The sequence below is a fragment of the Amphiprion ocellaris genome, chromosome 17 (genome assembly GCF_022539595.1).
Source record: "Amphiprion ocellaris isolate individual 3 ecotype Okinawa chromosome 17, ASM2253959v1, whole genome shotgun sequence".
NCBI lineage: Eukaryota > Metazoa > Chordata > Actinopteri > Pomacentridae > Amphiprion > Amphiprion ocellaris.
Genome location: NC_072782.1, coordinates 32,739,291 through 32,978,447, shown reverse-complemented (window position 1 = coordinate 32,978,447; position 239,157 = coordinate 32,739,291). Strand labels below are relative to the sequence as shown.

The 239,157-nt window shown below is 38.3% G+C and overlaps 3 protein-coding genes across 4 annotated transcripts; 1 reads left to right on the top strand and 2 right to left on the bottom strand.

Moving 5' to 3' along the window:
- Positions 1-2,127: 2,127 nt before the first annotated feature.
- Positions 2,128-17,101, bottom strand: pbdc1 (polysaccharide biosynthesis domain containing 1). Of its 2 annotated transcripts, none has more exons than XM_055019001.1 (7): positions 17,009-17,101; positions 15,536-15,601; positions 15,283-15,342; positions 12,099-12,239; positions 11,902-12,013; positions 11,711-11,827; positions 2,128-2,290 (listed from the first exon to the last, which is right to left on the bottom strand). In XM_055019001.1, exons 1-7 carry the CDS (start codon positions 17,033-17,035, stop codon positions 2,145-2,147), a joined length of 669 nt encoding a protein of 222 aa, XP_054874976.1. In that variant the 5' UTR covers positions 17,036-17,101; the 3' UTR covers positions 2,128-2,144. The 2 variants fall into 2 exon arrangements, with proteins under 2 accessions (XP_054874976.1, XP_054874977.1); XM_055019002.1 differs by lacking the exon at positions 2,128-2,290 and adding an exon at positions 2,311-2,462.
- Positions 17,102-23,364: 6,263 nt separating this feature from the next.
- On the bottom strand, positions 23,365-60,729 carry xpo7 (exportin 7). The gene is made up of 28 exons (XM_055019000.1): positions 60,658-60,729; positions 52,739-52,885; positions 51,103-51,196; positions 50,488-50,654; positions 49,538-49,603; positions 48,823-48,927; positions 47,402-47,567; positions 46,856-46,929; positions 46,656-46,775; positions 46,036-46,182; positions 44,136-44,308; positions 42,695-42,888; positions 42,300-42,405; positions 41,938-42,073; positions 38,413-38,486; positions 36,975-37,055; positions 36,805-36,868; positions 35,176-35,284; positions 34,991-35,097; positions 34,514-34,602; positions 34,325-34,432; positions 32,867-32,949; positions 32,327-32,541; positions 30,641-30,779; positions 30,187-30,344; positions 29,243-29,341; positions 29,038-29,165; positions 23,365-27,953 (listed from the first exon to the last, which is right to left on the bottom strand). The coding sequence occupies exons 1-28, from the start codon at positions 60,688-60,690 to the stop codon at positions 27,860-27,862; spliced, it is 3,276 nt and encodes a 1,091-aa protein (XP_054874975.1). The 5' UTR covers positions 60,691-60,729; the 3' UTR covers positions 23,365-27,859.
- Positions 60,730-127,225: 66,496 nt separating this feature from the next.
- On the top strand, positions 127,226-226,639 carry gfra2b (GDNF family receptor alpha 2b). Its single transcript, XM_055019415.1, has 10 exons — positions 127,226-127,367; positions 135,044-135,343; positions 162,721-162,798; positions 185,521-185,720; positions 187,714-187,901; positions 204,443-204,552; positions 206,125-206,265; positions 210,101-210,285; positions 220,294-220,341; positions 221,313-226,639. The coding sequence occupies exons 1-10, from the start codon at positions 127,295-127,297 to the stop codon at positions 221,436-221,438; spliced, it is 1,449 nt and encodes a 482-aa protein (XP_054875390.1). The 5' UTR covers positions 127,226-127,294; the 3' UTR covers positions 221,439-226,639.
- Positions 226,640-239,157: the final 12,518 nt, after the last annotated feature.

Here is a 239,157-nt window from a genome sequence, read left to right as displayed (position 1 = left end):
CCCCCCCCCCCTCAGCACGAGTTCTTTCTTGTTCCCCAGTTTCTGGAGTTTCCACCAGGTCGGAGGCAGAACAAGTTGTCATGAAGAGGTGTTGAAGTCGGCCAGGATGGACTGACTTTTTACAGCGACTAGAAGGAAGACGACTAGAAGAGCAGGTCTTTAACCACCATCCATAAAATCCATGGAGTCGCTCCAGAGAAATGAAGGGAGGTCAACTTTTATCAACCTCCATCCAGATGTTCAACTTGATATCTTTACTTGGAGATTTTTAGCACCACAAACCTTTAGTATCACACTTTATCATCATTTATTAGGACTTTAATGGAATCCACCAGCAGATTTAGTTTTTGTTGACAAACTTTATTCTTGTCGTTGTGGGACTGCAGTATTTAAAACTGTTCCTTCTATTTGACCTCATGTTTATTAGTTTTAGTGGAGAAACTTATTTTAATTGTCCATTAGTCTCTTAAAAACCAAATAATAAATTGGATTAGTCAAGAGGTTTAAATTTCTTACTTTGTCATATTTTAAATATGACAAAAAAATCTAAAAATAAAGCGTCTTGAGACAATTTGACCTGTAATTGGCGTTATATAAATAAAATTGAATTAAAATTGTATGTATCTTGTAATGTTGGAGTAATTCAGCCATATATGTTGGAAAACACATTTTCTTTGTCCATTAATCTGTTGATTGTTTTCTCCACTAATTCATTTCTTGTTTTGGTTTATAAAATGTCAAACCCAAATATATTCAGTTTACTGTCATAACAACCAAAAAGATTTACATTCATGATGCAGGAATCAGAGCAGTTTTTCACTTTTTATCTTAGTTTAGTCAGAAAGATAGTTGATAATGTGTGAATTGTTGCAGCTTGTGAGCCGTAGAAGGTTTTGATCTTTGGGGCCAAGTGTCAGAAAACATTTAGGAAACCAACATCAACAAAACACTCAACAAAGATTTGAACATCATTAAAGGGAAATCCAACTTTTGCATGACAATGTCTAATTAAAGGACATTTATTTCCAACGTAAATGTGTGATATTCATCCTCTGGAGCTTTCTCTTCACATCAGTCTTCCACCTGGACTGGTTTGGTCGGAAGCATGTGCAACAAACATTTGAAAAACTGCACTTGAACATCAATGAATGACACTGAAGTTTAATCTCTACATAAATGAGACTGAGTCTGGATGTGCTGCTCTGTCATTAACTCCTAAGTTTCAGGGAAAGTTCAAACAAAAGAGGACAGTTCAGATCAGACTTTAGAATGAGCTTATTTTGAACAAACATCTCAGACTTGCTGAGCTTCAGCACCTCTAGCAAGATATTTTAACAACAAGCAACTCAAGAGATCCAGAAGTTGGCAGAGAGTTAGCTTTAGCTGAGCCAAAGAACATGTGGGACGCTAACCTAGCAAACATTTCAGACTTTTCTCTGTGAATTCTGAGAAATAATTTACTATTTAATGACAGATCTACACATCTTAACTCAGTCTCATTAAAACAGACTCTAATTCAGTGTCATCCATCCATATTAAAGTGCAGTTACCCAAAATGTTTGTTGCATGAGCTCCAACAAAACCTGTCCAGGTAGAAGGCCACTTTGACAAACAGGAAGTGGAAGATTCCAAGCAGATTTATAGAAGGGGGAACCAGACTGTACTAAGTGTGGTCGAGTATAAAGGGGTGTTTTGTGGGTTTTTAAGGCTGATAATGGTTATTATTAGTGAGACATTTGGAGTAGATATTCATTTGCAGTAAATGAAAGTATTTAAAATCTTGGAGTTAAACTTAGAAGAACACAAACTCTAACAGAAAACTTTGTTGATACGTTTTTGTTTTGTTTACAGATGTTAAGTTAAAGGAGTTTTATTCGTGATATATAACCAATCAAATCACTCCAGAAGACAGAGCGACCACAGGTAGATAAAGGTTCATAGCCAAAGTAGCGCCATTTTTAAATGTATTTATTACCGTAAATCAGTAAAAAATAAAATACTGATAATCAGTAAATCAGTCAGCCCACAATTACTACAATTCTACAATGTATGTCTCTTTCCTTTGACTTGTTATTTGTACAATGTCATGTGTACGATGTATATGATGGTGTTTTTTCATACCAAAGGCTATACTATGATGTTTTCTAAGAGACATACCATGCTACTCTGGTTGTTCTGGCTCTGGGCTGCTGCACTCCTCCTCTGTTGTTTTCTGGATTGTACTCAGCTGCATGCCTTCGTCCACCCGGCCTCCGTTGACTCGTCCCGCCTGCCGTCTCTGGAGCTGAAGCTGGATTGGAACAGACCAAAGTAAAGTCCAATCACGATGCCAGCTGCCTCTCAAAAGGCTCCTTCATCTGGCAGGTGGCAGCACTTCTTCTGAGGGGAAGCTGAGCTGGTCCAGCAGAACTTTGGAGATGTGTTCCAGTGGTTGGTGGATGTTTGGGGAGATAGAGAGGGACCTTTGAATTGTTCACAAAGGAAAACAGGGAACCCATTGGTAGCTTTAGTTTAGGGTGCTACTGCGGTGTGTTTTGGGGGTTTTAAGAGGTGAACAGGAAGAGTTTTTTTTCCTATTGATTATCTTTTACTTTGTTCCTGGTTGGAATGCCCATCAATGTCAACATGAAGTTCACTTTTAGTTCTGTTTATTTATTTTTACTTTACTAACACCCATTTGCTTTTAACCCCCTCACATGTTGTGTTGTTGTAAACTTGCTCTTTCAAATAAATACTCATCTAACCTTCTGGAAACCAGCATTTGGACTGTTTTTGTGTTGCTCCTCACCTACTTCAGACAGCTGGGACATAACAACGTTTTGTGGACTAAAGGCTAAACTATGATGTTTTTAGAGCGACATGCTATATTATGTCGAAAAAAAATGCGATTTTTAAACATATTGTAAAAACGTGCCATATGATGAAATAATGTAAAGTAGGCCGTGAAAAAGACTATGGTAAGGTTTTCTTTGAAAAAAAAATGAATTTTGGCGCAAAAAAATGCCATAGTATACTATGTCGAAAAAAAAATGCGATTTTTCAACATGTAAAAACGTGCCATATGATGAAATAATGTAAAGTAGGCCATGAAAAACACTATGGTAAGGTTTTCTTTTAAAAAAAAAAAAAAAATCATCATGAATTTTGGCGCAAAAAACGCCATAGTATACTATGTCGAAAAAAAATGCGATTTTTCAATATGTTGTAAAAACGTGCCATATGATGAAATAATGTAAAGTAGGCCATAAAAAACACTCCAGAAAGGTTTTCTTTGAAAAAAATTTTTGAATTTTGGCGCAAAAAAACGCCATAGTATACTATGTGGAAAAAAAATGCGATTTTTCAACATGTTGTAAAAACGTGCCATATGATGAAATAATGTAAAGTAGACCGTGAAAAACACTATGGTCAGGTTTTCTTTGAAAAAAAAAATCATCATGAATTTTGGCGCAAAAAAAACGCCATAGCATACCATGTCGAAAAAAAAATGCGTTTTGTCAACATGTTGTAAAAATGTGCCATATGATGAAATAATGTAAAGTAGGTTGTGAAAAACACTATGGTAAGGTTTTCTTTGACAAAAAAATCATCATGAATTTTGGCGCAAAAAACGCCATAGTATACTATGTCGAAAAAAAATGTGATTTTTCAAACATGTTGTAAAAACGTGCCATATGATGAAATAATGTAAAGTAGGCCGTGAAAAACACTCCAGAAAGGTTTTCTTTGAAGAAAATCATCATGAATTTTGGCGCAAAAAAATGCCATAGTATATTATGTCGAAAAAAAAATGCGTTTTTTTTCAACATGTTGTAAAAAGGTGCCATATGATGAAATAATGTAAAGGAGGCCATGACAAACACTCCAGAAAGGTTTTCTTTGAAAAAAAAAATCATCATGAATTTTGGCGCAAAAAAACGCCATACTATACTATGTCAAAAAAACTGCGTTTTTTCAACATGTAAAAACGTGCCATATAATGAAATAATGTAACGTAGGCTGTGAAAAACACTCCAGAAAGATTTTCTTTGAAAAAAAATCATCATGAATTTTGGCGCAAAAAAATGCCATAGTATACTATGTCGAAAAAAAAATGCGTTTTTTCAACATGTTGTAAAAACGTTCCATATGATGAAATAATGTAAAGTGGGCCGTGAAAAACACTATGTTAAGGTTTTCATTGAAAAAAAATCACGAATTTTGGTGCAAAAAAACGCCAGAGTATACTATGTCGAAAAAAAATGAGATTTTTCAACATGTAAAAACGTGCCATATGATGAAATAATGTAAAGGAGCCCGTGAAAAACACTCCAGAAAGGTTTTCTTTGAAAAAAAATCATGAATTTTGGCGCAAAAAAACGCCATAGTATACTATGTCAAAAAAAAATGCGTTTTTTCAACATGTTGTAAAAACGTGCCATATGATGAAATAATGTAAAGTAGGCTGTGAAAAACACTATGGTAAGGTTTTCTTTGACAAAAAAATCATCATGAATTTTGGCGCAAAAAATGCCATAGTATACTATGTCGAAAAAAAAATGAGATTTTTCAACATGTTGTAAAAACGTGCCATATGATGAAATAATGTAAAGTAGGCCGTGAAAAACACTCCAGAAAGGTTTTCTTTAAAAAAAAACATCATGAATTTTGGCGCAAAAAAACGCCATAGTATACTATGTCGAAAAAAAAATGCGTTTTTTCAACATGTTGTAAAAACGTTCCATATGAAGAAATAATGTAAAGGAGGCCGCGATAAACACTCCAGAAAGGTTTTCTTTGAAAAAAATCATCATGAATTTTGGCTCAAAAAAATGCCATAGTATACTATGTCGAAAAAAAAAAGCGATTTTTCAAGATGTTGTAAAAACGTGCCATATGATGAAGTAATGTAAAGTAGGCCGTGAAAAACACTCCAGAAAGGTTTTCTTTGAAAAAAATCATCATGAATTTTGGCGCAAAAAAATGCCATAGTATACTATGTCGAAAAAAAAATGCAATTTTTCAACATGTTGTAAAAACGTGCCATATGATGAAATAATGTAAAGTAGGCTGTGAAAAACACTATGGTAAGGTTTTCTTTGACAAAAAAATCATCATGAATTTTGGCGCAAAAAACGCCATAGTATACTATGTGGAAAAAAAATGTGATTTTTCAACATGTTGTAAAAACATTCCATATGATGAAATAATGTAAAGTAGGCCGTGAAAAACACTATGGTAAGGTTTTCATTGAAAAAAAAATCATCATGTATTTTGGCGCAAAAAAACGCCATAGTATACTTTGTCGAAAAAAAAATGTGATTTTTCAACATGTTGTAAAAACATTCCATATGATGAAATAATGTAACGTAGGCCGTGAAAAACACTATGGTAAGGTTTTCTTTGAAAAAAAATCATCGTGAATTTTGGCGCAAAAAAACGCCATAGTATACTATGTCGAAAAAAAAAATGCGTTTGTTCAACATGTAAAAACGTGCCATATGATGAAATAATGTAAAGGAGGCCGTGAAAAACACTCCAGAAAGGTTTTCTTTGAAAAAAAATCATCATGAATTTTGGCGCAAAAAAACGCCACAGTATACTATGTCGGAAAAAAAAATGCGATTTTTCAACATGTTGTAAAAACGTGCCATATGATGAAATAATGTAAAGTAGGCCGTGAAAAACACTATGGTAAGGTTTTCTTTGAAAAAAATCATCATGAATTTTGGCGCAAAAAAATGCCATAGTATACTATGTCGAAAAAAAAATGCGCTTTTTCAACATGTTGTAAAAACGTGCCATATGATGAAGTAATGTAAAGTAGGCCGTGAAAAACACTCCAGAAAGGTTTTCTTTGAAAAAAATCATCATGAATTTTGGCGCAAAAAAATGCCATAGTATACTATGTCGAAAAAAAAAATGCGATTTTTCAACATGTTGTAAAAACGTGCCATATGATGAAATAATGTAAAGTAGGCCGTGAAAAACACTATGGTAAGGTTTTCATTGAAAAAAAAATCATCATGTATTTTGGCGCAAAAAAACGCCATAGTATACTTTGTCGAAAAAAAAATGTGATTTTTCAACATGTTGTAAAAACATTCCATATGATGAAATAATGTAACGTAGGCCGTGAAAAACACTATGGTAAGGTTTTCTTTGAAAAAAAATCATCGTGAATTTTGGCGCAAAAAAACGCCATAGTATACTATGTCGAAAAAAAAATGCGTTTGTTCAACATGTAAAAACGTGCCATATGATGAAATAATGTAAAGGAGGCCGTGAAAAACACTCCAGAAAGGTTTTCTTTGAAAAAAATCATCATGAATTTTGGCGCAAAAAAATGCCATAGTATATTATGTCGAAAAAAAAATGCGTTTTTTTTCAACATGTTGTAAAAAGGTGCCATATGATGAAATAATGTAAAGGAGGCCATGACAAACACTCCAGAAAGGTTTTCTTTGAAAAAAAAAATCATCATGAATTTTGGCGCAAAAAAACGCCATACTATACTATGTCAAAAAAAACTGCGTTTTTTCAACATGTAAAAACGTGCCATATAATGAAATAATGTAACGTAGGCTGTGAAAAACACTCCAGAAAGATTTTCTTTGAAAAAAAATCATCATGAATTTTGGCGCAAAAAAATGCCATAGTATACTATGTCGACAAAAAAATGCGTTTTTTCAACATGTTGTAAAAACGTTCCATATGATGAAATAATGTAAAGTGGGCCGTGAAAAACACTATGGTAAGGTTTTCATTGGAAAAAAAATCACGAATTTTGGTGCAAAAAAACGCCAGAGTATACTATGTCGAAAAAAAATGAGATTTTTCAACATGTTGTAAAAACGTGCCATATGATGAAATAATGTAAAGGAGCCCGTGAAAAACACTCCAGAAAGGTTTTCTTTGAAAAAAAATCATGAATTTTGGCGCAAAAAAACGCCATAGTATACTATGTCAAAAAAAAATGCGTTTTTTCAACATGTAAAAACGTGCCATATGATGAAATAATGTAAAGTAGGCTGTGAAAAACACTATGGTAAGGTTTTCTTTGACAAAAAAATCATGAATTTTGGCGCAAAAAATGCCATAGTATACTATGTCGAAAAAAAAATGAGATTTTTCAACATGTTGTAAAAACGTGCCATATGATGAAATAATGTAAAGTAGGCCGTGAAAAACACTCCAGAAAGGTTTTCTTTAAAAAAAACATCATGAATTTTGGCGCAAAAAAACGCCATAGTATACTATGTCGAAAAAAAAATGCGTTTTTTCAACATGTTGTAAAAACGTTCCATATGATGAAATAATGTAAAGGAGGCCGTGAAAAACACTCCAGAAAGGTTTTCTTTGAAAAAAATCATCATGAATTTTGGCTCAAAAAAATGCCATAGTATACTATGTCGAAAAAAAAAAGCGATTTTTCAAGATGTTGTAAAAACGTGCCATATGATGAAGTAATGTAAAGTAGGCTGTGAAAAACACTCCAGAAAGGTTTTCTTTGAAAAAAATCATCATGAATTTTGGCGCAAAAAAATGCCATAGTATACTATGTCGAAAAAAAAATGCAATTTTTCAACATGTTGTAAAAACGTGCCATATGATGAAATAATGTAAAGTAGGCTGTGAAAAACACTATGGTAAGGTTTTCTTTGACAAAAAAATCATCATGAATTTTGGCGCAAAAAACGCCATAGTATACTATGTCGAAAAAAAATGCGATTTTTCAACATGTTGTAAAAACATTCCATATGATGAAATAATGTAACGTAGGCCGTGAAAAACACTATGGTAAGGTTTTCTTTGAAAAAAAATCATCGTGAATTTTGGCGCAAAAAAACGCCATAGTATACTATGTCGAAAAAAAAAATGCGATTTTTCAACATGTTGTAAAAACGTGCCATATGATGAAATAATGTAAAGTAGGCCGTGAAAAACACTATGGTAAGGTTTTCTTTGAAAAAAATCATCATGAATTTTGGCGCAAAAAAATGCCATAGTATACTATGTCGAAAAAAAAATGCGATTTTTCAGCATGTTGTAAAAACATGCCATATGATGAAATAATGTAAAGGAGGCCGTGAAAAACACTCCAGAAAGGTTTTCTTTGACAAAAAAAATCATCATGAATTTTGGCGCAAAAAACGCCATAGTATACTATGTCGAAAAAAAATGTGATTTTTCAACATGTTTTAAAAACGTTCCATATGATGAAATAATGTAAAGTAGGCCGTGAAAAACACTATGGTAAGGTTTTCATTGAAAAAAAAATCACGAATTTTGGTGCAAAAAAACGCCAGAGTATACTATGTGGAAAAAAAATGCGATTTTTCAACATGTTGTAAAAACGTGCCATATGATGAAATAATGTAAAGTAGGCCGTGAAAAACACTATGGTAAGGTTTTCATTGAAAAAAAAATCATCATGTATTTTGGCGCAAAAAAACGCCAAAGTATACTTTGTCGAAAAAAAAATGTGATTTTTCAACATGTTGTAAAAACATTCCATATGATGAAATAATGTAACGTAGGCCGTGAAAAACACTATGGTAAGGTTTTCTTTGAAAAAAAATCATCGTGAATTTTGGCGCAAAAAAACGCCATAGTATACTATGTCGAAAAAAAAAATGCGTTTGTTCAACATGTAAAAACGTGCCATATGATGAAATAATGTAAAGGAGGCCGTGAAAAACACTCCAGAAAGGTTTTCTTTGAAAAAAAATCATCATGAATTTCGGCGCAAAAAAACGCCACAGTATACTATGTGGAAAAAAAAATGCGATTTTTCAACATGTTGTAAAAACGTGCCATATGATGAAATAATGTAAAGTAGGCCGTGAAAAACACTATGGTAAAGTTTTCTTTGAAAAAAAAATCATCATGAATTTTGGCACAAAAAACGCCATAGTATACTATTTCAAAAAAAAAAAGCGTTTTTTCAACATGTAAAAACGTGCCATATGATGAAATAATGTAAAGTAGGCCGTGAAAAACACTGTGGTAAGGTTTTCTTTGAAAAAAAAATCATCATGAATTTTGGCGCAAAAAACGCCATAGTATACTATGTCGAAAAAAAAATGCGATTTTTCAACGTGTTGTAAAAACGTGCCATATGATGAAATAATGTAAAGTAGGCCATGAAAAACACTATGGTAAGGTTTTCTTTGAAAAAAAAAATCATGAATTTTGGCGCAAAAAAACGCCATAGTATACTATGTCGAAAAAAAATGATTTTTCAACATGTTGTAAAAACGTGCCATATGCTGAACCGTTTTTAGAGGAACATGCTATACGATGACGTTTTTTTGACGAAATGCTATACTATGACGTTTTTAGAGCGACATGCTAAATTATGACGTGTTTAGAGCGACATGCTATACTATGATGTTTTTTTGACGACATGCTATACTATGACGTTTTTAGAGCGACATGCTATACTATGACATTTTTAGAGCGACATGCTATAGTATGACGTTTTTTGGACGATATGCTATAGTATGACATTTTTAGAGCGACATACTATGCAATGATATTTTTATGCTATTAATTATACACATTTACCTGATTAAATATTAAAGTTTACACCAAACAATATTATTTATTGTGCAAACTAAAGTTAAATTTAAAGGTTGAGTTCCTACAATGGAAATTTTTTGAATTGAAGAGCCTAAAATATTAGTCATTACGCAAATTCACATGACTAATTTGAAACCCTGCTCTACAATTTATCGTTTAAAGTTTAAAATTTTTTAATATGTTAAATCCCTGCGACATTAATTGTAGTTATTTGTGTGACTAAATATTAAGACTGAGACCCTGCAGTATTTTAACCCTCCTGTTGCCTTGATTTACGGGCACCAAAAAATAGTGTTTTCTTGTCTGAAAAAAATCCAAAAATTTTGTAAAAACATTCCCCAAATTTCTGAAAATTTGCAAAACCTTCAGGAAGAAAATTCCAATAATTCCTCAATAGTTGCCCTTAACAATTTTATTTTAAAAAAAAAAAAAATCCCCCAAATTTGGCAAGAAAATTCTTGTGAATATTTTCAAAAAATGAGTAAAAATCTTCCAAAAAAATCCTAAAATTATCTAAAGTGATTCCGTATATATCAATAAAACCTCTAATATTTTCTTTAAGAACATTCACATAAAAATTCACTGGATTTTGGTTGCTTTTTATGTGAAAAATCCAGAAAATGTGTCAGAAACATGTTTAACATTTTTTTCCACCAAAAAATGTTCCAAAATTTCCCAAATGTTGAAAATGTGGACATCAGAAGTTTCACTGTGAAAATACATTTTTTCCACATTTTCAAACTTTAAAACGAGTCAATTTGACCCGCAGGACGACACGAGGGTTCAGTGGTTTTAGCTAAGCATTTATTTGTTTCTATTAGCAGTTTATTAGTTTTACCGCTACTTTGTTATTGGTTTTAGCTAACTACTTAGCCGTTACTTACAGCAAACTATTTATATGTTTTAGCTATGTTACTTTCCATTAGTTATTTATTAGTTTAAGCTAACTATTTATCAGTTACTCTCTATTATGTTAGCTGAAACTATTTAATGATTAGCTGAAACTGACACTGAATGCATTACTCTCCACTAGCTATTATTCTTTGTAGCTGTTACTTTGTCAGCTATTTATTAGTTTTTGCGAACCACATATCCATTAACTTCCATTAGCTAATAGTTTTAGCCAACCATTTTATTTATTTAATTGCTGTTCTCCATGAGCTATTTGTTAGTTTTAGCACTGTTACTTTATTGGTTTTAGCTAACCATTTATCCATTACTTACAGCGAGCTTTTTATACGTTTTAGCTACGTTCCTTCCATTTGCTGTTAGTTTTAGCTAATCATTTATTTGTCTCTACTAGCAGATTAGTTTTGGTGCTATTGCTTTCTGTTAATTGATTTTAGTCGCCAACCATATATGCAATACTTACATCAAGCTTTTCATATGTTCTAATGTTTTAGCTACGTTACCTTGCTAGTTTAAGCTATTTCTTAGTTACTCTCCATTATCTGTTAGTTTCAGCTAACCTGTAGTTTTAGCTAACACTTAATCCATTGCTCTGTTAGCTTCTTTTTGTTGTTGTAGCTGTTATTTTCTGTTAGCTATTTATTAGTTTTTACTAACCACTTATCCAATGCTTTCCATTAGCTAATAGTTTGGCCAACCATTTATTTGCTACTCTGTTAGCTATTTGCTAGTTTTAGTGCTGCTGCTTTTTTGGTTTTAACTAAACATTTATCCATTACAGCGAGCTATTTATACATTTTAGCTACGCTCCTTCCATTAGCTGTTAGTTTATAACAGTAACCCTATCCATTACACTCCATTAAATGTTAATTACTGTCAGCGAACCATTAAATATTTTTGACTAACACTTAATCCATTACTCTCCATTAGCTATTTCTTATTATATAAGAAATAAGAATTTCTTATATCTTTTATTAGTTTCCTCATTACAGATGAACAAATGCAACGTCAGAAAACAAAGAAGCGCTGACGATTGGCACAATAAAATTTTACAGTAAAAAAAAAGAAGCAAAGGCGACTTGAAGAGTCCAAACAAAGTTCTGAGCTTCAGGAAAGAACCGACACAAACACCAATGGAAGCTCCAGAACGTATTCTACAGAGTTAAACCCTCAGGAGGCTCTTGTGGTACTGGATGGTTCCTTACTGGTTCTCAGACAGTTCCTCAGCGGTTCTTACTGGTTCTGGCTGGTTTCTGTGGAGACGAGCTCTTGGAACGGTTGGACATGTACACCGTGTTGTTGAGGCCTTCTCTGTTTCTGGCGATCTCGATGGCGAAGAACTGGATTCTGGTGGCTGAAGACAGAAGCCGTTGATGACATTTGGTTCTTGTTCTCTAAAAACAAGGAAACAACTGAAAAGAAACTCACCAAAGACGGTGTTGTCCTCCACGTAGTCCTTCTCACAGTCCAGACGCAGCAGAGTGCCGAAGTTAAAGTCCTCCACCAGGCCTTCGAACTGGTTGCAGAACAGACGCCACCTCTGACAACAAACAGGAGATGTTCACAAACGTGGACCGTAAACCGGGTTCTGTTCTGCTCTGGATCTGGTTCTGGATCTAACCAACCTCTTTGGCGTTGCTGGACTTAAGCTGGTCGTGCGTCAGAACCTTCAGGTCCAGATCTTTGAAAGACTCTCTGAAGGTCGAGTAGATTTTGTCATCGAGTTTTGTCAGTTTCAGGAACTTTGGGTCGACAGAGGAGATGAGCTGAAACAGAACCGGGTCGGGTTTAAACGATTCAACCAATCAGAACGCAGGAAATCCAGATCATTAATCAACGGTTTTAGAAACGTCTTCAGGAGCTTCAAGATTTTTAGTTTACACTGAAATCCGAGAAAATCTCAACTGATCTGGAAAAGAAAATAGGAAATATTGAGTTGAATTTATTAACTTCAATCAAAAATACAAGAGAAAACGTCTCTACTTTCACTAATTAATAAAAGTCCAGACATTCTGATGAAAATAATTTAGATTTTTTTGTCATAATTTGGTTAAAAAACAAACTGAATCAGTTGTGACTAGGGTTGTCAAGGTTAACTGGTTTTACAATAACCACGATTATAAATAGATATTCATCACATTTTTCACAACCACGATTATCCGTAGAAAAGCCTCGCGAGAGGTGCAATGCAAGAAGCGTGAGCTGCGCTGAGTGGAGAGTGGAGAGAGAGTGGCTCCTTGGCCTGTGCGCGCGCTCCTGTCTAATCGGCATCACTGCGCGCGCGCGCGCGCGCGCGCGCGCACGCACGCACACACACACACACACACACACACACACACACACACACACACACACACACACACACACACACACACACAGAGAGAGAGAGAATTATATGATCAGTTATGACAGATTCTTTACTCGAAGTGTCCCTAATATTGTGGCCGCTGTGCGCAATGAGGTTGCCAAGATGGGACTGTCCGCCGCACGCGCGGTAACTGTCGGTTCCGAAGTCAGCGGTCCGGCGGCCGGGCCGCCCCGAGGACCCCCCGTGGACCCCCCGTGCCCCGAGTTTCCTCCCGGAGCCAAAACAACCGGCGGGTCGGGAGCTCCGGTTACCTCCTGCGCTCCCGTTCCCCGCCCGTCACAGCCGGGCTGCTTTCCTGCGTCCGCAGGCGAGGGGAAGGCGGCTGGCCGCGGCGGGTGGGGAATGGGAGCGCAGGAGGGAACCGGAGCTCCCGACCCGCCGGTTGTTTTGGCTCCGGAAGCCCGTGCCCTCCTCCGAAGATGCTGTCGGCCCGGTCCCCTCAGCAGGGAGTGTGGTCCGGGAAGCCCCGCTGCCCGCTGACAGTGGTAGTGGAGGAGACAGTAACCTCCAGGACAGGGAGGCTGTCTGTCTGCCTGGACCTCCTGTCAGACTCTAGAGTTTTCCCTGGGAAATGATCCGGGTGTTTGGATTAATTGTTGTAAAATTAGTGGTGAATTGTTTATATAAACGTTTTAGTAAAAATAAATAAGACTCCCATTTATCCTTTTTTCTGTAGTTATATTGTCTAAAATTGTGGAGGATTATTTAAAGCTTAAAATGAAGTGTTTTTAGAATCTTTAAATGTATTCTTTTTATGTCTTTTTGTTTTGTTTGATTTACAAAGTAAACACTACGTTATCAACCATACATTAAATTGCAACATTCCATAATACATAAAAGTCTCAAAGAGGCACTTCACTAGATATTACTAGAATTTACTCACTAACTTTTGTTTTAATGATGGCAGCTAAAGAAGCCTTTAAGTTCCTCAAGTTAATGACTGTTTTGTAATGCAATTTGCACTTTTATTTACTACAAAGACGTGTTGGAACAATTTATTTTATAAGAACAGTAAATGTTTAAAAGTTTAATTATTATTAAAGAGTTTATTTAAATACAAACACTGGGTTTTTTTCTTTCATAATGTCGATAATCATGAATAATCGTAAAATCGCAATATTTCCTTCCACAATAATCGTGGCTCAAAAAATTGAAATCGTGACAACCCTAGTTGTGACGCTTTTTTAATTTCTTGTCTCCTAATTTTGACTTTTTATACAAAAATTCTCATCTCGAGATTTTGACATTTGATCTCATAATTTTATTTTTCCTTCATAGTTTGGACTTTATCTCAAAATCATAATTTTTATTTTTAAATGTATGAATTCTGATCTGTTCATTCAGTTTTATTTATATAAAATCCCAATTTTAACTTTTAAAATTTTCTCCCAGAATATTTTGCAGTTTTTCTTTTTTATCTGAAAATCTAATTTTAAACCAACCTCATGATTTTACTGTCTAAATCATAATTGTGTGTCCTGTGTCCTTTCTCCGAGTGTCCCTGGTCCCAGAGCTGGATGCTTCAGATGTGTGGTTGTTCTCCCACCAACTGTAACCCTCTACCTCCATCCCTCTATCTCTACCTCTCTACCTCTTCTGTCCCTCTCAACCCACCCAGCCAGCAGCAGATGGTTCCCCCACATTAGAGCAGGGTTCTGCTCGAGGTTTTTTTCCCTGTTAAAAGGATGTTTTCCTGCCACTGTCTCCTTAGGGCTGCTCTGGGGGTTCAGGCATATGGGTTCTGTAAAGCGTCTTGAGACAATTTGACTGTAATTGGTGCTATATAAATAAAATTGAATTGAATTGAAATTGTTCATTTATATCATTTTTTTGACATTTGATCTAATATTAATACTAGTCTAAGTCAAAATATAAATAATTAATATATATATTAAAATAATAATAAAATATTGTCACTTATTCAGAAGTATTCAGACTTTCTGATCATTTAGATTTTTTGTCCGATTTTATTTAAATGAGTTTAACTGATGCAGAATAAAGGCTTCATTGAGAGTAAAACAATAAGCAGTTAACTTCTATTTATATCTGATTAATGGTCCATATTCAGCTGAAATTAATGTTTAAACCTTAAATTCTTAAATTATTATCTGCAGTTAATGAAGCTGAATTTCTAGCAGAGCTGACATAATTCATCAATTAGATGAAACTCTTCAATTAATCTCCAATTATCCTGATAATCAATAATCAGTTTGAGTCATTCTTTAATAAAAACTCTCTAAATTCTGATTTCAGCTCCTAAATGTGAAAATTTAATTCATATTCATAGATTTTCTGGTTTCTTTCCTCCTGTATGACAGAAATTGAAGATTTTTGGTTAAACTCTGATTTTAGACCCAACAGCTGATTGATTGATTGATTGATTGATAGATTAATGCAGAAACTGATCAGTATTGGAGATGATCAATATCTGATAGACTCACGTTGAAGTAAACCTCAGCGTGGTTGTATGCCTTCATCGCCCACATCACCTCCAGCCGCGGCTGAAACACAAAAACAACAAACTGAATCTAACAATCAGAATAAAACCTTTAAATGTTGATTATAAATCTGAATTTTCAGCTGGTGATAAATGTTAAACTAATATTTACTGATAAATACTACAGACATGTTTTTATTAATATTCTAGTTCTTACTAATATTTATTTAGTTGTGTAGAAATGAACTAAGACTTACATCATTTCCGTACGCTTCAGCAGGAAGAGAGAGAGCGTTAGCAGCCGCCGCTGCTCCGTCAACGCCCTGACAACCAAATATACAACCATTAAATAACAATATATTCCAATATATACTAATACACATCAAAAAATACTAGTACATACTAATAGACAACCCTAAAATAGTCATATATACTAATATACAACCATTAAACACTAATACACACTATAGTATATACTAATATACACTAATATATACTCATATACAACCATAAAATACTAGTACACACTAATATACTCTAATATATACTAAAAGACACCCATTAAACTTTTTTCTGTCATTATATGTATATGAGGAAAGAAAACCCCCAAACTGTGATTAATGGTTTCCATGGAAACAAGATGCTGTCAGTTTTTTTTTAGTTTTTGCCTTAAAATTTGTATTTTAATTCTTTCTAAAATATTTTCTTGACTTTCACACACTCTGTATTTTATCTTTAATTCGACATTTTAACGTTTTATTTCACTATTTTTTTGTCTCGGTTTTTACTTTCTCTAAAATCTACATTTTTATTTTTGTGACTATTTTGTCTCATGATTGTTTTTGAAATATCAGAAATTTCACTTTATCTCAAAATTTGTTTTTTCTCTCACAAATCTCACTTTTTAATCTCAGAAATCTACATTTTTACTTTATTTTAGTGAAATAAATCAGGAGAGTTGAGGAACCTGATGTTTAATAATCACTCAGTACAGTGATGGAAATCTGATCAATAATTTGTTTATTTCAGGTTTCTGCTGTTTGTTTATTTCAGGTTTCTTCTGTTTGTTTGTTTGTTTATTCATTTCTTCTGACATCAGGAAGCTTCACCTCTTCCGGCCAGAAACACATTTACTGATGAAATCTGTCTTTTAGCCCTTTGATGCGTAGACCACATGAGGAGATACACATTTTCCATTGGATTTGGGTCACTTTTGACCCAGTTTATGCATCAAAGGGTTAAGGTTCTATTTTTAATTTAAGGAACTAAATCAAACGTTTCTGAGACTCTGGATCTGTTTTTTCTGAGCAGATTTGTGTCTGTCAGCGTGTAAATAGAAGAAACTCAACATGTGACTGAATCCATCCGCAGCACTGAGCTAAAGGAGCTAACAGCGGCTAACAGCAGCTAACAGCAGCTAACAGCTACACCCAGATACATTAGATTCTCTAAACTGACGGTTTATTCGTCCTCTGATCTTCTCTGAACTCCTGAGACGCGGTCTAAAGACACAAACAGCTGATTTGTGTGTTAAACTGTTTCCGGTTCTACACGTGTTTTCCTCTAGGCTAGCATTAGCATTGTCTGCTAACCGCGGCGCTGCTTCATTAAATCGTTTATTTTTCGGCTTCCTTCGTGTCTCGGGTTGACTTTAGCCTCTGGAGCGGCTTTCAGGTTGAAGTCAGACCCACGGTGAGTGAAAATAAAGCGGTTTGTAGTTTAATTCCTACCAGAGCAGCCAGAGCCTCTTCAGCCATTTTACCTCCAACAAAGATCGTCTATATAGAGAGGTATCACTACAGCGGTGTGCGCATGCGTGTTGTAGTCCTATCTGGTTCCCTGCGACAGAAATAATCAAATGAAGACTTTACAGATAATGTGGCCAAGCTAACGAGGAGCTAACGGAGTAAATAATAGTATTTAAAACTTCATTCGTCTTAAAAGTTGAGAAATCAGAATAAATAAATGATCATAATTAACATTTAGGAGTATATTTTCCAGGAGACACACTGTAGATGAACTAAAACTGATGTTAGCTCGGTTTAAAATGAGCTCAGAGTTTCAACAGCAGCAGAACGTTAAATGTTCTATCAGCAGTGATGTGGTTTTAACAAAATATTTTACCGTGGAGTGAAGCATCTACATTTTTAGATCTCTGTGCTCAACTTTGACTCCACGTGACGTTATGAATTTTAAAGGACCCCTGTCAGTCTCATTGATCACGTTTAATGATCAGAAATTCATTTTAATCGACCTTCAATCTGAGTTTGTGTCGATCTTAAAGGCCTTCAGGTAGTTCCTGGGTCGTTTTTAGCTCCTGTTTGTTTTTCTTCGCTGTGGTTCATTTTCCAATCTAAAGTCCTGCAGCTCTGAGGAACCAGAACAACATGAAGGAGAGAGAACTCAGAGATGTGACTCAGTTAGAATGATGGAAGCCAGAAAAACAAGATAAAAATAAAACCTAAGTATTGTTAACTATTTTACACTGCCTGCAGTTCAGCTGCTAGTCACGGATCAGTCATTAATGGCTTTGTAATTGCAATGGAGAGTGCAGAATTAATATTTTTGTTTCGTTTTTTTATAGAACATATAGAACAAGGTGATTTTGATAAAATATGATAATAAAGTTTGGATTTAGTTAATTTTTCAGATCAAATGGCATAGAAAGTTCAAGGAAGGTTTAAAATCTGACAATTGGTGTTGGTGGAGTTTTCTGTTGTCCGTTTAATGAAACCTTAACATACTGTTTGTTTAGCCAGGTTTAGCAGCAGCTCTGCCAGCAACAACAACACATGTCCCATTGTTTACTGGGTCTTCGTTGTGTTTACTGGGTCTTTGTTGTGTTTACTTGGTCATCATTGGGTTTACTTGGTCTTCATTGGGTTTACTGGGTCTTCATTGGGTTTACTGGGTCTTCATTGGGTTTACTGGGTCTTCATTGGGTTTACTGGGTTTTCACTGTGTTTACTGGGTCTTCTGTTGTTGGTCTGCAGGTTTACAGGTCCGGCTGGTTTGGTTGGATGAAGGTGATGTTTGAGCTGTAAATGTTTCTGTCTGTCTTCTGGTTATTTGTTATTTAATCATTTGTTCTTACAGAAGCAGAAAGACATCAGGAACAAAAGGTAAAACTTTCAGTTCGTAAAGTTTTCGGTTCGCTAAGGTATGTCGTAAAAAGTGTCATAATATAGCATGTCATCGATAAAAACGTGATATTATGTTGTCACAATTATACAGGTATGACATCAGTATAATATGTGCGGAATGTCATCAAGTAGTAGTACATGTTATACTGAGAGTAGATCACAGTATAGTGCGTTGTCAGTATTGTCATCAAAACGTCGTAGTTTAGTATGTCGTCAAAAATGTCGTCAAAACATCATAGTTTAGTGTGCCATTAAAAATGTCATCAAAACGTCGTAGTTTAGTATGTCATCAAAAATGTCATCAAAACGTCGTAGTTTAGTATGTCATCAAAAATGTCATCAAAATGTCGTAGTTTAGTATGTCATCAAAAATGTCATCAAAACATCATAGTTTAGTATGCCATTAAAAATGTCATCAAAACGTCGTAGTTTAGTATGTCATCAAAAATGTCATCAAAACGTCGTAGTTTAGTATGTCATCAAAAATGTCATCAAAATGTCGTAGTTTAGTATGTCATCAAAAATGTCATCAAAACATCATAGTTTAGTATGCCATTAAAAATGTCATCAAAACATCATAGTTTAGTATGTCATCAAAAATGTCATCAAAACGTCGTAGTTTAGTACGTCGTCAAAAATGTCGTCAAAACATCATAGTTTAAGACCTGGAACAGGCACAGATACTACAAAAAGAACCCTACACCTCAAACCAAATTAGGGAAGTTAAACAGCAAATAGATAAAATCTTAAGTGAAGAAGTTGAAAAAAACATAAGGTTCATGAAAGAAAGATATTACGAAGCGGGCCCCAAAGCAACTAAACTATTAGCTTGGAGACTCAAAAAACAACAGGCAGATAACACTATTCACAAAATAAGAGACCCTGTTACGAACAAGACAACCCGCTGTCTCGATGGAATACACAAAGCATTTGAATCATACTATAAGTCCTTATACTCCCAGAAAAAGCAGGTTAGTAAACATACAATTACTGAATTTTTGAATTCATTGGACCTACCTGCACTTGGCAGAGACATTAACAATAAACTTATATCACCAATAACAAAAGAAGAAATAGGAAAAGCTATCTCAAAATTAAAAACCAATAAATCACCTGGCACAGACGGTTTCCCTCCAGAGTGGTATAAATCTATGAGCAAACATCTGCTGCCACTGTTGGAGCCCTGCTTTAACCACACTTTGAGAGAAGGACTCTCCCCCCCATTGTGGAGGGAAGCCTTCATATCAGTAATCCCCAAAGAAGGAAAGGATAACTTAGACTGTAAAGGTTATAGACCTGTCAGTGTTCTTAACACAGACTACAAACTCTTTACGACTATCTTGGCAAACAGACTGGAAGCTGCCATGACCTTCTTAATCGATGAGGACCAAACAGGATTCATATAAAATAGACAAACTCAAGACAATATAAGGAGGACCTTACATATTATTGAACAGATAAACAAGAATAAAGTTAGTGCTATAGTTCTCAGTCTGGACGCAGAAAAGGCCTTTGATTCAGTTGGTTGGGAATTCCTTTATTTAGTGATGAACAGATTTGGCTTCAGTGAGGATTTCATACGCTGCATCCAAACCCTTTATTCCTCCCCTCACGCAAGAATTAAGATTAATGGTCACCTTTCTAATTCAATAACTCTACATCGTGGTTGTAGGCAGGGCTGCCCCCTTAGCCCTAGCCTCTTCAACTTATTCATTGAACCCCTAGCCCAAGCAATACATCAGGAAAAAGATATACAAGGTATTTCTATTGGGGGAATGGAATACAAAATTAGCCTGTATGCAGATGATATATTGGTCACGATAGGAGATCCAGATACAAGCCTGTCATTATTAATGAAAATCTTTGAAAGATATGGGGAATATTCGGGATATGCCCTCAACATACACAAAACCCAGATAATGACATTCAACTATACACCAACACAGGAGGTTGCTACAAAATACAAACTCAACTGGAATTCATCTTACATTAAATACCTTGGAATCAGTTTATCTAAGGACCTTTCACAACTATTTAAAATTAATTATACCTATAACAATAAAAGAATATTTGACGATCTCAGTGGGTGGGACTTGCTTCCTCTCGACTTTGGTGGTAGAATAAGAGCTGTTAAAATGAATATCCTCCCTAGGTTATTATATAATTTCTTATCACTACCAATAGAAATTCCCCAGAGACAATTTAGGGAATGGAACAAACATATCTCACGATTCATTTGGAATAAAAAAAGACCAAGAGTTAAACTGACCACACTGCTGCTGCCGGAGAGGGAGAGGGGCATGGCCCTACCATCGTTGAAGGATTATTATATATCAGCACAATTAAGACCCCTAGTATGCTGGTGTAACCCCTCTTATGTAGCCAAATGGAAGACTATAGAGTTATCACTAACAAACATACCAATACAATCACTACTGGGTCATGGGTTAAAAACTAATGAGACACCACAGACAACAAGTCAGTTTATAAATTTCTCTTTGAATATATGGGGGGAAGTGATCAAACGTTTCCAGCTCGTAAATGAGGTGAAAATACTTAGATGGCCGGCATATGACCCGGAGTTTAAACCAGCAACTTTGGATCAGAGGTTTAGACATTGGGCTCATTGTGGAATTACATCCATGTGCAAGATTGTTAAAAAAGGAAAATTTTCTTGTTTCAATAATCTATGTGAGATGTATGGCTTGGGCAAACAAGATCTCTTTAGGTATTTGCAGCTACGGGATTATTTCTGTAAAACAATAAAAGGATGTAGCCCATCGGTAATCACTCAAATATTCATGGACGCTTATAACTCAGGCAACAACAAAGGACTTGTAAGCAAGCTTTACTATGCCCTCACCTCTTTGAAGATGGACACCACAGACTACGTGAAACAAAGATGGGAGAGAGAGCTGAACATAGAAATAACACAGGACATGTGGCTGAGTGCCTGGAAAACACAGGTATCCTCCACCAACTCAAAGACTTGGAGGGACTTCTGCTGGAAGAACCTAATCCGGTTCTTCATCACTCCTAAACAGAAATCAAAACAAACTGATGTCCAATACAACTGCTGGAGGGAATGCGGAGAGGTCATGGCTGATCACACTCATATATTTTGGTCTTGCCCCATCATCCAGGTCTATTGGAGTAAGGTAGCAGGAATCATCTCAAAAGTTCTAGGTTTTAATATTGGTGTGACATTTATAACTCTCTATCTTGGGATTATCCCTGTTGGTATGAATGCAAATGATGCTTACCTTTTTAAGATTTTGCTGGCAGCAAGTAAAAAAACCATCACTAAACATTGGCTCCAGAAAAGTTGCCCTACCACAGACCTCTTTGTCAGCATTGTTAAGCAGCTGCATACTCGAGAGCAAATGACCTACTCCATAAGACTCCAAAAGGACCAGGGAGAAAGACGATGGAGAAAATGGTGTGTGTATTTAGCTGCTGAAATAGATAATTAATTACTATTGTCATTGTGATACACTGTAACTGTGATGCACAGACTTGTAATTCATCCCAAGACCTCATCTCTGTCTTTATTTCTCTAAGTTACCTTATTATCATTTCTTTTATTTGTATGTCTATTTTTAAGTGTATATATGTATGTACATATATATATAATAATAATTATTACTATTATTATTGTTATTATTATTAATATATATATTTTTTTTTTCTTTAAATTTTTTTTTTCTAGTATTATTGTTGATGTTGGGAATACGATTCCCCTGTTCATTGTTCCTTTAAAAAATGTTATAAATAAAAAGTTTAAAAAAAAAAAAAAAAAGTTTAGTATGTCATCAAAAATGTCGTCAAAATGTCGTCAAAATGTCGTAGTATGTCATCAAAAATGTCGTCAAAACGTCGTAGTTTAGTATGTCATCAAAAATGCTGTAAAATCGTCATAGTATAGTATGTCATTAAAGACGGGAAAAATGTCATAGTGTATTGTGTCATCATAAATGTCGTGAAAACATCATAACTTAGTATGTTGTCACAATCCATTGTCTTGCTATACACAAGACAATGGATTGTGATGCACACCTGGTTTTGATATAACAAGGATTTCTGTCCTACAGAAAACAGAAACAAACTAAACATTTAACTGGATTGCTGTGACCAACATTGCCCTTCAGCATAAAACATTACCGAAAATATTAAAGTACATCTTTTCTTTTATATGTAAGTGTTCAAAGAAGGAGGGAAAACATAATTTAACAGCTTTTCAAGTAATTTATAATCTGGTCCTTACCTATCTAGAGTAACAGTCATAGTATAGTATGTCATCAAAAATGTCAGAAAGAAGTCTTAGTTTAGTATGTCGTCCAAAATGTTACTAAACGTCATAGTATGTCATCAAAAATGTTGTAAAAATGTCATAGTATGTCGTCAAAACGTCATCATTTAGTATGTCATATAAAATGTCATAAAATCGTCATTGTATAGTATGTTGTCAAAAATGTCTAAAAAACGTCAGTTTAGCATGTCATCAAAAATGTTGTGAAAACGTCATAGTCTAGTATGTCATCAAAAATGTCTAAAAAAACGTCATAGTTTAATATGTCGTCAAAAATGTTGTAAAGACGTCAGTTTAGTAGGTCATGAAAAATGTCAAAACATCAGTATGTCATCAAAAATGTAGCCAAAATGTCATAGTATAGTCTGTTGTCAAAAATGTCTAAAAAAACGTCAGTATAGTAATAATACTTCAATACCACTGTAGGATTTCAATCTTAATATTTAGTCAGGTAAAGTCGTTTAACATCTTTAAATTTAAGTTTCAATAATATTGTTTAGTCGTCACCCAAATATTCAAACACATTGGTAAATTCATAACCCTTCATTTCTCTTCAGTTCTGTTTTAAATGTTCTGTATAAACGACTTTTATTTTGTAGACTCTCCATAAGAAACAGGCGCTGAAGCGTGGCAGTAAAAATCAATGAGGTTTATTTGCAGTCACAATGCTTACACTATATGTAGCAGACATCCAAACAACTCAAACAGCTATTCACTCTATGGACCCAACACATTCACATCAGGGACACAAACCAAAAGTAGGAACTCAACAACATCCGTGAGTGCTGACATGGTTAGAGATGAGCTAGTTGTCACAAACAGTTAGCAGCAACATCGTAGAGAGTAACACAAGTTGCTAATTGATCCACTCCTGCTTCTCTTTTTACACCGTTCTGACTTCTACCGGCTTCTTCAAACTAAACTGGATCCTTCAGAGGAGCTCCGATGTCTCGAGCGGCGCTAAACTTTCGTCGGCCGTTTGAGCTCCGTCGCGGTTTCAAGCCGTCGCAGCACCTGAGACGCCACATACGCACACACCAGGCAACACACAAACACACACAAACAAACAACAACGCACACGCCAGTCGGACTCGGCCGCGGGACCCGGCGGGGAAAAGTCCGGTTCCGGCCAGTCCACAGTGTAAACAAAATGGTGGAAACTGCACCCGGCCTACCAGAGGGGAAAATGTAGCCGCAACCATGTTGCTTACACGTTCGACAAGCAGCGGGCGACGCCTGCAGGACGCCGCCGTGTCGAGTTTCACTTCGAAGAGAGGGGCGGGGCTTTGGGGCAGGTGGGTGGAGCTCTAGAGGGGTGTTCAAACCCGTCGCTGTTTGTGGCGGCACCAAGATCAGAAACACCACGAGCTTCCTGAAGCCTCTGAGACGGACTTTAAGTTCCTCTAGAAGACAAATATTCTGACTGCAGCTTCTTCAGGAGAAACACCGAATCTCTTAAAGTTTTTATGATAAACTTTAAGTTCCTCTGTAATTAAAACTGCAGGTTTTTCAGGAAAAACGCTGTAGGTTGTTCTGTTTGATCTGCAGATGAACTTAAAAGTTAATCCTGAAGACTGCAGCTTCTTCAGGACAAGTAAGAGCGTTTGTGATGGACTTTAAATTCCTCTAGAAGTCAAATATTTTGACTATAGCTTCTTCAGAAGAAACACTGAGTCTCCTGAAGTTTCTATGATAAACTTTAAATTCCTCTGCAGCGGAAATACAAACACTAAAGGTTCTTCAGAAGAAACTCCTCGAGCATCCTAAAGTCTTTATCTCTGACCTGCAGAAGAACTTAAAAATGATCATAAAGACTTCAGCTTCTTCAGGAGGAACCAGAGCCGCTGTGATGGACTTAAAGTTCCTCTGTAGATCAGACATTTAGAGTGTCGCTCCTACAGGAGAAACTCCTGAAGAAGACTTTTCTGATAAAGTTTGAGTTCCTCTGCAGGTCAAACATTCAGACCAGAGCTTCTCCATGGAGTTTCTACAAACTGAAAACATCTCAAACGGAACAGAAGTTCTTTGATTGTCTGAAGTCGATGAAAATGTAACAGACTCAGAAAATAAAACCTCGGCAGCGGATGAAACTGTCCTCAATGTCTGCATATGATGAGAGACAATCGATTGTTGATTGGGGTTTTGATTGAAAAAAGATAAATCAGAAAGTAATTGCATCTTTAGTTTAAATCTGATTTTAATAAAACTTTATTTTTATTTGTGTTTCTGTTTTAAAAACACTTTAAAGGCTGAGAAATGCTTCTGTACAAATTAATTTATTATGGTGATTTTATTGATTAACCTGCTGATTATTTCTTGATTTTTTTGTGACGTCTGACGACCAAACAGCTGATCGATTAAATAATTAACAGATCAATGGGCAGTAAATAATCCCTGCAGATCTGTTATTGAAGGCTTCTATTAGTTTTTTTATTAATCTGTTAATAAAATGACGGCTGAGCAGAAGAGTTTTGATCGACTGAATAAACTAAATATTCACTTTATAATAAAACATGAAGAAAATCAGTGAATTTTATGTGCAGAAGCTTCAATCTGCAAACATTTTGTTTTTTTTAATAATATATTTATAAAGTTTCAGCCCGAGGAGCCTGAGAGGATAAAATAAAGAATTTAGCTTTACTGATTCGAGGTTTAAGCTTCAGTAGATGAGAACTCAGATAGAATCAGCTTCTTCCTCCTGCTTTATTTCTGTTTGTTCAGCTCTAATTGTAACTTTAAACTTGTCTGAAGGATGAAGTTTGAGGAAAAACACTTTTTATCCACATTCAGTCTGAAGGAAAACAGTGAACCTGAACATGAGAGTCTTTAGATCCATCAGAAATATTTTATGTTTCCTGCTGGTTTCATTCTGAACTCATTAAATTCATCTTATTTTATTGATTAAACTGATAATAATTATTTGGATGATGAATTTTCTGTAGAAAACTCCAAACTGAGAAACAGAAAAATGGAACTTTCGAAGGTTTCAGACGTTCAGATTGAAAAAGCAGAAAAATCCTCCAATCAGAGGAACTGGAATCTGGGAAGAGTTCAGAGAAAAAAATGAAAAATGCTCGTTTTCTTCACGTGTTGATGAAATAATTTCAGATTTTTTCTTAAAAATAACAAGTTTGTTTGAAATGTTGATGATTAATATTCTGATTGATAACCACTGCTACTCCAATAATAATAATAATGATAATAATAACAATAACAACAACAATAATAATAATAACAACAATAATAACAGCTGTAACTGAGGATTCTTTGAATTAATCTGCTAATTATTTTTTAATGGTTCTTTTGTCTAAATACCAGAAAACGTTTCGCTGATTTTGTAATGAATTTATTAACAGATTAAAACCCGACAATGTTCAGTTTAGTGAAGAAAATAAACTAAAAACCTAACATGATATTAATATTGATAATATTCGGAGCTGCAGCTGAGGATTCTGTTGAATCATATTTCTTCAGTGTTTTTATTTTTAATTTAGTGTCAAAAAAGAAAAGCAGCAAAGAAGAAAATTAGAAAATCTGGAAACAAAAGAGTTGAAATTTGTCAAATAAGAATAATGATAAATTATTATTATTATTATTATTATTATTATTAATAATAATAAATAAAATATTATTATTGTAATTATTACTATTATAATAATTATTATTGAATAATTATTCAATAATAAAATCTATTATTATTATTGTAATAATAATCATCATTATTTTTATTATTTTATTACTATCATTATTGTTATTCTATAAAAGCTGAAACTGCAGATTCTTTGAACTGATCACATTTTTCAGTGTTTGTTTTAGGTTTAGTGTCCTGAAAGAAAAACTGAAAATAATTTAATGAAATTAAATTTTTGCCAAAAACCAAAAATTAAATTAAACTGCTAATAATTGTTTAATCAATTGTTTTTGAAAAAAAAAAAAAATGTACTTATTAATAACAACAAAAATACTAATACAGCATTTTTATTTAATTAATGAATTTAATAATAACTGAACTAACAAACAGCTGGAGCTCTAATTATTATTATTATTGTTACTATTAATATTAGTAGTAATAATAATAATAATAATAATAATAATAATAATAATGATAAATGTGTTGCAGATTAATTTCATGTTACATTAACGAACAAACTGTTGGAGCTCCAATTAAAATAATCAACATTATTATTGTTATTAATAAAAATACTAATTTTTTGTTCCATTAATCGACCGCTGGAGCTTAATTCTTCTTCTTCTTAGCATTATTATTATTATTATTATTATTATTACTACTACTAATCATATTATTATTATTATTATTATTACCATTATTATTATTATTATTATTATTATTAGTAGTAGTAGTAGTAATAATAATAATAATAATATTGTCATTGTTATTATTATTACCTTTATCATTATCACTGTTATTATTATTATTATTTTACTATTGTTGTTATTATTGTCATCATCATCCTGGTCAGCTGCTTCAGCACTCGGTTTCGTTTCTTTTCTCGACTCGTCAGGTGACAGCCGGATGCCCCGCCCCTCTCTGACTCCGCTCCCTGTGTGGCCCCGCCCCCTGCAGGTTTATTTACATCACTTCAAGCGGAGGGAAACGTCTCCCTGTCCTCCCCCATCGTCTCCCCCATCTCTCAGACAGACAGCTGCACTAACTCACTACTCGGTAAAAAGCTCAGTCACACGCTTTTTTGTTTGTTTGTTTGTTTGTTTTTTCCTCCGTTGTGTCGAAAGTCGATCGTTATAAACATTGTTCAAAATGTTACCAAAAAAAATGTACACTTGGGTTTTTCTGTGTGTTTCTATACAAGGCAGGCAGAAGCGGGTTACTACGGTTACCGGCGCTCGTCCCCGTCGTCACGGCGATCCCTCCCTCCCTCCCTCCGTCCCGTCAGGGGGCGGAGCCATGCGACCCCTCCCCCAGGCTTTAAAATAGATCTGTATATATTTATATATGCTCATATCAAAAAGGAGGCGGGGCCAGGCGGAGGGGCGTGACCCCGGGCATCCGGGCCCGAGGGGGGAGGGGGGGAGGCGGATGCAGAGGGGGGAGGGAGCCGGGGGAGGGGGAGGGAGCCGGGGGGGAGGGTGGGGCTCTGCCCAGTGGAATGTCAGCTCATCATGTCGTTGCTGTTGACGCCGTATGTGGAGTTCTTCATGCTGTCGTTGACCTCACGCCTGAACACCGACAGGTTCTGAGTGAACCTGGAGACACAACATAGATACACAATAACACAGACACACAACATACAGGTACGCGATAACACACAACATAGACACATTAATGATTAATTCCCATAATTTTACAAATTAAAATTATATGAACCAATAAGGCAGGAAAAGAAGAAGGTTGTTCATGTCAGGAAATGTATGACAGATCAGCTGCAGTACCTGCTTCTTCCACCAGGTACTACTCAAGTGAGTGTTTTGGTCATTAGGGAAATTTTTAAATCATTCTGTAAAAAGTCTGAATAATTTTGGACAGGTTTTTGTTACTTTGAATATGTTTTAAGTGCTTTTTGTCTGATTCTGGACACTAAATCGACAATAGTACCTGATTGTTCCACCAGGGGGAGCATCTTATTGCTTAATGAGAATGTTTCAGTCATTTAAAAAAAAAAAATTCCAGACATATTCAGGAGTATTTTAATCGTTCCAGATGAGTTTTAATAACTTTCATAAGGGAAAAGAAGAAGGTCGTGCATGTCAGAAATCTATCATAGATCAGCTGTAGTACCTGGTTCTTCCACCAGGTGGATCCTGTTGTGTGTTTTGGTCATTTGGGAAACTTTTATATCGTTATGTAAAAGGTCTGAATAATTTTGGACAGGTTTTTGTAACTTTGAATAAGTTTGAAAGTACTTTTTTGTCTGATTTCGGAAAAGCTTGGAGTCATTGTGGACGATAAATCGGCTGTAGTACCTGGTTGTTCCACCAGGTGGAGCATCTTAATGTTTAATGAGAATATTTTAGTTATTTTAAAAAAACTTTTCAGACATATTCCAGAGTATTTTAATCATTGCAGAACAGTTTTAGTAACTTTGGCAAATTTTCAAGTTAGGAAGTCAGTAAATCTATCATAGATCAGCTGTAGTACCTGGTTCTTCCACCAGGTGGAGCCTCAAGTGGATGAGTTTGTGTCGTTTGGGAAACTTTTAAATCCATGTTGTCACTTTGGACGTCTTTAATCTGGTGGTAATTTACTGTCTCATGTCTGGATAAACACCTGTCAAGCAGTTTTCTTGTCCTTCCAAGGAAACAAAAAAAATGATGAGGTAGCTCCACCCACCTGTCCCGGTTCTTAGTTAGTAGATTTCTTTCGATTCCCTCCATCAAGTTCTCGAAACATAAGTGCATGGCTTGCTGCTTCTCTGGAGGCTGACTGTTGACAATGCTGTTCCTCAGGTCAGCGAAATACTGCAGAAACCAACATACGTGTTAGAACGCACACGGAGGTCTGAAAGGAGAGGAAAGAGTCTATGAGCAGCGTTTACCTTCTCATTGAGCAGGATGAGGCCCAGAAGAGGCCGAGACATCGACCACTGGTTCCGACAGTCCTCGAAGATAATGATGTTCAACACGGTGGACAACATCTGGAGAAGAACCACAGGTTTAGAAAACATCTGGAGAAGAACCACAGGTTTAGAGAACATCTGGAGAAGAACCACAGATTGAGAGGACATCTGGAGACAAACCACAGGTTTAGAGAATGTCACAGAGGAACCGTGTTCCAGCTGACTGCCCTAAAGCTGACTGTTTTCATTTACCCTCAACCTCTAGAGTCCAAGAGTCCAGGACCTGAGGAACATCATGATGCTGCCACCACCGTGCTTCACAGTGGTGTGTTACTTCGAGTATTCGGATCTCAAAACTAATATTCAGATGTCACCACGCGACCGAATATTTGCATCCAGCCCTAATAGTCTCTTCCTAGTAACTCCTTCAGAGGAGTCATAGGAGTCTTGGTGGCCTCCCTCTCTAGTCTCTCAGTTCTTGAGGACGTCCTGCTCTAGTCAGATTTATTCATGTTCCATCTTCCTTCCATTTCTTAATGATGGATTTAACTGGACTCCAGGAGAGCTTCAGGAATTTGAAATGTTCTTGTATCTTCCTGACTGATGCTTTTCAACAACCTTTCCTCAGAGTTTCTTGGAGTGTTCTTTAGTCTTCATGGTGTAGTTCTATCCAGGAGAACTGATCCACCAGAGACAGGACCTTCCAGATTCAGGAGTCTTTATCCTACAATCACTGACCTCAGATCAACCATTAATGACTTCTAGAACCAACTGTCTAAATGATGAATAATGAGCTGACATGACTTCTGTTTTCAGTTTGTTGTTTGTACATTTCTGTCAACAGTTAAATGGACCACAGTTCCATGAAGAACAGCAGTAAAAGGTAAACCTGCAGCGGGTTTTTAATCGACTGTCTCTCTGACCTGCTGGATCATCTCCGGATGCTGCTGCATGATGTGCAGGAACCGGTCGTCCGTCGCCATCGGAGTCGGACGTTTCTTGGTGGAACGCGACAGCTGCTTGAACAGGTAGGTGACGATGTGGTCCAGACTGGAGCAGCAGCCTGTGCACACCATCGTATCTGCAACACAAACACACATGAAGATGCAACAGCAACACAAACACACAAGAAGAAGCAACACAAACATACAAGAAGAAACAGCAGCAACACAAACACACATGAAGAAACGGCAGCAACACAAACACACATGAAGAAACAGCAGCAACACAAACACACAAGAAGCAGCAACAGCAACACAAACACACATGAAGAAGCAACAGCAACACAAACACACATGAAGAAGCAACAGCAACACAAACACACATGAAGAAACAACAGCAACGATGACGTTCAACACCGACCGCTGGGAATCTTACCGAGTGCCGTGAGTCCTTCTGATATCGACGACAGGATGTACATGACGACGTGAGGCTCCAGACTGGCGATGAAGTTCATGTGATCCTGTGTCAGAACCTCCAGCAATGAGTAGAAGGACTGGCTGAGCTTCGGATAGTCCTGGAGGGACGAGACGACAACGTGGAGGTCAGGAAGTTCAACTACGACTGGTTCAAAACACCAAAACCACACCCAGACTAAAGACCATCCGACCAATGCTCTGAATGCAAAAACCTGCCAGCTACTCTGAAGGGCACGTTCAACCTGAAACATCTGTCTGGAGGTGATGTGCAGGGAAGAGCAAGAAAGTCAGGAGACCACAGTGTGACGTAAAATGACCAAAATGTGAAATGAAACAACCACAAAAAGACACAAAATGACCAACAAAACGACTACAAAAAGACATGCAATAACCAAAACCTAATGCAATGTCAGAGAAATACATAAAACAACCAAAATGTGATGCAAAACAACCACATAAAAGACATAAAACAACTAAAATGTGATGCAAAAAATGACCAAAATATCACCCAAAACCAAAAGAATCTGTAAAGCAACCAAAATGTGAAAAAGAGTGACCACAAACGGGTGCAAAATGCACAATATCTGATGCAAAACAACAACAAAGGGATGTGAAACGAGGACAATGTGAAAGAAAAACACAACAAAAAGCTGTCGCATGACCAAAACAACCACAAAAAGATGCAAAATGAGCAAAATCTGCTGCAAAACCACTACAAAAACACATAAAAGAACCAAAACATGACAAAGAGCAACCACAAAAAGGTTAAGAGATAAAAATATGACGCAAAAGACCACAAAAATCTTTAAAATGTGCAAAATGGGGCGCTAAACAACCACAAAACACATAAAACAACAAAAACAAAGGATCACAAGAACATAAAAAATTAACAAAATCTCATGCAAAACAACTACAAAAAGACCAAAGATGTGATCCAAAATAGGGCTGCACGATATATCAAAAAAATATCGTTATTAGATGTATAAATCATGCTTTTTGCATGCATAGACGTTTTCTTGTGACCAATTGAGCGCGACCTTAAACCCCCCGGTGAAAATATAGCGGCTGCCCTGCGGGATGTGTTGACGAACTGGGGGATGCAAGAAGAGAAACAAGTGGCTATCACAATGAACAACGGCCCTAATGTGGTTAAGGCTACCGAACTCAACAACTGGGTCAGACTGCAGTGCTTTGGCCACCGCTTGCATCTGGCTACTGGTGAGGTTTTTTTAAAATTAGTATAAAGACCAATATCGCAATATATATCAATATCGCAGTTCTTGACACCAATATCGCATATTGCACATATTTCCAATATCGTGCAGCCCTAATCCAAAACGAGCACAAAAAATGACCAAAATATCACACAAAACCAAAAAAATCTATCGAACAACCAAAACTTGCCAATGAGCGACCACAAAAAGATGTTAAGCGATAAAAATGTGAAGCAAAAGACCACAAAAATCTTTAAAATGACCAAAATATAACACAAAACCAAACAATCAAACATCTAAAACGTAACAAAAAGTTACCACAAAAAGATGTTAAACAGTAAAACGACCAAAGTGTGATGCAAACAACCACAAAAAGATGGAAAAGACCAAAATCTGATGCAAAACGACCACAAAAGCTCGAATGTTCCTACCAGCAGGTCACTGTGGGGGATGGACAGCAGCAGCTTGATGAAGGTCTGCAGGGCGTTGTCCAGAGCGTCGTCGCCGTAGAGACGGAAGACACCAAAGTTGACGTAGTTTCCGCTGAGCACCGCCTTCAGCATGGCGAAGCAGACGCTGACGCCCTTCAGCTTCACCCCGTAGACTTGGTCCTTGGGAACCTCACCCAGCGTCAGGATCCGGTTCCCTGGACACACCAGAGAACCCGTTTAGAGGATTCTGGGATTTTTTTTTTTTTTTAAAGTTATTTTTTTGGCCTTTTATCGGCTTTTTTATTGGATAGGTGCAGTGTGAGAGAGACAGGAAACAGGAGAAGAGTCAGGGGAAGACATGCAGCAAAGGGCCGCGAGCGGGAATCGAACCCAGGCCAGCTGCGTCGGGGACCAGCCCCTGTACATGGGTCGCCCGCTCAACGCGTTGAGCTATACGGGCGCCCAGGATTCTGGGATTTTAAACGCTGACTAGAGGACTAGAAAACTCACAGAGAAGTCAAAGGTTTCAGGTCTACGTACCGTAGGTGGTGATCATCTTGCTGGTTTCCCTGAACAGCAGGATGCCGTTTGGTGACGAAACGTCGAACTGAAGCCTCTGAGATCTGAAGAAACATGAAAGAAAACCCAGAACAGACAGAGGTTAAACAAAAAAATTATCCACAGTGAGGTAAAATGAACCAACAGTGAGGTAAAAAAACGTGACGGGGGGAAAAAAAACATTAAACGTGATTCAAAACAACTACAAAAAAACTGTTAACCAAAATTTTATAAAAAATGAACACAAAAAAGCATAAAACAAGCAAAATTTTACGAAAAAATACCATTACAAGGCGTAAAACGACCAAAATTTTATAAAAATATGAACACAAAAAGGCGTAAAACGGCCAAAATTTTTATGAAAAATTACCATAAAAAGGCGTAAAACGACCAAAACTTTATGCAAAATGACAACAAAAAGGCGTAAAAACGACCAAAATTTTATGCAAAATGACCACAAAAAGGCGTAAAACGGCCAAAATTTTCACAAAAAATTGCCATTAAAAGGCGTGAAACAACCAAAATTTTACGAAAAATTACCATAAAAAGGCATAAAATGACCATAATTTTACGCAAAATGACCACAAAAGGCGTAAAACGGCCAAAATTTTATAAAAAATTACCATTAGAAGGTGTAAACAACCAAAATTTTAGGGAAAATTACCATAAAAAGATGTAAAACTACCAAAATTTTACGCAAAATGACCATAAGAAAGCGTAAAACGACCAAAATTTTACGTAAAATGAATACAGAAAGGCGTAAAACGGCCAAAATTTTACAATGACCCCAAAAAGGCGTAAAATGACCCAAATTTTACAAGAAAACGAACACAAAAAGGCGTATGACCCAAATGTTATGCAAAATTACCATAAAAAGGTGTAAAACAACCACAATTTTATACAAACGACCACAAAAAGGTGTAAAACAATAAAAAATTTATAAGAAATGACCACAAAAGCAAACGACCCAAATTTTACCCAAAATTACCATATAAAGGTGTAAAATGACTTAAATTTTACCCACAACGACCACAAAAAGGCATAAAACGACTAAAATTTTACGTAAAATGACAATAAAACGGTGTAAAATGACCAAAATCTGACACAAAACCACATAAAAATGTTAAACGACCAAAATTTTACACAAAATGACCACAATTTTTTCTGAATTACCAAAATTTTATGCAAAATGACCACAGAAAGACGTAAAATGACCGACATCTGATGTAAAATAATCCAACAGTGATCTAAATCGATGCCCCCTGCAGGTGCGTTTTCACCTGTTGTGGACGTTCAGGTGTGTTTTTACCTGTTGTGGTGTGTTTTTACCTGTTCAGGTGTGTTTTTACCTGTTGTGGACGTTCAGGTGTGTTTCCTATCTGTTCAGGTGTGTTTCTTATCTGTTCAGGTGTGTTATTACCTGTTCAGGTGTGTTCTTACCTGTTGTGGACGAGCTCGGCCATGAGCTTGAGGACCGGCGTGGTGCATGCTGGGTCGTGGTACCAGAGCTCGATGGCCCGCTGCAGGATGGGCATGTAGGCCGGATATCTGCAGGGTTCAGTTAAGGACCGATAATCAATAGTCAATAATCAATGAATAAACAGACAATCTGATTGGCCGTCAGGATACATCCAATCGAACAGCATCATGAAGCTTGTCTTGGCGTTGAAGGCGAAGGCAATTCCTCGAAGGTCGCGGACCAGACCGACCAGAGTCCTCTGCAGCAAACAGGAAGAGGAAGTTAGACTGAAATCCTTCAAAATAAAATAAATAATAAATTAAAACGTAAATGACCTCTACGTATTCGTTAAATTAAAACACGTAAATGACCGCTACGTGTTCGATAAATTAAAACATTTTAATGACCTCTACGTGTTCGTTTAACTAAAATATGCAAACGACCTCTACGTGTTCGTTAAACTAAAACATGTAAACGACCTCTACGCGTTTGTTAAACTAAAACATTTTAACAACCTCTACGTGTTCATTGAAATTAAAACATACAAACGACCTCTACGTGTTCGTTAAAACATGCAAATGACCTCTACGTGTTCGTTAGAACATGCAAATGACCTCTACGTGTTGGTTAAACTGATCCAGACCCACCTTGGCCTCCTGCTCATTGAACGTGTTCGTACTCAACATCTGAGCGACGGCTTCAAACGCTGCCGTCAGCGGCAGCATGAACTGTTCGAACTGGTCCTCGTCTTCACCTGAACACAGAACATTGGTTAGAACCTGCAGAACCTGGAGGAGAACCTTCAAAACCAACAGCACCTGTGGAGCCTTACCCAAGTCCACCATGAGGAGGCGCCCCAGAGCCGTGTAGAAGGTGGTCCGACACCTCATGTCGCTGAGGTTTGACTGGTTGTTGATGCCCAGGAAGGAGAAGTGTTCGCTCTGTTGCACAAAACAGCAACACAAAGACTCACAACAGACTTCACTGTGTTTTAAACCCAGTCTGGAAACCATTTAACACACAAACTGGGTTTTATAGGTGAAGATGTTTATACGACGTGTTAGCAGGAAGTAAATATCTCACAATTCATACATCAAAATACAAATAAAATTTCTTTAAAAAGCCAGAAATAATGCAAGAAATCTGCTTTGTGTCCTCAGTTTTATCTCGCTTTGCGATGTGCGAAACGACCAAAATTGCCAAAGCAACCATAAAAAGGTGAAAAACGACTAAAATGAAACAAACACAGAAAGGCGTAAAATGACCAAAATTTTACATAAAAAAGGTATAAAAGAATCAAATTTTATACGAAACGACGACAAAAAGGTGTAAAATGACCAAAATCTGATGTAAAACCAAACAAAAAGTTTAACGACCAAAATTGTAGGCAAAACAACCATAAAAAGGTGTAAAACGACTAAAATTTTATACAAAACCAAGTAAAACAACCAGAATTTTACACAAAATGACAACAAAAAGGCATCAAATAACCAAAATCTGATGTAGCTAGAAATAACGCAAGAAATCTGCTTTGTGTCTTCAGCTTTATCTCGTTTTGTGATGTTTGTTTGCCATCACAGAATGAGATAAAACAACCAAAATGTTACACAAAATTTTTCTCATGGCGATGTTTTACAAAATAAATAGCTATAAAATGTGATTCAAAACAATCAAAAAAATGTTAAATGACCAAAATATTGCACAAAATGACAACAAAAAGGTGTAAAATGGCCAAAATCTCACGCAAAACCGCATAGAACTATTAAACGACCAAAATTTTAGAAAATATTAACACAAAAAGGTGTAAAATGACAAAAATTTTTACACAAAACGACCACAAAAAGGTATAAAACGACCAAAACGTTACATATAATTACCACAAAAAGATGACTAAAAATTTTATGAAAAATTGCCATAAAAAGGTGTAAAACTAAAATTTTATACAAAACAACCACAGAAAGACGCAAAACAAAAATTTTACACAGAATGACCACAAAAATGTGTAAAACTACCAAAATTTTATGAAAAATTACCATAAAAAGGCATGAAACGACCAAAAGTGTATGCAAAATGACCATAAAAAGGTGTAAAACAACTAAAATTTTATACAAAATTACTAAAATTCTATACAAAATGAAGACAAAAAGACATAAAATGACCAAAATCTTACATAAAACAACCACATAAAGGTGTAAAATCTGTTGTTTGTTTTTTTTTTTTTACATAAAAAAAAACTAAGAAATGTAATTTTAGTATCGACTTTAGAGTTTGGCCAATCAGGCAAAACTACCACATAAATATGTAAATATGCTTTAAAATTAGTTTGGACTTCAGAGGTCGGCCAATCGGGTTTATTGGCCAAATAACAAAATAAATCTGCTCTGTGTCGTCAGTTTTATCTTGTCTTGTGTTTGTCTTGTTTCCTGGACTGTTTAACATCCCATAATATGAATAAACTCACCGTGTGGTTGTTCAACATGAACTGAACGGCGCTGAGCTTCACCAGCTTCCTCACGCTGCTGTACGTAAACAGGAAGTCAAGGAGGAACCTTCAAAATAATTTCATCTTTAAACGCTAACCTAGTTATCTAACTTTAGTTAAAGCCAGACTCTAAACGGGGTAAAGGATATCCTAGCGACAGGTCGTTGAGCAGCTGGAGTGTCTTGGAGGTGATTGGTTCACACTGGCCCCAGTACTTCAAGTTTGTGATGCTGAAACACAGAATAGAGGATTAAAACCAACACATGGTGGCGCTCTGGAGCTGCATCCACTGTTTCTGAGTCTGTTGCCATGGAGATGGAACACGTCACATGACCCCAATAAGGAACTGGAACACTTACGCCCAAATATGGGCCACGAGTTCCCCACTGGTTCCTGTGACTGAGGCGTCTCCATGGTGATGGCAAACTCCACCCACTGAGGAAGACCCGAGACTGAAAGCTAATTAATATTAAATTAAAAACATGAAATATTTAATACAAATAAATAAATACAAAAATGCAATTTTAAAAAATGTTCATAAAAAATATGTAATTAACAAAAGATCATGTAATAAATAAAAATTTTATTTAAAAAAAATCTAATTAAAATTTATTTTTAGCAAATTCAAAAGCAAAAATATCTAATATAAAAATATACTTAAAATTGTAAGTGGGTCTAAATGTGTCCAAAGTGTCCCGACACGGGTCAAAAATACGTAAAATGAGTCCGAACTTGTAAAATTATTTTTATTTTATGTTTTAATATATTTAAAAAATTGTATTAAATTCATGAATTAAAAATATATAATAAAAAACAATATTCAAAATTGTAAAAAAAAGATTTTTAAATTTTCAAAATGAGTCCAAAATGAATCCAAACGCCGATAAAATGATATAAAATGAATCCAAACTTGTATAATTATTTTTATTGTATTGTATAATAAAATGACAATATTAAGAACTGCATTAAATTTATAAATTAAAATATATTATATAAAATAATATTCTAAATTCTAAAAAAAAAGATTTTTACATTTTGAAAATGAGTCTAAATGCCTCTAAAATTATCTCAAATGAGTCCAAAAGTTGTCCAAACATCCTCTATAAACTTATATAGTTATTTTTATTTTATTGTATAATAGAAAAAAAATCTTTATTCAATTTAAATAAAGAAAAATATAGAACATAAAATATTATATATATACACACACACACACACACACATACACACATATATAAAATTGCAGTCAATTTAAAACCAAATATATTCAAAATTCTAAAAAAAAGAAGCCTTTCCATTTTCCAAATTATTCTAACTTGTCCAAATATCTTAAAACTTGTATAAATGGCAAAAAAAACAGCCCAAAATGACTCTAAACTGCTCTAAATGATTCCAAAGTTGTCAAAAATGACTCAAAAATTTTCCAAAATGAGAGAAATAAATGACATAAATTTAACTTAATTATTTACTGATTATCACGACGACTAAAGCATCAGAGGTAATTTAAAGGTTTAGAATTTACATTCTGGGTAAAACTTAAACACACAATCTGCAGTCATATAAGAAGGAATTGTTTCATTTACTCACATTTTCCCTATAAAGACGCTCAGTACCATCGTCTCGTCGTTCAAACCCAGAACTTCTGATAGTCGTCGATAAAGCTGGAAGAAAAAAACACAAAAAACCAACATGAATTCACACAAATCACAGAACTTTTATCTCTAGATGCAGCACATCGGAGCGTCGATGTTTCACTGCTCGAGCGACGGGAAATAAATAACAAAATAAAGAATCTTAAAGCTGTTTGACGTTTATTTAGAGTTTATTCAGGGTTTAAAGTGAAAAAAAAATCTCATTTAAAAACAAAAAAATCCAGAAGAAACCGTAAAAAATCAGCACATTTTCATCTAACTGGCTGCCCCTGGACGTATCGTTAATACTGAACCAAATCTACACTTAAAAATGTGATATCTAATCAGAAAATTGATTTACTTTCTTTAAATTAAACTGTTTGCATCAGACATTACAAAACATTATCAAAATGTGTCACAAAACAAAACATAAGACAAAATGTGACAAAGCAGCCATAAAACTATGCAAAATAGATGAAATATGACAAAAACAAATGACATAAACTTAGATAAAATGACCACAAAACATGAAATGACCAAAATGTGACGTAAAACAACCATAAAAACATGCAAAATGACCACAAAAAGACAAAACACAACTACAAAAAGATGTGAAATGACTCAAATGTGACAAAACGAAAAGATGCACAATGACCAAAATATGACATAAAACAACCACAGAAACCATCCAAAACCAGGGTTTCTGCAGAAATCAGCCAGTCAAATTTACTGCTTTTTAATGCTAGACTGTAAAAATTTTAATGCCACGACCGTGAACTCAACAAATTACACAGGTTTGTTTTTTTGTAAAAGATGTTTTTTATATGAAAAGCGTCCCTACATTTCACTATTTCTGAATCCGGAAACCAGCCCTGACCTCCTACAGGCTGCAGTCATTCTCTGAAATCCATGTTTTCCTCCTGGTCCATCTGCCGGCCACTTTAAAAGCATGCAGTTTCTAACAACTGTACCCGACCAGCCGGACAATTATCGCAATGCTTCGGCATGTTTACGCAGATGCACATATCTGACGATTCACAGTCTATAATTATATATTATTATATCATTATTATGAAATATTTTCTTGAAAACCGCAGAAAGAATTTTTAATGCCACTGAGAATCAAATGTAATGATTTTTAACGCAATTTAAGGCCTTAATTTTCACAAAATCAATTTAATGACTATTAATGCTTTTTAATGCACTACAGAAACCCTGAAAACCACTAAAATGTGTCAAAAAAATGACCACAAAATAATCAGAATACGATCTAAAATGTGGCACAAAACAATTGCAAGATATAAAATGACCAAAATGTGACGAAACAATCACAAAATGACTTAAAACAACCAAAAATGTGAAGGAAAAGGATTATTTAGGTACATTCTGTTTTGTCTGGTCTGATAAATCACATTTAGTTCTTAGTGGTGTTGATTTTTTAAAATTTTTTTATTATCCCTTATTAATCCCACGAGGGGAAATTCTGATTTTTGCATATCCCTCCAATTGGGGTGGTCAGAGTGCAGGATCAGCCGCAGTACAGCGCAGGAGCAGGAAGGGTTAAGGGCCTCGCTCAGGGGCCCAACAGTGGCCGCATTGGGGTTTGAACCTCCGACCTTCTGATTTGTAGTCCAGACACTTAACCGTTGCACCACCACTGCCCCACAATATACCCAATCAAACCTGTCATGTCAGATTTTTGCTTTCCATGAAAGTTTGGCCTCACTGGCCTTGAACCAGGGACCTTGAGGTTGAGAGAGAGGTTGAGTGAGCTATACTGCTGATGTGGAGATCTGTATTGTTAAATGTCTGCAGGTAATTTGGATGTTTTTGCTGATTTAGTTGAATTTATCTGACAGACAGGAAGGAAATTTCTAAAAACAGAAACAAACTAAACCATTAATCTATTTAAAACCGTTCTTCAACGACACAGACGGTAAAATGGAAAGCCATGGTTTCTGCAGGTGATGGAAAGTTAATATTTCCTTCATTTCTACGGTTTTCTCATGTTGTTGAGTCAAACAGGAAACCTAAAGCTTCTTCTTCTGCTGTCAGGAGGTCCCCAGCAGAAACCATGGAAGTCTGTAGGTAAACCACTGTAGATATGATGGACTCTAGAGGAGGTCTGTAGATAGACCACCGTAGATCTGATGGACTCTAGAGGAGGTCTGTAGATAGACCACTGCAGATCTGATGGACTCTAGAGGAGGTCTGTAGATAGACCACCGTAGATCTGATGGACTCTAGAGGAGGTCTGTAGATAGACCACCGTAGATCTGATGGACTCTAGAGGAGGTGAAGCGTGAGGAGATCTGCTGACCTCGTCTCTCCAGGAACAAAGGGTTAAATGAACTCTACTGAGGCCCGTCCCTCTAAAACCGGCTCCACATCCAAACTTCAGCAACTCTTTGTGTTCCTGAAATAATACTGGTTCTCTAAGAGTTCCCAAAAGGACAAATTCAGTTTTAAACCCTCTGAACTCCAAAACCTGCAGCCGGTCTGAAAGAAAGTTTAAACTGAAAGTCCCTGGACGGATCGTAAATGGAAATTTAACCAAATCTAAGCTTATAATAAATCTGATATGAATTTAATCAATTTAAATTAAAGTGTTTGCACCAGATTCTGTAAAAAAAAAAAAAAAAATCAAAAATTACACAAAACGACCACAAAAAGATTTAAAACAACCAAAAATGTAAAGGAAAATGAGCACAGAATGATGTAGAAAGACCAAAATGTCACAAATCAACAGAAAGACATAAAATGACTAAAATGTGATGCAAAACGTCCATAAAAAGACAAAACACAGCTACAAAAAGATGCAAAACAACCAAAACAAGATCTGAAATGTGGCACAAAACAACTAAGGTCAAAAATGACCAAAACGTGATGAAACAACCACAAAATGACTTAAAAAGACCAAAATGTGACAAAAATGACCATAAAAAGATTCAAAATGACTAAAATATGACGCAAAATGTCCATAAAAACATGCAAAATGACCTCAAGACAACAAAACACAACTACGAAAAGATGCAAAAAGATGTACGAAGACCACAATACGACACAAAAGAACCACAGAAACCATCCAAAATGACTGACACAAATGGACCACAAAAAGAAAAAACACAACTACAAAGACGTGAAACCCCATGCGTGACTCAAAAAAACGACAACAAAAAGATTTAAAATGACCAAAAAACAATGAAAAACGTCCACAAGACGTGAAACGACCTAAATGTGACAAAATGACTAAAACGTGACACAAAAGAACCACAGAAACCATGCAAAACAACCTAAATATGTCAAAAAAACGACCACAGAAAGACGTAAAACGACCAAAACAAGATCTGAAATGTGGCACAAAACAATTATCTAAGATGAACCAGTAACCTGCTGGAACCAGTAACCTGCTAGGACCAGTAACCTGCTAGGACCAGTAACCTGAGGGGGCGGAGCCTGTCCCTACAGGTGTGAGCCTCACCTTTGATGATTTCTGCACCTGGTCGCCGATGTAGATCTTCCTGAACTGCTCGAAGAAGCTGAGCATGGCCAGTTCCAGTCGTTCGTTACCGGCCTGGGCCAGCCGGGAGTCGGTCAGGTTCATCAGCTGGAGCACCCTGTAAACACAAACAAACAAACAAACAGCGGGATGTTTAGCAACCAGCTCTGACTGGATTTAAACTGTTTAAAATCTATAATATGTTAAACAGCATCAAATATCATTTCTAAAGACATTTGAGACGTTTTATCTTCATAGATGAATGTTTTGGTTCAGAATAGTTTTAGTTGTCTAACTTCTCAAACTTCATTTAATGAGTTTTTCATCCTGACATCCGTTCTTACCGACAGACTAACTCTCCGTCCATGGCGTCCTGCTCGTCTGTGCTGGCGAAGGACACCCGTCCACCAATCACAGCTCCGATGATGTAAACCAGCCACGTTAACCGCCCTGCAGAGAGGACAGTTAGAAGAACAGTTAGAAGAACAGTCAGACCTCTGTGGTCGTTTTGTGTCTCTTTGTGGTCGTTTTGTGTCTCTTTGTGGTCGTTTTGTGTCTCTTTGTGGTCGTTGTGTAACATCTTCTGGTTGCTTTGTGTTCATTTTGTGTGATATTTGTTGTCATTGTGTTTTGTGTAGCTGTTTTGTGTTTCTAAACCCCATTGGCCGACCAGCAGAGAGAACATTCAGACCTCTGGGCTCTGAATCGGTCTGACGCTCGGCGTGTTGCTGCCTCCTACCTTCCTGCACTGTGACGTCGGCGGCGCTGGAGTTGGTGGACTGCAGCAGCTCCTGGTAGGTTTGAGCCGCCTGGTCGAAGAGCTGCACCAGCAGAGCGCACGTCTTCTCGTACTCACACCTGCCGATGGTGGACAGCTGGTCCAGCTGCTGCTGCACCAGGCCGGCATCGTCCAGAGGGTCTTCTAGCCCGTCTCTGTGGAGGAACAACATCAGTTTATCAAGAGGACCACAGCTTAGCCGTTAGCGTAGCATTAGCCGCTATGGAAGAAGCTAATGTCCTGATTTGTGGAAACATTTGTGCCTTTTTCTGTCAGTTAGAGCAGAGAGCTAAAGCTAATCTGACTTTAGCTGCTAGTTAAAAGGCTCAGCTAGCCTCGGTGTGTTAGAATTTAACCTGTCTCCTATTTTAGCCATTAGTGTAGCCTTAGGTGCTATGGAAGAAGCTAATGTCCTGATTCGTGGAGATGTTTGTGATTTAATCTGTCAGTTAAAACAGAGAGCTAAAGCTAATCTGACTTTAGCTATTAGCTAAGAGGTCAAGCTAACCCCTCAGTGCTACCATTAGCCTAGCACCATTTACAGAATCAGTCCCAGCTGCACCAACAGGTGAACAATTCAGGTGTTTTCAGGTGAAACTGGGCATGTTTGTGCCTTTTTCTGTCAGTCAGAGCACAGAGCTAAAGCTAATCTGACTTTAGCTGCTGGCTAAGAGGCACAGCTAACCTCTCAGTATTAGCATTAACCTGTCTCCTAGCTTAGCTGTTACCGTAGCCTTAGCTGTTGTGAAGAAGCTAATGTCCTGATTTGTGGAGACGTTTGTGCCTTTTTCTGTCAGTCAGAGCACAGAGCTAAAGCTAATCCAACTTTAGCTGCCGGCTCAGAGGCACAGCTAACCCCCAAGTGTTAGCATTAGCCTAGCACTGTTAGCAGAATCTCATCGTCAGGTGTTTTCACGTGAAACTGGGCGTGTTTGTGGTGTTTATTACAGCTTCATGTTCTGCTACAGTCTGAAATGTGCTCGTCGGTCTCTCTGTGTGCACAACAGCTTTCAGTGTTGATTGGCCGTTATTGGCGGCATGGAGCCAATCAGACAGAGCTGTGGGCGGGACTTTGCTGATATCACAGGGTGACTGCAGACAGAGAGGAGCTAAAGTAGAACATTTAATAGATGTAGTTATAAGTAGTCAATAAATTTAACGATAACGATAATAAATCAAACATCGACCTAATAATCAGGCGAACATGTTTTATTGACTAATAATTACTGATTTATCTCTGTTTAAACAACATAAACACATTTAAACGTCGCCCTACTGCTATAAACACTCACTACAGCAGATGTTGATTCATCCACCACTGAAACTAGTCCCTAAAAACACAACAAACCCAGCAAGCAGCGGCCTGGTAGCTCAGGCAGAGCTGGTTTTAGGGTTTCATCACCTGAGGATGACGTGCACCGACTCCAGTCGTGACGTGATGTAGGCCTTGGTCACCTCAGGTGTGTAGGTCTCCAGCAGGTGAGGCTCGGTGGCTTTAACGTACGGAACCGATGCCGCCAGACGCTGCCAAAGACTCAGCAGGTAGTGAACACTGTTGGGGGCAAACTCCCAGTGCTGAAACATAATAATAACAACAATAATAATAATAATGATAATAAAAATAATAATTAAAATAACAATAATAACAATAAAACTCCCAGTGCTGGAACATATAATAATAATAATAATAATAATAATAATAATAATAATAATAATAATAATAATAATAATAATAATAATAATATTATTATTATTATTATTATTATTATTATTATTAATAATAATAATGATAATAATAATAATAAAACTCCCAGTGCTGGAATGCAGGACGGACATTCTACTGTAGAAATATCTTTAGACGATAATAAGAATAAGAATAATAACAATAATAATAATAATGATGATGATAATAATAAAACTTCACTAATATTAAGGTGAACAACCCACGGTGTGAATACTTACAAAATAATAATTCTATTTCTCTTATTTTATCATTTTTTTAATTTAAAAATTGTGAAAATATGTATTTATCTTTTTATATTAAATTAAAATAAATTATCTAAACATACAACATAATTAAATAATGATTGCATAACTTAACTAATTTAAACATTATTGTTAACAATCTACAGCAAGAATAATTACATAATAATAATTATAGTTTGGTACTATTTTCATTACATTGTAAAAATATTAAATTATTATCTTTTTAAATTAAATAATATTAATCATTTAAAATAATATTTTGACACTATTATTCCTAATGTTTTTAATTTTAAAAATCTAAAAATATTTAATCATCTTTTGAAATTAAATTCAAATAAATTATCTTTAAAAAAAATGAAATAGTAATGACCTACAGCATGAATGACAAAATAATAATTGTCATAATTTAATATTCATAAATATTAGATTTTTTAGATAATTTAAAAGAGATAATATAATTACATACATATTAATTATATTATCTCCTTTAAATTAAATTATAATAAATTATCTAAACAATAATAATTACAGAACTTAACTAATATGAACTCTACAGCATGAAAAATTAAAAAATAATAATTATAATAATTTAATACTTATATTACTTTTTTATTTTTTAAATATTTAATAATTATATTATCCGTTTTAAATTAAGTTGTGATAAATAATCTGAAAAAATAACTGAATTTAACTAATATAAACTACTACCCTATAAACTAAAGGCTAAAAACCTACAGCATGAATAATTGAAAAAAATAATTATAATAATTTAATATTTATAATATTGTATTTTTGTAATAAATATTTTATTAATCATCGCTTTTAAATCAAATGTAATTAAATAATAGTAACAGAACTTAACTAATTAAACATTAAGGTTAACAACCTACAGCATGAATAATTGCAGAATAGTAATTAATTCTAAGGTTTTACTATTTATTACATTTTGAAATAAAAATTTTTAAAAATATTTCATCACATATCTATTTTTAATTTAATCAAATTGTAATAAATAATCTAAAAAAATAGCAATAATAATTACAGAAAATCCAACAAATTCAAGGATTTTCTCTGAGTCAGCTTTATTTTTATTTGTTATTTTTATTATATATGGACTGATTTGTGTGTTTTGGTGCTTTAATTTTATCGTATTTTCTATAAAACACTGTGAAGTTGAACCTTGTTCTCACCTTGAACACTGATATTTAACTTCTTATTTAACTTATTAAAGATGCTGAACTTCTGGCTGATTTTATGACCATTTCCAGTTGCTCCAGCTTAAATCTCATGTGTCTCTACCGCTCAGCGCCCCCTACCTGCAGACTGGTGACAGTGAAGTTTGCTATGAGACGAATGACCTCAGGGTAGTTCTCCACCTTCACCAGCTCCCCCAGCTGGTAGTTGCTCTTCAGCCTCGCCAGCAGGCGGCAGAACTCGTGGTAGTTGTTAGGATCCGGCAAACACTGGAAAATACGACGCTCAGAGTGAGACACGAACGCAGCAGGAACACAGGTGATATACAGGTGGAATACAGGTGAGATATAGGTGATGTACAGGTGATAGGTGGAATACAGGTGATGTACAGGTGATAGACAGGTGGAACACAGGTGAGATATAAGCGATAGACAGGTGAGACACAGGTGATGTACAGGTAACATACAGGTGAGATACAGGTGGGATACAGATGTTCTATGTTATACAGGTGAGATACAGGTGTTCTGTGATGTACAGTTGTTACACAGGCATTCTGTGTTCTACAGGTGTTCTACAGGTGGTTTGTGATATACAGGTGTTCTATGAGATATAGGTGAGATACAGGTATTGTACAGGTGTTCTGTGATATACAGCTGTGAGAAATGTCTTTATAAATATTTATAGTTTATGCTGTTAAAACTTCCAGGTGAAGCAGAGACAGGTGGAACTGCGTGAGTAATACCTGAGGGTTCGCTAGTATCCTCTTGACTCCGTCCACCAGGTGAGACAGGAACTTTGCTCGCTCTGCGTTGTTGAACAGGGACCTTCTGACCGAGGCGATCTGGACTAGACATGACAACACCTGGACAGATAGAGAAACAGTCAGACCCACAGCCACAGGTTCACCTTCAGGTGTTACTCCTCATATCTACAGCGACTTACCAACGGGGAAAGGGATGGAGGGATGGAATGATACAGATTGAAAAACAGCTGCAGGGTGGAGGAATCAAGAAACGCTGCAGGAGAGAAAATAAAAGAGTTGAAGTACTGCAACTACAATACCTAAAAAAGCTGGAAAATTACCATAAAAATGGCCAAAACTTCCACAAAAAGACACAAAATAACCTCAAAAAGTACCAAAATTACCATAAGACAGGTGAAATTGCAAGAATAACTCAAATTTGGCACAAAAAACTTGCAAAATCACCCCAAAAAGAGCCAAAATTACACTGAAATGTTCAAATATGCCACCAAAAACATGGAAAATCACCACAAAAACGCCCAATTTTACCATGAAAAGGACCAAAACTACCTACTACAGTAGGTCTACTCTCGAACTTTCTCCAGTTGTCGGTAGGTCTACTCTAGAACTTTCTCCAGTTGTCGGTAGGTCTACTCTAGAACTTTCTCCAGAGGACGTTGTCCTTTCTTGCTTCCAGTCTTTGAGTTTAGTCTCACTGAGAACGTTCCAGGTCCTTGAAGTCCTACCTGATCTCCATGACGTTGGGATCTGAACGGTGCAGAGGTCGTCCGACGACTCGTCTGTGGAAGTTCCTATAAAGTCGTAGTTGAGGCAATTGTAGCTGAGCTTGAGGAGCTGCATGAGGAGGCCGTGCTGAGACTCATCGTTCAGGTTCAGGTTCTTCCCCGAAGCCTGGAAAGAAAACAGGAGAACACAGGACAGGTGGTAGAACTCCATCTTTAGCTTCATTAAAACATCTAAACATGAGGTTCATGACACTTTATAGAGAGTTTAACAACACGCTGGTTTCATAAAACGTCTGCTGACACGACGAATATCGAATTTTGAGGTTTTCTAGAAAGTTTCAAGACATTTTGGACAATTTCAAGGTTGTTTTGGGCGAATTTGGGTCGTTTTGATGAGATTTCGATCATTTTTGGAAAACACTTTCATAATTTTGAACAAATTGAGGGTTTTTTGGGCAGATTAGAAATCATTTTCGGAGACACTTGAAGTAGTTTCACAAGTTTGAAGTCGTTTTAGATAAGAGTGGATCATTTCGGTCAGTTTTTGGACAAGTGTGGTAAAAGTTCGGAAAACTTTCAAGACATTTTGAGTCATTTTGGGCAATTTTTAAGTTGTTCTGGACTAATTTTGAGGTTGTTTTTGGAAACTTTCAAGACATTTTGGACAAATTTTAAGTTCATTTTGGACTGATTTGGCGTGATTTTGGGCGAGTTTTGAGTCATTCAGGATAAATGTTTGGTTATTTTGGACAGGTGTAAAGTTGTTCTGGACAAATTTCAAGTTATCGTGGACACGTTTGAAGTAGTTTTACAAGTTCAAAGTCATTTCTGATAAAAGCAGGTCGTTTTGGTCAGTTTGTGAATAGTTTTTTGGACAAGTGTGGTGAAATTTTTGGAAAAGTTTTTGAGGGTTTTTTGGAAACTTTCAAGACATTTTGGACAATTTTAAGGTCATTTTGGACTATTTTTGCATTATTTTGTGACAAATTTTGAATGACTTTTGGACAAGTTTGTCATTTCTGGACTAATTTGGGTCATTTTGATAAGATTTTAGATCATTTTTGGAAAACACTTTCACAACTATGGACAAGTTTAAAGTCATTCTGGACTTTCCTGGTCGTTATCAGACTGGGAGTCTTGACCTGGACTTTCCTGGTTGGAAGATTCAAGTTTGTAGAGCTTTACTAGTGTTAATATTCAGAATTTGAATCCTGAAACCAGAACTAGTTTGAATTTCAAATTAACTGACAGGATGTGAGGTGAACTCTAGAGGCAGAGTATCAGACCGAAGATTGATTTATACGTCATACAGAGATGAAGCGTCTATCTTTTATCTGTTGGAGTAAATTCAGTAAAACTAAAAAAAACAAATCGAATGTGAGAGACAGGTGAATGTTTCTCAGCGTCCTGATGGAACAAACCTGTTTGAGGAGGTTGCAGGAAAGCGTGAAGATGTCGAAGAGGGAGGAATCTCTGAATGATGAAGCTATCTTCCTATGTTTGGTCAGGGGATGCGTTGTGTCGGCCTGAGGAGATTAAAAAAAAAACACGCTTAATACAACACATGTAGAGAAGAGGGGTTTTATTTTAACTTCCCAACCAAAAACCTGAATATTAACAATTAAAGTGTCAGAATTATTTACATTATTGCAAATACAGAGTTGAATACCTAATTTTTTATTGCAAAAAATGCCAAAAATGTACATATATAATGCGCATAAGTATAAAATAACCTGGATATTAATGGAAAAAAACTTTTAAAAATCTGCATGTTAATGCACAGAAGCATGAATATTAATACGAAATTATCAAAAACCTGAATATTAACACAAGTACAGTCTGATTAATTTGGATAATATTGCAAACAATGGATAAAAAAGCTCAACATTCATGCAAAAAAGGCAAAAATGTAGACATTAATGCAATAAAGTATAAATAAAATGGATTTTAATGCAGAGAAGAGTAAAATAATCTGGGGAAAAATTTAAAAACCTCCTCAAACTTCTATATTATCATAAATTCAGTGCATATGAAGAAAGAAAACTCCTGATATTAACAGAAAGTTCAGGTCTTCAGTAAAACCCAAACCTTCAGAAACCAGATCCAGCCTCTACAGGTGGAGGTCATGTGACTCACCTGGTTGATCTCATTGGTCAGCTGGGACAGGATGGTGACTCCGATGATGCAATGCTCAACGCTGTCCTGGAGACACAACGGACACACTTTTAGTCATTCTGGACGAGTTTTAAGTCATTTTGGACAAATTTGAAGTAATCTTGGACAGATTTTAAATCACTTTTTGCCAAATTATGGCGTCACTTTGGATGAGGTTCAAGTTGCTTTGGACTAGTTTGGCGTCATTTTGCACAAATATCTTGTCTTTTAGAACTAAATATGGTCATTTTGGACAAAATTTGAGTTATTTCGGACAGGTTTTCAGACATTTTGGAGAAGTTTCAAATAGTTTTGAAGCAAGTTTCAAGTCAGTTTCAACTAATTTGGGTCATTTCGGACAGATTTCAATCCTTTCTGGACATTTTTTCATTTTGGACTAATGTGGCATTCATTACATTCAAGTTGTAAGGCATTCTGGATTAATCTGAAGTCATTTTAGAGAAGCTGCACGACACAATTTTTGAGTCATTTCAACACCAATTTTAACTCCCTTTGGACGATTTTCCTTTTTATTTTGGACATATTTGAAACCAATTTTGCCTAATTTTGGACATTTGGGTTAGTTCAAGAAATGTTTGTTCCATATTATAGTTTCTGCCTGAAAAATTGTGTTATTTCTGTGATTTAAAAAGAAAAAGGAACTCATTTTTAAATATGGTATGACCAATGAAAATGTACTCGAAAGCCCTCAGACTGATTCTTTTTGTTTAGCATCCTTCTGCTCTAATTGGGGGTTTTTTTGCATATCAACTTTAGTTTTTTTGCCAACTGTCTAAAAGCATAGGCAACTAAAATGTGATGATTTTATTACAAGTCATGATGATTTCTCACTAAGCTGCATGTTCTCCATGACCTGTAGATCGCTCATATTTAGGAGGACGTCCAGGTGTTTGCTCTGAGGCTGACCTCACCTGCAGAAATCGTGTCACGTCTGCAATGACGTTTCTGAAGACGTAGTCGTCCTTCTGACAGTCGAACCAGCCCAGTTTGGTGATTCTGGCGTAGAGCTGGATCAGAGCCTGAGTCACGAACGCCGCCAGCTTCGGCCTCGTCGCCAAATAATTCAGCACATAGTTCCCTGGACCGAAAAAAACACCGACGGGAGACGTTACAAGAGAGGTTCAAGTCATTTTCGGTTGTCTTTGTTGAGTTTTAAGTCATTTTATTTGGTCTTTGATGAGTTTTAAATCTTTTTGTCTTGTCTTGGATGAGGTTTAAGTCATTTTTTTGTTTTGTCATTGACAAGGCTGAAGTCATTTTGTTTGGTCCTGGATGAGTTTGAAGTAATTTTGAGTTCCTTGGACCAAGACAAACACCGACGGGAGAGGTTACAGGCATTTTCAACATAAGATGCTTTTATTGTTTTATCAGGTAAAATCAAACAGAAATAAGTGCATAAGATGTGAACAGAGAAATTAAAGTTGGTGGTTTGATGAAAATTTGTGCATAAAAAACCCAATTAAAGAACCTGAAGCTTCTAGAGAAAAGATGATTTTAATTTTCCATAAATCAGATGGTCTACTCACGGATGTCGATGCGTTGCTCCAGGGGTAGAGGGTTGCTGGTCCGAGAAACCAGTTTAGATAAACATGTGGCTGCAAGCAGCTGAGAATATGAAGACTGAGGACAGAAAACACACATCAAGTTAGTTTATTGTTCATCCCAAGTAAATTTAGACACGTTTCAAGGAATTCTGGACAAGTTTTGAGTAATTTTTGAAACATTTTCAGTCAGTTTTAGTCATTTCAGACAGGTTTTAAGTCTTTCTGGGTCATCTTGGATGAGTTTAAGTCATTTTGGACAAATATGTGATAATTTTGGACAAGTTTTGAGTAAGTTGGAATAATTTTCCAGTAATTTTTGAAAGGTTTCAAGCCATTTTGGACAAATACAAAACATTTTTTGACAAGTTTTCAGTCATTTTTAGTAGCGTCTGACAAATTTTGAGTCACTTTGGACAAATTTTAGGTCTTTTGGACACTATTGGAGTCACTTTTAGCAATTACTGTGTACTGCAGGTATATTTCCAGGTGTATCCTGCAGGTACTGTATGTTTCAAGTGATTTTGGATCAAACAAATTTGAATTTAAACAAATTTTAAACATTTTTGGACAAATTTTAAGTAATTTGGAACAAATTCTGAGAAATGTTTGACATATTTTCAGCCAGTTTTAAGTCATTTGGGATCATTTTAGATGAGTTAAAGTTATTTTGGACAAATTTGTAGTAATCTTGGACAAGTTTGGAGTCATTTAGAATAATTATCAAGTAATTTTTGACATGTTTTGAGTCATTTGGAATAATTCCAAATATTTTTTGACAAGTTTTAAGTCATTTTGGACAAATTTTAAGTCATCTTTACTCATGCTGGACAAATGTGTAGTAGTCTTGGACAAATTTTGAGTCATTTGAAACAATTCTAAACATTACTGGACAAGTTTTAAGTCATTTTTAGTCGTGTTTGACAAATTTTGAATCGTTTGGGACAAGTTTTGAGTAATTTTGGGTTATCTTAGATGAGTTTTAAGTCATTTTGGACAAATCTGTAGTAATATTCGACATGTTTTGAGTCATTTGGACAAATTTAAAGTCCTTCTGGGTCGTCTCAGATGAGTTTTATGTCATTTTGGACAAATCTGTGGTAATCTTGGACACATCTCAAAGAATTTTGGACAAATTTTGAGTATTTTTTGACACATTTTCAGCCAGTTTTAGCAATTTGGACATGTTTTAAGTTGTTTTCGGTCGTCTTAGATAAGTTTTATGTCATTTTGGACAAATTTGTGGTAATCTTGGACACGTTTCAAGAAATTTAGGACAAGTTTATAGTTATTTTTGAAACATTTTAAGACATTTTTTGTAATTTTGGACAAGTTTTAAGTAATGTTGGAAAAAATTGTTTTATTCTTGGACATGTTTCAAGTCATTTTGACAAATTCAAAGTATTTTGGACAAGCCTTAAGTCATTTTTAGTAGCGCTGGATGAATTTTGGGTCATTTAGGACACTACTCTAATCATTTTTGGCAATTACTGTGTACTGCAGGTATATTTGCAGGTATGTTTCCAAGTGTTTACATCCAGGTGTTAACGTCCAGGTGTGCATGTCCCGGTATGTTTGCAGGTGTGTATGTCCAGGTGTTTACGTCCAGGTGTGCACTCACGCTGCCTCTCTCCAGCAGCAGTTGACACTTGCTGAGGCAGTCGGGGCTGTTGGTGAACTCCACCAGAGCTTTCTCGGCCTGGTGTCGGACGGCGGTGTCGGTGGTCTCATACAGCTGCTTACACAGGATCTCCAGCTGGGCAAGGCCCTAGATAGCAGCACAGGGAGGCTTATCAGAACCACAACCATCTATACAACCCTCACAACCATCTACACAGCAGCACAGGGAGGCTTATCAGCAGCACGCAGACACACAAAATGTACAAAACGATCAGCACAATGATCAGCACAACCCTCACAACCATCTCAGGGCTCCAGAATGCGACTAAATGGTTGCATTTTGCCACTAAAATTTGAGGGAGTGCGAGTAAATTTTTCATCTGCTTGCGCATGTGCGACCAGTAAATTTGCTGATTTTTTAAAATTTTTTATTATTATTGAATATTTTTGTTGCTGACAAACTTCTGCTCCACACTTCAGCCCAGTAGTTGACAGTAAATGAGCTGGTTTGCCAACTGACATTAACTCCAAAAGAAGAAGAAAGGAGATGAACACCAAAGAAGAAGGCGGGCCAATGTGTGTGAGAGCGGGGGAGAATGACCACTGTGATTGGCTTATGTGTGAAAAGAGGCGGGTCTTAGGGTTATCGTGTGAATCCTCAGGTCTCACATAATTCTTGTAAACACTGAACATTGACGACTGGATTATAGCTGCGTGTCCACTAGATGTGATTTTCCCGCACGGCAACGCATCACATCTGAAAATCGTACGGATGGTGGGTGGTCACTAGTGGACCACAATATGGTCACATGACAGCGCTGAGCAACAGCGGGTCACTACGTGGTCACATGACCGAGCTTTCAGCTGGACAGTCCTGCAGACAAGTCGGATCAACACAGTAGCTCGGCCACAAATTTTCACTTTTATTTCAAAAACACTCCAGCGAAAATTATTTCTGAAAGCATTTGAGGCAAGAAATAATCTGCAGCAGCTGAATCTGTCCTGGTTTTAGGTCATTGACACCTAGTTTAGATGTTTGAGGACAGTTTCATGATGCGTGGAATCTCCACACGTCACATCAAATTTGCATAAAGTAGAAGTCAGTGTACTTTATGCAAATGAGCTGCGGGTAAACACACCGGATCACAGCTGGAAACACACCACAACCTGACCAGCAGTGTGTTTCCAGCTGCAATCCAGCCAGTAAGCTGTTTATTATGTTGTGTCAACTGCTGCACAATAAATTGTGAATTGAAAACGTTATAGTTTCTGCATTTATTGTTCAAGTATTTATCAGTAATACAGTGAAAATAAGAGGAAATGTGAATATTTACTTTGCAAGTCGATTTCAGTGTACGCCCCTAAATTTTCTGCTTGCTCCTAAAATTTTAAGTTAGTGGCCGCTGTGCTCCTCGGAAAAAATGTTAGTCTGGAGCCCTGCATCTACACAACCCTCACAACCATCTACACAACCCTCATCTTCAGCAGAACCAGGAGCGCTCAGGAGCCTTAAACAAGAACTGAAGTTTGAGTTTCAGATCAGAGGATGGATCCAGTCGGCATTTTTCTGACCGACTTTAACGGCTTCATTCATGACTCAGCAGCACCAGAACTGCTGAGTGATGCTGCACAGTCACAGTGAGATGGCTGAATGATAAAACGGAGGAGCAGTGAGGTCAGAGTGAGTCTGTGTTCGCTGCTCACACCTGTCAGCAGCAGGTACAACCCCCTGGTGCATCATGGGAGCTCATGCTAGCACAGTTAGCCTTTAAAGCTGTAGCTAAAACAGCAAAACAACCACAAAAAGGTGGAAAATGACCTAAATGTGAAACAAAACAACCCCAAAATGATGTAAAAGGACCGCAATGTTCTACAAAGGCACCACAAAAAGATATAAAATGACCCCAAAATGATGTGAAACAGCGAAAATGGCTATTTTACACACACACACACACACACACACACACACACACACACACACAAACACACACACACACACACACACACACATCTATATATCTATATCTATCTACCTATATATATATATATATATATATATATATATATATATATATATATATATATATATATATATATATATATATATATATATATATTAAAGATCAGCAACAGCAATTTCTGGGCTCTGGATATTCGGTCCCAATTAATGACGAATTTTGTGTCTTTATGTGGTAATTCTGCCTTTCTCTGAGGCAGTTTTGTAGTTTTTTGTGGTAATTTCCTGTCTTTTTATGTGGTAGTTTCATCTTTGTACGGTGATTTATTGTCTTTTTTATGGTAATTTGGTGTTTTTGTTGTGATTTTGCATCTTCATGTGGCGATTTAGCATCTTTTAGTGAGTATTTTGTGCCAGTTTGTGGTAATTTTGTGTGCTTTTGTTGTATTAAATTATTGTGAAAAATACAACAGAAACTCCTATAAGATCGAATTATTCCTCTATTATTCCAAGGTCTATTTTAAGAGTTTCTCAAGTGAAAACGTCAAAGTTTTTCTGGTTCCGTCTCCTCCAACGTGAAAACGCTTCCTGGGCTTTACCCGAGAATAAACTGAATATCTTTACTGGACTCTTCCAGACGTCACGCTCAGAAAATGTGATGCTTTCTGGTTGTTTCCTGATTTTATTGCAGAAACACTCAGCAGATTATTGTTGGGCTGCTGGGATCAAATCCACGGTCTGAACACTTTTAAAACCCGCTGCTCCGATCTGGAAATGTTTACGTCCTGAAGTCCCGAGACAACGAGAAGCAGCTGGATTCTAATTTTACATCCAACCACCTCTGTTTTTATCAGTCCGACAGAAGAGAACACACAGATGTTTTTATCTGATCACATTTCATTCAGTTTGATCTGGATTCTGCAGGTGAATAAACATGTGACAAATGACAAAATGAAGGCATAAAACGAGGAAAATGAGACATAAACTGACCGCAGAGAAACACGACAAAAAAACGAGGCTCAAAACGACAAAAACGAGATTTAAAACAGCAAAAACGAGATTTAAAACAACAAAAATTAAACACTCAACAAAAATGAGATGCAAAATGACAAAAACGAAACACAAAATGACAAACACGAGACTCAAAATAACAAAAATGAGACAAATGACAAAAACGAGACACAAAACAACAAAAGCGAGACACAAAACAACAAAAGCGAGACTCAACAAAGCAAAAACGAACCACAAAATGACAAAAACAAGATGCAAAACGACAAAAACTGCTTCTTAAATGTGAATATTTCCTGGTCTAGTAAACGGAAAATCCAAATCTTCTGACATTTTAGAGCCCAAACAAACACAAGTTATTTAGAAAAAAAGCTAATTAAGCAGAAAAAGTTTAATCATTAATTAAGATGTTTTCAGGCTAAAATAACGAACAACTGTTGGTTTTAGCTTATCAGACGTGAAGATTTTTTCATTTTATCCATCATTTATGACTATAAACTAAGAATATTTGAGTTGTTGGAGGTTCTGAATGCTAAAAATACACATATTTTCAACACTTAATTAATCAGCAAATATAAATAATTAGTGTATTAGTAGATGGAAATATAAATAAATGCAGCTATAAATGTGATAAACCAGTTATAGTCCTTTATTAAATGACATTCAGTTACTTAAAAACAGTCAAAAGTGATGAAAAGTCGAGCAGAAACTGTCGATAAATGAACAGAAATGTGATCCAGAACAACTTTTAATAATTTATGAGCAGTTTTATTTACATTTCAGGCTAAAATCAGGAGCTAATGTTGGGTCAGATGTGATGATCTGCAGGTTTTTTCTGTTTTGTCTTTGAGCTGCAGACGTCCTTCAATGTGTGACGGGAGTTCTAAAGTGGAACAAATTTTAAAAACCTTCCTGAGGAGTGTTTTCCAACCAGATCACGATCTAACTGAGCGATATGATGAAGCCGTTTGGATGAGTTCCAGAGAAAGTCAAAGTCAGCGACGCTCAGCGCTGCCGTTAGCATCCAGGCTAACCAGCTAGCATCCACAGAGAAGCAGAGAAACCCTCCAGGACGCTTTTTAAAGGTAGAAAACAAGGTTTATGTTTGAAATAAGAAAGTGGAGTTTCTACTTATGGTGCATCTGAACGATAAATACGTGTTTCCTGCAGGGATTTTATTCCTCTTTGGAGCCAAAATCATCACATTTATGAAGCTGGAACCTGAAAATGTTCACAATAATCAGAATTATCTTCTATAAATTCACCAACTGATGGTTGCATCATTAATTTATTAATCTGATCCTTAAATACGGAGATGTTTATAGAACATCAGATATCTGGATGTGATTCTGTCAGACCCTGGTTCACTGGTTCCACAACCTAGACTCATGAAATTACGCACAAAATGAAAAAAAATTCACACAAAATGAAACAAATTATACACAAAACGAGAAAAAAGAGACACAAACCAAGTGCAAAGACACAAACTGACAAAAAACAAGACTCAAAACAACAAAGAAAATGACAAAAACGAGACTCAAAACAGCAGACAAAACACAAAGCAAAAAAATGACAAAAAAACTACAAAAACAAGACTCAAAGAAACAAAAACGAGACGCAAAACAACAGAAGTGAGAGACACAACAAAAACTAGACACAAAGTGACAAAAACAAGATGCAAAAAAACAAAAACAAGATGCAAAGCAACAAAAACGAGATGCAAAACAACAAAAATGAGACAAAACAACAAAAACGAGACTCAAAGCAACAAAAAACAAAGAAAACAACAAAAACGAGACGCAAAACAAGAACTAAAACCAAACTCATTAACTATTACAAAAACTGTGAAAAAGTGTCCATGAGTCCAACATGAAGTCTGCCCGACACCATTTGACTCCGAACCACAGTCTGCTCTGCTACATGTGCTGAAAAGATTTTTTAATACATTTTTATTTGAAAAAATAGGCCAATTTTTATTATTTTAACTGTCCAAAAACTATGAAAAACTGTCAGATTAGCTCAATTAACTTTCCAATGAGGACACCACTTGACTACGAACCACCCTCTGTTCTGCTACATGTGCTGCAGTCAGCTGATCGAAAACAATGGAGCTGTTCTGCTTGACAAACTACAGATGAGACAATAGATTTCTAAATGATCCCAAACATCCTTTTCTGCTTTATGTTCTGTTTTATATGCGCACATATTGGTTAAATATCAGATATATCAGATGGGCTCCACTTTAAAGTTCTTGTTTTGTCCAATAAACTGTCCAGAAAATAAAAATATTCCATTTAAACGATTAAATAAATCAGGAAAAAATGAAAATCTACAAATCTGAGGCATTACAATGAGAGAATATTTAACATTTTTACTGGATAAAGACCAAAAACTTGTTCAGGACCAAAAATAAATTATTGTTTTAATAAAAATATCATTTTAAAAGAAGCATTGACCCTCTGTGCTGCTTTTTTTGGGATGTTAGAATAAAATGACTCGTCTTAAATGTCCCATTGTTGTTGTTGATATTAGTTTTAGAACTAAAATTAAATTCTTTGCAGAATAGTCTGACTATGCAAGGCCAGAACAGAACTAAGCCAGAGTTACAGTACATCTTTGAAGTATTTTGCAATAATTTACAAATATAATTAAATACATTATATAAAAAGAGAGGAATCTTCGACTCTAAGAAGCTACAACAGAATATTTGTCATTTTTAACGTGAAAAAGACTAAAAACGTGCTCAAAACTAGAGGAAAACACACTAAACTAGTAAAAACAAGCTGGTATCTGCTCTGCTGTGGTTAGAATAAAGCCACTAGTCTTACTGGTCCCTCAAAGTAAAATTCTATTGTTAATGTCTTTTCATGTTTCATAAATACACTACAATCTTTTGCTGCAGAATGGTCTGATAAAGCCACACCAGAGTATCAGTACATGTGCAGGATTTAAGTAATAATTTAAAAAATAAGCTGTTTATATAATGAGAAAAATCATAAAAAGTAATACGTTTCATTCTGAGAAGCTTCAAATGGAGAATATTTGTCATTTTTAACAAGAAAAGGCTAAAAATGTGTAGAATGGTCTGACAATGGAAGGCCAGAACTGAACTAAAACTAGAGTTACAGTACATCTTTGCACCATTTTGCAATAATTTACAATTAGAATTAAATGAATTATATAAAAGAGAAACTAATCTTTACTTTTAAGAGGCTGCAACAGCAGAATATTTGTCATTTTTAATTTGAAAACGACTAAAAATATGTTTGAAACCAGGGAAAAATGGACCAAACAGGTAAAAATTCGCTGGTATTCACTGCTCTGCTGTGGTTAGAATAAAATGACTTGTCTAAAATGTCCTATATGGTAAAAATCTATTGTTGTTGTGTATAAATAAATCTAAATTCTGGCAGAATGGCCTGACTATCCAAGATCAGAACAGAACTACAGAGTTACAGTATATATTTACAGTATTTTAGAAACAGAATAAGTTACATAAAAAGAAAAGAATCAACTCTGAGAAGCTGAAACTGCAGAATATTTGTCATTTTTAATGCGAAAAAGACTAAAAAGCAGAGAAAAACAGACCAAACAGTTAAAAAACAAGCTGGCATCTGCTCTGCTGTGGTTAGAATAAAGCCACTAGTCTTACTGGTCCTTCATTGTGAAAATCTATTATTAATGTCTTTTCATGTTTCATAAATAAACTAAAATCTTTTGCTGTAGAATGGTCTGATAAAGCCACACCAGAGTATCAGTACATCTGTTGAGGATTTAAGTAATAATTTAAAAAATAATCAGTTTATATAATGAGATAAATCATAAAAAGTAATAAATGTTTAATTCTGAGAAGCTTCAAATGGAGAATTGTAATTTTTCCTGTAAGAGGCTGAAAACGTGGTGAGAATCAGAGAAAAACAGAGAAAACTGAAAACAGTGACAACACGCCGCTCTGCTGGATGAAGTCATGCTAATGCTTCCTGCTAGCTGCCGCATTACCGGCTACAAACCACAGCTAGCCCCGGGACTGGTTCTGGAACCAGCCCGGTCCTCCTCAGACCATGATGGAGGACCAGAGTGGGGACCACAGCAGACCCCCAGCCTCAGCCGGACCCCGTCCTCTGTGGGTCCAGCATGTGTCCCGACCACATCACGGAGCGGCTAAGCTAGCAGCTAGCTAAACAAAACAGCGCCGCTCGGCTCCGCGCATCACCGACACAGGTGTTAAAATCCCCGCTGTTCCGGCTCCGGTGCTCCCGCTGTGCGGCGTGCGGCTCGCCACGGTGGGCACGGAGCCCATTTCACCGACTAACAGTTAAACAGACCCGGTCATGTTTTCAAACGGACTCGGGCGGGAGAAGTCTGGCTGAGGCTAACGTTAGCCTAGCCTGCTAGCGGCGGCGGCTCCGTGCGGCTCAGTCGAGCAGTGGGACATCAAACGCCGCCTGAGAGCACACAAAGCCCCGCAGCACGAGTCCGGTTCTCGGTCACCGGCAGGACCTCCGTGGGGACCCGGAGCCGCCTGGCGCCAACTGACAGCTAGCCTGACAGCTATCGGTCCGCGGACACCATTTCTGTTTTATTGTTTACTCCACCAACACAGACCGAATAAACCCGCCTTTAACCCGGCGGGAACGAGCCTCCAGCCGGCACGGAAACCCAGGTCCAGACCGGCTCCGAGCCCGGGTTCAGCGGCTTTGTTTTGGAGTCTGGAGCTCCGGGCAGCTAACGCCGCTAACCGCAGCCCAGAGCCGAGCACTGACAGCAGGCCACAAGTCAACACAGGCGGCCACATCCTTTCTTTTACCGCCGACAGCCGCCTCCCGGCCGCCGCCTGCACCCAGCGGCCGCTCGCCGGCTCCCTGCCCGGAGCAGAGCACCAGAATCCGCGTTGGGCCCCTCGGCCGGGCTCTGGGATGAAGTGTCGGTTAGAAAAACATGAAACCTCCGCTTACCTGCACATGATCCGCCATTTTTCTCCATTTCATGCACCTCTCACTCCCCCGCTTATGGATGGAGGAGGAACAGCGCCGCCGCTGGAGGCCGAGGGGACAGCAGGAGGGGGGAAATATGAAATAATCATAATAATCATAATAATAATAAAATATGATATTAAAAATAGTAAGATATAAAATGATATTAATAAAATAAAAAATAATAGTAATAATAAAATATAAAGTAATAATAAACATATATAAATATAAAATAAAATAATAAAATATAAAATAATAAAATAATAATAAAAATATATCACTGGGATTGCAGGAGGGGAAAAATATAAAATAATAATAATAATAATAATAATAATAATAATAATAATAATAATAATAATAATAATAATAATAATAATAATAATAACAGTAAAATATAAAGTAATTAAAAAATCTATAAATTTACAATAAGAATAAAAATGTAACACAACATTTAAAAAAAATACACCACAATAAAAATAATAAAATATTGAATAGTAATAAAAAATCTAACGCAAAGAGCACAGAAGGGGACAATAATAATAACAAAATTATATAAAATAATGAAAATATACAATAATAATAAAAATATAAGACAACATTATTAAAAAATAGTATACAAAAATGCAAAATAATAATAATAATAATAATAATAATAATAATAATAATAATAATAATAATAATATTAATAATAATAATAATAATAATAATAATAATAAAATAATAAAAAATATTTAACACTGGGAGGACAGGAGGGGACAGCTGGGCTGATATTAAAGATATTAAAAATATAATTATAATAATGATGATAATAATAATAATAATAATAATAATAAGAAGAAGAAGAATGTAACACAACATTATAAAACCATACAACACAATAACAACACAGGACCGCCAGCCTGGAACACAATACAATAACATAAAACACTATAAAAATATAAAAAAATAACATCATAAAAATACACAAAACATTGTGACAATACAAAATAAAACACTACAAAAATACACAACATTGAATAAGATTATAAAATTTGTTCTTCAACAGAGTCCAAAAAGTACATATTTTCTATGATTACAATTATTGTCATTATTATTGTTATTATTATTATTATTATTATTATTATTATTATTATTATTATTATTATTATTATTATTATTATTATTATTGTTATTATTATTATTATTATTATTATTATTATTATTATTATTATTATTATTATTATTATTATTATTATTATTATTATTATTATTACTTTATTCCATCTAATAGCACCACTTCTGCTTCTCTTTCTGCATCTAAAACCAAAACTAAATCAATCTAAACTGAATGACATCCGCTTTTGGAAATAGTTCTTATTAAATGTGAATATTAAATGTTTGGTTTTTGTGAGATTTGAATGCAGGAGTTTAATCAAAGCTACAGTTTGGTCAAATGTTATTGTCCTTAAAGGAAGATATCTGTGTTCCATTTATCCAAATCCTGTAACTACAAACTAATCTCAGCTGCTTTAATTCCAGTTTTCTCATTTCTGAAAATACTAATCAGTAAAAATGTGAAACATTTCATGAGTCGAGCTTCTATCATGTGAAAGTCTGATGATTTTCTTTTTATAAACATGAAATCAGATTTGATTTTTAAAAATTAATTTTCAGGTTTGAAAGCTTTGTGAAGGTATCACTTTGGATTTTTTAAAATAAAAACATTGATGCTTTTTTCGAATAAACTCTCTTGGGGTGTTTTTTCAGGGAAATTTCAGAGAAATAAAATGTTTTACCTTTTGGAAATCAGCTAAATATCGCTTTATGTATTTTTATATCTACATATTAATTCATTCCTTCATTTCTGTTTTAAAAAAGACACAAAATGACCTCAACTAGACAGAAACAACCACAGAGAAACACAGCCTGATCACAAAGAGACACAAAATGACTAAAAAAAGACACAAAAAGACAAAAAAAACCCACAAACGACAAAAAAGACATAAAATGTCCACAAAGGGACATAAAAAGACCAAAAAAACCCACAAAATGACAAAAAAGACAAAATGACTAAAAAAAGACATAAAACAACTAAAAAAACCAAAATGACTAAAAAATACACAAAATAACTTAAAAAAGACACAAAATGACTTAAAAAAAGACAAAACAACCAAAAAAGACACAAAACCACTAAAAAAAGACACAAAGTTACAAAAAAGACACAAATTGACTAAAAAAAGACACAAACGACTAAAAAGAAGACACAAAATGTCCACAAAGAGACATAAAAAGACACAAATTGACAAAAGAAAGACACAAAATGTCCAGAGACACACAAAACAACCTCAGAGACATAAATATTTCTCTGCACTGCCTCTAGTTCTTTTTTCTAACTGTGCTGTTGTTAACTATAACTTCTGTTCTGTTAATAAAGTTCTGAACAGAGCTAATATTATGGGATGTTTCATGTTCCCGGAGCAGCAGCTGGAGCAGAGCTGCACTTCCTGCTGTGGACACTAGAGGGCAGCAAACGACCACTGATCTGATGAGGAGGTCCAGGTTCTACCCACAGACTGAATGGTTCTAACAGGAACAGGAGCAGAACCTCTGACCAGTTTGCATTCTGCGTCTCTTTGTGGTTGTTTTGTGTCTGTGGTTGTTTTGTGTCTCTTTGTGGTTGTTTTGTGTCTCTTTGTGGTTGTTTTGTGTCTCTTTGTGGTCGTTTTGTGTCTCTTTGTGGTCGTTTTGTGTTAGTTTATGATCATTTTGTGTGTGTTTGAGGTGTTTGTGGTCATTCTGTGTTTCAGTTCAATAGTTTTTCATCTCTGTTTAGTGTTTTTATTATATCAAAATTTTGCCATTTTCTGTCATATTCTTCACTTTCTTTCACTTTATTTAGATTTTTTATCTCATAATTTGACTTTGTTTCATAAATAGGATTTATTGTTACTTATGTAACGTTTTTAACTCTTAATTTTGGAGTTTTATGTTAGAATATATCTTCTTTTTATCTTGTAATTTAGATTTCTGTCTGTTCCAGCATTTTATATTGTATTGGAATTATTTTATCTCATTCTTTTGACTTTATTTTTATTTAATTTAAAAAACATACTTCATTATTTTGAGGTTTCGAGTCACAATCTTTACCTGTAACCTCAGAGTTTGGGTTTCTGTCCCACAATTGTGACTAAAGAGAATATTTATTCTTTTTATCTTGTAATTTAGATTTCTGTCTCAGTTCCAGTTTTTTAACTCATAATTAAGACTTTTTTAATCTCATTGTTTCGATTTTTTATGCAATAATTGAAAAATATCCGTGTTATTATTATTATTATTATTATTATTATTATTAATAATAATAATAATAATAATAATAATAATAACAACAACAACAACAACAACAACAATAATAATAATAATAATAATAATAATAATAATAATAATAATAATAATAATAATAATAATAATAATAATAATAATAATGATAATGATAATGATAATAATAATCTTTACCTCTGTTCTCATGAATTAGATTTCTGTCCCATAAATGTGAATTTTATTTCAATAATTTAAGTATTTTATCACATAATTTGTTCTTTTATCTCACTGTTTTGACTTTTTATTCACTAGTTTAAAAATTTAATCTCATTATTTTGAAGTTTCAGATCAGAATCTTGGATTTCTGTCCCATATTTTTAAATTTTACTCTCATAATTTTCATATTTTATCTCATAATTTGGACTTTTTTTTTACCCTTTATGAAACGTTTTTAACTCTTAATTTAGGCATTTTGTTTGTCATATTTATTCTTTTTATCTTATAACATAGATTTCTGTCTGAATTCCAACTTTCTATTTCATAATTAAGATTTCTTATGTCTTTGTTTTTACTTCTTATTCAATAACTTTACAATTAAATCTCATTATTTTGAGGAATCAGATCATAGTCTTGGATTTCTGTCCCATAATTTTGACTTTTAATCTCATAATTTAAATATTTTATCTCATAATTTGACATTTATGACAGAATTTAAAAAAAATCTCAATCTTGATTTCTATGTCATAATTCCGGCTTTTATTTTGATAATTTCTAGTCTAAATTTTTAGAAATTCAACAGATTTAACCTGAAGGAGACGCAGAGCTATGACAGATGTTGACCTGCAGGGGGCAGCAGAGCATCAGTGTTCAACACACACACGCACGCACGCACACACACACACAAACACACGCGCACACACACACACACACACACACGCACGCACGCACGCACGCACACACACACACACACGCACGCACGCACGCACACACACACACACACACTCACTCACTCACTCAAACACGTACAAACCCTGCTGACTGTGTTTACGTCACGCTACAAGCACGGATAATGATCTTCACCTGGTGTGTGTGTGTGTGTGTGTGTGTGTGTGTGTGTGTGCGTGCGTGCGTGCGTGCGTGTGTGTGTGTGTTGTTTAAATAATTTAAATAAACTGGACTCAGACGACATGAAGCTCAGAGATGAAAGTCGCTGTATTTTTCTTCATGTGATGAAGACGAAGGATGATGAAGGCTGCTACAGAATAAACATGGAGGAGGCTGAGTCCTGATTGGATGTGGAGCAGGAGGGGGCGGAGTCTCTGAGGTCTCAGGTGTTTCATGGACTCTCCATCAGGTGAAGAAGATTAGAGTTCAGAGAGACTATCGATCAGAAGAATAATCTGATGTTCTCAGAAACCAGGATGGAAAAGGAGAGAAAAGATTTAAAACAACCACAAAGAGACACAAAACGACCACAAAGAGACACAAAACCACCAGAGAGACACAAAACAACCACAAAAAAGGACAAAATGACCACAAAGAGACACAAAACGACCTTGAAGCCATAAATTGACTAAAAATGCACAAAAAAGACACAAAAACATAAAAGATAGACTAAAAATTAGTAAAGAAATATTCAATATGAGCCCAAAATGGCTTTAAAATGATCCAAAATTATGTGAAAACTGTCTGAAATGAGTTAGAAATTGTCCAGTGACAGATTTTCTTCTCTGTTTCAATGATTTTATTATTTCAGTTTCATTTTGATTTTTAAATCAAATTTTATGTGAAATGGATTGTATCTGTGTGCTTTTGTGTTATATAATTTTATGTAGGTTTTTTTTTTTACATTTATGTTTTTAGGTTTTGACTTAAATCAAATTTCATCTATTTTTTAAAAAATCTATTCTATTTTTATGCTTTGTTTTTCAGGTAGATTTTTATCTATTTTTGATTATTTTATTTTAATATATTTGTATATCCTTTCTGTTATTTCAATGTTTTATGCTTTTTAAAGAATCATGTAATCTTAATATTTTATTTTATTTTATGCTTTCATTTTTAAATAAATTTTTTGATTATTTCATTTTAATACGATCTTATCTACTTTCTGTTATTTTATGCTTTCATTTTTTAAAATCTAATTTCAATTATTTATGATTATACTATTGTATTTTATGCATTGTTTTTAAAGTATGTTTTTTGTCTATTTTTGATTATTATATTTGCATATTTTTTATTTACTTTTATTTGCTATTATTTTCATGTATTTTTATGCCCTTTTGAAAGAATCAAAATGTATGGATTTTTAACATTTTATTTTATTTTATTTTATTTCATGCTTTAATTTTGTAATTTCATTTTGATTATTTTATTTCACAACATTTTATCTACTTTTTATTATTATAATGTTTAAATATGCCTTTTTTAAGAATCAAAATGCATGTGTATTTAATATTTTATGCTTTAATTGTTTAAATGTAATTGTATTTATTTTTTGAATATTCTTATTTTAATATAATTTTATCTACTTCCTGTATTTTAATGTTTTTTATGCTTTAATTTTTTATAATTTTATTTTATTTATTTTGATGATTTTATTGTATTTTTATGATTTCTTCTTAAATAAAAATTGGTCTAGGTTGTTTTTTTTATTTGTGTTGTTATTTTCTATATTTTTTGTATTTTTATTTTTATTTATATTTTACCCAGTTTGTATTTTTATTTGATTTTACTGTGACTCTGTTTCTTGGTTTGTCTTTGGTTCTGACCCTTCAGGTGTGACTCTGCAGCTCACCTGGTCAGACTGGAGCTCAACATGTGAACTCTGCAGTGGCTCCAGGTCATTTATTTTGGCGGGGTGAGGCCGTTCTGGTCATTTTGGCTTCTGAATCGAGTCCATCAGAGCGTTTTAAAGCAGCTTGTTGTTCCGTGAAGTTTCCAGCAGCGACAGAAAAAAGACTGCAGAGTTTATAGCAGCACAAACTCTCCCTCAGAGCTCGATAAAAAGCCTCGTCACGTCAAAATAAAGCTAAAACTGTCTGTTAATCACATCATTTCAGCTCCTCAGCTGCTGGAATCTAAAATTATTTCTACCAGTTTTCTCTCCGACCTCACCAGGAAACCAATCAAAGGAATAATTCCATTAATGCTGTTTTACTAAAAGTGTTTAAAGAGAGAACAGACGTTTAAAAGGCAGAAAACTCCCGTTATTCTGTGTTTTTATGTTTTGTTTTCCGCCCACCAACAGAACCAGCTGTGCTCTGTCGGGTCGATTCAGATGAACCTCAGTTTTACCTTCATGCCGCCCACGTTTCCGCTCTCACATTAACAGTTCGGGGTCTTTTACCTCCCACACCGGCAGATCTGATGGTGATGCTACAGCTGCTGCCACCAAATGGTTCTAAAGGAACATTTAAACCTGGAGCACCACAGAGACGGGAGCTATTTATGGAAGTTTACAAAGGTGTCTGATGTTCGAGGACCAAACAATGAGTGTTTTTAGGGTGTTTACTTCAGAGTCAGATCAGTTCAAGGTCTTCAATGAGATTCTACAAGTTATCGTAGGGGGTTCTAGGTTCTTTGGGATGCCATAGAGGTCCTTCGGGTGGGTTTAGTACTCTTTGAAAAGATCTGAAAAAGTTCTAGGTACATGGAAAGGTTATAGGGATCACTGACGAGGGTTCAAGGTCTTTTATGAGGTTCTACAAGTTATTGTACAGGGTTCTGGATTCTTTGGGATGCCATAGAGGTCCTTCGGGTGGGTTTAGTGCCCTCTGAAAATGTCTGAAAAAATTCTAGGTATGCATGAAGGTCGTAGGGGTCATTGACGAGGGTTCTGTTCTAGAAGTTATCATAGGAGGTTTTAGGGTCTTTGGGATGTCCTAGAGGTGCTTCAGACAGATGCAGTACTCCCTGAAAAGGTCTGAAAAAGTTCTAGGTACGTATAAAGGTCGTAGGGATCATTCACGAGGGTTCAAGGTTTTGAATACGGTTCTAGACGTTATTGTAGGGGGTTCTATGTTCTTTGGGATGCCCTAGAGGTCTTTCAGGCAGGTTCAGTGTTCTCTGAACATGTCTGAGAAAATTCTAGGTACGTATAAAAGTCACTGGGATCATTGACGAGGGATCAAGGTCTTTAATGAGATTCTAGAAGTTTTTGTACGGGCTTCTAGATTCCTTGGAATGCCCTAGAGGTCCTTCAGGTGGGTTTAGTGCTCCCTGAAAACATCTGGAAAAAGTTCTAGGTATGTGTAAAGGTTGTAGGGGTCACTGACGAGGGTTCAAGGTCTTTAATAAGGTTGTCACTCTGGAAATTTTCGTAGGGGGTTCTCAGTTCTTTGGAATGCCATAGAGGTCCTTCAGGTGGGTTTAGTGCTCCCTGAAAACATCTGGAAAAAGTTCTAGGTACGTGTAAAGGTTGTAGGGGTCACTGACAAGGGTTCAAGGCCTTTTAAGAGGTTCCATGGCTCATTGAGGAGAGTTCTAAGTTTGTTAGGTGATTGTAGAGGTTTTAATGGTCACTGAAAGAGGTTCTGTGGGGTCCTTCAGAAGTTTTAGTGCTCCCTGAAAAGGTCTAAAGAAGTTCTAGGCCCATATAAAAGTTGTAGGGATCACTGATGAGGGTTCAAGGCCTCCGTAAGTGTTGCAGGGGTTATTGAGGACTGTTATTTTGCGAATATCTAGGAGCTACCATAGTGAGTCTTCGTTTCTCTCTGAAGTTCTACAGGCTATTGAAAAGGGTTCTCAGTCTTTCAGGAAATTCAAGGAGTCGTAGGAGTTTCAGTGCTACTTGAAAAATTTTGAAAGGTTTATGTACATGTGAAGAATGTAGAGGTCATTGACAAGGTTTCAGGTTCCTATGGAGGTTCTAGGGTTTTTTGAAAAGGGTTCCAGATGTTTTGGGAAGTTCTAGTTGTTATTCAGGAGGTTATGGGGATCACAGAGGAAGGCTCTAGACGTTTTCTAAGAGTCTACTAACCTTTGAGGAAGTTATGAAGGTCCCTTTAAGAGGTTAAGAGGTTCTCGGGGATCATTAAACATGTCCCTAGTGGTTTACATCTTTTGAAATGTTCTGTTGGTCATTGAGGAGGTTCTAGATGACTCTATAGGTTCTTGCAGTCACAGAGAATGTTCTGCAGGTCATGTATAGAGTATAACTACAGGATCATGGTCTCTTTGGGGGTCCTAGGGGCCATTGTTTAGGGCTATAGGCATTTTTTATGAGATTCTAGTTGTCATCGAGGTGTTTCTGTGTGATTCTACAGGTTCTAGTGGTCAAACTGAGATGGTTCTACAGGTCATTTCAAAAGTCTCAGCTGAAGAGGTTCTAGGGGTCATTAACGAGATTTCAAGGTATTTTACGAGGTTCTACAGTTCATTGTGGAGGGTTCTAAGTTTGCTAGGTAATACTAGAGGTTTTTGTGTTCATCATAGATGTTATAAGGGTCATTTAAGATGTTTTATTGGTCACTGAAGAGGTTCTACGTCCTGTCAGGTCTCTGTACTCACTGGAGAGGTCTGATGACGTTCTTGTGTTTTGAAGGTTGTTGGGTTCTTTGGTGGTTGTTTATGGTGAACATGTGGAACAATGTGACCTGTGTCTGTTGTTTATCACAGAATGAAGCCAAAATAAACCAATCCTTTAGCCTCTGCTATACTCATTTGTTAGTAAGTGTTAGCATACTAGCACACTGAGCGAAGACGGTGTAATTATACATGCTGAGCCTGTTAGCATGTTAGCATGGTGACTGTGAGCATGTAACCCTGGAGGTTGCTGCCAGTATGACAAATTACTCTGATTTAGTTCAGAGTTCCTCTGCATTAGTGGCCTCATTAGCTGCTTTATATTTGGGTTCTTATTCTGGTTCTGAGTGGAGGAGCCTGAAGGTCTCTGATCAGGTGGATCAACTAGGACTGACAGGACTAAATTTATTAGCCTAATGTCTGACTCATAACTAATTAAAACCCCAGTCAGGAGCCAACAGAAGCATTATTCTTATTCAGTCTGAACCGCTAAAATAAGGCATCTAACCAATTATGTGCTGCCTCCTGCTTCTCAGTTATTTCAGGCAGAATTTTTAACATTCATTTGTCACATGTGAGGCTCTGCAGGCTTCTGGCTACATCACAAGCCTCAGAACTCTGCAGGCCCTTTAGAACCAGACTTTCTTTGGTACACAACAAACAAGAAACTAATTTAGTTCCCTCGTGGCGAGAACGTCGGCATCCTGATGTGACCCGTTTTAAACTTACAAAGAACAACGGTTACGTATACAGACCCAGAAGAACGAAATCATGTGAAGTCATGAAGAACAGCATAAATGACTGGTTTCTGGGAGGTTCTAATGGTCACTGAGGAGGTTCTAGGTCATTAATGGACCTTATTGTTGTAAACACAGGCTGTAGGGTCTATTAGTAGAGTCTAATGTTCACAGTGGAGGTGCTGTTTGGAATGAAGAAGGTTCTACTGGTCATGAAAGAAGGAAGTTCCAGGTTCTAGGTCCTTCAGCGAGTTCTAAAGGTCATTAAACAGAAGATCCTTTAATATGTTTAATGTTCTAAATAAACCCTCTACTTTCCTCTGGGAGGTTTCAGTCCTTTAGTGGTATTTGAGGAGATTCTTGGTCAATTAGAAAATTAAGATGTTCTTTAGCATGTTCTAGACATGTGTCGGTAGCTTTAGAAGCCAGTTTTGGAGGTTCTAGTGTAAGTTGTTTAGGAGGTTCTACCTTGTGAAGTTCTAGAGGTTGAATAAGACACTTTTAGACAATTGTAGAGGCAATTTAGAGGTTCTAGTTTTCCTCTAGAGGACTCTTATAAAGTGCTATGGGTTCTTTAGAATGATTGGTGTTCAAAAAGAAGTTTTTGATAGGTTCTTTTGGTCATTGAGGAAGCTGTAAGTCATTTATGAACGTTCAGTGTTCTAGTGCTCTATGATGAAGTGCTGTTGGAGGTTCTACTTTTCATTAAAGAGGAAGGTTCTGGGTTCTAGATCCTTTAGCAGGTTCTAAAGGTCCCTCAGCAAGTTGTAGAAGTTGTTTATTATGTTTAATAATAGAAACAAAGGCTCTTCTATCCCTCTAGGGAGGTTCTAGTGGTGATTTTGTTCTTGAGGGGTGTTAAAGGAGACCATTGGTCATTTCAGGAGGTTCTAGAGGTCACTGAGGAGGGGCAATTTTTCAATGAAAAGGTTGTAGATGGTTCTAAAGGTTCTATTGATTACAGAGGCAGAGGCTGTAGTGGTCAGAGGAGAGGTCCTAAACTTGTTTCATATATTCAACGTAGCCATTTCCAAGGTTCCACTGGTCATTAAGGAGGTTCTAGATACCCTGTAGAGCTGTAGAATGATCACTGAGGAGATTCTCAGTCCTTTAGAAGGTTCTAGGGGTCAACAAGCAATTTCTAGACTCCAATATGATGTTTATCATCCTGTAAGATGTTCAACAAAAGAAGTCATTTAACCTGCCATGTGGGAGGTTCTACTGAGGATGAAATGGTTTCATAGATTCTCTAAATTCTGTTTATGACGTTCTTCATGTCCATTAGGGAGTTCATGATGAATACTCTGCTAGGTGGTCACTGAGGAGGTTCTGTTGGTCATTTCAGAGGTTATACCGGTTCTTGGAGATGTTCTCCAAACAGAAGGAAAGTAAAAGCTCCCCTATAGAGGCCTGCAGCATGTGTGGAACGGTAAATATAAAATAAAGGTTCCAGTTTGGAGTAATATTCTTATTCATTAATGTTTTTATTGTTCTTCTCAGATCGGTCTGTTAAATTTTTGTTTTCTTCTTCCAAAGACTCGACTGAAGACGTTCAAACTCAGCCTTCAGTTTGTTAAATGATGGATCGGTTCTTCTAAACATGCCGTTCTCAGGAGAACAGGAAGTATCTCCAGCTGCATAAATATTTATTATCGTCACATCATCAGTATGAAGAGTTTCCTCCCTGAGGTTCTGCTGGCAGCTCGCTGTTTGTGTTTCATCATCCGTGACAGTTTTCACACCGTTTCAGTTTCCAGTCGCTGGATCATTGTTTACTGAGGAAGATCTGCTGTTCTGTTCCAAGACGTTCTCGTTTAGTGTCGCCTGGTTTGTCTTCAACAAAGCTGCTGCATGTTTCACGAGTTCAGTTCTGAGAGATCCAAAGGTACGAGGCAGGATGACGGAACAGGAGGGAGATTTAAAGATGGCATAAAAACCAGGCAGACAAGCAGAAAGCTCAGGGAACCGGCCTGGTAGAGGCTCAAAAACGTTCCAACACCGTGGAACCTCAGTTTCCTCTTATCTCTGAAAACATTTAACCTTAAACTAATTTCATTTGACATCCTGCTGCATTGTAACATTAAAATAATCAGTGCAAAACAAGTTCTACCTGTCACTGAGGACGTTTTAAGGTGTTTTAGAGGTCCTGTTCTAGGTTCTAGTCGTCATTGAAGATGTTTTAGATGTCATTTAGGGGGTAAGGGGTAACTTAGGTTCTTAATGGGGTTCTAGAGTTCTTGGTTAAAGTTCTGTGGGTTCTTTGAATTGTTCCCTGATCATAAAGAAGCATTTTAAGTGGTTCTAGATGTCTTTTAAGGGGTTCTAATGGTAATTGAAGAGGTTCTAGAGGTCTTTATTGGGGTTGAGTGGTAACTGAGGTCCTTTACAGGGTTCTAGAGTCTTGGTTGAAGTTCTGCAGGTCCTTTAAATTGTTCCCTGTTGAAAACAATGTATTTTAAATGGTTCCTGTGGTCACTGAAGATGTTTTAGACATAATTTAAGAGGTTTTAAAGGTTGTCTATAAAAACGTATTGTTTACTGTTCATAAAAAATAAAAAAAACATTTAGGAGGTTCTGGTCACTGAAGATGTTCTAAATGTCCTCTATGGTGGTAAGTGGTAAATGCGGTCCTTTATGTGGTTCTAGAGGTCTTGGTTGAAGTTCTATGGGTCCTTTGATTTATTCATCATCAAAAAAAAGTACTTTAAGTGGTTCCAGTGCATGGTCATTGAATATGTTGTAGAGATAAGTTAAGAGGTTCTAAAGGTCGTGTATAATATTAGAAAATATTTTTTAGGTTGTTTACTGTTCATAAAGAAACCACTTAGGAGGTTCTAGTGGTCATTGAGGATGTTCCAGATATCATTTAAAGGGACCCTCTAGATGTCGTTGAAGGTGGTAAGTGATAAATGTGGTCCTTTATATGGTTCCAGAGGTCTTGGATTAAGTTCTGTGGGTCCTTTTAATTGTTCCCTGTTCAAAAAGAAGCATTTTAAGTGGTTCCAGATATCTTTTAATGGGTTCTATTGGTAATTGAGGAGGTTCCAATACAAGTTCCTGTATGAAATTTTAAAGGTTCTTTTTAAGCTGGTAACTATTCAAGAAGTAGCCATTTAGGAGGTTCTAGTGGTCACTGAAGATGTTTTAGATATCACTTATGGGAAAAACACGATAACTTAGGTCCTTTATGGGGTTCTAGAGGTCTTGGATGAAGTTCTATGGGTCCTTTGAATTGTTCACTACTGAAAAAAAAAGTATTTTGAAGTCTCGGTTGAAGTTCTGTCGGTCCTTTGTATTGTTCTCTGTTGAAAATAAAGTATTATAAGTGGGTCCAGATATCTTTTAAGGGTTTCTATTGGTAACTGAGGAGGTTCTAGAGGTCTCTATGGGGGTTGAGTGATAACTGAGGTCCTTTACAGGGTTCTAGAGGTCTTGGGAGAAGTTCTACAGGTCCTTTAAATTGTTCTCTCTTGAAAAAGAAGTATTTAAGTGGTTCCACTCGTCACTGTATATGTTCTAGATATCCTTTAAGGGGTTCTAGAGGTCCCTTATTAAATGATAAAATTCCGAAAATAAGTCTTTTAGGTCTTTTAGGAGGTTCTAAAGATCCTTGACATGGTCTAAAATAAGGCTCTACTGTTTTGTAGGTGGTTCTAGTTGTCGCTGAGGGTTCTGGGTTGTTCTGGAGGTTCTGGTAGTCGTCTGTCTCTCTGTGGGATTCTAGTGGTGATTGTCATTGATTAAAATCACAGAGAGAACCATCCCTCCTCTCTGAGACTGATGATCTATAAACGATCTGAGAAACACTCAGTGAAACACTAGAAATGGGATGTTTGTTTTATTCAAATGTCACGCATAATAATGTGGAACACAGTGTTCTTGTTCTTCCGTCTCTGGAGGAATCATTTTCCATCAGTTTCCTTTTAAAATCACCAGACCAAATCCTCTAATACCAAATAAAAAGCCTTTTTATACCATCAGGCACATTCATTATTAATCCGTCTGTAACTGAGCTGTTCCTCACAGATCCACCTTTAGAAGAACATTTAAATAGACTCCTTTCTTTAGAACATCTACTCCTCTGCTTGTGTTGTTCTGTCATGTGTTTGTAATTTCATGTCTCCTTTCTGCTGTTTTGTGTGAAGTTTAGTGTCTAGTTTCTAGTTTATGTCTAGTTTTGGTCATTTTCTGTTTGATTTTTGCGTCTCGTTTGTGTTTTTTCAGTTCTTATTCGTGTCGTTTCGTCTCTTCTGGAAAGTTTGGCTCCTCTCTTTGGTTTTGTGTCTGACTTTTCTCGTTTAGTTTATATTTTTGTGCTTCCAGGTGATGTTTTTATTGACTAAATGTTGAACTCTCTGGTAGGAAACAATAAGTGGTGTCTGAATGCTGCTTGTGTCTTCATGCTGGATTTTAACCACATATGAGATGTATTTACTGAATGTTCCCTGTGGTGAGTCAATGGTCTGTGATGAAGCTCTCTGTGAGGATGTTAGAACAGCTAACAGACATCATGTGCTCCATCATCCAGAACCTCCAGAACCTCCAGCAGCTTCTATCATGTTGTCCAATTACTGCCTCCTGCAGCCTCCATCTCTCTCCCATCGATACTCGGCTGCTGTTCGGCTGCTGCTGGTCTCTGAGGCCCACTGGTGACTCTGTCCTCACATTCGATACCTCATTTATGTGTCTGCAGGTAGTTTGTTTTACTCCCTGCTGGATCTCCGGCTCCCTGCAGAGACCCGACAGCCAACACAACTGTAAATAGTTTGAGGACGACAGCGCTGAAACAGCAGAACTCACACATTATATCAGGACAGAATCTCTGTCTGCTGTTTCACTGATGATCTATGAGCTGCTTCATCCTCTTGTCTCTTTCTGTTTCTATGTAAACTGTTCTAAAAAAATGAAACTATATATAAAAATAAACACAGAAAGAGGAAAAACCAAGAAATGAAAACCACTGGATACAAAACAATTACAGAACCACAAACAAGACAGAAAATGAAGATGAAGTGAATGAAAAACAATTTTAAATGGGAATAAGGCAAGAAGAGATAACAGCAGTAATAGTAACAGTAATAATAATAATAATAATAATAATAATAGTATCTATAACAGTAACAGTAAAAATACGAGCCCCCGGCTGAGCGTTGCTCTGTTGGAGTTCTCCCTGGAGAACCAGAGGGTTGCCTCTCTGAGGGGAAACTCCGACTGTTGTCTGTTCTTATGCACCAACAGCAGTTCAGTGTTCAGCCTTCTTGGAGTCTCTGGGTGGTTCCTGGAAGGGGGACCGCCTGGGGACTTCATAGTTCTCCTGGGGAACTTCAATGCTCATGTGGGCAACGATGGAGAAACCTGGAGGAGTGATTGGGAGGGACGGCCTGATCTGAACCTGACTGGTGTTCTGTTATTGGACTTCTGTTCTAGTCATAGACTGGTCATAACAAACACCATGTTGGAGCATCAGGTTCTCATCAGTGTACCTGGTACCAGAACACCTTAGACCAAAGGTTGATGATCAACTTCATAGTCGTATCATCAGACCTGCTGCCGTATATCTCAGACACTCGGATGAAGAGAGGAACAGAGCTGTCAGCTGATCTCCACCTGGTGGTGAGTTGGATCTGATGGAAGACTGCTGGACAGACCTGCTAAACCCAAACGTGTAGTGAGGGTGAACTGGGAACATCTGGAGGAGGACCCTGTCCATGAGGTTTTCAACTCCCACCTCTGGAAGAGTTTCTCCTGCATCCTGGGGAGGTTGGGGACATGGAGTCTGAGTGGTCCATGTTCAAAGCCTCCATTGCTGAAGCAGCTGTTAGGAGCTGTGGCCTGAAGGTCACTGGTGCCTGAGCAAAGCCATCAGGATGAAGAAGGAGGCCTTTCAGACCTGACTGGCTTGGAGGTCTCCTGAAGCAGCTGACAGGTACCGGACTACCAAAAGGGATTATATATCTCATCTGGCCTGGGAACGCCCAGGAAGAAAATGGATGGATGGATGGATGGATGGATGATGGATGATGGATGGATGATGGATGAATGATGGATGGATGGATAGAGGGATGGATGTATGATGGATGGATGATGGATGGATGATGGATGGCTGATGGCTGGATGATGGATGGATGGATGATGGATGGATGGATGGATGATGGATGGATGAGGATGGATGATGGATGGATGTAACAGTAACTATAACAGTAACTGAAGTCCCTCTGAGCAACTTTATATTTAAATCCTGCAGCAGGAATCAGTTCATTGTGTTCTATAAGGAAGAGACTGCTCAGAGCTCAGAGTGTGTGTGTGTGTGTGTGTGTGTGTGTGTGTGTGTGTGTGTGTGTGTGTGTGTGTGTGTGTGTGTGTGTGTGTGTGTTTCTGATATCAGAGCCAGTTTATCAGCAGCTGGGTCCGATTGGGCCTGAGGACAGGAAAGTAATGTAGAGATGAACTGAGATCTGCTCTCATCAGATCCAGGACTGTGTTAGTGTGTGTGTGTGTGTGTGTGTGTGTGTGTGTGTCTGTGTGTTACTGGGTGTGGTGTTGTGTGTGTTGTGTTGTACATCTCTGATAGCCTCCAAAGTGCGACTGTCAGTGTGAGTTTATCTGCAGATACTTTACTGGAGGATTTCAGTTTCCTGTTGCGTTATTCTGTAGCTACACATCTGCTTTGTGTGTCTTTGTTGTTGTTTTGTTTCTCCTTGTTGTTACTTTGTGGTGATTTTTTTTGCATGTTAATTTTTTTTGTGGCTGTTTGTGCCCATTTTGTGTATTTCTGAAGCAATTTTTGTGTCTCGTTGGATATTTTCTGTCTCTGTGGTTGATTTTTGTCTCTTTGTTGTGATTTTGTGTCTTTTCTTTGGCATTTGTGTCCTTTTGTGGTTATTGTGTGTCTCCATAGTATATTTTCTGTCTTTGTGGTTCTGTTTTTGTAATTGTTTTGTGTCTCTTTGTGGTCATTTTGCATCATTTTGTGGTCATTTTTGTCTCTGTAGTCATCTTGTGTCTCTTTGTGGCTGTTTTGTGTCTGTGATCGTTTTGTGTCTCTTTGTAGTTGTTTGTGTCTCTTTGCGGTCATTTTGCATCTTTTTTGTCATTTGTGTTTTTTGTAGTTACTGATTTTCATCTTTGTTGTTGTGTTGTGTGTTTTTTGCATATTTATGGTCATTTTCTGTCTCTATAGTTGATTTTTACCTCTTTTTGGTCAATTTTGTGCATTTTTTACTTCATTTTTGTGCCCATGTTGTCTCTCTTTATGGTTGTTCTTGTCTTTTTTGAATAATTTTGTGTTTCTTTTTGATATTTTTTTGTGTATTTTTTCCACAGGGACTAAACCAGGACATCTACTCTTGAACTGCAGTTTTCTGGTTTGTACTTTTACTTTCACTTGTACTTGTGTTGGAGTATTTTTACTTTGCTGTGTTGGTACTTTAACTGAAGTAAAGCATCTGAATACTTCCTCTACTGTTGTGTTGTGTTGTGTTGTTGGTCAAACACAAAGTGCTGCTGTTGTGTCCTCATGTTGTATAGTTCACATGTGTGACTTTAACGTGTACAGAAGAACACGCATGTTGCAGGAACATGAACCAGCAGATCAACACGACTTTCTGGAGCTGAGACACACTTTGTCTTCTTAAACTCCAGCTGTAAACAACAACAACAACAACAACAACACAACAACACACACAATGAGGAGTTGTGTGTATGTTGTTCATTACTCAGCCTCCTCTCAGGCGGATGTTACACAACAAATTTGCTCGAACGTTTCTCTGATTACAGCCTGGAGGTCGACACTGGACGCAGTGTGTGTGTGTGTGTGTGCGTGTGTGTGTGTGGGTGTGCGTGTGTGCGTGTGTGCGTGTGTGTGTGCGTGCGTGTGTGTGCGTGCGTGCGTGCGTACGTGCGTGCGTGCGTGCGTGTGTGCGTGTGTGTGTGTGTGCGTGCGTGTGTGTGCGCGTGTGTGTGTGTGTGCGTGCGTGTGTGCGTGTGTGCGTGTGTGCGTGTGTGTGTGCGTGCGTGTGTGTGCGTGCGTGCGTGCGTGCGTGCGTGCGTGCGTGCGTGTGTGCGTGTGTGTGTGTGGTATCAGAGGAGGTAAAGGAGTTCTGACATGTCTTTTAGCTAAACCACCAACAGTAAAATTCTCTCTGCCCTAAAGTGACTCTTAGACTCTACTGAGCGCGCTCAGTGTGTGTTTCCTTGATGTGTGTGTGTGTGTGTGTGTGTGTGTGTGTGTGTGTGTGTGTGTGTGTGTGTGTGTGTACGTGTGCCTCGTTGTGCTGGTGGAGCTCAGGCTGTTTTACATCTCTTTGTGTGTTCTGCCGTCCCGTCATAGTTGTTTACTTGTCTCTTATTGTTGCTTTTCTGGTTTTATGGACACAATGTCTCTTTGTGTTTGTTTTGTGTATCTTTGTGAGTCTGTCAGGTGTACTGTGGTGCTGAAGGTCCTTCACTCTGACTGTGTGTCTTTTTGTGTAACTCTTTGTGCGTCTCTAACAGTCTCCCTGCAGCAGGTCCTCAGGTTCAGAGGCCTCATTAACCTCCTTCACCAGTTCAGGCAGTCACACAACTCAGACAGACACACAACTCAGACAGTCACACAACTCAGACAGACACACAACTCAGACAGACACACAACTCAGACAGACACACAACTCAGACAGACACACAACTCCACAGGACCCTGACTACTGCTCACCTCCACCCAAAGGCCCTCGAGTGTTTCCTGAATCATTACTGATGTAACTTCAGGCCTTTATCCAGACACACAACAGACACACAAACACTTTGTGTTCTTCTGCTTCTGTGTGTCGTTGTGTTTCTGTACGTATGAGAATACAAAGTGATGAAAATGTGTGGCATCCAGGACAAGAACACAACTCGACCACAAAGACACACAAAACAACAAATAGATGAATACAACAGAGAAACACAAAATGACCACAAAGAGACAGAAAACAACCACAAAGAGACAGAAAACTACCACAAAGAGACAGAAAACAACCACAGAGACACAACACTACAATAAAGATGCCCCTTTTTAAAGTTTGAAATACTTTTTAGATTCATTTTCATCTATTGTGACCAAGTTGTTGTCATTTTTGATTTTTGTTGTTGTTTTGGAGGAAATCAAATCATGTTTTTCTCATTTTGGACACATTCAGTCATTTTTTCAACATTTTTATTTTATTTTAGCGTGTTTGATTCATTCTAGACATATTAAGACTCACAAAATTTAGATCATTTCAGGCAAATAACTCTCCTGTTAGACAAATTTTTAGTAATTGAAGACAAAGTTGGAGCCACTGTGGACAAATAATTATCATTTTGCAGAGAATTTAAATTATTTTAGACAAAAAAAATCTTTGTTGTGGGAAAAAAATGGTCATTTTCAACAAATTTTGAGTCGTTTCTAACAAGCTTCGAGTAATTTTGGGCACATTTAATTCATTTTAAACGGACTGTGAGTCATTTAAGACACATTTTATTAATTGTGGCCAAATTGTTGTCAATTTTGGACAAATTTTGAGTTATTTTAGGCAGCTTTACTTCATTTTAGACATATTACAAGTCATTTTAGACACGTTACGAGTCGTTTTAGACACGTTACGAGTCGTTTTAGACACGTTACGAGTCGTTTTAGACATGTTACGAGTCGTTTTGAGTCCCTTTAGAGCGTCATGTTGTTCAGGTTTGGATGGAGGTTTTATAGGTGTTTATACGTGAGCTGCAGCCTCCAGGTGACGTTAGCGGGACGCTACCTGCTGACAGACGGTGATATTAGAGAGAAAAGGTCTGGACGCAGAGCAGCGGGTTTAGTGTCAGGTGAAGGATGCTGCTGTTACCGTGGGAACAAGCATCTCCTCTCTGCTGCCGGGCTCCATGACTTTTAATCCCCTTAATCTCAGCACATTGGAGACGTTTCAAACTGGGTTTTGATCTTGTGTTGTGTTGTGTTGTGAGTCTGTGTGAGTCTGTGTGTGTCTGTGTGTGTGAGTCTGTGTGTGTGCATGGCTGCATATATTCATGCAAATGTGAGCAAAGTGTGAGATTATGGTGAAAAAGCAGCAGAAATGAAGCTGTTTACTTAAATGAACTCTACTGAACTCCAGCAGCGAAAAGACATAAAAGAGGACGAAGACACTAGACACAGGTGAGACACACAACAGATACACAACAGATACACAACAGACACACAACAGACACACAACAGACAGATACAGGTGTCTCTTTGTGGTTGTTTTGTGTCTCTTTGTGGTTGTTTTGTGTCTCTTTGTGGTTGTTTTGTGTCTCTTTGTGGTTGTTTTGTGTCTCTTTGTGGTTGTTTTGTGTGTCTTTGTGGTTGTTTTACGTGTGTTGTTGTTTTGTGTCTCATTGTGGTCATTTTGTGTGTCTTTGTGTATGTTTTGTGTGTCTTTGTGGTCATATGTTCCATATATTTTCCTTTATCATGGTTCTAGTTCAGGTTCTGCAGTGAGAACTTGACTGACAGCAGCAGGATGATGATGAACAGAACAACCAGGCAGCGTCTGGATTCATTAGATGGAGTCTGATTGATAATTTACACTCTAACACAGTGTGTGTGTGTGTGTGTGTGTGTGTGTGTGTGTGTGTGTGTGTGTGTGCGTGTGCGTGCGTGCGTGCGTGCGTGCGTGTGTGTGTGTGTGTGTGTGTGATCAGGCAGCAGCAGGTTGCTGTTGATTCAATATAAAAGCTATTTTCTCTGCTTGTGCATCTGAGCTGGAAACAATCAGTCTGCTGCTCTACTGCTATTGATTTAGCTGTGTGTGTGTGTGTGTGTGTGTGTGTGTGTGTGTGTGTGTGTGTGTGTGTGTGTGTGTGTGTGTGTGTTATTGTGTGGAAGCACCTAATAATCCTCATCCATCCCCTCATTCCTTCTATCAGGTCCAGCTGAGTTAAAACACACAACTGCAGAGAATCAATGGATGTTCCAACAAAAGATACACAATAACACACACAGACAGACACAATGATACACAAACACAATAACACACACAGACACACACAATGATACACAAACACAATAACACACACAGACACACACAATAATACACAGACACACAATAACACACACAGCTGGGTTGTAAGCTGGGTTTTGACTGGCTTTGAGCTTGATTGTAGACCTGGTTCTACACAGGATCTGGACTTGGTTCTAGATTAGGTCTAGACTTGTGTTAGACCTAGTTGTAGACTAGTTTAAACTGGTTTTAGACTGGTTCTAGACTTGTGTTAGACCTAGTTGTAGACTAGTTTAAACTGGTTTTAGACTGGTTCTAGGCTTGCTGTTGGACCTAGTTGTAGAATCATTTCAATCATTTGGACTTGGTCTTAACTGGTTTTGGACGATCATTAGACTTGTCTTTGGTCCTGATTTTGAACTGGTTTTTAAATGGATTTAGACTGGTTTTAGACTGGTTTTTAACTGGTTTTAAACTGGTTTTAGACTGGTTTTGACTCGCTCAGTGCTGCTGGAGTGGCTGCAGATACAGTCCAATAATCTGAAATGTAAATCCAGATTGAACGTGGGTCCAATTAAAGCTGCTGAGTGTGATTGTGGTCAGCGGTGAGGTTTTAATCAGAATAATCAATCTTCCTCCGTCTCTCTGCTGCAGCGTTTATTGGAGCCACTCGACGCTACGAGCGGCTAATAAAGCGGCTAATTGTGAGGTTGTCAGGGCGGATTGATTTGTCTGTTTCAACACTGATAACACAAGTAATCATCTGACAGCCAGCAGAGTGGAGCTGTGTGTGTGTGTTTGTGTGTGAGTGTGTGTGTGTTTGCAGGAAAACGACACACACTTATGCAGTTATGACTTACAGTACATCCAGACAGTATTCATACAGCTTTATTTTTTCCACATTTTGTTGTGTTACAAATGGATTAAATTCTTTTTTCCTATATTTCCAATAGCCCATAATGACACTAAGGTGAAAAATGTTTTTTAGACAATTTTGCAAATTTGTTAACAATAAAACACTCAAATGTCACATGTACATAAATATTCACCCCCTTTACAATGAAACTCAGGGTCCAGCTGTGGTAAAAAATCACCTGGTTGGACAACAAATACTGAACATCACTACAAACACACCATCTGTGAAGCACGGTGGTGGCAGCATCATGATGTGAAACATGGTGGTGGCAGCATCATGATGTGAAGTACAGTGGTGACAGCATCATGATGTGAAGCATGGAGGTGGCAGCATCATGATGTGAAGCACGGTGGTGGCAGCATCATGATGTGAAGCATGGAGGTGGCAGCATCATGATGTGAAGCACGGTGGTGGCAGCATCATGATGTGAAGCATGGTGGTGGCAGCATCATGATGTGAAGCACGGTGGTGGCAGCATCATGATGTGAAGCACGGTGGTGGCAGCATCATGATGTGAAGCATGGTGGTGGCAGCATCATGATGTGAAGCACGGTGGTGGCAGCATCATGATGTGAAGCATGGAGGTGGCAGCATCATGATGTGAAGCACGGTGGTGGCAGCATCATGATGTGAAGCACGGAGGTGGCAGCATCATGATGTGAAGCACGGTGGTGGCAGCATCATGATGTGAAGCACGGTGGTGGCAGCATCATGATGTGAAGCATGGAGGTGGCAGCATCATGATGTGAAGCATGGAGGTGGCAGCATCATGATGTGAAGCACGGTGGTGGCAGCATCATGATGTGAAGCACGGTGGTGGCAGCATCATGATGTGAAGCACGGTGGTGGCAGCATCATGATGTGAAGCATGGAGGTGGCAGCATCATGATATGAAGCACGGTGGTGGCAGCATCATGATATGAAGCATGGTGGTGGCAGCATCATGATGTGAAGCACGGTGGTGGCAGCATCATGATGTGAAGCATGGTGGTGGCAGCATCATGATGTGAAGCATGGTGGAGGCAGCATCATGATGTGAAGCACGGTGGTGGCAGCATCATGATGTGAAGCACGGTGGTGGCAGCATCATGGGTTAAGGTTGTTTCTGCAGATGTTTGTTTTTCTCTCATTTCCATCATTAACTTGCCCAGGGTTTTGCTATGCTAGCAGTTTCCATTCGTTTCCAGTCTTTATGCTAAGCTAGGCTACATCCATCCTAGAAGATGAGTTTATTTCTCAAAGCAAACATCTGCTTTGTTTTCTCTCCGTCATTAAATCCTGTATTTCCTCCGTCACTGATCTGAACATGATGCTGCGTTAAAGCAGACACTTTTCCTCCTTATTATTTCTCTCCCAGGTGTTCTCTTCCCCCTATTCTCCTCGCTTCTGTTTTTTCTCTGCTGCTTATCTGAGGCTGACAGGTATTCCACATTAGAGCTGCAAACTGTTCCGCCGCTCTATCGGGTGGAATCAAACAGGTTCCGTATAAACAGCCTTTCCGGCAGCAACACGCTGCCATTCGTCGTGTCAAAAGGTGGACAAACATCGGTTCATAAATACATCTGATGAGCAGGGAGGGCGAGATGCAGACAAACGCTGGGATTTAACACCTTCAGAAGGTCTTCTTCTCCTCCGTCCTGCTCTGGATGTGATTCCGGCCGGCCGAGAGGATTCCTTTTGAAAAGTGGTGCTAATTAAAATCCCCAGAAAAGCCAGAATTTAAAACAAAAGGCTTAGAACGGCCCCAGCCCTGAATGCAGATTAACTCCGTTGAATCCCTTTGTTCCGCTCAGCCTTCACGCTGACGGACGTCTTCCTTCCCGTTCCTGACATCAAGGTGTTGTCTTCGCCTCAGATGTTCACCTTGGCGGCGGCGACTGGATGGAGGCAGGTGAAGGAAACATGTTGATTGTGAAGAATCTGTGAAATCTGTTGTTCCTCTGAAGGATGAGAGAACCTCACAAAGGAGCTCGTCTTCCCACCGGGAGGCCCTTCAGACGGCACAAATACTCACCCGGAGAAACTTCCGGAGATCAGAGGCGGCCGCTGGGGGCCTTTTATTAGGAACGGCTTCACGTTCCTCCAGTAAACTCCTCTCTGGGTTCTGAGAGTGGAAATATTTAGTGACTCAAAGGTTCAATCATCGCTGCAGAAGCATCACAAAACATCTGCTTTGGTAACAAACTGAAGATCACAGCGTCTAGAAACAGTTTCCACCCACATCGGAAGTTTTCCTCTTTTGGTTGTCATCATTGTTGAATCACTTTATGACAAGAATTTACAAAAAAGATTCTTTCCTGTCAAAGTGAAGCAGGTTTCTACACAGTAAAGTCATTTAATAATAATAATAATAATAATAATAATCATCATCATCATGATACCACCACCACCATGCTTGGTGTCCTCCAAACGTACGTCTACTGGGACACAAAACAACAAGAACAAATTTTACAGAGAGCAACAGAAACAAGCAAACATCATCTTGGTGAGCACGGTGAAACCTCCTTCTACAGTCGATGCACAGAGCCGTGTGGAGTTTGAAAAGGTTGAAATAATATAACACTTAAATGTTGATAGTATGTGGAGCTCCTAAAAATAAACCATCTGCAGAATCCAGATTGTGTAGAACCTAATTGAAATGTCAGGCTGTAGAGGTTGTGCTCTTTAACACTCCTCCAGGTTTATCATCACTTCTTTATTTCCATTCAGCTGAGGGAGCTGCTGTCTGAGCTCCTGCTGGTCCTCTTATAGACGCCGAGTTGTGCAGATCAATGTCAGGTATCACATGAACCACAGGAGCTCCAAGCTTCATCTGACAGCAGAGGTCACTCTGGAACAACCACGAGTCAGATATGACCGAGGTCACGATGAGATGGTTTACCACAGGAAGCACCAGGCAGCTGGATTTAATGTTTAGCATCAGGGGCAATGAAACAAAAAGTGACACAAAATTACCACAGACAGACACAAAATCATAAAAAAAAAATAAAAAACACACTAAATGACCACAAAGTGACACAAAACACCTAAAATAAGTCACTAAACAACCACAAAGAGTCACAGAAAAAAATACAAATGCCGCTTCTGATGTGTGAATCTTATTAACAGAAGAAAAGCTTCTTATCCTGCAGCAGCGAAACCAAACACCGGATAAGATCCCAGAGCAGCAGAATTAGTGAAGATGTTAAAGAAGAGAACAGAAAGAGATCCTCTGAGATTCACACTTTCATCTTAGTATTTAATGACTTCATTATTAAGAGAGCCAGGAGGGTTACTGGAGTAGTAGTAAACCAGTAGTAAACCAGCAGTAAACCAGTAGTAAACCAGCAGTAAACCAGTAGTAAACCAGCAGTAAATCAGCACTAAGCTAGTAGTAAACCAGCAGTAAACCAGCAGTAAACCAGTAGTAAACCAGTAGTAAACCAGCAGTAAACCAGCAGTAAACCAGCAGTAAACCAGCAGTAAACCAGCACTAAGCTAGTAGTAAACCAGCAGTAAACCAGCAGTAAACCAGCAGTAAACCAGCAGTAAACCAGCAGTAAACCAGCAGTAAACCAGCAGTAAACCAGTAGTAAACCAGCAGTAAACCAGCAGTAAACCAGCAGTAAACCAGCAGTAAACCAGCAGTAAACCAGCAGTAAACCAGTAGTAAACCAGCAGTAAACCAGTAGTAAACCAGCAGTAAACCAGCAGTAAACCAGCAGTAAACCAGCACTAAGCTAGTAGTAAACCAGCAGTAAACCAGCAGTAAACCAGCAGTAAACCAGCAGTAAACCAGCAGTAAACCAGCACTAAACCAGCAGTAAACCAGCAGTAAACCAGCAGTAAACCAGCAGTAAACCAGCAGTAAACCAGCAGTAAACCAGCAGTAAACCAGCACTAAGCTAGTAGTAAACCAGCAGTAAACCAGCAGTAAACCAGCAGTAAACCAGCAGTAAACCAGCAGTAAACCTCCCATAGAAAGAACCAGCAGTTTTAAACTGGACAGATGTGATAAAACTGAAACAGACTTTATTCCAAAAGCATGAAAACATCAAACACTAAAAGCTGACGACAAACAGCAACTGGAAGTTTCCCATAAAAATCACAACTGGGCTCATTTTAAACCACAAAACCTGGCATGAAAATATTCTAGTCTAACACATGTATGTGTTACCTAAAAAAGATTCACCAGACTGGAACTTTTCCCCTTTTGTTGCTTTTTAATGTTGAAATGTGGTAAATTTAATTGGACTTTAATGACAAGAGTTTACCAAAAAAGACTCTTTAATGACAAAATGAAAACAGATTTCTACACAGTAATATCAGAAATTATAAATCTAAATGATGCTGCCACCACCGTGCTTCACATCATGATGCTGCCACCACCGTGCTTCACATCATGATGCTGCCACCACCGTGCTTCACAGGGGAGATGGTGTGTTTGTTATGTCGTTCAGTGTTTGGCGTCAAACATAACGTAGTTTGTTGGACAAAAAGCTCCATTTTGGTCTGGTTTACATGAATGACTCTTCAACTGGTTGAGTCTTCATGGTTGAGTCTTCATGGTTGAGTCTTCATGGTTGAGTCTTCGTGGTTGAGTCTTCGTGGTTGAATCTTCATGGTTGAATCTTCATGGTTGAATCTTCATGGTTGAATCTTGGTGGTTGAATCTTTGGTTGCATCTTTGGTTGCATCTTCATGGTTGAATCTTCACGGTTGAGTCTTCACGGTTGAGTCTTCACGGTTGAGTCTTCACGGTTGAATCTTCGTGGTTGAATCTTCGTGGTTGAATCTTCGTGGTTGAACCTTCGTGGTTGAGTCTTCATGGTTGAGTCTTCATGGTTGAGTCTTCATGGTTGAGTCTTCATAGTTGAATCTTGGTGGTTGAATCTTTGGTTGAATCTTCACGGTTGAATCTTCACGGTTGAATCTTCATGGTTGAGTCTTCATGGTTGAGTCTTCATGGTTGAATCGTGGTGGTTGAATCTTTGGTTGAATCTTCATGGTTGAATCTTCATGGTTGAATCTGAATCTTCATGGTTGAATCTTCATGGTTGAACCTTCATGGTTGAGTCTTCATGGTTGAATCTTGGTGGTTAAATCTTGATGGTTGAATCTTGGTGGTTGAATCTTCGTGGCTGAATCCTCATGGTTGAATCTTCATGGTTGAATCTTCATAGTTGTATCTTCATGGTTGAATCTTCATGGTTGAATCTGAATCTTCACAGTTGAATCTTCACAGTTGAATCTTCATGGTTGAATCTTCGTGGTTGAATCTTAGTGGTTGAATCTTCGTGGCTGAATCTTCGGCTGTAACTCTGGCTCAGTAAATGTTTATCGAGCAGCTTCTCATCCTGACAGGCTGCAGCTCCGTTTTCATGTTTCTCCCAACAACTTTAAAGTGACGTCTTTAAAGCTCTGCACGCTAAACGTTTCACAGCTATTAAAGCAGTTGCTAGGAAACAGATTCCTGCTGCTCCTGTTTGGTTCCACAGAATAAATTCACAGACAGATGGAACAACAGTGATACTGGCTGATGCACAATAATCTCTCAGGACTCCGTCAAATTACTGCCGGACGCAGCGATTTCTTCCTGCAGCTCAGCAGGGAGTAGAACGGCCACTTTATTAGGAACAGCTGGCCAACACAACCCAGCAGTCTGACAGGAGGTGGACAGAATAATAAGAACACCTCAGTATGATGCAGAAGCTGGTTAGTGGACAGAAAAACATCTGGTCCTGTTGTTGTCAGTAGTTCATGTTCTGTCTCCATCCAGCTCCAAATAGAAAACAATAAACTGGACATTAAGAACAACTTTATGTTGTTTTCTTTTGTTGTAGCTCATTGATAAAGCACCTCTCATGATGTGTTTCAGTAAAGATGACATCTATGTGTCATATATTGTGATGTGTGAATTATCATCAGTTTCTCTGTTCAGTGTCTGTATTAGAACATTATGGCAAAATAAGCCTCGTCTGTATGATAAATAGTGGACACAAGATGTCAAAAATAAGATTTAAAACAGCAAAAACGGGACACAAAACAAAAGAAGCAAAAAACCCCTGTCCCACAGAGAAATAGAATGGAAGAAGTGAGACACAAAGTGTAAAAAAGTTCCAAACCCCCCAAAAGAAGACACAAAACAACAAACAGAACAGAGAAAATGTCAAAAACAAGACAACAAAAATGAGACACGAAATATCAAAAACAAGACAAAAAGCAACAAAAATAGAAAAAAATGTCAAAAACAAGATATAAAACAGCAAAAAGAGGACACAAAATAAAAGAGGCAAAAAAATGGCCCATAGAGAAATAAAACGGAACAAACGAGACAGAAAATGTAAAAAAAAAAAATGATGCAAAATGCCAAAAAGGAGACACAAAACAACAAAAAGAAAACAGGAAATGTCAAAAACAAGACACAAAATGAGACACAAAATGACAGAAAAGAGACAAAAATAATAATAAATTAATAAATAACAAGAATAAATATAATAAAACTGCCACAAAACAACCAAAACGAGACACAAAATAAAAAAGTCAGGACACAAAATGTCAAAAAACAGATGCAAAACACCAAAAAGGAGACACGAAATTTCAAAAATAACCACAAAACTACCGAACTTAGACACAAAACAACAAAAACAAGCCACCAAATGAGCACAAACACATTTGATATGACACAAAACAACACAGCAGACACACAAATCTATAACTTCATTTATCAGACCACCAACATCTAGACTTTTATTGTCTCTGTTCTGTCTGTTCTCACCACATTTCATGGCTGTTGGAGTTTTATTTATGAAGATACTGAAAATATTTTGCAGAACTTTTGGATCCCACAGCTAATGTTAACACCGTCCACCAAGAGACAGTCGTCAGCGTATAGAGCAATATTCACTGAACTTCACTCATGTTAACCATTAACTTCAAACTCTACAGCAGTCATTTCAGATATTTTTAACTCATTAGGGACAAAAATTGAGTCATTTTGGATACATTTCAAATGATTAGAGACAAATTTCGAGTCCTTTTGAACAAATTTTGAGTCATTTTGGACAAATGTCGAGTTCTTTTGTAGAAATGTTCAGTCATTTTGGACATTTGGGGTAATTTTGGACTAATTCTAAGTCATGTGGACAAATTTTAAATAATTTTGGACAAAAGTAGAGTCATTCTGAACAAATTTCTTTTGGAGAAATATTCAATACTTTTTTGCACTTCATTCTATTTTACAGGGCCAGTATTTTTTCATTATTGGCATTTTGGACAATTTTGAGTCATTTGAAACAAGTTTCAAGTAATTTTGGAGAGAATTTTTGGTAATTTTGGACTAATTCTGAGTCATTTGGACAAATTTCAACTTATGTTGAACAAATGTTCAGTCGTTTTGGACTAATTCTGCATAATTTAGACAAATTTTGTGTCATTCTGGAGAAATGTCAAGTAAATTTGGACAAATTTCAAGTTTTTGTGACAAATGTCATTTTGGACAAATTTTGAGTCATTTTATACGCTTACACAAACGTTCAGGAGACCAAATCCCAGTCTTGATGAAGAATTTTGCACTTTTTTCGTTTTTAAAGGGCTAATAGTTTTTCATTTTTGCCATTTAGGACAATTTTGAGTCATTTTAAACACATTTCAAATAATTTTGCCCAGAATTTGTGTAATTTTGGACAAATTTTGTGGTTGAAAGCAACAAAAAATCTGAAATTCAGGTGTGAAAACATAAAATTCTTAAAATACTAAATGACTGACTGAAAAACACCTTTAATGCTGGTAAAAAAAAACAACAAAAAACTTCCAAAATCCACCTCCAGACGTTGAATCAAACACAGAAGGTTCATTAAAAACAAGCAGAAAGGAAACAGAAGCAGAGAAAAGCAGTAAAACTAAAGGACTGAGAGAATGAAAGCAGCTCAGGGAGAACAAACAAACAGGTGAAGACAGAATTAAAATTAAACCCAACTAACAGGGAACAGGTGGAAACGTTCAGGGAACCACCAGGGAACCAGCACAAATAAATAAACTCCAACCAAAGACACACTCTGTAGATCCCAGCTATAATTAATATGTTGACAAAAGGAATTTTCCTCATTTTAGCAGCTCTGACAAACCACAGTTTAATTTCTGAAAACATTCTGCAGGTTTTACTGATTCCATTCTGTCTCTATTTATTCCTAAAAACCATGAAGACAGGAGAGTTTTTCTGCTGTTTTTATGGATGTACAGAGTGAAAAAATGAACATTTAACTCGGATATATACATGTCGTCTGACGTCTTTGGTTGTTTTGTGTCTCTTTGTGGTCCTTTTGTGTCTTTTTGTGGTCATGCTTTGTCTATTTTTGTGTTCTTATAGATGTGAAGCGTCTTCATCTATAGTTGTATTCCCTGTTTTCTCTCTGGATCTCTAAAGTCTGTGGCAGAAACATTTCATCAGCGGAGGTTAAACCAGTCGGTCTTCATCTATAAGAGGAAAAGCATCTGTTGTGTTGAATAAACAGCGAATCACTCGGAGGACGTCTGACCCGTTGTGTTCTTCTCCATCTGAACATCTGTCAGCTCATTAAAGGTGTAACATCTGGACCTGCAGGAGTTTCACCTGTCAGCAGCTAAACTTTACTTCTGTTTTATATTTACATCGTGGACGTCACGCTGCGTTTAGATTCTCATTACTGATGATATTAAACTGGGTCCGTTTCTGTGTCTTTGTGGTCATTTTGTTTCACATTTTTATGTCTCTTTATGGCTGATTTGTGTCTTTTGTGGTCATTTGGAGTCATTTTGGACAAGTTTTAAGTAATTTTTGACCACATTTTAAGCCATTTTGGACAGGTTTTAAGTAATTCTGGGCCAGGTTTTAGGCAAGTTTGGACAGGTTTAGGTCCTTTTGGACATGTCTCTTTTCATTTTGGACAGGTTTTAAGTCATTTTTGACAAGTTTTAAGCTGTTTTGGACAGGTTTAGGTAATTTTGGACACATTTGAAGTCATTTTGGACAGGTTTAGATCATTTTGGACAGGTTTTAGATCATTTTGGACAGGTTTAGATCATTTTGGACAGGTTTTAGTTCATTTTGGACAGGTTTAGATCATTTTGGACAGGTTAGTTGTTCTAACGTGATTCTGATGGATTATCTATCTCTCAAAACACTTAGACGTTAACTTCGGTCCTGATGTTGTTGTGCAGTTTGAAATGTGGAGCGGAATAATTCGTCCTCTGGAGAAGCAGCAGCGTTTGTTTCCTGCTGCAGCCAGAAGATAATGAGCTGCTGCTTCTGAAAACATCTCCTCACTTTCATGTCTCTCATACTTCCTCAGAAAACTTTAACTGCCTCCTGTTTGCAGCAGCACAAACAGGCCGGTGGGAAGCCGGTGAGGGATCTCTGGGTGGTCGAGGAGGAACAGCGGGACAGAAAAATGTAAAAACATGAACCTGGACGACGTTTCCAGGAATGGAAGGAGTGAAATTGGCTGCAGAGATGAAGGAGGAGGAAGAGTCGCTCTGAAAGCGTTTGATTGGTTCATTCAAAGGTTCCCACAGCGAGCAGCAGGTAAACAATGAACACATCACACACAGACACACAACCACAACCACCAGCTCACAGGTGTTCTCAACCAGCAGCTGGAGATGTACTCAGATACACCTGAAAGTAATCTGATTACAGCAAACACGAGAGGAGAGGAAAACATGACTGTAATGTCCAACCAGGATAAAATGTAACGCCAACTCTAAACAAAAAAGACACAAAATGACCACAAAGAGACACAAAATGACCAGAAAAATATGCAAAATAAGCATAACGACACACAAAATGACCACAAAGAGACACAAAACCACAACTTTTTCAACCTACGGCTTCTTTCCGTCTGTATCTGTGAATCACATCTTGTAACTTTAGCTGAAGAACCTTAAAATCTCCCAGAACTCTCAGTACTAATACCGCTAGACGTGTACTTGAGCTGAGTACTCGAGTAAAAGTACTCCTGAGGTGTAATCAGACTACTTCCACTGCGTCCTATTTAAAGCTGCTCTGGCAGATGTTTGTTTTGCCCTTCAGTCTGGATTAACTTTAAGCTTTTTACACGACGCCGAGCAGACGGTTAGAAAACCTTTACGTGATCAGACCAAGAGTTCAGACGACGAAGAAGAAATAAAACAGAAGAAGAAGAAGGAGAAGCAGATAGAGTCTGTGGTGTTTCTGTTCATCTCTGAGCCACATGTTCCTCCACCAGAAGAATCTGAACCCTCAGCGAGTCACTTTCATGGAGTTTGTCCCTGAAACATTGGAGACGTGGATCCATAATTCATGAAGCTACTATCTTTAAACTTTAACTCCCAGTCAATAATACATTTAACACTCTTTCCCTGTTTGTCTGAAGCCTCAAAGGTCATTTCAAACAATCTAACCATGAAAACATGAAAATCTGCTCTGAGCTCCATGTTCAGGTTTCATCTCTCTGAAAGCTGCAGCTCCAACCTGGAAATAAATATTTAAAACCACTCACTGCACAACACAAAGCAGAGTTAAAGTCTGAGATTCTACAATGAAATGTTCGTAGGAACTCACACACACAGTCTTCTAGAAGCAAAGATTATGAAGTGGAAACATCCACAAAACACATAAACTGACTGTAGAGACACAAAACAACCACACTGTCATTTTGGGTAGGTTTTAGTTCATTTTTGCCTCAAACATCAGCCTCATTTCAAACATTTCTGTGCCTGAAAAGTGTTTGAGGGCTAAAATACTGTCTGATAAGCTCTGATTAGACCCATCATGTGTTAAATACAATTATAAATATGATTACATTTAATTTTCTTACACTTTATCAGTGATTGTTGAGTCAGTTTGCATTAGTGTTCCCATCTGTACTTTAAGCTAGCTATAAACTAGCTTCAGACAACAATTTATCGCTAATTTTTAGCTATTTATTAGTTTCTACCAACCATTTATTTGTTACTTCCAGCTGGCTATGCATGAGTTTAAGCCAACTGTTTAAAGTTTAGTTTCAGCTAAATATTTATTACTTTCAGCTAGCTTTTTATTAGCTTTAGCTAACCATGTCTCTGCTACCGTCAGCTAAATATTCATTAGTTTCAGCCAACCGTATATCAACTACTTTAATCTGGCTATTTATTAGTTTTAGCTAACCATTTAAGTATTACTTTCAGCTAGCTGTTTGCTAGTTTTTTTTTTTACCCATTTATCTGTTAATTTCACTATTATGCATTAGCTTTAGTCAGTCATTTATGTGTTACTTTCAGCTAGCTGATTAATAGCTTTAGTTAATCATTTATCCGTTCCTGTCATCCAGCTATTTATTTGTTTCCACTAAATGAGCTAACTATTTATTAGACAGCCAATTATTTTTTACTTTTAGCTCTGTTTTTATTTCAAACCATTTATCCATTAGTTTAAGCTGTTTGTTGGCTTTAGGTAATCATTTATTTATGTATTACTTTAAGCTGTTATTTTATAGTTTCAGCTAACTATGCATTCATGACTTTCAGCTAGCTATTTAACAGCTTTAGCTAGCCATTTACCTGTTACTTTCAGTTACCTTTTTTATTAGTTTTAGCAAATCATTTGTCCAATACTTTCAGCTATTACATACTACCCTTTCCAATCATTTATTCATTACTTTCAGCTAGTTGTTTACTCACTTTAGCTAATCATTTATCCGCTACTTCCTGCTAGGTGTTTGTTAGTTTTAGCTATTTACCCAACATGTTCAACTAGCTAAGTTTCATTTTTCAGTCATTACATTACCTTTTCCATTAATTTCTCTAACTTCCAGCTAGCTGTTTACTAGCTTTAGTTAACCTTTTATCCATTACTCTCTGCTAGCTATTTATCAGTTTTAGCTATCTATCCAGTATGCACATCTAGCTATGTATTAGCTTTAATCAATCACTTATCTATTACTTTTAACTAGCTGTTTACAAGCATGACCTAATCATTTCTCTTTAACTTTCAGCTAGCTGTTTACTAGCTTTAGTTAACCTTTTCTTTATTACTTATGGCTAGTTATTTAATAGTTTCAGCTAACCAATTGTCTGTTACTTTCAGTAACATATTCATTTGCTTTAGCAAACCATTTGTCCAATACTTTCAGCTATTACAGATAACCTTTTCCAATCATTTATCTGCTACTTTCAGCTAACTGTTTACCAGCTATAACTAATCATTTATCCATTACTTTCTGCTTGCTGCTTGTTGCTGTTAAAAATGTCATGTCGGATTAACATCCCATAATTTTGTTGACCAGCAGACTCTCCAACGCCTGAACTGGAGTTTCTGGGGTTTAGAACATGATGTTGAAATTTAAACTTCTTACCAACATGATACTCAGACAAAATCTACTGTGATTTATCATTTATTGAAGTATTTGTTTTCGTGAACTTCTGTCTTTCCTACTGTTTCTATTTTTGGTAAAGTATCTCCTAACTCCAGTCTGAATGGTGCAGTAGAAATACCGTTTATTGTTATTGTATTTCCATCATTTAGAGATAGAACCCTGTAATTGAAGAAGTCTAAAAGGCTTCCTTTCTTCTCTGTTTATCTGAAGCATCTCTGCCCTGAAGCTGCCTTGTCTCCTCTGGATGGTGGACATCTCAGAGTCATGGACGGTCTCAGGGCGTCTGCATCGTTTTTTAGTTTGTTTTAAACCGCCTCTGTGGGGCTCGCCTATAGGAAAGTAATAAAAGTTTGGAGGATATGGCGATTTTATTCAGTCTAACTTTAGGATTTATGGGTCAGCTCAGCCAAAGAGGGGGACATGGGCTGTTGTTCAGGAAGCTTTAGCCTCCAGAACATCCTTGGAGCTGAATCTCTGCTCAGTAAAACCATAAACTAAGTTTTACACTTCAGTACGTCTACGTCATCAATATAAAACACAAAGTTCCTCTTAAAGCTAAAACAATCAGCTGGGTTCAGGTCTGGACTCCAGAACTTTCTCCTCATCTTTAAACCATTTCTGAGTATCAAGTTTTCCAGGACCTACTGCTGAGCAACATCATGATGCTGCCACCACCGTGCTTCACATCATGATCCTGCCACCACCATGCTTTACATCATGATGCTGCCACCACCATGCTTCATATCATGATGCTGCCACCACCATGTTTCACATCATGATGCTGCCACCACCGTGCTTCACGTCATGATGCTGCCACCACCATGTTTCACGTCATGATGCTGCCACCACCGTGCTTCACATCATGATGCTGCCACCACCGTGCTTCACGTCATGATGCTGCCACCACCGTGCTTCACATCATGATGCTGCCACCACCGTGCTTCACGTCATGATGCTGCCACCACCATGTTTCACATCATGATGCTGCCACCACCGTGCTTCACGTCATGATGCTGCCACCACCGTGCTTCACATCATGATGCTGCCATCACCATGCTTCACGTCATGATGCTGCCACCACCATGCTTCACGTCATGATGCTGCCACCACCGTGCTTCACATCATGATGCTGCCACCACCATGCTTCACACCATGATGCTGCCACCACCATGCTTCACATCATGATGCTGCCACCACCATGCTTCACGTCATGATGCTGCCACCTCCATGCTTCACATCATGATGCTGCCACCACCGTGCTTCACGTCATGATGCTGCCACCACCATGCTTCACATCATGATGCCGCCACCACCATGCTTCACATCATGATGCTGCCACCACCATGTTTCACATCATGATGCCGCCACCACCATGCTTCACATCATAATGCTGCCACCACCATACTTCATATGATGATGCTGCCACCACCGTGCTTCACGTCATGATGCTGCCACCACCATGTTTCACATCATGATGCTGCCACCACCGTGCTTCACGTCATGATGCTGCCACCACCGTGCTTCACATCATGATGCTGCCATCACCATGCTTCACGTCATGATGCTGCCACCACCATGCTTCACGTCATGATGCTGCCACCACCGTGCTTCACATCATGATGCTGCCATCACCATGCTTCACGTCATGATGCTGCCACCACCATGCTTCACATCATGATGCTGCCACCACCGTGCTTCACATCATGATGCTGCCACCACCATGCTTCACATCATGATGCCGCCACCACCATGCTTCATGTTATGATGCCGCCACCACCATGCTTCACGTCATGATGCTGCCACCACCGTGCTTCACATCATGATGCTGCCATCACCATGCTTCACGTCATGATGCTGCCACCACCATGCTTCACATCATGATGCTGCCACCACCGTGCTTCACATCATGATGCTGCCACCACCATGCTTCACATCATGATGCTGCCACCACCATGCTTCACATCATGATGCTGCCACCACCATGTTTCACATCATGATGCCGCCACCACCATGCTTCACATCATAATGCTGCCACCACCATACTTCATATGATGATGCTGCCACCACCGTGCTTCACATCATGATGCTGCCACCACCATACTTCATATGATGATGCTGCCACCACCATGCTTCACATCATGATGCTGCCACCACCATGCTTCACATCATGATGCTGCCATCACCATGCTTCACGTCATGATGCTGCCACCACCATGCTTCACATCATGATGCTGCCACCACCGTGCTTCACGTCATGATGCTGCCACCACCATGCTTCACATCATGATGCTGCCACCACCGTGCTTCACATCATGATGCTGCCACCACCATGCTTCACATCATGATGCTGCCACCACCGTGCTTCACAGTGGGGATGGTGTGCTTGTGATGATGTTCAGTGTTTGGTGTCCATCAATCATATCATCTAGTCTGATGGTCATAAAGCTCCATCCTGGTCTCCTCAGACCAAAGAACCTTCTTCCAGGTGTCTTCAGAGTCTCCACATGTCTTCTGGTGAACTCTAGTCCAGATTTAATTGGAGCTTTTTCCATCAGAGTCTTTCTCTTTGTCTCCATAAAGCTTTGACTGGTGAAGAACAGACAACAGTTGTTGGATGAACAGTCTCTAACATCTCAGCTGCTGAAGCTGGAACTCCTTCAGAGGAGTCATAGGAGTCTTGGTGGCCTCCAGTTTACATTTAGATAAATGGTCATTGGTCTAGGTTTGTTGTTTATGTTCATTTTTTGGCTTTTTGGACCAGTTTTGTGTTGCTTTGGTGTCATTTTATGTCTCTTTATAGTCAGTCTACATCTATTTACTATCATTGTGTGTCTGTTTAGTGTTCGATACGGTCTTTAGTGGTTGTTTTACGGATTTTTTTGTAGTGCATTGTGTCTCTTTGTGGTCATTTTTGTGTATTTGCAGTTGTTTTGTGTCTCTGTTGTTTGTTTTCATCTCGAGCAGTTAAAGGAGAAAAACTCCACGGAGGTCGAATACTTTCTACATTCTTTGTTCTATCATAGCAGCAAGAAGTAACAGCAGTAAAACTTAAAGTGCAGAAAACAAGATAATTATTGTTGTATATTACATTTAAATGAATGAAGTTAAAGCCATTAAAGCTGTGATGTTTCCATAACATGTTAATGGGTTTTAATTGAGGTTTGTGTGTAAATGTAATAGAAACATGAAAAATCAAGTGGAAATGATGTAAAACTGCTGCAGACTGGATTAATAAACTGCTGAAGCCTCAGGCATCTGTTTTGATATTTGCTTTTACAGACACTTGCTTCATATTTCCCCCCCAAATATCTTTACTCTCATTAGTTTTTCCAATATTTTCAGCTGGGATTAGAATGAATCTGGCACCTGGCCTCCTTCATCTCAGTGGCTTTGATCAGCTTCCTGTGTCCAGAAACAAAAATGGACTCCGAAGTCTGCGAACCTTTCAGCCACACTTTGTGTTCCGTCACGTCGAGATCTCTGCCGAGGAGGAAATTGGAAGCAGCACTTCGCTTTCATCTTTCCACCTCCCCACCGACTCGAATTAGGAAACACACGGCGGCCGGCGGTCCAACAGGCTTTTCCTCCAGCAGCAGATGATCCAGCTTTGACCTCTGCATGGATGCAAACGCTGCGACCGGCGCTGCACACAAACCTGCAAATTACAGCTCGATTACTGGCGCTGGGCTGCAGAGGAGTGAAGGACGTGTTTCTGCTGTTCAAAGCTGCTGGCTGAGGCGGAGGGATTCGGAGGTGGCAGCGCCTCGGTTCATGAAAGCAGAACTGGAGGCGACTCGCGCCAAACAATGAAGAATCCCTCCTCAGCCGGGGACACACTCAGCAGAAATCAAAGCGGGAAAACAAAGGAGATGACAACCTGGTGAATTTTAATCGGCTTTGAGTCAGCAGCTTTTTACACATTCCTTTCTTCCTCAATGTCACCGACACACGGCAGGCCTAACCTGTAATAAACAGCTGCAGGTGGAGGAAGGAGGCTGCTGCCATTTTCTGCCTCTTTATGCGTTACTTCAGAGGAAATTCTTTTCATCTGACAGCTGCAGGTAGAATTCACCTCTCTGGAAACACATTATACACTTTATATATCCAAAATGACTTAAAACTTGTGTGAAATGACTTAAAATTTGTCCAAAATGACTTAAAACCTGTCAAAAAATTACACAAAACATGTTCAAACTGACCTAAAATCTGTCCAAAATTACATAAAACCTGACAAAAAAGACTTAAAAACGGTCCAAAATGACTTAAAGCTTGTTCAAAATGACTTAAAAGCTGTAAAAAATAATTCAAACCCTGTCCAAAATGACTTAATTTATTGTTTTATAACAAAAGCTATGAAAATATGAAAACTTCAGTTAGAATGGCAGAAATGATAGAAAAGACAATAACAAAAGTAATTATTGTACAGATTTTATGTACTAATTAAAGCTGCAAGCAGCGTTGGTCGGATCCTCGCGTCCTTGTTGGACAGTGACTCCAAGCATGTCAACCAGGTGTAATTTCGGCCTACGGCCTTGTTGATGGCGAACTATTAAACTGTCCACCAGGTGGCGCTATCACTGTGACTGTATATCTACCTATAGATGTCGTCAGAGGCTGATCATACATGTAAAGTCTGAGGCAGATTGGAGCATGTACAGGAGAGTTACACAGCATTTCCTAAGTCACGATGAAATGTCAGAATTCCACCAGTCACCGTTTCCACGCCCTCAGACCGTTGTGGAGTATTCTGATAACCTTCCATCACTCATGCCTGGTGCACATCCTGGCCAAATTCCAGCTTAGTCAGGGTTACCCTATTTGAGTTTATAGGTATCTAGTATATAGGTCCAGAATCGTCCAAACTATGACACATAATTCAAAATGGCCGACTTCCTGTTGCTGTTGTGGGTATGTTTGTAAGAGGCTTTTTTGTGCGTACTGATGTGTTGCAGATGTGTACTATATTTCATAGCTGTAGGTGAAACGTGGTTCAAGGGCTGAAATTTTCAGGTTTTCAAGCATTTTTAGGCCCTCAAAAATGAATTTCTTTCATCTGGAGAAGAAAGTACAGGGGGTCCTCATCTTACATCGGAGTTCTGTTCCCATGGTGTGATATAAGTTGATTTTCGCTGCAAGTCGGAAGTCCGGTGAAAATGTCAACAAAGCCGTTATGTGCATCATGATATGGATCCGTTTACACATTTGTACAACTACAGTAACGACAACAGTCATTATCTCGCACTGAAACAACTTGGTCGGAAAATACTGGCGAAAATGTAAACTATAAGTCTGACTTGCGCTTGGAAGCCATAATAAAGTTCGTGAATGTAAAATAATCCAATGTAAACAAAGCTGTCTTATAGCGCAGAGTGACGACGTATTCGTCCGTTCTGTTCGCCAACTAGTTCCACGTACTGACAAAACGCCGTACGTTAAACCAAGGACCAGCCTGTAACCAGTTCCAACGCCACGGCGAAACAACAGAAGTCAAGGATGTCATAAACCGAGGACTCCCTGTATAGAAAATACCCGTGCATTACAATAGGTTCCTTTCCCTGTTGGTGCTTCTTACATTTTATATTTGCTTTCATACTCGACAACAGAATCAGGTCAACTTTTCCTAAAACATCCAGAATGATTTAAACTCGTCAGACGAGCCCCGTTGGTGCCGACAGAATGGATGATTGCTGTTTGTTTTGTCTCTCTGAGTTCATGTCGAGGTCGAAGCTGTTGTTCCAGGATGTTTAACTGCAGATAAAACTCTTTCTGCAGCTCTGCTTTCAGGTAAATGTGTTTCCACCTCAACACGGTGAGCAGATTCACATCCACGGGTAAATAAACAGCCCTAACCGCACGGAGAGGGGTTATAAAGACGATATTTAAGTGGATGGAGGTTCTCCACCTCTGCGGTCCAGAGGACAAACTGGCACCGTCAGGCCTTAATAATGTTCTCTGGCGTTATCTCCATCATCAGACGTCCCTGTGAGCGTCCGGAGGGAAGGACCAGCTGACATTATGCCGAAGACAAAGACGCAGCGTTGAAATGTCCCGACTCCGCCTCACATATCTGCCTGCCATTTCCTAAAAGGAATGTAATTTCTGCAGAAATCAAAACAAAACGCCAAAACAAATCTCTTCTGAGGCAATTTCCAGCCATTTACTTGTCAGGCGCAGCTTTTTAAGATGGCAGACGGTGGCTGACATTCGCACAGACACACAATTACAGACGGACACTCAGCAAAGACAAAGTGTTCAAACACAATCAGAGCGACCGGAGCTCCATCATTCAATCAATCATATCGGCTGCACGCTGCTCTGGGATCAGATGGTAATTACTGCACAACACTTCTGAACAGACGGAAAAATACTATCCAGTATTTACACTTAAGGATTCAGTCTGAATGTTGGATTAACATTCCATAAATTAACCACATAAATCCTGTTTATTTCAGCTTGTTGTGTCTGTAAGGGTTCAGATGAATGAGGAGAACTGTCCCTCAGCTTATTAAATTTGTCCAAAATGACTTCAGATCTAACGAAAATAATCAAAGCCTATCCAAAGTGACTTAATTTACGTCCAAAATGACTTAATTTATGTCCAAAAAACATTATGATGTCTTGAATTTACTCAAAACTTATCTAGAATAACTTCATTTATGTCCAGAATGCTTTAAAATCTGTTGAAAATAACTCAAAGTCTGTCCACAATGACTTAAAATGCATTTAAAAAAACTCAAAATTTATCCAAAATAACTCAGAATTTGTCCAAAATGATTTTAAACCTGTTAGAAATAACTCAAAGCCCATCCAAAATGACTTTATGTCTACAATGCCTTAAAATGTTTTAAAATTACTCAAATCATGTCCAAAACATCTCAGAATTTGTCCAAAATTATTTTCAGCTCGTCAAAAATGACTCGAAGCCTGTCCAAAATGTCTTAAAATGTCTTTAAAATTACTCAAAACTTATCAAAAATAAGTCAGGATTTGTCCAGAAACTACAAAAATGAGACACAAAACTACAAAACAACACAAAACTACAAAAAATGAGACACAAAATTATAAAAAATGACACAAAACTACATAAAAGAAACACAAAACTACAAAAAAGAAGCACAACATTACAAAAAAGAAAGACAAAACTACAAAAAAATAGGACACAAAGCTACAAAAACTGGACACAAACCTCAGGAAAGGAGACAAAACGTTACTCAAAGAGACACAAGACAAACATGACAAAAAAGACGAAAATGAGACAAAACTACAAAAATGAGACACAAAACTACAAAAACAAGAGCCAAAAACGAGAGAGAAAAAACAATTACGAACATGACAAAAATGACAAAAAAACTACAAAAATACGACACATACTGCAAAAAATTAGACACAAAACTACAAAAACAGGACACGATAAAATCACAACATTAAATGACAGAAATGAGACATAAAACAACACAAAGGGAAAAAATACAAAATGACAGGTTGTAAAAATGCAGTTTAATATCTATAAGATATAGAGCTCTGTTTTTTACAGTGCTGATGGACAATTTCAGGTTTTTTACATTTTTGTGGAATGAATTATGAAAAGATTCCGTCTGATTTATGTCATTTTAACGTTTGTATACGGACAGAAATCATCTCCGAGTTGTTCTTCATGTTGATCTGGTTCCACAGAGCTGCAGGACTTTAGATCAAAAATGAAACAAACAGAAACTTGCTGCAGAGAAACTCCACCTACAAATCAGATTCTTGAAATACAGACTGAAGCAAAAATCGCTTCAACATTATTTTATGTTTTTAATTTGAAAATGAATCCAAACGTGGTCTTTGATTCTAGAATTATGACTCCTGTTTAAATGAGTGTAAATAATCGGCCTGTTGTTGGGTCGGTTTAAAGCAGCTGTCTGCAGGGTTACAGTTATTCCTCTAATTATTGAGGCTCTTCGTGTTTCTGCAGAACTTTATTAGCTTCGTTTAGACGAACACGCAGCTGATTAGGTCAGTTATCTCTAATGCAGTTAAAACCATGACTTTCCACTGCTTCACGCTCTCTGCACACGTTTCTCTGAATGTCTGCAGCATCAACACCACTAAAGCACAAAATAAAACCAGCTGAGGATCTGATTTTACCCTCCACAGTCCAACGTGTCTCTAACTATAGGCTTCAGATGGAAACTAGACAATAATCACCGATTCTCCAAATATTCCTTCATTCGCTGCCCAAAAAATAATTTAGAATTTGTCTTGAAATGCATCTAAGATGAGAAAAAACATGTCCCAAATTACTTTAAATGCATCGAAATGATAAAATATGCACTAAAACGACTTAAAAGAGTCTAAAACAGTGTCAAACTTGAGCAAAGCCATTCAGAATTGGTTAAGAAAAAGAATTAAATCTGATCCAAATTGACATTAAACTTCAAATTACTCCAAAAGGGAGACACAAAACAACACAAGAGACACAACCCCAGACAAATGAGACAAAATGTTACTCAAAGAGACGCGAAATGATAAAATCAACACAAAAATGACAAAAATTATATACAAAACTGCAACAAATGTGATAAAAACACAAGAAATCCAAAAACAAGTCACAGAACTACAAAAATAGACACAAGACTACAAAAAGACACAAAACTACAAAAATAGACACAAGACTACAAAAAGACACAAAACTACAAAAAGACACAAGACTACAAAAAGACACAAGACTACAAAAATGAAATAAAAACTACAAATATGAGATATTAAATGACAAGAGACACAAAACTGCAAAAAGGAGACCCAAAGCTCCAAAACTAAGACACAAAACTACAAAAATGAGATTCAGAACTACAAAAACGAGACACAAAACTGCAAATACAAGACACAAAACAACAAGACAAAAAACTACAAAAACAAGACAGAAAACTACAAAAATGAGACGCAGAACTACAAGATACAAAACTACAAAAATGAGACACAAAACTGCAAAAACGAAATACAGAACTACAAAAATGAGACCCAAAACTACCAAAACAAGAATCTAATCTCCAAAAAACGAGAGGCTAAACTACAAAAACAAGACACAAAATTATAAAAAACGAGACACAAACCTCGGGAAAGGAGACAAAACTTTACCCAAAGAGATACAAAACGAGACAAAGTGATAGAAACACAACAAGAAATGCAACAACGAGACACGTAGCTAAATAACAAGACACAATAATAAAAAATAAATAAATAAATAAATAAAAATAATTGAAATCCCTGTTATTTAATCATGTCCTGTATGCACCATATAAAAACTGAAAATATTAAATAAATCATTAAAATAATAGAAAACCTGCTGAAACAAACATTTCTACTCTTCTAAGTCTGTATTTTAATGGTATTTTCAGGATGTTTGTATTTGGGTCCAATCGTTTCCTTCATCCTTTAATCCCATCAGACCGTTTGTTTGCATCGATTGTGATTCTGTTAAAGAAGATGTTGTGACCCGGCTAAAGCTTGACCTAATCCTCCTGAACCATCAGAACCAGCTCGACTCTGACCTTTACTGTGGCGGGATTCTGACATTTCCTCACAGTTATCTCAAAGAGCCTCTCGGTCCAATCAGGACATCATGAACCGAAACTTCGCTGGAGTTTGACCTGCAAGAATCAGACGGAAAAACACAGAAATATCCTCAGAGTTAATGGGTCTACGGTGGAAAGAATCAGACAGAAAAACTACAAAAACAAAAGACCAAAACTACAAAAATGAGACTCAAAACTACAAAAACAAGACACAGAACTACAAAAACCCTAATAAACGTCCTGATCATAACCAGAAATATCATAAACATCCTGAAGTATCAGGTGATTTTGAACAGGTTTTGAGTCATTTTCTGCAAATTGAGTCATTTTTGGAAACATTTTAAGTGGTTTCAGTTGTTTTGAACAAGTTCTAAGTCACATTGGACACATTCTGAGTCACTTAGGACAAGTTGTTAAACCTTTTTAAACACGTTTTAAATCGATTTGGTTCAAGTTTTGAGCTGTTCTGGGAAACTTTTCACTCATTATGGACAAGTTTATGTCACGATGGAAACATTTCAACTAATTTTAGGTGAGTTTTGAGACATTCAGGGAAAGTTTTAAGCAATTTTGATGCAGTTTTGAGTCATTTAGGACAGATTTTGAAGCTTTATAACCTGGTTTTAAGTCATTTTGGACACATTCTGAGTTGTTCTGGACAACTTTTGAGTAATTTTTCAAAAGCTATAAATCATGTTGGATGACTTTTCAGTAATTCTTTGCAACTTTTAAGTTATGTTGGATCATTTTTGAGTCACTTGGACAATTTTAAGTCATTTTGAATAAATTCAAATTGTTCTGGGCAATTATTTTGAGACATTCGGGTAACGTTTTAAATAATTTTTGTTATGGTTTTGAGTAATTTTGGACACATTTTGAGTTTTTCTAACAAGTTTTGAGTCATCTTGGCTAAGTCTTAATCATTATAAATCAGTTTAAGTCATTTTGGACAAATTTTGAGCAGTACTGAGCAATATTTGAGTAATTTGGGGTAAGATTTAAGTTACGTTGGCTCATTTTTGAGTCATTTGGACAATTTTAAGACATTTTGGACAAATTTAAATTGTTCTGGGCAATTTTTGAGACATTCAGGGAAAGTTTTACATAATTTCAATCAGGTTTTGAGTCATTTAGGACAGACTTTGAGTCATTTTGGAACAATTTCTGAACAAATTTTGAATGCGTTTGGAGTAATTCTGAGTCATTTTGGAGTAATTCCTTCTGAGTGGAGGTTCCTGATGAGAGCCTGAACATGCATGGTGCTGCACTGAGCTGCACTGAGCTGCACTGAGCTGCACTGAGCTGCACTGAGCTGCACTGAGCTGCACTGAGCTGCATGAGTGCGCTGCAGCGTGGGAACACATGGAATCAGAAGGGGAGCATGTTGGAGGTTCCACTTCATTAGACTAATAGGTGGAGCGTCGGGGCCGATGCAGATCAAGCATCCAGACCTCCTCGCTGACAAACCGCCTGCAGCAGTTATCGCCTCTCAAACGTCGACGTCAGGACGATCTGCTGCGTGATTCAACATCCTTTACAGGAATAAATAGCAGCGGAGTGGGAGGGAAGCTAATGATGGAGAGATCTGTGTTCACACATTCTTCTGTTCTGCTGCAGAGTCCAGCTGTCTGCATCAGTAAACAAACAAACCTTTTCCAGATTTCTGCAGAAAAACTCACAAACATCAGCAAATCTCTCTGACCAGAACCCGCCCACATGTTTGGAAGACGAGTTTAGGTTTGAAGAATCACCAGAATGGAAACATTTAGCTGCAAAAACTGAAAAAAAAAAACCAGATTATCAACTTTACTACAAACCCTGAGCTGATCCTGTTTAGATTGTGTTAGAAAAATCAACCAAAGATGAGCTGACAATGACAACATTTTACTAAAATCCCTTTATTTTATAAAAGAACATTGAGTTTGTTTGGGTTGTAGATGAAGATAAACTGTCAGCTTTAAAATGTAAAAGTCTGGATTCAACATGAACAACATTTATCCAAGTATCTCCCTCTGGTCATGTGGATTTAATTTTATTTTATGTAGTTTTGTGATTGTTTTGTTCTAAATTTTGGTCATTTTACATGTTTACATGGTCATTTTGCGCAACATTTTTGTCTTTATACACCTTTTTTGGTCATTTTGTCTCACATATTGGTAATTTTATGTTGGTTTTTGTGATTTTCATCAGATTTGGTCATTTTATGTATTTTTTCAGGTTATTTTGTGCAGAACTGTTGTTGTTAGATATATTTTTGTGGTTATTTTGTGTCGCATTTTTCGTACTTTTATGTCTTTTTCTTGGACAAATTTCAAGTGATTCTGGACAATTTTTTAGTCATTCTGGACGAATTTGAGTCATTTTGTACATTTTGAGTGATTTTGGACAAATCTTTTGTCAATTTGGACAAATTTTAAGCCATTTTGGAAAAATGCTGAGTGATTATGAACAAAACGTCAGTGATTATGAATAAATTTTGAGGGATTTTGGACAAATTTTGAGCCCATTTTGGCCAAATATGAGTGGACAAAGTTCAAGCGATTTTGGAAAAATCTGTATTCATTCTGGACAGTAAATTTGTCTTTCTGGACAAATTGAAGTCATTTTGGGAACATTTTGAGTGATTATGGGTCAATTTCAGGTCATTTTGGACCGATTTTGGAAGCTTTTGGCTAAATTCTTGCCCTTCATGATGTAAAGATAATGTGTGGTTCATGCAGAGCAGCAGTCGCTGCATCGAGTTCATTCCTCCCATCGGCTTCCTGCTGTGAAGCTGTTCGAGCCTCTTCACCCTGACTGCCTCCTCTGACTCCAGCTTTTCTCCGTCTGACCGGCGTCTCCGTCGCTGTTTACTCTCGGTGCTCTTTGGTATTCGGAGGTTGGCAGTCGCTGTCATTTCAGCTCTCAGAGGCGCTGATGGTACAAACTGCTGCTCATATTAACGTCACGGATAAAGAAGCACACAGAGCAAAACATGCATGGATTCCTACGACTTAATAGAACAGCAGGAGGCAGAAAAATGTCTGTCCAGGTGGAGAGATTGAAGTGAAAGACTAGTCCAAAATGTCTTGAAACCTGCTGAAAGGATCCAAGAATAGTCCAAAAATGATTCAAAATGAGTCAGAAATGACTGAAAAAATGTCCAAAATCACTCAGAATATATCCAGAATGTATTTAAACTTGTATAATTTAACAAAAATGTTTAGAAAATGTATCCTTCCATGTCCAAAATGTTTAAAACTGTCAAAGATTAGTTCAAAAGGACTCTAAATTAGTCAAAAAAGATTGAACAAATGTCCATAATGCCTTGAAACTTGTCCAAAATAACAAAAACTTGTCTGCGTGACTCAAGACTGGTCCAAAATTTCTCAAAAAACCTCCCAAATCACTCAAAATTGATCCAAAATGACCTGAAATATGTCCAAAATGAGTCAAAATTAGATCAAAATGCCTCAAAACATGTCTGAAATGAATAAAAAGCTTCTCTAAAATGACTCTAAATTAGTTAGAAATGATTGTAAAAAATCCTAAATCACTCAAAATTGACCCGAAATGAATTAGAACTTGTGTAATTTGACAAAAATAATCCAAAATTTATCCTAATGTGTCCAAAACGTCTTTAAAACTGTCACAACTGTCAAACATCAGTTCAAAATGACTCCAAATTATTTAGAAATGATTGAAAAAAATGTCCAAAATAACTTGAAACGTGTCCAAGTCAAAATGACATCAAAACGCCTAAAACATGTCTAAAATGAAATTCTCTTCTATGAAACAATTCCATCCAAAATGTGTAAAAACTTGTATCATTTGACAAGAATTTGTCCAGAATTTATCCTGATGTGTCCAGATCAGGAATAAGAATCAGGAATAAAATCAGGAATAGGAATCAAGAATAAGAATCAGGAGTAAGACTCAAGAATAAGAATCTGAAATAGGAATCAGGAATAAAATCAGGAATAAAGATCAGGGAAAAGAATCAGGAATAAGAATCAGGAATAATGATCAGGAACAATATTTAGAATAAAGATCAGGAAAAAGAATCAGAGATAAGAATCAGGAATGAGAATTTTAATTCCCAAAAAAGAATCTGGAATAGCAATCACAAATAATGATCGGGAACAAGAATCAGGAGTAAACATCAAAAATAACATTTAGAATAAAGACCAGGAATAAGAATCGGGAATAAGAATCAAGTAAAAAGATTCAGAATAATTTTGGACACGTTTGAGTTGTTTCAGAGGGTTTTTAGTGAATTCAGACCAATTTTAAGTCATTTTGGACATTTCAGGTTCTAAATCTTTTAATAAGTTTTAAACAGGTTTTGAGTTATTCATTTTAGAGATATTTTAGGTCCTTATGGACAGGTTTTATGACCTTTGGATAAATTTTTCCCAGAGATTATCTGAAGCCGGTTTTCCAGCCTTTAAACCAGTAAAGTTGAACTAAACTCTGAGCTGATTTTGTTCTTGGTTCTTCTCGTTTCTCCTCATATTTGCATTCCGAGCTGCAGCTGTCCTGCTGATGAAACAAATCATTTTAATTGCTTTTGTGTAATTAGTTTTTTTGTTTCATTTGAGACCAAAACACAAACACAGTGTAGGTGGAGGTAATAAGCATTTAAATCATTCTGTAGCTGTCAGACTCTTTTTTTCTCTCTTTCTGAAGGTTTCTGTCAACCGTCTGCAGCCTTGAATCCTCAGTAACACATTCATCCTCGACACAAAGCAGCAGTTTAGTTTTCTGCTGCTCACAACCAACTCACAACTCACCAGAAAGTCAGCAGAGAGTCAGCAGAAAGTCAGCTTAAACCAGAAACCATCAACCTGATTCTGGAAACGCATCTTCAACTTCATCCAAAGTTCACATTTCTGCTCTGAAACTTCATGCAAATTAGAGAACTGTTACCGAGGTAACGGCTCATTTGCATATTTGAAAAGGTTTTTTTCCAGACGACTTGTAAAACCAGAAGTAATTATCTCGACCCGCTGAACCCTAAAACCTGCTGGAGGGTTCCTGAGGAGCATTTTCCTTTAAAAAAAAAATCACCAAAAATACACAATTCATCAGCAGGAAACCAGAAAACAGAAAGAATAGTTGGGTTTTCAGGTTTCCAAAGGTCCCTGAATGCATCATATCAGAGAAATTAGCTGAATTTGAGCTGAAAATCTCAATATTTGCTCAATTTGGACAAGTTTTGAGTCATTTTGGGGATTTTTCAAGTTGTTTCAGACTATTTATGAATCGTATTTGAACATTTTGGGTCGTGTTGGATAAACTTTTGTCATTTAGAGCAGCGTTTTAGGCTTTCTGGTCAATCTTCAAGGCTTTATGGACTCATCTGGAGGAATTCTAGACTCGCTTTTGTAGCACTTGCAATGGAAACATGCTACCATTATGCTGTCATTAGGAGGGCTAACGGCTAGGCTACGGAAAAGGTTCGGCTCCGGGAGCTGTGTGGAGATTAATGAACACAAGACAGAAATTAGGTTACCGATAATCTATTAAAAATAATCAACAGAATGTATCAAGGGAAAACAATGATCAAAATAATAAATTAAAACAATAACACAAAATCAGAAAAGAAAATCACATTCACCTGTAATTCAAGCAATTCAATCATAATACAGCAGCTTCACGAACAATTTAAAGTGACTATGTGCCATGTTCAGTTCAATAATGCAACGACAGTTCTACATTCAGGTTCCACTGCTGCTAATGGGCTGCTTATCCACTAATTCATCCATGAAACAAGTCGGAACTAGTCCAAACAAGGAGAAATAAATCCAAACAGGGTGAAACAAATATAAACAAGTCCTACCACACCACTGGGGAAGGGATGAAGCTGTGAGGCTTGAGGTCTGCCAATGAATGGGGGGTGAAGGGGTGAATCTTTTCAGACTCTTCCACTTCTTTCCAGGGACTCACCATCAGTTTAATAATCCATAGAAGCTTCACCTGTTCAGCAGACAGGCTTCATCGTTATCATCGTCGTCATCATCATCATCATCATCATCACATTTTTCATTAGTTGCTCACCAATGTTCAGCCAAATATTTGGTTTATGTTGGTGGCATCCAGAAGTCCAAGAGCTGGTTGTGGAGTTGAAGGTCTGTTAGCATTAGCATGAGTATTAGCATGATACCAACAGCTTCAACTTGCTTCACATGAATTTTAACTCACTTTCTTTGATGCTGTGATTTCCAAGATTCCAGGCAGTGAAAGTGAATGTGTTTCCAGAGATGAGTGAATGTGGGGTGAACCTGCTGTTCAAGTGACTGAGTGAATCTGGATGTGCTTCAAACAAAGGAACGGGTGGATTCCAGGTGGGAGAGAGACTGCAGGTGATTGGCTCAGGTGTAGTGAGTGACAGTGAGGAGGTCCAATCCTGTGGAAGTGACTGATTGTGACTGATTGCAGTTTTCTGTTCATGTTGGGATTCTAGATGGCCAACAATGAACTATTGCAGAGTGAACAACTATTGCAGAGTGAAGAACTACTGCAGAGTGAACTATTGCAGAGTGAACTATTGCAGAGTGAACTACTGAAGAGTGAACTATTGCAGAGTGAACTACTGCAGAGTGAACTACTGCAGAGTGAACTATTGCAGAGTGAACTACTGCAGAGTGAGCTACTGCAGAGTGAACTATTGCAGAGTGAACTACTGCAGAGTGAGCTACTGCAGAGTGAACTACTGCAGAGTGAGCTACTGCAGAGTGAACTATTGCAGAGTGAACTACTGCAGAGTGAGCTACTGCAGAGTGAACTACTGCAGAGTGAGCTACTGCAGAGTGAACTATTGCAGAGTGAACGACTGCAGAGTGAGCTACTGCAGAGTGAACTATTGCAGAGTGAACTACTGCAGAGTGAACTATTGCAGAGTGAACTACTGCAGAGTGAACTATTGCAGAGTGAACTACTGCAGAGTGAACTATTGCAGAGTGAACTACAGCAGATTGAACTACTGCAGAGTGAACTACTGCAGAGTGAACTACTGCAGAGTGAACTATTGCAGAGTGAACTACTGCAGAGTGAACTACTGCAGAGTGAACTATTGCAGAGTGAACTACTGCAGAGTGAACTACTGCAGAGTGAACTATTGCAGAGTGAACTACTGCAGAGTGAACTATTGCAGAGTGAACTACAGCAGAGTGAACTACAGCAGAGTGAACTACTGCAGAGTGAACTACTGCAGAGTGAACTACTGCAGAGTGAACTATTGCAGAGTGAACTGCTGCAGAGTGAACTATTGCAGAGTGAACTACTGCAGAGTGAACTACTGCAGAGTGAACTATTGCAGAGTGAACTATTGCAGAGTGAACTACTGCAGAGTGAACTACAGCAGAGTGAACTACTGCAGAGTGAACTATTGCAGAGTGAACTACTGCAGAGTGAACTATTGCAGAGTGAACTACTGCAGAGTGAACTACTGCAGAGTGAACTATTGCAGAGTGAACTACTGCAGAGTGAACTACTGCAGAGTGAACTACAGCAGAGTGAACTACTGCAGAGTGAACTACTGCAGAGTGAACTACTGCAGAGTGAACTATTGCAGAGTGAACTACAGCAGAGTGAACTACTGCAGAGTGAACTATTGCAGAGTGAACTACTGCAGAGTGAACTATTGCAGAGTGAACTACTGCAGAGTGAACTACTGCAGAGTGAACTATTGCAGAGTGAACTACTGCAGAGTGAACTATTGCAGAGTGAACTACTGCAGAGTGAACTATTGCAGAGTGAACTACTGCAGAGTGAACTATTGCAGAGTGAACTACTGCAGAGTGAACTACAGCAGAGTGAACTACTGCAGAGTGAACTACTGCAGAGTGAACTATTGCAGAGTGAACTATTGCAGAGTGAACTACTGCAGAGTGAACTACTGCAGAGTGAACTATTGCAGAGTGAACTACTGCAGAGTGAACTATTGCAGAGTGAACTACTGCAGAGTGAACTACTGCAGAGTGAACTACTGCAGAGTGAACTATTGCAGAGAGAACTACTGCAGAGTGAACTACTGCAGAGTGAACTATTGCAGAGTGAACTACAGCAGAGTGAACTATTGCAGAGTGAACTACTGCAGAGTGAACTATTGCAGAGTGAACTACTGCAGAGTGAACTATTGCAGAGTGAACTACTGCAGAGTGAACTACAGCAGAGTGAACTACTGCAGAGTGAACTACTGCAGAGTGAACTACTGCAGAGTGAACTATTGCAGAGTGAACTACTGCAGAGTGAACTATTGCAGAGTGAACTACTGCAGAGTGAACTACTGCAGAGTGAACTATTGCAGAGTGAACTACTGCAGAGTGAACTACTGCAGAGTGAACTATTGCAGAGTGAACTACTGCAGAGTGAACTATTGCAGAGTGAACTACTGCAGAGTGAACTACTGCAGAGTGAACTACTGCAGAGTGAACTATTGCAGAGAGAACTACTGCAGAGTGAACTACTGCAGAGTGAACTATTGCAGAGTGAACTACTGCAGAGTGAACTACTGCAGAGTGAACTACTGCAGAGTGAACTATTGCAGAGAGAGTGCTACACTTTCGTCAATTAGGACAAGCTTCAAGACATTATGGAGAAGTTTTTCAGTTATTTTAGATAAGTTTGAGTCATTTTTGACACATTGTAGGTAATTTTAGAAAAAAAATTGAGTCATTTAGGCAGATTTTGAATCATCTTGACCAAGTTTTGAATCACTTTGGACATATTTCATATCATTTAGGACACTTTTAGAATAATTTTGGACATTTTGAGTCATTTTGGACATATTTCCTGTTGTTTCTGACACATTTTAATTCATTTTTATGGGTTCCAACCCATTTCGGAAATGTTCTTTAAAAAATTAACAATTTTTTGAGTCATGTTGTGTCTGTTTTATGTCATTTTAGAAATGTTTTAGATCAATTGTACATATTTTGAGCAATTTTGTGCACATTTTATGTCATTCTTTATAGGTTTCATGCCTTTTTTAGACACATTCTAACTAATTTTAAATAATTTAGGACACTTGTCAAGTAATTTTCGACATATTCTGAGTCATTTCTGGCAGGTTTTGAATCATTTTGAACATCATATCATTTAGGACACTTTGTGAGCATATTTTAAGTTATTTTAGGCTAATTTGAGCCATTTTAAACAGGTTTTGAGTCATTTCAGACAACATATTAGGTTACTTTTGACACATTATAAGTCATTTTTGAGAAATTTTGACTCATTTTGGATTTATTTTAAGTAATTTCTGGCAGGTTTTGAGTAATTTTGGACATATTTCATGTCACTTTTAGAGTCATTTTGGACATATTGTAAGTTATTCTACGCAAATTTTGAGTCATTTTGGGCACGTTTTAGGTCATTTGAAGACATGTCATGCCACTTTGGACACATTTTAGGTTATTTCCAACACACTGTAAGCCATTTTTAGAGAAGTTAGTTATTTGAGCAGATTTTGAGTATCAGCAAACATCCACTGTTTATTTCTACATTAAAGGTGTTAAACGTGTAAACATCCGTGTGTCCGTCGGAGTTTTTCTGTCCAACAAACAGACGTTTTCCTGCAGAGAGAGTCCTAAATGCCAGCAGTCCTGATCTGGTGTAAATGTCAGAAACACTCCCCACGCTGTGATTCTAGCTCTTTATCAGCAGCAGTTTGGAGGCTGCTGGTGAACGTGGAGACTAAATCACTATTTCAGGTCTATTAACTCGGTCTGGAACCTCCCAGCTCACATTTACACCATCAGACGCCTCACTTCCTCCATTCTGGGGTTTTTGTTGCACCGATTCCTTCCTTTGTGGTAAATTTGGACCAATTTCATGTTATTTCTGACACATTTTAAGTCATTTTAGACTAATTTTAAGTATTCAGAATTTTCTTTGTGGTTGTTTTGTGTCTTTTGTGATCGTTTTGTGTCTTTTGTGGTTGTTTTGTGTCTTTTTGTGGTCGTTTTGTGGCTTTTGTGGTTGTTTTGTGTCTCTTTGTGGTCATTTTGTGTCTCTTTGTGGTGATATTGTGTATCTTTGTGGTTGTTTTGTGCATTTTTGTTGTTCTTTTGTGTTTTTGTGGTCATTTTGTGTCTTTTTTGTGGTAGTTCTGTGTCTGCGGATGTTGTGCGTCTCTTTGTGATTCATTTTTTAACACTTTCACTGTCAGGAGTTCACACGTAGCTTTTCCGTCTGTGTTTTAGGGAAATAAAACCTCCATCTGTGGGGGTTTTTCTTGGCTCTGCTCTGTAATTAACAGTCTCCTCCAGAGTGTTTGAGGATCTCAGCTTCAAAAGAATCACGTTTTAATTCATCGGCTGTAATATTTGAGCATTTTACAGCTGAACTCTGCAGCAGCCTCATTATCTGCAGCTTCCTCCAGAATGGGAACGAACCAGGCCTGGTCTGGAGCTGCTGTTTAACCAAACCACCGTCAGAATAAAGGTGTTCCGGGCCTCAGCACTGATCTGCTGGATGGATTTTTAGCATCCGCAGATAAAAGCCGCAGAGCAGCGACGGCTTTTATTGTCAGCCTGCCGCCTGTCAGCTGTAATTACACAGCAGTCACATCAGAAACACATTTAAAAGCTGGACTGTATCCATAACGACCACCCAGACCAAGAAATATTCATGTCAGGAGGAAGGTTAGAGATAGAGGTGAACAATAATAGGACGGAGCACAGACACACAACACGACGACACAATATCACTACAAAGAGACACAAAACGACCACAAAGAGACACAAAGCAACAACAAACAGACACAAAATGACTACAAAGAGACACATAATGACCACAAAGAGACACAAAAAGACACAAAAAGACAAAAAATGACCACAAAAAGATACAAAATGACAACAAAGAGATGCAAAATCATCACACAGAGACACAAAACGACCACAAAATGACACAAAGAGACACAAAATGATGCAAACCAACCACAAATCAACCAGAAAGACACAACAGTGTATCTAAAATGCAGGTAGACAGACAGGTACAGTGTCTCTCTATAAATGCTGCAGGGTTGCGTTGAAAAGTTAAAAGAGAAAACCTAATTAATGTTATCTGAGCGTCCCCGTGGACGAGGGTTGAAATTAAATTAAATCAGTGTCAGCTCAGCAGAGGCAGCGAGAAAAAAAGTCCCCAATTACAGCTGGGAGCTCCATCAGGTGTCTCCTACAGAAACATGGAACAGGAACAAGGTTTCAGGAGAAAAACAACAGCAGATGATGAGTTTCTGAGCAGAAGGAAACGCAAAAGGTTAAAGTCTGTAGAACGATATGCAATAGACAAAACAACACATGGTTTATATACAGAAACCATCAGAGGAGGAGCAGAAAACAAACCAGGGTTTAGTTTTATTAAAAAAAACAGATGTGCATAAAGGAGATCGTCTCCTGGAGAAAGTTCTAGAGGAGACCTACCAACAACCAGCCAGCAAAGACATGGAAAATCACCACAAAAACTTCCAAATTTACCATGAAAAGTGTAAAAATTACCAGAATATAGGTGAAATTGTGACAAAAACTCAAATTTGGCACAAAAAACATGTAAAAACACCACAAAAACAGTCAAAATTACCACAAAAAGACACAAAATAACCCCAAAAAGTGCCAAAACTACCTTGAAAGGTTCAAATATGCCAGGAAAAAACACCCCAAATCACCATAAAAATACCAAAACTACCACTAAACATACCAAAATTACCACAAAAAGGACCAAAACCACCACTTAAAATACCAAAATTACCACAAAAAGGACCAAAACTACCACTAAAAATACCAAAATTACCACTAAACGTATCAAAACTACCACTAAAAGTACCAAAATCACCACTAAATGTACCAAAAATTGCCACTAACTGGGTGAAGTTGCAACAAAAACTCAAATTCAGCACAAAAATATCAACCAAATAGACTAAAGTTCTTCCTGACCTCCTCAGAACATCTGGTTCTTCATCTCCAGTAACTTTATCAATGATCAGAGTTCTACCTTCATACTGGGAATATTTCCAGAGTTCCAGGTCCTTGAAGTCCATAGAGAAGAACGTCCCCTGGAGAAAGTTCTAGAGTAGACCTACTGACAACTGGAGAAAGTTCTAGAGTAGACCTACTGACAACTGGAGAAAGTTCTAGAGTAGACCTATCGACAACTGGACAGTTGTTGGTAGGTTAAAAATTAAAAATGAACACAAACAGATGCAAAATAACATCAAAAACACGCAAAATTACCATAGAAAGACATGAAATAACCACAAAAAGTTGTAAAATTGCTTGTAAAAGATGAAAATTCACAACAAAACATAAAATTGCGACAAAACGATGCAAAATCCCTATAATTTAATTCCATCCATCCATCCATCCATCCATCCATCATCCATCCATCCACCCATCATCATCCATCCATCCATCCATTCATCCATCCATCCATCCATCCATCCATCCATCATCATCCATCCATTCATCATCCATCCATCCATCCATCCATCCATCCATCCATCCATCCATCCATCCATGTTCTTCCTCTTATCCGGGATCAGGTCTTGGAGGCTGCAGATGAAGCAGGTCATTCCAGATGTTCCTCCTCCCAGCAACACTTTCCAGCTCTTCCTGGTGGCTCCCGAGACGTTCCCAGGCCAGATGAGATACATAATCCCTCCAGAGGGTTCTGGGTTTACCCCGGGGTCTCCTCCCAGGTGGACGTGTTCAGAAAACCTCCAAAGGAAGTCTCCCTGGAGGATCTGAATCAGATGTCCAAACCACCTCAGCTGGTTCCTTTAGAGGTGAAGGATCAGCAGCTCTACTCTGAGCTCCCTCTGGATGTCTGAGCTTCTCCCCCTATCTCTAAGGCTGAGCCCAGACACCCTACGGAGGAAGCTCATTTCAGACGCTTGTATCCATGATCTCATTCTTTGGGTCATTACCCAGAGCTCATGACCATAGGTGAGGGTTGGAACGTAGATGGATGGTAAACTGAGATCTTCTCCTTGAGGCTCAGCTCCCTCTTCACCACGACGGTTCGGTTCAACGCCTTCATTACTGCTGACACTGGACCAATCCTTCTGTCCATCTCTAGCTCCATTTTCCCATCACTCATGAACAAGATCCTGAGATACTTGAACTCCTTCACTTGGGGAAGCAACTCCCTCCCAACCCAGAGGGAGCAATGCACCGGTTTCCATCAGAGAACCATGGTCTCGGACTTGGAGGTTCTGATCCTCATCCCCACAGCTTCACACTCAGCTGCAAACCGCTCCAGTGCTGCTGAAGGTCTGAGGAACCAACAGAACCACATCATCTGCAAAAAGCAGAGATCCTGAGGTCCCCAAACCAGACACCCTCCTCACCCCAGCTGATCCTTGAGATCCTGTCCATGAAGACCACAAACAGGATCAGAGACAAGGGACAACCCTGGAGGAGTCCAACACCCACTGGAAACAAGTCTGACTTAGTGCTGAGTATGAGGAAACAGCTCTCACTTTGGTTGTACAGGGACTGGATGGTTCATATCAGAGAACCTGGTACCCCATACTCCCTCAGTACCCCATACTCCCTCAGTACCCCATACTCCCTCAGTACCCCATACTCTCTCAGTACCCCATACTCCCTCAGTACCCCATACTCCCTCAGTACCCCATACTCCCTCAGTACCCCATACTCCCTCAGTACCCCATTCTCTCTCAGTACCCCATACTCCCTCAGTACCCCATACTCCCTCAGTACCCCATTCTCTCTCAGTACCCCATACTCCCTCAGTACCCCATACTCCCTCAGTACCCCATTCTCTCTCAGTATCCCATACTCCCTCAGTACCCCATTCTCTCTCAGTACCCCATACTCCCTCAGTACCCCATACTCCCTCAGTACCCCATTCTCTCTCAGTACCCCCATAGAGACCCTCGGGGGAAACGGTCGTAGGCCTTCTCCACATCCACAAAACACATGTGGACTGGCAGCAGAGACATGTAGAGGCCTTTGGAGGGGCAGGTGCTCAAAGTTAAAGGGGGCACATGGAGCACAAATTTGAAACACCAGACAGAAACACACCTGACAATATAACTGGCTGAACTGAAGCAACCCATGGTGCAATGGTTAAGTCTCCGGAGTACTGATCAGAACGTCAGTGGTTCAAACCCTGATGCTGTCAAAAGTAACATTCCACTGTGCTGTAATGTATTTGTGTCAAATTATTATTATTTTGAAGCTGAATTTACATCACCATTAGACACTGGACTGTTTAACTGTGGCTACTCTTCCTGGAGTCCTTGCTTTTAAATTTCATACCTTTTCCAGACATGTACTGTAGAGCCACGGATTTGCTCCATGGTGCTGATTCATAATCTGCCCTTTATTATTCGTAGTGCTAATAATAAGTTTAAAAACAATTAAATGATATAGAAATCATGTATTTAAATGTATTTGTACTTTTATTCAGTTTGACTCTCCACTTTGCACAAGATAACAAAGTTATAAAAGTTATATATTTGAAATTGTAAATTTCCCCACTGCGGGATCAATAAAGGCTTAATCTATCTATCTATCTATCTATCTATCTATCTATCTATCTATCTATCTATCTATCTATCTATCTATCTATCTATCTATCTATCTATCTATCTATTTATCTATCTATCTATCTATCTATCTATCTATCTATCTATGCATATTATATTTAATTTGTCTATCTATACAAATGTTATAAACAAGTACTGATATCTTTAAATGAGAGGTTGAGAGAAAAACAATTCAAATTCTTCTAATTATGATTGTATTTATACTGCAATAGTCCAAAATTATGTGAAAATGCATGTACGTAGTTTCAGTGAAATAACATAACCTCTGTCTCATTGCCTCTAGAAACAGGAAACACACTGCAACTCACTGACAGTAAAATAATACAAGAGGCTTTTACACACACACACACACACACACACACACACACACACACACACACACACACACACACACACACACACACACACACACACACACAAACAAAATTAAATAAAATTAAAAAACAACTTTGACAACAGGGCACTTTGGGCATCAAGGACAAAAGGGGCAGGTGCTTCGGCCCCCTCCAAGTTTTCGTTTTCACATCTGCCAGCTGCGGTCTGTACATGACAACTGGTGTCCACCAGCAGGTTCTTGGGTTTCCACTGCAACATTCACCAGTGACCTTCAGGCCACAGCTCCTAACAGCTACTTCAGCAATGGAGGCTTTGAACATGGACCACTCAGACTCCATGTCCCCAACCTCCCCAGGATGCAGGAGAAACTCTTCCAGAGGTGGGAGCTGAAAACCTCATGGACAGGGTCCTCTTCCAGATGTTCCCAGTTCACCCTCACTACACGTTTGGGTTTAGCAGGTCTGTCCAGCAGTCTTCCATCAGATCCAACTCACCACCAGGTGGAGATCAGCTGACAGCTCTTAACATGTTTGATAACTCTGAACTCTTTGTTGTAGAACCATCTGGTTCTGAGGAGGTGATCTGAAAACTAACCTGCTTTAACATCCAAACACCAAACGGATCTAAGAGGATCAAAGTTCCAACCTGCAGATGATGTCTTTAGTTAAAGTAGCATAAGTTTGAGGTTCAGATTAGATTTAAGTTGATGCTAGATGTAATTTACAGATTCAGTTTAAGGAATATTGGATTTGGGCAGCGTGAGGGAGACGGGCGGATATTAAACCTGCAGAGAAACTCCCCTGTAGACGTCTGATCCTTCAACATAATTACATCTTTATTTAATGAACAAAGCTGCAGGTAACAGGAAGTGACATCGATGGCAGGAATGAACAGACAGATCTTTCTTCTCTGGAATTAAAGAGTTCAGGTCTGATGAAGCTGTGAGAGAAAAACAGGTAAAAACAACCCTCTGGTAGTGGATGTGTGTGTCTCTTTGTGGTTGTTTTGTGTCCTTTGTAGTTGTTTTTTGTCTCTTTGTTGTTGCTTTGTGTCTCTTTGTTGTTACTTTGTGTCTCTTTGTGGTTGTTTTGTGTCTTTGTGGTTGTTTTGTATCTCTTTGTGTTTTTTGGTCTCTTTGTGGTCGGTTTGTGTGTCTTTGTGGTCTCTCTGAGCACATTTAACTCATCCAGTCTCATGTCTCATATTATTGTATTAAATATTTCTTGATGAAGTTAAATTCTGTTCCGATCTAAATCATGTTGACTTTAAACCTCCAGATGTTCGCTGTAGAGATCCAGTTGTCAGTCAGATCGTTCCTCTTGGCTGGAATCATTAATCAGCTGTTGCCAAACATTGTTATCATTAGAACTCAGATCTCTTAATTGAATTAATTAATTCAGTAATTATTACAGCTCAGGAGCGTTCTTTGTTGTTTTTTAGCCTGAGGGGAATAACGAAGCTAAAAATAAAAACCAACTCCACACACTGTCAACACCTCGGGTTTATTTAGAAGCTGCTTCTGTAGTCGATGCTGACAGGACGCTAATATGGCAGCATTAGCCTTCTGTAGTCGATGCTAACAGGAAACTAATATAGCAACATTAGCCTTCTGTAGTTGATGCTAACAGGAAACTGGTATAGCAACATTAGCCTTCTATAGTTGATGCTAACAGGAGGCTAATATAGCAAAAATTGCCTTTTGTAGTTGATGCCAAAAGGACGGTAATATACCAACATTAGCCTTCTGTAGTCGATGCTAACAGGAGGCTAATACAGGGATGCTAGCGTCTATATTCGATGCTAGCAGGAGGCTAAAATAGAAACATTAGCCTTCTGCAGTCGATGCTAACAGGAGACTAATATAGCAACATGAGCCTTCTGTAGTTGATGCTAACAGGAGGCTAATACAGGGACGCCAGCGTCTATATTCGATGCTAGCAGAAGGCTAAAATAGCAACAGTAGCCTTAGGTAGTTGACGCTAACAGGATACAAATGTTGCTGTATTAGCCTTCTGTAGTCGATGCTAACAGGAAGCTAATATAGCAACAATAACCTTCTAGAGTTGATGCTAACAGGAAGCTAAAATAGCGATCTAAGCTCTCTGTAGTTGGTGCTAACAGGAAGCTAATATAGCAACATTAGCCTTCTGTAGTTGATGCTAACAGGATGCAAATGTTGCTATATTAGCCTTCTGTAGTTGATGCTAACAGGAGACTAATATAGCAACATTAGCCTTTATGTAGTCGATCCTAACGGGAAGCTAATATAGCGACATTAGCCTTCAGTAGTCGATGCTAACAGGAGACTAATATAGCAACATTAGCCTTTATGTTGTCGATCCTAACGGGAAGCTAATATAGCGACATTAGCCTTCAGTAGTCGATGTTAACAGGAGACTAATATAGCAACATTAGCCTTTATGTAGTTGATCCTAGCAAGAAGCTAATATAGCGAAATTAGCCTTCATGCAGTCGATGCTAACAGGATGCAAATGTTGCTATATTAGCCTTTATAATCAATGCTAACTGGAAGCTAATACAGCAACATTAACCTTTATGTAGTCAATGCTAACAGGAGACTAGTATAGCAACATTAGCCTTCTGTTATCACTCTCTCTGTCTCTCTGCTGCTGTTTTTCTTGAAGGTATTTTCTGACTTCCGTCGTTCCTTCAGGTTTTTTTTTCTGTTTACCCTCAGTGATTCTGATTCCTCCTCTAATGGCGGAGGCTGTCATTTGCTTCAGTTGTCTTCTCGGTAATTGTCGCCCCGCTAATGTTGTCCAATCACTCTATCGCTGATGTATCCTCCGACTTCCCCTCATTAATCAGTGTTAATTGTAATTGCCTTTCCTCGTGGCTGCTGTAATTGAATTAGTGCGGGAAGGTAAAGGAGGTCAATCAGAGAGATGAAGTTTTAACGAGTCGGTTGAAAGCTGGACGAGGCGAAGGGCAGGAGGATGATGAGGGGAAATCATGGCAGACTAATCCTCAGAGTTTGTTGTAGAAGTGATTTCCCAGCAGAATGCTTTCCGTCGTCACACTTTCTCGACTTCATTTGCAGACACAGAAACATTTCTGTCTTTCTGCTGCCGAGCTCTTTGAGAAGTTCAGCCGGTTTGGAATCAGACAACATGAGACAAAATGAAAACAGAAAAATACACTAACAACATGCAAAAGACCAACATAAAGGCACAAACTGACTAAAAACAGGATATAAAGGAAACAAACAAACAAAAATTATGCCAAACGACAAAAACACAACAACAGCAAGGCATTAAATTATAAACACAACACAGAAGACCAGGATAAGATGCACAATGACCAAAAACAGGATGACAAATAACAGGAAGTAACACCAAATGACCAAAAAACAAAACATAGACAAAAGAGATACGAAACAAGAAAAATATGACACAAAACTACAAAATCAAAGCATTAAACTATTAAAAAAAGGTACAAAAAGCCATCACAATGCACAAAATGACCAAAAACAAGAACAAGAATAACAGGAAGTGATATCAAATGACAAAAATGAAACACAAAATGACCAAAAACAAAACACAAACAGTCAAAAGAGACACAAACAAGAAAAATATGACACAAAACTACAAAACCAAGGCGATAAACCATCAAAACAAGGTATAAAAATCCATCACAACACACAAAACGACCAAAAACCAGATCAAAAATGAGCAAACATGGCACAAAACAACACAAAACAACAAAAACACAACAGAAAACAAACACAAGAAGACACAAAACAACACAATTCAAGACAAATGATGCACAAAATGACAAAAATAAGACACAGAACTACAAAAAACAAGACAAATGTGACTCAAAACAACAAAAAAGCATCAAACCGTCAAAACAACAGACAAAATGACCAACAGGCAAAAAAGTAAAAATAAAAAATGATACCAAACACCAAAAGAAAACACAAAATGACACAAAACAAGAAAAATGTTCAAAAATTTCTGTTAAAAATGGGGGTAAATGTAATAAAAATAGTAAAAGTAATTAAAGAAAGTTGTAATAGTATATTATTGTTTAATGAAAGAAAATGCATCATTTATATAAAAACTATAATGTAAAATAATGACAAAAGAAAAATATTTAAAAACATAGATGAAATTAAAGAAGTTGTAATAATATAATGTTGTTAAAATAATGAAATAACATTTATTCTTTACAGAAATTCTTATTTTCATTATTTATTTTTGAGAAAATAATGCAAAATAATGAAAAAAGCAAAATATTTTAAAATATAAATAAATAAAAATCAAGTTTTATAGTATAATGCTGCTTAAATAATTAAAGAACATTTTATGATTTATAAAAAATGTATTTTTTTATTATTTATATTTTTTAGAATCAATGCAAAATAATGAATAAAGAGGAAATATTTAAAAATAGGAATAAAATAAGAATATAGTATATGGTATAATGTTGGTTGAGTAATAAAAAAACATTTATGATTTATATAAATATTTTGTATTATTTCTATTTTCGGAATCTACTGTAAAATAATGAAAAACGAGAAATATTAACAAAACAAAAATAAGTTTTAATTTATAATGTTTAAATAATGAAAGAACATTTAGGATTTGTAAAATTCTTATTTTTATCATTTATATTTTTAGAATATAATGTAAAATAATAATAAAAGAGAAAATATTTAAAAAGATAAATGAAATAAAAATAAGTTTTAATAGTAAAAGTGGTTTAAATAATGAAAGAGAATTTATGATTTATATAAAATATTATTTTTATTATTTATATTTTTATAATATAAGTAATACAAACTAATATATATATATATATATTAGTTTGTATTTGTTTAAATAAGTAATAATTTCTAAAAATCATTATATTTTTAGAATAGAATGTGAAATATAAAAAAGAAAAAGATTTAAAAATAGAAATGAAATAAAATAAGTTTGAATAATGTAAAATGATGAAAAAAAAGAAAAACATTTCCAAATATAAATTAAATAAAAATAGGTTTTAATAATATAACGTTGTTGTAATATTGAAATAACACTTATGATTTAGAAAAAATAATTTTTTTTATAATTTGCAATTTTATATAATATATTGTAGAAATGTTGACTAAAGAAGAATACATATAAAATAAAAATATGTGTTAACAGTGTAATGTTGTTTAAATAATGAAAGAACATTCATTTTTCAGAAAAAAAGGTGACAAAAACAGCCCAAAAAATTACAAAATGACAAAAAAGAAACAAAAACAATACTAATAACCAAAATTATAAAACTTCAAAAAACAGGAGAAAAACCCAAGCTAAAAAGGAAACTACTATGTGGAACCTCCATTTTTTTCTGAGGTGCTCATTAAAAATATTTTGGATTTTAGTGGAACAACTGAGTTCTCTATGAAGGAAACCCAACAGATTTTATGTATAAACAGAAGTTTTCATTTCTATTATTCCAGATGCAGTAACAGAGTTTATTTAGTGTTTAACGCCTTCATGTTTCCTCCATCCTTCTGTCATTATTATTATTATTATTATTGTAGTTGTTATTACAAATGGCATCAGCAGTGGAACCGGTCGGTCGGCAGCTAGTCGATGCTTTCTGACCTTGTTGCTGTTTCTGCTCTCCAGAGACACTGAGCATGTGCAGACTGAATACAAATAATCTCATCCTGACACCAGAAACTGAGTCTTTATCTGCTGCTGTTCAACCACAGACAGAAAAACATCCCATAAAACACACAGCGACACGTTCATGTCAGCGTTATCTGATGAATGAAGCCGAGTCTCACCAGGTTTTACTCACATTTATTACAAACATTTACAGTCACAAACTCTTCCACTAGAAAGTCTGTTTATCATCAGTCTGGAGTCTCCAATGACTCGTAGAACTCTGGATTTGAGATGGAATTCTGGAAACATGAATCTTTGTCACGGTATATTTAGGTTCTTCCATAGATTTATTAAAGACGGGATCATAAATATACAAACAGGACAAAAAAATGGGACAAAAAACCCCCCAAAACCAGACAAAAAATGACCAAAAACTTTTATAAAATGACAAAAATGAGACAAAAACAACCAAAACAAGACAAAAAAAATACCAAAAACATTATAAAGTGACAAAAATGGGATAAAAACAACCAAAACCATTATAAAATGATAAAAAAGAAAATGGGACAAAAACAACCAAAACAAGACATAAAATGACCAAAAATGTTACAAAATATAGAAACATCAACTTTAATTATCAGTTTTTGGTGATGGCAAAAGATGTAATAATCACATTTTCTTAGTTTCATGGCCTCTTAACTTCTCCTGAATGATTCCAGTCGACTACAGCTGCTGACTCCAGTTTAAATAGAACCCATTAGATCCACTCATTAGACTAAAACACGACTTCGATAGATTTATTAAAGTTTTTCTGGACATTAAAGGAAATCTGCTGGATCACAAATATACAAACAGAAATATCAATATTTAGTTACATTTGTCAATTTCCACCTCAGTTTGGTTCTTCTGGTTTCAATCTTCTGGTTTATCTTTGACTCCTCTGGACAGTATACCTACCGTCAGGCATGGAGGTGGCAGTATCATTATACTGTCAATTAAACTGAGTCAAGTCTGAAACAGAAGGACCACATATGTAGTGGAACTGCACCACAATTGGTGCAGTTCCACTACATATGTAGTCTTTCTGACTTGGTTCTTCATGTTCTTGATGGGTCTAAGTCAGGACTTTGGGGAGACCAGTCTAGAACCTTCATTCCAGCCTGATGGAACCATTTCTTTACCACGTCTGATGTGTGTTTGGGCTCATGTCTTGTTGAAACATCCAACTGTGTCCAAGATCAACCTTCTGCTGATGGTTTTAAGTTTTCAAGAAGAACGTGGAGGTGATCCTCCTTCTTCATTATTCTATTTACTTTGTGTAAAGCTCCAGTTCCACAGAGAATGATGCTGCCACCACCATGCTTGGTGGTAGGTTTGGTGTTCTTGGGGTTAAAAATAAAGTCTAAAACCTGCATAAGACAGTTGGAAACCAGTCCTCAAAAAGTCTAAATCCAGGACCAAAATCAAACCTAGACTTGTCCAAAACCAGTTCAAAACCAGTTGTAGATACAGTCTGAAACCAGTCCTAAAAAATGTCCAAAGCCAGTGCAAAATCATGATACAACCAAACCCTCCTAAAAAAAAGTCCAAGACCCGCCCAAGAAAGTCCAGAACCAGTCCAACATCCAGTCTGAAACCAGTCCAGAAGCTCTTCTAGAAAGCGCCACAGCATGATACTGCCACCTCCATGCTTGATGGTAGGTTTGGTGTTCTTGGGGTTAAAAAAAAGTCTAAAACCTGCATAAGACAGTTGGAAACCAGTCCTCAAAAAGTCTTAAACCAGAACCAAAATCAAACCTAAACCAGTCCTCAAAAAGTTAAAAACCCGTACAATGTCGGGACGCAGACCAAACCTAACTACTCCTAAAAAAGTGAGTTTTACTAATGAAAATCTTTCAAATAATGACAGAAAATAAAAAATAATAAATGTTTTATATTGTAAATTTTAACTATTATTTTAAAATATTGCAGAGTATACAAATATTTGCAAATATAATAAAAATGTGATTGAAATTTAAATTAAAAAAAGATAATAATAATAATAATAATAATAATAATAATAATAATAATAATAATAATAATAATAATAATTATTATTATTATTATTATTATTATTATTATTATTATTATTATTATTAACTGGTGGGAGCGCGCGCCATCACCCCGGGTCATCGTGCTTGAGTCGGTGGGTGCGCGTCGCTCGTTAGACACCTGGACAGAGAACCGGAGACACCGGAGCTTCACCGGGACTGGCACGCGCCAGAGTGTGTGCGCTGGGGGGGAGGAGGGGGAGGGGGTTTCTCAGTTTCTCCGGTCGCACGCGCCGGTTTTTTCAGCGGAAGGAGACGCGAGCGGACGCACGAGGCAGCCGGAGTGGATTTTACTGGGAGACGCGCGTGTTGGGAGCGAACCGGACCGAGAGGCGCGCGGAGCTCCGGTGTAGTCCCTGTAGCGGCAGAAGTGACCGAGCACCGGAAAGTTGGAGTACCGGAGTGGATGTGACGGAACCCGCCGGGACGCTGTGGCTCCGTCCGCCGTCCGTGGAGCGACTCCCGCGGATACACCGAGGACGCTGCGCCGCCTCCCCGGAACATGCGGTCCGAACCGGGCAGCGCGCTGTGAGTCCGGAGCGGCTCCCCGGTCAACCGAACCGCCTCCGGGGCTCCAGCATGTCGGTGGACCGAACCAGGGACAGAGAGTGAGACACCGACAGACCGAGAGGACCGGAGCGGGCAGCGCGTGACACCGACCCCCGTTAACCGTCATGACCTGTGGGATTATTACAGCTGCGCGCGACGCGATGCTGATTAACATCATCTGTGTGCTGTTCGTGTTGGGTGAGTGCACGCGCGCGCACACACTCACACACTGAAACACACTCACACACACACACACGCACACACACACACACACACACACACACACACACACACACACACACACACACACACCGTCAGTCAGATGAGTCGCGGGTTCGAGTCCCGGTGGAGGCGCCGTTCTGACTCACCTGTGAGGGAATCAGCCGAAATACTCAAATACTTCTGGAAAATACCACAAAATACCTCATTACAAGTAGGAAGCTGCACCTGATTAAAGTACTTAAAGTAAACTGAAGCTGCTTGAAGTAAAAGTACTAACTAGACAGACTTCTAATACTACATTTCAACGTACTACCATTAAACTACAGTACATTCTGTATCAAATACTGCATTCCTCCAGACTATACTGTACTCTCTAGTACTACACTAGTACCTCTGGCCATGTATTTTATTGCTTACTATATAATACTACATCATCATACTTCATATTTGTCCACTATACTACTACTACATTAATATATTCTATTACTTGTTGTGTTTTACTACCATTGCTGTAAATATTGTATTTTTTTCTTCTACAAGAAGAAAATATTTCTATCTATGCACTGTGTGCGTTGTGTGCTGCTCTCCTTTTTATTCTAACTGTTCTATTTGCTGCTGTTACACTGTAAATTTCCCCGCTGTGGGATCAATAAAGGTTTAATCTATCTATCTATCAAACTGCAGTACATTCTGTATTATATCCTGCATTCCTCCTACGCTGTACTCCGTTATACTACACATGTATTTTCTTACTACTTACTATATAATACTACCAGCACTCTGCATTATACTTCATATTTGTCCACTATACTGCTACTATATTAATATGTTCTATTACTTATTGTGTTTTACAACCATTAAACTGCAGTATATTCCACATGATGCACTATGTTACTACAGATTACACCATACTGCTGCACTACAGTACTACATTTACCTCATATCCTATATCGTACTACCATTACACTACATTATACTACATATTGTATACTGTATTATTCCAGATTACACTATACTGCTACTACAATTCACCTTTCTAATCCATATTATTTTATACTATATATTTGCAGTACTGTATGATTGTAGGTGCTGGTGTTTACTTTCTCTTTTTATTTTTCCATTCTCTCTACTACTAATTGTGTATTTGTACTGCAGTGTGTGTACTTGTACCTCCTATCTGCTCTGAGGTCGTGGTGGAAGCAGCTTGTTGAGATGATTCTGATTTCCTGGATTCTGTTTCTCTGCTTTAGAGGCTCAGGAGGTTTTCAGGGAATCAGTCAGAGAAACGCAGTAAAAACTACAATACTTCTCCAGAGACGAGCCTGAACACTGCGCTAATGAGCAGTACTTCAGTAGGAGTACTCGGTTCCACTGCAGAGCTGCTGTACTGTGGTTTGTAGGGCAGCTACCTGGATCTGGATGTGTAGGGATGGAGGCGTCCAGCAGAGGGCGACTGTAGCTCCATCAGCTGATCAATAAACAGGGAGGAGGACCTGAGAACAGCTGTGAACACCAGAAAATACTGAAGGATGCAGACTAGACTGGTTCTGGACTGGGTTAAGAACTGGTTCTGGACCGGTTTGGTCTTGGGTACAGATTTGATTCTGGTATTGGACTGGTTGGTTCTGATCCAGGAACTGGTTTTGAGCCTAGTTTTGAACAGTTTAAACTGGTCCTGGTGCAAGACTTGATTTTGGACTATTTTTGAACCTTGTCTTGACCTTTGGCCTTGTTTGGGACTTGGTTTTGAACCTGGCTTTACACTGACTGACTGGACTGGGTTTTGTCTAGGTTTTACACTGGTTTGGACTGCTTTTGTACTGGTTTGTGCTGGTTTCTACTGGTTTTTGACTGGTTTTAAACAGATTTTGGACTGGTTTTAGACTTTGGTTCTGCACTGGTTTTGTGCTGGTTTTGAACTTTCTTTGAACATATTTTGACCTGGTTGTGATCCTGATTTGGGACTGCCTTTGTTCATGATATTGGACCTAGTTTTGGACTTTTTTGGGTTAATTTTGGACTTGGTCTTAGACTGGTTCTGGACTTGGGGTTAAGACTTGGTTCTGGATTTTTTTTGGTCCTGGTATTGGACTGGTTTTGCACTAATTTTAGATTGATTTTGGGCTTATTATATTGCTAGTTTGGTCCTGGTCCAGGAATTGGTTTTGATCCGGGTTTTGAACAGTTTGGACTGGTTCTGATTCCCGTCCAGGACTTGCTTTTGACTGATTTTGAACTTGGTCTTGAGCTTTAGCCTTTTTTGGGACTGACTGGACTGGTTTTATACTGGTTTTGAACTTTCTTTAGACATATTTTTGACCTGGTTGTGGTCCTGATTTTGGACTGCCTTTGTTCATGATACTGGACCTAGATCAGGACTGGACTTGGTCTTAGACTAATTTTAAACTGATTTTAGAGTGCCAAAGGCCAAATCAAACAGGATGAGGGACTCTTTTGTAGCCCAAGCCATCACACAATTAAATTTGAATCTTAGAAAGAGGTGAATGGTAGTGATGTGGAATGATGGTCCTGCCTTCAGTTGTCCCTCGTGGTGTGTGGTCACTTGTCCTTGCCAGCATTTTCCTTGAATCTTTGTGATAGTGATTGTGTTTGGAGTTGTGTTGCTATGTTTTATGTTTGTTGTTTTACTCACCTGCAAAGCAAATTTCCCTCAGGGGACAATAAAGACAATAATTGAATTGAATTGAATTGAATTGAATTGAATTGAATTGAATTGAATTGGTTTTGTACTGACTTGAAACTTGGTCTTGGACTGGTTTTAAGGTCTCATACTGCGCCTCTTTACAACAGATTTATCAGAGTCTTACATGTCTTGACTGTTCATCTTTTAATTTTCAAGCTCAAAATACTGAAAAGTGGATTCTGTCCATATGGGACCTTCAAGACTTTGGCTGTAGACTTTTTGGACCTGGTTTTGGCCTACTTTTGGACTGGTTTTTGACCAGATTTTTAGACTTGGTTTTGGACTGCTCCATCTCAGAGCTTCTCCTTCTCAACTCAACAAGCTCCTGTTTCAACTTCTCCTGAAGACCTCTGACTTTTCTCACCTCGTCTGTCTGCTTGGATCTGATCTGCTGCTTCACATCAGAGTTTCTTTTCTCAACAAGATGGATGAAATCTTTGAAGATCTCCTCACTGTTGGTTACAGCTTTGTCAGCAGACTGATTGATGGCCTCCACCTCCTGCTGAAGCTTCCTCACATCTTTCTCTCTGTCCTGGATTCTCTGCTGGATCTTCTCCTGATTCAACCCTGATTTTTTTTTTGTGCCAGTTTCCTCCCAAACAACACTGTCTTCTGAACTGGAGTGTCAGCATCAGTCTTATGCATTACTGGAAGAGGAGCAGCTTGAATTGTGATTGTGTGTTAACTGTCTAATGAGTTAAAGACCATTAAGAATAGGAATCTAACCTCTACTGTTGTCTTGTTTTTGTACTTCAATTTATCACCTGAGAGTCACTAGATATGTGTGTCTTTTCTAATTTTGATTTAGGATTCTTTTTTTGTTTCCATATTCAGTCCATCCATCCATCCATCCATCCATCCATCCATCCATGTTCTTCCTCTTATCCGGGGTCGGGTCTTGGAGGCAGCAGATGAAGCAGGTCATTCTAGACTGCTGCTCAGCTCCCTGTTCACTACGACGGTTCGGTACAATGCCCTCAATACTACCAACCTGTCCATCTCACGCTCCATTTTCCTCATGAACAAGATCCCGAGATACTTGAACTCCTTCAAATCTTCAGTCCAGCATCCCTCTAATCAGTTCTCTGTTCATGTTTGTCTCATTTGTTGGATATTGAGAACTACATCCAAGAGCTGATCCCTACTCTGCCTCAGCTGGATGGACTGGAGAAGTCCTTCTATTCTTTCTAAGTTTGCACTGCTGTTTGCAAGTTCTTTTTCTTCCTTGACCCTCTCCGAACAGGAAAGATAAATATTGAAGATATCTTGGCCTGCAGTTTTCTAGATGTCTTATTGGAGTTGAGAGATGAGGAGTCTATAGTCAGTACCTCAACCTGGATAAGGACCACAACGGCATGTTGAGCAAAGAGGAGCTTTCACGCTACGCCACAGCTACCCTCACCTCAGTCTTCTGGACAGAGGGTTTCAGGAGTGTCTCACTTACGATGGAGAAATGGATTATACTAAGCCCAAAATCTATCTAAATTTAGTCCAAAACTAGTCCAATACCAGGACCAAACCTGTACCCAAAACCAAGATCAAACCAGCGCAGAACCAAGTCAAACCCCCAGTCCAAGACCAAGTTCAAAACTAATCCAAAACCAGTTGGACTGGTTTTGGTCCTAGTATTGGACATAGGCGTGACTGGTTGTGAACTTGGTTTTATACGAGGCTAAGATTTGGTTTTGGACTGGTTATGGACTGGGTTTGGACTAGTTTTAAACAGTTTTTGGACTGGTTTTGGTCCTAGTTTTAGACTTGGTTTTGTACTTTAAATTGAACATAGTTTTGAATTGGTTTTGGACTGTGTGAAGACTTGGTTTTGGAGTGGTTTTGGTACTGATCTTCAACTGCTTTTGCCCATTGGACTGGACTTGGTTCAAGACTAGTTTTAGATTGACGTTGGACTAGTTTTGGTTCTGGTTTTGATCCTATCCAATGTGTTAGTTTGACCATCCCAGCTCGGGGACGTTGTGGCTCTGTAAGAGTCTTGGTCTTGGATGGGCTTTGGAGTTGGTATTAGAGTAGTTTTAGCTGATTTTAGATTGGTTTTGGTTCTGGCCTTGATTCCTGAACTGGCTTTTGACTGGTTTTGAACTTGATCCTGAACTTTGGGCCTGGTAGGCACTTCCACATGGAGACATTTGACACAAACAAATTAATGGTTATCATTGCTATCAGCTAATTATCTCATCAAACTCTAAAGAAGAAAAAAGTTTGTTTGTGACCAAATCAGTCACACTTATGTGATGTCTAACTGGAAGAAAGACATTAATTTGCGACATTTTGGTGCTTTACCTTCATTAAGCAAAGTACTTTGTGGTCTTCTGAGTCTTTTTGTGTCTCTTTGCGGTTGTTTGGTTTCTGTTTGTTGTCATTATGTGTCTGTCTTGTGTGTCTGTGGTCATTTTGTGTGTCTGTGTTTTCATTTTGTGTGTCTTTGTTTTCATTTTATGTCTTTGTGGTCATTTTGTGTCTCTTTGTGGTCATTTTATGTCTTTGTGGTTGTTTTGTGTCTCTTTGTGGTAGTTTTGTGTCTCTATGTGGTCATTTTTGTCTCTTTGTGGCTGTTTTGTGTCTCTATGTGGTTGTTTTTTGTCTCTTTGTGTATTTGCCTCCTTATGGCTGTTTTGTTTCTTACTGTCATCATTTTGTTTCTCTTTCTGTTTTTTTGTGGTCAGTTTCTGTCGGTGAGGTTGTCTGATGAATGCTGAACACAGAAACGTGGTGAACAAAATGTATTTTTCTGTGTGAGACGTGAGGAGATCTTTTGTCTCTTGACGGCTGAATTATTAAATGGTGGATAAACGGTTAAATATTTAACTAAAACACAGTTCGAGTGTCCGTTCGGAGCGATAATATTAATGCAAACTGGACCAAACCGACTGAAACTAGAAGCTGCTTCTACTAGAAACCAGTTTGTGTGATTATTAGTGCTGAATACATGAGAATGAACGGCAATAATCTGCAGCAGAGATGTGAATCCACTCATTCTGTTGTGTTTGTTGTGATTACATAATTGGGTTTGCTTCCCGCAACAGCAGCAGCAGCAGCAGCAGCAGCAGCCTTGGAGCTCAGCGTGGCTGATTGAGCTTCCAGTGGCGTGTCCAGAGTTAATTAATCCTCCTGCTGCCTGTTGATTTCTGCTGCAAACTTCTCATGTTTCCTCCACACATGCTGAGGTCAAATCGATCGCTGTGAGTTTGATTTCTGCCTGAAGTGCAAACAGGGACCTGGAGGTGAGGAGGAGAAGCTGTTGAGGCTTTTATTTTGAAGGCCTCACAGCATTTCCAGGGCTTCAGGTCGACTGTATGAGCAAACGCAGGAATCTAAAGCCTGAAAGAAGAGCAGCGCGTGGAGGAAACAGTTGATATGTTGTTCAGAACAGAAGTGATGAATCTGAGAACCAGAGAGGAGGAAACCAAACGGATGATTGAACACTTGGCCTGTTTTATTTGAGAGCATTAACGACATTTTAGGAGGGAAATTTAATAAGATGATGACAGAAAAACACAAAATGACCACAAGGGGACAAAAACAACGAGACACAAAAAGACATAAAAAGATGAAAAGAGACACAAAATGACAATTGGAAGGCCAAAAAATTATCACAAAAAGACAGAAAACTATTACAAACGGATTGAAAATTACACAAATAGGCACAAAGAATAACAAGAAGAATATAGAAAACAACCACAAAAAGAATAAATGACCACAAAAAGAATAAATGACCACAAAAAGACACAAAATGACCACAAAGACACAAAACAACCACACAGACACGAAACGACAAAAAAAGACACAAAACAACCACAAAGACACAAAACAACCACAAAGACACAAAACAACCACAAAGAGTCACAAAACGACCAGAAAGAGACACAAAATGACCACAAAGAGACACAAAACGAAGAGAAAGAGACACAAAACAACCACAGACACACAAAACGACAACAAAGAGACAAAAAACAGCCAAAAACAGACACAAAACAATCACACAGACACAAAACAACAACAAAGAGACACAAAACGACAACAAGGAGACACAAAACAACTACAAAGAAACACAACCGACCACAAAGAGACACAAAATGACCACAAAGAGACGCAAAACAACCACAAAGAGACATGAAATGTCCACAGAGACACAAAATGACCACAAAGAGACACAAAACAACCGCAAAAAAGTAAAAAACAATGAGAAATGACCACAAAGACTCACACACACAGACACACACCTGGCAACAGCAGGTAACTTCCATATCAGAGCTCCACCGTTCTTATCTGAGACTCGCTCTTAATTGGATTCCTGCTGCTTGTTATTGTCTCTGCTGTAATGGAAGCTGCTGAATGGCACGACACACACACACACACACACACACACACACACACACACACACACACACACACACACACACCCACACACACCTGGACAGGTAACAGTCTGTCACAGGGCTACACATGGAGACAAACTGTCACACTCACATTCACACCTACGGACAGTTTAGAATCACTAGTTAACCTCAGCATGTTTCTGGACTGTGGGAGGAAGCTGGAGAACCTGGAGAACCCACACATGTACAGGAGAACATGGAAACTCCATGCAGGAAGATCCCAGGAAGGTGAGGACATGAACTGGGGATCTTCTAGCTGCAAGGCGACGGTGCTAACCACTGAGCCACTGTGCAGCAAGGACACTAAAAATTCTGCTAAACAGTTTAAAAATTAGAAAAATGACCCAGAAGTGGCACAACAACAATGACACAAAAACACTGAATAAAGACAAATAAGCTGCAAAGCGACAAAACAACCCTGAACCAGCCTCAAAGACCCGGTTCTGGTCCGTCTGTAGGACCTTAAGAATCCTCAGACCTGCTGCTGTCATGCTGTTATCTGTAATGTTGTGATGTTGCTGTTTGTAACATGTTGTCGTGTTGTCGTCCTGCAGATGTGAGCGTGTGCGACTCGGAGCTCGGCCCTCCCGGCTGGAGGGAACCTCTGGACTGTGTCAGAGCCTCAGAACTCTGCAACCAGAACAACCAGTGCAGCTCCCGCTACCGGATCATGCGCCAGTGCCTGTCGGGCGGCGACAAGGAGCGCAGCGCCATGCTGGCCTCCAGGGAGTGCCAGGGGGCGCTAGAGGTGCTGCAGGACTCGCCGCTGTACGACTGCCGCTGCAAGAGGAACATGAAGAAGGAGCTGCAGTGTCTCCAGAACTACTGGAGCATCCACATGGGCCTGACTGAGGGTAAGGACCACAACCACACCGGCTTCTAGCTGCTGCTTCTTTTATGCTTTAGTGTGTTTTTCTGTATGTATGGAAGCTGCAGTAGAAAGTATGTAGGGCCTGTAGGGGGCGCTGTGGGAGTCTGACAACCACTAAGAGACACAAAACAACCGCAAAGAGACACAAAACAACCACTAAGAGACACAAAACAACCACTAAGAGACACAAAACAACCACTAAGAGACACAAAACAACCACTAAGAGACACAAAACAACCGCAAAGAGACACAAAACAACCGCAAAGAGACACAAAACAACCGCAAAGAGACACAAAACAACCGCAAAGAGACACAACAGAACCACAGAGACACAACAGAACCACAGAGACACAAAAGAACCACAAAGACACAAAATGATCAGGAGACATTTTTTAACCATTTTCTGACAGTCAGCAGTCTATAAATCAACCAGGTTTGTGTCTGATTCTGTTCTGGTTCTGTCCCGGTTCTGTTCTGGTTCTGTCCCGGTTCTGTCCCGGTTCTGTCCCGGTTCTGTTCCGGTTCTGTCCCGGTTCTGTTCCGGTTCTGTCCCGGTTCTGTCCCGGTTCTGTTCCGGTTCTGTCCCGGTTCTGTCCCGGTTCTGTACCGGTTCTGTCCCGGTTCTGTCCCGGTTCTGTTCCGGTTCTGTCCCGGTTCTGTCCCGGTTCTGTTCCGGTTCTGTCCCGGTTCTGTTCCGGTTCTGTTCCGGTTCTGTTCTGGTTCTGTCGGTGTATAAACGTCGGTTTCATTCTTTGCTAACTGAGCTGCTTCTGTGGGGATTAGACAAACGAGGCTTCAGAGGAAACTCTGCTGAGTTTAGTCACCTGGTTCTGACCCACACACACACACACACACACACACACACACACACACACACACACACACACACACACACACACACACACACACACTCGGCCTACTTTGGGTCTCAGCAGTGGCAGAGCTCATTAAGAGCCTCTGTCTTTGTTCTCTCCACTAAGGATGTCTCTGTAGTGCAGCAAAGCCCTGCAACACACACACACACACACACACACACACACACACACATACACACACACACACACTCTTGGCGACCACACACAGGACGAGCAGCAGTTTAAGCCAGACAAAGTTGCAACATTCAGAAACAAACAAGTCTCAGGCGTCTGTAAACTCAGCACGACCACTTCAAGGACAAGCAGTGTGGTGCGTTCGTGTGCCGCGTTGCTGCGGTGCGTTTGTGTGTCTCAGTTCTGTTCTGTACTGCGAAGCGTCTCTGTGTCTCGGTGCTGTTTACGGTGTGTTCGGGTGTCGCCGTGCTGAGTTGCATAAACGTATTGAAGCCCTGTGGTGTGTTTGAGTGTCTTTTTGCTGTGGTGCATTTGTTTATCCAAGTCTTGTGGTGCATTCAGGTGTTTTAGAACTACAGTAAATTTTTTTGTCTCTGTGTCGCGGTGAGTTTGTGTGTCTCAGTCCTGTGGTGTGTTCAAGTGCATCTGTTCGTGTTTTCTCAGTTCTGGGGCGTGACTGTGTGTGTTACTGCTGTGCTGCTTTCGGTTGTCGTCGTGTTGAGTTGCATTCATGTGTCGAAGTCTTTTGGTGCGTTCGAGTGTCTTTGAACGACAGAAAGCTTGTGTGTCTTTGTGCTGTGGTGCGTTTTGTGTCAAAGTTTTGTGGTGCGTTCGGGTTTCTGAATATTTCATTAAGTTTGTGCATCTCAGTGCATTTGTGGTGCATTCAAGTGCCTCAGCACTGTGGTGGACTTATGTGTCAAAGCCTTGTGGTGCGTTTGAGTGTCTTAGAACTACGGAGCTACGGTAAATAGGTTTTTCTCTGTTAATGTGATATGTTTATGGTGCGTTCAAGTGTCTCAGTACTGTGGTGTGTTTAGTTTCCTAGTTCTGTTTCTATTACTACTGTGGTGTGTTCAGATGTAGCAGAACCTTTGCGCGTCTCAATAAGTGGTGCGTTCAGATGTCTTTGTTTTGTGTTGCGTTTGTGTGTCTTGGTACTGCGTTGGATTTGTGGTGTGTTTGAATGCCTGAGAGCTGTAGTAAATTTGTGTGTTTGTGGTGCGTTCTTTTATCAAGGTGTTGTGGTGCGTTTGAGTGCCTACGGTAAGTTTCAGGTCTGCGGTGTGTTCAAGTGAGTCAGTAGTGTTACTGTGGTTATTACTGCTGTGGTGCGTTCAGGTGTCTTAACACTACAGTATGTGTGTTTTAGTACCGCGATGCGTTCAGTGTCTCTGTGCTGTTGTAGTTTTGAATGATGAGTTCACTGTCCGCAGGTTTTATTTAACTTCGTACGAATCCTACAGCTGCCGATGGGATTAATTCTGTGTTTAAAATATTCAGATAAACTCTTTAAACGCTGCAGATTAACGTCAGTCATGATGTTTAGTTCTGAAAACAAGAATTCAACAAGTTAAACAACTGATTTAGTTTAAGTTCAACAAGTTAAACAACTGATTTAGTTTAGATAACATCAAATATATCAGTCTGACCTCAGAGATACCAGAGAATTTAGAACTTTTCAGTGTATTTTGAGGATTTTATATCTTCAGACCTTCACATTTTAATACTTTGACCCTCAATAAACCACCTGAGAAACCATTTTCAGGCTTCAGTATCTCTATAAATACACCTCCAACAGCCATGAAATGTTTTCAGGACTCAGAATAGTTTCATCATAACTGTGAATGATTGAATGGATCCAGCAGAGGACAAATATTTAATTATTGGAGCTTGAAAATGGAATAAAAGTGCAAAATGTTCAATTAATGATGGTATAGTTGTAAAAACTGGAACCTTGTCTGGTCCAACTTTCATCCATCAGATTCTACTGATGTTAAAGCCTCAACAGTTGGAGAAATGTGGACCAAAGACTGGATTTTAGTAGAAACATGGATCCATCCATAGATAAACCCTTACAGGAACTTTATGGAAGCACTAAACCAGCCTGGACTGGAGATTTTACACTTTTTCCATTTTATTGTGTGTCTCATTTGTGTCGTTTTAAGTCTCTTTGGACAGTTTTGTCACCTTTTTTGTATTTTGTGTTACGTTTTGTGTTTTGTTTTTTGACATTTTGTTTCTGTTTTTTTATGGTTTTGCATCTTGCTTCTGATTCTATGTGTCATTTTGTGTCGTTTGATGTCTCTTTGGACAGTTTCGTTGCCTATTTTCTGTCTCCGTTTTGTTGTTCTGTGTTTTGTTATTTGACAACTTGTGTCTCATTTATGACATTTTTTGGTTGTCTCCTTTGTACCATTTGAAGTCTCTTTGCTCATTTTTGTCGCTTTTCTTCTATTTTATGTGATGTTTTTATTGTTTTGTGTCTTTTTTTGACATTTTGTGTCTCTTTTTTGTTGTTTTGTGTCTCATTTGTGTCGTTTTAAGTCTCTTTGGATGGATTCATCACCGTTCTTTATTTTTCTGTCTTATTTTTGCAGTTTTGTGTCTTGTTTTGTGATATTTTGTGTCTTGTGTTTGGTTGTCCTGTGGTTCGTTTTTGACATTTTGTCTCGTTTTTACTGTTTGATGTCTCTTTGTTCAGTTTTTTCCCCTTTCTTTTATTTTGTTACATTTTTGTTGTTTTGTGTCTTGTTTTTTTGACGTTTTGTGTCTCTTTTTTATGGTTTCACAACTTGATTTTGACATTTTGTGTCTCGCTATAGTTTTTTTGTGTCTTGTTTTAGTTGCGTTGTCTTGTTTTTGATATTTTTAATTGCCCCCTGGACAAGAATACAGTTTTCTGAATCTGAATTTTGCCAGTTTTGTCACCTGTCTTTTATTTTCTGTCTCCATTTTGTTGTTTTGTGTCTTGGTTTCTGACTTTTTGTTGTTTTTGAGTTTTTGTGTCTTGCTTTTGGTTGTCTTGTGTCTCGTTTGTACTGTTTTAAGTCTCTGTTCAGTTTTGTCATTTTTCTTTCATTTTGTTTTATGTTTTTGTTGTTTCTTGTCTTGTGTTGTGAAATTTTTTATATTGTTTTAGTTGCTTTGTCTGGTTTTTGACATTTTACGTCTCGTTTTTGTTGTTTTGTGTTTGCGTTTTTTGACATTTTGTCTCTCTGGACAGTTTTGTCGCCTTTCTTCTTATGTTGTGTCTTGTTTCTGTCCCAGTTTTTAGATATTTAGACTAAATGTAGACGTGGCCTCATTGGTCAGAAGCAATAACTGCTGTTTCTAGACGTCTATATGTTGGTGTTAAACGTTTATGGTTTAGTTTCCTCGTGTTTTATAAAACGTTCCTCCTGGTTCTGCTTTTTTCCGTCCGTCTGCAGCTTTACTTTCTCCTTCCTGTGACCATGAACAAAGAGTTTCTGCTGTTTTTCCTCCTCATGCATGAATATTTAACGAGGCCGAGGAGGATTTGTTGGCTTTTCAGCTTAAAACTTGTGGTGGAGGCGAGCAGCTAGAACAGGTGGGATGAGTTTGTCTGAGGTGGAGGACGAGGTGGAATGAGCCGAGTCTGGATTTAGGAGAGGGATTAAAAATTCAAGAAGTCCAAAGCTGTGGTCAGAGCTGAGAAACAGATTAAAACACCGGAGTAATAGTGATTGAGCTGCTTTAAATAGCAGGAATATAGAGAATGGACAGCTTCTAAAGACGTCCTCTAGTCTGAGTCCAACACTAGGAATCCAGTCTGTGGTCTTAAATCTAGTCTTTAGTCTTTATTATAGTTTATCGTCTCTCATCCAGGCTTAATCTAGTCCTGTAGGTCTTAGTTTGGTCTTAAATCGAGTTTTTAGTCTTTATTCTAGTCTTAGATGGAGTCTTTAGTCTTAATTCTAATTCTTAGTCTTTCGTCCTGTAGGTCTTCAATTTGGTCTTCAGTGTTTATCTGGTGTCAAATGTTTTCTTTAGTCTCTAATCGAATCTTAAATCTAAAATTTAGTCTGTGCTTAAATCCAGTCTTGATCTAGCCTTTATCCCAGTCCTAACTTTTCAATCTTGTTTTTATTGTCTTAAATGTAGTCTTTAATCTAGACTTTAATCTCGCATCTAGCTTTTGATCTAGTCTTTAGTTTTTGATCTAGTCTTTAGTTTTTGATCTAGTCTTTAGTCTCCAGTGAAGTCTTTGATTTTGTTTTAACTGTTGACTTTACGCTAGTTTTAAGTTTGATCTTTAGTCTTTAAACTAGTGTTTAATCCAGTCTTAAATGCAGTCTTTAATCTAGACTTTAATCTTTAATCTAGCTTTTAGTGTCATCTTTAGTCTTTAATCTAGTCTTTAGTCTCCAATGTAGTCTTAGATTTTGTTTAAAATGTTGACTTTAATCTAGGTTTAAATTAGATTATTAGTCTTTAAACTAGTTTTTTGTCATGAATCTAGTTTTAAACTTAGTCTTTGTGATTTTATCATCACATTTGGGTGATTTTATGTTTATTTGTTGTCGTTTTGTGTTGCATTTTAGTCGTTTTATGTCTTTCTGTGGTTGTTTTGTCTCATGTCCTGATGGTTTTATGTCTGTGGTTGATTTGTGTCACATTTTGGTTGTTTTATGTCTTTTTGTGTTCTGTTGGTGTCACATCTTCATAGTTTTTCTAGTTTTTGTGGTTGAGTTTTGTCCTATTTTGAACATTTTACACCTTTTGTGGTCATTGAACGTTATATTTTAGTTGTTTTATGTTATTCTGTGGTTGTTTTGTGTTATGTCTTTATTTACAAAAACACAATAGACCTAAATCGACACATCCAACATTTGTCCAAGTGATCAAGAATAAGTTTTGCTGAGGATCTCAGAATTTTGAAGTTTTTTTTACACAGTAAGGTGCAAGAACTTTATTTTTGGACATCATTTTGAAAGGAGATGCTTACACTTAAGTCATTGTAATGAAACATCAGGATTTAAAGGTGATTTCTGACTATTTTCCTGATGGAACACAACATCACGTTGATGTGAAAGTTGGTTCTACATTAACAGATTATAAATCAGTTTCAGACTCTTCAGTTCTTTATTAATAGACTCTTAATGTATTCTTTTAAATCATTGTTTATCGGCTTACATAACGCTCTGAACGGACGTTTGACTAAACGATCATTTTCTCCGACAACTTTAATCCTCTCAGTCGTCTGCAGTGGTTTCACTTTAAAGGACGTCTGCTGGAGCTTTCAGAGGAACGCTGATTAAACGAAGCAGGTCAAACCCTGATATCTGCAGGATCAGATCAGAGAACGGGGGTGGAGCTTTCTGACGACGAGGAGGATCAGGACGATGAAGATCAGGACGAAGGTTAAAGCAGCTGAAGATCAGGATGTTTTTTGTCCAGGAAGTTGAAGTTTTCTGACCTGTTGGTTGAAGGATGTGAGCATCTGATGGATGGAGGTCTGGTTCTTGGTTCATTAAACCTTTAAATCATCAGTTTGTCGTCCGACAGAAAGAAGAAAAATAAATCCTCAGTGTTTAATGGAAATGTTCATATTTATGTCAGAGCTGCTTTAACTCACAGAAACACACAAATCTCATATTTCATCTGTTTCTAAGGCGTCAGAATTACTGGTTCACTGGGAAAAATTAAAGTACTGAAAATATAAAATAATAGAAAAAAGTTATAATTTAAATGATAACCTGAAAAAACTGGTCAGAACTATAAGTGGCTGTATTTTTACATTTACAACCTTTTTTAAAAAATATATAATTAGGCTATTTTTTGCTGTATTTAAATCAAGAAAAACAATATTTTACTGATATTTGTTGATATTTATGTAGAGTAGGGACTAAAATAAAATGTAAAAAACAGTTGAAATGCTTTAAACTGAAAAAAATCAGTATATTTACATTTACATAGTTTTTAGCATAATTATGGTATTTTTGCTGTAATTAGATTAGAAAAAGTATTTATACAGAAATCTCTTGTTATTTATGTAGATTAAGGACTAAAATAAAAGGTAAAAATGGTGAATTGTTGCCCCTGTTTTATTAAATTACAGGTAATATCTAGTAAAATAACAGAAAAAAAAAATTACATGCTACTCTGAAAACAGATTAAAATCAAAAATTACATCCACATCAAAAATCAGTATTTTTGGGTGCCCGTATAGCTCAGCGGGTTAAGCAGGTGACCCATGTACAGGGCTGGTCCCCGACGCAGCGGCCCGGGTTCGATTCCCGCTCGCAGCCCTTTGCTGCATGTCTTCTCCAGACTCTTCTCCCCTGTTTCCTGTCTCTCTCTCACTGCGCCTATCTAATAAAGCTGACAAAAAGGCCAAAAAAAAAAAAAAAAACTTAAAAAAAAAAAAAAAATCAGTATTTTAACATTTACAAGGTTATTTGCATAATTGTGGTATTTTTGCTGTATTTAAATTAGAAAAACAACACTTTACAGATATTTGTTGTTATTTATGTGAATTCAGGACTAAAATAAAAGGTAATAAATGGTAAATTGTTGTTTATAATAAACAATAAATCACAGAAAAAAATAGTGACTGAAACAAACCAACTAAAAACTGTAAATAATGTCCACTTTAAAAGCAGCAGATTTTCTATAATTAATGCTTTTGCAGTTTGTCATCATGAAATTAAACAGTTTAACTGCATTTTCATTTTACAGATATTTGCTGTTATTTACACAGGTTTTTATTCCTTTTTTATTATGTACCCAGAACAGACATGTTGTTGTTTTTTAATTTATGGACATAAATTGGGGACTATTTTCCTGTGATTAGCTCTACACAGACCTTTAATTTGCAGGATTTCCAGATATACCATTGAAAGCAAAGAGATTCCAGCCTGCTGTCAGTATTCTGTTGCTAGTAGACAGTGTCTGTGTGTAAAATAAGAACTTAAAGCGTTTTTATTTATCCCAGATAGTAGTAAGAGTCTGTCTTGGTTCCAGTGTGGTCCAGTCTGAGCTGCCAAATGTCGGCCACCAGTGAACCAATTAGACAAATGAATCCCAAAAACCTGCTGCTGGGTTTGGAAGGAATGCTGTCTGTTTAAAAAATGCCCAAAAATACACAATCTGTCAACAGCAAACTGTAGAAACAGAAAGAAATGTTGGATTTTCAGTTTCCTGGAGGTTTTCTGAGCTAAAATCTGAGCTAAAAAAAATTAATATTTCTTCAAAATCACTTCATTCTACATGAGTAATATAACATATAAACACAGAGATAGAATAATATCTACAGGATCAGGAGCGGAAACGACCACAAAGAGACACAAAATGACAAAAAGAAGACACAAAACGACAAGAAAAAGACACAAAATGACAAAAACATGATCAAATATTGACCATCCTGTAAAAACTGTTGGTTCTAAACAGATTCTGCAACAAACAACAACTCATGAGATCACAGTGAAGAAAGAAAAGATGCAGACAGAGAAGCACCTCGTTCTGTATCAACAGTCCATAGGCAACATTTCTCCCAAAATAAACGCTCTGATCACATGAAAGCTTCGTATAAAACCCTCTGACGCCTTTTCGGCAGCAGCTGTTTGAAGTGTGACTGGGCCAGTCACAGATCAGGGTGAAATGTTTCTGTCTGGCCTTCCTCACATCTCTGGTTAACTCCTGGAAAACGCGGAGATAAACAGGTGAGGAGGCGATGACTGCTGCTGACATCGAGTTGATTCACACAGAAAAGCTTTGATTAAAGAAAACAGAAAAGATATTTAGTCCCTCTGAGAGTCAGAGTTTTGGGACGACTGAGAACACATCAAAACCTGACAGATGATCAGGACAACCGGAGACAACAGGAAGTGGATAATTGTTGGTTAATCTGGAGGCAGGATGGAGGGTTTGTGGTAATCCGTCCCTGGAGGAGTCGGTCATGGAGAGACGAATCCTTCACCTCTGATTGGAGCTCCTGGTGGGACCAAAGCTGAGTTTAAAGTCATGAAAAGGAAAACTTTCAAAGGAGATGAATACTTCTATTGTAGGGCACGGTGGTGGCAGCATCATGTGATGAAGCACGGTGGTGGCAGCATCATGTGATGAAGCACGGTGGTGGCAGCATCATGATGTGAAGCACGGTGGTGGCAGCATCATGATGTGAAGCACAGTGGTGGCAGCATCATGATGTGAAGCACAGTGGTGGCAGCATCATGTGATGAAGCACGGTGGTGGCAGCATCATGTGATGAAGCACGGTGGTGGCAGCATCATGTGATGAAGCACGGTGGTGGCAGCATCATGTGATGAAGCACGGTGGTGTCAGCATCATGATGTGAAGCACGGTGGTGGCAGCATCATGATGTGAAGCACGGTGGTGGCAGCATCATGATTTAAAGCATGGTGGTGGCAGCATCATGGTGTGAAGCATGGTGGTGGCAGCATCATGGTGTGAAGCATGGTGGTGGCAGCATCATGGTGTGAAGCACGGTGGTGGCAGCATCATGATTTAAAGCATGGTGGTGGCAGCATCATGATGTGAAGCATGGTGGTGGCAGCATCATGGTGTGAAGCACGGTGGTGGCAGCATCATGATGTGAAGCATGGTGGTGGCAGCATCATGATTTAAAGCATGGTGGTGGCAGCATCATGGTGTGAAGCATGGTGGTGGCAGCATTGTAGTCATTCTACAAAACTGTCGTCATTTTGGACAAGTATCTGGTTCTTTTGAACAAATGAATAAACTTGGAGAAGTTTTGAATAATTATAGGTGACTTTTGAGTCTTTTGGACACATTTTAAGCCATTTTGGACTAATTTTAAGACATTTTGCACAAATCACAGGTCATTATGGTCAATTGTTGAGTCATCTTGGACAAATATTGAAACAATCTAAATATGTAATTACTTAAAAATCTAATTAGATATGTGACGCTTCTAGTTTCCCCCCAGTGTTGGTAACATCTTTGGACACCTTTGGAAAAATGTTGGACATTCCAGGTTTTTTTGAGTCTTTTCAGACAAGTTTTTGGTCATTTTGGACAAATTTTGAGACATTTTGTGCGAATCATGACTCATTGTGATCAACTGTAGTCATTTTGGACAAATATCTGGTTGTTTTGAACAAATGTTGAATAATCTTGGACAAATTTGATCATGTCGTCGACAACGCCAAGCAGGAAGTGACCATTTTAACCTCCATCCCTGAGGATTTCCAGCAGAACTGTTCAGTCTCATGTGAACCAGCTGTTGGTTGGACTGTGATTAACTCTGGTTCAGTCGTTCTCCTCCTGGTCTAATAAATTTACTGACGATATGAAGTCCTACATGAACATTCTGACACATGCAGCGTTCGTAATCCTCAAACTGTCCCTGATTACAAACGTAATAAAGTCCATCCAGTGTTTTGTCTTCACACACTTTGTTCTTTGCGACTGTGATCATCTGTATCGAAATGTAATTAAAAAGTAATTACCAGGGTAACGTGGGGAATTCAGAGCTCAGGTAAACACCCAGCTTTAATTATGGTAATTAGATTAGAGGAAACTCTGAGCCGTACGTCTGTCATTACGTTTTCAGTCGGAACTTTAAGCCTGATAATAAAACCACCTGTAAAATCTAACAGCTCAGCCATAAATCCAGCTTTTATCACGTTAATATCCTCATAGAGATATTCTACCTCAGAAACAGTGAAGACGAGAAAAGCAGTTTTTCAGGCTGGAAGCTTCCAAACAAAGAGCTTGTACTGGTTTTATTTTTCTTTTTATGCTCATTATTTACTCAGATGACAGATAAAAACTGCCCTCGACACTTCTCTGAAATTGAAAACCAGTAATTAGCTAAATGTAATGTATTGGACAATAACAATCTTTTGAATTTTTTTATTTCTAGGACCCCTCCAACTTCACTTTTCACATCTTTTTTAAAGAATATTTTTTTCTTAAAATGCATAAAATAGATAACTAGTAATTAGCCACATTAGCTAATCAATGACCTTTAACAGTTATTTTTATTTACCTTGTTTTAATTGGATATTTTGGCTAAAGAATTCAACACTGATAATTCAGTTCTGTAAAAACTGCACCTTTCACTGATGCTTCTTCCCATTTTAAATACACTGAACAGAACCACAACCTGATGCGTCAGACGTTCTGTTCTCTGGATCTTCATTCACTCCGACCTGCAGCTGACATTAATCCAGCTGTTACAAGTTTTCTATCAGACCTTCTGCTGGTTGTTAACACACATGTGGCCGACAAAGACGACAACACCTCAGCAGAGCGTTGAGCTCCGGCTTTGTGTTGCCGCCGTTATCGGCTCAGGAGGCGGCTGGTCGCTACACATTGACGTGAAAAGGCTTCTCTGGAGGATCTGCTGCTTTCAGAAAACACTAATATTAGAGGCGTGCACATCAGCAGAGTGAGTCGGTGCAGCGCTGCCAGTCGCATTGTGTCAGCAGAGAATAAAGAAAACCTGCAGCAGCATCTCCTCCTCACAGTTAACCTTCAGACAGTCAAACGGCCTCCAGTCCTCTGGTTCAGCAGGTTTCTGTCTGCAGAACGACCACAAACATCAGACTTTTATAATAGTAATCATCATTTTCTAATTCAGTCAGCACAGTAAACACTGAGAACCATAACCTGGTGCTGTAACACCATTTATTACAGTTTATATCATGCTTATTTTCTCTAGAAAAGGCATTTTACATTCATGCTTTCACTGTTTCTATTCATGTTTGTATTTTTAGATCTTTTTTTGTGCTTTTATTTGTATCTTTAGGTTGTTTGTTCTACTTATTTTTATCTATACATTTTGTACTCTTTATGTTTCTAAGAGTTCCAGGAGGAGGGAGGAGGTATAATGGAGGCAACAGCTCTGGGGAAGAAGCTGTTCCTCAGCCTGGTAGTCCGGGCTTTAACCTCCTCTTCAACGGCAGGAGGACAAACAGGAAGTGTCCTGGGTGGCTGACGTCCATGTAGATGGACCCTGATCTTCTCTGCATGTGCTTAGTGTACACAGAGTCCAGGTCCGGGAGCTCTGTGGTCCACCTTTACCACCCAGGACAGATCCTGTCTGTCTTTTGCTGTGCAGCCCTGGCAGAGGATGCTCTCCATGGTGCTTCTGTAGAAGTTTCAGAGCAGTTGTGGAGCCAGACCAGCCTGCTTCAGCTTCCTCAGGAAGAACTTCCTCTGCTGGGCCTTTTCCACCAGTTTGGAGGTGTTTAGTGTCCATGTCAGATCCTTGGAGTTCACCCTCTCCACCTCTTCTCCTCTGATATGGAGTGGGGACTGTACGACTCTCCTGGTCCTCCTGAAGTCTATGATGACCTCCTTTGTTTTGGTGGTGTTGAGGACCAGGACATTGTCTGCACACCACCCTACCAGATGTTGGACCTCCTGCCTGTACCAGGTCTCGTTGTTGTCCCTGATGAGGCCTACCAGCGTGGTGTCGTCGGCAAACTTTATCAGGATGTTGGAGGAGTGGAGAGACACAGTCCATGGTGAAGAGGGGGAAGAACCTGACCTAAACCTAACCTAAGCCTGACCAAAACCTGACCTAAACTTGACTAAAATCTAACCAAAAAATAACTGAAACCTGACTAAAACCTGAGCAAAACCTAACATAAACCTGACCTAAACCTGACCTAAACCTAACCTAAACCAGAAGTTAGATATTTCATTAAATAGCCTTTTTGTGGAGTTTTGCCCCAGTTTTCTTCCTGCTTGTCTTAACTTTCAGGCTTTAAATGTGCAGCTATCAGTGGTTTCATTTCATGTTTCCAGTATCAGTTGTGTTTCTAGCGGCTCACATGAGCAGATATTTAATAAAACTTGTCCCTCAGCTTCGTACTAATGATTTCTATCTGGTGGCTTCGGTGACCGGTTGCTATTTGAGTAATTGCTGGCAGTAGATTTCTAAATCCTTTAGCTAATAGATCGGGGCTCTCAGTATTGACCGGGGCTAATTAGCATGCGCGCTAATGTTGTGGGTTTCAGTGTTCTGTCTGCTGGCCGGCTGGTGGAGCTTCTAATCACAGGTGCTGCGAGTTCAGCCCGATAAATTACACATTTAACTCGACATGGTGTTTAGCATGCAGTCAGATAAACGGCTAATTTAGCAGCCTGACTAATGACTGATGTGTTTAGCATGCAGGCTAATGAGCGAGTTGGAGGCTGATTAGAGTTTCCTCCGCTGAGAGAATCTCTGTTTACTCATCTCATCCAAACACAGGCTGAATGTGTGCTTTTAAAAGGACTGATGGGAATAAGACGCCGCTTCACGGCTCAGAGTCTCTCCAATTCGAAGGTTTTCATGTGGAAAGTTTCTCTCTAAATGACTTTAATTATTCAGGGAAATAAGATTTCACTGTTTCTGAAACTCATGAAGAAAAGTCTGAAAGTGATTAAGTTCAGACAAACTGAGACACAAATTCACTTTCAGTGTGTTTCTGATTCTTCAACACTGTAAAAGACTCAATATTTTTAAACTAGAATTACTGTTAATTTCATCGGTTTGTTAAATTACAGAAAATATCCAGTAAAATCACACACAGTTATTAATTTACATTTTAAAACAGACGTCCACATCAAAAATATGTAATTTTACAAACAGTAATTCATTTTTTTTTACGTTTGACGTTAAATTTGCACTATTTTACTGAATTTTTATATATGTATATATATATATATATATATACACACACACACATATATGTATATATAATGATTATTGTTACTCCACCAAGGAGGTGGAGCCTCGGCGTACACCTGTCTGTCAGTCTGTCTGTCTGTCAGTCTGTCTGTCTGTCTGTCAGCAACATCACTCTAAAACAGAATAACAGATTTGAATGAAATTTCCAGGGAAAGTCAGAAATGACTCAAGGACCAAGTGATTAGATTTTGTCAGTGATGCAGCTTATAGTCTGGATCCACAGATTTGTTAAAGATTTCTGTATCATTGCCAGATAGCAGCACAATGTCACTGTAACCATGACAACCAGTGAACATTACATCAGCTGACTGTGATCGTACTACAAATCCACCACTGAGGACTTATCAGGACTTATCCATCAGAAATGATCCAAAGAACAACTGATTAAATTGTGGGAGTGTTTCTGAATCCCATCAATTCCTGCCACCTGCTACAAACAGTAATTTGTTCTTTTACAATGTTTGACGTGAAATTAGAGTTGACAGTTGACATAAAGTTAACGGAAACTGGACGGAAACCTGACCTGAACCTACCGAAACCATACCTAAATATGACCTAGACCTGACATTAACTCACTCAATTCAATTCAATTTTATTTATATAGCACCAATTCCAGTCAAATTGTCTCAAGATGCTTTACAGAACCCATATGCCTGAACCCCCAGAGCAGCCCTAAGGAGACAGTGGCAGGAAAACACCCTTTTAACAGGGAAAAAACCTGGAGCAGAACCCAGCTCTAATGTGGTGGACACATCTGCTGCTGGCTGGGTGGGTTGAGAGGGACAGAAACCTAACCTAAACCTCATGTAAACATACCCTACATCTGACTTAAAGCTAAATTAATCCTCACACAAATCTAACCTAAACCTGACCTAAGTTTAACCTAAACTGCACTTAAATCTGACCTAGACCTGGAATCAAATGACTCAAATCTAACCTAAACCTGACTAAAATTAAACCTAAACTAATCTGAAACTGACCTAAATCTACACAAATCTGACCTAAACCCGACCTCGCTGCTTGATTCATGTCCTCATAAGTGAGGAGAGTCTCTCCACTGTTGCTGCAGAAACACATTAATGTCTTCACAACGTCAGGAAGACAAACAAACCAACAATAATTACAGTCATTATTCCTGAAATGATTCAGTTTGTTCTGACAAAACTCTACTCAGTGTGTGTTGGTGTGTGTGTTTGTGTGTGTGTTTGTACTCATTAAGTAAACAAAAAACAAATGTTTTTTCATGCACATTACACACACAGACACACACTGGACAGGGATAATAACCCGTTGAGGCTAAATTTCCTCTAATAAAACCGTAATATTCAGCATTTAACGTATTTATGCTTTTACTGTGTTTCTGTTGTCGTTTATTTAAACAGATAATTACTGTAGTTTTACTGTGTTTTGTGCTGTTTGTTGTGTAGAACCTGAAGTTTCAGTTAAATTCTGGTTTCCAGTAATGAACCATCCAATAATATTCTGTATTTATGGAGCGATGCTGCTGTGATCAGCATTAATTGCAGGACATTGTCTTAAGACACAGGAAGTTCTGGACTAAATCATCGTTATTATGTTTATACTAACAAATACTATCAGGAAGAAAACTCTTTTACTATTTTTTTTAATTGTCCAAAACAAGACGCAAAACTACTAGCTAGTACTCAAATGAGGTTTCGTATTTTAGATTTTGGCCTTAATTGATGAGAAAGTCGCTGTCGAGGTCTTAATTTACCAACTTTGCAGCATCTTTCTTCATGTTTGTAGGATGGAAACATGTCGTCAGATCAAAATCTGACTAAAAAAATCACAGATAAAAGCTCAGTTCTTCATGCAAGCTCACTTTTCTTCAACAAAGTGTTGTCATGTTCGGCAGCAGCATCTGGTTAAAGTTTTCTCAGCTTTTCTAGCGTCGACCTGTTAGCTTTAGGCTGCATCTGTTAGCATCTTTAAAGGGAGATTTGGCTTCAGCTGCTGTTTAAACGGACGTCACCTGACTGAATTTCCTGCTAACTGTTGGTCTGCAGTAGATGCAAAACTAGCTCAAAGAGACAAAATGACCAAATCGATGCAAAGTAGATGAAAATCACCAAAACAGTATTGAAAATGTCAAGAACTAGATGCAAAATGATCCCTGAGAGACACACAATGATCAACAAGACACTCAAAATGTCCAAAACAAGATGCAAAATGACCAAATTGATACGAAGTGGATGTAAATCACCAAAACACTAAAAATGTCCAAAATGTGACAAATTGACCAGAGAGACACTTGCATTGACAAGAACTAGATGCAAAATAATCCGAGACACAAAATGATCAAAAAGACACATAAAATGTCCAAAACAAGATGCAAAATGACCTAAAAGACACTTAAAATGTCAAGAGCAAGACATAAAAAAAGACCCCAAAGACAAACAAAATGAACAAACTGATTTGAAAAACAGCCAGAAGTAGATAAATATGTCCAAAAGGACACTCAAAATGTCCAAAACAACACAAAATGACCTCAAACTGATTTTTTTTTTTCAAAAAAGGGCCAAAGAGACACTTGAATTATCAAGAACTTTTGAATATTTTATATCTCTCATGGGTCATTATGCATTTAGTTCTTAACATTTTAAGTGTCTTTTATGGCCTTTACCATCTTGTTTTAGACATTTTCAGTGTCTTTCTGATCATTTTGTGTCCCTTAGGGATCATTTTGCATCCAGTTCTTGACAATCCAAGTGTCAATTGCACATTTTGTGCTTATGAAGACAAATTCATGCATTTATGAGCAAGTTGGACTGATATAATTTCCAAAAAAGCTGCAAAACCCTTCAATCTGAGTGTATAAACCCCCTAAGCTAAACATTTTCAGCAAATGAAAAGTAATGTGTTAAAGTATCGAAACATTTTGAGTTTTTTAAATCTTGACTGGAGTCTGTTTTGGACATTTTCAGTCTCTTTTTGGTAATTTTTACATTTTTGGACACCAATCTGATATGAAAATAACCAGAAGTTGAAAGTGACCAAAAAGACACTGAAAATGTGAAGAACAAGACATAAAAAGACCTCAAAGAGACACAAAATGGCCAAATTGATACAAAAACAACCACACGCTGATGAAAATGGCCAAAAGGGCACTCAAAAGCAAGTTTTCTCAGCTTTTCTAGCATGGACCTGTTAGCTTTAGGCTGCGTCTGTTAGCGTCTTTAAAGGGAGATTTGACTTTAGCTGCTGTTTAAACCTATTTTCCTGCTAGCTGTTGGTCTGCAGTAGTTTCTGATGACGGATGGAGCAGAGCTGCTGATCTGATGTTTGACTGGACAGAAAACCTCAGTGGAGTTTAAAGGCCGACACGCTGCTCTGTCAGTAATAATTAAAAAGGGGAGTGAAAGCGGAGAGGATGCAACTAAGCACTCTGAGATTCCTCCAATTCAGCAGATTCCACCTCGACACGCATGCACAACATGAAGCAGGAGAAATGCACGTATGCAACGCATGCAGCTTCAACACGCCGCCGCAGTGCAGCTCCGAGTCCTGATCTGGAAATAAAATGGTCTCAGTTAAAGAAATCTGCATCCCAAAGCAGCTGTTTCCCTCAATCATCTGAAGCAATCAACAGAATTCACACTCGAGCTTTTCATCACTCACAAGTGGAGTTCTGTTTTCCAAATCAGCACACGAAGTGTCACACAGTGACCAAAATTATACATTACAGCAACCACAAGGAGATAACAGCGACCAAAAAGACACTAAAATGTAAAAACAAGACACAGAGTAACCCCAAAGAAACAGAAAATGAGCAAAACAATGATAAACCATCACCAATTTTATGAAAACGGCCAAAAAGACACTCAGAATGGTCAAATTAAGACAAAAAGATAAGACAAATGTCAAAAACACAACATTAAATGACCCTCAATGAACCTCAAAGAGACGCAAAACGACTTCAGACGCAAAACAACCTCAAAGAGACGCAAAACGACCTCAGACGCAAAACGACCTCAAACAGACGCAAAACGACCTCAGACGCAAAACGACCTCAAACAGACGCAAAACGACCTCAGACGCAAAACGACCTCAAACAGACGCAAAACGACCTCAGACGCAAAACGACCTCAAAGAGATGCAAAACGACCTCAGACGCAAAACAACCTCAAAGAGACGCAAAACGACCTCAGACGCAAAACGACCTCAAAGAGACGCAAAACGACCTCAGACGCAAAACGACCTCAAACAGACGCAAAACGACCTCAAACAGACGCAAAACGACCTCAAAGAGATGCAAAACGACCGCAAACAGACGCAAAACGACCTCAAACAGACGCAAAACGACCTCAAACAGACGCAAAACAACCTCAAAGAGACGCAAAACGACCTCAAACAGACGCAAAACGACCTCAAACAGACGCAAAACGACCTCAAAGAGATGCAAAACGACCGCAAACAGACGCAAAACAACCTCAAAGAGACGCAAAACGACCTCAAACAGACGCAAAACGACCTCAGAGATGCAAAACAACCTCAAAGAGACGCAAAACGACCTCAGACGCAAAACGACCTCAAACAGACGCAAAACGACCTCAAACAGACGCAAAACGACCTCAAAGAGATGCAAAACGACCGCAAGCAGACGCAAAACAACCTCAAAGAGACGCAAAACGACCTCAAACAGACGCAAAACGACCTCAAAGAGATGCAAAATGACCACAAAGAGATACCTGAATTGTCAAGAACTGGATGCAAAATGTCTTCAAAGAAACACAAAATGATCAAAAAGACACTCAAAATGTCCAGAACAAGATGCAAAACTACCTCAAAGAGACACTAGTTGACCAAAGCGAAGTAGATGAAAATCCCAATAAAGACACTAAAAATGTCCAAAATGTGATAACTTGAACAAAACACTTGCATCGTCAAGACCTAAAGGCCAGATGATCCCTGACAGACACAAAATGATCAAAAATACACATAAAATGTCCAAAACAAGATGCAGAATGACCTAAAAGACACTTCAAATGTCAATAACAAGAATTAAAATGACCTCAAAGAGACACGAAAGGGCCAAAGAGACATTTGAATTGTGAAGAACTGGATGCAAAATTACCTCAAAGGGACAGAAAATGATGAAATTGGTACGAAAAACAACCAGATGTAGTTGAAAATGACCAAAATGACACAAAAAATGTCCAAAATGTGACAAACTGACCAAAGAGACACTTTCATTGTCAAGAACCGGATGCAAAATAATCCCAAAGAGACTCAAAATGTCCAAAATAACACAGAAAAGGCATGGAAATGTCAAAAACAAGCTGCAAAATGACCTAAAAGACGCTTAAAGTGTCCAAAACACAACACAAAATGACTAAAAGGATCTACACAGAGATGACAGAGATCAGAACAACAATCAAAAATGTTCAAAACAGGACGCAAAATGACCAAAAACAACCACAGAGAGATGAAAAGTGACCAAAACATCACAGCAGCTGCTTTTCTTTCTGCTTTGCAGTTGTTTTGTTTCTGTTTGTTTGGTGACTTGAACTACATTTGTGATGATTTTGAGTGTTTTTGTTCTGATTTTTCATCTTTTTGTGGCGTTTCTGTTGCGGTTTTTCATCGTTTCTTGGTGATTTTGCATCTTTTTGTGGTGATTTTGTGTCTCTGTGGTGATTTTTGTGGGAATGTTTCATCTTCTTGTAGTCAGTTTTCATTTTTGACAGTAATTTCCCCTCTTTGTGATGGTTTTGTGTGTTTTTGTTGGGATTTTTCGTCTTTATGTGGTGATTTACGTCTTTCTGTAGTAATTCTCCATTGTTTGTGCTGATTTCCTGTGTTTTAGTAGCAATGATGTGTATTTTGTCGTGATTTTGCATCTGTTTGTGATGATTTTGTGTCTCTGTAGGGATTTTTGTGGGGATTTTTCATCTTCTTGTGGTCATTTTTCATTTTTTGTGGCAATTTTGTGTCTTTCTAATCTTTTTTTAATCTTTATTTTGTGTGTCTTTGTGTTATATTTGCACCTTTTGTGCATCTTACAGCTGGTTTTATGTTTGTTTACACTAAAATATCATCAGTTTGTGTTGGTTTTGCGTCTCTGTCTCTCTGGGGGTCGTTTTCTTCTTTTTCTGGTGTTTGTGGCTGTTTTGGATCATTTTTTCCTCTCTCGTTTTATTTTCTGTCCTGGTTTTAGCTCCATATGAAACTCTTTCGTTTTGCAGTTTTTTTTTGTTTTATAGTTTAAATGCGTCAGAAAGAAGTAGTTTTAGACGTTAATCGCAGGACTTTTGTTTTTACAGTAAACTTTCTGTCAGTTCACAGGAAAACTTTCTGGAATCAATAAGTGCAAAAAGAAAAGTTCCCAAAAGAGATATTTCCAAACCTCCAGCGAACCTAATCGACTCGGTGTGTGTGTTACAGTGTGCTTTAGTGTGTTAGTGTGTGTTAAAGCTTCCTACATTTACAGCTGCTGTGTTTAGCATCTCTGCTGCTGCTGCTGCCTGAGGCTGGATTAGCTTCCTGCTAACACTCTGCAGCTGGATTCATGTATCCAAACACACACCTGAGCAGAAACACTCGGCTGGTCCGTCATCCTGCAGCTCGTCTCTGATAATTAACCTTCAGGTGGAGTCGTGTTCTCATTAACCGAGCGGCTGAGCAGCAAATCTAAATGACTACAAGCTTTAAATGATGTCACAGAGTCTCTCTGTACGTTAATCTCAGGTCACATATTAGCTTTAATGCTTCATTCATCCGTCTTTTCATGATGGAGTTTCATCCTGTTTTCCAGCCGACATGAGAGTAGTTCTTCAAAAGTTTTTATCCTGCTGCATAAAGATGCAAGCCAGAGGTGCAGGTGTTCAAAACAAGAGACAAAATGATCAAAAATAGGCACAAAATGACCAAATTGATAGTATAAACAACCACACGGGGATAAAAGTGACCAAAATACACTCAAAATGTCCAAAATAAGACTGAAAATGGTCAAAAAGACACTCAATAGAATCACAAAGACGCTTAAAGTGTCACAAAACAAGACCAAACAATCAAAAACCATTCAAAATGTTAAGAGCAAGATTGAAAATGATCAAAAGGACCTTACAAATGTCAAAACTAAAGATGTGTAATGATCCTCAAGACACTCAAAATGTCCACAATTTGACAACATAATTCTAAAATACACATAAACTATTCACAATACGACACAAAATGATGAAAAACGAAACAAAAAAGTCCAAAATGAGACACACAACGACCAAAATTAAATGCAAACAACCACAAAAAGACATAAAAACCAAAATGGGAAACAATCCAAACCAAGAGAACAGTAAATGACCATAAAAAGATGTAAAATGAGCCAACTGTGACACAGAAAAACCACAGTGGTGCAGAAAGTGAGAGATGTAAGTTGTGTCGACTAAACCGGACGTTGAGGACCAATAATCTGATGAACCTCCGTCATTAAGCTGAGAAGCTGTAGCGTCGTGTTCAGACTTCCTTCTGGGCTGCTTGTCTGGAAGTGAAGCTCTTCTCCTGGAGGAAGCAGTAATTTCACCCTCAGAGCAGCACTTTGGCCTTTTCTTCAGCTCGGCTTTCATCTGGCCTCGGCTCCAATCTACCGGCATCACCGCCACAAAGAGTCTTTATTATTCAGCTGCTGTCCGTCCAGCAGGACTCCTCCAGGAGGAGACGCCCAGACGTTCCCGCTCGCTGCCTTCAGTGGCGTCTTATTATTTTGCTCAGAGGGTGAATTAGTGGAACTCTGAGACAGGAAGCTGCTGAACGCCAGACGAATCCGGGCCGCCGTGGATCTGCAGCGAATCGCAGTTCTCTGACACATCGACTCGCAGATTAAAGACAAAACAGCCGGCGAACAGACGGGTTTGGAGACGGTGGCTCAGAGCGTTGCCGTGGAAATGTCAGCCACTTACCTGCAGGATAAAGAGACGTGTCGCCGACCGTAATCCACCGTCCGTTTGCTGCTAAAGGTAGCAGGAAAACAAGCTCTTTGATCAAGTCTGACACGATGCTAAGCTCAGGCGTCAACATTTAGTGTTTGCAGAGTCGCTGCACGGCCTTCAGCTGGTGTCCCTCAGGAAGGACGCCGCTGTGGGAAGGACGAACAAAACGTCTGAAAACCTCATCAGGACGGAACAAAATGGCATCTCTTTAGGCACAGTCGACGACAAGAAATGTTTGGTTGAATCGCTGCACATTTTCCACTTTAGTGTTAATAACCTGTAGCCCCAAAATAAGACAAAAAACTCAAAAAATCCATCGCAAACGATTATGAAAAGACATAAAACAACCTAACAAGATGCAAACCACTAAAACGAGACACAAAATAACCACAAAAAGACGTAAAACCACCAAAAAATGACACAAACAGCCACATTAAGACATAAAACAGCCGAAAAGAGACCCAAAACAACGACAAGAACATGTACAACCTCCAAAACGAGATATAAAATAACCACATAAAGATGTAAAACAACAAAAAAATGTTTTATAACAATGGAACTGGTCTTTTAAAGTGTTTGAACCAGTAAAAACAGCTGAATCTGTTCTCGTTTCATTCTTCTATCTGCCTTCTTCTATTGATTTGATGCTAAAACAGAAACTTGCACTTGTTGGCCTCATTAGATCTGCAGTAGATCTACGTATTTTATTAGTTTTTTTCTCGTTTAGGCTGCAGCTGGAACAATAAACCGCCTGAGACTCTGAGAATGAGACTGGAGGTTATAGAGTTTTATTTTATTCTTTATGTAATGTGTGTGTGTGAGCAGCATGCAGAGATTCATCTGGAGTTTAGTTACACAACCTGAAATAATAAAGCAGCTGAAGGTTGAAACACAACTGAAGAGTCTGAGTGGTGGAATTAATCAGCCTGATAACTCATAGTCACACTGCAGCATTTAGTCAAGGCTTAGGCTTAGCTTTAGACTGGTTTTAGACTTGGTTTTGGACTGCTTTTAGACTTAGTTTCAGACTTGTTTTAGACTGGTTTTGGTTTGGTTTTAGGCTGTTTTTACTTGAGTTTAGACTTTATTTTAGACCTGAAGTTACCTCCTAACCTGAGATCCTTCTTCGTAGTGCAGAGGCCATCTGATCCGTAGATGTTTTATGAGAAAGGGAAAGATTTCGAGGAGTTCTGGTGAGAATCTGAGTGTTTTGTTGACAGAAGCTGCAGGTTTGTAATCCTCGGTAATCATGCAGCAGGTTCACCAGCTGGACACGAGGACGTAAAACTCACGCAGCTGCTGGATGAAAATGCGCTGCAGCTGGTCAGACTCTTTACATCTGTCATTAATGCGTCTGAAGACGCTGCATTTAACCTCCATGTGCAGCAGCTGCTTCTCCTCACTTCACTCTCCTTCATCTCACCGTCACAGCAGCACATAATGGCTTCTTCCATGAATATTTAGGCTGAATTTACAGGATGTTGTGTTTTCAGACCTGGAGGTTTGGGGATTTTAAACCTCAGAAAACATCTTACTTTGGAAGACATTTTAAAGGTTCAGTATCTCCAGAAACAAAACCCGTACAGCCATGACATGTGATGAGGACAGACAGAATAGTTTGAATATCTCTATTAAAGAACACATTCTTAGTAGTTGGAAAAAATGCAAAGTTTTCAATTGAGGCTGGTATTATGACCCCTGAAGGTTCCTGAAAGTGTTTCTATATCGATGAATGGATCCATATTTCTACTAAAATACTCTTCTACTGCGTTTGTGCTACTTTTGGACTATTTTTAGGGTTTGTACGCTGTTTTATGCCAATTCTGGTTTTCTTCTCTACAGAGATGGAGACTGCTAAGTCGGTATGATATATGAACTGGTTTTGAGCTCATGTTAGGCCCTGGTTTTGGACTGGTTTTGCTCTAGTTTTGGCCCTGGTTTTGGATTGGTTTTAAGGGTAGTTTTAAGCTTCTTTTGGATCTTTTTTGGACTTGGTCTTAGACTTTGTTTGGAACTTAGTCTTGAACTGGTTTTGGACTGGTTTTGCTCTAGTTTTGGACCTGGATTTGGACTGGTTTTAGACTTAGCTTGGATGGTTTTTAGAGTTAGTTTTGGACTGGTTTTGGTGTGTCTTTACACTAGTGTTAGGGTGATTTTGTTCCTGCTTCTAGACTTACTTTTAGACTTTATTTTGAACCTGGTTTTGCGGTGGTTTTGAGTTCATTTTAAACCTAGTGTTGACTGGTTTTGGACTACTTGTAGGCTGGTTTTGGACACATTTTGAATTGGTTTTGGGCTATTTTTTCTTGAGTTCATACATGGTTTTGGACCTGACTCTAGAGTTACTTTATGGTTGGTTTTGGGGTAGTTTTAACTTGCTTTGGAACTAGTTTTAGACTGGTTATGTGCTGGTTTTTACGTGGTGGTAAGCCTTGTTTGAAACAGGTTTTAGCCTTAGTATTGGACCTGGTTTTGGACTGATTTTAGGTTGGTTTTAAGTTGAATTTTACTGAATTGTAGACTTGATTTTGGACCTGCTTCTAGACTTACATATATGGTGGTTGGTTTGGACTGGTTTTAAGCTGGTTTTGGATTGGTTTTAGATTGACTTTGCACTGGTTTTGGACCAGCTTCTAGGCCTTATCCTTAGACTCTTTTTTGAACTTGGTTTCTTGGTGGTTTTAAGTTTGTTTTGGACTTAGTTTGACTGGTGTTGGACTGGTTTGTACTCATTTTTGGCTGGTTTTGAACTGGTTGTGGGCTATTTTTTACCTCAAAGTTTTAAAAAAAATCTTTATTCACCATTTTGTCTTCATTTTCTTGAATCTCTGCGGCGGAGGTGAAAAGTTCAAAGTTAATTCAGACGCTCAGCAGAAACATTAATAAGAATCTCTGCAGGCTGAAGTAAACATTAATATTGTTCTTCAATATTTAGTAATTTTCTTTTGTTACCGCGGTGATCCTCCATAATTAACATAATAATAGATATTCCTCAGCAGCGTGAGATCAATGAGTACAACAACAATAATGACAGACGGTTGTACAGGTGATGAACAACATCCATTATCAGGAGTATTATTGTTATTGTAGGTGGCCTTATTTCATTTTTAAAGGTAGAAGATAATAAAATATCCACCGCTGATCCTCTAATAACTGCAGATGTTTATAAAAGTTTTCATATTTTGTCTGACAGTGCAAACACACCAACACTTCTAATTGAAAACTGAACACTGAGCCGCCCACAAAAACAGAAGTTTCACCACCTAAACATTAAAAACTTTAGTGCAGGAGTCCAGCTTGTTTGATCCAGACGGGTCGAAGGCCCAGAGGATTGTGGGAATAACCTTCAGAGCCGAGGTCAAACCGTCAGCCGCTGTTTGTTTTCCTAAAACAGGAAAACTTTCCCTTCAGTTTGTATATTTTAAACATCTGTTGTGATCCAACACATGAGAAAGCTTCAGGACTGGTTTAAACTGGTTTTAGAGGTAGATTAGGACTGGTTTAAACTGGTTTTAGAGGTAGATTAGGACTGGTTTAAACTGGTTTTAGAGGTAGATTAGGACTGGTTTAAACTGGTTTTAGAGGTAGATTAGGACTGGTTTAAACTGGTCTTAGAGGTAGATTAGGACTGGTTTAAACTGGTCTTAGAATTAGATTAGGACTGGTTTAAACTGGTTTTAGAGGTAGATTAGGACGGGTTCTGGATCTAGATTTGGACTGTTTTCAGACTGGTTGTTTTACATGGTTTTAGACTTGGTTCTTAAACCTTGTTTTAATTTACTCATTTAGGACTTGATGTTGGACTGGTTCTAGACTTGGTTGTGTACCTGGTTTTGGACTGGTTTTGTTCTTACTATGGAACTGGTTTTATTCATATTTTAGGACTGGTTTTAGACTTTTTGTACTTGGTTTTGGACTGGTTTGTGCTGGTTTTTATTTGGACTTAGACTGGGTTTTGGACCTGCTTCCAGACTTTATTTTATACTTTGTTTTGAACGTCATCTTGGACTAGTTTTTGATTGGTTTTGTGCTTGTTTCAGCCTGATTTTTACTTGGTTTTAAACTTGATTTTAGTCTTTATTCCTGACTGGTGACAGATGAACTTTATTCACTTTGGAAGAAGAAGAAGTCGGGTAAAGTTTCCCCCTTAGTTCACCTCCTTCTCTTTTATTTCTGTGTTTTACAGTGTGGTGTTTTTCAGGAGGCGATCAGATATTCCTGTCAGACTGTCGGCAGCTTCGTGTTGAGCTGCTGTCTGAAGACGAACAGAAAAAAAACTAAGAAAAAAAGGCTAAACGTCAGTTGAGAACGATCCTGCAGAGCTTATCATCAGTGAAAAGCAGAAATAACTGCAGACTTTGTTCGACTAAACTCCTTTTTGAAGAATCTCTGTTAGGAAACCAAAAAAGGATTTTTCAACTTTTTGTGGTTGTTTTGTGTCACTTTTTGTTCATTTTACATCTTTTTGAGGTCATTTTTTGGAACATTTCCATGGTTTGTGTCTTAATGTGGTTGTTTTGTGGTACATTTTGCATCTTTTGTGGTTGTGTTGCATCATATTTTGTTTGTTTTTTACATCATTTTGTGGTGGTGTTGCATCACTTTTTGATCACTTTACATCTTCTTTTGGTCATGTCTATAGCATTTCCATGGTTTGTGTCTTTTTGTGGTTGTTTTGTGCCACATTTGGGATGTTTTACATATTTTTGTGGTGGTTTTCTGTAACATTTGGGATGTTTTATGTCTTTTTTTGACACTGTTTGGTCATTTTACATATATTTGAGATCATTTCTGTAGCATTTTGGTGGTTTGAGTCTTTCTGCTGTCATTTTTTGCCAGATTTGGGACATTTTTCAACTTTTTGTGGCCGTTTTGCAACACATTTTGGTCATTTTACATTATTTTGTGGTTCTTTCCTGTAACATTTTGGATTTTTTAGGTATTTTTATGTTGCCGTTTGGTTTCTTTACATCATTGTGTGGTGATTTTGTGTCACTTTTTGGTCATTTTGGGGTTGTTTTGTATCATATTGTGGTTGCTTTATGTCTTATTATGTCACTGGTCATTTTATATCATTTTAAGGTCATTTTTGTAGCATTTTGGTGGTTTATGTCTTCATGTGTTCATTTTCTTTTGTCTTGTTTGGGACATTTCTCAACTTTTTGAGGTTGTTTTGCGTCAAATTTTGGTCATTTTACATCGTTTTGTGGTCATTTTTCATATTTTTCTGGTCATTTTGTGTTTTTTGTGTCATATTTTGGTTTTATGTCTTGTTATGTCATAGTTTGGTGGTTTTATAGCATTTTGTGGTGGTTTTCACCAGCATTTTGATGGTTTAGGTTTTAGGTCTTTATGCAGTTATTTTTGTCACATTTGGGGCATTTTCAACTTTTTCTGGTGGTTTTGCATCATATTTAGGTTGTTTTACATCTTTTTGTGGTTGTTTTGTGTAACATTTTGGATGTTTTACTTCTTTTTACGTTACAGTTTCATCCTTTTACATCATTTTGAGATTGCTTTGTGTCATATTTTGGCCGTTTTACATTCTGTTGGGGTTGTTTAGCGTCACATTATGAGAATCATGATACGTTCACAGACCAAACCAGTTTCACATCGTAGAACCGCGTTGTGACAGGAATATGTTCTGGTAAGGAGATGTATCATCAGCGGGATGTTGACTGAAGGTTTTTCTAACTTCTGGAACTCAACCAGAAGTTTTGTTTCCGCTTCGGTTCCCTGATTGTTTCCCCATGGACCATGGCAGCGTTTTCCGTTAGTTTTTTTGTGACTTTGAAGGTGGATTCCAGGTGCGTCCAGATGGTCGGCTGCTGGTTTGTTTGTTTGTTTGTTTGTTTGTTTGTTTACCGGCTCCTCTCTCTGCTGTGTTTTGCAGGGGAAGAGTTCTACGAGACGTCTCCGTACGAACCCATCCACTTCTCCGAGGAGTTCAGGCACGCCTCCATTATCTCAGGTAGGCGTGTGTGTGTGTGTGTGTGTGTGTGTGTGTGTGTGTGTGTGTGTGTGTGTGTGTGTGTGTGTGTGTGTGTTTTTGTGTGTGACTGCAGCTGAAGACGTCCTTCCACCGAAACCCATTTTCCGTCCTAAATCCAGTGTTTTTGGTTATATAGAGGGCAGAGCGATAAACTTGGCTGCTTGTGATTGGCTCAGGTGTGCCAGGCAGCAAATACTGATTATTTTCATTATTGATCACTTTTTTTAGACTATTGATCTGTCATTTAGTCTATTAAATTTGAAAAATATCCTCAAAACACCCAGCTGAGCTTTAAAAAACATCTTTAAGTTGGACAGTTTGACATGAATTTACTGATTTAGCTTGAAAATCACTGAAATTTGTGGTTTTTTGCATCACATTTAGGGTGTTTTAGGTCTTTTTTGTCACAATTTTGTCTTTTTGCACCATTTTGGGATTGTTTTGTCGCACATTTTGGTCATTTTTGTAGAATTTTAGTGGTTTGAGTCTTCATGCGGTCATATATTTGTCACATATGGGACATTTTTCAGCTGTTTGTGGTGGCTTTGCATCACCTTTTGGTCATTTTACAAGGTTTTGTGATTGGTTTGTGTCACATTTTGGGTGTTTTATGTCTTTTTACATCATGTTTTGGTCATTTTACATCTTTTGTGGCCATTTCTCTGACATTTCTGTGGTTTATGGCTTTTGGAGGTCATTTTGTGTCACATTTTGGATCTTTTCATGTCACAGTTTGATCGTTTTACATCATTTTATGGCTGTTTTGTGCCACATTTTGGTAATTTTTGCAGCGTTTTGGTGGTTTGTGGCTTTTTGTGATTTTTGTCACATTTGGGACATTTTTCAAATTTTTGTGGTTTTGCATCATGTTTTGGTAGTTTTGCATTAATTTGTCATTGATTTATGTCACATTTTGGGTGTTTTATGTCTTGTTGCATCACAGTTGGGCTATTTCATATCTTTTTGTGGTCATTTCTCGAATAATTTGGTGGTTTATGACTTTTTTCTGGTCATTTTTGCAACATTTTGGTAGTTTCTGTCTTTTTGTGGCTGTTTTGCATCGTATTTGGTCATTTTGGGAGTGTTTTATCTAACAATTCTGGTTGTTTTATGCCTTCTTGTGTCGTAGCTTTTCATTTTGTATCATTCTTTGGTTGCTTTGCGTCACAACACATGATACGTTCACAGACCAAATCAGTTTTACATCCACTCCAGGTATCACATCTACAGAAACATGAGGTTATGGTTATTTTTATGAGCTAAACCTGTAAAGAACATGGATTTTGTAGATGTTATAGATATAGATATTGTAGATCTCCATCCAGACCTCCTGCTGTCTGATTCATTCAGTTTGTTTCTGAGTGAACAGAGCAGCTGAATGCAGATGTTGTGTAACATCTCTAATATCCAGAAAATGAGGAGTAATGTGCAGAAAGTGATCTTATGATGCAGCTGAATGTTGTCAGATGGATTCAGTCGGTTTCTGATGATGACTCAGGTTTTAGCACCGCAGGATCTCTGCTACACAGTATTCTGATTTATCACACCGCTGCACTGAGGAACAACCAAAAACGCTGCTTTATAAATATAGATCCTGGAAAAAAACCTGAAAATCTGGCAGCAAGATGGGAGAAAAAATATGGTGAGGAACTGGAGCCACTGTCTCCTTAGGGCTGCTCTGGGGGTTCAGGCATATGGGTTCTGTAAAGCGTCTCGAGACAATTTGACTGTAATTGGCGCTATATAAATAAAATTGAATTGAATTGAAAAAACTACCAACACTGAAAAGATAATGGAAAATATCTCTAAAAAATTACATTATTGCAGATTTAAATACAAACTGTGTAATTTTACTGCCACGCATTATAAAAGAAGGAATTATTATTTGTAAAAAAATTTCTTGATATTTACAGTTTTAGAGTCCAAGTCTAGAACCAGTCCAAAACCAGCTCAAAAATAATGCAAAACCAGCCCAATGCCAAAATCTGAAAACCAGTCCAAACCGAGTCAGAACCAAGTCCACATCTAGTCCAAAACAAGGTCCAAAACCAGTTGAAAATAAATCCAAATCCAATTCTAAAGCTAAATCCCAAACCAGTCTAAAACCAGGTCCAACTTCAAGTAGAAACCAAAGCAAGTCCAGGTCTACAACAAGGTCCAAAACCAGTCCACAACAAATTCATCACAGTCACAAAAAACACACAAATACTGGAGTTTTCAGGCACCTATGCGGTTAAATATAATAAATGATGTGTTTGTTGTATGGGTTGAAGATGTTTGTGCGTTTTTGTCGTCGTCGGTCTGCAGCAGCGACTCCATTAAACGCTGTGGCGGCTTCAACACTTGTTTTCTGAGAAGTGTTTAAATGTCAGGAGCACCGAGCAATACATCGTCATTTACACCGCGTTTATGTGTGTGTCGGTGTGTGTGTGTGTGTGTTTATGTGTGTGTTTGTGTGGTCAAACAGCTGTGAAATAGACTCGCAGCTCTGTAAATTGGCTGCTGCTCTCTCAGATTAACACGAGTACGAACACGGTCGAAGCAGGAGAACTTCAAAAGCGTTTTCTGCCCTAATCTTTGCCTCAACGCACACGCAGACACACAAACAGGAAGCAGGCGTTGCGTAACTTCCTGTCGTCGGACGTACGAGGCGTCCCTCCACGGCCGCATCACCTGTCCAACGGATCTGCAAGTGTGATGTGAAGAGTTTCAGAGCAGATAAAGAGGAGGCAGATAAGAGGATAATCTGGCCGAGTGTTGAGAAGAAAGAGCTGCGACATTAAAGTCTGTTTCAGACAAAACCGTCGCTAATCGATCGGAGAGAAACGCTCAGCGTGACCAGCTGGTTGAGGCGAGTGTTTTCATGTAGAAGACAGAAAGTAGTTTGGAGACTGAGATTCACAGAAACCATCAAATAGCAGAGTACAGACCAATATAACCAGTTCTAGAACCAGCCCAAATAAAGGTCCAAAACAGTATAAAACCAATACTAAAAGTAGGTCCAGAACCAGTTCAAATAGGGTCCAAAACCAGATTCAAAACGTTATAAGACAATGTCCAAAACAGGGTCCAAAACCAGTCCAAATGCAGGTCCAAAACAGTATAAAACCAATTCTAAAACTAGGTCCAAAACCAGCCCAAATACAAGTCCAAAATGGTAAATAACCAGTCTAAAATCAAGTCTATAAGCCATTCTAAATCCAACCCAAGTCCAAGTTTATAACCCAGTCCAAAATCAGGTCCAAAACAGCATATAACCAAGTCTAAAAGTAGGCCCAGAACCTGTTCAAGACCAGTTTAAGATGAATCCACAACCAAGTCTAAAACCAGTCCAAGTGCAGGTCCAAAATGGTATATAACTAGTCTAAAATCATTCTAAATCAAAGTCCAAAACCAGTCCAAATACAGGTCCAAAACAGCATAAAACCAGGTATAAAACTAGGTCCAGAACCAAGTTTAAAACTAGTTGAAATCCAATTCGAAAAACCAATCCAAAACCAGGTTCAGAATCAGTCTACAACCAAGTGTGTAAGCCATTCTAATCCAAGTCCAAGTCCAAAACCCTGTCCAAAACCAGTTCAAATTCAATGCAAAACCAGTCCAAAACCAGTCTAAACTATGTCCAAAACCAAGTGTAACACCAGTCCAAATGCAGGTCAAAACTAGTCCAACGTCAAGTCTAGAACCCAGCCCAAAACTGATCCAGAACCAGTTCAAAACTAATACAAAACCAGTCCAACACCAACTCTAAAAGCCAGTCCAAAAGAAGTCCAAACCAAGTCTAAAACCCAGTCCAAAACCAAAGCTAAACACAGTCTAAAACCATCTCCAAGGCCAATTTGACCATCAAACCCAAAAGCAAATCCAAGTCTAGTCCACAACCAGTTCACAACCAATCCACCACCTAGTCCTCTAGAACCAGTCCTAAACCAGGTCCAAACCAGTATAAAACCAAGTTTAAAACTAGGGAGCTTTTTCAGATTTGGCTGATTTTATTTTTCCAAAAAGAAAAGGAGAAAGCTGTAAAATCTGGGGTCAAACCAGCCTCCGGTAGCTCTAATGTTGACGTTCAGATTCTGAATTTCTTGACATCTTTTACTTTGGTATAAAGCGGAGTATCCCAGTGTGTTTTCATGACTAACACTGTTGGGAAAGTAGTTTGCAGACTTGAAAGCAGCGCTGAAGACATTTCAGCGACGGGATAATCATTAAAATCTTAGCAGCCATGAAGCGTGATCATGAAATTTAAATGTCATTGTTGAATATTTAGAGGTTTCCTGCTGAGTTCAGCTCCAAAAAAAGTTGCTTGTTTTCCACTGAAGCACATTTTATATATTCTTATTGTATATTTTTGACACAAAGTGGCACAAAGGTGTCCTGACAAACAAAAATCTACCTCAGATGTTGTTTTTATCCAGCATGTAATGTGTATTAACATAGGAGGAGGTCGGTGTGGATGGATGGGTCAGAAAACACTGAACTCTAATACAAACTAAGACAGAAAGTTAGAAGCGATTAAAATTTAAATGTTATTATTGAATATTTAGAAGTTTCCTGCAGAGTTTAACTGTATCAGAAAGTTTGTTTTTCTGCAAAGTACATTTTAATTTTGTCAATTTGTGACACAAACTCGTCCTGAATCCCATAAAGATTAACCCCAGATGTTATTAATTGAGCAACTTATATAAATTTAATATAGGAAGAGGTCGGGGTGGATGGATGGGTCAGAAAAACGGTGAACTCTAATATAAACTCAGTGTTGTTCCTTTTTAAAAATGTTATTATTGAATATTTAGAAGTTTCCTGCAGTCTTTTTGTGGTGATTTAGCGTCTTTTTGTGGGGATTTAGTGTCTTTTTGTGGGGATTTAGCATCTTTTTGTGGTAATTTAGAGTCTTTCTTTGATGATTTAACATATTTTTGTGGTGATTTAAAATCTTTTTGTAGTAACTTTGCTTTTTTTGTGGTGATTTAGCATCTTTTTATATATTCTTATTGCCAATTTGTGACATAAAATGAACCTCAGATGTTGTTTTTCAGCAGCTAATGTGTATTTAACATAGAGGAGGTTGGGGTGAGTGGATGGGTCAGAAAAACACTGATCTCTAATATAAACAGAGTGGGTGTTGTTTCTTTTAACCTTTAATGGATTCAGATTTATTCTCTGGTTCCCTCGGTCGCCACCTCTTCTATAGATCTGCTAACAGGAGCGCTGTCTGAAGGAGTTTATGCTAATTTACTGGTCGCCTCTGGACGGCGGGTTATTCCCTTTGTGGGTATTATGCGTTTCAACGGAATAATAACCAATATAATCAATATGAAAGAAGGTTATTTCCAGCCCTGTTGAACAGATTCTGATCAGAAAGTCTTGTTTCAGTGAAATAATGAATCTATTTAACCTCCTTGTGGCTTGAAGTTGAGCCTGATTAGTGATTTCTACTGAGAACTTTACTTTAAAAAGACAAGTGATGCGCTGATACGTAGAAAACTCCATGTAGATCAGAATCATTTGGTTTTAAATTCACTCTTTTCAGGGTAATTTTTGGTCGTAGGACTTGTTGGGCGATCGATAAATTGGTGAATGTTGGTTAAATTTGATCAGTTGCTAAAACATCGTCCATTAAAGCTGTAAATGTTCTGCATCAGTTTCATACCAGAGGAGCAGAAACTCTGAAAACCTGACCTGACATCCGACACCCTGAGAGATGGTTTGACTGGAAGTTAGAAACTGATCCCGATCAATAAGGAGGGGTCATGTGACAGCAGATGTGGTGATGTCAGAGGCTGCAGCAGGTAGAGTTACAGTCAGGTGTTCCAGCTGAGGGTGGAGATTCAAGGAAACAAACACAAAACAAGGTAGAAAACCAGGTCCAAAACCACTTTAAACTCCAGTCCAAAACCTTTTCAAAACCACTCTAAAATACATCCACAACCAAGTCCAAATGCAGGTCCAGTCTAAAATCAATCCAAAAACAGTCTAAAAGCAGTTCAAGACTGATCCAAAGCTAAATCTGAAACCGATACTAAACCAGGACCAAAACCAGTTCCAAACCAGTCTAAAACCAGTCCAAAACCACTCCAAAACTAGTTTAAAACCAATACAAAATCTAAAATAGGTTCAGAATAATGTCTAAAACCAGTCCAGAATAAACCCAAACCCAGTCTTAAGGCAACCTAAAAATAAGCTTGAAACCAGGTCCAAAACCAGTTTAAACCACTGTCTAAAACAAGTCCAGAACCAGGCCCAAAAGAGTCTAAAACCAAGTCTAAAGTAGGTCTAGAAGAATGTATAAAACCAGTTCAAAATAAATCCAACACAAGTCCAAATGCAGGACCAAAACAAAACAAAACTAGTCCAGAACCAGTTCTGTAACCGATCCGAAACCACATCCAAAATCTGTCTAAACCCCAGTCCAAAACAAGTCCAGAACCTGGTCCTAAACTATCTGAAACCAGTCGATAATAATCCAAAAGTCAGGCTAAAACCAGTCCAACACCAAATCTAAAACCCTGTCCAAAACAAGTCCAGAATCAATGCAAAACGAATTAAAAACCAGCCCCAAAACCAGTCTAAACCCTAGTCCAAAACAAATCCAGAACCAGTCTAATCCCTAGTCCAAAACAAGTCCAGAACCAGGGCCAAAACGGTCTAAAACCAGTTTAAAACCAATGCAAAGGTAGCCTAAAACAGAGTCAAAAATAGGTTCAGAAGAATGTCTAAAACCAGTCCAAAATAAATCCAACCCAAGTCTGAAACCAGTCCAAAACCAGTCAAAATACATCTAAACACCAGTCCAAATGCAGGTCTAAAACTGATCCAAAACCAGGTCCAGCACCAAATCTCGAACCTACTTAAAGCAATCTAAAACCATTCTAAAACCAATCTAAAGGAAACCCAGTGAATTTTTCTGATAATTCCAGTTCGCAGAAGAGGCTAAAATCAGGTCCAGCTCCGCAGCTTTAATGCCGTCATTAATATTCTGGTTTCTGGACATGTTTTACTGAGAGGACGCCATCCATCTGGGGTTTGTTTGTTTCCTTCAGTTAATCAGAGAACATCAGTTTTACTCTGATTGCTCCAAATGAGCTCCTCTTTGTCTTCATCATCATCTTCTTCAGGTTTTAAGCTCCAGATCTGCGTCATGATTCTTTTATTTATTCAGCTTCAGATCTGTTAGTCTGCTGCTGGAATCAGCGAGAGAAGACGATAGGAGCAGAAAGAAAGGTGATCCTGGAGGTGGAGAATCAGATCGTCTGTCCTCAGGGAGCTTCAGAGACGTTTCCTCCTGACTCAGCTTCTCCTGGTCAGGATGTGGTCCACATCAGAGCTAAATAAAGACGCTGTACTGCAGCAGAACACAGACGTTTAGCTAACGGCTAACACTGACGGTTGATGGGAGCACACAAGTCAACGTTTGTGTCAAATTGTGGTCATTTTACGTCTTGTTGTTTTGTGTCACATTTTGGTGGTTTTATGTCATTTTGGGGTTGTTTTGTGTCACATTTTGTCCATTGTATATAATTTTGTGTTGCTTTTGTTTCATATTTTGGTTGTTTTACGTCACTTTGGGGTTGTTTTGGGTCACATTGTTATATTACATGGTTTTGTGGTCATTTTGTGTAATGTTTTGTTCATTTTATGTCTTTCTGTGGTCGTTTTGTGTCAGATTGTTGTTATATTACATGGTTTTGTGGTCATTTTGTGTCATATTTTGGTTTTATGTCATTTTGGGGTCGTTTTGTGTCACACTTTGTCCATTGTATGTTATTTTGTGGTGGTTTTGTGTCATACTGTGGTCATTTTACATGGTTTTGTGGTAGTTTTTGCAAAATTTCAGTGGTTTACATTGCTTTGTGGTCATGTGTCACATTTTGTTGATTTTGCGTCTTTTTGTGGTCGTTTTGTGTCACATTTTGGTTGTTTTATGTCATTTTATGGTTGTTTTGTTGAACATTTTGGTTGTTTTGCATCCCATTACTCCAGACACGATGCATTTACAGACCAAATACATTTAACATCCACTCCAGAACTGTCTCTGCTCCTGCAGTTTTTACAGCGTTGTTGTAGCAGTTTGCTGAGCATTCCTGTTGCCTTTTGTGTTGTGTTGTCGCTGCGATTTGTAGAACGTTGTCGCTGTGGTTTGTAGTTTGTTGTCGCTGCAGTTTGTAGTTTGTTGCAGCTGTAGTTTATCCAGTCAGTCCTTCAGTTCTTCATGTTTTCCTTCGATCCTCTCTGGTTCTCTGACGCCGTCTTCCTCCTCCTCCTCCTGTTAGATGATCTCGATGTGTTTCTATTTGTTTCTATCGCGTTTTAATAAAGCGTACTGTCAGTATATATATCTATATATATATATATATATATATATATATATATATATATATATATATATATATATATATATATATATATATATATATATAAAATACATCCCATAATACTCAAATACACACTGTTCACATTGTGAGACATCCCATAATAATCAAAGTTCTTGTTCTTTCTATGGTGGTTTGTGTCTTTTTCTGGTGGTTTTATGGGGTTTTTTTGTCATAATATTTTACTTCCTTTTGTAGAGATTTTGTGTTTTTGTTGTCATTTTGCATCTTTTAATGTTGCTTTTGTGTCTTTTCTAGTGATTTTGCATCATTTTCTCTTCATTTATGTCTTTCTGTTGTGTTTTTGCATCTTTTTATTTAGATTTTGTGTCTTTTTGCCTCCTTTTGGAATGATTTTGTGGTGATTTTGCCTGTTTTTGTGGTGATTATTGGTTTTTTTCTGGTCATTTTTGTCTTTCTGTCGTTTTGTGTCTCTTTATGATGTTTTTTCTGTTTTTGTAGTGATTGTGTGTTTTTTGTGGTGATTTTACCTCATTTTTTTGTGATTTTGTGTTTTGTTGTGATCTCGCATATTTTTGTGTAATTTTCCCAGTTTTTGTAGTGATTTTGTGTGTCTTTGTGGTGTTTTTCTTGTCATATATGTCCTTCTGTTGTGTTTTTGCATCTTTTAAAGTTAATTTTGTGTCTTTTTGTCATCATTTTCCTTCCTTTTCTAGTAATTTTCTGTGTCTTTGTGTGGATTTTGCCTGTTTTGTAGTGATTTTGTTTTTTGTTGTGATTTTTAAAATTTTTTTAGGTTGATTTTGTGGGTTTCTTTGTGGTAATTTTGCCAACTTTTGGAAGGATTTTGTGTGTTTTTGTTGTGATTTTGCATCTTTTTCTGGTGATTTATGTCTTTCTGTTGTGTTTTTGCATCTTTTAAAGTTAATTTTGTGTCTATTTGTCATCATTTTCCTTCCTTTTGTAGTAATTGTGTATATCTTTGTGTGGATTTTACATGTTTTTGTAGTGATTTTGTATTTTGTTGTGATTTTGCATCCTCAGTGATAAGCTAACGTGACTATATGAGGGTTTTCTATCCAGCTGGTATTAACACGTTATAAGAGCCTCAGAGTTCAGCTTTAGCTGTTGCATGAAGAAATAAAGAAGGATTCTGGTTTAATTCATGATCCCTTTATCTGCTGATCAGATGAACTTTTAACTCTAAACTCATTTTAGAGATCCTAAACTGTGGATGAATGGTTTAGAAAAAAACCCGTTTATCCCATTTTCATGGACAGAAAGTAAGTTAGAGTCACCGATGTTTCACAGGTCGGGAGGTTTCTGCTCTGGAAAATGTAGTTTGACATCATGTTGAAGCCGTTAACTGTGTTTCCGTTGCCTGAAAATGTGAGAATCTTTGAACCTCTGACCATCAACTGCAGAGAAGCATTGTGTTTCCGGTCCTAACGAGCTTTTAGAAGCTCCCGTTAGCTCCGGTCTTCCTGCCGCCGTCATTAATGCGACCGTCCTCCAGCAGCTTCCAGTAGAGTGGATAACGTGAGGAGGCGTCTCCGCTCCTACGAGGAACCAGGAATTATTCGTGCGCCCGTTTTCCCGGCCGTCCTTGAATGCGTCGTGCAGCAGAAGAACCTCCGTTTGGATCTGGAAGCCGTAAATCTTCAACTCGTTCCTCGTCCCTCTTCAGAGCTGGATGTGGAGAATCTGAATGTTCCGCTTGTCCAGCAGGAATAGCAGCAGATTTATCAGAGCTGTCTGTCAGGAGGACGTTAAACCAGCCAGCGCAGTCCTAGAAAACAATCATCTCAAGTTACTCTATCACTGATCACAAACAGAGAGTAAATCAACACAAAAAGGTGCAAAATCAACCCAAAACAATTCAAAACTACCACAAAATGACCCCGAATCACCACAAAAATAGGTGAATATACCACAAAAAGACACAAAATCACCACTAAAAGTACCAAAATTACCACAAAACAGCTTAAATTGTGAGAAAAAACTCAAATTTGGCACAAAAAAATGCAATATAACTACAAAACGACCAAAGTTACCCCAAAAAGACACAAAATCATCCCAAAAAGAGCCAAAACTACCTTGAAAAGTTCAAATATGCCAGAAAAAACACCCAAAATGAACACAAAAAGTATCAAAATTACGACTACTGTTTAAGTTCACGCTTAAAAAACAAGATATCAGATATTAATCAGTGATCTTTACAGTTGTTGGTAGGTCTACTCTAGAACTTTCTCCAGTTGTAGGTAGGTCTACTCTAGAACTTTCTCCAGTTGTAGGTAGGTCTACTGTAGAACTTTCTCCAGTTGTAGGTAGGTCTACTCTAGAACCTTCTCCAGCTGTCAGTAGGTCTACTCTAGAACTTTCTCCAGTTGTCAGTAGGTCTACTCTAGAACTTTCTCCAGGGGACGTTCTCCTTACCTGCTTCCAGTCTTTAAGTTTAGTCTCATTTAGAACATTCCAGGTCCTTGAAGTCCATAGAGGTGGGTCCAGATTTATCACTTTTTAATGGACTTTTTTCCATCATTTCTGATCCTCAGAACTTCATCAGTACAGCAGATAGAACCATGACATTTAGGAGGAGAAACACATCTGAGTTCTGGAAAAAACTGACACTAAACCAAAACACTGGAATGTGGCAAAAGTATTTTTCAATAAGGGAATATCTGAGTAACTTTTGTGATGGTTTTGCATCACCATTTGGTCATTTTACTTCTTTTTCTGTTCATTTTTGTAGCATGTGTTGTCTTTTTGTAGCAAGCTTGCCTCCTTTTGTAGTGCTTTTGTGTGGTTTCATGGTGCTTTTGCCTGTTTTTGTCGTGATTTTTGTGTGTTTTTCTTGTGATTTTTCATGTTTCTGGCCATTTAAATCTTTCTGTAGTGTTTTTACATATTTTTGTGTTGATTGTGTGCCTTTTTGTAGTAATTTTGCCTCATTTTTGAGTGATTTTATGTGTTTTTATGGTGATTTAGCATCTTTTTAATGGTGATTTTGCCTATTTTTTAGTGTTGTTGTGTTTTTTTCTGGTGATTTATGTCTTGATTTTGTCCTTTTTAAAAAATGTTGCCTCCTGCTGTAGTGATTTTGTGTTTTTATAGGGATTTTTCATCTTTTTCTGGTGATTTATGCCTTTCTGTGGTGTTTTTGCATCTTTTAAAGTTGATTTTGTGTCTTTTTGTAATAATTCTGCCTGTTTTTGTCGTAATTTTGCATATTTTTGTATAATTCTTTTGTAGTTATTTTTCATCCTTTTTGAGTCATTTTATGTTTTTTATGGTTATTTTGCATAATTTTAACAGTAATTTTCCCTGTTTTTGTTGTGATTTTTCATCTTTTCTGCTGATTTCTGTCTTCCTGTAGTGTACATACAGAAAAAGTGTATAAAACACCATCATTCTGCTCAGGTCCTCGTTGTTCTGATATTCTGATGAGTTTAGTTGAAGCTGAACGATGCTTCGGTTTGAATCTTCAGGACTTTCAGAAACATCAGATCTGTCAGAAAGTTCACCTCTGATCTGAGAACAAACCGGAAAGACGACCAAACGATCCGATCCGTCACATTTTCTGCTCCGGTGGATTAAGTGAAAAGTTTGGAGACGATGGACGGATCCATCACTTCCACTTTCTGACTCCTTTCTCCTGGAACTCTGAGGTTTTTCTGAGTGAAATAAAGAAAAAAACTTTTCTGACAAAGATGGATGATGGCTGTAGAGTGAAAACAGAATCAAGTTTTATTTGTTTGAAATTAAAAACAGTTCAGATGTCTTCAGTTGGATGTCAGATTTATGGAGAGTTTGGCAAAGAAACGTCTCTGCAACCTTTCAGAAATCTGTTGGACATCCAGGATCTATAAAGACAACAACGTGAGACTTATTATTTTACCTGTTAATTATCTAATTATGATTATTATACAGTTTTCTCAACAGAGCAACCAAGCTAAAGCACGACAGGAAGTTGTATTCTGGTTGGAGGAAACCTCTAAATCTATAATTTCTTAGTTAGATAATACTGTTTGGGTGAAATGACTCTTTCAAACTACATGTACCTGGACAGAAAGTAGTATTTAGATAAAATAAACCTCTACAATTACAAGCAGTTGGACAGAAAGTATTATTTAGGTGGAACAAACCTTGTAAAACTATGAAAATCTTACACAAAGTAATATTTTTGGCAGAATAAACCTTTCAACTATATCTACTGGGACAAAAGCTGTGTTTTGGTGGAATTTACCTTTAAAACTATAAATACTTGGACAGGGAGTAGTATTTTGATTGCAGGAAAACCTCCAATTTTGGTTAGATGAAAGCTTTAAATTTATAAATGGTGAGACAAATGTTTGTAGTTTGGTTGAAAATTATACGTACCTGGACAGAAAGTAGTATTTTGGTTTATTAGACCTTTACAACTTTAAATACTTGGACATAAAGTGGTATTTTGGGTGAAATAATCCTATAAAATCACAGATAATCACTTAGAAAGTACTACTTAGGTGGAATAAACCTTAAAAAGTCATAAATGCCTGGACAGGAAGTAGTATTTTGGCTTTAAATGTGTGATTTTTAAATAATTAATTAGCATTTTATTGCATGAAATAACTATTTGATCCAGCAGAAACATAAACCTTTGTTTACAGTTACAGAGGTCAGATGTTTCCTGTAGTTCTTGGCCAGGTTTGGACATCCCACTCCTCCATACAGATCTTCTCCAGATCTTACAGGTTTCGGGTTGTCGCTGGACAACAGAGTTTCAGCTCCTCCAAAGACTTTCTGTTGGGTTCAGGTCTGGAGACCGGCTAGACCACTCCAGGACCTGGAAATGCTTCTTCTGGAGACACTCCTCAGTGTTTCTGGTCATTGTCCTGCTGGAAGACCCATCTACAACCCATCTTCAATTACTGATGGAAGGAGGTTGATCCATGGCTCCATCCATCCTCCCCTCAATACAGAGCAGTCGTCCTGTTCCCCCAAAGCATGATGCTTCCACACCCATGCTTCACGGTTGGGATGGTGTTCTTGGGGTTGGACTCATCCTTCTTCCTCCAAAGAGTGGAGTTTCTACCCAAAAGTTCTATTTTGTGACCTCATGACCTTCTCCCACGCCTCCTCTGGATCTTCCAGATGGTCGTTGGTGAACTTCAGACGGGCGCTGCAGGACTTTAGTCCATGACAGTGTAGGTTGTTACTGATGGGAACCATTAGGACTGTGGTCTTCAGGTTATTGACCAGGTGTAGTTCTGGGCTGATCCCTCACCTTTCTCAAGATCTTTGATCCTCCATGAGGTCAGATCCTCCATGGAGCTCCAGACCGATGGAGATGGACAGTCGTCTGGAGTTTCTTCCATTTTCTAATAACTGCACCAACAGTTGTCTATTGTCCTATCGTCTGTCCCAGCATGATGAAGGTCTACAGTTCTGTCCCTGGTGTCCTCAGACATCTCTTTGGTCTCAACCATGGTGGAATGTTGGAGTCTGGTTGATTCAGCGTGTGGGCAGGTGTCTTTATCCAGGTAACGAGTTCAAACAGGTGCAGTTAATCCAGGTAATGAGTGGAGAACAGGAGGGCTTCTTAAAGACAAACTAACAGGCATTTTTCAAGCAAAAACAGAGAAAATAAAGCCACATATTTGCTGATTTCAGCTTCTGGAACGAAGATTTGCTACTTTTCTTTGTCTTATTTCATTTTAAACTGAATGTTTCAGTTTTTTTGGACGTTCAGCTGATTAAAAGTAAACATCTGAAGACGTCGCCTTCTGATGGAGCGATTTTATTCAAGATTAATCAAAAAAATAAGATTTTCAGTTAACTGTCATACAGGAGGAAATAAACCATAAAATATTAATGTTTAAGAAGCTGAAGTCACAGAATTTAGACTTTATTTCTTATAAAATTCCTCCAAATGATCCACATTCAGCTCTTTTTGCTGCTGAATTCTCTGCTTTTTACGTTCAGCCTCGGTCTGCTTTCATTCAGCCTCTATCAGCTGTTTCCTGGAAACACAGTTTATCTGTACAGCTCTGTGTGTGTGTGGTTTGTGTGTGTGTGTGTGTGTGTGTGTGTGTGTGTGTGTGTGTGTGTGTGTGTGTGTGTGTGTGTGTGTGTGTGTGTGTGTGTGTGTGTGAGAGTGCGTGCGTATGCGTGTGTGTAAACTGCCAGTAGATGTTTGAGTTTGAAGTCGTTCCATTAGAGAAGACTTTGTCAGTGAAGATAAAATGCCGTAAATCTCTGCAGTGAAACTCCTACATGCAGAGTGTGTGTCTGTGTGTGTGTGTGTGTTTCTCTGTTTGTGTGTGTGTGTCTGCAGGCCAAACAACACACTCACACTGCAGACAGACACCACACACACTGTAATATTCAGATTTAATTACACTCGACAAGAGACGGAGGTGATGACGGCTCAGCGTGGCCTCAGAATCACCTCCAGCTGCACCGGCATGATACCCAGATACACAAAGACTCAGAGATACAGGCTACAAAGATGCAAAGATACCCAGAGACACAAAGACTCAGAGACAGGCTACAAAGATACCCAGACACACAAAGACTCAGAGATACAGGCTACAAAGATGCAAAGATACCCAGAGACACAAAGACTCAGAGATACAGGCTACAAAGATGCAAAGATACCCAGAGACACAAAGACTCAGAGACACAGTCTACAAAGATACCCAGAGACACAAAGACTCAGAGACACAGTCTACAATGATACTCAGAGACACAAAGTCTCAGAGACACAGGCTATAAAGACACAGATACAGGATTCAGATTCATCTGTAGAAACCCAGCTGTCATAATGGATTGAAAATATAAAATCAATCAGTCAGAAGGTCCTGATCTCATAAATGTAGATCAGCTGTAGTTCCTGGTTGGTCCACCAGGTGGAGCCTCTTCCTGTTTTATCCTGTAGAGACCAGAGGAGGTTAAAGCAGAGAGCATTGTGGGAGTTTAGCAGCAACGGGCACCATGACAAAGACTCCTCAGGAGGTTAATGACCAGAGCTAGTTTAGCATTGAGGCTAACGTTGTGTAGCTGCTGTTATGGAGAAAACCTTGTGGGTTTTTTTGTCGTTTTGTTTCTTGCTTTTGTCGTTTTTGTCTCATTTTTGGAATATTTTGTCTCGTTTTTGTCGTTTGTCCATTTTTTGTTGTTTTTGTAACTTTTCTGTCGAATTTTTTTCTCTTTTTTTGTTTCATGTCATTTGTCTCATTTTTTGTCATTTTGTTTCTCATTTGTGTCATTTTGAGTCTCATTTTTGGAATATTTTGTCTCGTTTTTGTCGTTTTGTGTCCTTTTTTGTTTTGTTTTTTCATGTCATTTGTCCATTTTTTGTCTTTTTTTGTCTCATTTTTCTAATACTGTGTCTTGTTTTTGTTGTTTTTTTGTCTTTTTTTTGTCTGACGTTTGATCCTCCAGTAAATCCTCTCTGGTTCAGTTCCTGATGACTAAATGTTATGTTCCTTTTTAGACACTCTGTGATCTGGAAGTTGTTGGGTGGAAATGATAAACTGAGGCTTAAAGTTGTTGATTTTTTATTTATCGGTTATTCTGCTGTGATTTTAACTGGGCTGGATGTGGAACCTGGACTAAGATGGGTTTGACATCCTTATCTAAATATAAAGCAGCTGATTTTCTATCAGTTTTAGGCTGCATCAGTTGATGTCTGTGAATATCATCAGCTAAACATCTGAGAAAGGCGTCTAATTGATATTTTTCTGAGCTTTAGAATCTCTCCTCGTGGTGTTGCTCTCCTGATTTCTGGTTTTACTCCTTACTTTTTTGCCTTTACTCCTTTTCCTCTGCCCAGTTTTTGGCCTTTACTCCTCTTCCTCTGCCCAGTTTTTTTGCCTTGCAGGAGGCTTTGACTTGGCGGCTCGTCACCAGGAGGCGTTAATCTGGAGCCGCTCGCTGTTTGCTGATAAAGATAAGTGAGAGGAGACTGTGGAAATGCCACCACGGCTCACTGTAAAGGGCTTTGCCGGGTCAAGGTTCCAGCTGTCCATCCCATTAGACTCGTCTGATTGGACGTGTTGGACGGAGCTTAGCTTGTGTTGACACTCAGCGCTGGTGTGACGCTCCTGATTGGATCTCTGGGTGGCTCTACGGAAAATAAAAACTGAAGAAGAAGTTTCATGTTCTGGTTGACACGTTTGGATGTAAAATGGTTAAAATCCGCTCCAAATATCAGAATTGGACGTTTCGATTCTGAGTTTGAAGGTCGACTAAAGGATGACGGCTGTAAAAATGTAAAATTCATGTTGGAGTGACCCCAGGTGGAAACACCAGAGGAAGGATTTCATTATTTCTGATACCAAAACATCGTTAAACACTCTAAAGTTGATTTTCTACTCCAGGAACCAATTTAAGTTCCATAGAAATTATTGAAAAGTTTCTGCTCAGGTTCTGTCTGAAAGTTTAAGAAGATGGATGCAAATTTAAACCGTTTACTGAACCGACAGTCAGCAGCTTTATCAATCAGACCACGAAACTACAGCGGATGTCATTCCATGGGCCAATAAATCTACTTTAGTAGGGATGTTTTGATCATTTTTTAGATGTTTTTTGCTTATAATCCGATCTGAGACATTTAATGTTTAGTTTCTACCAACAGCCATTAAAGGAGCACCATGACAGAGACTCCTATGAGACTTACTGACAGTAACACATCTGACGATTGTTTTTATTGTGTTTTATTTGCGTTTCTCCTGGACTGATGAAGTTCTGAGGCTCAGAAATGATGGAAAAAGTCCATTAAAAAGTGATAAATCTGGACCCACTTCTATGGACTTCAAGGACCTGGAATGTTCTAAGTGAGACTAAACTTAAAGACTGGAAGCAGGAAAGGAGAATGTCCCCTGGAGAAAGTTCTAGAGTAGACCTACCGACAACTGGAGAAAGTTCTAGAGTAGATCTACCGACATCTGGAGAAAGTTCTAGAGTAGACCCACCAACAACTGGAGAAAGTTCGAGTAGATCTACCGACAACTGGAGAAAGTTCTAGAGTAGATCTACCAACAACTGGAGAAAGTTCTAGAGTAGACCTACCAACAACTGGAGAAAGTTCTAGAGTAGACCTACTGACAACTGGAGAAAGTTCTAGAGTAGACCTACCGACATCTGGAGAAAGGTCTAGGGTAGACCTACCTACAACTGGAGAAAGTTCTAGAGTAGACCTACCGACATCTGGAGAAAGTTCTAGAGTAGACCTACCGACAACTGGAGGAAGTTCTAGAGTAGACCTACCGACAAATGTCCAGTTGTCGGTAGGTCTACTATAGAACTTTTTCCAGGGGACGTTCTCCTCTATGGACTTCAAGGACCTGGAACTCTGGAAATATCCCCAGTCTGAAGGTAGAACTCTGATCATTGATGAAGTTACTTGAGATGAAGAACCAGATGTTCTGAGGAGGTCAGGAAGGAACTTTAGTCCTATTTGGTTATATTTTTGTGCTGAATTTGAGTTTCTGTCACAATTTCTCCTGTTTTGTGGTAATTTTGGTACTTTTAGTGGTGATTTTGGGTGTTTTTCCTGGCATATTTGAACCTTTCAATCTATTTTTGGATCTTTTTGTGCTGATTTTGTGATTTTTGTGGCAGTTTGGACCCTGTTTGAGGTGATTTTGTCTCTAGTTGTGCTAGTTTTGGCCTCTTTGTGGTCATTTTGCATCTTTTTGTGAAAATTATGTGTTTTTTGTGATATATTTACCTCTTTGTGATGATATTCGGTGATTTTATGGTAATTTTGCACCATTTTATAGTGATTTATCTATGTTTGTGGTAATTGTAATGTTTTTTAAGTTTTTGTGCAAGTTTTGCACCTTTTTGTGTAAATTTTATTTTTTGTGCTGCTTTTTATTTCATTGTGGTAATTTTTGTCGGTTTTTTTTGGCGATTCGGCCTCTTTTTGTGGTAATTTTCCAGCTTTTTTAGTTGTTTTAGTTGCAGTTTTTTTCAAGGTAGAGCTCTGATCATTAATAAAGTTGCTGGAGATGACGAACCAGATGGTTCTTGGTGGTAATTTTTGCTTTTTTTATTGGAGATTTTGTGTCTTTTCGTGGTGTATTCACCTATTTTCTTAGTGATTTGGGGTCATTCTGTGGTAGTTTTGCACCTTTTTGTGCTGATTTTGTGTTTTTTGTAGCAGTTTGGACCCTGTTTGAGGTGATTTTGTCTCTAGTTGTGGTAGTTTTGGTCTCTTTATGGTCATTTTGCATCTTTTTATAGTATATTTACCTCTTTTTGTGGTGATTCTTGGTCTTTTTGTTCTGATTTTGTATTTTGTTGTAGTACTTTTGGCCTTTGTTAGTGGTTTGGCCACTTTTTGCTATGATTTCATGGTAATTTTGCATCTTTTTGTAGTGATTTTGTATGTTTGTGGTAATCGTACATCTTTGTGGTAATTTAGGGTCATTCTGTGGTAGTTTTGGCCTTTTTGTGGTCATTTTGCATCTTTTTGTGTACATTTTGTGTCTTTTTGTGGTGATTCTGTAATGTCGCCTGGCCAGAATAGTCAAGGAAGGTGGTAGGCAGACAGACTCAGCAGACTTCTTGAGTGCCAAAGAGGTGCAGATTTTATTTTACAGTGCTTCTCCATTAATGTGAAAATTAGTTACAAAACAATACAAAAGAATTTACACAGAAAAATAATTTCAAAAATAATCTCGTGGCTATTCAACAGAAAAAAACTCACATTGAGGCAGCCAAATCTTTATTCCTTATATAGGGCTTTCAATTCACACCTATTCACTTTAGCTCTACCATGATGCAGCACGGTGATCTACTGTTTAACCGAGATACAAACAACTCAGTGAACAGCATAACCATACACACTACAAACCCACAGGAATTTATAAATGGCTTCCTGCAAGTGTATATGTAAAAGCATTACTGCTTAATGCTTTTAATACAAAAGAAACAATAATTCAAAAAAAAAAAACCCTCCACTTGGTCTGGTCCAGTGATGTCACGCTGACATCAGCAACACCATAAATTCATGAAGTGCTGAGCCAGCCTCCTCCCAAACACTAGTCTTTCATAGTGAACCAGAACAAAGGAACAAAGAAAGGTAAGTATGAACAAAGGAACAAGTTCTCACCCATTTTGTCACAGATTGTGTAGTTCTTTGTGGTAATTTTCGCCCTTTTTTGGCAGTTTGGTCTCTTTTTGTGTAGATTTTGTATCTTTTGTGGTTCTTTTTGGTCTTTTTTGCTGCTTTTTATTTCTTTGTGGTAGTTTTTGTCCTTTTTTGGCAGTTTGGTCTCTTTTTGTGGTAATTTTCCAGGTTTTTTAGTGCTTTTAGTTGCAGTTTTTTTCAAGGTAGAACTCTGATCATTGATGAAGTTACTGGAGATGAAGAACCAGATGGTTCTTTGGGGCGATTTTGACTCTTTTTGTGAAGATTTTGAGTCTGTGGTAATTTTGCTTGTCTCTTTGTTGTATATTCACCTATTTTTGTGGTAGTTTTGTGGTGATTTTGCACCTTTTTGTCTAGACTTTGTGTATTTTGTGGGTCTTTTTTGCTGGTTTTTATTTCTTTGTGATAGTTTTGGCCCTTTTTTGGTGATTTGGTCTCTTTTTGCGGTTATTATTCAGCTTTTTTAGTTATTTTAATTGCTTTTTTTAAAATATAAGTAGAACTCTGATCATTAATAAAGTTACTGGAGATGAAGAACCAGATGATCCTGATGCGTTCATCTGTTTCTCCAGAACTTCAGACCCTTTAAATGCATACGGTCGGTCATTTAAACCACTGGCAGAACATTTCAGACAGCATCTATTTTCTGATGATGATAGCTTGTGCAGAATAATTTAAGAGTGGAAGTGCTGAAGAAGCAGCTGCCGCCCTGAACTCTGTCCAACTCTAAAGTTTCTTCAGAGCCGAGAGGTTTCTCATTTAGAATCAGGCTCTGGGAGGAAGAAGCCCTCGAACAGAACCCACCATCTGTCTCCACACAGACCTGTTGGACATTCTCGTCTGTCCTCCACGCTTTATTACTCCCCACTTACACTCCACTTTAGATTTCATCGGCCAGGCTGTTAGCGGTAAACACAGCTTCACCGACTCTGCATCAGCTGCTCCGTCCGTCCGTCCGTCCGTCCGTCCGTCCGGATGTCGAACACTTTGAGCTTCACGTTTGGATTAATGAGTCTGACTCAGTGATGTTCTGGAGGACGTGTCGTAGTCCAGCAGCAGGAGACGCTGACCAGATTTAAACCGACGCTACTGATCAGCATGTTCATACATTATTCACTTCCTGTCTGGAGCTTTGATTGTGTTTGCGAGTGAAGTGGAGCCAGAAACTGAAGCTGCCATGTTGTGTTACATCTACAGCCAGAGAGATGAAGAAACGTCAACACACACCTGTTAACTACACAAAACCCAGCCGAAACACAAAAATGTCCACAAAAAGATGAAAAAGACACAACACATCTGCAAAGAGACACAAAGCAACCACAAAGACACATAAAACAACTACAACCAAAACGAAAAACAAAATGACTACAAAGATGTGCAAAACAAAATGTTAAACAACCTCTAAGACATACAAAAGTACCACTGATGCAGCAAGACACACAAAAATACGCAAAACAAATACCAAATGAGACAAAACGTCAACACAAAATGACCGCAGAGACAAAATGGACACAAAAAATCCATAGAGATTCAAAACTGCAACACAAATAGAAAAACAACTACAAAGACTCACAAAAACACCAGACAGACACATAAACTCCAAACTAACTGAAGTTGTTGTGTTTCTTCTGTTAGTTCAGTCTGATGGATATAAATGATAATAGTAATAAATAGGAACACTGAATCTCTGCAGCTTCATTTCTGTCCTGAACTGAAACCTTCTGGTCACAGAAACCTCATTAGTACAGACATCATCCTTGTTTTCAGCTTCATTCGTCCTCGTCCTCTGAGCCACTGTGAGGAAGTGGACGTGGAGTTGGCTGGACGCCTAATTTAGAAGAACTGGAGTCAGAAACAAGCTGGACAAAGAGACGCCACTTTAAAACACTCCAGTATTTAATTAGAAATGAGGAGAATGTTTTTTATAAGATCTGGCAGCTGCTCCTCTACAGAAGGTCAGACTGGTTCGTTCATCTCCAGCAATCGTTCACACCATGTTTTCTCTCTTTTCCTTTAAATGTTTCACCAGCTGAACCTCAGGCTTTTGGCTGTGTGTATTTCTGCAAAAAAATCGATAAAAGACCACAAAGATACACACAAAGTCCTCAAAAGAGACACAAAACCACCACAAACAGATGAGATGACCACTAGTTAACACAAAAAACACATAGATAGATCAATAGATAGATAGACTATAGATAGATAGATAGATAGATAGATAGATAGATAGATAGATAGATAGATAGATAGACTATAGATAGATAGACTATAGATAGATAGATAGATAGATAGATAGATAGATAGATAGATAGATAGATAGATAGATAGATAGATAGATAGATAGATAGACTATAGATAGATAGATAGATAGATAGATAGATAGATAGATAGATAGATAGACTATAGATAGATAGACTATAGATAGATAGATAGATAGATAGATAGATAGATAGATAGATAGATAGATAGATAGATAGATAGACTATAGATAGATAGACTATAGATAGATAGATAGATAGATAGATAGACTATAGATAGATAGACTATAGATAGATAGATAGATAGATAGATAGATAGATAGATAGATAGATAGACTATAGATAGATAGATAGATAGATAGATAGATAGATAGACTATAGATAGATAGATAGATAGATAGATAGATAGATAGATAGATAGATAGATAGACTATAGATAGATAGATAGACTATAGATAGATAGATAGATAGATAGATAGATAGATAGATAGACTATAGATAGATAGATAGACTATAGATAGATAGATAGATAGATAGATAGATAGATAGATAGATAGATAGATAGATAGACTATAGATAGATAGACTATAGATAGATAGATAGATAGATAGATATATTCCAGTGCCACAGCAGTTTCAGAACAGACATACTTGGGCACATGGGGTCGCTGGAGGATCTTGGGTTGCTGTATTGCATCTATTTTGGTCAGTTTTAGTATCATTATGGTCGCTTTGTGTCTTTTGGCAGACATTTTGTGTCTCTTTGTGGTCGTTTTGCATCTATTTGTAGTGATTAATCACAAAAATATGAATCAAGCTTTAAAATTTAAAACTCTTGGTGGTTTTAGAACAATCTTTAAAACAGTAAACTGATTTTAACTTTTGTGATGAGAGATATTTTAACTTCAGATGGCGGTGTTTGTACGTTTAAATATGAGTAAACCTCCTTTCTTCTTCTTCCTGTTCAGACTCATCCCTGTCCAAGATGAGCCCCTGCTCCGAGGCTGGGAAACCCTGTAACCCGTGTCTGGACGCGGCCAAAGCGTGTAACCTGAACGAGACGTGTAAACGCCTGCGGTCCGCCTACAACTCCATCTGCAGCAAGGCCACGCCCCCACAGGCCACCTCTGCCAATCAGGAGCCCTGCAGCAGGAAGAGGTGTCAGAAGGTGGGTTTGATGTAAAATAACCTCCGAGATGGTTGTTTAGTGTTTCTTTGTGGTCGTTTTGTGTCTCTTTGTGGTGGTTTTCCGTCTCTTTGTGGTTGTTTAGTGTTTCTTTGTGGTGGCTTTGCGTCTCTTTGTGGTGGTTTTGCATCTCTTTGTGGTTGTTTTGCGTCTCTTTGTGGTTGTTTTGCGTCTCTGTGGTCGTGTTGTGTCTCTTTGTGGTAGTTTTCTGTCTCTTTGTGGTTGTTTTGTGTCTCGGTTATTATTTTGTGTCGCTTTGTGGTTGTTTTGTGTCTCTTTGTGTTTGTTTATGTCTCTTTGTGGTCGTTTTCTGTCTCTTTGTGGTTGTTTTGTGTCTCGGTTATTATTTTGTGTCTCTTTGTAGTTGTTTTGTGTCTCTTTGTGTTTGTTTATGTCTCTTTGTGGTCGTTTTCTGTCTCTTTGTGGTTGTTTTTTGTCTTTGTGGTTATTTTGTGTCTCTTTGTAGTTATTGTGTGTCTCTTTGTGGACATTTTGTGTGATTATTGTGATGTATCTTGTGTGTCCACAGTGTAAATGAGAATCAGTGTTTCCTAAATAAACTGCAGCCTCTCTGTATTTTAATATTCAGTGATAATTAAACGTGATGCTAATCTCTGATGATTGAACAGTTTTCTGAGGATTTTAATCAAAATATGAATTGAATGAATTTTTATGCATATTTTTCCTCTTATGTGTTTAAAATTTATGACATTTTCTCACTGTTTAGTTTGCCTCTGAATGTGTCTAAACACAGTAAATGATTCATCAGATCTGGACTAAATATATACATTTATTAATGTATTAATGCATTATATATGCAGTACATATACAGCCGTGTATCACTGACATACAGACCTTCATACAGCCGACATGTAAGAAACATGTATGACATAAACAGCTATTTCAGATACAGTATGTTGTGTGTGTTACAGCAGCAATACACAACAAGATAATGACACGACAAATACAGAAAATACTCATTTAACTGCAACAAATAGATGTTATTGGCCGATATATCAAAAAACCAAAGAAGAAAAATAACAATCCATACAAGACGACAACAGACACAAAACGACCACAAAGAGAAGCAAAACAACCACAAAGAGACACAAAACGACCACAAAGAGACACAAAACGACCACAAAGAGACACAAAACAACCACAAAAAGACACAAAACAACCACAAAAAGACACAAAACTACCACAGACACAAAACAACCACAGAGACACAAAACGACCACAAAGAGACACAAAACAACCACAGAGAGAAAAAACAACTCGCTTAATTAACTCATCTTTATTGTTTATTGATTAACTAGATTTTATTCCTGGTTTTCATTCTCTGATTAACTTGTTTTCTGGTCTTTATTCTGTATTAATTAACCCGTCTTTAACTTGTTTTCTCTCCAGGCTCTCCGTCAGTTTTTTGATTAACTCATCTTTAATTTGTCTTCAACTTGTATTATCTCATGTTAAAGCGTCTTTAACTCATCTTTAACTCATCTTTAACTCGTATTAACTCGTCTTTAACTTGTTTTTCCTCCGGGCTCTCTGTCAGTTCTTTGAGCGGGTCTCCTGGGAGCTCAGCTATCCTCTGCTGTTCTGTTCCTGTCCGGACCAGGCCTGATTAACTCTTATTAACTCGTCTTTAACTCGTATTAACTCGTCTTTAACTTGTTTCTCCTCCAGGCTCTCTGTCAGTTCTTTGAGCGGGTCTCCTGGGAGCTCAGCTATCCTCTGCTGTTCTGTTCCTGTCCAGACCAGGCCTGATTAACTCTTATTAACTTGTCTTTAACTCGTATTAACTCGTCTTTAACTTGTTTCTCCTCCAGGCTCTCTGTCAGTTCTTTGAGCGGGTCTCCTGGGAGCTCAGCTATCCTCTGCTGTTTTGTTCCTGTCCAGACCAGGCCTGATTAACTCGTATTAACTCATCTTTAACTCGTATTAACTCGTCTTTAACTTGTATCTCCTCCAGGCTCTCCGTCAGTTCTTTGAGCGGGTCTCCTGGGAGCTCAGCTATCCTCTGCTGTTCTGTTCCTGTCCAGACCAGGCCTGTGCGGAACGCCGCCGTCGGACCATCGTTCCGTCCTGCAGTCACCAAGAACGCCACAAACCGTCCTGCCTGGAGCTGAGGCGCACCTGTCGCTCCGACGCCCTCTGCAGGTGAGACGCCGTCAGCCGGCAGCCAATCAGGGAGAAGAGGAGCTGGAGAGCTTCATTAGAGAATAATCTGAGCTCTCAGGACGGAATTAAGGATTTGATTAATAAAGGTTAGAGATGAGGGAGGAAGGAGGGAGATGGGATCAGCCAGGTGTCCTTAAGGAGGAAGCGATGTGATTGGTCGACTGCTCCTGCATAAATATGAGCTGAGCAGAGCGACGGATGCAGCAGAGTTCTACTAGAGGAGGATGGAAACCTCCATCAGAACCAGATCAGCGGGTTTATCAAGTAAATAATGACAGAAAACCTCCATCAGAACCAGAGCAGGTCTCTTCTGTTTGTCTGAACCAGCAGGTAAATAATCAAACATCATCCCAGGAATAGTTTTTATTGATCAGTGGTAAATATTCACCTTTAAAACAGAAGATTCTCCAGACAGTCTGCAGGTAGATTCATGATAGATTCTGCTTTAATGACAACAGAGACACATACAGTTACCACAAAGACTCGCAAAATCACCACAAAGACACAAAACAACAAGAAAGACACAAAACATTGTCTAACAGACACAAAATGACACTAATGATGCTCAAACTGACCACAAATAGACACAAAATGGCAGAAAAACACATTAAACAACAGCAAAGACACAAGAAACTACACCAAAAAGACACAAAATGACAACAAAGACACACAAAAGACAGGAAATACAAAAATATATTTTTATATATATATGTATATATACACATATATATAAATTAAATAAAACTGAAAAATCTGAAAAATATAAATACGTCTGAAAAACATGAATAAAATATGCAATAAAATGTGACTAAAATGTTTAAAAAAATATGATTAAAATGTTAGAAAAAAAGAAAATGTCAGAAAAACATCAATGAAATATCTGAAAAATATGAAGAATATATCTTTAAATTATTCATTAGATTTTTTGAAAATGTGAATGATTACTGCTGTTTCTGTGAACAAAGATCCGTGGTTGTCGGTGTTTGTGGAACCACAGAAGATGCTTTCATTGGTTGAACCTCAGAGCTTCATCTGCATGTGAAAGACGGTTTCTGTCCAGCAGCCAAGTCGGTTTCCTGTGAGTTTATCTGAGAATCTGCAGCTCAGAGTTCATCCTTCACCCAGCGAACATTCAAATCTACAACATGGAATTAAAGGTTAACACCCAGGTGTGACTTAAAGGTTAACATTTAAGTCACAGAAAAAAATCTAACAACTGGTTAAATTGTGGGGGTGTTTCTGAGTCCCATCAATTCCTGCCGCCTGCCACACGTTTAGATCATGTGATCTGGTATCCGTAAAGAACGTACACATGATTTCTGCCACAATTTTTTTAAGATTTCATCCGTCAGAAATGATTCAACGACTGAGCAGCCTTGGAGGAGGACGGCGCTGTGCTTTTCTAGTTGTACATCTTCTTTGGTTGTTTAATGTCTCATTTTGGTAGTTTTACATGTTTTTTTGGTTCTTTTATGACACATTTTGGTCGCTTTATGTCTTTCTGTGGTCTTTGTATGTCCCATTTTAGTTGTTTTATGTCTTTTTAGGTTCTTTTATGTCCAGTTTTGGTAGTTTTGCGTGTTTTTTGGTTGTTTAATATGGTTCTTTTGTGTCTCTTTGAGGTCGTTTTGTGACTGAGGTTGTTTTGTGTGTGTTTGTGGTTGTTTTGTGTCTCTTTGTGGTTGATTTGTGTGTTTTGTGGTCATTTTGTGTCTCTTTATATCATTTTGTGTCTAGTTGTAGTCGTTTTGTGTCTCTTTGTGGTCATTTGTGTGTTTTTTCTTTTGTTTCCTGTTGTGTTCCTCTGTCGTGTTGTGTGTCTGTGTGTGATGTTGTGTGTCTGTGTGTGATGTTGTGTGTCTATGTGTGATGTTGTGTGTCTCTGTGTGATGTTGTGTGTCTGTGTGTGATGTTGTGTGTCTCTGTGTGATGCTGTGTGTCTGTGTGTGATGTTGTGTGTCTCTGTGTGATGTTGTGTGTCTCTGTGTGATGCTGTGTGTCTGTGTGTGATGTTGTGTGTGTCTGTGTGATATTGTGTGTCTCTGTGTGATGTTGTGTGTCTGTGTATGATGTGTGTCTCTGTGTGATGTTGTGTGTCTCTGTGTGATGTTGTGTGTCTCTGTGTGATGTTGTGTGTCTGTGTGTGATGTTGTGTGTCTGTGTGTGATGTTGTGTGTCTGTGATGTTGTGTGTCTGTGTGTGATGCTGTGTGTCTGTGTGTGATGCTGTGTGTCTGTGTGTGATGCTGTGTGTCTGTGTGATGTTGTGTGTCTCTGTTTGATGTGTGTCTGTGTGTGATGTTGTGTGTCTGTGTGTGATGTTGTGTGTCTGTAGCAGCAGCTTCAGTATCTTCCCCTCAGTTGAGTCCTAAGTGGCCGTTCGCCTCCTTTTAGTCTCCATTAACCTCCCAGCAGAGAACTGTAGACTCCCGTGGCCCCTGAAGGCATCACGGAGCGTTCGGTCGCCCGCTGAGCGTCGGAGCAGGAGGGAGGCTCAGACTGACACCAGCACTAATTAAATGTGGAGTCTGGCAGCAGAAATACAGCAGCAGCCAGCAGGGATCCAAGAGCTTTCTGTTCCTAAAGAGGCCATTAGCATTTCAATGAGCCGCCACACCTGAAAGTACAGGTTAGAATCTATGAACCTGAAAGTACAGGTTAGAATCTATGAACCTGAAAGTACAGGTTAGAATCTATGAACCTGAAAGTACAGGTTAGAATCTATGAACCTGAAAGTACAGGTTAGAATCTATGAACCTGAAAGTACAGGTTAGAATCTATGAACCTGAAAGTACAGGTTAGAATCTATGAACCTGAAAGTACAGGTTAGAATCTATGAACCTGAAAGTACAGGTTAGAATCTATGAACCTGCAGCTACACACCAGGTTAGAATCTATGGACCTGCAGCTACACACCAGGTTAGAATCTATGGACCTGCAGCTACACACCAGGTTAGAATCCATGTCTGCGGCTCCTCGGACAGCGATGGAGGAAAATCCTGACCCAGACTAGACTGGAGACAGACCATTTCATGCTGCTGACAGAAGAATCAGCTGAACGATTAAATAACACACATGGAGATATAGAGTGAACCAACAATAACTCATCTCAGCTTTGGTTTGCCGTGCTTTTTGTGGTCATTTTGTTGATTTGTGGTGGTTTTGTGACTTTTTATGGTGGTTTTGTGTGTCTTTGTGGTTGTTTTTTGTCTCTTTGTGGTTGTTTTGTGTCTTCGTGGACATTTTGTATATTTTATTGTCGTTTTGTGTATATTTGTGGGTGTTTTGTGTCTCTTTGTGTTCGTTTTTTGCCTGTTTGTTGTTGTTTTGTGTGTTTTTGTGGTTATTTTGTGTATTTTTTTGGTGTTTTATGCCTCTCTGTCTAATTATGGTTGTTTTGTGTGTTTGTCGTCATTTTACATCATTTGTTGTATTTTTGTAACTTTGAGTTAGTTTTTTTTCGTCAAACACAAACAGACCTGACCTGTTGAGGTAAATCAGGACAGGTGAACCCACTGAGAACCAGCAGAACCAGTAGAACCAGTAAAGTGACGGAGTCTGACTCGTCCTGATGCTCGGCTCATCAGCTATGTGAATATGCAAATGAGCCGCCCCACTCAGGGACGCTTAATTAAGGAGAACATGGAGACGAAACAAAGCAGCTAATCAGCAAACAGAGACAGATGTGCGACGCAGACACACAACGGCAGCGTGTCGGGTTGGACTGCAGCGGAGGAAGAGCAGCCGCTACCTGCTGCTCTCAGCAAACAGTCGGCATTTACTCTCCGTAATGAGATCCCGGCCCTGGACGGGAATTATCTGCACAAACACAGGACAGGACTCCAATAAACAGCAGCGCTCCCGTAATTACAGGTCGAAAAGCGTCATCTGATTAGTTTCCTGAGCCGCAGAGATGAGCATGAAGGGCTGATAATTAAAGGGCCGGGCTGCAGAAACATCCCAAAGTCATCAGCAAACAGTCGGAGCAGCTCGAGTCTCTGAGCGACAGACTGAACAAAGTCTGCAAATCCAGCAAATTAAATCAGAGACTGGAGCGAGAATTCCTCACATTCATCAGAGTGGAGGTTCAGGAGGCCTTTAGAGATGCCGTTGTTGTTGTTGTTGTTGTTGTTGTTGTTGGATCCCTGCAGTCCTCAGGTGTTCTGGTTGGTTGATAATCTCTCATCAGTCGCTGGTTTTTCCTCCATCAGGAGATGAGTTCAGGATTAATTAACTGTTTTTGGCAGCAGATTAAACATCCAACTGGAATAATTTAGCATTTGCTGGGAGTCAGATGAACTCACAACATGTCAATCTGATAACACGACAACAGAAACGCACAAAAACAGCCACAAAGAGACAAAAAGAGACACTTTAAACACCAATAAAATACATAAAATATCCACAAAAACACACAAAGCAACTACAAACAGGCACAAAATGACAACAAAGAGACACAAAAAAGCCACAAAGAGACAACGCAACCACAAAGACGCACAAAACAACCACAGACACACAAAACAACCACAAAGAGACAAAACGACCACAAAGAGACACAAAAAAGCCACAAAGAGACAAAGCAACCACAAAGAGACATAAAACAACCACAGACACACAAAACAACCACAAAGAGACACAAAACAGCCACAAAGAGACACAAAACAGCAACAAAGACACAAAACAACCACAAAGACACAAAACAACCACAAAGAGACACAAAACAGCAACAAAGAGACAAAACAACCACAAAGACACACAAAACAACCACAAAGACACGCAAAACCACCAGAAAGAGACAAAACGACCACAAAGAGACACAAAAAAACAAAAACACACAAAATGAAGCGACTTTCTTAATCCTACAAACTCAACACGAGTCAACGATGTGAGACAATAATGTTTTGACTTCTAAAGAGTTCAGTGAGTTTTCAGGAGAATCACAGCAGAACCTCCTCTAAACGTTAAACCTTCAGCTGTGATGACATTTAAAGGATTTATATGGAAACACAACGTTACACAAACTGGTTTTCGAGGGATGTTCAGAGCAGCGAGTCTGGAGGATAATTAGGGTTTATTTCAGACTGAATGTTGTGTGTCTGTGTGTCAGAATAACGCTGCAGCTGATGTAGAAAACTGACCAAACTCTGAACAATCCAGAGAGTTAATGCAGCGACTGGATGTTCCAGCTGGATGAGTTCCTCTCAGTCAGACGCAAAATGAAATGAGTCATGTTTAGGAAAAACTGCAGAGCTTTCTCTGATGTACAATATATATAAGACACAACACAACAAGACAGAGACAAAGACACGAAATGACACAAACCAACCACAAAGAGACAAAAAACAGCCACAAAGAGGCAAAAAACAGCCACAAAGAGACACAAAACAGCCACAGAGACAAAAAACTGCCACAAAGAGACACAAAACAGCCACAAAGAGACACAAAACCAACCACAGAGAGATACAAAACAGCCACAGAGACACAAAACGACCACAGAGACACAAAACACCAAGAGACAAAAAACAACCACAAAGAGACACAAAACAACCACAAAGAGACACAAAACGACACAAAACGACCACAAAGAGACACAAAATGACCACAAAGAGACGCAAAACAAGCACGCACGTACACCGACTGGTTGTGTTGCTATCTGATGAGTTGGGTACTAGAGGCTGGTTGTGTGGGTTTTTCTGCCCTGGGTTGGGCTGTGAAGGCGTCAGGTTGTATTTTCTGCCCTGGGTTGGGCTGTGAAGGCGTCAGGTTGTATTTTCTGCCCTGGGTTGGGCTGTGAAGGCGTCAGGTTGTATTTTCTGCCCTGGGTTGGGTTGTGAAGGCGTCATTTTATTTTTCTGCCCTGGATTGTGCTGTGAAGGCGTCATTTTATTTTTCTGCCCTGGGTTGTGCTGTGAAGGCGTAAGTTGGGTTTATCTGCCCTGGGTTGTGCTGTGAAGGCGTCAGGTTGTATTTTCTGCCCTGGGTTGGGCTGTGAAGGCGTCAGGTTGTATTTTCTGCCCTAGGTTGGGCTGTGAAGGCGTCATTTTATTTTTCTGCCCTGGGTTGGGCTGTGAAGGCGTCAGGTTGTATTTTCTGCCCTGGGTTGGGCTGTGAAGGCGTCATTTTATTTTTCTGCCCTGGGTTGTGCTGTGAAGGCGTCAGGTTGTATTTTTTGCCCTGGGTTGTGCTGTGAAGGCGTCAGGTTGGGTGTAAACTGGGTAAAGATCCGTCCTCTCTGACCTCCAGCAGCTTCTCCATCAGAACCACCTCACTGACCAGGTAATGGAGCAACGCTGCCTCTGATCGGCTCCTTAAAACACCACAAGCAGTTTACCTCAGCACGCCTCAGTGCACAAGGGTGTGTGTGTGTGTGTGTGTGTGTGTGTGTGTGTGTGTGTGTGTGTGTGTGTGTGTGTGTGTGTGTGTCCTCCAGCTGATGGGGTCACCACCAACCTGATGAAAACTCAACATCTGCCGGATGTGTCCTGATGGAAACCAAAGACTTCATCAGAGGCTGAGAGACCTACAGCAGTAATACACTGTAGTACAATGTAGTATAGTATAGTACATGTAGTGTAGTATATAGTATATTATGCTATGTCTTCTGTCACTGTACTTTTTATATACTATACTATACTGTACTATACTATACTATACTATACTATACTATACTATACTATACTATACTATACTATACTATACTGCACTATACTATACTATACTATACTATACTATACTATACTATACTATACTATACTATACTATACTATACTATACTATACTATACTATACTATACTGCACTATACTATACTATACTATACTATACTATACTATACTATACTATACTATACTATACTATACTATACTATACTGCGCTATACTATGCTACGCTACACTACACTATACTACACTATTTAAAATGTACACAAAATATATAAACTGGCAGCAAAAAGAGACAAACATGATCACAAATCAAACATGAATAAAGATCTCCTGATGGTTCCTCCATGTGTTCCAGTCGGAAACTTCCAGGAAACCCGTTGGACGTGATGATTTCTGACATTTGTTTAAAGTTAGTAATCAAAGAAATTCAGCTTTAATTCCTGGTTTCCATCATTCTGACTGAGTCCTACTGACAGATTTCTGAGGTATCTCCTTCATTCTGGTTCCACAGAGCTGCTGGACTTTAAAAACGAACCAGAAGGTTAATAATCTAATAAATCGTCTCCACAAATACTTTTCTGCTCTGAATCGTTTGACTTTAGACATTTTTCTGCTAATTTTAGCTGCTGCTCCCATCATCTCAGGACAAGGACAGTAAGGTGAGAACTAACAGGATCGTTTTCTGTTCGTCCTGGAATATTTCTGGGTTTTAAAAGACGCCAGAGTTAGAGGAGACAAAGGAAACGCTGTGTGACGTCTGATGGATTGATCACTGACGAGGATCTGATACGAAGCTTCATTTCTGTGCACCCAGGAATAAATCTGGAAAGAAACGATGAAACCTGAACACACAAATATAAAACCTGATATTAAAGTCATGTTAAAAAGAATCTGAGGACGTTTCAGTGTGTTTGGACAAAATATTCTGTTGGATTCAAGATGAGTTGAGGATAAATATGCATCAGAAAAACTCCAGCTAGACATTAAAGGTGCAGAAAAACTAGTTTAACTTCACTTTAACCTCCTAGATGACCTAAATAATGATTCACATTTCAGCGTCTGATTCTCCTGAACTTTACAGAAACAAAAACAGAGCAGCAGCATTTTAAAGGCAGTAAAATATCACTGATGAAACACCGGCTTTGCTTGAAATGAAAGTAAAATGTAGTTTTTAAGACTGTTGTTGTTGGTCCAAACTTCATTCATATAAAAGATAAAACACAAAATAAGACCTGAGTCTTTGTTTGCAGCCGTCAAAATCATCTCTGACTGGATGTGTTTATCTACTGCACACTAGATTTGAGACACAAAACAACCACAAATACAAGCAAAAGAACGCCAAAAAGGCGCACAACAAGCGCAAAGAGACACAAAACAACCACAAAGAGACACAAAACAACCACAAAGAGACACAAAACAACCAACAACAACATTGGAGGTTTTGTGAGTCTGTTCCACACTGAGTGATGTGTGGGATATCGAAGGGTTAACGGAGTGTGGATTTATTTATTCTGAGGATAACTGAGTCGGTTCCAGCTGAGTGTAGATGAAGCGTGAGAGTCGGTAATGAGGGCGTTTAGACCCGACCTCGTTTTAATATTCTGCTGCTGTAAACATGAACGATGAACGACTGGAGGCAGAAACGAGACGCTAACGCTGGTCCAGGATCTGCAGGAGGACAGACCGCTACTTTAACACCAGTAATACGGAGAAACAATCAGATATTAATACATGAGTCACAGTTTTAATAATGTTAGCATTCCCTTTCCTCCAAATATTCAATTCCATTTTATTTATATAGCGCCATTTACAGTTCAGATGGTCTCAAGACCCTTTACAGAACCCATATGCCTGAAAATCATCTGCAAAATAGGATTTGTACATCAGGGTGTCTCACAGTTCTTCATTTTTTTTTAAAAAACTTGTTAAAATAATTTAAAATTTTCTATTAAACAGTTTGTGTTTAACCATCCTGTTGTCTTCATTTACAGGCAGCAAAAAATATTGTTTCCTTGTCTGAGAAAAATAAAAAAATTCAGAAAAAAATTCCCCAAATTTCTGAAACTTTGCAAAATCTTCAGGAAGAAAATTCCAATAATTCCTTAAAAATTTCCCTTAAAAGTTTTATTTAAAAAAAAAAAAATCCCCCAAATTTGGCAAGAAAATTCTTGCAAATATTTTCAAAAAATGAATAAAAATCTCCCCCCAAAAATCCTAAAAATATCTAAAGTGATTCCATATATATCAGTAAAACTTCTGATATTTTCTTTGAGAACATTCACATAAAAATCAACCAAAATCCAGTGAAACTCGCTGGATTTTGGTTGATTTTTTTTTGTGAATGTTCTCAAGAAACATTTTTAACATTTCTTTTTTTCCACCAAAAAATGTTCAAAAATTTCCCGAAAATGTTGAAAATGTGGACATCAGAAGTTTCACTGTGAAAATATATTTTTTTCCACATTTTCAAACTTTGAAACGGGTCAATTTGACCCGCAGGACGACACCAGGGTTAAATAATATTTGACTTTTAAATATAATTTAAATAAAGAAATATTATTAAAATGACCAAAATATGAATAAAATGATGGGGAGTGCTTTAAAGATGTCTAAAAACATCAGAAAATAACAACAAAATGTAGTTAAAATATAGATATGTTATAAAAATCACAAAATTATTAATATGTCAGAAAAAAGTATCAAAATGTCTAAAAAAATTGTTATAACACAAAATAATATTAATAAAATATGTAGCAATAGTAATAAATGTAAACTATGATAATAAAATGTCGAAAACAGTTGATATAATGTAAGAAAATACTATTTTATACATAATGCTGAATTAATTATAATTAATAATACTAAAATGTCTAAGAATAGTAATATATACGTATATATTAATAAAATTGTTGAAAATATTTTAAAACATCAAAAAACTATTTTAAAACATCAGAAAATAACAATAAAATGTTGTAAAATATTATGTTGTCTATAAATATGCTTTAAATACCATAAAATTGTGAATATGTAATAATAAAATAATAAAATGTCTAAAAATAGTACAAATGTAAAATATGTTCATAAAATGTCTAAAACAGTTGATACAATATGAGAAAATATATTTATTCATTTGTGTTAATATAAAATTTAACTTTTAAATACAATTTAAATAAAAAATGTTAATTTAATTTTCAAGATTTTAATAAAATTGTGGAAAACATTAAAACAAACAAAATAATAATAAAAAATCAGAAAATGTATCTTTTACAATAATCATAAATTATGAATATGTCAGAAAATATTTTTTTAATGTTTAAAAAATAGTAATAACATGAAATAATATTATTAAAATATGTAAATAAAATATTAATAAATGTAAATAAATAATGAAATATGAAGAAAATGACCAGGATATCAATAAAATTATGGAAAATATTTTTTTAAATATCAAATAGTAATAATAATAATAAAATGTTGGATAATATGTTGTCTAAAACATGTTTAATAATAATAAATTAAAATATTGTTATAATAGTTGGGTTAGGGTTAGGGGTTAGGGGTTTCGAATGTCGCAAAATTATAAATATGTCAGAAAATATGATTAAAATGTCAAAAAATGTTTTAACACAAAATAATATTTATAAAATATTTTCAAAATAGTAATAAATGTAAAATATATTAATAAAATGTCTAAAACAGTTGATAAAATGTCCCAAAAAGAACATTTTGAGTAAATAAATCTGACATATATGGAGTTAAAATGCTGCTCATCATCATTTCATGCAGTTAAGTGACTCTAATATAATAATAATAATAATTCTGTATTTTCATCTCTAAATGGTTAAATTCCAGCTGCTTCTACCATAAATCACGTTAAAGCAGAAATCTGGGCTGGATGTTGGTCTCCATGGCGACCATCAGCAGACTCTAAAGAACCTCCTGCATTAGCGTCTCCAGAACCCTCGGAGGCCTCCTTCATGTCTTATTCAGACGTGTTTGCTTTTTCATGCGGAGCCGAGTTGCTTCGAGTCGTCGGGTCGGAGAGAGTACAGCTCACTTCCTGCTTCCTCTCCGTCGCTGATTAGTGCCGATGAATCTTTAATGAGCCCTGCATGGAAACCCGCAGCTCAGGACGGATTTCATCAAGTGCTTTACGGAAGGCAGATTGAAGCACTCGGTTAACTCTGCTCGAGTCTCCTGCTGCCTCCGGCTCAGCACTCGTCACTCCCTGACCTTCAGCCGTCAGACTCGAGACTTTACACTTCTTTCATCTAAAAACTTCCACATTCACATCAGGACAGACTTTATTTCATCAATAGTGGACTAGATCAGAGCCAGAGACACGTACAGGGTCGAGTCCCAGTCACACTGAGTCCACAACAGGTCGAGCACTAGTCAAGACCGAGTGTAAAAGGAGTTGAGTCAGAATAAAGACTGAATCCTGAAGGAATCGACTCTGAGTCTAAACTGAATCCAAAAGAGTTGAGTGCAAATCAAGACTAGATCCGAAAGGGGTCAAGTCCAAGTCAAATTTAGGTGTGAAGGGGTCGAGTCCCAGTCAGACCGAGTCCAGAACAGGTCGAGCACGAGCCAATACCGAGTGTAAAAGGAGTGAAGACTGAATAAAGACTGAATCCTGAAGGAATCAACTTAGTCTAAACTGAATCCAAAGTTCAGACTGGACCCAAAAGAGGTTTAGTCAGAATCAAGTCTAAATCTTAAAGGAGTCGAGTCCAAGTCCAGACCGACTCCAAAAGGAATTGAGTCAGTATCAAGATAAAACCTAAAAGATGTTGAATTCGACTCTAAACTGAATCCAAAGGGATCGAGTACAAATCAAGACTGGATCTGAAAGGGGTCAAGTCAAAGTTGAGTATAAAGGGGTCAAGTCAAAGTTGAGTATAAATGGGTCGAGTCAAAGTTGAGTATAAAGGGGTGGAGTAGAAGTCAAGACTAGATCCAAAAATAATCTAATCAGGATCAAGACTAAACGAAAAAGAGGCCGAGTTCGAGTGAAAACTAAAACCAAAAGAGGTCAAGCCAGTATCAAGACTAGACCAATAAGACGTGTCCGAGTTAAGACAGAATCTAAAAGGAATCGAGTCAGTATCGAGACCGACACCAGTGGGGTTTAGGTCCAAGTCAAGGCTGAATCCAGAAGATGTTGAGTCCAAGTCAAGACTGGATCCAAAGGAATCAAATCAAGATTGAGTCCAAAGGGCTCAAGTACAAGTCAAGACTAGATCTGACAGATGATGAGTCTGAGTCAAGACAGAATCTAAAAAGGTTCGAGTCAGAGACAAGACTGAATCCAAAAGGGGTTGAGTCAGAGTAAAGATGAAATCCTTAAGGGATCGAGTCAAGTCAAGACTAAAAGATGTTGAGAGAGGTGATGTAGCTCCATTCATTCATTCCAAGAAAAAAATGTAATAATTAATTATCATACATAGAAAACATCAAAATTTAATCAGCTTGTTAAAATATTAAATGATACGAGTTGACTATGAAACTTTGATGTAGTTCTCCCATTCTGAGTCTCAATGTCCACTGAGGACTGAACGTCGAGTCTCAGGTCCTGACTAGAACCTTAATTAGAGTCAACATCTCAAACTTAAACATTTACACAAGTTTCAGAGTCACAGCTGATCAAGAGTCATAGTTACAAGACAAAGACGAGTCAAAACACTCACTGACCAGTCGAGTCCCGAGTCAAAGCCTCCGGAGACCGAGTCAAGACCAAGATCATAAAAAGACTCAAAATCACTGAAAGAGATAGAAAATTATCACGAAGAGAGGCCAAGTTACCACAGAAAGACTCAAAATCAACTCAAAAAGAAGCAAAGCTACCAAAAATAAATTAAATTTTAAAAAAATGCCTCGAGTTTGATGCGTGAAAGTGAAACTAAAGAAATTTATGAGTTTCTTTTCAAGACAGAATCTATGAGGGTCAAGACATAATGCACAATGAATTGAGTCCAAGTTCACTGTTCAAGTAAAGCGTGAACCCTGAAGGAATCGAGTCAGAGTCTAAATCAAAGCCAAAGGGATCAAGTGCAAATTAAGACCGGACCCGAAAGGGGTCAAGGCCAAGTCAAAGTTGAGTATTAAGGCATGGAGACCAAGTCAAGAGTGAATCCAAAAGTGGATCGAGTCAGTAGGACGACTAAACCAATCAGATGTTGTCTATATTCTCATATTCAGCTTTCCTTTATTACTCTTTTTAAAAGGTTCTATATAAATAAAACTATTTTTGTTATTATTATATAAAAAAAACTCCTAGAGACTGGACTTTAGTATTAACTTATCACAGCAGCAGATATTTCAACTTTCCTTTGAAGAACCTCTGCTTTTACCATCCAACATGGAGCTCTTTGACCTCCAGTCTGTTTCTATATCATAAACTCAGCTGTCAGCTTCAACCACTGCAGCGTCCTTCAGGAATCCCTCACGTGTCTGAAAACACCCTCGTGTTCCTTTGACATGAAAAGCTGACAAACACAGCGGCGGTCGAGCGTCTGAGTCAGTCTGAAATCTGCCTGACGAGCCCAAGGGTGAAGGTGTCGCTGCAGGAGAACCTCTGCCTCTGTGAGGACCGGATGGAGGTCCGACTAACCGGCTGGAGGTCCGACCTTGGAGAGGATTCAGGCTCCAGGTTGGAGTCCTCTCAAAGATAGGAATGTGTGTCAGCTGGCAGGAAGTGTGTGTTTAGTGTGTCGTTGTCGTCAGATGACTCAAGCCGACACACTTCAGAGGACTAGCATTCATCTGGTGGAGACTCTGTGTGACTTTAACCCTCAAATACATGAATGCTTTTACATTCCCCACAAAAATAACACAACTATACGTTAAAAACACGTCGCTGTGACATGTTTAGAGCAGAACATCAATAAAAAACACACAAAAACATCCACATGGATGAATATGAGGAAATCAGTCTGTCAATAGAGGTGGATATTTTACATTACTTTGGAGAAAATTACCACAAAAAGACAAAAAAGACATAAAATGACCACAAAGACACACAAAATAGCCACAAAAAGACATCAAATGACCACAAAGACACCCGAAATGACCACAAAAAGACACAAAATAGCCACAAAAGACACAGCAAGACACAAAACGACACAAAATGACCACAAAAAGACACAAAATAACCACAGACACACAAAATTGCCAAAAATAGATACAAAAAGATCATAAAAACTGTCAAAATGTCCACAAAGAGACACAAAATCACCACAAAGACATACAAAATGACCACAAAAGGACACAAAATAACCACAGAAGGACACAAATAACCACAAAAAGACACAAGACACAAAAATACACAAAATGTCCACAAAGAGACACAAAATCACCACAAAAGGAACAAAAAGAAGTGGCGTTACCGTACATACTTGAAATGACAACCAAAACAAGCGAAATCACCACAAAAAACATGAAATTAGCACAAGAAGGTGTAAAATCTCATTAAAAGTCACAAAATCACCACAAAAGAATGACATAGTTAAAACAAAGACCACAAAAAGATGCAAAATCACCATAAAATGATACAAAATCATTGCAAAAAGATTCAAAATTCTATAAAGAAGATGCAAAATCACCACAAAAACCTAAGAAATCACCAGAAATGACCATAATAAAAATATCAGCTGATTTGTTTCCATAACTCCAGCTGCTCTGTTGTCATTATTTCAGTTTTAATAACCCGTTAGTGAGTTCATCTGATGGTTTATTATCATTTTGTTGTTGTTGTTTGTCCTGACAAGGTGACTGTGTCGACATATTTCAGACACACAATGACCTCAGTGAAAGTCAAACACAACACTCAGACCTGTCAGACCGCATCATTCTGCAGCCTACAAACACTTTATACTCATGTCCAGGATGAAGGACGAGGACACACTCAAAGACAACCACAAAGACACACAAAACCTCCACAAAGACACACAAAATGAAAACAGACATCAAATGACCACAAAGAGACACAAACAACCACAAAATGACAAAGACACACAAAATGTCCACAAAGACACACAAAATGAAAACAGAGACACAAAACTACAACAAAATGACACAAAATGACAACAAAGACACACAAAATGAAAACAGACATCAAATGACCACAAAGAGACACAAACAACCACAAAATGACAAAGACACACAAAATGTCCACAAAGACACACAAAATGAAAACAGAGACACAAAACTACAACAAAATGACACAAAATGACAACAAAGACACACAAAATGAAAACAAAGAGACACAAAATGACCACAAAGAGACACAAAATGAGAACAAAATGACACAGAATGACTATAAAAAGACACAAAATGACCACAAGGAGACACAAAACAACCACAGAATGACAGAAAATGACACAAAGAGACACAATGACCTTAAAGAGACACAAAATGACAAAAAATTACACAAAATGACCACAAAAAGACGCAAAATGACTTTAACAAAGACACAAAATGACTAAAAAAAGACACAAAATGACTCTCAGGAGACAAACCAGCTTCAGGACAGACCGTAGGACGGAATGGAGGACAGACGGTAGGACAGAATGGAGGACAGACCGTAGGACAGAATGGAGGACAGACCGTAGGACGGAATGGAGGACAGACCGTAGGACAAAATGGAGGACAGACCGTAGGACGGAATGGAGGACAGACCGTAGGACAAAATGGAGGACAGACGGTAGGACGGAATGGAGGACAGACCGTAGGACGGAATGGAGGACAGACCGTAGGACAAAATGGAGGACAGACGGTAGGACGGAATGGAGGACAGACCGTAGGACGGAATGGAGGACAGACCGTAGGACAAAATGGAGGACAGACCGTAGGACGGAATGGAGGACAGACCGTAGGACGGAATGGAGGACAGACCGTAGGACGGAATGGAGGACAGACCGTAGGACGGAATGGAGGACAGACCGTAGGACAGAATGGAGGACAGACCGTAATACAGAATGGAGGACAGACCGTAGGACGGAATGGAGGACAGACCGTAGGACAGAATGGAGGACAGACCGTAGATTGAGCTCAGCAGCTGTTTTCTTATTTCCTGCCACAGTTTGTGTTGCATTAACATATTTATGATGTAGAGACACTGCAGGACACACTAACACACAACCAGACACACACAGACACACAAACACCAACAGGAACCAGAGCAGACCTGGTCACGTTGAGGTTCTCCTGGTGAGGATTGTTCAACAGTAGATCTGAGTCCAGAAGGAACCAGGATGTGGATCTGTTCAGATGATGGAGGATGATGCTAACATAGCTGTTAGCTGGGTTCAGACGCTGCTACAGGATGCTGCTATTATTATTATTATTATTATTATTATTATTATTGTTATTATTATTATTATTATTGTTATTATTATACTATTATAACGGTAATCTTTATTACCATTCTAGCTGGCTGGATGTTTGCATTTAGCTTAGCAGCTAACAGATGCTAAATTTCTGGAAGCAAAATATTGAGAGTGTTTCTGATTCTTTCTTCATTAAACGACTCGTCTGTTGATGTTTAAGAAATCAGAGACTTCTTCTAGTACCTGACCGAGCTGGATTACTGGAAAACTCACTGCTGTTGTTGTTTTCCTCCAGGTCCCGGCTGGCTGTTGTTGTTGTTGACTGTTGTTGTTGTTGTTGTTGTTTTCCTCCAGGTCCCGGCTGGCTGACTGTTGTTGTTGACTGTTGTTGTTGTTGTTGTTGTTTTCCTCCAGGTCCCGGCTGGCTGACTGTTGTTGTTGACTGTTGTTGTTGTTGTTGTTGTTTTCCTCCAGGTCCCGGCTGGCTGACTGTTGTTGTTGACTGTTGTTGTTGTTGTTGTTTTCCTCCAGGTCCCGGCTGGCTGACTTCCACATGAACTGCCAGATGACTCCTCACTCCGTCACCAGCTGTCCTCATGATAACTTCCACGGCTGCCTCATGTCCTACGTCGGCCTCATCGGTGAGTCGAACAGCTGGAAACGTCCATTTCTGCCACACTGGGTCTCATTTGGCATCTTGTTTACACCATTTTGTGCTTTTTACACTATTTTGTGTCTCATTTTTGCCATTTTGTCTCTATAATTTTATGTAATTTTTACACCGTTTTCGAACAAATTTTTGGTGTTTGTGTCTTTTTATACACAATTTTCTGACTCATTTTTGTCATTTTAGTTTTTTTTTACACTACTTTGTGTTTTTTTACATCATTTTGTGTTTTATTTTTGCCATTTTGTCTCATTTTTGCAGTTTTGTGTCATATTTACACGATTTTCTGACTAATTTTTTTCATTTTGTGTCTCGTATTTGCCATTTTTGTGCCTCTCAAACTGAATTTTTATCGCCTGATGTTTGGTCACAGCTGAGTCAGTCATGGCTTCACGGTTGCTCTGATGAGTTGAGAATTTTCGTATTTTTACAGAATCTGTTTTGAGCAAATGCTTTATTTTTGGTGAATTTCTGAACAAGACGTTTATGATTCAGTAAATTTAACTTAGATTAAAACTGTAAGTCAATAGTGAGCAGTTCAGGGACAGTAGGACAGAACAGTTTCTGGCTGATAAATGGTTTCATTTTTCTCATTGTCTTTAAACAAACTGCGTCTTTCTAACCTGCGGGCAGGTTTCAGGGTTCAGAGCGATTAGTTTCTGTGTGAATAAATGCTATTCTGGTGAATTCCTCCTCCTCATGTCTCCAGCTGGATTTTAGCAGGCCAGAATTTGTTTAGTTTGGTGTCTCGTTTTTGCTCTTTTGTGTCCATTTCACACCATTTTGTGACTCATTTTTGTCATTTTCTGTCTCATTTTTGCACTTTTGTGTCCTTTTTACACCATTTTGTGTCTCATTTTTGCCATTTTGTGTCTCGTTTTTGCCGTTTTGTGTCTCATTTTTGCTGTTTTGTGTCTCATTTTTGCCGTTTTGTGTCTGATTTTTGACATTTTGTGTCTCATTTTTGTCATTTTGTCTCGTTTTTGCCATTTTGTGTCTCATTTTGTCATTTTGTGTCTCATTTGTGCTCTTTTGTGTCCTTTTTACACCATTTTGTCTCATATTTGCTGTTTTGTGTCTCTTTTTTGCCGTATTGTGTCTCATTTTTGTCATGTTGTGTCCCATTTTTGCTGTTTTGTGTCTATTTTTTGCCATTTTGTGTCTCATTTTTGTCATTTTGTGTCTCATTTGTGCTCTTTTGTGTCTTTTTTTACGTCATTTTGTGTCTCATTTTTGTTGTTTTGTGTTTGGTTTTCTCCATTTTTGTGCCTCTGAAGCTCAGTCGTGGCTTGACGGTTTTTTGTATTTTTACAAAATCTGTTTCGAGCAGATTCATGTCTCCGGCTGCTTTGATCTGGCCGATGTTTGAATCTTTCATGTGAGGATTTCAGAGCAGAGAAGGTGACTCATTTCTTCTCTGGAAACCGTCCAGTTTTTCTGAAATCCTCTTCACCTGTCGTCTGCTTCTGATTGGCTCCTCTTCACCTGTCGTCTGCTTCTGATTGGCTCCTCTTCACCTGTCGTCTGCTTCTGATTGGCTCCTCAGGCTCCGATGTGACGCCCAACTACAGCGACAGCAGCCCGTCCAACATCTCCATCAGCCTGTGGTGCAGCTGCAGGGGAACCGGAGCGCAGGAGGCCGAATGCGACGCTTTCCACCGAGACTTCACCCACAACACCTGCCTCAGTGAGTCCACAGACGCTAAAGAAAAGCCTGCAGAGGTCACAGCTGACAGAGATTTAGTCCGTCCGCTAATCTGAACATTGTTCCCTCCGTTAACTCGTCCAGAAAACGAGAATCAGTCGAGTTTCCACCAATCAGCTGATCGATTGTCACGGCTCAGATCCAGCTTAACGAGGAATATTAAACACGGAAGAAACTCAAGCAGAGACGCTCATTTTTACACATTTAAATGTTTTTTTTGGCTCAGACAAAGCAAACAAACTATTTATTCACCCAATAATTTTCCTCAATTTTATCAATTGACTAATTAATTCAATTAACTAATTAATTATTTAACCCTCGTGTCGTCCTTTGGGTCAAATTGACCCGTTTTAAAGTTTGAAAATGTGGGAAAAAATATATTTTCACAGTAAAACTTCTGATGTGCACATTTTCAACATTTTTGGGAAATCTTTGAACATTTTTTGGCGGAAGAAAAGAAATGTTAAAAATGTTTAAGAACATTCATTAAAAAAAATCAACCAAAATCCAGCGAATTTCACTGGATTTTGGTTAATTTTTATGTGAATGTTCTCAAAGAAAATATTTGAAGTTTTACTGATATATATGGAATCACTTTAGATATTTTTAGGATTTTTTTTTTTTTTTAGAAGATTTTTATTCATTTTTTAAAAATATTTAGAAATTTCTTGCCAAATTTGGGGGATGAAGGTTTTGCAAATTTTTGTTCCTGAATTTTTGGATTTTTTTCAGACAAGGAAACAATATTTTTTGCTGCCCATAAATGAAAACAACAGGAGGGTTAAATAAGAAAGAATTATAAGATAGAAATATTAACATGTCAGAAACTTAAGCAAAGATAATCATTTTTAGAGATTTTTAAACAATTTTTTACTCAGAAAAAGTGACTTGAACAATAAATCTGTTGTCAATTTATTCATCCAATAATTCCATTGATTTGTTTTTCAGGTGATCAGAAAATAACAATAATAAATCAACTAATATTTCACGTTTGATCCAGTTTGCAAAGATATTCACGTTAGAAACTAAAGCAAAATAATCATTTCTAGAGATTTTTTATGCCTCATTTTTGTCATTTTGCATCATATTTACACCATTTTCTGACTCATTTTTGTTGTTTTGTGTCTATTTTTGTCATTTTGCATCGTGTTTACACCATTTTGTTTCTTGTTTTTACTGTTTTGGGTCTCATTTTTGCCAGTCAAACAAAATAAATAGGAAAAATGACAATAAGTTGAATAATAATTAGATAGATTAGCACACATATCAAACAAAGGCAATTTGAAAACTGATAAATAAGAGGAATTTTTTTTTTGAACATAGAGAATTAAAGAATTAGAGATGATGTAACACCAAAGAACTGGACAGCTAAAATTAGAATTAAGCAAAAAGAGAGAGAATATAATAGTAAACAGGAAATATTACCAAATATAACACTGAAACCAATTAAAGCTGCAAGTAAACTTTTAATATTTCTGCTTAGATTTTGAGCATTTATTAATTCATTTGTTTTTCCAGTGATTGGCTAATTAAAAAAAATCAATAAATCAACAAATATTTCACGTTTGATGTAGTTTGTAAAGATGTCAGAGAAATATTTACGTGTCAGAAATTATAATTATTAGAGATTTGTAAACATTTTTTCTCAGTAAAAGTGACTCGAACGATAAATCTGTTATCAATTTATTCACCCAATAATTTTCAGCAATTTTATCAGCTGACTGATTATTTAATTTTAAAAAATTAAAAATGTTATTTTTATATATATATATATATATATATATATATATATATATATATATATATATATATATATATATATATATATATATATATATATATATATATATATATATATATATATATATATATATATATATATGCTATATTTTTTATAAATTGCTCAGAACAACCAACTTTACTCAGAAATCTGTTATCAATTTATTGATCAAATAATTTTTTATTGATCGACTCTGATACCAGCCAAATATTTAAAAAAGTTTAATTTATTTATAATGTTGTTTTTTCTGTTGATCATCTAATTGATTACTCAATTAATCGATCAATCAATTGTTGTGAACCACAGAAACGCTGAAAAACACCTTTAAGGAGCTGAGATGACCATGTTTCTGATATTTCTGAGACTGTTTGCTGGAATTTGGGTGATTTTTCCAACCAAAGAAAATACAATTATTTATTATTTTGGTCAGAAACCGTTAAATTGGCATTTTTGGAAACACAGTCGCCCCAAAAAACAACCAGAAATGGACTCAATTAATCTCCAACATCCCAAATATTCACCTAACAGTTGATTTATTGTGCATTAATTCACAGATTCTTTCAGGCTCAGAACAGATTCATGTTTTTATTCATTTATTCTTGGAAAACAGTTAATAAGATTCAGATTTAATAAACCGATGTGGTTCTGAATTCAGTAAAATATTTGATCAGGTGCTTCAAAGATTAAACGTTTCCTCCTTACTGCTTCTGTTCTTCCTAAAGCGTCACATTAACGGGTGGAAACTTTCACATGGGTCGGCGTTCAGCAGGAAAACAGAGTGTGAGCAGCAGATAATTGGGGAGAAAGGTTAGAGGAGCTCCCCTGGTAGCTCCTTTAAATAACACTGACCCAGCTACAGCAGCAGATAGCCGCTAACGCTAACAGAATACTGCAGCGCTGCATCAACACACCTTCATTCTGCTAATACATAGAGGACAGAAACCTCAGGTATGATCAAAAATACCTTTAAATTACTCATAAGAACAATAACTTCAAGAATTTAACTTTAGCTTCTTGGATTCAAAACATTCAGTAAAATGGATAAATTCACAATAAAAGATGTTTTAGAGACTTTTGCTGCTATAACATGCTATTAATTGTTAACATTTATTGTATATATGTGCTTAGAAAAAGAATTCAAAGTTGGAAATTTCCACCTTTTTTTGTTTTCCAACATCGATTCATGGTTGTTTTAAGTCCGTTTAAATCCATCATTAAGAAATGGAAGGAAGATGGAACACGAGTAAATCTGACCGCAAAGAGACTAGCGAGGGAGGCCACCAAGACACCTATGACTCCTCTGAAGGAGAAAGAGACTAGAGAGGGAGGCCACCAAGACACCTATGACTCCTCTGAAGGAGAAAGAGACTAGAGAGGGAGGCCACCAAGACTCCTATGACTCCTCTGAAGGAGTACACCATCCCCACTGTGAAGCACGGTGGTGGCAGCATCATGATGTGAAGCATGGTGGTGGCAGCATCATGATGTGAAGCACGGTGGTGGCAGCATCATGATGTGAAGCACGGTGGTGGCAGCATCATGGTGTGAAGCATGGTGGTGGCAGCATCATGATGTGAAGCATGGTGGTGGCAGCATCATGACGTGAAGCACGGTGGTGGCAGCATCATGGTGTGAAGCATGGTGGTGGCAGCATCATGATGTGAAGCATGGTGGTGGCAGCATCATGATGTGAAGCATGGTGGTGGCAGCATCATGATGTTCCTCAGCAGCAGGTCCTGGAAGGCTTGTAAAGGTAGAGGTTAAATGAAAGCAGTAAAGTTTAGAGAAATTGTTTCTCATGAGGAAGTCTAGTCTTCCTGAATACCAAAACTTGAATAAACATTTCGGTTGGTGCCTGTTATTGGAGATCAGCTTCAAACCTTCACATGCTTTGTGAAACATTAATGCAGGTAAATGGTAAAACTGTGGGAATAAAGTATCAGTAGATGATGATCTCCACTTGTTTCCATCGTCTGTTATAAATACAGTAACCAGGATGAATTGACTAACTAACACCTTCTCGTGTTTCTTTCCCAGAAAATGCCATCCAGTCGTTCGGTTACGGTTCAGAGGGAGGAACTCTCCTGGTGACCGAACCTTCGTCCACCTTCCTGCCTCCTGCCCAGCCGCCAATCATCTCCAAGCCCGCCCCCTCTCTCCATGGAAACGCCATCAAGCCCCTGGACAGCGCCTGCATGTTCTCCACCTGCGCCAACCTGCAGGCGAGTCCTTCACTTTTCATTAATTAGTCGCCTGAATACATTCATAACAGATTTATTGTTTCAGTCACTTTTTCTGAACAATTTTTAGAGTCCGAGCACCAAAGGACCCTAAAGAATGTGGACAGTTTTAATAGATCGCCATCAAATAGGCCATAGGTCGAAATACAGTCTCAGTTGCAGCGCCATCTGGTGGACATGCTTCTAATCGCTGACCATCAAGGATGCAAGGACCCGACCAACGCTGCTTGCAGCTTTAATTTTTTAAAATCTCTAAAAATTAGATTAGATCTTTGATTCAGTTTCTTACGACTCATCAATCTGTTAGTTGTCACATATGAAATGAATCGTAACTAATAATTAATCAGATAAAGTAAAGAATGTTTCTGATTCCAGATTGTTTGATGTGAATATTTTGGAATATTTTCAGAGTTTGCTAGACTCCCTTTTTTCAGTTCATTCTTAGTTTTGCTTGAACTGAAAGGAAATGAAAGTAATCGGTGGCGTTATGTTTTTAAAAATGAGCCCCACTTCGTTCATAAATGTCAGTTTTCAGAACAATAAAAGTCTTTTAACCTTAAAACCTAAAAAACAATTGGTCAGAGCAAGTTACAGCAAATTACAGGTGTCATTTTGCCTACATTTGACATCAGCTTCATCTTCTAGTCATGATTCTTCCTGTGCCAAAACTATTTTCAAATATTTTAACACTTAGCTGTGAAATGAAGAAACAACAGCAGACATAATTCTTCATATTTAGCTTCTGTGAGCTAAAGACTGTATCGACAAGAAAGTTGTGTTTGTAGAAACTGTTGTTCTGCATATCAGTATGCATAGACATTATGGAAGGTTTTGCCGGTGATTCTTGAGTTAAATAATCAGACTGAGAAGACACCGCTGTTCTTCACTCAGACTGACGATGCTGCAGGTTGTCAGTCGTTCCATCAGAGAATCATCAGAAAATGGAAACATGTGGCTGTTTCTGCAGAAATAGAGAAGCAGACGGTTCATATCCAGACAGAGCAGAGGAGGTTCTGAACCGAGCAGGTTTATGAGGCTCGCTCTTCTTCACCTTCACATGCATTAGTCCCGTCTGCATCCGGGGAAAGTGGAAACCCATCCATTATGTACTGAGACGAGGTGTGGGGCTGCAGGTTAAAGGCCGCTATGAGTCGCTATCCATTATGTAAGAGATTTAAAGCATGAATTATACAACGCCGCCACACGTAATGTGACTGGATGAGGCGAGGTTTTACTAAACGGCTTCATTTTTATCTCACTTACAGATAGATAGAACTTTTAGTGAGACAAAATTGAGAATCTGCTGTTATCGTTAGCATTAGCTCGCATTAGCTCAGCTTTGTGTCATGTGATTGTGCTGACTTTATGTTTATATCTCAGATTGTGAGTTTGAAGCTGAATGTAGCCCAGAAATTTCTTGCAGTTGTTGTCAGAAACTTCAGTTCAGTTAAATACACGTCTGAATAAGATGTTCTGTGCAGCCCGGCCAATCAGCTTTATTTATTCTGCTTGTTGTTCAGTTGTCTTTTTATTAAAAGAATGTCTTTAATCTTTGCTGTGATACATTTTGACAAGTTTTTATTGATATTTCCAGGCAGAAAAACGGACAGACACGGGCGGCACTGTGCAACCGAGTTATTAAAATAGTCTTGTTAATTACTGGGGTGATCAATAACCCAAATCTTTCAAATTGTTTAGGTGATGATCAGAGGAATACATCAGTTTTCCCCACAGTGCAGATGTTTGTACATACATCTGGATGTGTCCTTATGAGGCAGACTAGCAGCAGTCAATGTAAAGGATGGAATGGGAAATTTTGATGTTGGCAGAAACTTAGGGATTATTGACGGTACTTTGCCTCACATGGGGCACCAAAAAATGTCGATACCATTGGGTTAATAAATCAGGCTTCAGATCATTAATTGAAGGAAAACAGATCAGTAAATCTGTAAATCTGATTATTAGTCCAATAAAATATATTAAAATATTAATTTGGAACACTGATTATTCATTATATTAATAAATAGTGTTAAAATTACCTTTTCAATATCTGCTATTACAGCTCTGGATTGGAAAGCTTGTTAGAAATCAGTGTTATGCAAGAGGCCACCAAGACACCTATGACTCCTCTGAAGGAGTTACTAGAAAGAGACTAGTAGGTTTCTTTGTTCTGACTTCTCATATTTTACACAGAGGGCATCAAAACGTGTGTTGGATTAGAAGCAAACACTATGTATCTTCAGAAACCCTTTAATTCTTGTGGAACCGTCATGAACTCCGATGTGTTTGAAAAACTTGTGGAATTTGCATTGGGTTCAAGGAAACTTTAAACTTTCCTGGTGGATTTTGGGTAGTTTGCACAGTTCGCTGGGAAGCTGGAAAATGAGGAAGCTAGCAGGTCGTTAAGTTGCTGGACTATGATAATGGTCCAACTGTGTAGATTTAGATTTGAGTAGAAATTTGTTTGCCGTGTGGCTCATATGTCTTTTAAGAAAGTATTCTACAAACTTCCTGCACACCTGGTAAGACAGAGTCCTTGCTTATTGCATCAACTGTGATCATAAAACTGGGAGGCACAAGAACTGATGTACTTTGTTACCTTGAACACCGGATTGTTTAGTCCCAGACCCTGCAGCTAACACCACACCGCTAACATGAACTATCCAGAACCCAACCATGATACCAGATCAGGACCATAGGATCACGTTGGTGCTTCAACTCTGCAGATTGTTTGTTCTTTTAAAGTAATCAGATTAGTCTGTGAAGCTCTTCATGGTACCGACTCATCTCCTAGGTACATGTTTTACATACCTACAGCACAGAGTTCATTGTTTTAAACATTTATTATGCTGCAGTGTTGAGGTAAAGGTCAGGTTCTCCGTTATTCCATCGATAACTGCAGGCCAGTCCTCGCTTTGTGGAGCTTTTTGGCAAGAAACAGTCTTTCTGGGATTTCGCTCAGCTTCTGTTCCAAAAACATTCCTTATTATTTCTTCTGCAATATGTTGCCCATATGGAAAAAATTTCAGGGCAATGCCAGAAAATCTAGAAATGTTCAGCCTCCAGCGTTCATGCTGTCCATGAAACGCTCCCTGAATGGATCTGATTTCAATTTTGGAGTCTCAAAATGCTGAATTATGTTTATTTCTCCAGGACCTGGAGCTGCTGGTCTCAGTCAGACTCACATTTATCATTTATGTTTCCTTCAGGTCTTATTCTTCCTCCCAGTTCTACACTTTCTGTTGAATTATCCTGATATTGGATATTCAGACCTAATGTATAAACTAATATGCTTAATATTTTTAAATAGGTTGTCTCCGTCCTGCAGATATCTAAAGAAATCACTTTTTCAAGGTCATATGTATTTAAAAGGTGTTTATTAGTCTTTACGGGGCGATTATATTCCTGTTTTCTTTCATGCTTCTAAATGCAAAACATTTCTGAAGTCTGAAACCAAACACAGTTTAAAGCTTTAAAAGGTTATTTTTCAGATAATTCTTTTAATTTTCCTGGTCGGATGAAATGTTGTCAACAAGCTTTTCAAGACGTCCTTCACTCTAGGAACAGCAGCATCTTAGACAACATCTATTAATGTTCAGCCAATGGAAGTCAGGGGATGTTATTAATCAGCTACGGGGTGGAGGTCAAGCTGGATGGTTGGGTCGACAAAACTCTACCAGCGCTTTGGTTTCTGATTACAAAAACAACACACACACAAAAAATCCAAGCTAAAATTGTGATATTTAATCAAAACCACTTTATTCTACATGGTTCATTAAAAATAAACCCTTTGATATCTGCTATGTGTCAAATTGATTAATGTCATGATATCAAAAACTAGTTAGATAGTTCTCCTAAAAAAGTTCCTGTTTGTGTTCTAGTACTTATTTACAAACTCAGCAGTTAATCATTAGAAGTAACGAAGTGGAATGGACGATATTTATATTGATAGAACTATTTGGTTTTGTTACTTCCACACTTTAAGGATCAGTCTTGCAGATTGCAGCACATCTTGGATACCCAAGGTCTGTTTGGAGGTCAGTGTTTGTCACAGAGGTCTTTGTCATGGTGCCCATTGCTAGCTGAACTCCCACAATGCTCTCCTCTGGTCTCTACAGGATTAAACAGTAAGAGGTTCTACAGCTAATCTACAGTACATAATCTGATGCATGACCTTCTTCTTCTCCCTTATTGGTTGAATTATTGATTGGTTAAGGCTTAATTAGCGTTCCTATAAGAAAATGTTTTGTTCTCTCATTGTAAAAACAGTTTCAAGGTAAAAATGTGTCAGAGATTAAGACTAGGAACATCTAACTGATAAGGAAGAAAAAGGTCGTGCATGTCAGATAATCTACTGTAGATTAGCTGTAGTCCATCAGAGGCTGCAGTCCGGCCTCCCTTCCAGATGTTTCTCCACATGTTGGTTTGGCTTCCTTAAGGATGATGAACATGCTTCTAGTCTTAGTTTCTGACACATTTTTACTTTTTAACTGCAAGAGAACAAACAGTTTTCTTATCGAGACGCTAATAATTAAGGCTTAACCAATCAATCCTTAGCGAAGCCAAACCAACATGTGGAGAAACATCTGGAAGGGAGGCCGGACTGCAGTAAGAAATATGGTCTTAATTTGGAAAAAACTGGTTCTACAGCTAATCTACAGTAGATTATCTGACATGCACGACCTTCTTCTTCTTTTAACATTCTCTTTATTGGTTTAGTAACAGCGGCTGAATAATGCATGGACACACAAACATAATCAGACGACAGATCAGCCTCCATTACCCACAATCCCCTTCAGGTCCGACCGCTGATTCCTCCAGGGCTCGTTTCAAAGAGAGCAGCGAGTATTAAATAAACATAAAGACGAGGCAGCAGATAGCGGCCCGGTGTGGCAATTTAGACCTGATAAAAGAGAAGAAAAACAAACATGTGACCTCCTCGTGGAGCCGGGTTCATCGAGAATCAAAAAAGAACTTCAGGAATGTTAGAGAACCACCTGGAGCCTCAGATGGAGGTGGTTCTTCATCTCTTTATTCCGTCCAGTCCTCCATGAATGATCCTGTATTGTTTAACCCTCATGTCGTCCTGTAGGTCCAAACTGACCCGTTTTAAAGTTTGAAAATGTGGTAAAAAATATATATTTTCACAGTGAAACTTCTGATGTCCACATTTTCAACATTTTTGGGAAATTTTTGAACATTTTTTGGTGGAAAAAAAAATGTTAAAAATGTTTTTTAGGAACATTGACAAAAAAATCAACTGAAATCCAGCGAAATTTGCTGGATTTTGGTTGATTTTTATGTGAATGTTCTTCAAGAAAATATTAGAAGTTTTACTGATATATATGGAATCACTTTAGATATTTTTAGGATTTTTTTGGAAGATTTTTACTCATTTTTTGAAAATATTTACAAGAATTTTCTTGCCAAATTTGGGGGATTTTTTTTTTTTTTTAAAACAAAACTTGGAATTCTTGGAATTTTCTTCCTGAAGGTTTTGCAAATTTTCTGAAATTTGGGGAATATTTTACTGAATTTTTGGATTTTTTTCAGACAAGGAGACAATATTTTTTTGGTGCCTGTAAATGAAGACAACAGGAGGGTTAAAGTCATGTCTGGAGGAACTTCCAGTTCCTCTTCCTCCGGCCGGCGAAGTGTCTTCAGGCGAAGCTTCTTTATTTGCTCAGTGTGTTTTTAAATGAACATTTAAGGTCATTCTCCTTTAGTTTCCCAAATTAATCTCTCATCAATCAAGATTCAATCACGGCTGAATGAACACGATGGACGTTTAAAACTGCTGCTTTACCTCGGCTGAATCTTATTTTATTTATTTATTGTCTGAGCTTCAGCTTTAGTAGCTAACGGAGGAAATGAAAATTATTTAAATGGCAAAATCAACACTAGTCTGCAGTAAAAATATTTTTAAAATATTTTAAAATGAAGAATACTGTAATGTTCAAAAAATAATGTTTATTTCAGTTCTGTTTTTAATACATTTAAAATGTGTAATTTTACAGTCAAACTTGGTAAAAGGACAAATTACTATTTGTAAAAAATACAATAAAAAGCATTTTTAGGGTTTTCTGTGATTTTACTAGAAAAGTTTTTTAGCATTTTTCAATCATTGATAGTTCTTCTTTCAAATAACTGCAGATATCTGTGAAAAGAAATTATATTTTACTCATTTAAACAGCAAAAAATCGTAATTTTACAGTAAAATGAGCAAATTTACTCTCTGGAAAAAACAAACTACAAGTACCTCCAAATATCTGTAAAATTACAATGTTTTTAGCAGTTTTAAATACAGTTAAGTAATGATATTTTACAGTCAAACTTTGTAAATGGTTGTTCAGAAATCACCTGAAAATTGTCTAAAATGAGATAAAATTTGTCCTGAATTAGTTTTTATTTTACTGTAACTGGGGATTTTGTGTATTTTTGTGGTGATTTTGTGTCTTTTGTGGTGATTTTGTGTATTTTTGTGGTGATTTTGTGTCTTTTGTGGTGATTTTGAGTCTTTTTGTGGTGAGTTTGTGTCTTTTGTGGTGAGTTTGTGTCTTTTGTGGTGATTTTGTGTATTTTTGTGGTGAGTTTGTGTATTTCTGTTCTCTTCTGATGTCAGTAATTATTGAACATCGGTGGAATCATTGAAGCTTATTAATCTGACAACATGTTTCACTAAATAATTTGACCAGAAAGTGACACTGATGAAAATTTAGCCTCTAAAGCGTCGGTTAAACCAGAGCTGGAGAGGTTTGACCTGCTGGACTTTATCGAGCCTTCAGACAGAGCTCAGGGCTGAAAATTGCTTCCTCTTCATTCCAGTTAAAATAATCTTTATTTTATCAGATAATTCTGAAGAGAAGTGTTGTAAAGATGACTTTTATCGACCTGTGGAGGCCAGTTTGACTCCTCCGGGTCTCTGTCGGGGAAATTAAAGCTCATTATTAGCTTAGAGCATGGGATTGCTGCTATTTCTGTGTTTTCCTGTCAATAACTACGAGGTAATTATTCTAAAAAGCATATTAACGGCGTGTTGAGTCGCTCTGAGCAGCAGCTGCTTCCACCTCCAGTTAATCCACTTTAAACGTGTGACTCACCTAATTTATTCAGAAACATATAGACCGAGAATCCAGAGGAGAAATCAAACACAGTGTTTTATTAGAGTAAAAACAGCAGCGTTTTATTATTTACAGTGAAAACAGCAGCGTTTTCTATCTCATACGATTGTTTGTGGTGTCTTTAAAGGCCTCTGGTTCACACAGTTCGCTGCTGTGGCCGGAATAAAACACGTTCCAGGAGATATTTTTATTATTTATGATCGTTTCACACATTTGGTGCTGCATCTGTTTGATCCAGACTCAGTTTAGCTTCATTAGTAGCTTGTTTACATGGAAACGGACCAGAGAAGCTGCAGAAAGATTCTAGTTGATTATTCACTGAGCAGAGGCACATAAAAATTACTGAAAACGAAAACCAAGAGACACGAAACAATGACAAAGAGAAACAAACCAACCTCAGAGAAATAGAAAGAGACAAAATCAACTTCAACAGATGACAATTTGATGCAGAGATAAAATCAGATGGAAAACAACAATAAAGAGACACAAAGTCACTCAAAACAAACCCATAGAGCCACAAAACAGTGATGTAGCAATAAAAACCACAAAAAGATGGAAGACTAGGAGGGAAGGCTAGGAGGGAAGACTAGGAGGGAAGACTAGGAGGGAAGACTAGGAGGGAAGACTAGGAGGGAAGACTAGGAGGGAAGACTAGGAGGGAAGGCTAGGAGGGAAGACTAGGAGGGAAGGCTAGGAGGGAAGGCTAGGAGGGAAGACTAGGAGGGAAGACTAGGAGGGAAGGCTAGGAGGGAAGACTAGGAGGGAAGACTAGGAGGAAAGGTTAGGAGGAAAGGCTAGGAGGAAAGGTTAGGAGGGAAGACTAGGAGGAAAGGTTAGGAGGGAAGGCTAGGAGGGAAGACTAGGAGGAAAGGTTAGGAGGAAAGGCTAGGAGGAAAGGTTAGGAGGGAAGACTAGGAGGAAAGGTTAGGAGGGAAGACTAGGAGGAAAGGTTAGGAGGAAAGGCTAAGAGGGAAGGGTAGGAGGGAAAGCTAGGAGGAAAGGTTAGGAGGGAAGGCTAGGAAGGAAGACTAGGAGGAAAGGTTAGGAGGAAAGGCTCGGAGGGAAGGCTAGGAGGGAAGGCTAGGAGGGAAGGCTAGGAGGGAAGACTAGGAGGAAAGGTTAGGAGGAAAGGCTCGGAGGGAAGGCTAGGAGGGAAGGCTAGGAGGGAAGGTTAGGAGGAAAGGTTAGGAGGGAAGACTAGGAGGAAAGGTTAGGAGGGAAGGCTAGGAGGGAAGGGTAGGAGGGAAGGCTAGGAGGAAAGGCTAGGAGGGAAGGCTAGGAGGGAAGGCTAGGAGGGAAGGCTAGGAGGGAAGGCTAAGAGGGAAGGCTAGGAGGAAAGGCTAGGAGGGAAAGCTAGGAGGAAAGGTTAGGAGGGAAGGCTAGGAGGGAAGGGTAGGAGGGAAGGCTAGGAGGGAAGACTAGGAGGGAAGGCTAGGAGGGAAGGCTAGGAGGGAAGGCTAGGAGGGAAGGCTAGGAGGGAAGGCTAGGAGGGAAAGCTAGGAGGGAAGGCTAGGAGGGAAGGGTAGGAGGGAAGGCTAGGAGGGAAGGCTAGGAGGGAAAGCTAGGAGGAAAGGCTAGGAGGGAAGGGTAGGAGGAAAGGCTAGGAAGGAAGACTAGGAGGACAGGTTAGGAGGAAAGGCTAGGAGGGAAGGCTAGGAGGGAAGGCTAGGAGGGAAAGCTAGGAGGAAAGGCTAGGAGGGAAGGCTAGGAGGGAAGGCTAGGAGGGAAGGCTAGGAGGGAAAGCTAGGAGGGAAGGCTAGGAGGGAAGGGTAGGAGGGAAGGCTAGGAGGGAAGGCTAGGAGGGAAAGCTAGGAGGAAAGGCTAGGAGGGAAGGGTAGGAGGAAAGGCTAGGAGGGAAGGCTAGGAGGGAAGGCTAGGAGGGAAGGGTAGGAGGGAAGGCTAGGAGGGAAGGGTAGGAGGGAAGGCTAGGAGGGAAGGCTAGGAGGGAAGACTAGGAGGGAAGGCTAGGAGGGAAGGCTAGGAGGGAAGGCTAGGAGGGAAGACTAGGAGGAAAGGTTAGGAGGAAAGGCTAGGAGGGAAGGCTAAGAGGGAAGGCTAGGAGGAAAGGCTAGGAGGGAAAGGTTAGGAGGAAAGGTTAGGAGGGAAGGCTAGGAGGAAAGGTTAGGAGGGAAGACTAGGAGGAAAGGGTAGGAGGGAAGGCTAAGAGGGAAGGCTAGGAGGAAAGGCTAGGAGGAAAGGTTAGGAGGGAAGACTAGGAGGAAAGGTTAGGAGGGAAGACTAGGAGGAAAGGTTAGGAGGGAAGGCTAGGAGGGAAGGCTAGGAGGGAAGGCTAGGAAGGAAGACTAGGAGGAAAGGTTAGGAGGGAAGACTAGGAGGAAAGGCTCGGAGGGAAGGCTAGGAGGGAAGGCTAGGAGGGAAAGCTAGGAGGGAAGGCTAGGAGGGAAGGGTAGGAGGGAAGGCTAGGAGGGAAGGCTAGGAGGGAAAGCTAGGAGGGAAGGCTAGGAGGGAAGGGTAGGAGGGAAGGCTAGGAGGGAAGGCAAGGAGGGAAGGGTAGGAGGGAAGGCTAGGAGGGAAGGGTAGGAGGGAAGGCTAGGAGGGAAGGGTAGGAGGGAAGGCTAGGAGGGAAGGGTAGGAGGGAAGGCTAGGAGGGAAGGCTAGGAGGGAAGGCTAGGAGGGAAGGGTAGGAGGGAAGGCTAGGAGGGAAGGCTAGGAGGGAAGGGTAGGAGGGAAGGCTAGGAGGGAAGGGTTGGAGAGGCGTGATCTTTAGAACCGTGTTTACTTGTTTCTACTGTTATTCTGATTACTGTTTGGTCTGAACCTGGAGATCCAGACGGCAGGATGATGGAAACAAACTGTTTAAACCAATCAGAGGAAAATGATTTCTCACCAGGAGCTTCTTGTTTTTCAGGACGGAGGTCAGAAGTGCGTCTCCTCTGATGACTTTGAGTGTGAGGAGGTGAGCAGCTCTCATTCTACTGTTTAATACAAATAATTATTAATGAATACAGTTTTTATTCATAGTTTTCATCAGATTCAAACATCTGTGCGACACTGAGTTTCTTAATCCATTATAATTAGCACTAAAACAGATCACTACAAAATAATATCAACAATTATAAAGCTAAATGATGCTGCCGCCACCATGCTTCACATAATGATGCTGCCACCACCATGCTTCACATCATGATGCTGCCACCACCGTGCTTCACATCATGATGCTGCCACCACCGTGCTTCACATCATGATGCTGCCTCCACCATGCTTCACATCATGATGCTGCCACCACCATGCTTCATGTTATGATGCTGCCTCCACCATGCTTCATATAATGATGCGGCCACCACCATGCTTTACGTCATGATGCTGCCACCACCGTGCTTCACATCATCATGCTGCCACCACCGTGCTTCACATCATGATGCTGCCACCACCATGCTTCATATAATGATGCTGCCACCACCGTGCTTCACATCATGATGCTGCCACCACCATGCTTCATGTTATGATGCTGCCTCCACCATGCTTCATATAATGATGCTGCCACCACCATGCTTCATATAATGATGCTGCCACCACCATGCTTCACATCATGATGCTGCCACCACCATGCTTCACATCATGATGCTGCCACCACCATGCTTCATGTTATGATGCTGCCTCCACCATGCTTCATATAATGATGCGGCCACCACCATGCTTTACGTCATGATGCTGCCACCACCATGCTTCACATCATAAACACCTACAGCTGATAAACATCCAGATTTTACAACAGAGAAAGTTGAGGAGAAATAATTGTAAAAATGTGAAGATTTAAGATGAAATGATTCAAAAATGAATGGAAAAGAGATGATGTAATGTCTGTCCTCACCCTCTCCTCCATCTTCCTCACCCTCTCCATCATCTTCCTCCCCCCTCCTCCCCCAGGCTCTGCTGGTTCAGGGTTCCATCGACTCTCAGGACTCTTCAGGTCCGACCAGCGGTTCGTCTTCAGTCCTGAACGTCGCCTCTGTGACTCTGTGTGTGATTCTCCTCTCCGTCTCATTAATGTGACTGCACACACACATAAACACACACTTACACTCACACACACTAACACACACTGTTAAATATCAACCAACACTGACATTGACGTCTTTCTGAGGGAGAATCTAACGGAGGATCGTCTGCAGAGGAAGAGATGGACTCTGTTTTTGTGTGAAAATAAAAACAAACACACACATAAACACACACACACATACACACACTTCTGGGACTGTGGATCACGGTGACTTCGTGTCTTCGGGGCTTTGGGAGCGTTTTGTGCAGCTCGGCTCGGACTCACTGCCTCCAGCCTTTCTGGACCAGAGACAGCTGGGCGGGAAAACGCTTTGGCTGGAAACCACACTAAACACGCGCAACAAACACACACACACACACACACACACACACACACACACACACACACACACACACACACACACACACACACGGTGGGACAACACGTCTTAAAGTTGGCAGCGAGTGGACGGGGCTGGACAGATGGGACCGATCCTTCAGCTCCATCCATCACTAACTGGACCTCTGGTGGCAAGAAATCTATACGACAGACACACAACAGACACACAACAGACACACACACTTCCCCTCAGACCTCGTTAACGGGCGAACAGGGTCCCCACACGGACGCCAACCCTCCTGCCGGGTCTTCATCCTCATGTCGTCATTCTGTACAAACTCCATTCGATGTGGAAACCGTCCGAGTCTCCTGGACGACTGTATAGTTCACATGTGTAGCGTGTAGTTGTGCGTCTGTGTGTGCACGAGTGTCTGGATGTGAGTCTCCGGAAGGAATCAGCCGAGCAGCAAACTGAGGTCAGACAGTTTCACAGTTTGTGGTTTGATTTTGAGTCTTTAGCAGTTTGACTTTAGTTTAAAATCTGTCGTTTTTGTCATTTTCAGAACAGAAATCTAAATATTTGATGGATTTTAGGTTCTTAAATATGAGAATATTACATTTTTTCCATTTTGTGTTCCAGTTTGTTGAATATTTGTGGATGTTGGATGTTTATTTGGAGTGAACTGAGTCTTCTGTGTCACTTCTGGCTCCTAGAAACTGATTCATAACCCCAAAAAAAGCCAAAAATGGAAATAAATGTCTTATGCTTCACTTTCTGTGTGGGACACAAGGTCGTTACCAGATAGATCTAACGATTAATTCGTTATTTACCATTTATTTGATCATTTTAAAGAGAAAAACTGAAGATTCTCTGATTTCAGCTTTATATTTTTTGGTTTCTTTTCCACTAAACTGAAGAAAAAGTTGTACAATTGCCAGTAAAAGATGCAAAATTTTGACAAAGACACAAAAAAATTGCTACAAAAAAACACGAAAACACCAAAAAAGACGAAACAACCACATAAAAAGACAAAACTGCCACAAATAGACATGAAACAACCACAAGCAAATGCAAAATCACCACAAAAACACATGAAATCACCACAAAAACACACAAAATCACCACCGAAAGATGTGAAATAACCACAAAAAGTTGCAAAATTGGCAGTAAAAGATGCAAAATCATAACAAAAACACCCAAAATTGCTACAAAAACAGGCAAAATGACCACAAAAAGATGTAGAATTACTACAGAAAGACATAAATCACCAAATGAAGATGCAAATTCCCAACAAAAACTGCTAAATCCCGTCAAAAACACAACATCCCCACAAAAAGAAGCTATAAAGAAGATGTAAAATCACTGTATAACAAAGCCAAACCACCTCCTTGTCATTTTGCTTCAGACTCACAGAGATTCACATGTTTAATCCACAACTTAACTACATTTCCTCTCATAATAAACCCTGTTACTGGTTCAATTCTTTAAAATCTGATCTCTGATGGAGTTCAGATCTGGACCGAAGCTCCTCAAACACATTTCTGATTCTTAGAAGCTGAACTCAAGCATCAAATCTAGAAGTTCCAGCCTTTAAGGAGCATAAATGACACATTAAACAGAAAGTTCTGCAGCTTCTCTTTGACTCTGACACAAAAACTCTTAAAATAGCTTCAGGGCCGAACGACGGAGAGAAAACAAGACAAAATTGGGTTAGAGACACTCAGCGAGGACTCGACTTTCACAGAGATTCACTGGAAACAGCAACGAAACAACAGAATCAGAACATTAACAGATCATTTTTAATAAATTTACTGTCAGACATGTCCGAGGATGATCCTCTGAACTGTGGAGGGAAAGGATTGTGGGTCAGAAAAACAAGACGGCCGCACACGGTGGAACATGTGACTGGATGTAGTCGGACGTTCTTGTGCTTCTTTCAACAGAACTCCTAACAGAAAGTCGTTTAAACCAAGTTTCTGGCAATCGAGTATCAACCCCCACCGTTAGCCCGTAGAACATTGCTACTCAGCAACATGGACGCCACTGTTAGCATCGAAAAGCCACGAGGCTAACCAAAAATGCAGAAATTACCATGATAAGACAAAAAATCACCACAAAAAGATGTGAAATAACCACAAACAGATGCAAAATTACACAAAATTACCACAAAACACACAAAATCACCACAGAAAGATGTGAAATAACCACAAAAAGTTGCAAACTTGCCAGTTAAAGATGCAAAACCACAAAAAACACACAAAATTGCTAAAAAAAATAGGCAAAATTACCACAAAAAAGACAAGAAATCACCAAAAAAAATGAAACTACCACATAAAAAGACAACATTGCTACAAAAAGATGCAAAATCACCACATAAAGATGTAGAATTACCACAGAAAGACATAAATCACTAAATGAAGACGCAAAACCACTACAAAAAACACAAGCTCAGACAGGAACAGACAGGAAGTTGGTTAGGAACAGACAGGAAGTTGGTTAGGAACAGACAGGAAGTAGTTTAGGAGAAGACAGGAAGTAGTTTAGGAACAGACAGGAAGTAGTTTGGGAACAGACAGGAAATCGTTTTAGGATTGTTGTACATGACAGATCTTTAAATCCGATCTTTTGTTTCTTCGTTTGCTTGAATTCAAACCAGTTAAATTTCGATTCTAAACGTTTCTCAGTTTCCTGTTCGGCTGTTTTTAAATGATTTTTAGTTTTGCTTCCATAAACGTGTTCAACCTGTGTGTGTGTGTGTGTGTGTGTGTGTGTGTGTGTGTGTGTGTGTGTGTGTGTGTGTGTGTGTGTGTGTGTGTGTGTGTGTGTGTGTGTGTGTGTGTGTGTGTGTGTGTGTGTGTGTGTGTGTGTGTGTGTTTCTCAGTGTGTACTTCTTTACCTCTGGACACTGTGGGTATTTTTTATTTTCCTAGAAGCTGGATGAGGAACATCACGTCTGACAGATCAGCGTTCCTGGTGTTCTTCCTTCTGACGCTCTAGAGAGGAAGGTTAGCGCCCCGCTAGCAGCTAAAACAAATGCTAAAACTAGTCTCGTCAAGCTAGCTCTGGTTATTCATGATCCCAGAGGATGAATCATGGTAGTTTTGTGATCCACAAGTTCTTAAACAGCAACATTATCAAGGAAAAGTTGCACACTTTCATTGCAAGAAATCTGAAAATCAGTCAATTCATGATCCCCAGAGGAGGAACCCAACTGTCCATGGTGACCCTGATCTTCCTACAAACAAGCTGAAAGCTAAAATTTTATGTCAAAATTATGAATCGAACATTTTATTTTGAGAACATTAGCAGGGTAAAACATCTTACAGAGCATGTTGTGGATATTCATGATCCCCAGAGGATCTTTCTCGAGACCCAAATCAAGCTAATGCTAATGCAAAGTAAGTAAAACAGTGCGTTAATAATCCATAAATCTCAAAATCTGTCAGATAGAAACAATTAACCTTAATTTCATTCAGATTTCCCAGAGGATGAAGCATTTCCATTTGGAACAAACTATGACAATTCCTTTTGAACCATCAGGAAAAAAAATGAACTTTGTACAAAAGACCAATTAATCTACTGGCAGGATTTCTATCATATTTACTCTAAGTTATTCATGCTTCCCAGAGGTTGACCTCTAACAGGTTTGCTAGTCACTTAACTGTTTAATTAGCATCACCAACAGGGAGACACTTGATTCAGAGTGACATGTTTATAGTGATGCATCTTAATATGGATATTCGTGGTCCCCATAGGAGGAACCCAGCTTCTAATGGTGACCCTGATGGTTCTCTGGGGTTATAATCCTGCTCAAACTCCCCAGAAGATTACACCATCAGGATCAAATTTGACCTTTTGTACCAGTGATAGAAAAATCTACTAACAGGATTTAATTAAGTGAGTCATGATCCCCAGAGGATGATCCCTAACAGGTTTCCTGATCCTCTGACCATTTTATTGGAACCACCAACAGGAAATCGTTGGATTTTGAGCCACATTTTAACAGTGATACATTTTAATATTGGGAATATTCATAATCCCCAGAGGAGGAAGCCAAATGATGTTCTACACCCATAATTACGCTCAAATTAAATTTTGTTCTCCAGAATGAAAGTGAGTGAAGGTGATTGACTGTAACATTCCAAAAATACTCAAATCTAAACGCTACATGTCAATAAATAATACCAGTTTGATTCATACTCCCCAGTCGATAAACCTTTCCATCACCTCTCCTGTTGCATTATCAGGAAAAAAAAAGATAGAAAAATCCACAAAAATCTGTAAATTATGGATAATCTTTCATTTGAATTCTCCTCAGGATCAATAAAATACCTACCTACCTATTCATGGTCCCCAGTGGAGATCATTAAAACCCTTCAGTTTTAATTTAACTGTGAATTTCTCTCCAGAACAAACAAGTTTATGTAAAACACACAACGTTTTATCATCTCCAAAAAAGAACCAAACCAGGAAAAATCAATGAGGAACAAAAGAGGATGGAGCCCTGAGGGATGCCACGGGTGGTTTCTTCTGATTATCAATACCATCTGATCACCAATTACAGATCAATCAAGTAAAGCCATCAAGTCCAGTTTAAATCCAGAAATAAACCAAAATCAGATTCTTTGTTTACCACATTTATCAGGACAGAGTTCACACTTTTAACCCCTCAATGGTGCTTTTTTAGATGCTGCTAGCAGGGCGTTGCATTTTTTTCTGATTCTGCCGGTTAAAGAGCGAATCGAGTGGATGGGTGGAGGAACCAGTCGATGACGAGGTTGTAAATTTGCTGGTCTGTTTGTAAAGTCTAACAGCGCTACGACGGCGCAACTGAAATATGTGTGGAGATAAAATAAAGTAACATCTGTAACAACAGCTGCTCGCATATCGGCGTCTTTACTTCCACCGTTTCAGCTTCTACAGTCTGAATATCGCTGAACAGGAAGTTTATTTCACCCTGAGTTTTACTTCTAAGGCCACAAACAGACTTAACACAACAACAACCAACATGTTTTTCAGTAGGACCTGTTTGTCCAAATGTTTCTGTGACCCACAACAAAGAGACTCAAAACGACCACAAAGAGACACAAAACGACCGCAAAGAGACACAAAACAACCACAAAGAGACACAAAACGACCAGAAAGAGACACAAAATGACTGCAAAGAGACAAAAAATAACCACAAAGAGACACAAAACGACTTCAAAGAGACACAAAATGACCACAAAAAGACACAAAATGACTGCAAAGTGACACAAAACGACCACAAAGAGACACAAAACGACCACAAAGAGACACAAAATGACCAAAAAGAGACACAAAACAACCACAAAGATGCAAAACGACCACAAAGAGACACAAATCGAGCACTAAGATACAAAACTACCACAAAGAGACACAAATCAACCATAGACAGACAAACCGATGAAAAGATGCAAAATTACAACACGAACACACAAAATTGCTACATAAAAAGACAAAATTGCCACAAAAAGACAGTTTTACCTCTAGTTTCATTGACATTCCAGACATTTGTCTACATGGAACCCTTGTACTCGAGTACTTTTCGCTGTTTTCTGAATACTTTTCTTCCTTCTGGTCACTGCAGGACTAATAATTCCTGCCTGGGAGACATTGATTTAAACCATAAACGGATGAATTTGTGTCTGTAAATCAGAGGTTCCTGCAGCTGTAACATCAGTGGACGTTTGCTCTAATGCTTCCTGTCAGCTGGACTCCCGGCGACACCGATGCTGCTGCACCTCGTTTCCATCAGCAGGAAGCCAGAACCAGCCACCAGACCAGGTCACATGATCGACGCCTCAGGGGGGAAGTAACCGGAGCTGACAATCCAAAAGTCTACATGTGCCGTCCGCCCGGCAGCCTTCACACCTTTAACAGAGTTTATCTGGAAGGCCTTTCAGAACCCGACAGCAGGAACAGAGAGGCTTTTGGAGGGACACTTTTCACCTAACAGAATTTCATTAGTTCGGGCCAAACCAGAATCCAGGTTCAGGATTCGTGATGCAGCGATTCCTCACAGTGAACACGCCTGGAGAACAGATTTAAAACAGACAGGAGGAAGATCTGCACAAACCTGAGTTCCAAAAACAGGAAGGCCTTACCAGAGCCGACCCAACCCAATCTGACCCGACACGATCCGACACAACCCAAACCGACCTGATTCGATCTGACCCAATCCAACACGATCCGACCCAATCCGATCCTAGAAAGTTCTAGAGTAGACCTACCTACAGCTGGAGAAAGTTCTAGAGTAGACCTACCGACAACTGGAGAAAGTTCTAGAGTAGACCTACCGACAACTGGAGAAAGTTCTAGAGTAGACCTACCAACAACTGGAGAAAGTTCTAGAGTAGACCTACCCACAACTGGAGAAAGTTCTAGAACATTCTCCAGTTGTAGGTAGGTCTACTCTAGAACATTCTCCAGGGGACGTTCTCCTCTCTGGACTTCAAGGACCTGGAATTCTGGAAATATTCCCAGTCTGAAGGTAGAACTCTGATCATTGATGAAGTTACTGGAGATGAAGAACCAGATGATTTGTTCCCATTTCTGACCAACTTTTTAGTTTTAATGTCTTCACTTTTTGGTTTGTGTTTGTCCTGTCTGCAGATTTCTGTCTACCAAGGTTCCTTCTAACTTCAGACAAACCTCGTCTCCTGGAGGTTTGAATTAGAACCGAATCTGTAGTTTCCTCTGAGGACATGAAGTCACGCTCTCGGGTTAATGTTGGACATCTGCACACTAATTACACGTGTTGTTCTGAGGGCTCATTAGGACGTTAATTAAACTCATGTTCATAAATGAGCCGAGGTCTTTGTGGTGTGGAACTGGTTGGGGAAACAACGATGCCTACATCATTATCATCGCTATCAGCCGATAGAGGAAAGGACATTAACAGAAAACATCAATCCGACAAAAAAAATTACAGGTTAGTTTTTAAAGAAAAGGAGGTATATTTTAAATCACTTCTTAACAATTAGTCTGCAGCAAAGATGGTTTGGTTTCATGAGCTACTCGGCTACAGAAATGCCCCATTAGGAGACTTTTTTTGTCATTTTGTGGCTGATTTTTGTAATATTTTGTCTTATTTTTGTAATTTTGTGGCAGATTTTTTTGTCTTTTTTGTCGTTTTGTACGTGATTTTTATCTTTTGTTTTCATTGTGTGCCTCAGTTTTGTCGTTTTTTTTTTTTTGTTGTTTTTGTGCCAGATTTTTTGTCATATTTTTGTCTGTTTTTGTCATTTTGTGACAGATTTTTTTTGTCATTTTCTGTTGTTTCGTGCCTGATTTTTGTCTTTTTTTTGTCTTTTTGTCATTTTTTGTTTTTTGGTGCTCAGTTTTGTCTTTTTTGTTGCTTTGTGCCTAATTTATTTTTTTTCATCATTTTGTGCCTCAGTTTTGTCATTTTTTTGTCATTTTGTGGCTGGTTTTTGTCTTCTTTTTTCATTTTTGTCCTTTTGTGCCTCATTTTTGTAATCATTTTGTCGTTTTGTCTGGATGAGCCCAAACTTTTGAACAGCAGTGTGAACTGAATGTGCAGATGTTTATATTGGAAACAAAAAATATCATGAAAAACCAGCCGTGATACAGCTTTAAATGCAAGTGAAAACTCACATAGAGAGAGAAACCTTCTGGATCTGACTTGTGAGTCCAAACACTCCTAAAAGCACACAAAAAAATAAATCCATCCAGACCAAATCGACAGCCTTGCTTCAAAGCAGCAAAGAAACAAACATTTCCCTCTTTGAAATGACGTGTTCAGGTTCCTCCGTCACTTAAAGACTAAACACTTTGTTCTCGTCCTAGAAGCTCAGTGACAAAATCCATTTTCCTGGAGCTCTGAGGCTAAAACTGTGGCTCGAGTCGGCCGATAAATGATTAAAAGCACATGTACAGTAATGCAGGGATGTATGTCTGTGACTAAAGGGATGCTGTCGCCATAGCAACAGGTCTGTGGGGGGTGTAATTATGAAACAACAGCGGGGGGAGGGCAGAGGTGCAGCGTTTAAAAGGAGGCGAGAGGAAAAGAGGATATCTGAAGGGCCGACTCGGCTGCTTCTGCCTCATTAATTCTCAGTCGGACGCTTCGGTTCGTCCATCTGTTTGTCTTCTTCACGGTGCGATGTGCCAATCAGACGGCCAATCAGGAGCCGGTATGCAAATGAGCCAAGAAGAAGAAGAAGAAGGAGCTCCTCCAGGACTGAACAAACACAGACTGAGTGGAGGTGGAAAGGTTTCCAAGTCTCAGTACAGAGTTAAAACATCTCCACAGCTCCTGGACACGTCGTTAGGAAATCACAAAACCAAAACATCTCATCAGGACTGAGTGGAGACCATCAAACCTCTTCAGGACCAACAGGATCCTATTTACTCTCAGGGAACAAAACGTCATTGAAGCAACAAGAATTTACAAAAATACAAAGTTATAAAAACCTCCTGAAGGCTTAAATAACTGGAAGTAGTTTGCAGTTCAAGCATACAAATGTTTCCTTACTGCAGGTGTTTGTTTTAAAAGCTTGATGTTGTGAAAAACTGAGATTTGGAAATTTGTTTCTTGTGCCTTAACTTGTCATTTTGTAAAGATGTTGTTCATTTTTGCTATTTTTATTTTATTTTATTATTTGGAAATACCAGAATTTGCACATTATTTTACATTTTTGTCTGTCTGATCTCATCATTTCTAAAAAAATAAATCAGAAATTACAATCAAACAGCTACTCAGTACTTGAGTAGTCTTTTCACCAAATACTTTTTCACTCTTACTTGTGTAATTTTTTGGATGACTACTTTTTACTTCTACCTGAGTGATTTTATTTTGAAGCAATGTTACTCCTGCTTGGGTACAATTTTTGGCTACTCTACCAACCTCTGCTCACTTTTGTCATTTTGTGTCTCGTTATTGTCGTTTTCTCATTTTTGTCACTTTATGTCTCGTTGTTGTTTTGTGTTTTGTTTTTGTTGTTTTGTGTCTCGTTCTTGTCATTTTTTTGTCCAGTTTTTGTAGTCTTGTGTCTAATTTTTGTCTTTTTGCGTCTTGTTTTTTGTGTCTTGTTTTTGATGTTTTGTGTCTTTTTTGTCGTTTTGTGTCTTATTTTTGACATTTTATGTCTCATTTTTGTCGTTTTGTCTCATTTTTGATGGTTTGTTTCTTGTTTTTGTTATCATTTTGTGTTTTGCTTTATTTGTTGTTTTGTGTATCGTTTCTGTCATTTTGTAATTTTTTTGTCTCGCTTGTGCTGCCTGTTATTTTTTGTCTCTTTTTTGTTTTGTTTTGTGTCGTTTGCCTCATTTTTGTCATTTTGTTTCTCACTTTGTGTCTTCTTTTTGTAATGTTTTGTCTTGTTTTTGTTGTTTTTTGTCTTGTTTTTGTTGTTTTTTGTCTTGTTTTGTTTGTCTGACTGAAGAATCTGAAGATCAGTTTCTATTCTGTGCACGTCGTCCTCCTGGACTGTATTTAACCTGTGAGAGCTTCAGGTGAGTGTTTCTGTTTCAGCCTCACTCAGAGCAGATTAAAGGCTTGGAAACAGCAGCTTGATGGGAAGGAGGAGGAGAAATGTCCGTGAGCGGAGGAAGCGCTGACCTGAGCCAGGGAGGTCTGACAAATATTCTGCTCTTCCCGGACAACGAGGCGGTGGGAGCTAAATGCTCAGCGTGCAGCGCTCTGCAGATGTCAGCAGCGATCAGGATCCACACACTAACACATACATCTCCACACGTATGAACAAACACAACACGCTGACAGAATCCCATCACACCGACGGCGACATGAGGCTGCAGGAAGGTCGACTCTCTGTCACATGAAGTCACACCGCAGAGTGATGCTCGCTGCTGTGAAATGTGATGTGGGAGCTAAAAATAACCGCCGTGGACGAACTCTTTAGGAAAATAAGAGTCACAAGTTGGAGCCGCTGGCAGACAGGAAGCTGGAACCACTGCTGGAATTAGTCAGGTGTTAACGAGACAGGAGGATCCTCTGGAGGTCACCTGTCTGAAAGGAGGACATAGAGCAGAAATACTGGGTCACCAAGCAACTAAAAGACTACAAACATGGAGGCGCTAATCACCTGTTAACCACTGGTCAAAGCTGCACAAACAGGTTGTTCTGAGGCAGCAGGAACAAACTGTCAACACACCATTAACATGTTACAGAGGCTAACAAGATAGCATGCTAATGGGCCAACAAGCTAACATGGGAGCACGCTAGCAGACCAACAAGCTAATGGACTACGAATCTAACAGGTTTAGGTTTGGTTTTGGTCCTGATTTTGCCCTGGTTTTCGACTTTTCTAGGACTGGTTTCAGACTGTATTCTGACTGGTTTTTTGGACTGGTTTAGGTTTGCTATTGGTTCTGCTTTTAGACCTTTTTAGAACTGGTTTCAGACTGTATTGGGCAGATTTTAGACTTTATCACCCCAAGAACACTCAACCTACCATCAAGCATGGTGGTGGCAGTATCATGCTCTGGGGCAGTGGTGTGCACAGACATTTTGGACAGCAGGTGCTCAGTGGAAAATAAAGGACACCTTGTGCGGCGTGTAGAAACACTGGCTGCCTTAATATAACAGTGTGAGATTTGAAAAAATAAAAAAATAAGGAACACATTTTCTGTGACGGCATTTACTTTAACATCTTAATAATAACACACAGAGGGTCAATAAAACATTGTACTGTAACACTGTGAATGACATCATAATGAAACAAATGACCTTTAGAAAAGTGAGTGAGTTGTGTGAGCATTATCACTTTAACAGAGCATCGTCCTTGGTGCCATGTCTTTGAAAATTCTGATGACCTCACTGTGGTTCATCTGGATGCCTTTCTCCATGGCTCTATGCTGTGATTGGTAAATTAAAAGAGATCGACAACATCAAGACTGATTCCTGACATTAGGCTCCAACAAGGCAAAAAGCTACTTATTCTTTTTGTCATTTAGCAAATAAGTCACAGCAAGTGTTGCTTCCACCTGATGTAGGCTAATAATAAACCTACACAAACTAAATATTCAGTTCTAGTATACTGATCATATGTTGTACCAGTTCACCAAATAACATGGTTGTGAGGTCATCGTGGTCACGTTGTGTCAATTGATTATTATTATGGGTAGTCCAGCTTGTTCAGCAGGGGGCAGTTGGCTAGTTTAGGTAGGCTTGTTAGCGCTGCATGAGACAGGCTACTACACAACAGAGATAAATAAATGCACCGTGGGGCAACTGAGGCTGATGAACACTGGATTTATTTAGTGTTAGCTGGTTGGTGGCTACAGTCTGTATGGGCTGATCAGCTGCTGTTACATGCGTGTCTGTTCCTTGTGGTCACGTTACGAGACGGAGCGAGTCACGGCATGGCACGGCATGGCATGGCATGGGTCATGTGTGTGTCTCTGTGTGGGTTTAATGTTTAAATTTTGAAAAAAAGTTGAGACGTGGAGGGCACCTGCTTGATACTGAGGGCAAGGGGCAGGTGCTCTAGCGCCACCTGGTGTCTGTCTGTACACGCCAGAGTCTGGGGCTTTCTGGAAGCACTTCTGGACTGGTTTCAGACTGTCTTGGGCGGGACTTGGGCTTTTTTAGGAGTAGTTTAGGTTAGGATTTGGTCCCAATTTTGCACTGGTTTTTGACTTTTTTAGGACTGGTTTCAGACTGGACTCTGACTGGTTTTGAAGTAGTTTAGGTTTGATTTTGGTACTGGTTTTAGACCTTTTTAGGGCTGTCTTTGGTGGGCCTTTTTTTTTTTAACCCCAAGAACACCAAACCTAGCACCAAGCATGGAGGTGGCAGTATCATGCTCTGGGGCTTTCTAGAAAAGCTTGTGGACCGGTTTCAGACTGAATGTTGGACTCAGGAGTGGATCCAGATTAATTTTAGTGGGGGGGCACAGGGGGGTACAACAGATATTTTGGGGGGGGGGCCTCTGGGGGCCTTCTTTCTATCAGAGATCCATTTGGCTTGATGAAGCTCATGCTTAACATCATCCAGGTTTGTGTTGTAAATACTTCCCAAACACAACAGGGGAGTCTCCTTCAAAAAGCTGTTGCTTTTGGGGTTGACAGCTTGAATCCCCTTCATGATGTCAGTTTGTTTTGGAAAAACACTTCTCTAGCGCAGCCTTCACAGTGTCTAAGACAGGATAAAACAGTGTGACAGAAAGAGTCTTTATCTCTGTTTCTCTGACCAACTGTGGACATAACAACAGATTCATGAAGAGCAGAGCTGATGTTCGGCTGCCTTTTGGAAACGCTCTCTGTGTTAATGTTGCATTTCTGAGCAACGTCTAGTACTTCTGTCCACAGCTCTCCAAAAAACACTTCATCTCTGTGTTGCTCCAATGTGTCCTGTAGCGCCTCAATGAGGTGGACAGCTCTGGCTAAGTCCAGTGATGGTGATTGCAGCACATCAGAAAGAAACTTGGTGTCTCCCAGTACCCTACCAAAAATTACCAGAAGGTCAATGAAGTTTAGGTCTATCTGCCCACTTAGTCCACGTGCTTCTACACATCTGTCTCCCCTGTTTTCATCATCAATGTCACGGAGGACACGGAGAACAGCTGGAAGCTGGTCCATGAGGTTTCAGCAAGCATGGAAGCTGCAAGTCCACCTAACATCACTTAGTCTGGGCAACTCTGGAGGCTGATCCTGAAACATTCCACGCTGTATGTCCTGCCACTTCTGGTGTACATATGATCCACATAGAAATGTATACAGGCACTGCATCAAAGAAAAAAAGCATTATGCCTCCAGCAGTGCTTTCACAGTGTCCACAATCACCAAACTGAGACAATGTGCATTACAGTGCACATAAAAAGCTTGCTGAGCCTGAGACTGTATCCGTGCAGATACACCGTTGGTCTATCCCCAATCAGTCTATCAGTCTATCAGTCTATCTATCTATCTAGTCAATCTATCCCCATCAGAGGCCCATCGTAGCCTCGCCCAACCAGCTCTTCTTTCTATTCCAATCCATAGTTTTGGAGGCTAGCCACAGTTTTTTCTGTTAGCCCAGCGGCATCAAGCTTATCAGCATGTTCAAAATGCAGGAAACTTTCATGTACTGTTCCTTTGTAGTCGTACCTGAGCACTAATGAAATTAGCTCCTGTTTTTTGAAGTCTTTTGTCTCATCAAGGATGCTGAATGCCCCACTTTGTTTTACCTCCTCAACAATGTCTTTCCTAACCATTTCAGCCAGCACCTCTAATATCTCACTACTTGAATGTTGTGACTTGTATATTTAGCATTGCCGTGCCCCATTATTTGTTTTACCAAAGGGTCATGTTTGGCAATCAGTCCTAAAATGGTCAAAAAGTTCGCTTTGTTGCCGGAGCTTTCTGCCTCCCAGTGGCCACGCTGTGCAATGTTTTGGGTGGCTGTGCAGAGCAGGACATCAGCAGTTGTCTTTATATACTTTCTATTTTCTTCCACCTTTTTTGGTATTGTTTTATCCATTTATTGAAGTAAAGATGTATTATTTTCATTCCCCCGTCTATACTCTGTCCATGCCACCATAGCATTCACATGGTGTTCTGCTTTGGCATGCATCTGGAACCCTCCATTCTTGTACATGACTTTTTTCCAGTTAGAAAATCCCACACTTGAGTAAAATGTGGTCTCAGGAGCAGAAGGGAGTGAGAAATGCCTGCATGCAAAACAATGTGCAGTGTCCTGGCACTGAGAATACTCAAGCCACGTGTAGTCTTTGTACCAGCCGCTGTTAAAGGCTCTCCATTTACTCTGTCCTTGTGTGAGAGGGAAAGTTGTCAAGACTGGCTGCATAGGGCCTGCAGCTCTTGTCTGAGAAATATCTGTTAATATTTAAAAGTTTCAAAATTAGTCTGTAGAATAAATCTTCACAGACAATGTTAAAATAGTGTAGGACTAGGTCATTGTTGAGCAATGATCATTTTCAAATAGCATACTGATGTCTTCAAGCTTCAAACGTTGTTAAATGGTGCATTAATTACATTTTGTGTTGGGGACCTTTAGGTATAGCAAATATAGGCCCAGTATTTGGTACGTGTCTGCTGCTGCTGCTGCCATCCCATTCTGAACAGTCATCAGGGTCAGAAGTATCCAGCTCCTCCACTGGTGCATCTAAAGGTATGGATTGAAACAGAGTTAATACCTCTTTAACCAACGTTACATTTATTTTAAAAAATACAATTTTATAATAGAATTTTCTTCCAAACCATCTTTTAGTCTACATTTAAGGATGTTTAGGATGGTATATTCTTCCAAACCAACTTCTCAGGTCTACATTTCAGGTGGAATATTCCTCCATACTAACTTTTTTGGTCTACATTGAAGGATTTTTTCTAAACCACCCTTTGGGGTCTATATTTGAGGTTGTAGGTGGAATATTCCTTTTAACCAACCTAAATTTCATGTTTTGATCATTATCAAGTGAGAAACCTCAATCCAGACTCCTCATAATGACGTTTGAGATTTATGCTGCTGTTATTTGTTTAGTCCAGACTAAATGACAGAAATCCATAACTGTAATTTTATTTCAGGACTCGGTTATTAAATGTCAAAACAATCCATGTGACTCTAAAAACTCAACAGCTTTACAAACTCTAAGATTAAACTCTCCACAAGGATCCAAAATAAGTTGGACTTCTACATGAGAGCTTTAATTATTCTTCATCTACTTCCTGAAAAGTTTGGTCAATAAAAAAGACAAAAACTAATATTTTCAGCTGAACTAAAGACAGACTTTGTGATTTTTCTGTTCACATGTTGTGTTGTTGTAAACTTCCTCTTTCAAATAAATATCCTCCTAACCCCCTGGAAACCAGCGTTTGTCCTGTTTTTGTGTTGCTCATCAGCGACCCTAGACAGTCGGGTCCTAATGTATTTTGAGCAACACACCATACTATGATGTTTTTACAATGATGGTTCTACTATGGAACCAGTTTGACATGTTCAGGTGTTCTTTGTGTGAAAACTCAGAGATTTCAGGGATCAGAAGGTGGTTTTCAACTTTCTTTGTTAACTTTCTGCTTCAACTTTAAACTAAATTTCCTTCACTAAGCCAGCCCTCTGGACTTCCAGGAAGCTGTGTTCCTATTGGCTGTCCAGGTAGCTGCTTGGTGTTATCAGGAACACCTGAGCAGCTCAGTGTCTTCCTGCTTTATTTAGCTGCAGACAAACATTTCCTCTGCTTCTCTTTACCAGTGAACCGGGTTTGGCTCCATTGCTTTAGTTTGTTCTTTAGGCGTTGGCTTGCAGCTTCCAGCAGTAAAATCATCTTTAATGTGTTTCTTGGTGTGTTTTAGGGCTTTGTACTGGATAGTTGTCTTGGTAAATGTGGTTCTTTAGCCACAGTTAGCACATGGTGCTAATGTGTGCAGTGATTAGTGGATTTGGTGCAGCTGTGTCTTTTTCTTGGCTGTAGTGAGTCTTTAGAGGTTTTTGGTCAGACACATTCTGTATTCTTGTAGTGAACCAGCGTTGGTTGTCCAGAAGGTAAGAGTTCCTGTCCTGATTCTCTGTTCTCAGAGGTTCTCTGGTAGGCTGCAGGAGACTTTAGCGTTTGGGTTGTGCTAGTTTGGTTTTTGTACAGTTTCATTTAGACGACTATCTTGAGGCTCCTCCATGTGGTTTAGTGAGGTTTTCTGGAACAGTTCTACAAAGCAACCTGCAGCAGAAGAGACTTTGAGAGTTTTTAGGAAGTTTTGGAGACCAGACTTTAGAGCAGCAGAAACATTTGTCAGCAGTTTGAGCAGGAGAAGGTGAGCTTCAGAGTAGAAATGAGACAGAAACCTTCTTGACCCGTGTGGTGAGGTCCTGTACCAAGAGTTTGAGCAGGTTGTGAAGAGTCTGTAGTTCTTTGGTCTGAAAGCACAAGAAGAGTCGACTCATTAAAGGAGAAAACAGGAGATATTGTTGGTTCTTCTGTCACTCTGCAGTTTCCTTAGACTGAATATCAAGTTTATATTTTAAATGATTTCCCATGTGAGCCCAAGAAGACTTCAATAAACTCCCTCCATCCCCTGGACACAACAGTTTTTATTACCATGTTAAATCTTTTTTAAATTATGTAAACTTCCTCTTTCAAATAAATATCCTCCTAACCCCCTGGAAACCAGCGTTTGTCCTGTTTTTGTGTTGCTCATCAGCGACCCTAGACAGCCGGGTCCTAATGTTTTTTGAGCAACACACCATACTATGACGTTTTTACAATGATGGTTCTACTATGGAACCAGTTTGACATGTTCAGGTGTTCTTTGTGTGAAAACTCAGAGATTTCAGGTATCAGAAGGTGGTTTTCAACTTTCTTTGTTAACTTTCTGCTTCAACTTTAAACTAAATTTCCTTCACTAAGCCAGCCCTCTGGACTTCCAGTAAGCTGTGTTCCTATTGGCTGTCCAGGTGGCTGCTTGGTGTTATCAGGAACACCTGAGCAGCTCAGTGTCTTCCTGCTTTATTTAGCTGCATCAAACATTTCATCTGTTTCTCTTCACCACAGAACCGGGTTTGGTTCCATTGCTTTAGTTTGTTCTTTAGGCGTTGGCTTGCAGCTTCCAGCAGTCATGTTTTGGACGACATACTTTTTCTCGGCCTACTTTACATTATTTCATCATATGGCACGTTTTTACAACACGTTGAAAAAAACGCATTTTTTTTTCTACATAGTATACTATGGCGTTTTTTTTCGCCAAAATTCATGATGACTTTTTTTTTCAAAGAAAACCTTACCATAGTGTTTTTCACGGCCTCCTTTACATTATTTCATCATATGACAGTTTTTTACAACATGTTGAAAAATCCCATTTTTTTCGACATAGTATAGTAAGGCGTTTTTTTGCGCCAAAATTCATGATGATTTTTTTTTTCCAAGAAAATCTTTCTGGAGTTTTTTTCACGGCCTACTTTACATTATTTAATCATATGGCATATTTTTACAACATGTTGAACATGTTGTCAATCACTGCTCTCCTGCTCTCACAATATAGCATGTCGCTCTAAAAATGTCATACTTTAGCCTTTTGTCTACAAAACGTTGTTTAGTCCACAGCTGTCTGAAGTAGGTGAGGAGCAACACAAAAACAGTCCAAATGCTGGTTTCCAGAGGGTTAGACGAGTATTTATTTGAAAGAGTAAGTTTACAACAACACAACATGTGAGGGGGTTAAAAGCAAATGGGTGTTAGTAAAATAAAAATAAATAAAAAGAACTAAAAGTGAACTTCATGTTGACATTGATGGGCATTCCAACCAGGAACAAAGTAAAAGATAATCAATAGGAAAAAAAACTCTTCCTGTTCACCTCTTAAAACCCAAAAACACACCTCAGTAGCACCCTAAACTAAAACTACCAATGGGTTCCCTGTTTTCCTTTGTGAATAATTCAAAGGTCCCTCTCTATCTCCCCA

Bases quoted from the DNA above. Each gene is read 5' to 3' on its own strand.
- pbdc1 (XM_055019001.1), bottom strand. From the start codon at position 17,035: ATGGCTGAAGAGGCTCTGGCTGCTCTG. The intron at 12,014-12,098 runs GTTGGTTAGATC...GTTTGTTGTCAG, and splicing joins AGTCCAGCAACGCCAAAGAG to AGGTGGCGTCTGTTCTGCAA. The intron at 11,828-11,901 runs GTGAGTTTCTTT...TTCTGTCTTCAG, and splicing joins GGAGGACAACACCGTCTTTG to CCACCAGAATCCAGTTCTTC.
- xpo7 (XM_055019000.1), bottom strand. From the start codon at position 60,690: ATGAAATGGAGAAAAATGGCGGATCATGTGCAG. The intron at 44,309-46,035 runs GTAGGGGGCGCT...ATTATGTTTCAG, and splicing joins TCACTGTCACCAGTCTGCAG to CACTGGGAGTTTGCCCCCAA. The intron at 42,889-44,135 runs GTGATGAAACCC...GTTCCTCCACAG, and splicing joins TCGGTGCACGTCATCCTCAG to AGACGGGCTAGAAGACCCTC.
- gfra2b (XM_055019415.1), top strand. From the start codon at position 127,295: ATGACCTGTGGGATTATTACAGCTGCGCGCGACGCGATGCTGATTAAC. The intron at 187,902-204,442 runs GTGAGACGCCGT...GTTTTCCTCCAG, and splicing joins CGCTCCGACGCCCTCTGCAG to GTCCCGGCTGGCTGACTTCC. The intron at 204,553-206,124 runs GTGAGTCGAACA...TTGGCTCCTCAG, and splicing joins GTCCTACGTCGGCCTCATCG to GCTCCGATGTGACGCCCAAC.